The 240489-nt window shown below is 50.7% G+C and overlaps 6 protein-coding genes, 1 long non-coding RNA gene and 2 other non-coding genes across 18 annotated transcripts; 3 read left to right on the forward strand and 6 right to left on the reverse strand.

Annotated features, from left to right (window-relative positions):
* Positions 1-6493: 6493 nt before the first annotated feature.
* On the forward strand, positions 6494-22487 carry SERHL2 (serine hydrolase like 2). Of its 6 annotated transcripts, none has more exons than XM_089921405.1 (12): positions 6494-6596; positions 7419-7568; positions 7682-7795; positions 8174-8215; positions 8640-8659; positions 9103-9177; positions 10357-10466; positions 10832-10911; positions 16691-16761; positions 19149-19231; positions 21008-21104; positions 22032-22487. In XM_089921405.1, the coding sequence occupies exons 1-12, from the start codon at positions 6593-6595 to the stop codon at positions 22149-22151; spliced, it is 966 nt and encodes a 321-aa protein (XP_089777531.1). In that variant the 5' UTR covers positions 6494-6592; the 3' UTR covers positions 22152-22487. The 6 variants fall into 6 exon arrangements, 5 of the variants coding, with proteins under 5 accessions (XP_089777531.1, XP_089777530.1, XP_089777528.1 ...); XM_089921404.1 differs by having other exon boundaries at positions 6505-6602; XM_089921402.1 differs by lacking the exon at positions 6494-6596 and adding an exon at positions 6609-6772.
* On the reverse strand, positions 16806-30025 carry RRP7A (ribosomal RNA processing 7 homolog A). Its single transcript, XM_022596642.3, has 7 exons — positions 29916-30025; positions 28137-28279; positions 25873-25998; positions 25025-25142; positions 24615-24712; positions 24105-24303; positions 16806-22956 (listed from the first exon to the last, which is right to left on the reverse strand). Exons 1-7 carry the CDS (start codon positions 29986-29988, stop codon positions 22871-22873), a joined length of 843 nt encoding a protein of 280 aa, XP_022452350.1. The 5' UTR covers positions 29989-30025; the 3' UTR covers positions 16806-22870.
* Positions 30026-42965: 12940 nt separating this feature from the next.
* Positions 42966-65842, reverse strand: POLDIP3 (DNA polymerase delta interacting protein 3). 2 transcript variants are annotated; one of them, XM_022596715.2, is made up of 9 exons: positions 65712-65842; positions 55105-55495; positions 54258-54344; positions 52952-53047; positions 51015-51194; positions 50376-50453; positions 47434-47563; positions 46324-46390; positions 42966-45310 (listed from the first exon to the last, which is right to left on the reverse strand). In XM_022596715.2, exons 1-9 carry the CDS (start codon positions 65768-65770, stop codon positions 45133-45135), a joined length of 1266 nt encoding a protein of 421 aa, XP_022452423.1. In that variant the 5' UTR covers positions 65771-65842; the 3' UTR covers positions 42966-45132. The 2 variants fall into 2 exon arrangements, with proteins under 2 accessions (XP_022452423.1, XP_089777533.1); XM_089921407.1 differs by lacking the exon at positions 54258-54344.
* LOC111186279 (uncharacterized) lies at positions 64927-77144 on the forward strand. The gene is made up of 2 exons (XR_016395068.1): positions 64927-68740; positions 69947-77144. It is a non-coding gene; the product is annotated as an uncharacterized LOC111186279 (long non-coding RNA).
* On the forward strand, positions 66159-66308 carry LOC115802374 (U12 minor spliceosomal RNA). The gene has a single exon (XR_004022844.2). It is a non-coding gene; the product is annotated as a U12 minor spliceosomal RNA (small nuclear RNA).
* Positions 70823-96142, reverse strand: CYB5R3 (cytochrome b5 reductase 3). Its single transcript, XM_022596713.3, has 9 exons — positions 96034-96142; positions 86953-87084; positions 83508-83580; positions 83043-83149; positions 80687-80816; positions 80108-80191; positions 79803-79888; positions 75713-75812; positions 70823-71950 (listed from the first exon to the last, which is right to left on the reverse strand). The coding sequence occupies exons 1-9, from the start codon at positions 96052-96054 to the stop codon at positions 71778-71780; spliced, it is 906 nt and encodes a 301-aa protein (XP_022452421.1). The 5' UTR covers positions 96055-96142; the 3' UTR covers positions 70823-71777.
* A 38494-nt stretch (positions 96143-134636) lies between these two features.
* A4GALT (alpha 1,4-galactosyltransferase (P1PK blood group)) lies at positions 134637-135821 on the reverse strand. The gene has a single exon (XM_089921411.1). It carries the CDS (start codon positions 135803-135805, stop codon positions 134741-134743), a length of 1065 nt encoding a protein of 354 aa, XP_089777537.1. The 5' UTR covers positions 135806-135821; the 3' UTR covers positions 134637-134740.
* Positions 135822-146273: 10452 nt separating this feature from the next.
* LOC111186415 (alpha 1,4-galactosyltransferase (P1PK blood group)) lies at positions 146274-160788 on the reverse strand. Its single transcript, XR_016395069.1, has 7 exons — positions 158726-160788; positions 154678-157109; positions 153521-153778; positions 152673-152749; positions 151218-151307; positions 150888-150922; positions 146274-146662 (listed from the first exon to the last, which is right to left on the reverse strand). It is a non-coding gene; the product is annotated as an alpha 1,4-galactosyltransferase (P1PK blood group) (transcript).
* A 20930-nt stretch (positions 160789-181718) lies between these two features.
* On the reverse strand, positions 181719-237550 carry ARFGAP3 (ARF GTPase activating protein 3). 4 transcript variants are annotated; one of them, XM_022596602.3, is made up of 16 exons: positions 235136-236083; positions 228284-228402; positions 220668-220740; positions 218161-218292; positions 217143-217226; positions 214212-214299; positions 211149-211208; positions 209803-209849; positions 209078-209220; positions 203751-203879; positions 202728-202850; positions 197175-197306; positions 189230-189353; positions 187911-188001; positions 183056-183177; positions 181719-181853 (listed from the first exon to the last, which is right to left on the reverse strand). In XM_022596602.3, the coding sequence occupies exons 1-16, from the start codon at positions 235202-235204 to the stop codon at positions 181836-181838; spliced, it is 1554 nt and encodes a 517-aa protein (XP_022452310.2). In that variant the 5' UTR covers positions 235205-236083; the 3' UTR covers positions 181719-181835. The 4 variants fall into 4 exon arrangements, with proteins under 4 accessions (XP_022452310.2, XP_022452309.2, XP_089777535.1 ...); XM_022596601.3 differs by having other exon boundaries at positions 211146-211208; XM_089921409.1 differs by lacking the exon at positions 217143-217226 and having other exon boundaries at positions 211146-211208; positions 235136-236085.
* Positions 237551-240489: the final 2939 nt, after the last annotated feature.

Here is a 240489-nt window from a genome sequence, read left to right on the forward strand (position 1 = left end):
TGAATCAGTTATACATATACATATATCCCCATATCCCCTCCCTCGCACCCTCCCTATCCCACCCCTCTAGGTGGTCACAAAGCACCGAGCTGATCTCCCTGTGCTATGCAGCTGCTTCCCACTAGCTAGCTATTTTACATTTGGTAGTGGATATGTGTCATTTTGTGACTTTTAAAGTCTAAATGAAATGAGGTGAAAACCCAGACTCCCTGGGCAAAAGGGAAGCTGTGGGTATTCTCAGAAGGGGCTTGCTATTTAGCCCCTCAAAGAAGGGGCTTGGGCTTAGTTGCTCCGTGGCATGTGGGATCTTCCCGGACCAGGGCTTCCCTGGTGGCGCAGCGGTTGAGAGTCTGCCTGCCGATGCAGGAGACGCGGGTTCGTGCCCCGGTCTGGGAGGGTCCCGCATTCCGTGGAGCGGCTGGGCCCGTGAACCATGGCCGCTGAGCCTGCGCGTCCGGAGCCTCTGCTCCGCAACGGGAGAGGCCACAACAGTGAGAGGCCCGCCTACCGCAAAAAAAAAAAAAAAAAAAAAAAAAAATGTTTCCTTGCCTTGTTTGTGGCAAGGAAACAGAGAGCAGAGTCAATTCCCTCCATCTCATCAGTCACCTTGGGGCTTTAAGGAAACAGGTCAGGCCCTGCCTCAGGGCAGGAAGGGGAGGGGAGGAGGGAACAGCTGGCTTGGCAGAGGGTGCTTAGGCCTCTGTGCTTTAGGCCAGTAGGATAGGGCAGGCTGGCGGCCAACTCAGCCTAAGGACAGCAGGGCAGACGCAGCTCTTATGACTACACGTAGTGGAGTGACAGAGTGTATTACCAGCCCTGAGCTCAGGTTTCAGCAAAGGCTTTTAATAGCTCCAGAGGGTTTGCCAAGCTGCCCTGGACTATGTCACTTACTCTGAAGCTACTTGCCCAGGGCCAGGCACACCACAGGGACCCAGCATTTCTGTCCATCCCCACCTTCAGGCATTCAAGTACCCCTCGCCGAGACCCCGGGCACACCAGCCCCTCAGTCCGACCAGGCTGGGCCAACACCCGTCACTGTTTCAGTTGGCTCTGGCTATACCCTATGTCCCCTAAGTTACAACCAGCATCCCTGAATCTGTGCCCAAACCAAAGAGGATCTGCTGTCCTGAAGCCTCAGGAGTGTGCGGGCACTTCCTCCACGCAGAGCCCCATCTTCAGGGGGTGGAGGGGGGAACTGCCCTGAGCCCATGAGGGTCACCCTCTGTCAGGGCCCCCGTGACAGGGTGTGTATTTGTGTAGAGTAGGGAACTCCCTAACGGTTTTTTCTAACAGTGCGAAACTACCTGACCCACAGGGGACTGAAATTGAGATATGCACAACGTCCCGCACAGAGACTGACCCACAAAACTGGAGACCAGAGGCCCCTGAACATCCTAGAGCACTCTCTGGGCACTCTAAGGAACTAAAAAGAAAAATACAATTTTTGAGGTGCACTGGTTTTCCGAGGTTAGGTATCATTCCTTATTCTTTCATTTATTAATTCATTTAACAAACAAATTTCCAAGCTCCTTTCATGTGCCATAACTGTTCCAGTAACCTACTGCTGTGTAACCATCCACCCAAGACTTAATGACAAAGGCCTTTCTGCGGATGACTCAAATCTACAAGTGAAATAAGAAAAGATGGCTGATTTGACTACATAAAAATTTAAAAACTTCTGTGTGGCAATAGATTCAAAAGTCAAATGACAAGCATTTAGGAAAAAAATATGCAACTCATATCACAGAAAAAGAACTAATCTCTCAAATAAGTAAGAGTTCTAAGAAATGGGGGGGGGGTGGGAATAGCAAAAATAGAGACAGCACATTCTAAAAACACAAATGGCCCTTAAATTCATAAAGAGATCAAGCCCATTAATCCAAAAAGAGAACTTCTAATTTTAAGTACCCTGTGATACAATTTCTCGTCTATCAGACTGACATAAATTCAAAAGCTGGATACTGGCCCCCTCTGCCAAGGCCACAGGGGAGTAGGCAGGCTTGTCCAGCACAGGTAGAAGGCAGAATGAGACAGTCTGGCGATGTGGAAGCATCCAGCAACATCACGGTTGTGTTAGCCTTTGCTCTAGCTCTCCCTCCTCTGGGAGGTTAACTTTCAGTGATCCGTGACCGTGGTATATACTATGCAGCATTGCCGTGAAGCAAAAAAATGGGAAACATTTTTTTGAGAGTCAATTTTCTCTCCGTAAGGGACAGATACATAAAACTGTGGCTTATTCACACAGTTGAAGACTACCTAAGTATAAAAATAGCATGAGGAAACATGTTTTTTTTAATGAATGTGGACAAAGCTCAAGGATATACTGCTAAGGCACAGAAGAGTGAGTATTGCAGGCTATTCCTAGTGCCAGAAAAGTGCGAAGATTTGCCCACACGTACATTACAAACAAAAAACAAAAAAACCCACGGGGCTTCCCTGGTGGCGCAGTGGTTGGGAGTCCGCCTGCCGATGCAGGGGACACGGGTTCATGCCCCGGTTCGGGAAGATCCCACATGCCGCGGAGCGGCCGGGCCCGTGAGCCGTGGCCGCTGAGCCTGCGCGTCCGGAGCCTGTGCTCCGCAATGGGAGAGGCCACAACAGTGAGAGGCCCGCGTACCGCAAAAAAAAAAAAAAAAAACCCACGAAGAATACTAAGAAATTAATATAAGTTTCCTGAAGTGAGTGGTGGGAGTGGGTTGGCCAGGGATGGGGTGAAAACAAGATACCCCACTGCACACCTTCTTGTGTGTTTCTTCTTTGAACTACATGAGTGTGTTATCTCTTTAAAAAATTAAATATGCATAACTCAATGAGAAGGAAATATACCATGTCGAGTTATATGGGACACAGCTAAAATCGTCTTTAGAAGTTTAAAGCTTTAAATACATTGAATAGGATACAAGGGGGAAACCTTTTTTTTTAGTTAAAGAAAGTTGGAACAGAGCAAAGCAGGCTTGTTAATAATGGCTGTACATTTCACAGTGCAACACACAGGCTATATTATATTTAATCAAATTAAACTATAAGTCAAGTTTCTTGTCAGGGTTGTTTTTTTTTTAATGAAACTCTTAAGTTTTGGTATAATTTTAACTCACAGAAAAAGTTGCAGAGGTACTACAGAATTTCCTCTATGCCCTTCACCTAGTTTCCTGTGATGTTAATGCCTTGCATAACCATGATACAAAGCTAGAAATTAACATTGGTACATTACTGTGAACTAAACTCTAGATTTTAGATTTTTCCAAGAATGTCCCTTTCCTGTTCCAGGATCCAATCCAGGATACCACACTGCATTTAGTATCAAGGACTGCTTTTATTTCATAAACTTAGCCGAGGGACTTTCCTCTTGCTGATGAAGGAGGAACTCCTGGGCACATTTCTGGCTCTCACTTATTAATCCCTTCCCACCTCTCTGGATGTGGTCACTATTTTAACCTGAGGAACATAGCAAGGTAGTAAGGACGTAAGACCTTGAGACTTACTCCCTGACTTCCCACACTGTGTGCTGCTGCTTTGGTGAGCCCAGAGGGACAGGCTGGGAGGGAATGTTCTTTGTAATTCTCAGCCAATTCAATCGGCAGAAGTTGATTGAGCCTCAGCTGTGTGCAAGGTACTCTGGTAGATGCTAAGGGGGAAAACAGAGTTGAGTAAGACCTTTTCCTAATTTTAGGAGCTGACCCACCCAGGGAGTGGACCCAGTTGAATACAACACCAGACGGGGTGAGAGGCAGCATACCAGCAGCAAAAACAAGAGATGGGGAGATGCATCCCACCTGAGAGGACTGAAGAGGGCTTCCTGGAGCAGGTGACTTTCGAACCATGCCTTGAAAGAAGGGTAGGGTTTCAAGGGTTGGCAAAGGGGAACGGAATTCTGGACCGAAGAAATGGTGTAAGCAAAGGTGCGGCAGCGTGAAAATGTGGGCACATGCAGAGAACCGGTAGCCCGGGATTCCTGGTGCTGGATATGTGTGTTAAAAGGAGGGAGACTGACCTCAGGGAGGGCCTCCAGTGCTGGGCGGGAGATCCACCTCCCTCCAGAGGGTAGTGATGCCAAAGGTCAGAGCTGCAGCCATGCTGTAGGGTGAGCTGGTGGCAATGGGATACGTGGGGTGGAGCAGGGGGCCTGGGGGAAGGGATTTCTCTTGTCTTCCTGGGGTGATGGGCACCCAGCCCAGGGGGGTCACTGGAATGGAAGGGGGCAGAGGCTGGCAGGGAACGGCTGCGGTGGGATCACGGTCAGGATGTGAATGTGAGGATGAGGAAGGAGGCGGAGGTGGGTGACTGAGGCGAGCCTGAGGGACAGAGATGAGGCAGCGGATATGGTCTGTGCTGAAAGGGCCGGTTGGGCTGAGGGAATTTGAGGTCAAGTGTGCTAGAAGTCCCCACTCAGAGAGTCAGGCTGGAGCCTGGTGCCAGGTATAAATGTGGCATCATCCATGAAGAGGTGGCAGTGTGTCCCCAGGGCAGAGGAGGAAGGAGCCTCTTCACAGGGGCCATGTCCCCATTACTTCCGTCAGCTAAAAAAATATATTCACAACCTAAAAGTTGAGAGTTATGTTTTATTCGGTGGGAATTTTTTAGGACTTCAAGCCTGGGAGGCAGCATCTCAAGTAACCCTGAGAGAACTGCTCCGAGGAGGTGAGGGGTGGGGGGACCCAGGATAGATGGGAGTTTTGCAACAAAGGGCAGGTAGTCTGAACATCAAAAGATTATTGTTAATTAAAGAAAACCAGGAACTTCCCTGGTGTTCCAGTGGCTAGGGCTCCACGCTCCCAATGCAGGGGGCCCGGGTTTGATCCCAGGTCGGGGAACTAGATCCCGCATGCCACAAGGAAGATCGCACATGACGCAACTTGAAAAAAAAAAAAAAGATCCCGCATGCTGCAAGGAAGATCCCTCGTGCTGCAACTAAGACGCAGCGCAGCCAAATAAATACATAAATATTTAAAAAAAAATAAAATAAAAAATAAAACCAGATATCTCAAGTTAAGGAAATCAGTACTTTTCTGTGTATGGGAAGATGCAAGAGTCTGGGCTCACTGAAATTATTCCTTTGATACACAACCTCAGCTATCTGGGGCCAGTATCCTGTGTTTTCACATCCTGAGTTTCCTCAGGGCTCACCGTAGGGAGTGGCTGCAGTCTGATGGCTGCTAGATGGCAGGTATTCTTTCCTTCCTAAGTCCGCTTAGGACCCACCAGCTCACCACTGGCTGTGGCTGCAACTGCTGATGAACTGTGACATCCTTTGTTCACTGATGTGGCGGTCAATATTCCATTGATCACTTCTGTCACCTCAGGATCTGTGACCCCCCTGCATAACTTGTCAAGGAAGCCAAAGCATTTCTGGAACTCATGGACACCACTGTGCATGTAACCACCTAGAGATGGCCTCGTCAACCCCAGCTCCCAGCCTCCCCAGACCCCCACCAGTCAGTAAGGTGCAAACTCCTTAGCTCCACACTCAGACCCATCCTCACCCTTACCCACATTTTCCAGCCACCAACTTTCCCTGCATTGTGACCCGCCCCCCAGCATGTCCACCAGTCCTGTCTTCAGGACCAGGGTCTCTGATCACCTCCCCCCCCGCCCCCCCGGCACACACACACACCCCAGGGAGAATTTACTGTACAGCTCTCTCCAGCCCTCAGCTGGCTGGATTCTGGTTCCAGTTAGGAGCTCTGCTGGACTGTGACCCCTCAGGGACCACATGGATTCTCTCCTAGGCCTTCCAACTAGCAAATGGTGCTGAGTGAATAGGAAATATTTTCCCTTCCTTGTCCTAGACTAGCCACTTTCAGAGACTCAAAGGATGCGCACTACAGTGCCCTTATTATAGGATTTAGCGCCCCAAACATCCCCTTGGGGTACTTGATCCTCTCCAGGCTCAACGTCATCGTCTATAACCATTCCTCACCTGGGGGGTTCCTCACGTTCCCAATTTATACATTCATTCCTTCACCCATACAACAACTATTAAGGCTGGCTCATGCCAGGCAGGGTGAGGACCCCAGGACACAGTGAGAACACGGTGGACGCAGCCCCTCCTTCCAGGAGGACATTAAACCACTAAATAAAGAGTCACCCCACCTTTAGCCCTACGGTACTGGTCAGTGAGGACCCACGGGGTGCCCCGCTCGCTGGGGCAGCTCCTGGGCCTTCGCCAGCTCCTGGTCCCGCGCAGGGGCAGGGGTGGCCATGTGGACTGTCCAAGGGTCGCGGTTCCACCACCCACGTGTCAAGCAGGGCCGGCTCCGCTCCCTGCGTCGCGGCCCCGGGTGTAGCCCGAGATTTTGAAGGTCGTTTGGCCACAGCCCCCGGGTTCCCCAGCCGCTCGGCTCACAGCCTGCGCCGGGCGGGCGGGGACGGCTTTCCCCGTGCGGGCGGCGGCGGGAGCTGAAGGTCAGGTCCGACCACCTTCTGCATCCAGCCAGCCCGCCGGAAGTCCCGCGGGCGGGGCGGGGCGGGGCGGGCGGGGCGGGGCGGGGGTCTGGACGCTGAAGGGCGGAACCCGGAACTCTGGCGTCCCTAGGCTCCGGCGCGACTTAGCTGGATGGAGAGACGGCCGCCTTGAGACCGCGGGACGCGAGAGATGGGTGAAGGTCCCCAGTCCGGGGCCCCCGAGACCGGAGTGTGATGGGGGAGGCCACGTGGGCGCTTCCATCCGCCCACCCACTTACTTGGGACCGCGGCGTTGGGGGGGCTCGCCGCCCTCCTGGCGGTAGCAAGTCCTGCGTCCGCAGCCTCTGGAGCAGGCCAAGCCACACCGGCGGTGGGGGGCGCGGGGGGACGGGGGGGCGGGGACCTGGCCGCACTTGACCTCCCAGGGTTCCGGGAGCCCCAGGTCAGAGAGGCAAGTTCGCGGGCGTCTGCGGGTAGGCAGGTCTCAGGCCCGGCCGGGAGAGCCTGAAGGGTGAAAATGTTAGCCCTGGGCGACGGAGGAAGCAGCCCTGACTTGAGCAGGCCGGAGACAGTGTAGTGCCCGGTGGTCGGGACTGGGGCCTGGGGTCGTGCCGCCCGCGCTAAATCCTCGCTCCACCCCATTCTCTCTGTGTGACCTGGAGAATGGCCTGCACCTCCCTGTGCCTCAGTTTCTGGGTTTGCGAAGGGACAGAAAAGGAAACTGAGGGTTGAGAGGTTTTACTAACTTGCTCAAGGTCACACAGCCAGCAAGTGGTGGAGCCCAGGCCTAGCTAACCCCCCAACCTATTCTAGAAAGTTCTGCTGTGAAGCCCTCCCAAGATTTTCCTCACCCAGTGGACCCAGCTTAGCTTTCCTCATCTGGCTCTCTCCCCATAACCCCCGGGGGCAGCGCAGGCAGCTGAGCCCTCTGGGTAGTGCCAATGCTCTGGACACATTGGGTGTGGATGAGGGGCTCCGGAAGTGCAGGCTCCATGAATGGTCATTCTGTGTTTCAGGTCTAATCTCAGAGCTGAAGCTCGCTATGCCCTGGGGCCACATTGCTGCCAAAGCCTGGGGCTCCCATAAGAGCCCCCCAGTTCTCTGCCTTCACGGGTGGCTGGACAATGCCAACTCCTTTGACAGACTCATCCCTCTTCTCCCAAAAGGTGGGCGTGAGGCTGAATGGAAGCCAAGGGGTGAGGCAGTGGGACTGCAGGAGAATCAGGAAGGGGAGGTGGCTGACCTAGATGCCTTCCCCTACCCTTTCCCTCTGTCTCAGACTTTTATTACGTTGCCATGGATTTCGGGGGTCATGGGCTGTCATCCCATTATAGCCCAGGTTTCCCGTATGACCACCAAAACTTTGTGAGTGAGGTCCGAAGGGTCGCAGCAGGTGAGTAAGAGACAGAGCCTGTATGTTCATCTCTGTGTGTTGTGGGTGTGTGTTTGGGGGAGTGCTCTGGGACATGCCCTCATCCTTGGAGTTGGGTGTGGTGGCCAGGAAGCAATGCTGGCTTGGGCGTGACTTGGGGTCTGGCCCCAGTTCTGCCAGGAATTCATGGGTGACTTTGGGAAAGCTGGAGAGAGCTGGCAAGAAGAGCTCACTTCCCCCTGTGAGTTCCACCCCTGCTGTGGAACTGGGACTCCTTTAAGTGGGTTTCCTGAGTGGGGCATCCCAGATGCTGGGGAGGGATTTCCAGAGCACAGCGACTGCAGGACAGAGGGTGCGGGGAGGCTGGGCCCATCCAGACCTGGCTCCGTGTGTTTTCAGCCCTGAAATGGAACCGTTTTTCCCTCCTGGGCCACAGTTTTGGTGAGTACGCTTTGGCCAAGACCTGACTGGTCTTGGGCTGTGGGGCTGTGAGGAAGGGAGGGGAGTTGGTACACAGGTATCTTTCCCTTGCACTTCTGGAACCGCAAGGAGAGATGGAGGGGGTTCATCAGACATTGACCCTTGGGCACCATGCCCTCTGACCTCAGGTAGCTCCCCAAGGGACACGTGGCCCCGTAGATAGCAGTCTCCGGACCTGACGAGGGAAACAGGGTCATGTCTGATGCAGGGACCCCGTGGCCCCAGAGAGGGAGCCTCAAGTTTGATAGTGAATGCAGAGCCCGGCCTGCTGGTGGGGGACAGGAGCCTGGCCCCTGGCTCGGGGCTGGCTCGACCCCTGGGAAGGAGTTTTAGAAGGACTTTGAGAGCTGGGGAATATCAGCTAACTACTCTTTTGTCCCCCCAGGTGGCACTGTGGGTGGAATGGTGAGTAGATTACAGTGACCATCCCTGCTCGTGCTCCAGGTGGGGTGGGGAGAGCAGGACGACGAAGGGAACTTGCCTGGAAAGGGGAGTGCCCCCTCACATCGGGAGTTCCAGGCAGCGTTTTAGTGACTGTGCCAGCTTCCTTTGTAGTCCCGTGATAATCACTGTTGTGAGGGCATTCCTGATGGAGTTAAGTGTTCCAACAGTGCCCATCTCCTCCGTCACAGAGAACCCTGGAGTCCAGCCCCAGGGTCGGGATCTTGATGCTGGATGCAGACTGGGAGTAGGGGAGAGAAGGGTGCCCTGAAGGGATAGGAGATTCTTGCTGGCCTCTTGGGCAGCACCCTTTCCCCAGCCTAAAACACCGGTGTCCCCACAGGAAAGTGAGTCCCTTTCCCTGCCTACTCTCCCCTTCATCTTTACCCTTTTGTGTCACATTATAGTTTTCCTGTATCTTCCCTGAGATGGTGGATAAACTTGTCTTGCTGGAATCCTCGCCATTTATCCTGGAAACTAACGTAAGGACAGGGCTTTTCATGCATGCTGTCGCTGGGGTAGACCTGGGTCCGGTCCCAGGTAGTGCCCTCAGCCCTGCCTCCCTCAGTGGGGCGGGAGGAGGTGGCAGAGGGTAGACAAAGGGCCTCAGGGCCGCCTCCCCCCCCCCCCCCCGCCAGAGGACAGGGTTATGCTACTTACACCCTAGGAGTGGGCAAGGAACAGGGCGTGTGGGCCTGGGTCATCCTTGGGAACCCTGCGTGTGGCCTGGAGTCTGCAGGGTGCCAGGTGGGTCACGAGGCGGCAGGGGTGAGAGAGGGTAGAAGCAGTGGGTTGAGGAAGCTCTGGGGGCGCACAGTTGGGTGCGCCCACCTGCACTTGTGCTCAGTCAAGTACCTTTGAGCTGTGCACACACTGCACAACTGCACACAGTAGACCTGAGTGTGGACCCGTGGGAAAAGCGCTGACCCCTCTCGCCACCACCACCAATGACAACAACCAGTGCTATCTCTGCATCTGAGTGCTGGCTCTGCCGTTTCCCTGCTCTGTGACCCTAGGCAGGTCACTGCCTCTCTAGGCCTCAGTTTCCTCACCTGTAAAATGAGGAGGTTGGAATAGAGGACTGTGGAGGTGCCCTCCAGCTCTGACAGGTGGTCATTCTGTTCCCGAGGGCTCAGCCTCACACGGGTCCTTCATCAGTTTCAGCTTTCTTGTCCATAAAATGATCACAGATTCCATAAGGGCAAGAACCATAGCTGTCTCTTTACCACCACCTGCCGAGTCCCGGCACATAGTAAGTGCTCGATAAACGTGCGTTGCATGAGCAGAGAGCTCGTAGGTTACTGTGAGGATTCACCGAGACAGCGGTGGCTGCCACTCTTGCTTCTTTACCGGTTTCACCCACTGAGTTGACACACACAGTGCCCCCGGGGGCTTCCTCCATCTTCAACCTGATCCGTCCAGCTGTCCCGGGCCTCAGACAGGGCTGGGCTGGCTGTGACCGAGGCAGTCACAGGGCTAACTGGCAGGGACTGATCCCATGCTGCCGCCCGCTGGGTCAGAATGCATCTTGGGCCAGGCGGGTGTGCAGCTGAGGGGCTCTTGAGGGTGGAGGGTGGGGCTGGGCGAGGGAGCAGGCCCCTTTGCGTGCGTGCAGCTGGGAGCCCCGCCCTGCCCACCCAGCAGAACCCATGAATCCTTAGGAACTGGAGAACATGCTGACTTACAAGCGGAAAGCCATAGAGCACATGCTGCAGGTGGAGGCCTCCAAGAAGCCCTCGCAAGTGGTCAGCCCGGAGGAGATGCTGCAGGGGTGGGTGCCGGCGGGTGAGACCGGTAGCGTCAGAGGCCTGGGGGAGCTCTGGACCACGGAGGGAGGAGATCTCTGGGGCACGGAGGAAGCTTCCTTCTCCTACTCGCAAATCCACAGCAAGCCTGCTTCTCCCTGTGCTCACCTGGCACTCCTTAGCCGCCCCAGCTGGGGCTTGAGCTGCATTCTCCCCACCCCTCTGCATGCTCTCTGCCCCCCTCTCCACACACACACACCCCCACACCGATGCGAACATCCCCATCGGTACAGGCCTGTGTCCTAGTGGGGTAGCCTTTTCCCTGCCCTCCTCTCCTTTCATCTGGCCTCCCCTGCCCCAAGGCATCCAGTGTCCTCCTTGTCTCCCCCAGGTTCCTGAAGAACAACAGTCATGTGGGAGAAGAGTGTGGGAAACTCCTCCTGCAGAGAGGAACCACACAGGTGGCCACAGGTAAGGGACTCGCTGTCCAAGGCCGTTGCTTATTGGCACTGTGCTTACTGAGGAATGATGATGGCTAGGCTTTATGGCTGCTTGCTCTGGCCCAGGCATGATAACTTAGTGCTTTACAAAAAGTATCTCCTTTAGCGCTCCTACTGCCCTATTTTCATCCCGTTTAAAGCAGGGGAAACTGAGGCTCAGAAGGGCCAAGCGGCTTGTGCCAGGTCAGGCGGCTGCTGCCTATCCTGGAAAGCCACGTCCTGTGGGGAGCTTGGTCAGGGGTCTTGGGACTAAATGTTGGGGTACAGCACAGCCCTGCTCTGCTGATCCTGTGTGGTGGGTGCCTGGTGTCCGAGGCTAGGCTTTGAGGACTCCCATGGGGCAAGCGACTTTGAAGATGGTTTTCAGAATGGAGAAGTGGAGTTGGGGGCACCTTGGCTTCAGGGCAGCATCAGGCCTCTGTTTTCTACACTTTATTTCCCAACATATTCATTGAAGAAACCTTTTACTTGGAGTCCGCTCTGTGCCCAGCCCCTTGAGAGGCTGCAGGAGCATGGTGAACCAGAACAGACACCCGCCCTCTCCTGGTGGCCCAGTACCCGGCCAGCACAACTCCAGGGGGCGCCATCCACAAGCGCCCTTGCTGGCAGCGACTGCCCCAGGAACTCAGAGATTGTGGGCAAGCTCCTTCCCACAGTCAGACTCCCTGGTCTTCTTAGGTGACTTCAGTTTGTAAAGAACCAAACGAGGCAGGGGTCAAAACCCCAAATGCCTGTGGGAGCTGAACAAGTTGTGAAATTATGCCGGCTGCTGGGAGTGTGGCCGTGAGAAGTGGTGGGGATTGTGGCACTGAGACCCTGTGCCCTGCAGGAGGGCGGCTCCCAGGGCTTATCACATGGGAACTCGGGGCTCCTGTGGCCAGAATTTCTAGCTGCTCAAAAGGAGCCAGAGGTCTGCTGTGCTGTAATTTTTTTTTTGGCCGCACCACGTGCCACGCAGGATCTTAGTTCCCCAACCAGGGATCGAACTCGTGCCCCCTGCAGTGGCAGCTTGGAGTCTTAACCACTGGACCGCCAGGGAAGTCCCTGCTGTGTTGTAATGTTTCTCAGAAGTTGCCAACACACCATTAGGTCAAGTGGAATATACCTAAGGGGGTTGGAGACCCGTTCCTGTCTTGGTTACCGTCTCTGAGCGTTTGTCTGGTCCTCCCTGCAAATCCGTCATGGAGGAGGGAGATCGATGGCAGAGGGCGTGGGCCCCAGCTTCCCTGATGTGCTGGTACAGATGGCGGGCCAGAGGGGCCCCCGTGCGGAAGTGGGCTAATCCAGAATTAGACGTGCACCTGGCCTGGGAAGCCGATTTGGCCAGCCCAGGGTCACATGAAACAGTGAGCAGACGTCCACTGAGCCACTTGTCAAGGGGATGGGCAGAGGAGGTGGGAGGGGTGGGCAGTGGGCAGGCGGCTGGATCTTTGTGTCGGGCGCAGCCCCTCCGCAGCAGTGTGGCCCTTTGAGGCCCGGGGTTAACCTAAAAGAAGACCAAGCAGCCTCCCAGACCCAAGTGGGCGGGGTGACAGCGGGGGAGCCGGCATTCCAGGACCCTCCTGAGCCCGTTCCCTCAGGCCCCAGAGCCTCCGAGAGCCCCCATTCCGTTCTGGAGCCACACACACCTCCGTCATCCAACCCCATACCCCCCCAACTCTGAATTCCTTCCCTAGGGCTGCCGTTACAAAGTCCCACAGATGGGGCAGCTTCAACAGCAGACGTTTACGTTTACTGTCTCACTGTTTCAGAGGCCAGAAGCCAAGGCCAGAGCGTTGGCAGGGCTGTGACAGGCTGTCCGTGCCTCTCTCCTGGCTTCTGGTGGCCTCAGGTGTTCCTTGGCTCATGTGTGACCCTCTCCCCACGTCTTCACAGAGTGTGAGGTGAGAGCGCTTTGGAAAAAACAGCGGGTAAGGGGGTCAGGATGTTCAGTAGAAGGGCCTGGGTTGGCCTTGTGGAGAAGGTGACTCCTGAACCCCGTGATGCAGATGAGCTGCCGGGAAGGGCTTGGTGCACGAGCTCCATCAGGCTTGTGGGAGAAACGGAGGCGGTGAGCCAGGGTGAGGAGGGAGGCCAGCTCCTATCTTATCTACCTCTTATCTGCGTTCCCATCACAGCCCTGGCCCAGGCCTTCGAAATGAGGTCAACGTGTTAGCGTTAGCGTGAAGGGGGGAAGGTCCAGCTCCGGGTGGGGTTAATGACCAAGGACTCTCGTCAGCATCCACCACCTGCAGCCAGCCCCCTGGGGGTGCTCAGACCCTGTCGCAGGCTGGGCTGCCCTGCGGCTGCGGGCATGATTTCTTTTGACTTGCGCAGTTTAAACACAACAGTTTGGCACCAGGGGGATTTTGAATAGGTTGCTCATATTTAGAATAGAGAGAGTTTATGTGAAAATGGAGATTTCCGGTTTCTTTTGAAAATGGCAACACCTGGCAGTACGTTCTGCCTTCCGCATAGGCAAGAACAGCTGCGCGGAGACCCTGCTGTGTGCGAGCGGGCGCTGCACCCACTCTGCCCAGCCTCTGCGGTGAGTCCGTGACCTTGGCAGGTCCCAGCAGAGGAAGCGGGTGGTGCACCCACCATCCTGATACCTCCCGGTATCCACCAACACGGAGGCTCTCCAAACTCAGAGATTTTTATGGGGGCTTTATCACATAGGCGTGAATGATGGTTAACCCAGGCTCTAGCCGCTCTCCCTTCCCCGAAGGGCCGGGCTGGAAGTTCCACGTTCCTAATCATGGCTTGATCTTTCTGGTGACCAGCCCGATCCTGAAGCCATCAAGAACCCACCAAGGGTCACCTCATTAGAACAAAAGACACTCCTATCGCTCAGGAAATTCCAAGGGATTTAGGAGCTCTGTGTCAGAGATCAAATGTTCGGACCAAAGATGCTTCTTGCACTTTCACCACTTTAGGAAATAACAACAGTTTTTAGGAGCTCTGGCTAGGAGCCAAGGACCAGGACTAAAATATATGTTTTGTTATATCACAGTGTCACAGTCCCTAACTGTTGGCAGGGAAGTGGGGAGTCTATGGTCCTGATAATATCTCCTGCATTCAAGACCATTTCATTTTTTTAAATTATTTAATTATTTGTTTAATTATTTATTTATTAATTTTTGGCTGTGTTGGGTCTTCGTTGCTGCGCACCGGCTTTCTCTAGTTGCGGCCAGCAGGGGCTACTCTTCGTTGCGGTGTGCGGGCTTCTCATTGCGGTGGCTTCTCTTGTCGTGGAGCATGGGCTCTAGGCGCACAGGCTTCAGCAGTTGTGGCACAAGGGCTCAGTAGTTGTGGCTCGCAGGCTCTAGAGCGCAGGCTCAGTAGTTGTGGTGCACAGGCTTAGTTGTTCCACGGCATGTCGGATCTTCCTGGACCAGGGCTCAAACCCGTGTCCCCTGCATTGGCAGGCGGATTCTTAACCACTGCGCCACCAGGGAAGCCCCTGGACTCCTTATTTAAGTGACATCTGCTCTGGCCCACTGGTCTGAGAAACACCATTCCTGCCCTCACAAAGGTCATTGTCACAGGAGAGGCAGACAGAAAAGCAGCCGGCTGCGGGAGTGCCTGGGGCACGTCAGGATGTGTCAGGTGGAAGCAGGCTTGAAAAGAGCTGGAGGACTTGACCACAGGGAGGAGCAATTCTTAGGGCAGAGAAAACAGCACGATGGGGGTCCCCAATACCTGGGGGGTCACCCCACCCCCAAGAAAACCCCCTTTTTAAGTCTTTTCACATCCTCTCAGCACCTGAAACCCAGGCCTGGAGAAAAGAGGAGGGCAGTGAGCCTGGGGGCGGGGGCACCCAGGGGTCACCCCTGGTCCTGCACATGCAGCAGGGCCAGTCATCTGTGCAGGGAGGTCGTGGCCGGAGCTGAAGGCAGCCCAGAAGCCTCAGCCACGGTTTGATCAGGCTGAGATGCTCTAGTAGTGTGGAAACCAGAAAACCTTCCAACGACATGGTCCTTCTAAGTATTTTGAGTCACAGATGCCTAAGAACCTCTATCAACAATTAGCTGTGGGGCTTCCCTGGTAGCGCAGTGGTTAAGAATCCGCCTGCCAATGCAGGGGACACGGGTTCGAGCCCTGGTCCGGGAAGATCCCACATGCCGCGGAGCAACTAAGCCCATGAGCCACAACTACTGAGCCTGTGCTCTAGAGCCCACGAGCCATAACTACTAAGCCCGTACGCCACAACTACTGGATCCCACTTGCCTGGTGCCCGTGCTCCACAACAAGAGAAGCCACTGAAACAACGAAGAGTAGCCCCTGCTCGCCGCAACTAGAGAAAGCCCGCGCACAGCAGCAAAGACCCAACGCAGCCAAAAATAAATAAATTAAATAAATAAATTAAAAAAAAAAAACAGCTGTGAATTAAAAAGAGACCAAACCCCTTGTTGTCCTGGAAGATATGATCTAGCAGAGGGTAAATGATAGAGTGCATTAGAAAGTGCCGGGAGGGACTTCCCTGGTGGTCCAGTGGTTAAGAATCCACCTTCCAATGCAGGGGATGTGGGTTTGATCTCTCGTCGGGGAACTAATATCCTACATGCCACGGGGCAGCTAAGCCTGCGCCACAACTACTGAGCCAATATGCTCTGGAGCCCGTGAGTCACTAGAGAGAAGCCTGTGCACCACAATGAAGATCCCAGGTGCAGCAGCTGAGACCCGATGCAGCCAAATAATAAATACTAAAGAAAGAAAGAAAGTGCTGGGAGTTATGGAGAGAAATAAATCAGCGGGGGATGGAGGGGCTCTGGTCAGATGTTTGTGGGTGTAAAGGGGAGGTCCAGGAGGCCTGGCTGGCATGGTGGCATTTGAGCAAAGGTGTGTAGGGAGGAGGGAGCAGCCTTGCTTCTCCTGGCCGGCACGTTCTCCTGGGGTGACCCACGTCACCGTATCATCTCCCTTTCTCACTCCCTGCACTGCTCACATCAGGCAGCCTCCAGGGTCTGAGATTCTGTGACCTCCCTGAGACCCTGCAGCCCTTTTTTTTGTTTTTTTTAGTATTTGTGCATGCATGCCTGCTGCGCCAGGTCTTAGTTGCGGCACGTGGGAGTTTCGTTGTGGCACACGGGCTTCTTAGTTGCGGTATGTGGACTCTTAGTTGTGGTACGTGGACTCTTAGTTGCAGCACGCAGACTTTTAGTTGTGGCAGGCATGCGGGATCTAGTTCTCCGACCAGGGATCGAACCCGGGCCCCTTGCATTGGGAGCACGGAGTCTTATCCACTAAACCACCAGGGAACCTGGCAGTCCTTTCTTGAGGAGACATTGCCCAGGCGGGAACTGCTGGGTGTCCATCCTCATTAGGTGAGGCCAAGTTGCCCCCACTGGGACCGTGGCAGAGAACCCAGCTGGAGCTGGGACGACCCAGGCCTCTCAACCCCTCCAGCCTTTCTTTTTTGGCTCGATTTCTCTCCAACAAGTGAGGATGCGATCCTTAGCTCTTGGGCACTTCCTGGTGCTTAAAGACCCGAGTGAACATTTTAAGGTTCTCAGAGATGAGACTACGGTGCCGGGTGGGTGATTGTCCCGCCGCCGTCATTCTGTGCAGCCCTCGGGATGGCCGGGGAGGCACCTGCATGGGCGTTCCTGTCCGTGGCAGGGTAGCTGTGGGCAAGCTCTGCTCTGGCTGAACCCCAAGAGGATGTTGGGGGTGGTCCCTGCAGGTCCAGGCTGAAGAAATGAGCCCTGGCTGCACGGGCCCAGGGTCCCAGGGGAGCCGAGCTGAGTTCCCCCCCCGCACCCTGACAGGCGGCGCTGAGGCCATGTCTCCATGCTTCCTTCCAGGTCTGTTTCTGAACAGAGATCGGAGGATCACTAGGGTGAGTGCTACTGTCTTCCCACCCTTCACAGTGTGCCTGTCAGCTTCTTTCTTTTTCTTTTTTTATGGTAGTAAAATATACATAGTATGATATTTATGCTATATGTAAATTCTGTGCCCAGTAATCCCAATCCTAGATATGTACCCGGCAACAGTGTGTGCTGTGTGCTCCATAAGACATGTATGAGAACATTCCTGGCAGCTTTATTCATCATAGCCCCAAAGCAGAAATCACCCAAATGTCCATCAACAATAGAATGCATAAACTGTTATACATTCATACAATGGAACACCACACAGGAATGAAAAAAGCACATTTACAGAGCAAAAGAAGCCCAAACCAAAAAAGAACACAATGATTCTATGTATATGAAGTTCAGAAAGTGGCAAAATTGATCTAGGGGGGTGCCCTTGGAGAAAAACCCTGAAGGGAGCCTGCTGGGTGCTGAGGGGTTCCAGGCCTTCATCCGGGTCATGGCTGCACGGCCGCATCCGTATGTCAAAGGCCATAATGGGCTGACACCCAGGTCTGTGGACTTTGCTGTAAGTTATACTTGAATTACAAAAGAAAAATACAGATCTGAGGATGTAAGTGGACTAGGAAAAGGAGGTCAAAGGAGAGATGGAGAGGAAGAGAAAAAAGAAGCCAGAGGGACTTCCCTGGTGGTGCAGTGGTTAAGAATCCACCTGCCAATGCAGGGGACACGCGTTTGAGCCCTGGTCTGGGAAGATCCCACATGCCACGGAGCAACTAAGTCCGTGCACCACAACTACTGAGCCTGCCCTCTAGAGCCCGCGAGCCACAACTACTGAGCCCACGTGCCACAACAGCTGAAGCCTGTGCGCCTAGAGCCCGTGCTCTGCAGCAAGAGAAGCCACCGCAATGAGAAGCCCGCACACCTCAATGAAGAGTAGCCCCCGCTCGCCGCAACTAGAGAAAGCCCGCGCGCAGCAACAAAGACCCAATGCAGCCAAAACATAAATAAATTAATTAAAAAAAAAAAAAACGAGGCTGGGAAGCTGGGGTAGGAGGGGGTGAGGGGCAGTTCACGCCTGAGCTGAGTCCTGGCACCACCTCCTGTTAGCTGTTGACTGTGACATAGGGACTTAGCGTTTCTGATCCTTCGGGGAGGAGATAATGTGTGACGTGTCTGGGTCCTCAGTAAATGCTCATTCATTGGGCCTCGTGGTTGATAGGGGGGCCTCTGCTTCTGGAAAAGCCCCTGAGTTCACTGTGGCCCGAGGAGCAGGAGGTGGCTGGGAGGGGTTAGGGCAGAACGACGACAGTAAGTGGCTGGCCAGGCAGCCGCGTGCCTGTGTCTTCACAGGAGTCGTAGCTTCATCGTGATGCTGTAGCACAACGCGACAGTCCGTATGGGAGCTCTCTTGAATTAACCCACTCAGTACGCCCTCACTGAGCCCCGCCTCTGTCGCGCCGTGTGCCGAGAGCTGTGAACACAGAGAAAGTCCTGAGAGCTTCTGCCCTCAGAGGCTTCTTGGCGTAGAGCGGCACAGTCCAATAGAAGTATAATGGGAGCTCGTGTTAACGTCACGTCTTCTAGTGGCCGTATGAACGGTGAAAACAAACAGGTGAAATCAACTTTAATAATATTTTCTAACTCAGTGTATCCAAGGTGTTACCACTTCAGCATGTAATCAACATAAAAAATTATTGAGATATTTGACATTGTTTTCTTGTACTAAGTCTTCGAAATCCAGTGTGCAGTTTACACCTACAGTGTGTCTCAGGCTGGACTAGCCCCATTTCAAGCTCTCAGTAGCCACAGATGGCGGATGGTTACCGTGTGGACAGTATAGACCTAGACCTCTTAAATGGTCGTAAGACGGGGAGGTCAGGGCTGTGATGGAGGCCAGCAGTGGCTGCGGGGACACCAAGGTGCACTCTTTCTGCACTGTGGCTTAAGCAGGTTTCTTTCTCATGGAAACAGTCGGTGGAGGTAAGCGGGCTGTGCTTGCCGAGAGTCCAGAGCCCAGGCTGGCTGGGCAGCGTTACAAGGCAGCCCGTGGACCAGGAAAGGAGGTGTGGAGGGGCCACGCCTCAGTCCCAAACCTAAGCCCAGAAGTAGCCCAGGTCACTTGTCTGCATTTAGTTGCATGGCCACACCTGGCTGAGGGGAGTCTGGGACATGTCTAGCTGGGCAGCCATGAGCCCAGGAAGAGGGAGAACAGATTTGGAGGTGGAGGGGGGAAGTCTCTGGCCTGAGGGAGTTAAAGCCCTCTGTTGAGGCAGTGATACGGTTGGGCAGTGGGCTTGGTCCTGGTTAGGTGGCCGAAGGGGCCCCCACTGTTCCCAAGAGAGACCGGTTTCTGCCCCCCGGCAATGCCAGGGCCTTGTGGTGAGAATTCACTGGGGTTTTGTCTCTGCAGCCAGAGTATTACTTCAATTTCATCAGCAGGGAGCTGTTTGTGCATTCCATCAGGAAGCTGCAGGCCCGCGTCCTGTTCATCAAGTAAGTCTGAACCAAGCGCCCCAGACAGAGGTGAGTGCCAGGAATCTCCAGGTCTCCTAGTGTGAGACCTCTCCGCCATCTTTCTTGGGCAGCCCCCCGGCCGCTGGTGTGTGGAAGGCAGGCAAGGCAGTGGGAGGGCTTGGGCAGCTAGGGATGGGAAAGGACTGCATCGCACTTTTCAGCAGGTGTCTGTATCTGTGGGGGGCACGCCCAGGTAAGGCAGAGACTGGCAGACACTGGAGTCTGGCCCTTGCCCTCCCCAGTCCTCCAGCCACCCCACTCCTGACATCCCCAGGCCTACACTGCTCCTGTCTGCTGTCCTCCCTTCCCCCACCTGCTAGCCAGAAGCCATCCACTGCCTCTGGGTGCCACAGCACAGTGAACACCCTTTGGTGTGGCTTAGGTGCCACCACCCACTCCACTGCAGCCATCCTGGACTGGCAGGAACTGTGACTTCCAGGGACACATCTGCCGAGCACAGGGGTTTAGAAGGCATGGACTCGATAGGGGCAGATCCAGACCACAGTGAGATACACTGCACACCCCTAGGATGGCCAGACTCTAAAAGTGAGATAACAAGTGTTGGTGAGGATGCGGAGAAACTAGAACCCTTGCATGCTACTGTAGGATTGTAAACTTTTTTTTTAAATGGCTGCATTGGGTCTTCGTTGCTGCGCATGGGCTTCCTGTAGTTGCGGCGAGCGGGGGCTACTCTTCGTGGCTGTGCGCGGGCTTCTCATTGTGGTGGCTTCTCTTGTTGCAGAGCACGGGCTCTAGGCGCGCGGGCTTCAGTAGTTGTGGCGCATGGGCTTAGTTGCTCCACGGCATGTGGGATCTTCCCGGACCAGGGCTCGCACCCATATCCCCTGCATTGGCAGGCGGATTCTTAACCACTGTGCCACCAGGGAAGCCCCTGGTATTGTAAAATGGTGCAGCCGCTTTGGAAAAGTCTGGCAGTTTCTCAAGCCATTAAATTACCAAGACCCAGCAGTTCCACTCCTAGGTATGTTTCCAGCATCTGTGCACACAGCAGCATCTTTCATAATCGAATGAATAGTGTTGGAGGCGACCCACGTGTCCATCAATGGACAGATGATAAGCAAAATATGCTCCATCCATGCAACGGGCTATTCAGTGACAAACGGGATGAAGCACTGATACACACTGACATGGATGGACCTTGAAAACATGAGGCTAATTGAAAGAAGCCAGTCACAGAAGTCCAGGTAGCATATGATTCCATTCACATGCAAGTCCAAGTAGGGAAACATACAGAGACAAGGCTGATCAGTGGTTGTGTAGGACGGGGAGCTCTATGTGGAAACTGTAGGTACGGGATTTTTTGTTGTTGTTGAGGTGATTCATTATGTTCTAAAATTGACAGTGGTGATGCTTGCACAACTCTGAATATACCAAAATCCATGGAATTGTACACTTTAAATGGGTGAAATTATCTCCATAAAGCTGCTAAAAGAGAAAGAGAACGCAGACTCTGACCCCATTCAGATCCCAGCTCTGCCATTCAGTGGCTGTGACCATGGCCAGGTCCCCTGAGATAAACCTGAATTGCTTCACTTGAGCAGGCCTCAGTGAGCTGTGAGTGCCTGCGGGGACTGAATAACTCAATCCTGAATTAAACCTGGGCTCCAAGGGACCCAGCTGTGGGAAGCTTGGAGGGACGCCCAGGCCGGTCTCAGTCTCAGAGCCTGGAGCCCAGGGCTGGGGGAGAGCATGCAAGGAGGTGGTCCCAGATGAACCTTTCTTCTCGTTTCCCAGAGCAACCCAAGGGTTTTACGATCTGAGGAGAGAGAATGATGCCAACACGGAGCTCGTGCTATTCGTGACCAGCTCACTGAGATCCACCCTGAAAGAGGTGGGTACGTAGGGCTCAGGGCAGCTGGGCTTCAGGAGGGGCTGCCAGGCCGCCCCGGGCTCCAGCTCACCCATCTCTTTTCTTGCACTGGGACCTCTGGTCTGGCCCTAGGTCTATCAGGTGACCCCCAGGAGCTACCAGGCCTCACTCCCTGCTGCGGTCCCTGGAGACCTGCGGTCACATATAAATCAGCACAGAAAGCAGACTTCTCATTGGCAGAATCTCCTGGCTTTATTGTCCTCACATGTTCCCTGCACCACACCCAACTCAGCACTGCCATGATTTCCTAGGGTCCCACATGGGAGCAGATGACCAGGCTCATCAGTGGGTGCTGGCCTCCCAGTTGGAGGGCTGGGACATGTGCTGTGACTGTGCCCTTTGCCTGGGTTCCTGGGAGCACCTGGCATTTTATGACCATCATCCACCATAAACACCCGACCCTGGGGCCTGTGCAGACGACTGGGTGTCACTAGAGGGAAGCCCGTGTGGCTGGCTGGCCAACTGCAGTGCCTTCCTGCCTTGTCGGCCTTTCTCCCGAGCAAGGGCGAGTTTGAAAGGCTGATGGTCTATTCTTTTTGCAAGTGGACCTTATAAGATGCTCAGAACCAGCAGCAGCCCCGACTACCAGCCCCCTCCCCAGCCTAGCTCTACAACTTCAGCTCAGAATGGCCTAGAACCCCAGGGTCTGGGCTCTTCCCTCCCAGACAGGCCTTTCTCACTGGTTTTGAGCCAGGCCCTGACACCCCCCAGGGGGTGCTGTGACTGACTGGGGCCCGCGAGGCCACGGGTCAGGCACTGCCAAGGCTCCTGTGGTGGACACTTGGAACCACTGGGAGGCAGCAGGCCATGGGAAAGCCCCAGTGCGCCAGAGGGGCCCGCAGAGCCCTCCACTGGGTTACCTCACCACGTGTCCCCTCCCTTCCCCAGAGGTTCCAGTACGTGCAAGTCCCCGGCAACCACTACGTCCACATGAACCAACCCCAGCACATGGCTGGTATCATCAGCTCCTTTTTACAGAGCAAGGAGAGAATCCCAGCCCACCTGTAGCCCTGGGCCAGGGGCTACAGACGCCTGCTCAGCCCCAGACTCCCAGCCCCCAAGCCCAGGCCAGGCGTGGTGGGGACAGGGCCCCCTGGTCCTGAAGACCAGCATGGCCGGAAGAGAATCCTGTGGCAGAGCTGGGGGGGGGGGACGGGGGAAGGGATACAAGATTCTGACGCTAACATCTGTGACTTCAAGGGGGAGACGGTGTCTGGGTGTGGGAGTTACCTGTTTTGTGACTGAGTAGCAGGCAGAGGGAGGGGCTGGGATAGGCCCACCGGCCTTTTGTAGCCTTCTCTTGCCGCCCAGCTGGATGAAAAATAAAAACGTTCTTGTATTCTTTCTGCGTTTAAGGCTGTCTCACTGCCCATGGGGCTTCTCCGTTAGGAGGAAGGGGAGAACACAGCAGACACTTAGCCCTGAGAGGAGAGTCCAGAGACAGGCTGGGGACAGAGCCCATGATAGGGAAGGAGCCACTTCCTGGGCCAGTGGCTTCCGGAGTCCAGGTCCTTGCGCCGGGCCCCAGGACTGCCGAAGCACAGGAACCAAGGGGTGACACTGTCCTGTACCCCACATCACGTGCGCTCAGATCTCTGGGGCTGACGTGTGGTCCCTCAGCCTGGGCACGGCCACTGAGATGAGTGTTGCAGGCCCTGTGTCCTCGCTGGCCACGCACTGCCACCCAGTCACCACCCCTCTCCACGGGGCCCGCGGGTGGGTGAGGCTCAGTAGGGTCGGAACTTGCGCTGGGCCCGCATCAGCTCGATCCTCTGCTTGTCCTCCTGGAACTTCTTGCGCAGCTGCGCGAGATCTGGGGCGAGAGGGGGTAAGACGAGACAGGGCCGGGATCAGACAGGCCGGGCGGAAGCTGCCCCCGCTGCCCCCCACTCGTGAGGGCAGCAGCCCCTCCCTCAGTCCCCACTCCCCGCTGGGGGCGCTCCGCACGGCCACCCCCCTCCCCCGTCGCCTCTGCGGTGGGAACCGGAACCAGACTGCAGCCCAGTCGGAGGGCAGAGGCTGAAGTGGAGCAGAAGGGACACCCGAGGTTTCAGGTGGAAAATTCACCAGGTCGAAGAGAAAGCAGAGAAAGCCAAAAGGCACTTGCCCCCTTACCACCCCGCCTCCAACACGCCCCCCAAGGTGAAGGAAGAAGGTTCTGGGGCTGCTGGGAGACCCCCGGGACACCTCTCCCAGCCCCTCCTCACGGCAGCTATCAGGCCGGGGACGCACGTCAGGAATAAGTAAGGGGCCTCCACCCCGAGACAGCCACAGAATTCACGCAGCGACTCCGGTCACCAAGGGTGACCGGGTCGGGACGCCGGGTGTGGGGTCTTGAGCCCAAGGGAGGGGAGGCTGGTGGAGGCCCCTGTCAGGCGGGGCCAGAGGAACGCAGAGCGAAGGAGCGGTGGGCACGGTGTGGGCAGGAGCAGTGAGGCAGGTGAGGGCGCGGTGTGACTGGGCGGCGGGGTCAGGGCCTCCCCCGTGCAAGGCCAGGACCCTCTCCCAGGTCCACGGGGAAGCCGTCCTGCCAGCAGGAGACCAGGCGGCCCGGGCCGCGAGCTCGGCATCATAGCCCCCGAGAGCAGCCACAGGTGGTCAGGGGCTCCCTCTGCGTGTGGCCACCCTCTGCGTGTGGCTCCTTGCCGGAGGCTGACAAGGGCCTGGAGGTGGGGCCTACATCCCAGGTGCCTGTGCAGCCTCAATACCCAGAGGCACCCGCAGCTGCCTCGGGAGCAACAGGGAGCCCACGACACGGGGACGCTGCCAGGCTGGGACTGTAACCCCAGAGCCTGTTAGGAAGTCTGCGCCCAAGAACGCCCTACCCGCCTGCAGGCCTGGCGCCTGCCGTCAGGAGCTCCATGTCTCGCCAGGGCTGGCAGAGCGGCCACAAGACCGCGTCCACAGCCTGGGCGCCCAGGGCAGGGGGCCGAAGGACAGGGGCCTGGGGCGCGCCCTTACGCTCCATCTTGGTCTCGCGGTGCTGCCAGGCATAGAAGTTGAGCAGCTCCTTGCGTGCACGCTTCCGCTTCTCCCTCTCCAGCACCCGCAGGCTGGCCGCCTCCGTCCTCGGGAGCACCGGCCGCCGGCCGCGGCGGGTCACCTTCACCCAGCCCTCCTCGTCAGGGACCCCTTCCTCCTCCTTGGCCTTAGCCTCCTCCTGCAAAGAACGTGGCCCTGGGATGGGCAGGTGCCTGGGAGCCGCCCTGCAGCCCCAGGAGCACCTCACCTCCCCTTCTCCGCTCTCCCTCCCGTGCCCAGGACCGCCCTGGCGCTGCACCCAGCACCGTGTGAGCGGCTGAGTGTGGGGGAAGGGCGGGGGGCAGACGTGCCAACGCTGCCTCCTCCTCCACCCTCGACCGTCCTTTCCCTAGAGACCATTCCGAGACTAGATGTTACCCAGCCAGGAGGCCCAGGGCTCAGCAGAGAGAGGAGCCTGGACTCCACCAGCTGCCCATGCAGAAGCCCCACCTCAGCCATCTTCTCGTCGTACGTCTCCATGAACGTGTCCACCTCGACTCTCAGGGCCTCGGGGTCCAGCACCGAGTCTGCGTAGTCTCTGATCCACTCTGAGGGAGGAGGGAGCGAGAGAGACGGATTCCAGGCCCGCCCCTCGGGGCCCCACCCAGGACCTTGCAGGCCAGGTGGGATCTTCTTGCACAGGCCGCAGGGAGGGAGACTCGTGGGCCAGGGTTCGGGGCGTGAGGAAGAGCCTAGTGGTGGCAAGCTGGGCCCTCACCTATGCCCACCCCAAGTGCCAAGCTCAAGCCTCCCACATCTGCTCTGAGGGCGAGGAGACACGGCAGACGCCAGCCCACAAAGCTCCCCTCCCCGACCCAGGGCCCTGGAAGGAGGCGCCCGCTGGCACCCGAGGTACTGACTGTGAATGCCGCTCTTCACAGGGTGACTCTCTGTCGAGACCAGCAGAGGGCCCTTCAGGGCCAAGGCAGCTGACACCCCACGTGGCTTCTGGAACACCACGTAGGCCACCTGGAACCCCTGGGAGGAGGAGAGATGTCAGTGCCGGGAGCCTTCCCATCCTCCCAGCCATCCCAGGCCTGGCCCAAGGGCTCCCCCCTGCCCTCAGCCTGACTTGTCGCGGGGCCGGGGGAGATGTGCTGGGCTGTTCCTGAACGTGAAGGTAACCAGGAGGTTGTTCTAATCCAGGGGAGGGGCGGCCACACTCCTAGTTATGCAACTTCTGCTAAAAATGACCCGATCCCACCTCTTCACCAGGGAGAGGTGAGACACTCAGGACTTTTGTTCCAGGTGTGGGAGGGACTCAGGGAAGAGCGTGTCTCCCTGGGCCAGGAGTGGACAGACAGATGGGGCGCTCACTAGTTCAAACTCCACTAAACAGGAGGAGGTGTGGACTCAAGGCACACAGGGAAACGAGGCCCAGGCCACCAAGCCTAAGAAAGAATCGACCTCAATGTGGGACGCAGCGGGTGGCTCAGGGAGGTCCCTTGGGCAGTGAGCAGAGATGCCCCTGAGCTTTCACCCAGGACAATGGAAAGAGCCAGACAGGACACGGCAAATCTGGGAAAGGAGTGGAAGCTGTTTACCTGACAGCCCTCCTAGACCACACAGGCCAGGACTGGCCTGAGCACAGGGAACGCTTGCAAGTCCCACTGCCACCCCTGACACCACCTTCCCCTTACACACTGGGGACACTGCCCTAGCCCGACCCACACCATCATTCAAGCAGACCCCAGTAGTGGAGGCTTACAGGAACTGGCTTGGGGTGAAAGAACTTTGACTTTGGCTCCTTTGGGCTCTCAGCAAGATCCGGCTTCTCCTGTAACTCCACCGACTGGACAGGGCCGCAGGGGGACAGCAGGCGGGACAGGCACTCCTGCCGTGGCCGGAGAGAAGCACAGTATGAGCGGCTACAGGGCCTTTCTGGAGCCTCCCTCTGCCCTGGGCAGCACTGCCAGGGGACCGGGGCCCAGAAGGTCTCGGAGTCCAACCTGGGGGCGTGCACAGACGGCCTGGGCAAGCCACCACCTCCTCAACACAGAGGTCACAACCCCGGCCCCCCACGGCCCCAGACAGCAATCTTGTGAATTTTAATGTTCAAAGCTGTGGGTAAAAAGTCCACTGGCCGGGGACTCGGGAGGGAGGACACAGAGGTGAGACAAAATTCAGGTATAAGCTTTTTGGCTTTATGACAGGACCCTGCTAGAAGCACGTGCCCAGGATACGCTTGGTCTGTTCCTGAAAGGGATTTCTCCATTTGAAAGTGAATGATCCGGGACTTCCCTGGTGGCGCAGTGGTTAAGAATCCGCCTGCCAACGCAGGGGACACGGGTTTGAGCCCTGGTTTGGGAAGATCCCACATGCTGCGGAGCAACTAAGCCCATGCACCACAACTACTGAGCCTGCGCTCTAGAGCCTGCGAGCCACAACTACTAAAGCCCACGTGCCTAGAGCCCGTGCTCCGCAACAAGAGAAGCCACTGCAATGAGAAGCCCGCTCACCGCAACTAGAGAAAGCCTGCGCACAGCAACAAAGACCCAACGCAGCCAAAAATAAAAAAAAAAAATTAAAAAAAAAAAAAAGTGAATGATCCATAAAGTAGGAGTGGGTTCTCAACTTTTTAAAAAAATTATTACAAGAACAGGTGGGGACATTTTTACTTTTATTCTGAGTACTCTGATTTTATACGAAAACCAACTAAGTTTTACTACCTGAATCAGCCATTTAAAAAGAGTTAAATCTGGGAATTCCCTGGCTGTCTAGTGATTAGGGCTCCATGCTTCCACTGCAGGGGGCACGGGTTCAATCCCTGGTTGGGGAACTAAGATCCCACATGCCGCGAGGCACAGCCGGAAAAAAAAAAAAAAAAAGAGTTAAATCTACTCTGTTGGAATCAGGATGCTGGTTATCCTTGGTGGGGGGAGGGGCATGACGGGACTTCCGGGGGTGCGGGTGATGTTCTGTTTCTCCACCTGGGTACTGATGACACAGGTTTACTCAGTTTGTGAAATGCAGTGAGTGCTGCACTTGGGTCCAGGCCCTTCTCCACACATACACTAGTCTTCAGGAAAGGTTAAAAATGACACCCTCTCCTCTCACTGTTACTTTTTCTCTTTAACTGTAGAGGAATCTTTTAGAAATTAGTATTTCTTTTCTGTAAAAAAACATCGAAAATCCAGCAATTCCCTTAGTTTCTCTTCTGTAAAATAATGAAATACTAAATTTAACAGCTTTTGTGAAAAAAAATTAACAGACATGTCTGCATAGTAGACTCAGAGGTAATTTTATTTTCTTCTACTTTTCCTATTTTTTACTATGGACATGTATCAGATTTTTATTTTTTTTAACATTTATTTATCTATTTGGCTGTGCTGGGTCTTAGCTGCGGCACGAGGGATCTTCGTTGTGGCATGCAGACTCTTAGTTGCGGCATGCGGGATCTAGTTCCCCAACCAGAGATCGAACCTGGGCCCCCTGCACTGGGAGCACGGAGTCTTAACCACTGGACCACCAGGGAAGTCCTGACCCTCAATTTTTTTAAAAAAAGACAATGATTATGTTGTCAGATGTCACACAAGTAGTTGGCACAACTTTCACAATACTCAAGAAAAATGTTTGAGAACATGTGTCTCTGTCTTCGTATGGAATTATGGTAGACAGAGACAGTTATGCATCGATCGCTTTAAGCAACAGAACATTTCAGCTGTATTATTAACAGTACCTGCAATGGACATGTATCAATTTTATAATCGGGGAAAAAAAATACATAACTCAAACAATTCTGGGTAACATGCAAAAAGCTCTGGGTTCCCTAGAGAATTATATTTTTTACAACACACCTTTAAAAGGCCAATCTCCTGTCACAAGAGAGGCAGCCTTACAGATACCACCCCTCAGGGCTTCAGTTAGCTGTTTCCACTGCACCACTAAGGACTTGGTGGGGGGCCCGTAGGAGCCCAGTTCTGCCTGGAGCCCCCGCCCCAGGCTCAGGTTCCCTCCCAGACACCAGTTTACCTCTGTGCAGTATGGGGGCACATTGAGGACAAAAAGGGTCCGTTTCTGAGGCCAGGAAGACTTGGTGCCTTCTCGAACTTTGTGCTCTCTCACATAGAGGTAATGAGAAGACTGCTGCTTTTCAGAGAATTTGATGGGAATGGCTGGAAGGAAAATGGGGGCGGGGAGGGACAGCATGAAAGTCAGGTTCAGGCTGTCCGTTTCCAGTCCTGTGTGTCTGTCTGTCCATCCATCCTTCACTGAGCCCTTCCCTAGGCAAGGCCTGTGCAGGGTATTATGCAGGCTGGGAGGGTGAACAGATAATCTGCCCAGAAAGGGCTCCCAAGCTTGCGGGAGAGAGAATGTGAACAGGATGCGAAAGGAGAGAAGTTCCAACTCCGCTGCTCTTGGGGTAAACAGCCAAGTCCTTACCGTGGCCGCCTCTGCAGCCTCTTCTCACCCCACCCTCCCCCCTCCACACCACATGCTGGCCCCTCCGGCCTCCTCTCTGTTCCTCCAATAAGCCAGGGCCTCACACATGCTCTCCCCTTCCTGAAACATCAACCCTCGTCCTTCCACCCATCCTTCAGGTTTTCACTTCACTTCCTCAGGAGAGCCTTACACGCCAGGTTAGATCCACCTGCTCTGCGCCTTCTTACCTTCTCTCACGGTCTCTATGTCTCTATTTGTGTGATTTTTTTTTTTTTTTTTGGCCACACCATGGCATGCGGTATCTTAGTTCCGCGACCAGGGATCGAACCCGTGCCCCCTGCAGTGGAAGCACGGAGTCCTAACCACTGGACAGCCAGGGGAGTCCCTTGTGCGATGATCAGGATGATAGCTGGCATTCCCATAAACTTTAACCCTCATCAAGCTAAGGACTGTTCTGCTTTTCTCACCACCTTCTTCAGAGCACTGTGAGGATACAGTTGCAAACCCTGCGCTCAGGAAGCTCACATGGTGAAGGGAGAAAAGGACAACAAGTAAGCATGTAACAAGGTCGTATCAAATAGGAAGGAAACACACAGAGTGAAGTAGTGCAGGGTGATGGGTGGCAGAAGCCTGAGGACAGGCCATCGATCGGGACCAGCTCTTCGAGGAAGAAACATTAAAGCTTAGACCAGAATGACAGGAAGCCGTGTAACAGCGCAGAGCTGTCTGAGGAAGAAGACCCAGTAAGTTACAAAAACGCTGAGGGTGTAAAGAGCTTGTTGCCTCAGAGGAACAGAAAGACAGAGCTGTAGGTTAGCAGGAGCCAGGCTATGCGGGGCCACGCAGGTCAATGGTGGGAACTGTGGATTTTGTTTTAGGTGCTAACTTTAGCCTCTGGAGGGAGTTCAGTGGGTATGGGCGTGTGAGGCAAGCTCTGATTTAAATCTGACTTTAGAAAGAACATTCTGGCTCCTGGGTGGAAAACGGAAGGCAGGAGAACCAGTGCGGAGGGCACAGGCCAGGTGAGCGCTGAGGGGGCTGGACTAGGAACTGCAAAGGGGAGCTGGTAAGCGGACGGGCGCACCTCAGGGGGAGAGTGTAGACAGACGCGGGTTCGCCCTGGGAGAGTGTAGACAGAGGTGACTTCACTCAAGGGAAGCGTTAACCAAACTAGGCTCGTCCCGGGCGAGTGGAGCCAGATGGGAACAGGGCGCCGCGCGGGTCTTGGGGGGCCCCGGGCCTCACAACCTTCCGGGCCTCATGTCCAACTGTGTGGCTGCTCCTGGGGGCCCAGAGCCACTGCCGACCCCGAGCCTCCTCCCGACTAAGCCTGGCCGTCCCCCGGCCCCGCGTCCCGCAGCCCCTCACCTGAGTAGCCCGGCGGGCTCAGAATCCCCTTCTCAGACTCCCGCGCCGCACGCTTCCTCCTCCGCGCCACCATCTTGCCAACCGGAAGCCGCGGCGGCCGCTGGGAGTTGTAGTTCGGCTCAGGGAGCCGTTTCCGTGACGACGGCGCCGCCTGGGGGCCCCGCCCCTCGGTTCCAGGCCCGCCTATTCCGGCCCCTACTTCCCGACCCCCCCGCCCACTCCCTCCCGCCGTCCTCCCAGGGCGCCATCTTCATTTGCTCGGATTAAAGTCTGCGCGTGAATGTAGGGGTAAGTTCCGTAGAGCTGGGCCGCTCACGGGTGCGACCTCTACTTTCCGTTCATTCATTAATCCATTCCACAAATAGCAGTGAATACTCCTGGCACTGTCCTCAGCGCTAGAGATACAGGGGTGAAATAAAATAGAGCCTTCCCAGAGTTTATTTTCTAACGAGGGAAAGAAACTATGACGACAGGGACTTCTCTGGTGGTTCAGTGAGTAAAACTCTGCGCCCCCAATGCAGCAGGCCCAGGTTCAATCCCTGGTCGGGGAACTAGATCCCGCATGCATGTCACAACTAAAGATCCCGCGTGCCGTAATGAAGACCCGGCGCACCCAAAAATAAATATAATTTGAAAAATAATAATAATAAAGAAACCAGTAAACATCTAAGAAGCAACATATAAAGCACACGCATCAGTGCAAAGTGCAGGGAGTGTGGTGAGAGAAGGTGTTGTCATTTTAAATAAGACGAAGCCCTCATTGAAGTGACATTTGAACAAAATACTGAAGGAGGTGGGGGAGCAGGGCCTTCAGGTGAAGAGATTCTGGGCAGAGGGAACTGGCGAGGGGCCCTGGGGCTGGAGCCTACCTGGTGTAGTAGAGACATAGCGGAGAGCACAGTGAGCCAGAGGAAGAATCGGTCAGGGGGCAGGGGGCTTGGTGGGTCAGGTAGGATCAGGTAGGCCACTGGAAGCACTTTAACTGTTACTCTAAGTGTGATGGGGCCACTGTGGGATTTTGAGCAGAGAGGAGTCACTGTATTACAGTTAGACTGTGGGGGGCAAGGGCAGCAGCGGGGTTGTTTAGGACACCATCGCAATAATCTGGGGGAAAGATGATGGCTTGGTCACCAAGGAAGTAGTAGTGGAGGTGGTGAGAAGTAGTTGGATTCTGGGTATGTTCTGAATAATTCCAATGGGATTTGATGACCGATCGGGTATGCAGTGTGAGAAAAAAAGAGAGATCCAGGACTACTGCCAGGTTTCAGTGTCTGCGCAACTAGAAGAATGGTGTTGTCATTTACTGAGATGGGAAGACTGTAGGAGAGGTGGGCTTGGAGCAGGAAAGGGTAGGCAGATCTGGACTTTGCTGTGGACCACGTTGAGATGCCCATTAGACATCCCAGGGGAGAGGTCAGGTGGGCAGAGAGATATGAAACTGAAGATCACGGAAGAGGTCTGACTTGGGAAATACATGTGGGAGCTGGTGATGTACAGATGTTATTGAAAGCTATGAGAGAGGGTGCCATCACCCAGGAAGTGAATGTAGACAGAGGAGAGAAGTCCAAGGACTCTATTTATCTGATGACCAAAGGCCCACTCAGACCATGTACCCAACTCCCCTTGAAATTTCCAGTATTCCCCTTGTCCCAGTGTACGGTTACTTCTTGGAAGGGGCTGTGGGTCCCTTTGGGGAAGGCCTGGTGGAATTGCTACTACAAACGTTTGCTCTGGCATTATAGCATTCTTCTCAAGGGAACCCAGCCTCCCTTTCAATCAGTGATCTCTGGGTCTGAGGACTGACTTGGGCCTGGAAACTGGATGAGGGGTTGAGATTTTTCCATTAGCAGCTGGCGTTAGCCTACTGTTTACTTGTTTTCCATCTTTCTTTGATGATAAAAGTCAAGAAATATCATGGTTGCCATAGTCCCTGGGAATACCATGGTCTGCGAGCCATCAGCACAGAACCCTGCAGGCCCACGCTCCCTGGCCGCTGCTTGGCCTTGCTCCCGTTCTGGTAGTTACATCAACCCCAGCCTCTGCTCTCTGGAATCCTGTCATCCCCACTGACCTCTGGGAGCCCAGCTCCAAGGTACTGTCCACCTCTCTGGCCTCAGAGGCAGCCCCCCGAGCCCCCTGTGGCATCAGTGCTCCTCACTCGTGCATCCCTTGTGCTTGAGTGAAGGCAGCTCCTGTGGGCCCTCTGAGCATGCAGCCAGCTGGGTTCTCTGGTCTTACGTCCACCTCTGAGCCTTTTGGTCCCTTCTCAATACCCTGCCAAGATTGTCCTGTTACCTCCCTCTTATTTAGTGGGGCCACCATTTCTTCCACACTTCAAGGAGCCATCTCAGTGGCATATCAGGACTGGATCCAGGGGTCTTGCCAGATCACATCCTGAGCCTCAGGGGAGTGGCTCCATGTCTGTAAACTCTCCCTCACCCAACCTAATATTCTGCTCTCTTCCCACCGGAGCCCTGAAGACCCACCTTGGACATGGTCTTGTTCTGCTGGCACATCTCGGCCAGTTTCTGCAGCCAGTGTGGGGAATCATCTCAATTCTCTCATGGCAGGGGCAGGACTTCCCCAGTTGGGCTGGGGAGACTCGATCATAATTATTGGTCCAGAAGCAAAGAGGGAATTTAGGGGAGCAGATCTTGAGGGGGAAAAGCATTGCTTCAAGGCTTCTACCTTAGGGGGTGTATTAGTCAGGGCTCTCCAGAGAACCAGAACCAGTAGGATATAGAGATAGATAGATAGATAGATAGAAGAGATTTATTATAAAAATTGGCTCATGTGATTATGGAGGCCAAGAAGCTCCATGATCGGCTGTCTGCAAGCTGGTGGTTTGGTTAAGTCTGTGTGTGGAGGTCTGAGAGCCAGAAGCGCGTATGTCTGAGGGCAGAAGAAGATGGATGTCCCAGCTCAAGCAAAGGGAGCCAATTTACCCTTCCTTTGCCTTTTTGTTCTGTTTGGGCCCCCAGCAGACTAGGTGATGCCCACCCACACTGGTGAGGGCCATGTCTTATCCAGGCTACCAATTCAAATGCTGATCTATACTGGACACACCCTCACAGACACACCCAGAAAGAATTTGTTTACCAGTTATCTGGGCTCCCTTATCCCTGTCATGCTGACAGACAGAATTAACAATCACAGGGAGCTCCCTGCTGGCCTAGTGGTTGGGATTCTGGGCTTTCATTGCTGGGGTCCAGGTTTGGTCCCAGGTCAGGGAACTGAGGTCCCGCAAGCCTCATGGGAAAAAAAAAAAAAAGAATTAACCATCACAGGGGGTACTTTGCGTGGTCTCCAGGTAAGAGGCTGCTATTCTTAAGCAAGAGGGAATGGGCCACTTCTACTGGCTCAGGGGGTTAATGGGAATCTGGGGTTCAAGATCCTTAAGCCCATCTACCAGATGTCCCCCTGCTAGGTTTCAGTGTCCCACTCCTTCCCTTCTGTGACCACGACTGGAGCACAGGCTTTAGCAGAGTCATCTTTTTGGCCTGCTTCAGAACTCCACTCTTCTCAGGCAGGTTCTGGGCCTTCACCAGTACAGGCTGCAGTAGACAAGAGTCTTTAAACACTGATATTGAAACCTCCTGGCTTTCACACTGGGCCATGGATTGATAAATGTCTGTCCTGAGTCTGTTATTTTCTCCCTCAGCACATCATTGCCACTTAATAATAATCAAGTTCACTTTCCATATAAATTACCATTGCCCCATGTATCTCAAATGTTAGAGACATTGCCTAAGCCAGTGTACCCCTTCCCCAATGTGCCCCATCCCAGGGCAGAAGAGATGAGTCTTAGTAGTTATGAGATTCAGCATGCCAAGTGTTATCACAACAAGTTTCAGCTAGCTGTTGCTGCATAACAAATTTCCCCACAACTTAACTGCTCAAAACAATAGCTGTTTTATTACCTCTCATGATTTTGTGGGTTAGGAATTTGGGCCAGGTGACTCCTTTGCTCCATATGGCATTGACTGAGGTCATTCAGTTTGCATATGGTCTGGTCTGAAGGGGCCAAGTCAGGTTCACACAGATGTGGCATCTTAGCAGGGATGGCTGGAAGGCTGGGCTCACGTGGGACTGTCAGCTAGAGCACCTACCCATGGCTTTCCCAATATATGGTCTCAGTAGTGAGTCTTCATACGTGGTGGCTCAAGGCCGCCAGAGGGTGTTCCGGGGGTAGGAAGTGGGGAAGTGGCCAATGTTTCAAAGTCTGGGGCCAGAAGCTGGCTGAGTCATGTCTGGTCAAAACAGTTACAGAGGGAGACGCAAGAAGGAAGAGATATGGGAACATATGTATATGTATAACTGATTCACTTTGTTATAAAGCAGAAACTAACACACCACTGTAAAGCAATTATACCCCAATAAAGATGTTAAAAAAAAAAACAACAGTTACAGAGCCTACTCAGATTCAGGAGGGGCACAGACCCCACCTCTTGAAGGGAAGAGTGTCAAATAATTTGCAGCTATCTTTAATCCACCATAATACCTACTCCAGTTACTGTCACCAACTGGATCTTTGTTGCCATCTAGCTGTTGAGCCTTCCAATTCCAGAATCTAATTCTGAGTATCTATTTCTTAGACACCCTTCTGGTACCAATTGTTCTAGAGTGGGTTCTTCCAGAAGCAGACCTTGGGACAAGGATTCAGGCGCAAGTAGTTTATTTGGTAGGTGATCCCAGGAGACACCACTAGGGAATTTAGTGCATGGCTGTAAGTTCCAACACTCCATCTTGAGTAGACTGATAGCTTTGCCTCCTCTTCCCTCTTTAGCCTTTGAAATCCAGTATTTAAGTCCTTGTATCAACAAATACCTGTAGGGTAGCTATAGCTTCACTGCTAACTTAACATTCCAATATCTAGATTCTTCATTTTTGTGCCTGGAGATATTCCTTATTTTCACAGGTGTACAGCACTAAAAGGAAGGTTGTTATATGAAGAGTTTCTAGATGTTTTGTAAGGAGAGGGTTTTCCATATGACTTAGTTCTGCTTATTGCCGGAAGCAAAGGTCCTATTTTTTCAGCTTCATATGATCTCTGGGAGATTTTTTCTAAAGATGGCTGCCAACAATTCCTCCCATCCCTGTAAACACCTGCCACTCCTTTCATCAAGAGCTGGAGGCTATGTCCCCACTTGAATCTGGCCAGTCTTGTGACTTGCTTTGACCAACAGATTGTGACAGAAGTCATATACTGGGGTTTTCAAGCCCAGGATTTAAGCTTATAGCCTCCAACCTCCTGGGATCTAGCCATATAAAGAAACTTGACCTAGACTTCTGAGAGAGAGAGACCACATGGAGAGAGGGAGGCTGCCAGCTGAGTCGTGTGAATTAAGTTGTATCAGTTGTTCTAGCCCCAGCTGTACTGATGGAATGAAGCTGTAGAAGTGAACCCCACTAACACCATGTGGCGGAGAGACGAGTCATCCCTGCTAAGCCCTGCCCAAGTAGCAGAATACTGAGAACATAAATTATTCTTGCTGTTTTAAGTCACTACGTTTTTCATAACAGCTTTATTGAGATATAACTCACATACCATAAAACTCGCTGTTTCAAAGTATGTAATTCGGTGGGTTTTAGTATATTCACGAGGTTGTGCCACCATCACTGCTATCTAATTCTAGAACATTTTGAGAATCCTAAAAAGAAACCCCATATCCATTACCAGCCACCCAGTCTTCTCCTTCTGCCTTCAGCCCCTGGTAACCACTAGTCGCTGTGGACTTGTTTATTCTGGACATTTCATATATATGGAAACGTACAATATGTGGTCTTTTGTGACTGGCTTCCTTTGCTTAGCATAATTTTTTCAAGGTTCATCCATGTTGCAGCATGTATCAGTACTTCATTCCTTTATTTAAAATTGTGGTAAAATAAACATAAAACTTACCATTTTAATCACTTTTAAGTGTACAATGTAGTGGCATTTGGTACATTCACACTGTCGTGCAACTGTCCCCATTATCCACCTCCAGAACTTTCTCACTCTCCCAAATTTAACGTCTGTACCCGCTTTCCCCTTTTCCCAGCCCCTGTTAACCACTATTCTACTTTCTGTTTCTATGAATTTGACTACATTAGGTACTTCATATAAGGTCCTCTTGCATCTTATTTCACTTACCATGTTTTCAAGGTTAATTAATGTTGTAGCATGTATCAGAAGTTCCTGTCTTTTTAAGGCTGAATAATATTTCATTGTATGTATATACCACATTTTCTTTATCCATTCATCTGTCAATGGACATATGGGTGTTCCTACTTTTGGCTGTTATGAATAATGTTGATATGAATATTCATGTACAAGTTTTGTGCAGACATGTTTTAATTTCTGTTGGATATACATCTAGGAGTGGAATTTCTTGGTTATATGGTAACTCTATGTTTAACTTTTTGAGGAACAGCCAGACTGTTTTCCAAAGTGACTGTCCCATTTTAAAATCCCACCAGCAATGTATGAGGTTTCCAAGTTCTCCACATCCTTACCATGACTTGTTATTATCTATCTTTGATTAGAAGTATCTTACTGGAAGGTACTGTACTGAAGAGGTATCTTACTGGAGTTTGATTTAATTTCCCTAACGACTAATGAGGTTGAGCATCTTTTCATGTGCTTGTTGGCCATTTGTGTATCTTTTTTTTTTTTTCTTTTGAGAAATGTCTATTCAAATCCTTTGCTCATTTTGGGAGGTTATTTGTCCTTTTATTTTTATTTTTTTAAACTATATATTTATTTATTTGGCTGTGCTGGGTCTTGGCTGCAGCACGCGGGATATAGTTCCCTGACCAGGGATCAAACCTGGGCCCCCTGCATTGGGAGCACAGAGTCTTAACCACTGGACCACCAGGGAAATCCCAGTCCTTTTATTGCTGAGCTTCCGTTATTCATCTTTTCTGAATACAATTCCCTCATCAGATATATGATTTGCAAACATCTTCTCCTATCTCCTGTGAGTTGTCTTTTCACTTTGTCAAAGGTGTCCTTTAAAGCACAAATTTTTAAATTTTGATGAAATTTATTTTTTGTGGATATCCAGTTGTCTGCACCATTGTTGAAAAGACTATTCTTTTTCCTCACTGAATTGTCTTGGCACCCTTGTCAAAAATTGATTGACCAGGGGAATTCCCTGGTGGTGCAGTGGTTAGGACTCCACGCTTCCACTACATGGGGCACGGGTTCGACCCCTGGTCGGGGAACTAAAATCCTGCAAGCCACCGGACGCAGCCAAAAAAAAAGATTAATTTACCAGATATGTGAGGCTTACTTTTGGACTCTCCACTGCATTCCATTGATCTATATGTCTATTCTTATATTAGTACCATACATTTTTTTTTTTTTAATTTTCTCTTGGGCTTCCCTGGTGGCTCAGTGGTTAAGAATCCGCCTGCCAATGCAGGGGACACGGGTTCGAGCCCTGGTCCGGGAAGATCCCACATGCCACGGAGCAGCTAAGCCCGTGCGTCACAACTACTGAGCCTGCACTCTAGAGCCCGTGAGCCACAACTACTGAGCCCGCGTCCTAAAGCCTGTGCTCTGCAACAAGAGAAGCCACCTCAGTGAGTAGCCCATGCACCGCAACGAAGACCCAACACAGCCAAAAATAAATAAATAAATAAAATAAATTTTTTTAAAAAAAGAATTTTCTTCCGTTTTCAAGACTTTCTATACTTTAATAGTTGGGGTTTTTTTTTTTGGGCCACGCCACACGGCACGTGGGATCTTACTTCCCCGACTAGGGATCAAACCTACATCCCCTGCATTGGTAGTGTGGAGCCTTAACCACTGGACCACCAGGGAAGTCCCATTACCACACTGTCTTGATAGCTTTGTACTTAAATTTTGAAATCAGGAAGTGTGAGTCCTTCAATTCTTTTTCAAGACTGTTTTGGCTACTCAGGGTCCCTTTAAATTCTTTAAAAATATGTTTTATAGTTTTCAGACTATGCGTTTAACCCTTGTTATATTTATGTATAAGTATTCTAACACTTGTTACATTTATGTATAAGTAGTTTATTCTTTTTGATTCTATGCTAAGTGGAATTGTTTATTTTCTTGTGATTTTTAGATTTTTCATTGCAAGTATATCGATATCCTGCAACCTTGCTGTGTTTATTAGTTCTAGTTGCCTTTTAGTGGATTACTTAGCATTTTCTATATACAAGACAATGCCATCTACAAATAGAGATGAATTTACTTCTTTCTTTTCAATCCGATGTTTTCTCCCCCCCCACTGAACCCCGTGGCTAGAACCTCCAGTACAAAGTTAAATAGAAGTGGTGAAAGTGGACATCCTTGTCTTGCCTTTGATCTTAGAGGGAAAGCTTTCAATCTTTAACCCAGGGATTATTGATTCCACTGTGACCATTTGTATGGTCTCAATTCTTTCACATTTGTTGACTTTTGTTTTATGGACCAGGATATGGACTATCTTTGTATACATTCCATGGATATTTGAAAAGAATGTGTCTTCTTTTGTTGGGTGAGGTATTCTATATTAATTGGATCATGTTGGTTGATAGTGTTGTTAAGTTCTTCTACATCCTTACTGGTTTTCTGTCCAGTTGTTCTACCTATTGTTAAGAGAGAGGTGTTGAAGTCTCCAGTGGAAGTGTGGATTTGCTATTCTTCTTTCAATTCTATCAGTTTTTGTATCAGTTTTGCAGCTCTGTTGTTTCGTAAATACATATTTAGGATTGTACCTTCTTGGTGGGTTGACCCTTTTTTCATTATATAGTGTCCCTCCCTGTCCCTGGTAACTTTTCTTTGCTCTGAAGTCTAATATATCTGATATTAATATACCTACTTCTTTTTTGATTGTTTGCATGATGTATTTTTCTATCCTTTTACTTTCAACCTTATAGTTATACTTGAAGTGAGTTTCTTGTAGATAGCATGTAGTTAAGTCACACTTTTTCATCCACTTTGCCAATCTCTGTCTTTCAATAGATATATTTAGACCACTTGCACTTAATAGAATTAGTGATGTTAGGGCTTGAGTCTCCCATCTTTTTTGTTTTCTGTTCTTTTTTCTGCTTTCCTGTGGGTTACTTGAATTTTTTTTTTTGAATTCCATTTTGATTTATCTATAGTGTTTTTGGGTGTATTATCTTTTTTTAGAAGTTGTTCTAAGAATTACATCAAATACATGTAAGTTACCACAGTATACTGTTGACATTTTATCAATGTTGTTGACATTTCTAAGTGTAGAAACCCTCCTTCTCTTGATATCCCTTAGTACTTTCCCATTTATAAAGTAATTGTTTTAAATATTTCCTTTACATACATTGAGAACATCAATTTTATAATTTTTGCTTCAACCATCAACCATAATTTAGAAAACATAAAAGAAGGAAAATATTTACCCAAGTTTCACTATTTCTGCTGTTCCTTCTTCCTTCCTTTTTGATGCTCCAAGTTTTCTTCTTTTATTTTCTCCTTTATGTTCAGAGCTCTTCTTTAGCCATTCTTTTTTTTAAATAAATAAATAAATTTATTTATTTATTTTTGGCTGTGTTGGGTCTTCATTGCTGCGCACGAGCTTTCTCTAGTTGTCGCGAGTGGGGGCTACTCTTTGTTGCAGCGCGCGGGCTTCTCATTGTGGTGGCTTCTCCCGTTGCGGAGCATGGGCTCTAGGCATGCAGGCTTCAGCAGTTGTGGCTCGTGGGCTCAGTAGTTGTGGCTCATGGGCTTCAGTAGTTGAGGCGTGGGCTCTAGAGCACAGGCTCAGCAGTTGTGGCGCACGAGCTTAGCTGCTCCGCGGCATGTGGGATCTTCCCGGACCAGGGCTCGAACCCGTGTCCCCTGCATTGGCAGGCAGGTTCTCAACCACTACGCCACCAGGGAAGCCCTAGCCATTCTTTTAGGGTAGGACTGCTGGCAACAAATTCTCCTAGTTTTCCTACATCTAAGAATGTCTAAGTCCCCTCTACGTTCTGAAGGATATTTTTCACTTGATATAGAATTCTCAGTTGACGATAATTTTCTTTCACTACTTGAAGTGTGCCACTTCCTTCTGGCCTCATGGTTTCTGATGAGGAATCTCCTGTCCCTTTATAGGTAAGATATCATTTCTCTTTTGCTGCTTTTGAGATTCTCTTTTCTTTAGTTTTCAGTTTAGCTGTGATGTGTCTTGGTGTGCATTTCGTTAGGTTTACCTTGTTTAGGCTTCTCTGAATTTGCAGGGGTATTTTTTCTTTTTTTAATCTTTTGGCCATGCTGCGCGACATGTGGCATCTTATTCCCTGACCAGAGATTGAACCCACGCCCCCTGCCTTGGAAGCGTGGAGTCTTAACCACTGCCAGGGAAGTCCCATGCAGGTTTTCATCTTTTGCCATTTCTGGGAAGCTTACAGCCATTCTTTCTTTCTGTTTTTTTTTTTTTTTTTTTTGCCATGCCACATGGCTTGTGAGATCTTAGCTCCCCAACCAGGAATTGAACCCAGACCACAGCAGTGAAACCCCAGAATCCTAACCACTAGGCCACCAGGGAACTCCTGACAGCCATTACTTCTTCAACTGCTTTTCAGCCCCACCCTTACTTTTCTCCTTCTGGGACTCTGATGACACAGACTTTAGACTTTTTGTTTTAGTACCATAGGTCCCCATAGTCCTTCATTATTATTTTTTAAGTCTATTTTCTCTGCTGTTCAGGTTGGGTAGTTTCTATTGTTTTAACTTCAAGTTCACTGATTCTTCTCCATTTGCGGGGGGGGGGCGGTAATTGTATTTTTCAACTTTATTTGGCTGCACCGCACAGCTTGTGGGATCCTAGTTCCCTGACCAGTGATAAAACCCACAGCCCCAGCAGTGAGAGAGCTAAGTCCTAACCACTGGACCTCCAGGGCATTCCCTGTATTTTTTTTTTAAATACATTTTAAAAATTTATTTATTTTTGGCTGTGTTGGGTCTTTGTTGCTGCACACGGGCTTTCTCTAGTTGCCACGAGCAGGGACTACTCTTCGTTGCGGTGTGCAGGCTTCTCATTATGGTGGCGTCTCTTGTTGTGGAGCACAGACTCTAGGCGCGCAGGCTTCAGTAGTTGCGGCATGTGGGCTCAGTAGTTGTGGCACACAGGCTCTAGAGCGCAGGCTCAGTAGTTGTGGCACACTGGCTTAGTTGCTCTGCGGCATGTGGGATCTTCCCAGACCAGGGCTCGTATCCGTGTCCCCTGCATTGGCAGGCGGATTCTTAACCACTGCGCCACCAGGGAAGCCCTGTATTTTTCGACTTTAAATGGTTCTTTACATTTTCTATTTCCTTGCTGAGACTTATTGCAGTGTTAATTGCTCATCAACACATTTATGATGGCCACTTTTAAATCCCTGTCAATAATTCTAACATCTCTGTCATCGTGGTGTCGATGTCCATTGTCTTTTCTCCTTCAGGGTGTGATTTTCCTGATCTTTGGTATGAGTGACTTTTGACTGAAACATGGACATTTTGGGTATTATGTTAAGAAGACTCTGGATCTTATTTAAATCTTCCTACAGCACACCTCCTCTGACGGGCATGAAAAGGCACTGCTTCATTACTGCCAGGTGTGGGTGGCAGTGAGCTCCATCATCCCACCACACCTCTACTAAAACCCTGGTTGGGAGGGGCTGGGGTGCCCCATTTCTCCTCACGTGGCCTCCACGGACATCAACTTAAAGTCCCAGCTCCCTATCCGGCCTTCTCTTGACTCCACCCCTGCAGAGATTTGGGGGTGCCCCCAGTACAGCCTAGCAAGGATTGGAAGTCTAGGACCCAACTTGGCATTTACTGGTGAAGGTGGGGCTGCAGTTCTTCCCGTGGTGTTTCACTAGAGTTTTCTTTCCGTCTTGTTAAGCTAACCCCTTTCCGGTCCTCACTTGGGTTTTTTGGTTGTTGGTCTGCTTCTCCAGCACCCAGCTTGGCTTATATGAAGGAAAAAGAAAACCCAGGGAACTCAATGCCAGTCGTTCATTGGGTCCCAAGGTCCCCAGCCAGTCTTTCTTCTCTCCACCTTCCAGTCTTATGTTTGTTTTATATAAAATATCCAGGGTTTTATTTAGTGGAAAGGATAGGGATAAATACTTCCATCCCATCTTCCCATATAGGAATGTAAAATGGTGCAGCCACTGTGGAAATCAGAATGGCGATTCTTCAAAATATTAAAAATAGAACTGCCACATGATCCAGCAATTCCACTTCTGGGTATATATCCAAAGAATTGAAAGCAGGGTCTTGAAGGTTTTGAAGACATATTTGTACACCCATGTTCATAGTATTATTCACAACAGCTAAAACATGGAAGCAACCCAAGTGTCCAACAGATGAATGGATAAGCAAAATGTGGTATATACATACAGTGGAATATTACTCAACCTTAAAAAGGAAATTCTGACACATGCTACAACATGGATGAACCTTAAGGACATTATGCTAAGTGAAATTAGCCAGTCACAAGACGACAAATACTGTCTGACTCCACTTACATGAGTAGTCAAAATCATAAAGACAGAAAATAGTAGTTGCCAGGGGCAGGGGAGGATCTCAGGAGAGGAATGAGGAGCTGGTGTTTAAGCGAGAATTTCAGCTCCTACAAGATGAAAAAGCTCTGGAGGTGGATAGTGGTGATGGCTGTACAGCAATGTGAATGTATTTAATACCACTGAACTGTACACTTAAAAATAGTTAAGACGATAAATTTTGTGTGTATAATTTCTTTTTTTCTAATGCATAGTTGATTTAAGAAGTAAATTTCACCCGTAAGTGTAACTTCAAGGCAAAGGCTCCCCTGTTCCCTATGAACAGACCTAACTCTATGTTGGAGCTGACCATGCTTAATACACAGTGAGGCACTTTAGGCCCAGAAGGTACCGAGTTCCTCTGCCAGGTGCTTCCAATACACTGATGCTCACATTCTCTCAGCTGCAGAGACTGCAGTTCAGTGAGTCCTGGGAACAACTGTCCCAAGGTCATAGCTGGTGAGCCGTAAAGCAGAGGCAAATCCTCGTTTCCTTGTGCCAAATTCCATGAGGCCTCTTAGCATAATCTTTTAAGAAATGAGAGCTCAAAAGTAGGAATAACAAATGTTTATTCAGAAATGGGTAACACAGCCTCCTCCATCCCTTAATGCCTCTTCCTCTCCTTTTGAACAAAAGAGACACAGATGGGGAATGCAGGGGAGTGGGAGGTGAAGGACACAAGGATTGGCCTACCACCTTCTGTTTCCCACGATGCCATCCTGTAGAACAGGGGGGCAAACAGGCTCTGCCCTGCAATGTACCATATGGCCAGCCAGAGGACAGGGCCCAGATGGCCAGGCAGCTGCAGGTGGGCTCACTGAAACCCTGTGATAAGCAGAGCAGCCTGGCATGGTACTGGAGGGGAGACAGGAGGATAAAGCCATGCAGTCGGGATACGTACCGTCCCTCCCGAAAGCAGAGTCCACGCAGTGATCTGTCTCCAGTACCTGCGAAACCAGGTCCTAGTGTCTTATGGACATTCTCTGGGGCCAAGGAGGGGAAAGTGTAGGAGGCGTGTCTCCCAGCTGCTGAAGAGAACTAAGTTTGCACCCATTCAAAGGGGGGGGAGAAGAGAACGAAAGCAGCCTTCTTTAAAGTACTAGAAAGTGGAGCAGCAACAGGCAGATTCCTCGGGCTTCCCAAGCCTGGGCAACCTCAGACCTGGAGGACTGAGCTCGGTTCAAACCCTGGGTCCCCCCTGCTTGACAGATTTAACTCTGTGGAAACACGAGTTTCCAGGTTTTTCTTCACTGGACTGGCCCCAAGTAGGTCATGAGAGATTCTTAGCGTCTCAGGTCCCGTTTATACTTTCTAGGCTTGTGCCTTCCATACCACCTGCTACTGATCTGTAGCCCTCCCAGAATCCCGCTCCCCAAAACACGCCAGCTCTGCTAGGCTGGCTTCCCTTTACAGTCCCAACAAACCGGCAGGAGACTGAGAATGAATGTCACTGGAGCGATGCTGTGCTGGTATATTCTGGGGCTGCCCCAGGTTCTACAGTTTTGCCCCAAATGCCTGGAACCATACTGAGGGAACAACTCACCAGCTTGCCTGGAAAGGCTGCTTTGCTCTCTCACCTCCCTCCCCACCACCCATCGCTCCCCTACCCCGACTGCCAAGGCAGGAAAATACCCTCCCGTCAGGGTGGGTCCCTCACAACAGTGGAGCAGTGCCCCCTGGTGGCTGCTGGATATATGCCGCCTCTCAGCATCCCTAACTATTGTCCTGTTCCTGTACCTAAGGCCAGAAGAAAAAATCTAGCAGTTAAGTCAACAACTCCTATTCAAATAACCCCCCAGGCCCACAGAGTCACAGGACGGGAGGCAGGCCCTTTGAAACACCCAACGAGCAGAGAGCTGGCATGTGCACCAAAACCAGGGTGTGACAATGCTGTACTGCGTGAGAAATGGGAGGCTAATGATACAAGCCACTCCCAGCAGTGACGCCCAGAAGGCCAAGAGAGCTGGGGTGGGGCACTCGGCACAACTCAAGGGAAGAGGGGAGTGTGAACTCAAGGATTTACTCTAGGTTGACTGAGACACAGTACAGGTCCCCCAAACCAAGAGCCAGCGGTGCACTCTTCCTAGCGAAGCAAGTCTCACCCTGCCCTTGCCACAGGGTCCTCTCCAGACCACACTGGTCTGGAGCCAACTGTGGTGAGAGGACAAGGGGCCTGTGACCTGATCCCCACCTAGGCCACCTCCACTGACCAGGAGAGTGAGCGGCAGAGATCTTGAGCTGACCTGGTTCCTATTAGGATGGCAGGGGCTTCCATTCCCCACTTCGAAAAGTTTAAAAAAGAGAAAGGGGAGTCAAACCCTCACCCCTGAAGAAAGAGCAGTGTCCTTCAAACAGCCCCTGGCCTGCATTCCATTGGGCCTCAAGAAGGCCACCCAGAGAATTCAGGGAACCATTTCCAGACAGAAAAAAACAATTTAGGGCTGAGTTTAGGGGGAGACACTCTGAGCAACACAAGCTTACCTTGGTGATGAGGTGGAGAGAGAAGAGACATACTACAGGAAATGTTAACATACAGAAGAGCACAGGGTAGAACACAACACAGAAAGGCGGGTACCATCCAGTGAGGAAGCTCTCTACCCCCGGCGACCCTTCCCACGCTCAGGGGCCTCCAGTCCAATGGCCCATAGATCACAAGCTTTGTTTTGGGAAACAGAGCCACCCTCCTCTGCCCCCGCTTCTGGCTGTCTCGCTCCCCCGCTCAAAGTTTGATTTTGAATTCTGTGGGCTGTGTGGTCACAGAGGCCCCTGAGGACTTGAAAAGTGCCTTCAGGATGGTGTCAGGGTCCACTTCGGCAGGAGGGTTGGATGAGGTGGCAGAATTCACCCTGCGAGGCAGCTCACTCTCCTTTTTCACTGAGGGGCTGTCGCTCAGCCGTCTGTAGAGAGCAGAGAAAAGTCAAAGTCCTTGTGGGTTTCCCTTACGTAGAGAGCGGTCCCACTGTTAGCTGAGGATCTCTCAAAAGCTGAGCACCAAACATAATGCTTTCCGTACCCTTTTACTCCATTTCTTATAGCAAACCTATCATTTTTTAAATTTGCTGATGAGAAAATTGAGATGCAGTCTGCTATGATCTGGGTTTTAAGTTTAGGAAACACTGCATGTCCCTCAGGGATGGTCAAACACACATCGGCATATTACACATTCTGAGAAGTCTTATAGATTTAACTGGGTTTAGCCCAGTGGTTCCCAAACTCACTAGGTCATAAAACGCACATTTTTCAGAATACAACTTAATACTGGAACACGGTTTAAGAAACTTATGTAAGTCACACGACGCAATATCCAGGGTTCAAAGTGCCGTCTTTCGGTATTTCAAAGTCTATTTCAGGCCTGCCCCACACTACCCCTCCCACCTTGGCAAGGCTAACATTCTCCCTGGGTCTGTGTATCCTTGTCTACAAAAGGACTTCCTTCTGAATGTCAGTCTAGACATTTTCTGCATCTCAGGCTTCAAAAAGTCCTCAGTCCTGGACCAGGCAATGTATGCCTGGGTATGTAACAAAACAAGGGGTAGCACCCAGCACTGTCCCCCAGAGTCAATCATGAGGAGGTAGGGTTTTCCGCTCACCCGGACAACGCACACACAGTTGTGCAAAGAGGGACATAACTGGCCTGCTCGCCACTTTCTTCTCAGGTGTTTCTAAATTATAAGGCTGGGAACGAGGTCTTAATGTTAGCCCCTGTGGGGTCAATCCCCTGCAGAAATGATGTGACAAGCCACTTTGTACAAATTTAAGCTTCCTGATTGGCTGCCTGCTATCAGAGCAGAGGAAATGGAATGGAGCTGTGATACAGGCAGTTTACCCCTCAGAACAGAGAGATGATCATGCAGAGTAGGCAAGCAGAAAAGCTCCACTTGGTCCCCAGCACCCCACCTTTGGAACTTACAGCAGGATGGGCTGGTCTGAGGTGATAACATTCCCATTCATGTGGAGGTTGCATTTCATTGGTTGCCCTGAAAAACCAAAAGAGAAAAGGCTCTGCCGTGGGACTTCAGCTCCTCCCACAGAAGGACATGGACTGCTCAAAGCATACACCACTGGCAGCCCTGGCTGCACAGCTAGGGACGGGGCTGTCAGGCTTTGGCAAAGCCAGAGGCTAAGAAAACCCCAGGGTTATGAGGTCCATGAAACCTTGCCAATGATGGCACCAAGAAGCCAAGTGGCAACAGAGCTAGCTTCATGCAGGAGATCAGAGTCAAAGTAAGGGAAAGAGTGGACTCAGCATGAAGCAATCCAAACTTGCTTGTGAAACAAGTAGTAAGGGAAAATGCTTACGGTATAAAATTAAGTGAAAAAAAGATTCAAAGTCTATGTTCAGATGTCTACTTTGTCCATGAAGGATTAACCTTACAAGGACTGGATTCCCACTTTATATAGCATGTGATAAGTGTAACAGTAACAGCACAAAAAAAGGGGAAGAGGGAATAGAGCCCTATAGGAGTGATATTTCTAAATCTCACTGCAACTGCGTTAATACTAACCTGAAATAGATTCTGATAACCTACAATGTATACTGTAAACCCCTGAGCAACCATTAAGAAAGTGACTCAAAAAGTACAGTGGAAAAAAATCATTAAAAGAACTAAAATGCTGCACTAGATTTTCATATAATGCAAAAGAAAGCCACATAAAATGTGAACGGATTAAATAATCCAATAAAAAAGCAGAGGCTGAGATAACCAACAAGGATCTACTGTATAGCACTATACTCACTGTTTTGTAATGACCTATATGGGAAAAGAATCTGAAAAAGAATATGTGTGTGTGTGTGTGTGTGTGTGTATCTATCTCTGAATCACTGTGCTGTACATCTGAAACTAACACTGTAATTCAACTATACTTCAATTAAAAACATAACATCTCTGCTTGCTCTTAGTACACAGGTGGCCCCGGAGGGTTTAATGCACCAGGAGGTCCAACCACCCATCTCAGAGGAAGGCCTGCTGTGAGCAGTGAGGAGCAGCAAGGTGAGGTGGCTGCTTTCTCCCTGACTTACCATCCAGACACCGGTTGTTATACTTCTTATATGCAGTGATGGCATCGTCCTTCTTCACGAAGACCACCTCTGCTACCCCAGGATGGACCAGCCGAGCTCGCTTCAGGGCTCCACAAACACAAAAAAGCTCCTGTGAAGAACAAGAGGGGTTAGTTAGGGTTGGGGGAGAATTTTGGGCAGTCATCATCCTTCCAGCCTGCCATTCACACACTCCAGACAGGGCTCTGGGTTGACTGGTGGCCGCACTCTAACTGAACATGCCCAGCAGCCAAGATTTCAGGGAGGCTCCATTTTAGGTGGTCCTGGGACATCCACAGGCCTCAACCTGGGACCAGATGAGGGGAAGAGCTGTTCTGGCAGTGAGAACTGAGTCTGGGCTTACAAGCCTTGGAGTCCCTGTGACTCCAAGTCACCCCCAAAGTCCTCCTGCCTCAGTGCCCACTTCCTCAACAAGGGTAATAGTTATGGAATACGGAATTTCTGTCAAGAGTGTCTGTAATGAGAATGGACAGACATATAGGCTCATCAAAGACAGTGGCTAATATATCATCTGGGAATCAGTTGGAAACACAAATTCTGGAGTTCTATGCAGGGTGACCAATCATCCTAGTTTGGCTAGACTGAGGGGTTTCAACTGAAGTCGTTTTCAAGGCGGTGCTCTGTACACCTGTGTCATCATCATTTATTCCAACTCCACTCCCTCCTCATTGCGCAGACCGAGGCCAGAGAGGGAACCCAATATGGATACAGACTGCAAAGGCCAACTAGCACCCAAGCCATTTCTTCACCTGCAACTGCCTTCACAAGTTGGTTATGGGGACAACAAGAAGATTTACGAAAAGGTCGTTGAAATGGTTTTTTTCTAATGATAAAAGGGAAAATGCTACATATCAAAACCAAGATACGGAACTGAATACTAAGTGTGATTCTAACCCTATTAGTTTTTCTTTTAACATTACTTATTTGGGTAGAAAAGAGGTGAGGATGACTATTATTGGCAGTTCACTATGATTATTGGCAGTTTACTATGAGTAGTAATCATTACAGGTAATTCGTTTTTCATTCCTCTGTAATTTCAAAGATCCTGCATACAAAATGCCTGCCACACAGTAAGTATATAAATAATAATAGCTATAATGAACTCAATAAATAAAAGCTATTATTACTTTTATAATCAGGAAAAAATTGCTTTCTTTCTAATTTGTCAAGTCTTATACAAAGTAGGCAACAATTTCTATTCTCATGTGCACTGTTCACAAAGTGATCACCCAGCACTCACATTTCACAATTAAAACCATTAACAAACGTGGCAGCCATTATAAACATGGGCTGTTATAGAACCTGGGACTCAGCTGCAGGGAGAGGCTGGAGTCCAGCTGCATTCATTCTGTGATCTAACAGTTGAGTAAAAAGGGCACCTGGGTTCTTTAACAGTCTTATTGGTGCCTGAATGAAAATGAGGTTGAAAAGTCCTGGCTGAAAGACAAATACCGTATGCTAACACATATATATGGAATTTAAGAAAAAAAAAATGTCATGAAGAACCTAGGGCTAAGACAGGAATAAAGACACAGACCTACTAGAGAATGGACTTGAGGATATGGGGAGGGGGGAAGGGTAAGCTGTGACAAAGCGAGAGAGAGGCATGGACATATATACACTACCAAACGTAAAACAGATAGCTAGTGGGAAGCAGCCGCATAGCACAGGGAGATCAGCTTGGTGCTTTGTGACCGCCTGGAGGGGTAGGATAGGGAGGGTGCGAGAGAGGGAGACACAAGAGGGAAGAGATATGGGAACATATGTATATGTATAACTGATTCACTTTGTTATAAAGCAGAAACTAACACACCATCGTAAAGCAATTATACTCCAATATAGATGTAAAAAAAAAAAAAAGGAAAGAAAAGTCCTGGCTAAGTCTGGGCCACCCTTCACTAGGTACCTGAATTGGGTTTTGCCCATGACTGCCAAGGGTGGGACAGGATGGACCAGAAGCGCAATCCAGAGGGGCCAACCACTAGGTAACACCAGTCCATTTCATCCCTTTTACTTTGGAGCTATCATAAAAACCCCTAAAGGAGGAAGAAATTCCAAAGACTGAGGAAAATATGAACCACTGGATTTTGCACAGTGGGACTAAATGATCCCATTCTAGCACAATTCCATGGCCCTGAGATTTAGGTTGGGCACCTGGCTCTGTTTTTGTTGTTTTAGTTTTTTTTTTTTGGGGGGGGGGGCACACTGCATGGCTTACAGGATCTTAGCTCCCCGACCAGAGATTGAACCCAGGCCCCGGCAGTGAAAGTGCCGAGTCCTAACCACCAGACCGCCAGGGAATTCCCCTGGCTCTGGTTTAGAAGCTGTGAGGAAAAGGGTTCACATACCTGGCCTGACTGCTCTCCTTTGGAAGGTCTGCTTCCAAGGCTGGCCCTTGGCTGGCATCTGGGAACTTAGATTCTGGGAGGGCTCCCATAACCCTAACTGATAAGAGTGGCGCACTGAGCCTAAATTGTTTGTGCCGACAATGCAGTTTATGCTAAACACTTGCTTTCCTTCTGAGTCTGGAATTTTGGTGTTAGGCAGAGGGTGCCTACATGACTCGCCCCTGATAAAAACCCTGGGCACTGAGTCTCTAATGAGCTTCCCTGGTTTCACACATGTCATTACAACCAACTGCTGGGGGAATAAAGTGTATCCTGTGTGGCTCCAATGGGAGAGGACTCCAGAAGTTTGAGTGTGCTTTCCTCCAGCCTTTGCCCCACGAACATTTTCCCTCTGTTGATTTTGCTTTGTTCCTGTAATGAATCTTAGCCCTGATACAACTCTATGCTAAGTCCTGTGAGTCCTCTTAGAGAATCAGCTAACCGGGGGGTGCTCTTGGGGACCCTTGAAACAGAAGTGGCTTGAGATTTGAAATTCTGGCAGGCCACAGTACTCACAACAATGTCCTCCTCGGTGACTCGAGGGTGCAGATTATTCACGGTCATCTTGGTGCCTTCCAAAGGGCTGAGGACAGGCTGCCACAGACAAAAGAACGTTACCGGAAGTCAGTGAACAGCAGAGCTCACTTCAGGCAAACGACCAGGAGGGCCCAGAGGAAACCCCCATGGAGAGCCTGTCACAACTGGGCCCCTCTAATCATGCCCCCATCACCCTATGCTAGGGAATGGAACCTCTCATCATTTCCCAAATACGCCAGGCCCTTTCGGGCCCGAGCCTCTGCCTGGAATGCCATTCACGTTTCAAGACCCGCCCGGCTCAGATGGCACTTTCTCTTTAAAGCCTTCCCGTATCTGTTCAGTTGAATTAGATGCTCTTTCCTCAGTGCTCCTGGCAGCCCTCTGTTGTATCACCAGGCACAGTGCTCTGTCTGCAGCTCTGTTTTCCCTATTTGCCTGTGAGCTCTCTGAGGGCAGGGGCCACTGGATCTTGGTTTGCTCATTTGTAAAACGGGGGTGGCAACGCCCACCTCAAAGGCACTATGAGGACCCAACAGGATGCACACAGCACACTGCCCACCCAGCACAGGCTAACTCTCAACTAGTGTGGTCACTTCCTCTCCTTCACCTTCACCTCACCTCAGCAGGCGGCAGCTCTTTGGGGGGATCCTCCTTGTTCACTAACGTCCGGGACATGTTGGTCAAGGCTTTTGTTCGAACAGAGGAGGGGAGAGCAGGAGCTGTGTATGCATCATTCTGAACCACTTTGGTGAGAGGAAGGGCCTTGGACATGGAAAGCTTGGAACTGCTCACCCCAGCCTAAACAAAGAGGAAGAGAGGAATCTGAAAAGCTAGGGACCCAGACACCCCAGGGGGCTGACAACCCCCAGTATCTCAAGGCCTCCCACCTCCCAGTTCCATTATCGATCTAAAGCCAGAAAGGTGCCAGCTGCCAGGGAAGGGGCAGGAGGAGAGAAAAACGGCCTGCACGTGTGTTCACAGAAGCCACTTTCCAGTGTGGGAAGCCCTTTCCAAGAAGCTTCCACGCAGTCCTGAACAGGAGCCACAGGCTCACCCATACCGTTTAGACTTTATAAAAACCCTACAATTTGGAGTTAAGAGGCCAAAAGCTCGGGGTCAAGTTCACTCCTAGATACGCTTCTATCACGATGGGCTGGCTGGGAATAGGAACTCACTCTTAAGAAGGCCTGGACTCCCAGCTTTTTGGTCCCTGTTCTGCACAGAGGAATGATTTGTAGCCCTGCCTCCTCAGCTCCCAGACTGTCAGGGACATGCTGGCAGAGTCAGCATGTGCAAACCAGCAGAAACAGCTCCATCCCTCACTTACCTGTTACCCCTAAGTGCGGATGTGATCCCTTGGAAATATAAACCAGTGAACTCCCTGGTTTTAATGTGTCTGAGGAAAAAAAATGCATGAGGCAGAAGTGGCAGGTGGTCTTGTCGTAGGAGAAAGGAGGAATGCAGCAGCCAGACAGGGAGATGATGGGACAGGGTCAACTCACCAGCTTCTGCCAATCCAGGTGAACCTAGATTCATGCTGGACCCCACATTTCTCAAGCTGTTTTCTGAGTCTCGAGAGCCAGTGAGTGTAGTGGTTAAACACATAGCCTGGGAGCCAGACTGCTTAGGCTTAAATCCTTGATCCACTACTTACAAGCTGAGCAGATTTATTTCACCTCTCTGTGCCTAATTCCTCATCCGTAAAATAGGGGTAATAATACTACCCATCTCACAGGGTGGGAAGGAAAGGAAGTCTTAAATAAGTTAATATAAACACAGGGTTTTTTCCAATTAGGGTTAGCCACTAACTGAGTTAGGAAAGGCCCAGCCCCTTTGTAACAAACTGGCATCATTCAGCTTCACACATCACATTAAGAGCTTCAACGGTAACCAGGAAATTAGTCCACATGTTCAGTGCAGTGACCAAAACTGAGTCTTTGGGTCTCTGAAGACCAAACAAAGGCACTTAGCTTGGGCACCCACTTGCCTCCCTGTGTGTAATCTGGCCGCATGCACTGAGCTGAGCATGACGTTCAGAGGTCCCTGATATTCCGAGGAACTGCCTTCTTTCCTTCTCTGCATCAGCATCCTAGTCCATCGAGCTTTCCCTGCATGCAGGCTGCACCTGGTGGAGCCTTCAGGCAAGGCTCAGTTTATTCTTGCTAACACACTAACCAAGGGAATCCAGACTCAAGAATGGAGCCAGAGCTGCTGACCATGGAAGGAAGGGGACCAGGGAGAATGTCCTGCCACAAAGGAAATAAAATGTGATTCTGTCCTGTGGGATCACTCATATTTCCCCTGCAGTGACTCAGACACAGCAATTGGGAGCTGCAGCTCTGCACTTCACTATCTGTGGGATCTTGAACAAGTCAGTGGACGCGCTGCTGGTCTCAGCATTTATAAAAGCCAGGGGTTGGACTAGTTCCGGTTTTGATAATCTCATGACCCAAATGAAGAAATATTTCTGAATTGAAAGGCCCTACTCTCCACCACCTCTCCCATGAACCTGATCAGACACACCCAGAGTGTAGGAAGAAGGTAAGATGTCATACCACATGGTGGAGAAAGCTGCCTGAGGCTGCAAATTTCATCTGTTTACTAGGAATGGGAGCTATAACATCATCATCTTCATCCAGGTCATATAAATTCTGAAAATAAAGAAATATAAGCTAACGTGGTATGCAGGCTCTCAACAGACATTTGGAGTAAGGACAACAGGGAGATGAGGGCTGGAGTAAGTGAGGTGGGGGGAGAAGTGGGTGCAGGGGGAGTGCCTGGGGAAACTGGTCTGGGAGACTGGGGCTCAAGTCCTGGCAGGCTGCCTCCCTGCCCCCAAGGGCGCAATGAAAGTGCTGCAATTCCAGTTACATCAGAAGTACCTTTCTACAAGTGGGTACCTTGTAGTTACCTATCAAGGGCCCCTAAAATGTCTGTTTATATCCTTTGGCTTACAAAGTCTGTGCCAGGCAATCTGGCCTATAGAAATAAACCCAAACTCTAGAAAAAGCTTTTTTCCTCCAAGATGTTCATAGAAGGATTTCTAACAGTGGAAATTACAGGAAAATGGTTGAAATAAACTCGAATGTCAACTCAATGGATCAAGCAGTTATTAAAATGTTTACAGTAAATGTGAAACAGAAAAACGCTTGAGTTATAAAGTGAAAACAACCAACATGAAACTGGATAATAACATAATCACAACTACAACTATGCATTAAATAAATAATAATCACACACACACACACACACACACACACACACACAACACAGGAAGGAACCAGGGCAGAATTTCAACAGGGGCTGGCTGTAGAGAGCCAGAGCGTGAGGACTTTTTTATCCCCTTCCTTAACCTTTCTCTGTTTTGCAAAATTTCTGTATAAGCACATACTACTTTTATAAAAAAAATAAAAATAAAAAAAATTTCAATTTGCCTCTCTCTCCCTATGCATTTAAGAAATTTCTTTTTAAAACTCATACACTGCAAAAAGTGTCAAATGTAATTAATCCCTCCTCCAACTCTTCAAATTGGAACCTTGGGCCAGGCCTCAGTTAATCCACTTGGAAGGCCACATCAAAACACACAAGTGTGGGGGACTTCGCTGGTGGTCCAGTGGGTAAGACTCCGTACTCCCAATGCAGGGGGCCTGGGTTTGATCCCTGGTCGGAAAGCTAGATCCTGCATGCGTGCCGCAACTAAGAAGTCTGCGTGCCGCAACTAAGAGTCTGCACATCGCAACTAAGAAGTCCGCATGCTGCAACTAAGACCCAGCACAGGCTAAATAAATAAATAAATATTAAAAAATTTAAACAAACAAACAAAACCACACACGTGTGTATACACACACACACACAGTCCACCTGTTTGGCCTGGTGGTTATTGACGACGTTGATCTTCATTCCAGCAGGATGGGCATGAGTTGGTGCCATGGCCTTCTGCTGTGGAACCTAGAAATACCCAGTGGTCACAATTCATCCCACAGGGCCTGCATGTGTTCTCTATATGAGTAGAGGATCACTTAACTTAAAATATGGTGGGCACTCAGTTTTGGTCTGTGGTAAAAGGCCCTACAAGACCGCCTTATGCCCAAAGCAGGAAAGCGACAGGAAGACTCATCATCCCAGAGATCACGTGACGATGCATTTGCAGGGCTCGATGAACCTGGCTTAATAAATGTTCACTGCTGCTGCTGTTCCTTTTACCAAAGATGCTGAGAAGATTAAATGGTATTGTTTCCATTCCCTTTGGGGCAGCGGCTGTGCAGGTGGCCAAGACCCTGCACTAAGAGCCAGGTCTGATTGGGCTTCTATCCTGGTCCTCCCTCCCACTGACCGGTTGTGTAACTGTGCACAATTACTCACATCTCTGAGACTTAGATTCTTCTTTTATAAAACTGGGGTAATAATCCATGGTTGCAGTGAGGAATACACGTTAAGTACCTGCTACATAGCACGAGCTCAGTCAATGTTTTGTCCTTTCCTCTCACTTCCCTCTACTACTATTTCACTTAGAAAATCACTTAATTTCTCTGGACTACCCCCCACCCTTTTCTTTTACAGAAAAGTGAGATGATATCTTGCCTACCTCATATGGTTACTACACAAACAGCTGGGGGAACTGTCACTTTGCCTAAACACTCCTGGTCCTTGGCCTGAAACTACAGCTGTTACTGGTTTCCAGGAATCTGTGACAGGAGCCACAACCTACCTGGATGGTTTTAGTGAGCTTCAGAGCAGGGGTCACTGTCCCGATGGGTGGGCTCATGAAGGCAGCAGGGGAATTCCGCTTCAAGCTGATCTTCTCCCGGGCATCAGCCACTTGGTGGGGCTTCTGGGGCACCGTGCTCTGCTGCTTGCGGGAATTCAGCATCTCTCTGGCATCTTGCACTTTCCCTTTGATCCGGAACCTGGCATCTTTCTGCAAAAGCTTTTCCCGGGCATCCTTGACTCCCAGCTTGAGCCGGGCATCTGAGAGGCCAATCTTCTGCCGAGCATCAAACCTCTGCTGGAAGGTGGCTGTGCGTGCTGGCTGGCCGAGAAGGCTCTGTTGGATCCCAACACGAGATCGGACACCTCCAACTCCTGGTCTGGCATTGAGCCTGCAAATAAAAACTGCAACATTAAGAGGATCTGGATATCAACAGCAGGCTGTGGAAGTAGAGCCATGGTAATACAGGAAACAAAGAAAGTCCTGGAGAAACCAGAAAGCTGCTCCCTGTCAGAGGAAACAATTAATAGAGACTTATTTCGTAGTTTTATGACTTTTAACTCTGCACTGTAAACAAAGTTAGGAGGGAGGGCCTGCTGGTTTCTATCACTAGGTAAGACTGTTTTTGCTCCCAGACCAGGTGTTTTTAGACAGTATGATAGACACCTCCAAGCAATACCACAAAAAATAAGAATATTTCCCAGATATCAAAACCCCACACACCTGAAGAGCAACTTCAGTTTCCAAAGTGCTTCCACATCCATGCTCTCAGTCAGCACTCTCAACACCCTGTGGAGCAGGCATTATTATGCCATTTTACAGGAGAAGAAACAGGCTTAGAGAGCTTGAGTGATTAACGAAGGGTGCCCAGCTGGCCTCCGGCAGCCTCCTGCCTCCAGGGCAGGCAGATATCCCCACAGGGCTGGGACCAAGAAAGCCAACACATGGGTCTGGCTTGGAGCCAGAGGACTAACAGACTAAGATATAAAGGCTTGGTAGAAAGAAAAATAATCACTCTGAACTGTTTCTATTCACAATACTCTGACTCCAAATGTGTAGGCTTTTTCCTCACGCCAACTAATTCTCTAAGTCTCTAGACACAAACTGGGTGTCTGACAGCTCAATTCTGACACTAACTACCTAGAGTTGGCACAGACTCCACAGGTTAAAGGCTCAGTCCCACAAGACTGCCCTCAAGTCAGAGGTCAATTCCAAGTCCTGGGCTTCCTGTTCATCTGATCGACGGGCTATCAATGGAGGGTTCACACGACCCCCCCTCCTCAAGTTACATAATTTGCTAGAATACCTTATAGGACTGAGGAAAACAGTTTAGTTATTATTACCAGTTTATTACAAAGGATACAATTCAAGAACAGCCAAGGAGAAGATATGTGTAAGGCAAAGTACAGAGAAAGGGTATGGCAACACCACCCTCCTGGCACATGGATGTGTTCACCAACCCAAAGTTTCTCCAGACTCAATTGTATAGGGGTTTCTATGGAGGTTCCATTACCATAATTGATCAAATCACTGGTTACTGATGATAAGCTCAATCTCTAGCCCCTCTTTTCTCCCTGGAGGTCCAGGGTAGGGAGTGGGGTGGAGCTGCAAGTTCCAACAGGCTAATCATGCCTAGGTCTTTCTGGTGACCAGCCCCTGTCCTGAAGCTCCCTAGGGGCCTACCAACAGCTGCTTCATTAGAACAAAAGATGCTCCTATCACTCTTATCACTCAGGAAATTCCAAGGGTTTTAGAAACTGTGTGCCAGGACAAAGACCAAATATATACTTATCACAGTCTGCAACAACAAAAATGTCAATCCAGAAACTGTTAAAATTGGAAAGGAACCATAAAACAAGTCCCATTCTCTTCTGGGGCTCCTTCGTTGGCTCTTCTAATGGCTTGCGAGGAAACAGAAGATGCTTCTAGTCCAATCCTGGAAGTCCTCTCTGGGATCTGTGGGCTTCTGCCCACCCCACCATAAGGCTTCCAGCCACACAAACAGTCCTGTGGCAGGTGCCCTGCCTGGGGACACCAACTCCTACGCCTCCTCTTTGGGAAACCCTCTCTGATTCTTCCAGGACAGCCCTCCTTTGTGTCTATTATCCTTTGTGTTCTTCCCTTCTCTCCCTACCCCGGACTGGGAGGGAAATGGCGGATGGGGCTCATTCCTGATTCACTGCCCTGTGCTTTGTAAGTGTTGCTGAGCCCTGGCTCAGTATCAGAAACATCTAAGGAGCTTCTTAAAAATATAGATAGCTCTAAAAAAAGGAAAGAAAACAAACAAAAAAATACAGCTCTCTAAACCCCACCCCAGAGCTACTGAGTCCAAAATCTGGGTGAAGGCCTGGGCATATGCATTTTTCACTCGACAGGTGATCCTGGAGAACAGCAGTGTTGAAAATCTCTGACCTGGAGTTAGAAGGTAAAACTACTGAATAAACAAGTTCCTATACCATGTCCCACATCACTGTGCAGGCCTCCCAGGAGGCATCCTTCATAGTGGGCAAGCCACTGGGTTCTCCTACTGCCTCTTTCTTCCTCAGCCAGCTCGAGTGAGACTGTCCACCAGCTCCTCTGCTAACAGCAGGAGTGCAACCAAAGGTGAGTCTTCCTGGCACGAGTAAAAGAAAACCTGGACCGTCATCTTGTTATTCTAAGCATAGTGGAAAAACACCTGCTGCCACTACTATGCCAGAGCCAGACCTAAGGCAGTGATGCATAACGTCAGTTTTCTTTGAAAAATGGCAAATTAGGATTTAAGTACTTTCCGGTGGGTTTATACAAAAAACAGGTGGAAGGGACTTCCCTGGTGGTCCAGTGGTTAAGACTCCGCACTCCCAATGCAGGGGGTCTGGGTTCGATCCCTGGTCAGGGAACTAGATCTCACATGCCACAACTAAAAAAAAGATCCTGCAGGCCACAACTAAAGAAAGATCTCACACGCATCAACGAAGATCCCGCATACCACAACTAGGACCTGGAGCAACCAAACAAATAATTAAATAAATAAATATTTAAAAACAACAACAACAACAACAAAAAAACAGGTGGAAGAGAGAGTGGAAGGGGTCATTTACAGAATCAATCAGATTAGGTTTAAGGTGGGTAGGTGGGACTGCTTGTCCATGCCTGCTCTATTTTCTCATGTAGAGACTCTGGGAGACTGAGGGGACTTCCCTGGTGGCACAGCGGTTAAGAATCTGCCTGCCAATGCAAGGGACACTGATTCAATCCCTAGTCCGGGAAGATCCCACATGCCGTGGAGCAACTAAGCCCGTACGACACAACTACTGAGCCTGCGCTCTAGAGCCCACGAGCCACAACTACTGAAGCCCGCGTGCCACAACTACTGAAGCTGCAAGCCTAGAACCTGTGCTCCGCAACAAGAGAAGCAACCGCAAAGAGAAGCATGCACACTGCAACGAAGAGTACCCCTGCTCGCCACAAGTAGAGAAAGCCCACGTGCAGCAACGAAGACCCAATGCAGCCAAAAATAAATAAATAAATTTATATATGTTAAAAAAAACCCAAAAACTGAAATTGAGTTATTTGTAGTGAGGTGGATGGACCTAGAGTCTGTCATACAGAGTGAAGTAAACCAGAAAGAGAAAAACAAATACCGTATGCTAACACATATATATGGAATCCAAAAAAAAAATGGTTCTGAATAACCTAGAGGCAGGGCAGGAATAAAGATGCAGACATAGAGAATGGACTTGAGGACACGGGGAGGGGGAAGGGTAAGCTGGGACAAAGTGAGAGAGGGGCATGGACATATATACACTACCAAATGTAAAACAGATAGCTAGTGGGAGGCAGCCGCAAAGCACAGGGAGATCAGCTCGGTGATTTGTGACCCCCTACAGGGGTGGGATAGGGAGGGTGCAAGGGAGACACAAGAGAGAGGGGATATGGGGATATATGTATAGCTTTGTTGTACAGCAGAAACAGAACACTGTAAAGCAATAATACTCCAATAAAGATGTTAAAAACAAAACAAAGTCTGTGGGGCCATGGGAGGGCTTAGAGGTAGCCCAGGGTTCCTGGAAAGAGTAGTGTCAAAAGGCACCCTAGGCAGACCAAATGTGGAGAGCGCCCCCTACAGCCCACAGCTTGTAGCGTCTTTGCTCTCGCAGAGGGGGAGGGGGGAGCTGAGGAGGCGTTTAAGTTCTCCCCATTTCCCCACGCTCAAGAGCATTCCTTCACTTCTCCCATATAACTTCCACAGCTGAAGGCTCTCTCCTTGGAGCCCTCAAAGCACTAAATAAAGCTTCTATTAAAGCACTTACCACGCAGCATCACAATGATTTGTTTACAAGCCTGCATCATCCACAGGATTAAGAGCTTCCCAGGGGGTACATCCTACAGCTCCTCCCCTATGTCAACAGTGCCCCAGGGGAATGACAAAGGCTCAAAGAGCTATGTCAGGGATCCTACAGGGCTACTAACTTACATTCTCCTTTTAGGCTCACAATCTCTGAGATCACCTGCCATCACTTCCATTTTGCAGAGGAGAAACCAAATCAAAGAGCTAGTGGCATGGCTGGGACTGGACCCCAGACTCCAGACTCTTTCCATTATAACAGATTCCAAGCTTCTCTCTTTCCTACTCCAAGCCCCAGGGGAGGTAAGACGGGAGAAGGGGTGGCTGCCCTGGAAGGGCTTCTCCTAGAGAAGACTGCCCCTGCAAAGCCAGTCCTCCACCCAGCCCTCACCAACTGGTCCAGTGCCCTGCTAGGATCCTGGCCACCAATCGCTCTCCCAGCTGAGAGAGGGGCACCCACACAGCCATGGCACAGGGCCACTCTGGCCCTTACTCCAAAAGTGGGACCCACAAGGATCTTGCCGAGCTGCAGGAGCTTCAGGAAAGGTCTCCCGGAAGAGAAAGCAGCTGGTCTCTTTGTAATGATTGGACATTACAAAGGGAACCAGGCTGCATACACACTGACAGTGGAATACTTCATTGATGACCAGGTCCACCACACAGTGGAGGTCAGACACATCCTAACCCAAACTTGAGCCTGGCCTCCTGAATGAAGATTTCCTATCTTCATCTGTCTTCTCCAAATCCCACCTCCTCCCATCACCAGGGTACCCCTACCAAAGGTTCCTGATATTTATAACTACAGGAGGTGGGATGATCTTATCGTGTGATACACCATGATTTTACAATACCATAAAATTGGGCAAATCTAGACCCAATGGCATAATTATGCTTTCAAAAAGTCAAGTTACCCAATTTCACCAGTCATTCAAGCAATTAAACATTATTGCCAAGAAAAAAAAGAAAAAGCTACTGAAAGCAACTATTTTGAATAATTAAAGGAACAATGAGATTCTTTTTTAAATGGATGTAGGATTATCAGCTTATCTCTCTTTTTTTAAAAAACAATTATTTATTTGTTTTTGGCTACGTTGGGTCGTTGGGTCCTTGTTGCTGCACGGGCTTTCTCTAGTTGCAGGGCGTGGGCTTCAGTAGTTGTGGCACGTGGGCTCAGTCATTGTGTCTCACGGGCTCTAGAGCGCAGGCTCAGTAGTTGTGGTGCACGGGCTTAGTTGCTCCGCGGCATGTGGGATCTTCCCAGACCAGGGCTCGAACCCGTGTCCCCTGCATTGGCAGGTGGATTCTTAACCACTGCGCCACCAGGGAAGTCCCAACAATGAGATTCTTGAAAACAAAATTCATATCCTTGAACACAGAATGAAGAAAGGGGCAGATTCAAAAGTTTTCTGGTTCATTCCAATTGGGTCTGAACAGTAAACCTTTGCAGAAGGAAGGGCGGGGGAGATTAGGCTTCTGAAACCTTAATTTATTCATATTCCTCAACAATTTCCCTTCTCTGATAATTTGTAATGGCTGTTTGAAGTGTTGCATTGAGAATTCACAGAAGTCTATGGTTGATAAACAATGTCTGCCATGGCCACACAAGGGGCAACTGGCTACCACGGTTTATGAAAGATTTTACAAAGAAGGCACTCTCAACTAACAGTTTTGAGCACTTACTACAGATCCATAAACTTTGACCCACCTCCTTTAACCCTCACAACTCTGAGAATTAGGTTATTATCCACCTTTTATAGATGAGGAAACTGAGATTCAAGGAGAGTAACTATCCCAAATAGAGCTATAATGGTGAAAGGTGGATTTGAACTTCACTATACCTAGTTAAAACACCAATAAATCAAGCGTGGGTCAAAAATAAAGAACAGGACTCAAGGAGTTAAGGAAGGGTGAATACTGTCCCCAAGCTAAGGAAAAAATTAGGACTCCAGTCACATCCAGGGATATAGCGTACCCTCTAGTGACGAGAGGGTGAGCACACACACTGAGGCTGGCGGACAGGGTGCTCACCAGAGACCCACAAACCATACTGCTTGTCTAGCAAGGAAGACCACCAAGATGTCTCGTGCTGGTATTTTTATCTATTTGAACAGCACAAAAAGGTACATTTTGGGGAGGGAGGTGATACAGCTGTGGATGCAAGAGCACGAGTAAGCTACTTTCCCTCAATTCCATGTATTCAGTTCCCTGGTTACACCAGTTCTTTCAACTCCTTTCATAAGCAGCTTTAGGGGGTTTCAGTGTTCAGGCTTTTTATAATCATTGCTCCTCTCCCTGCATGAAAAGACAGCCATTCATCCCAGCAAGCAGCAGTACTGCTTATATGGCAGGCATTAGTCATCAGGAATTTTTCAAATAAACACTCCTGCTAGAAGCAGGTCTCTAAAACATAGAACCAGTTATGTTACCCTCCTGCTCCAAGAACTGCTAAGAGTTCTCTAACAAAGCCCAACCCCTCAGTGGAACCACTGGTCTGGCCCCCACTGCCTGCAGCCTCACCTCCCACGGCAGACTATCTGATGTTCCCGAAACACATTCTGCACTTCTGGCCTCAGTAAATGTTCAGGATGGGGAGAGAGGGAGGTTTTGAGCAAGTCTCTTAACTGCCTGGCCCCATCACACCTGAAACAGTGCAACTGTACACTGTTTCCAGATGCTCCCCAGGCACGCCACCAGGTCCTAGGAAGAGTGGTGTGGGCGAGAGGGCAAATGCCCTCTGGAGCCTGTGCCCCTCCCCCAGTCCCCTGCTGGAGCCTGGCATACACATGACCAGGGAGGGTCTGTCTGAGGCTAGGAATGCCTCACCCTCTTGGATCTACCTGTGGAGAGCAGAGTGGCAGCTGGCTCTGGACAGATGTCCAGTCCAAAGGATTCGGGCCCACAAGGGGGACCCTGGACTATTCTAAAGTGGATTTTAATCCATGGGGGTCTCTGGGTTAGAACGTGTGTGTTGAGGTCATCTTAGGGAGGAAACACAGTTTAGTTCTAACAATTACTGAGGGTCAATTCTGAACTATGTGCTTTAGAGACACAAGGAAAAACAAGACACGATCCCCTTACCCTCCAAGAGAGTCCTGTGCAGATGTTTCATTTTAAATTATAATTCTTCCCTTCTAAGCTAATGTAGCAACTCATTTACCTCCTCCTTGTTTTAGATCTAATTTCCTTTACCTTATTTCAATAAGGAAACCAGCAGTGAGTACCAGGACCAGAGCCCTGGCCTGAACTCAAAAGTTCCCTAACCTCCTCTCCCCATGGCTCCAAGGACTCCCACATATGCATCTGGCCCAGAGCTGCTCACCTCCAGCACACTCAAGGCCCAACTTCCCCACTAAGGCTGCCGTGTCACCTTCATCTAACGACATGGAGGGAGTGACAGATAGCTATCCTGTGAGGGGTGAACTGAGCAAACCAAAGACAGGGTGACTTGACTAACCAAATCAGTGATACTCTCACATCTAAAGGAAGAAATCGACAAGAGGGGCAGGCCCACACCACAGCTGGTGCCCAGTGCTGCCCTGGAAGGACTCATCTATGGGTCTTGAACAACTGGAGCCACTAGAGGTGTGCTGTGTGTGGGGAAGGAGAGCACCTCACCATGGCCTGGATAAAGTGCCATGAAATCATTCCCCCCTTTCTCTAACTTCACATTGATCAAGGAACCTGACGGTTAACTGGGGGCCAGGTAATAACGACGATGACACCTTTCTTGACTCACACAATCCGATGAACACAAAACAGAAGGGCTGCTCGGAAGAACAAGCAAATTCCATGACCTGAGAAAAGGGGTTATTCACACTTCCATGGGCTCAGTCCTTTGCTATTTCCACTAAGAAGAGGAAAGAAGTTTTCTGAGATGGTCATAGGTTCTTTCTTCCTAAATTATTAAGCACAAAGTTCTTCCTGGGACATCCATGCTACATTAAACCAAAGTTTCCAGTAAGGTGATTTCTTCTAGAAAGCATGTAAAATAGCCATTTGTTTACTGTAGGAACTGACGTTTGTTCACTGAAATTTGTTCAGACCTTTCTGTCCTTGCTGGGGACTCCCTCCCCACCCCATCTAGTTTTTCCCTTTGCTGGCTGTGCAAGCAAACTAAAAATGGAGTTTCCAGCAGGTTTAACCCAAACACAGCATGCAGTCCAGTTTCTTCTACACTGTCTCTTGGCCTGCACTTCCACCAATCCAATCTTCACATAAAAGCAAAGCAATATTCTCACACTGAAGACGGGATGTTACTTCTGTACTTAAAAGCCTTCCTTAACGATGATGATAACTAACATCTATTGGGCACTCAGTACCCATCAGATGCTTTCTGATGTACTTTAGATACATTGATTGACTAAGTCCTGACAACACCTAATGAAGTGAATATTACCCATATTTTATAGATAAGGGAAGAGAGGCATGAAGTGGTTAAGTAACTTTCATAAGATCATATGGAAAGTGGGAGAAGCAGGGATTGAAACTTGGCAGTCTGACTCTAGGACCCCAATGCTTAGCTATTATGTACCCTGGGGGAAGGGATTTGGGCTTCTACTCCTTTAAAGTCATTTGCTAAACCCTTACTATCTGGTACAAACTTTAAAATATACATTCTTACATTCTCATTTAATTCTCTCAACCACCTACCAGGAACCATTATTACAAATGAGGAAACTGCCCAGCTCAGAAGTCACCTGGCCAGGGAGGCACAGACCCAACAATGGGCCTTGCCAAGGGACCAGGTCTGCCTGGCTGCACAGTCTCTGCTCTTCCCAGGGGTCCACATATCCTCCCTTCCCTGCATGCCCACCCAATGCCCAACACAAGACTGCACACATCAACACCAAAAAAAGTACAGACCGCCTGCAGTCAGGAACTGAGGGAAGTGACCGCAGGAAGCGCAGGTCCTGGGAAGCTGGCTCATTCGGCAACTGTCGAGCAAACCTGTGAAACCTGGATGGGCTTAGAAGTGGCCCGAGGACCCAGCACCAATTCCACACCAGTTACTAGAAGGAAGACCTAGAAGAGAACTACTCACACGTAATGGTAGAGTAAATTAATGCTGGGTGCCTGTCATGAACCAGAAGCCAGGTGAAGTGCTGGCTGGTGAATTCCGTGGTGGCGGGCGCAGTGGCTATGTGTGCAGCGGTGAGGGTGGGGGGATACCTTTCAGAGAGTAAAAGAATCCATTTTCTAGCCACAGGCACGCAGGCAGTGTTAATAAATTCACGTCTGCTGGATGAATGACTATCTGAGAAAACTACATCTACCTTTACAGCCCGGCTGTTTACAGGACATGTGAACTAATTTAACGCGTGCTGGAAAACTACTGGCCGAAGTTCCCACTCTTTCATACAGGTGAACTGGAGCGCACAAAGGCTGGAAATGACTAACAACATTTGAAGGTCCAGAGGAAGTCCGGGGCACCTAACTGCGAACCATCCCCGCGACTCCTCACCCAGATACAGAACAGTCTCCTCTGCGAACCATCGAGAAACAGCCGGCCTCCAGCCCCGTCCCACCTGTTTCTCTGCCCAAGCCTGAGGCCAACTCAGCCAGCTCATAAAGTGCACTCGGCACCGATCTCAGCTCTCCGTGGCTTCGGGCAACTCACTCCGCCTCCAGCTCCTCATCTGGAAAATGGGGAAAACATTAAGAGCGGGCCAGCAGGGCTGCGAAAAGAGCAAAGACCGCCTGGGCAGCAAAGCGCTTAGAGAACCTGAAATGCCGCACAAAGGGAGTCGAGTGTTAGAGGAGAACCAGGCGCAAAATTTGGAAATTAAAGGTCTGGGTGTGGATCTCGGCTTCGGCACTAACAGACCGGCAGAGTCTGAGCAAATCACTTGCCCGCGCAACTCCAGTCGTCCTAACTCTGAGGCCGCGCTGAGACCGTGGGGCAGCGCCCGGCTCCTCAGACGAGGGGCTGCGCCGGAGAGACCCTCCGGGCCGCGGACAGCGCGTCCCCTCCACAACCGCAACTCCGCCCCCCGCGGGGCGCCCCTCGGGCCGCTCCCACAAGCCCCGCATTCCGGCCCCTCCGCCGTCAGCGGTCCCACCGGCCTCCCCCCGGCCCGCCGGAGCGACGGCGCCGGCAGCCAGTGGGCAGCCGGGCGGCCGGGCCCGCGGCGGCGACGGCGACCGGGCCAATGGGGAGCGCGGCTGTGGCAGGGGGCGGGAGCAGACGGCCCTCCGCGTCGCGCCCAGACCGTTCCCTCCTCCGCCCCGAGGCCCGCTAAGACTCGGGCCGTGAACCCCGAAAGGAGAAAAAGCCGCTCACCGCCCCTTCGCCGCAGCCCCTCGCTTCCGGATGAGCTCGTCCAGGGAGATGTCCGCCATCTTGCACCGCCGCGCGAGCCGCGAGCAGCTAATCGTCCCTCAGCCCTCGAGCCCGCCCCTTCGGCCGCTACGGAGCAACTAGCGGCTTCCGGCGTTCGGCTGACGAAATCTCGCGACAGATCAAACCGAGCAAGAACCGGAAGGGGCGGGGCTCTCCCCGTGAGCCTTTGCGACGTCCGCTGCTTATCTGCATACGGCGGGTCGTAGCCCTACCGTTCCCTCTTTCTCCAAACGAGCAAATAAAATGAAAAGCAACAGAAAAGACTTAAATGAGTAAGACAGTCTTCAAAGGAAAGAGGTTCTCGGTTCGACGGTCAACTTTGCCACTCACCGTAGGGCTAATGAGAATGGGATTCATTACCTAGGAAGTAAACGTTAGGAAGAGGTTATGCCTTAAACTTATGAGTAAGGAAAATAACGATTCGGGGTGACGCCCGAATCCTCACTGCTAATGTGAGACGAATTTTTGAGCGGGTAAAGGTTGCCCCTATGGTGACCCGCCTACTTTGCGGGATGCCTGGGAGTTGCGATCTGCCCGTACTCCTTGCATCTAAAAAATAGAATTTAATAATTAACCGAATTGAGTGAAAGTTGAAGACGAACTAAGGAATTATGTGTAGTCACCATTATTGATTAACAGTAGTGGTCAAACTTCGCGCCCCTACCCGGGGTTGTTAACCCGTAAAACGGTTAAGATTGGGTTTAGATAAGAGTCAGTTCTTTGCAGCTTACGAGGTACGTTGACTGGGAGTGCTACCAATTAATTGTTCGGGGGAGACAACGTGCAATACACAAGAGCCTCGTTGTGTGGGTTATAATGCAGTGCTTACGTAACACGGCTCACACTTCTGGGCAGTAGGACGTTTACAACCGAATGTTTTGGCCAGCCTGACCGTTGTCTTCCTAATCTGCACAATGGGGCACATGAACTACGTCGCTGCGAGGGCCAAATGAAGTGTTCCGAATCTGTATTTTTTTTTTTAATTGATGTAATCTCAGTCTCCAGCACTGATCCTGGTGGGAGGTTCAGTATGTCGAACCAGTGAATGAAAAATACAACAGCAGGAAACGGAATTCCTTGGCGATCCAGTGGTGAGGACTGCGCGGTTCTGCTGCAGCGGGCCCGGGGTTAGATCCCTGATCGCGGAAGTAAAACACCCGCATGCAGCGCGGTGTGGCCGAAACACCACCAACAGAAAAACAGAAACATAAAACAAAGACTAAACGTGCAACGCGTTTTAGGCCAGCGCCGAACAAAGATTAAGTGCCCTATGAATCACTGCTGTAAGTACAACGGGTGAGTGGAGTTATGTGTTCTCGACAGAACATCACACCGCAGATGAAAACCTGGCATCAGAAAGAAGGTCCGTGGAGAGACGAGCTGGTGAAGATTGGGCACCGGAGGAGGGAAATCCAGGTCCCCGCCTTCGCAGCCGTGATTGGCTGCTGGCTGGCCCTCCTTTTCTCAGCCGTGAAACAGAACCATTAACTGCTCCCTCCGCGAGGTGCCGGGAAGGAACGCGGAAACCAGGAACCAACCCTTGGCCGGCTGCACAGCGGAGGGCAGGCAGGTGCGCAGGAATAGGAAAGGGCCAGAGGAGCGCGGGAGTTAAGGCCCTTTCGCACCTCCACGCGAAGAAAGCGAAGTGTAAAAATAGCGCTTAAATAATTTCCTTAAACTACCCCAATAGTGGAGTCATGGATGTCATGTAATTCTGTGACTGCCGGATTGCCCTCCTCCAGAAGCGTTTCGGAACTTCGTGGGGTCTTATTTGGGTGTCGGAACGGCAGGGATCCGGTCACGTGGAGGCGGGGACGGGATGGGACGTCCCGCTGGATCTCCCAACGCTCGGGACATTCCCGGGGCGGAGGCGCCGGTTACGATTCTTTGATCCTGGGTTTCGCTCCATTTCTTGTATGAACACGCAGGACTTTTTTCCTGGTGTAAACAAATATGGGATTGCCAGCAACGCACCTGCGCTGTAGCCAAAGGAGCTGGGTCCTGCCTTACTTGGAGACTAACCAACAATTGTGACCCGCCTGGGAAAACCGCACCCCTGTCGGCAGAGCGGGGAAGGCGGGCGGCATTAGAGACTGCGCCAGTGCAGGGACCATGCGTCCATGCAGACTCCTGACGCTTCCGTCTACGGGCCTTGGGGCCACCAGCATTTACATGCTGAAATGTGCATCATTTTATGAAGTCCTTTCCGTTTTTGCTTTTATAATATGTTTGCATTTTTGTTTTTAATATTCATTTATTCGGCTGCGTTGGGTCTTAGTTGTGTTGTGTAGGCTCTTCGTTGTGGCGCTCAGGGCTTCCTCTCCAGTTGTGGAGCGCGGGCTCCAGAGAGCGTGGGGTCAGTAGTTGCACGCAGGCTCTAGAGTGCGTACGGTTAGTTACCCCGCGGCATGTGGGCTCTTAGTTCCCTGACCAGGGATCAAACCTGCGTCCCCTGCATTGGAAGGCAGATTCTTAACCGCTGGACCACCAGGGAAGTCCCCTTTGTGTTGATTTTTTTAAAAATTCTGTATAGGTAGGTGGTATCAGCGGTGACTTCAGGAGCGTAAAGCGGCTGTTATAAATGTTGTTTTTAAATGGTGTCACGTCTGAGAGGGTGGAGAATCACTGCCCTATTCACTCACCCATTTTACAGGTGGGGAGACAGACTTCTAAGAGGGTAGGGACCAGGTCCAATTTACGTCCTTCTTCCCAGCTTCAGCAGACAGCCTCTTGTGGGCTCAGGCAGTGTGCAGCAAGTCTCAACGCTCAGGCCCGTTTTCTTATCCTCCAGACGGGGACAGGCACCAGGAGACCTAATGTGTGTCAAGCGCTCAGCAGAGTCCTCAGCAGACGGTAGGTGTGGAGAAGAGCCATCAGGGCCTGAGAGGCCCAGGCTGAGTCCTTCCCCTGCCCACTGAGGAGTCCCAGCCCTGCTCCAGGATGTGTGAGGGCCAGAGACAGAATGGAAGGTGAGAGATGAAAGGGGAGAGTGGCTCCCTAGCCCCGAGGCCTCCTGTGAACTCCCCCGTCTTCTCCTCTTCCCCACTCCACTCCAGCCACACTGGCCCTCACTGTGTCCCAGGGCCTCCGCACTTGCTGGTCACTCCCGCTGGAGTACCCCTCTAGTCCTGCCTCCCTCTCCAGTCTCACCCTCACTGTCCCCTCAGCCACCTGCCTTCCTTGATCTGTTTCTGAAAGTTTCTTCCACAAGCTTGTTCTAGCCACAAGGCCTTCACACTTGCTGTTCCGCCTCGAACACCTACCCCAGCGGGGCCAGCTCCTTCCCTTCACATCGCAGCACAAAGGTCACCTCCTCAGAGGGAGTTCCTGCTGCCCAACTCTGAGAACAGCCCTCATTCCCACACTGTCCCGTCTTTTTTTGGTTTTTAATTTAATTTTTATTTTTGGTTGCGATGGGTCTTTGTTGCTGCACAGGGACTTTCTCTAGTAGCGGTGAGCGGGGGCTATTCTTCACTGCAGTGCGCAGGCTTCTCATTGTGGTGGCTTCTCTTGTGGAGCACGGGCTCTAGGCACGTGGGCTCAGCAGTTGTGGCTTGCAGACTCTAGAGCGCAGGCTCAGTAGTTGTGGCGCACAGGCTTAGTTGCTCCGAGGCATGTGGGATCTTCCCAGACCAGGCCTTGAACCCGTGTCCCCCGCATTGACAGGTGGATTCTTAATCAGTGTGCCACCAGAGAAGCCCCACACTGTCCCATCTTTAACTTCCATCTTGGCATTTCCCATCACCTGTTACTTGTCTAGTGTCTTTCTTGTGAACACCCCAGGAGCAGGGAAGGGTGTGTCTGGAGCAGCCTTGGCCCTGGCCCTGGCCCTGGAAGAGTGCCTGAATGAATGAAGGCACTCCCTTCCTCACCTGTAGCTTCCCCAGGACAGGGCGACACCTGCCTTGCCTCAGGCCCGACCTCCACCCTGAAAGCCATTCACTGCCCTGAGCCTCAGTCTCTCTGTTGGAAATAGGTGCTACTGACTTCTCTCTACTTCTCTCAGGGCTCCCCAGAGGACAGAGTAAAAAGGAAAACACTGGGGACACACGGGGTTGTCCAAAGTTGGGACTGGGGACACCTTTTAACACGGCTGAGATGATGTGAATAAGGCTGGGTGTAAGGGGAGGATTAAAAGTTGGACCCCCCACTGTCCACACTCCATCTATTCCCAGGAATCTACCCTGAAAGAAGTCATAAGAAAGGAGGGTGAAGGACTGCCCCTGCTGGCGCAATGCCTAAGAATCCGCCTGCCAGTGCAGGGGCCACGGGTTCGAGCCCTGGCCTGGGAGGAGCCCACATGCCGTGGAGCAACTAAGCCCGTGTGCCACGACTACTGAGCCTGCGCTCTGGAGCCCGCGAGCCACAACTACTGAGCCTGCGTGCCACAACTACTGAAGCCTGCGTGCCTAGAGCCTGCGCTCCACGACAAGAGAAGCCACCACAATGAGAAGCCCCCGCACCGCAACGAAGCGTAGCCCCCGCGAGCCACAACTAGAGAAAGCCCGCAAGCAGCAACGAGGACCCAACGCAGCCAAAAATAAAAATAAATTAAAAAAAAAAGGAGGGTGAACATGGCCACTGTTATTTACAAAATCTGCAAACTGGAAACAGCCTAACTGTCCAACAACAGGGATTTGCTACATAAGAAAATCATGATCCGTGTGGGCCTATGGCGAGTTTCTGACCACAGCGGGAAAGCAGAGGCCACACAGTGGATGACGTGGTGTCATCCAAGTTCTAAGTGCTGGCCTCTAGATTCCGGCATTTTTTCCCCTGTGTATACTCCTCTGAACTCTCCCAATTTTTTTTTTTTTTTGGCTGCACCACATTAGCTTGTGGGATCTTAGTTCCCCGACCAGGGCTCAAACCCAGGCCCCCTGCAGCGGAAGCACGGAGTCCTAACCACTAGACTGCCAGGGAAGTCCCCAAGTTTTCTACTATAAACACAAACGTCAGAAATAAATGCCAGGCCTTACACAGCCCCTTCCTCTCCCCCTCCCTCCCCCACAAGGACATAGGTCACAGAGCCTCCAAGAGCTGCAAAAGTGTTCAGATTAGCAAAGTTTTACTTCAACGTTATGTGTGCTCATAAATGACTCTGAAAAGCCGATATGCAAGAGGATGACACGCTGTGGTCTAAAGGCAACGTCGAGGCCACTGAGAATGTCCCTCAGACAAGAGGCTCTGCTCAAAATCTCCCCCACCTGGGGTGAGGGCAGCAGGAGGGGCGTCTGGGACAGAGGGATAAACACATCATCTCAGCTCTCCCATCAGGACTGGCGGCCCGGGACCCCAAGCTGGTCGATCAGAGGTCAACTGCTTGGAGCTCCCAAAGCTGCCCAAACGTTCTGGTGTTTCAGGGAAATGCGAAGGCTCCCGGAGGGCCCGTGTGCCAGATGGAAGGGCCCTTGGTCAGCCCCCTCCTAGTCCAGCCCCAGGGGGAGCCCAACTCCCTGCTGGCCGGGCCTGCTGTGCCCTGGGGTCGGGGCAGCCTCTCACCCCAGCAGCCCCGTCAAGAGGACGTGTTGGTGTTACCTATCACGTAGTGTCAGGTGCCGAGGCCTGGCTGTGGCCCTGAAGCAGGCGGTGGGTAGGGGCCTGGCACCTGCAGCTATGGGCTGCCCATATATTTATGTTTATTTCCAGAGTGTGGTATGCTCTGGGGAGGGTGGGCAGCATGGTGCTGGCAGCCTCGGCCCAGTAGTGTGTGTGTTTTGTGGGGGTGGGGGGGGAGGGGGACATCTCCAGTGAGGCCCAGACAGAAATCTGCCCTAAAGGTGGCCGACAGCGGCCACCTGTAACAGAGCCCTGCTCCCAAAGGGGCCCCTCGGGGGCCAGCCCAGCGGGGTGACCTCCCAGGCACGGGCAGGCCAGGCTGAACCCGGCTGCAGCAGGAGACGTGGGGGAGAGTGGTGTTAACAAACGACAGCAGGAGGGGTGGGTACGGACAGGGCGACAGGGCGCGGTGAGTGTGGGGCGGAGCCAGTGGCCAGGGCCCGCCCATCAGAAGGCGAAGCAGCGCTCCTTGGGGTGGCCCACGCGGTCCAGGTTGGGCAGGCAGGCGTACTGGATCATGGGCGGGGGTCCGCACATCAGCACCAGCGGCTCCTCCTCCGGGGGCGGAAGGTGGTCCCGGATCATCTCCTCGTTCACGAAGCCCTGGCTGTAGTCCCAGGCTGCGGGGTGGGAGACCAGGTGAGCCCGAGTACGGCCGTGTGACCAACTGCCAACTGCCCACCCGCCCAGCACCCTCTCCTCCGTGACGAAGTTCCTGTGCCATGAATTCCTCCCTTCTTTCCACAAACACTGAAGGATGAAGAGGCTGAGCCAAGTAAACCCTCAGCCCGATCCCCTGCCCCCAAGCCTGGCTCACCTGTGCCACAAAGGCAAGCCCATCAACTTTGCCCCACCACGCTTCACAGCGTGCAACGCGTTTCACTGCCGCTGGCCTCTCATGTGGCCCTCAGAACCGCCCTGTGGGCGGACAGGGCAGGGGGTTACTGATCCCGTTTTACAGATGTGGGAACTGAGGCCAAGAGGACCCAGAGTTGAGTTGTCCCAGGTCACACAAAAAGGCATGGACAGGGCTGGGACGTTAGCCCCAGGTCCCAGAGGTCCCCCAGCCAGTGCCAGGCTGGTCAGGGTGACATTTCCTACCCCACCACCCTCCATGCTACCTACTGGCCCTGTGCCCACTGTCTGACTCTTCCCTCTACTGCATGTCGGTCCATGAGGAGCTGTGTCTGGTCCACAGCTGTAGTCTCAGTGCCCAGACAGCCCCACACACAGTAGTTACGCAATAAACAATGAGTAAAGGAATGCGTCCCAAATAAGCAATCGGTGAGCCTGAAAACAGCAAGGCCAGGAGCCAGGCTGAAGCTCCAGATGCAGGACCCTCGTGGCAGCAACAGCTCCTCTAGGTCCTGCCGGCCTCCCTGTCTCGCACACGCACACGTACATGCGCAGTGTGTCTCCAGGTTTCACCTGAGATCCAGAGCCACCTTTTATTCCTACAAGTCACTGCTGGTGCCCGCGGCGAGAACCTGGTGCCCCGAGGCTGGCAGGGCTCTAGTCCCACCCGGGCCCTCAGGACTGACCTGCCAGTAGGGGCTGCTCAGGGAGGGGAACCAGCCAGTTCCAGAAGCACGGTGGGCCCACGGGGACGGCAGGCTGGCAGGGCTCTGCCAGGAGAATGGGGCTCTGACGACTGGGGCCCGAGGAGAGGGGGAGGAGGCGACACCCAGCCCGGCTCCATTCTGGCTCCGATCTACGCCTTGGCTTCCACATCTGCGCTCAGGGCCGTAACTCCCCCATCACGGCAGACAATGCTCTCTGCATCACATCATGTACACTCCATGGGGGGGGTCCCTTGCGAGGGGCCAAGCCAGTCCCAGCTGGTCTTGGGATGAGGAAGAGTCTGCTGTGCTGAGCAATGGGGTATTCTTTACCTCATGGACACTGAGCTGAGTAACTGACCCCATCTCCCTTTTCACTTTGGCTGCTGGGAAGCTCAGAGTGATATACATGGCCACCCACAGCAAGTGTGCATCACAGCCCATGCTTCTGTACAAACCTCATTCCCAATTCCATTCTATGGCCCTGCCCTTGTTTTTCTTTCACTCCCACTTTCCATTTATACCACTCCGACTCACTCTATGAGTCTTTGTAAGGTGCCTAAAATCCCTCTGGAACAAGGCGGGACATAGGTAGGTAGATAACATTTTATTAACAGATCTAAAATTACTTTGAAAAAACCTGCATGGGACTAAACCATATTTGCTAGTGTAATGAATGTACAGGTATGTAAGACACATCTCAATTTCACAAGGACGTTTTTAGATAGTGTATTTTTCTTTACTTGTATACTGAAGGTGACTTTGTAGGGGAAAAAGAGTCAGCTGGCCCCTCTCCCCTGTTCTTTTGCTTAGCTCCACAACTGCCTGCTGGCCTGGTACCATTTTCCTCCTCAGCGTCTACCCTTTTCAGCTTACACCTAATGTTACGGCAATACCCGAACTACTGTCGAACTGTGGTCAGGGTAATAATAAACGTAAGTGTAAAATACCGGGAGACTACCCAACTGTATTTCTCCTTGGTCAGTAACTGGTTACTCTTAAAACTGTCCCCAGGAGGCACTTCGGTATAGGCGTTGCCAGGCGTCACCACCAGAGGGCAGTGTCCACTCCTCCTGCGGCCAGGCCAAGTGCAGGCAACAGGGATAGAGACCCCTGCAAGGACACTCCCATCGTGGCCAATGAGCCTACCTGACCACACTCTAGAACCTGCAACCAGAAGGGAGCTAAACCAGCTTTCATTTCCCCCTTTTGAATGAGACGTGGGTACAAGATAAATATTCCTTTCTTGGGCTTCCCGGGTGATGCAGGGGACACGGGTTCGTGCCCCGGTCCGGGAGGATCCCACATGCCGCGGAGCAGCTGGGCCCGTGAGCCACGGCTGCTGAGCTGGATGGGAGAGGCCACAGCAGTGAGAGGCCCGCGTATCGCAAAAAAAAAAAAAAAAAAAAAAAATTCCTTTCTTTACTGGAAGCTCGGACTCCCAGAACCAGTGCCTCCTGTGCGACCTCCAGTCTCTATGACTCTACTTTGTCTTTTCTGGGTCTCACTTATCACCTGCTACTGTACTTTATAATTTACTAAAAAAACCTGTTTCCTGTTCATCCTCCCCAACTAGAACATCAGCTCGGGCCAGGCTGGTTTCGGGAACACACAGAGTGAGGGGTCTGACCAGGAGGAGACCCACTGAGACACGGGTGGGCCCAGGACGGGGCCCTGGAACAAGACTGTCAGGTCCATGGATCCACCAGGGGCCCAGGATCCGATTTGGTCAACCCAGGAGGGTGGCTCCTCTCTCAGGGATGGACCCTGTTGAGATGGGTACCCCCAGAGCCCGCCTGCTCATTTCTGGGGAAAGCAGAGGGTGGCCTGTTCCCCACACTGCCGTGGTTGGGTCCCAGGGGACCGGGTGGCTGTGTGAGGAGAAGGAGGCAAAGCAAGGGCAGTGTGGCAGCAAGCTGGTGCCCACGTGGGTGCTTTGAAAATGTCCAGTTTCTAATATTTAAAAATTTCCCATGAAAGTGCAGGCCCCCAGCTTCCCCTGAAACATGGGGAGGCTGGCCTCCAGGGCGGTACTCCTGCACAGCAGGGCTGCCCGCAGCTGGGAGGGGGCTGCCCCTCTGCACAGGCAGATGCTCTCCAATTCGTCACAGTCCCCACCACTCCCTATAGTCTCCTAACCCTGAAGCCAAACATCACTGGTGTTATCTACCAAGAAGCCTCAGCTGCTGCTTTTCTTACAACAGAGAAGTTGTTAAGATATTTTTTGTAACCACATCTACCGAAGGAGGAGAATGGAGTACAGTTTAGCTCCCAGAGGGCAACCTTGTTTCAGGTTTTAGGGGCAGCCCTCATTCACCTCCTCCTATGTGACCTTGGCAAACAGCTTAAACACCTGGATAAGTAGAACGAAGGTAACTGTACATCAGCCCAGCCCACACTCCAGGGCTGACGATGAGAGAGAAAATGGGTGTAAAGTGCCTTACAGGGTTTGCACTGCAACGTGTAAACACTCACCCTCACCCCAGCACTGGCCCTGGAGACCTGCCCCACAGTGAGCCCCGGCCCAAGGGGAGAACGCCGGCCTTGTTTGTCCAGCTGAGAGCAGGGCAGGCCGGGGAAGGTCTGGGGCTCTGGAGGAGGCGGGTGTGAATTCAAGCCCTAGCTCTGGGGTTTTCCCACTGTGTGCTGTGGGGCACTTGCGTTCCCTCTCTAATCCCTCTTTCCTCATCACCTTCCTCTCACAGGGCCACAGTGAGCACCAAAGGAGACCATGCAAGCAGAAGCCTCCACAACGGCAGAGGGCTCCGCCAGGTGAGCGTGGGCCGGCACCTCCACCCAGCCCACCCGCCTGGGCGCTCTCACCTTCAGGGGCTTTGTCCACTGTGTACCAGAGCTTGAAGCGCGCAGAATGTTCGTTCCTCAGTTCCTCCAGCTCGGGCCGCAGCAGGATGTCCTTCTCAGTCTGCAGGGGGACAGGACCCAGCGGTCAGGAGGGACAGCGACAGGGACTGCCTTTGGAGACCCTCGTCATCCCGCCCACCCATGGGCCGCACGCTTGGCAAAGCTTCCAAGGAAAGTCCAAGTCTTTCTATGTTCTGGCATCTCAGCTTGTACGTCCACAGTCTAGGAAATACAGATACTACTTCCCCAGATCACACCTGTCCCTCCGCAGCCTTGCCCACGCCAATCCCTCTGCTTGGCCTGCAGCTCCCCACTTTCCATCCCCACTGATTTCATTTAGCCAGCCCCACATGGCCCTGTAGAGTTCAGCTTGTCACCTCCTCCAGGAAGCCTTCTCAGACCCCCAGGGAGCATCAGCAATCTGCTCCTGAAACAGCCCCTCTTTCCATTCCTAACCACAGACTTTGCCCTGTATGTCTGCAGGTCACTCACAGACGGACAGGGCTCCTCAAGCCAGTGGCTGGCGAGACTGATCTCATAAGACTGTTGTGAAACTGGGGGCCAAAGAGCTCTGTCGATCAGAAAAGGTCACTGGCTCACAAACCTCTGCTGAGCCCCAGGCTGGGTGAGGGAGACTACGGGAGAGGCGTGGAGATTGTTCTGAGCAACCTCTTTTCCTCTTTTTTTTTTTTTTTAAACATCTTTATTGGAGTATTAATTGCTTTACAATGGTGTGTTAGTTTCTGCTTTATAACAAAGTGAATCAGTTATACATATACATATATCCCCATATCTCCTCCCTCTTGCGTCTCTGAGCATCCTCTCTATGAACAATGCCTCTCTGACCACCCTCACTGCCCTGTTCCTGAGGATAAACTCGAGGGAGTGGAGTTCAGTGTAGAAAATCCCACATGGTTAGGGCGTTCAACACAGTAGCTGCTTTACAGTCCCCAGGCAGGTTACACCAAGGCGCACCAGCAGCGTGCCCAGGAGCATCCATCTCCCTACACCTCTGCCAGCACTGGGTAATGATCCTTTAAGCTTTGGCAATCAGATTAATGGAAAGTAAAGCTCATGTTTTATTTTTTATTATTAATAAGTAAGTTTGTCACCGGTCTAGTAATATCTTATTAGTTTGTAAAAACTTTTTATATGAAGGATATTAATTTTCATTGGTGATGCATTATATGTCTCATCCCCAGTTACTTATCTTTCTACCTTATTTATAGTTTGTGTTTTTCCCCAGGGGAGCTTTTCATTTTTAAGCAGATGGTTCCAACAATCTTCTCTTTGACGGGCTCTCCCTGGTGTCTTGCTTAGACTGACCATCCTTGTTCACTCATTCATCAATACTTCCTGTAAAAATGCTCACCTTCTACTTTTTTTTTTTTTTTTAAGAAAAGGGCATATGTTGAACTCATACTTTATTTATTTTTTAATTAATTAATTTATTTATGGCTGTGTTGGGTCTTCGTTTCTGTGCGAGGGCTTTCTCCAGTTGTGGCAAGCGGGGGCCACTCTTCATCGCGGTGCGCGGGCCTCTCATTATCGCGGCCTGTCTTGTTGCGGAGCACAGGCTCCAGACGCGCAGGCTCAGTAGTTGTGGCTCATGGGCCTAGTTGCTCCGCGGCATGTGGGATCTTCCCAGACCAGGGCTCGAACCCGTCTCCCCTGCATTGGCAGGCAGATTCTCAACCACTGCGCCACCAGGGAAGCCCTCACCTTCTACTCTTAAAGCTTCAATTTTTTACATGTGTATCTTTAACCTAAACTTCATTTTTGTACAAGGTAAGGTAGGGATCTACATCGTTTTTTCCAAGTGCATAGCAACTAACTCAACACTCCTTTTCCTTTCTCTTTTTACGTTTGGTATGTCACCTGCATCAGATACAAAGTCTCTCCTACACTTGGGTCTGTTTCTAGGCCAGGGCTGTTCAACGCAGTTTTCTACAATGATGGGAACGTTCTACAATAGATCTGTGTTATCCAACAGGGTAACCACTGGCCACATGTGGCTATGAAACCGATGAAATGTGGCTAGTGAGACTGGGAAAGCGAGTTTTTAACTTCGTTCAATCTTAACTAATTTCAGTGTGACTAGCCACATGCTCCGGCATGTCCCAGCACAGTCTAGATTTCCTGTCGTGCTATCCAGAAGTGCAGTTAAGTCCAGTAAGCCCAGGTCTCACGTGTGGCTCCAGATGCATACGCGCAGGCCCAGTGCCAGGCAGATGCCCACGTGTGGCTCCAGATGCTATTTTTATCACTGACACTTTTCAGTATGTTTTAATATCCAGTGCGCTAAGTTCTTCCTTGTCACTCTTCTTTTTCAAAACTTTCTTGGCTGTGCATGTGTACTTTGTCTTCCAGGCCATACTGCATCATTTTGTCATGTTAAAGGGGAGAAAATATCCCCACTGGGACTTCGAGTATTACTTTATGAAGAACTGACACCTTCGGAATATCTGTCTCCCTGTCCAAGAAGCAGGGCACCCCGCTGTTTATTAACACTCCCTAATGCCCTTCTGAAAAGTCGTGCTTCCCTTAGGCTGGGGGCAGAGCCCCGGCCTCCCCTGGACTCAGGATGCCGTCCTCAACCTGCCTCCCCACCAGCCTCCACTCCCATCACTAGGTCACTCCAGGAAGAATGCACACGTCTGCAACGTTAAACGCTCCTATCCAAGGCCATCTCAACCCTCACAACCGTCCCAAGAGGTGGGTCCCCCGTTACCCTACATTACGGATGGGCAAATGGAGGGGCTGTGGCCCCCGTCCAAGCCAAGCACAGAGGTCACTGAGGACGGGGGAGGGAGGGGCAACGACTCAACTGGAGCAAAGCAGCAGTCCCCACAGTGTGGCCTGCAGACCCCTGGGGTCCCCGAGACCCTTCAGAGGGACCTTGAGGTCAGAACGATTTTCATATGATACTTAGTTGCATTCTTCACTCTCCTCCCTCACGGCTTCCAGAGGCTACAGGACTTGTGACACTGCACTGACTAAAGTGCAGAGAGAGATACAGAATCCACCGCCCCTGCTAACGGGCACAAAGATGCCCGTCCAGGCGACAGAGGGCTGACGGCCTCCACAGAGACTGCCCCAGCACTACCAAGCTGAACGCTGCCCACCCTCTCAACCCCACCAGCCAGCTTGGAATTTCTGGCTGCTTCCACCCACCCCTAGTCAAGGCCACCTCAGTTGGCCTCAGAGCAGTTTTCTGCAGCTGTGTGGGACCTCAGCCCGGGGACCTCAGCCCGGCCCCCCCGCCTCCAGGCTCGATGTCCTCACAGATGACACGGAGTGGAGCCTGGGCCAGATGGACCCAGGGGCAAACTGACCTGAACCACATCTGAGAGGCGCAGGGGGCCTGGGCACGGCCCCCACACAGGCAGGGGGTGCCCCGTCTTAGCTTCCCCCCAAAAGGGGCATCACTGTAAGATCCACGTATTCCGTCACGAAACACTGAACCTAGAAAGACCCTTGTGACGACCTTGCTTCATCATCTCATTCCACAGTGAGGGAGCAAAGCCCAGAAAGGGAGAGTGACTTGTCCAAGGCCACACAGCAGGCCGGGGCGGGCAGGCAGCGGGTGTGGGGAGGAGGACATGCATTCAGGAGCCGGGGAGCCCAGGTCCAAACCCTGTCCCAACTCCCCCAGCTCAGGGACCTCGCGCAGGTGGGACCTTGGCACGTCATCTGTGAAAACGGCCCTTCGGGCTCCTCCCACTTCACTGGTGGGTTCCAAACTCTGTGTGCGGTGAAGGGAACCCTGAGGTTCCAAGGAAGCAGCCAGAGGAGCTGTGGGTGCTCCAGGTGCCTCACCCCTCCACCAAAGCAGCCCCACTCGGGTGAGACGCTCTGAGCTCCGCACTGAAAAGCCTGACCCCACCAGCCCCTGTGAGGGCTGCTGTGCACAGAACGTTCAGAGCACCCCTCACATTTCAGCCTCCCTGAGCATCTCCGCAAAGCTGTGCAGACCCCTGAGCAGTGCCTGCTGGGCCTCGCCCCCTCTCAGCAGGAGTCGGGTTTGTAGACCTCAGGCCCACCCACTGACCTGGTTGGCAAAGAGCAGATGGCACACGGTCTGATCATCCGGGTCCTTCATGATGGCACGGATCACCTGCAGCATTGGGGTGATTCCTGCAACACAGCCACCCCCCACACACCGCGTGAGCGCCTGCTGCATACGCGCAGGCCCAGTGCCAGGCAGATGCCCAGAGCTGCCAGGACAACTGGGTCTGGGTCCCTGACCTTGGGAAGCTCCCAGTCACTTGTAATCTGTGCCACATCCCACACCCTGGCCCTGAACCACGACATCCGCCCGCTAGGGACTCAGTGAGGGGCTCCTGGTCCACATACCCGTTCCTCCTGCAATCATGCCCACAGACTTCACCGTTGTGATGACAGGGCTGGATTTCTTGTCCGGACGGATGGCAAACGTTCCTGGGGAGAGGAGAAGGGGTGAGGCCCAGCTCTCAGACATGCTGTGCCTCGGGGTCGGAAGGGCTGGAGAAGCTGCCCCCACCTCAGGGGTTCGGGCGCGGCGGTCACCACAGCCCCCAGACAGTCAGGGTGAGGGGGATGGGAAGGCGGCACCGGGACCAGCTCAAACGCAAAGAGGAGCTCGAGGACGAGTTCCTCACTGTGCATGGCTGGGGAGCAGGGAGGCTGGAGAATCAGGGGCGTCCCAGCTCAGCCCTACCCCTTGTTTGTTCTCAGCCAAGCAAAGCTGGTCTGTGGGCCGCATCTGGCCCCCAGAGGCAGCTGGTCTGCAACCCCTGTGCCGGCCACCTTGATTCCTAACAGCCAGGGAAACGGAGGCCCCAGAGAGGAGATGGCTTGTCCTGCGAGTCACCCATCCAGACAGCAGCAGAGTCGGGACCTGCACCCAGCATCCACCGCCCCCACTGGGTCCTCGGGGAGTCCAACCCGGATCACCTTTGCCCTGGTAGACCAGCAGCCCATTTGGGCCTCGGAACTCAATGGTGTCTCCAATCTTCATGCTTTCCAGGTACTGGGACATCTTCCCTCCAGCGGGAAACTTGGGGTGGGTGTCTTTGAAGTAAACCTGCAAGACACCCACAGTCCTCAGCTCCCCGTTCCCAGGGCTGCCGGGGTGAGCTCTGGGCCACAGTGGGAAGACGCTCTTCTGGGGTCTTCTGCGGCCGTGTGTGGCCTTCTCACACGATGCCCCTTCCACCCATCAAAACTTACCCGCCTGTGTCCCGTCCCCCGCAGTGGTCTGCCCTCCCCAAAACATCCCCTTGGAGGGCAAAGCATCAGCCTGGTGTCCAAGGCAGCGACCCGAGGGCCTGCTGCATGATGTTCTGCCAGGAAGCATCTGTGACCACCCCCGCCCCCTCCCCCGGCAGGAGATCCCCATGGCTGTCAGCTCAGCAAAGGCTCTGGGAAGCCGGCTCACCAGGCCCTCCTGGTGGATGTTCAATTCTTTCCACTTCGTGCTGCCATAAAAACATCACTCTTGGAACCATTTCCTTCCTTGTGCCTTTTGGGATTTCAGCTTTGGAAAAAGGGATGTGCTACAACGCTCGTACAGAGAGATGGGCAGACAGGGGAGGAGCTCCAGGGCTGGGATGGCTGCATCACGGGGCATTTCTGCTGGGCTTTGAAGGGCAAGCAGGAGTGATGAGCAGAGAAGGGGGAGAGGCAGTGGGGGAGGGACAGCGTGGGCAAAGGCCAGGATGTCTAATAGGGCTTGGGGCCTCGGGGGTGGGGTGGGGAGAAGAGCTTGCGGCTACAGCACAGGGGATGTGTCTGTGTGTCTGGGGTGCGGGGCAGGGAGAGTGGAGGGAGAGTGGGCAGAGCCCACTGTGTGCCAGGCTGGGGGCCTGACCTTTAGCCAGGGCCAAGGGGGCCAGTGAGGTCTCCAAGCCAGGAAGGGCCTGGTCCTGGTGAGTATTCCATCTCTACTTGAATCCCCCCAACACCTCCTCCACATCTGGCTCGAGAGACTTCAGCAAGAACAGATGCTTGAACTCTCACCACCTTCCATTTCGTTCCGGACAAAGCCCCAGACTACCAGGGCCTCCAAGGATCTGCCTGGCCCTGCTGACCTCTCCCTTTTCGGTCCCTCAAGTCCTCAAGCCTCCTCCTAACCTCAGGGTCTTTGAACCTGGAAGGTCCTTTTCCTCCGTCTCCACCTGGCTGCCGCCTCCTCAGCCGCCAGACCTTGCCTCACTGTTGCCTGCTCAGGGGGGCAGCTCTCATCACCCCACCCCCGCCCCAGCTCTGGTGCCCATTCTAGGTGCTCTTGTGCTTGTCCCCTGAACAAACACTGACCTCTGTGTGACCACCTGTTCAGTGTCCATTCTCCAGCCAAAGACAAGATACCGAGGCCAGTGGGCCTGGGCACCCAGCACAGGGTCTAAATGACACCAAGCGAAGAGGAGATCCAGGCCAGAGCCAGGACTGACAGGCCCAGCTCCCTTCCTGCCCTCACAGACACAGCGCCCAGCCCAGGACCCTGTAAGACCCAGGGCTGAAGCTGAGGCCCAGCGGGGGGTCTCTGCTCCTGTCCCCCCACCCAAGGGTCCAGTGAGGGGGCCCTGGGGCCTGCACAGTGGAGTTGAGAGAGCAAGCCTGATCCCCGGGGGTGCTGAGCCAGGGCGGCCATGGAGGTTTGGGCCTTGACTAGGGAGGGTCTCTAACATCCAGCCCACCGGTCTGGGCTGGTTCACACTTTTGGGTGGGTGTGTGATCAGAGAACATGGATCACTGCTGGAAAGTTTGTGTTTCTAATTTCCATAAAAATGTACCGGGCTCTAGTTGTCATTTCTCCTTCTGTTCAGCATCTTGTTTTTTAAGATCCTTGCTGGTTGTTCTACGTCTCTCTGGTCTTGTTGCTTCTAATGGCTACATCTTCCCACAGCGCACACCCAGCCCCCGACCGGCGATGGATCCCAGAAAGGCCCTCACCCCGGCTCCCGGACACGGTCCCATGAGCTCCTCATACTGCACCCCCAGCGGGCCCATGGGATGCTTCCCAGGGGAAGAGCAGGTGCCCAGCTCACTGGGCTTCGCCAGTCCGAGAGCAGGAAGGTGAGCCCTCCACGGGCTGGTGGGCCTGCCTGGTTCCTCTTCTGCAGGTGCTCAGCCTGAGCCCGGCCCCTGCCCTCTGCCGACACCCCAAAGCTTGGCTTGTGCTAAGAACTATGATCTGCTATTCACTGGGAAACCAGGCACAGCGAGCACAGGGCCTTCAGAGATCAGACTGTGGGCCTTGGCTGCGAGGTGGTCACGCCGGCGCCAAGCAGCTGTGGCCCCAAGACCTCACCTTGATGACCAGGTCCACAAAGCCCTTGTCGTCATCGCTGGAGACGGGCGTGTAGGGCCGAATGACTAGGTTCCCATCGATTCGAGCCGAGAGGTAGATGTGCTGGCCTGCAGGACAGCAGGGGTGAGTGTGGGCTGACTACCCCTGCAGGGCCCCCTGGGTCTTGTCAGCCCACTTCGCTGCACCCCGTCCAGCATTCAAAGCCTAGCCTGACCTCGGCTCCCACTGCTCCCTTTGCCACCCCCAGGGACTCCCATCATGTCCCATCTCTTTGCCTTTGCTCGTGCTCGTGCCACTGCCGGGGACACTGAAGCAACTGGCCTCTTATCCTGACACTCACCCCTGAAGGCCCAGGGTGGCTGTCACCTCCTCCCTGAAGCCTTCCCTGCACTAACTGAAATGCAAAGTCCCCACCTCTCTGTCCCAGCACCGGCTCCACGTGTGCTGGGTTGGGGCCGCACTCACCGACGGGGAGGCCCAGGATGTGCTGGGGTGACGGCAGAGCAAAGCGGAATCGGCGGGTATCATGGCTGATGACCTGCAACGAAGCGTGAGCTGCTGGATGGCACCCAGGGCAGAGCGGCCCCCAGACTCAGTGCCCACCCCTCCCCAGCACCGGAGTGTCATTGAGAGAAGTGACACTGACATATGGACATACAACCTGCACACGCGTGTGCAAGGGCACAGAGGTCAGGTACACACTGGGTGTGCCTCTGCTCTCACTGGCCCAGAGGAGGGCACTGACCCACCCAGGGCCACAGGGCAAGGTGGTCGGAGCAGGGAGTGAGCTCAAGATCCCAAAGGGAGGGACTTCCCTGGTGGCGCAGTGGTTAAGAATCCACCTGCCGATGCAGGGGACACAGGTTCGAGGCCTGGTCCGGGAAGATCCCACATGCCGTGGAGCAACTAAGCCTGTGCGCCTCAACTACTGAGCCTGCGCTCTAGAGCCCATGAGCCACAACTACTGAGCCCTCGTGCCACAACTACTGAAGCCTGCACGCCTAGAGCCTGTGCTTTAAAAAAAAAAAGATCCCAAAGGGAGGCTGCCAGACAGCCCAGAAAATTCCAGGGACAGGAGGAAAGGATCCACCTCCGCCACAGCTTGAGAAGTGTCCTGGGGTGGCAGAAACAGCTCAGGGACTGGGCCAGCAGTGGGGCAGAGCTGAGACAAGGCCCCATGTGCCCAGGCCTGGGACTCAAGAGAGGGGCTCTAGAAGCCACTACACTAAAAGCTGCCCCCCGCCCCGAGAAGCGGGACAGCATGACCGTGGCTGGGCTGCAGAGGGCAGGAGGCATGGCAGCCTTGCTGCCCAGGAGGTCACTGGGGCTGGCCATGGCCAAGACAGGGTGTGCACCCAGGGTGTGGTCAATGGGTGAAGGCCATTCCCCCTCCAGGGTGGGGCAGAGGCTGCTTAAGAGTGAGGCGGGGCTGAGGAAGGAGCCCAGTCTTGACTGGGGCCAGGGAGGCAAGCAGGTGTCAGCAGGTGTCAGAGCTGGGAACCGAACCCAGTGCCCGGACTCCGACCTGGGCTCCGGAAGGCCCCTGTGAGGTCTCCCCTGCACCAGGTGCAGCAGGATGGTGGGTGTCGAGGGGCCGTCCGGAAGGCAGGCAGCTAGCTGTCCAGCACATGTTCACGCCCACACGAGGCAAGGTCCAGTGATGGAGAGTGTTACCACCCGGAGGGGAGACGCCAGACCTCTCCCAAGGGACAGAGCGTCACTGTAAGCTCCACTGAAGCGTGTGAGCAGCAGGTGGCCTGGGTCTCAGGAGAGACGGCGCCCAGCCACCACTTAGGACGCAGTGCTTGTTGGCGGCCGGTGGGCCTCTCCGCCCCACAGTCCGGGCCTGAAGCTGCAAACGGAGCCCCAGGGCCTCCCGCAAGTGGATCCCAGGATTATCAACTGGTCCTGGTGCTCAAGGTCAGAAACCCACGTGCCAGATGTTTTTGGAGGAAGAACAGAAATGAGAGAAAGACACTGGTGATTGCTAGCCCAGCACAGCAAAAGTCATGAGGCTGACGTGTGTGAGGGCTCGGCACGGTGCTGGCCGTGATGACCCGAGCAGTAGACTCGCAGAGCTGTGGGCAACCTTGCTGATCACCTGGTCCAGTCCCGTTCAGAGAGGGGAAGGGCCGACAGCCGGGACCCCTCCCTGGACCAAGGCAAAAGTATCAAGAGCAGGCCCACCTGCTGGCCCACCACTAGGCTACAATGGGGGAGGGGAACTGCTAGCACGTGTGCCTCCTGATCAATCAAAGGGGCCTGGAGGGTCCACCGTGTGACATCCTGTGACAAAATACCAGACAGTCGTCAAAAATAATGAATCAGGGCTTCCCCGGTGGCGCAGTGGTTGAGAGTCCGCCTGCCGATGCAGGGGATGCGGGTTCGTGCCCGGTCCGGGAGGATCCCACATGCCGCGGAGCGGCTGGGCCCGTGAGCCATGGCCGCTGAGCCTGCGCGTCCGGAGCCTGTGCTCCACAACGGGAGAGGCCACAACAGTGAGAGGCCCGCGTACCGCAAAAAAAAAAAAAATTAAAAAATTAAAAAATTAAAAAATAATGAATCAGCTTTGGGTTAGACATGTAAAGGTGTCCATATTGTACAGCTGGGTAAAAACTCAGGTTATTAAAAAAGAGAAACTAAGTATACACACACCTGAACCTCCACACATCATGTACACAGGAATGTACTACCAGAAGGGCTCACGGTGACCCGTGAAGGGGACCCTCTGCAAAGGGGTTATGGGGGAGGGGAACGTTCACACCTCATGAACAGAGCACATATAAACATGTGCTTTTATTTTATAAAAGTAAAATTTTTATAGTGAGCACATATAAATCATACATTACTTTGGGAATTAAAAAACAACAACAAAGAAAAAGAACTTTATAAAAGGAAAAGCTTTTAAAACATTGTTATTTCATTTTAGTGAGAAAAAATTGTGTATAAGATATATTGAGAGGATAAGTGTGGTCTCATCTGGGAAGCAGTAATTTTTTTTCTTTTTCTTTTCTTTTTGCCTCTCTCTGGTTTTCAACTTCTATGAAATCCTGGTACAAGTACAGTCACAGGAGCCCCAGCTCTCATGGGGAGCCCGGGTGCAGACTAGAGCCCAGGACTCAGGCTTCCGGCAAGTGACTGACTTTCTCTGCCCCATGACTCAGTTTTCCCTGTCACACCCCTCCTGAGGCAGCTGTGGTGGCCAGAAATAGCACATGGGAGGGGCTCTGATGAGAGAGAGTAAGGAGGGAAACAGCCTTACAGGGTGGGCAGCTGGGCAAAGGAGGGAGAGGATGGTTTTAAATCAGGATCAGAGGTCTGAAAAGGAAAAGCATCAAGTGGGGAGGGCAGGAGCAAGCCTGTGGGAGGAGCAGATGGAGCCGCCCCCGCCTGCCCGCAGGGAATCTGACAGATGCAAAAGACTCTAGGGGCCCTGAGTGGGTGACCCTGCGGGCGGGGAAGGAGGAGGGGAGGAGACCTTATCTTTAAGGCAGGGGCACTGGGATGGGAGCTGCGAGGCCTAGGCCTAAGTCCTGGTCCTGCCCCTAACTCACAGTGTGACCTGAGTTTCTCCTCTCTTGTCCTCTGTTTTCACAGCCATTAAATGGTTACTTGGACCCAAGAGTCCTTACAGGGTCCCTCCCACTCTGACCTTCTGGGGAATAGTGAGTGTGGTTCAAAGAACCAGCTCTGTGGGCCAAGACCTGAGTTCAAAGCCCTCTGCCGCTTACTGGTAGCCTTAGAAAGGGACCACCTTGCTTTCCCCATCTGTAAAATGGGCACAGATAATGGGACCTGCTTCACAAGGGGCCATGCCCTGAGCACACAGTAGGTGCCTGTGAAATGCTGTGAGGCTGACAAGGACAGAGAGGTGCCCGTGACCCACGACCCCCTCAGGCCCCACACTGACCTCCCTGTCAATCAGCCGCAGTGGGTACTTGATGTCCGGGTTCTCGAGGGTGATGGCTGGGGTGCAGCGCTGGAACAGCTTCATGAACAGGCTATACAGGAACCAGACTGGCGAGAGGACCACGTGGCCCAACTGAAACGACAGGACAGACCCACGAGGTCAGCCTGCCCCCTGCCCTTCCTCCAAACACACCTCCGGGCCTCTCCCCTACCAGGAACGCCCTCTCCCCATCATGTTCATTCAGGGAACCCCAGCTCCATTTTGGTGCCAGCTGGGAGAAGTTACAAAAATCAGAGAAACCGATCACTGTGTTACTGAGTCATTGGAAAAGCTCCATTTTCCCTGAGGAATGGGGACAAAGAAAGCTACATAACTGAGCATGTAGCCCTTTTCACTTTGGCTGCCAGGAAGCTCAGCATAAAGTTCCCAAGTACCTGTGCTTAATCTTGAGCACTGTGTATCTGTGCTCGCTCCCTCCCTCCCTCCCTTTAGTCAATTCCCCTGGCCCTATTAAGTGATGTCAAGTGCTAGCTCTATTTAGACAAACAGACAGGCCCCTGAGCCCTGGGGTTCTGCCTTCAGATGCGGGGGCAGCCGAGGCACTGAGCTAGACACTAGGAAGCTCTGCTCCTTGCTGGCTGTGTGACTCTGCACAGGTCCCTTCCCCTCTCTGAACTGAACTGGACCAGGTGATCTGCAAGGTCCCCTGAAGCTCTGAGAGTCCACTCCTAGCATCATGCAGAGCCCTGCACAGGGGTTAACCTCATGACAACCCTATGGGGTAGGCACTGTCATCACCACCACTTTACAGATGAGGAAACAGCTCAGAGAGGTGAAGCAACTCACCCACAGTCACACAGCAGGCAGGTGGGGAGCTGCAACTCAAACCTGAGTCCACCTGCCTCCCCAATCACACTCTTAAACATCAGGCCTCACCCTCATCGTCACTCACCCGCTTGCGTGGCTCTGAGAACCTCTTCCTTGCCAGCCCCCTGCCCCCCATATCGCAGCCTCACAAAGACCCTAGAGGCAGTTTGGACTTTTTAAAAACGGAGAAAACCCACATCCCATGGCCAAATAAAACTGCTTAGGTTTACGTGGAGAGGACACCCTTGCAAAGAAAGACAACCAGCCTGCTGCTCTTTCTAGCTGTTTTTGTCCCTGGGAAAAGCACTTAGCCTCTCTGCCCTGTTTCTCCGTCTGTGAAATGGGAGTCATAAGCTACACTCTCTGGCTGTGAAGATGGAGATCGGCTAACCCAGGCCGTCCCCCAGCAGGCACTTGACCTCACTGGGTATCTGTGTGCAGCAGCTACCCTTGGCCATCCGGAAGTCGAGTCCTGGGCAGCCTCCACTATCTGGACCACAAGTGAGACTCAGGAAGAGAGCAGCAACAGCCTCAAGACCGCTCAGACCAACCCTACAGTGGAGAACCTGGCAGATCCCACCCTAACCAGGGAGCAGCACAGGAAAGGGGCCAGCTGACACCGTGCACCTCCTGACACGAAGCAAGAAGGGCCCAGCACCGCTCTGTGCCTTCCTTCAGGAGCACACAGCCTGCCTCTGACACAAGGAAACACCGAGGGCCTTTCGCCGCGAGAACTGGCACCATTCTTCAAAAATGTCAAAGCCAGGGCTTCCTTGGTGGCACAGTGGTTGAGAGTCCGCCTGCCGATGCAGGGGACGCGGGTTCGTGCCCCGGTCCGGGAAGATCCCACATGCCGCGGAGCAACTAAGCCCGTGCGCCATGGCAGCTGAGCCTGCGTGTCCGGAGCCTGTGCTCCGCAACGGGAGAGGCCACAACAGTGAGAGGCCCGCGTACCGCAAAAAAAAAAAGAGAAACGAAGGCCGAGGAATGGGTCCAGATTAAAGGAGGCTCTGGTGGGTCGGAGGGTGCTCCCCTAAAACTCATGTCCACCCAGATCCTGGGGATGGAAAAGAGTTTTTGCACGTGTAATTAAACTAAGGATCTTGAGATGAGATCCTCTTGGATCCCCCCGGTGGGCCCCAGATCCCACGACAAGTGTCCTTCTAAGACAGAGAAGAAGACTCAGAGTAGAAGGTTGTGTGAAGACAGAGACTGGAGTAATGTGGTGACACGCCAAGGAGGCCAAGGACTGCTGGAAGCCACCAGAAGCAGGATGAGGAGGAAGGCCCCTCCCCTAGGCCTCCAGAGAGCACGCCCTGCCAAAACCTTGATTTCACACTTCTGGCCTCCAGACTATGCAAGAATGAACTTCCACTGTTTTATGCTACCTAGTTTGTGGTAATTTACATGCAGCCGTAGGAGGCGAATACAGCAAGTCCCCTACATGTGAACGAGTTCTGATCTGAGAGCACGTTCGTAAGTCCAATTTGTTCATGAGTCCAACAAAGTTGGACCCAACTAACACAATCAGCTATACAGTACTGTACTGTAATAGGTTTATAATACTTCTCACACAAATAATACACAAAAAAACAAACAAAAATTAAAGAAAACGGTTTAAATCTTGCAGTCCAGTACCTTGAAAAGTTCAGTGGTACCAGTACAACAGCTGGCACACAGGGGCTGGCATCGAGTGAACAGGCAAGAAGGGTTACTGACTGGAGGAGGGAGAGGAGGTGGGAGACGGTAGAGCTGAAGGATCGTCAGCCATAGGAGACGGAGGGCAAGCTGCCATTTCACTCACGCCTGACGTTGGTGTCTTTCACTCACACACGTTCGCACCTTTGAAAGTTTGCAACTTGTAGGGGACTTACTATAGAGGCCAAAGAGACAGAACAACTGAATACAATGTGTGGTTCTGAATTTGATTCTGGGCCAGGGGGAAAAAAAACAGTTGTAAAAGACAATCCTGAGACAACAGGTGGCATATGCATGAAGGCCCATAGATTAGACAACAGCACGGTATCAGTGTTACATTCCTGATTTGATCAACGTCCTGTGATTATGCAAAAGAATGTCCTTGTTCTTAGGAGATAGATGCTGAAGTGTTTAGGGGCAGAGAACCATCATATCTGTCGTTTACTCTCAAATAGTTTAAAATACACACACAATAAAGTAAATATAGCAAATGTTAATATCCGGTATATCTTGATGAAGAGTATATAAGGGCTCTTTATACATCCTTTCAACCTTACTGTAAGTCTGAAATTATTTCAAAATAAAAAGTGAAGAAGGGAGTCCACACTAGTGGTTCATATAGGGGGGTCAACAACCAAAAGTTCTCCCAAAATACTGGTTCTCAAGAAAATTGTTTCACAGCTTGTTCACTCACCCTCCCTAGTGTACCTCCCTGACTTTAGTTCTCACAGCAGATGACCGTGTGTATTCTTCTTATCATAACACTACAAATTCCCCTTTTTGCCTTGGCTGCCAGGAAGCTCAGAGTCAAGTTCCTTGCTTGCATGGAGGCCTCTTTGCTTCCTTTGCAGGCCTCTTGAGGTAGCATGTTCTGCAGAGAACAGACCTGGAATGGGCCCCTGCCCTACTGAGGGTCAGGTGAGAAGATTCTCACCTCTCAAGGCCCAGCCTCACTGCTCCCTCCCTTCCCAGAAGCCCTGCCAGGACCCCCCACTCTATCAACTGGGGAGGACACTCTGGCTGAGTACCTGAGGCCTCTCTGAGCCTCAGTATTCTTGGCTATAGAAGGAAGGTGAGGGCCACTGCCTGGCCAACAGCCCAGGGGAGCTGGGATATAAGATGAGATGGGGGGCTGAGGTCACCGAAGGGTCTATAACCTGTGGAATGTGGGCATGCACACAGGTTTTCCTACCACCCTCATGGGGCCACCATCACCCAGGAGACGGAATACCCAAATGAAGGAAGGGCAGAGGCACCAAGATCCCACACCGGGCCTGGCCCTGCCCCCAAACCGGCCCAGCTGCTTCAAGTTGCCCAGCCGAAGCTTTGGTTACAGGCCTTTTGTTGGGCTCAAAACACCATGCCTCTCCCGCAGACAGAGCCTCCAGGCTGGCTGCAGCCACGGCCTCGCCCCACGGGGCCCCTCGTCTGTTAACCAATGGGTCTAAACAGAAGGCCTGAGGGAGCTGGCCCCAGCGCACCCCTCCGGCCCACACAGGGCCACACAAAGGGTCTCTGGCCACCTGCCCACTTAACCAGCACCTACCATGTCCTGGCTACCAAGTGGTATTTTACCCACCCTGGGTCGCATTTAAGGCCCGTTGGCAGCCCTGGACTCTGGGGTCAGGAGACTTGGGTTTGAGACCCAGCTCAGGACTTCAGGAGGGAATCTTCACCTCTCCATGCTCCATCTTCCTCAAGTTCATGAGGACAGTCCCACCTAGGGCTGGGGAGGAATCGAGGCTGCAAAAGGCCATGTTAGAGCAAACTGGCCAATGTCCCTGAGCTGGCACTGCTCCAAGAGTGGGACGTGAATTCTCTGGCATAATCCTTACTTCAATCCTACGCTATAGGTACTGTGATTATCATCAAGTTACAGATAAGGAAAGCCAGTCCTCAGAGGACTCACACCCATTTCTCAGAGAGATTAAGTGACTCACCCATGGCCACGCAACCCAGGCCTGTCTAGCCCAAAGTGTGGTTCTTCCCAAGCCACCTCCCAGGACAGATGCCCTGGAGCCCACAGCCCAAATCCCCTTGCTCCAGCACAGTCCAATCTCCCGGCTCTTGCAGTGAAGCCCCAGCTGCCCAGACTAACAGGCTGCTCCGCCACCCCCAAACACCCACCACGGCTCCCCACTGCCAACACTCAAGGTCCCCACTATCCAGTCACAAGCCTTTCTTGCCTTAGGCCTTTGCACACTCTCCCTTCTGCCCTGAATGCCTTTTCTCTTCCCTCATCCAACAACTCCTATTCCACTTCCAGAGCCCAGCTCAAACTTCAACTCTTACCCTCTAGCTAAGCAAGCCCTCAGCAGACATCCGGAGCCCGCCCCCGCCCAACCTCTGCAAACTCCACGGGGATGAGGGCGACTCTGATGATTCCTCTGCTCCAGGCCTCTCCCACATCAATCAGGGAAGCCATATCCATGGAGAACATTGTTTAGGGAAAAAGTTGAGTGAAGCGACATTTGCAGGAAATCACCATTGTTGGGAGCCCTGGAAATAAACTTAAACGACATTAAGAGCCCAAGTGGAGTTATGTTTGGTGCTCTCTGGAGTTTTATTTCCCCCCAGCACAGCCGTTTAAGGGGTCAGCCAAGTTTAATAACTAAGACCCCCTGGCCTGCAGCTCGTCTCAGTCTGCAAAGCACCTTCCCTTCCATTTCCTCACTGACCCTCAGCACTGGGAGACAGGCCAACTGCATTCTTCATTTGACAAACGAGGAAACTGTGGCTCAGGGAGGCCCAGGGTGGAGTCTGGGTTTCGGTTCCCAATTTTCTGTCGTTCACCCCAAATCTCTCACCTGCCCCAAATGCCAGCCAGCCCATGGTTACGTGCTGAGCCGTGAAAATGACTCATTTGTCAACAGTTCTGAAGACGAGTCCTCAACACTGGCCTTGGCCCTTACACCGAACTTGCGGATCCCAGGCGCCAGCTTCGTGTGCCCTGGCTGCCAGCCCTGGGCTCACACGGCTGGGCCAGGTTCCCATGTGAGGTCACAGACAATGTGCGACAGCAGACCCAGCAAGGCGGGGGACCTGGTGTCTCATCTCTAGCACTCAGAGTAGAGACACTCAGTAAATATTCGTGGATAAATTCACGAAGGGACAAGAACAAGCCCCTGCACTGCAGTCTCTCTCTGAATTTTCTTACTTTGTCTGAAAGTTTCCGCAACCAGGACAAGGAACCAGATGCCTCCAGGGGGAGGGTGGGGCTCGGCCCTCCACGGAGCACAGGGCTGAGGGGTTGGATCCTGAACTCCTGGCTGTTTCCACACCTGCCTCTCAGAGGTGTGGTGGGACTGCAGCCGCTGCTGGAAGGAGCTGTGCCAGTGAGCGGTGGATAATGTGAGCGGCCTTCCTTCCAGTCCCCGTGCCCAGACGCGACACTCTCGTATCTCGCACAGTCCTTGAGCCCGGGACGCGGGCGCTATGGCCACTCCACTTCAGTGAGGACACTGAGACAGGGTGAGAACTGGCACCCAGCTTGGTCCGAGCACTGAGCCCCAGCCCTGCACAGTCCCTCTGCATCTGCGGACAGTCGGGCCACCGAGAGAGCAAGGGTGAACTTTGTACAAATTCCTCTCTGGAGGCAGCTGTGAGCCGACCCTCACTGTCAGTCAGTCCTTCAGGTCACAAACCCCAGTGGGCACAGCTGCCAGGGCCCGTGTGGGATGCGGCGGACAGGTCAGGGGACCGCGTCCCTGGGGAGCTCAAGCCAGTGTGGGAGATGGACACGGGCAGAGAAAAGGGTGCAGTGGAAAGGCGAAGCTTCGTCTCTGGAAAATTGGAGGCTTTACCAGACTCACAAGGGGTTGGGATGCCCTGTTCCCCGTCCAAGGCACCACTCCCACTCCTGCAAGCAGTGGGCAGAGTAAACAGGAGGCAGGCGGCCAAAGCCAAGGTCCCACCCCAGCTCCTCCTCAGCTGTGCTTCACACACACACACACACACACACACACCCCACGTCACCCCAGCTCCCCAGGGGAGCTAGGAGACAGCTGCTTCGCCAGGCCTTGACCTGGTGCCCCATAGGCCACACAGTGCCCACCAGGGAACCCACCACCTGCCTTTCCCCACCTCTGATAACACAGGAAGGGGAGAGGGAAACGGGGTGCCAGAGTCCCACGATGCCTCCAGGGAGCCCCCAGCTCACCCACCACAGCCGAGGGGCTGGGTAGCCCTACTACCCCCGTGTGGCACCCAGCCAGCTGCTCACCCCCTGGAACTCCCCACCGGGACCCTGCCATCCACTCTACCCAGGTCAGGTCTGGGTGGGCAAAGGGACCTGCCAGGACCCCCCAGGTGCCAGCCCCCTGCGCTGAGGCTTCCCTGCCCGCTGCCCGCCAGCTGTCCAGCTGGGATCTGCGTGTCCACCTCCCTCATAGCCCCCTTCTCGGGAAGCAGGAGCAAGTGGGAGGGAGTGGAGGAAGCTCTGCAGAGAGGGGCTCCTGGCTCTGCGCTTCTGGGAAAGGGAACCCAGGAGGAGGGGCAGGTGGACAGTGGAGCTGCCCTCCACAGGGGGGACCCAACCCTGCTTCCCAGGGGCTGGGTGTCTGGACCACGGACTAGGCACAGAGCTGCCAGGGGCAGGGGAAAAGCCTTGGACTCTACCTGTGGTGGCGGCCTGTCAGGGTCCACTGAGCACTCACAACTGTGCTGGGGGAAGGGGAGCCAGAGTCGGGGACGGCAGGCTAAGCCCCCAACATACCCCCAGGTGGCAGGTTCAAGTGCCAACCCCTCGGCGTCCCCACTTCTGGTGTGTGGGAGGAGGCCTCTCTCAGGGCCTGCACGTCTCAGATAAGACGCCTGGTGCCCAGAGCCCGTGCTGGCCTCCCGCAGACGGCGTGGAGCCGCTGTGCCAGGAGGCCTGCCTGGGGTCTGCTCCAGGTATTTGGGCTCAAGTGGGGACCCCAGCAGGGCCCACGAGGAAAGGGCAACCCTGCCACCCTTTGGATAGAGGAGGCTTGGGAGTTGGTGAAGGTCTCCTGACGCTCAGACGGGGCTCTGCCCCTCATAGAGGGGCTACAAGGGGTCCTTGGCTACTCGGCAAAAACACTGAGCAGCCAGATCTTGGGGACACAGAGACAAACCCAACCAACACGGCTAGAAGGTGAGAAGCACTGCGGGAAAACAGCAGGGGCGGGGGTCTGGGTTCCAGTCCGGAGGCTGAGCAATGAGGGAGGAAGGGGATTGCTGGGAACACGGTCAGGACGTTACGCTGAGCTGGGGTGATGCCCCCAGGCTAGCCCTGGGCAAAGCTGCCCCCTGGGCTGAACGCCACCCAGAGTCCTGGGCTGGGCCACACATTCACAAGCCAACACCCAGGCCAAGAGGCCTTCTGCCGAGTCCCCAAGGGGGAGCCCCACAGAGCCAGAGGGAGGAGGTGGAGGAGGACGCCAGGCAAGAGGCTCTGGGCCTAATCCTCCCAGTGGCAGCCCTGCCCAAGTGCCCCCAGCCAGCGCCCAGGCACCCGCCTGTGTGGGTGGGGACTGCCCTCTGGCCACAGCCTCAACGTGGAGCGCAAGCCACGCACCACCACTGTGGCTTCTGAGAAATTCAAAAGGCCCGAGGGCGAGGGAGGGTGGCCCTGGGCCGAACCAAAGTGACAGCATGACGATGGACTTTGCAGCTCCACAAGTTCAGACTCCGCCAGCCCGGCCCGTGGCCAAGTCTTGAGTGGCATTTCTTCATCTGTAAAATGGGGCCACCGGCTGGGGCCTCTCAAGTTTGCTGGGTTAAGAGAGACCAGAGCCTAGCTTGCAGCCCACGGAGAGGGTTCAGGGGCTGTCGTCGGTTAAAACTGCGATCCAGCAACACCGCACGTGCGCGCGCACACACACTCATTCCACACGCACACACTCACTCCACGTGCACACACCCACTCCACACACACACACCTCACACCCACTCCACACGCACACACTCGCAGGTACTCACGGTCACACTCCCGCACACCTGCGTCACTCACCCCCATACACACTCCTGCACACGCACACGTCACACCCACACACCCGGTCACACACACGCCCTCACAAACTCACACTCACACATACGCGCTCCCTCCTTCACACTTCACACGTGTTCAGTCGCACTCATACTAACACGCGGGGGCACCGGCCACGTTCACCCCCGCACTCGCTCAGCATTAGCGCACACATCCGCACTCCTCGGCCGGCCGGGCTGAGGGGCGCAGCGGCGGCGGCGGCGGCGGCGGCGGCGGGCGGGGCGCCCCGAACGCGTGGCCGCCCGCCTCCGGGTGACGCCCCTTGACCGGGAGTGCTGGGCCTGGGTGCAGCGGCCCGGGCGTGAATCACGGACGCACGGGGACGACCGGGGCGCGGCGGGCGGGGTGGGGCGGGGCCGGGTGGGGTCCTGCGCCCCGCGTCCGAGCCCGGTCCCCCCGCCCCTAGCTGCCGGGCGCAGTCGGCGCTGCCCGAGACGGGGGTCCGGCGCCCGCCGGTCCGCAGCGACGCCCCAGGCCCGCGGCAGCCGGCGTCCCTCCCCGCCTACCGTGCTCAGCTGGGCCCCCATGGTGGCGCCGCTCTGCACTCGCTCTGCCGCCGCCGCCGAGACCGCCGCGCCCCGAGCCAGCCCCCTCGGCCGCGTCACCGAGGAGGAGGGGCGGGCCCGAGCGCGGCCCAGTCGGGGCGCGGGGGCGGGAGGCCGAGCTAGAGGCCCGGCTCCGCCCCGCCCCGTCCGCTTCCGTCCGCGGGAAGAGGGTTGAAGGGAGAGGATCCGTTAGAACGCGAGGCCGGCCGCCGGCGCAGTCGCCCCGGTAGCCTGCGGCGGGGCTCTGACCCGCTGAGTGGTCTCGGGTGGGACGCTGGCAGTCTCTGGGCCTCGTTTGCCATCCTAAAGGGGAGAAGATGGCGCCCCCTATTGATGGGATCTAAAATAAAATCCGGAAACTCCACCGCGGCCTCCAAGGCCTGCAGGAGGAAGCCCCGCTTGGCCTGACCTCAGCCTGCGCCCCTGAGCACGTTGCTGGGCCTCACAGGCCTTCTTGTTCCTCAAACTGCTCGGCTTGGTCCCTCCTCCAGGCCTTTCCCTCTCTGGAACACCATCCCTAACTGCCTCAGGGTCAGCCCTGGCTTCTTGCTTGGGCATCAGGTGAGATGTTCCGTCCTCAGCAAGGCCTGCCCTGACTCCCTCTCCAGGCAACCTCTTGTGGTCTTCCTGGCACTTAGCATTGAGCTAAAGTCACCCTTTGTGTTTCTTCAGGGATGGTCTGCCCCCAGCCCCACCCCATCACAGTGGACTGTGGGCTTCCTGAGAGCAGGACTCTGCTTTGAAGTCCCCTGCCTGCCTAGAACCCAGCACAGAACATAGAGTAGCATATAGTAGGTGCTCAATAAATACTTGTTGAATGAGTGAATTCAACAGACAGTGGGCAGGTGCCTGCTCTGTGTAGGCCCATGCTGGCCTGCCGGGGCTCTCTGGCCTTGATTGCAAAGGAAGTAATCAAATAGGAAAGCTTTACTTGAGCATGTGCAGCCAGTAAGTTCTCATTACTAGGTGCTTCCTAGGCCACCCACGGCACAGGTGCCCTCTCCAGAGACACCTTCCACAGAGGCCAGGGGAGCCACAGGCCACCCCGAACCTTAGCATTTCCCCCAGTCACTTCTCGTTTTCTCCGTGTTCTTTGTTACACCTGGACTGGTGATGGTTATCACGAATGTGGATGTCTGATGTTGGATTTTCTTCTCGTGAAATTTGGAGGTGACGAAGTTGCCTCTCTCCTTTATTTTATTTTATTTTTTGTAGTACGCGGGCCCCTCACCGCCGCAGCCTCTCCCGTTGTGGAGCACAGGCTCCGGACGCGCAGGCCCAGCGGCCATGGCCCACGGGCCCAGCCGCTCCGCGGCACGCGGGATCCTCCCGGACCGGGGCACGAACCCGTGTCCCCTGCATCGGCAGGCGGACTCTCAACCGCTGCGCCACCAGGGAAGCCCACCTTTCTCCTTTTAATCATCACCTAAATGGCCTTAAATAAACAAAACTTAAATACTATTTAGACTAAGGCTATAAATGCTAGTCCAACAAACAGTCCTAAAAAATCACAATTAGGATGGAATCTATTTTTTCGTCTTGTCATTTAAATTATTACATGCACTTGTAAACTCAAAAAGGAAATAGCTTTCCTCCTAAAGTTATCACTGCTGTTGTTGCCTCTCTTAAGATCATATTAACTGTCCATTTCTTATTTATCTGTCTGAACCTTTTCATAATTGTTGCAGTATATAAGATTAACATTATAACAATATAAATTATTGAAGCATTTTGCTCTCACTACAGTAAAAGCTGTTGTGTTTACACCTTACCCCACTGAAACACTCCAGTGTGTAAAGCACAAAAGGAGATTTCACTCCTGGTTACATCTGGAAGCTTCCCTAGAAAGTATCCCGCCTGTCAGGCTTGGCCTCGCATGAAGCAGTTGTGGTCCAATTTCTTTGGGAGGGGCAGGGTGGAGTTCTCCCCAGACTCCGGGAGCTGCTCACCTCCCGTATGACTGTAGGGTGGCCCCAGGGGCAGAGTGTTGGCGGGTGAGGGAGAGCGGGGAGAAGAACCAGAGGTGACATTGGTTAGGTGGCCCATTCCTGCTCTTGGAACTCAGACCAAGTGGGGAGGGTTCAGCTGCCACTCACTGTGTGAGCACAGGCCAAGGCCTTCCCCTCTCTGGGAAAGGGTCAGGGAACAAGGTCTTTAAGACCCCTTCTACTTCTGATATTTTATTCTGGGTGGGTGTTCCTTCAGACTTTTTTTTTTTTTTTTTTGCGGTGCGCAGGCCTCTCACTGTTGTGGCCTCTCCCGTTGCGGAGCACAGGCTCCGGACGCGCAGGCTCAGCGGCCATGGTTCACGGGCCCAGCCGCTCCGCGGCATGTGGGATCTTCCCGGACCGGGGCACGAACCCGTGCCCCCTGCTTTGGCAGGCGGACTCTCAACCACTGCGCCACCAGGGAAGCCCCCTTCAGACTTTTTATGTGGAAAAATGTCCAATGTACAGAGAAGTTGCAAGAATAGTACAATGAACCACCGGATTCACCAGCTGTTATCCTTTGACCCCTTTCCCCCTTCCTCCCCACCTACCTGTTTACTTTGGCTGCACCATGGAGAGTTAGTTGCAAATATGTAGCCCTTCACCTCTACACACTTCACCACACATCTCCCAAGAACAAGGCCATTCTCCTGCATACCACTGTGCAAGTATCAAATTCAGGGAATTTAACATTGAAACAACACAGTTATCTAATCCCCAGTCCACATTCCACTTGTCCCAGTTGTCCCATAATGTCCTTTCTAGCCATTAATTTTTGCGGTCCAGGCTCTAATCCCAGGTCAGGCATGGCCTTTACTTGGCCAGGTGTCTTTAGTCTCCTTTAGCCTGGAGACAGATTGGATCAAAGGGCAGGTGAAGGGTCACCTGCCTGTTGGCGCCTGCCTGGTCTCCCTATTGTAAAGGTAACTTTTACTTTGATACCCTGTGAATGTCCTAATTCCCAACAAACTTTCATGCAATGCTTTTAGTTGATGATCATGTCTGAATCAATTATCATTGAGGTAGTTTAACTAACTGGTTTACGAGGTACTTTGGGGAAAAACAAGCCAAAAAGGACCTTTGTCTTAATTATTCCTCAAGGCCCTTTGGTGAGCCAGAGAACAGAAACTCTCACAAGCCTGTTTGCCTTCTGCAAAGGCAAACATCCGGTCAGCTGAGAATCCCCTACTCTACTGAGGTGTTTGATCCTTGGGAGAGGTTGGGAAACAGGACAGAGAAACCATGAGTTTCATTTTATAGAGAAGGAAACTAGGCCCAGAGAGAGGAGAGAAGTGGGCAGCAGTGGAATAATTCCTCCCAAGGAGTCTCTGGGCTCCCGCCCCTTCCAGGTACCAGGGCAGAGGTTCGGAAAGGAGGCTTTCAGGCTGACTGCGGGGCAGAGTTTTCAGGGTCCAGGTTGGGGCTGTCCGACCCTTGCCAGTCCCCCTGGTCCCTATTACCTATGTAGGACCTAGGTTGCCAGATTTAGCAAATAAAAATTCAGGATGCCCAATTAGATTTGAATTTCAGATAAACAATGAATCAGTTTTTTGGTACAAGTATGTCCAAGATATTGCACTTAAATGTAGCTATACTAAAAAATTAAAAGGGGACTTCCCTGGAGGTCCAGTGGTTAAGACTCTGTGCTTCCAACGCGGGGGCGCAGGTTCGATCCCTGGTGCGGGAGCTAAGATCCCACATGCCTCATGGCGCAGCTGAAAAAAAAAAAAAAATTAAGCTAAAAAAACCCTCATGATGTTGTCCAGGGTGTTTGGACTGACATTAGGGTTGCCAGGTAAAATATAGAACACCCAGTTCAATTTTAATTTCAGGGAAACAATGAATAATTTTTTCTCCCTGCTGTGGGGAATTAAAAAATGCATGGCACGTGTTATCAGATATAGGAAATAAGGCAGGTAAAGTCAGTGGGGCCTTGAATGCTGGGATGAGCTGTCCTTCTGAGAGTAGCTGACAGCCTTGAAAGAAGGGACTTAAGTTTGGAGGCCCTTTGCCAGACAGTTCTAGAAAGGGACCAGTCGGGGGAGACTGCAGTGGCTGGTGACATGCCATGAGGCTCAGGCCAGGGGTCAGGGGATGAAAAGAGCATTCAGGAGGCAGGACTGATGGGGCCTGAGGCCCACCAGCTGGTGTGAGCGGGCGGGAGGCTTCTGGCCTGGCGTGGGAGGGGGCAGGGAAAGCCTGAGGAGCAATGGAGTCCAGTGTCTAGAGTTCAGCAGGGGCTGGGGCCGAGGAGGAGAGAGTGGCCCTGAGTCAGGGAAGGAGGGACTCAGAGGTAGGGCAGTGTGATGGGCGGTGGAGTAACCTCCTAGGAGGCATTTCTGCCATAGGAGGAGCTGGCTGGACCTCTGGGCCCTGGGAGGGGCGGGCTGGGTCTCCCCACTCCTGGAGGTGGACGGAGGTGAGAGGCCCAACCAGCCAGGCCACCTGCCCACCCCCTCTCATAGCTGAGTGTCAGGAGAGGCCAGTGAAATAATTTATTGCAAGCTAAGGTATTAACCCCCTCGGGCATTTACAATTTGAAGAGAGCGCTTGTTTAAAAAAAAAAAAAGCAGCAGCAGCAGCAGGCACTGGAATAGCTTTTTAGCCGGTGACTGAGGCATTACTGGTAGAATCAGGCACCTGCTCAGGCTGTGAATGGGCTTCAGCAGGGAGGGGGTGCTGGGACCGGAGGTCGGCTCCACTGTCACCAAGCCTGTCCTGCAGAGGCCTTTCTGGAAGCCACAGTCTGCTCTGGTGCAATCTCTGTGCCAGCAGAGCTGGGAGGTTGATGAAACAGGAATGGGTGCCGCGCGTGCGCTGTGGCAACCACATCAGAGTTCTCCAGAAGTATTCACAGCACAGTCCCAGCCTTCAGGATCCAAAACCCATGGAGCCAGTGGAGTCTGGCCTGCACCCCTGGACCAGCCGAGCCTGAGAGTGAGTCATCGCTTACCCAGGGCATCCTGTCTCCATCTCATAGTGGAGAGGCCGTGGCTCAGAAAGGGAAGGGCCTGGCCCAAGGTCACACAGCTGGTGAGGGTTGCGGCTGGAGTTTGAACCCAGTTCTCCTTGCTTCTGAAACTCAGCTCTCCCCACGGCCACTTGCCCCCAGAATTAGGCATCTGTTTTCCTTTTCCTTGTTGGCTTGAGCCACCTTACAGAGAATGTCAGGGACTGACTCGGGGGTGAGGGTTCTGTGTTACTGCCCCCATATCTTGCCTTCTCCAGACCAGAGATTTTCAAATCTTGGCTCTTGCTGTGTGACCTTGGGCAAATTACTCCCCTTTCTGGGTCTCAGTTTTCTTGGCTGTAAAATGGAGGATCATCTAGAACCTAGTAGAATCCAATAGAGCAAAGGTTGCAAACTGTTGGCCAAAGGTCAGCATCCAGCCCTCGGAAGAGTCTGTTCTGGGTTTTGGCTTCATTTGAATCAGTTGCCAAGTGAGTATTTCTGGCTTCTTGTGACAAATCTGAGACTCTTGCTGTACCAGCTCCCAAAGGCAGGCCCTGCAGGTGCTGGGTTTGCAGCCTCTGGTGGAGCTGATTCTACGACCTTCCCAAGGTGCCCCCATAGAGTGTAATTTTCACATTCTTTGCTCCCTGGGAAGCAGGAGATGGGTTCTAGGTGTGGCTCTGCCCCCAACCAGCTGTCTGACCTTGGGCCAGCCATCATTCCTCTCCAGGTCACATCTATCTCAGAAGATGTGACACACCCATCTCAGAAGGCTGTGGTGAGGATGAATCGAGATGCCAGGTGTAAAACTGCTTTACAAAGCTGGATGTGTGGAGAGGTGGATATTAGACCTAGCAGCACCATTACCTGAGTGTCTGTGGTATGCTGAGGGCTAGGCCGGGGAATCACAAATGAATGCGGCTCAGTCCCCAGAGACACGCAGAAGCACCAAGCTGAAAACAGTGGGTCCAGGCCATTCACTTGTGAGTGAAGTCAACGGAGACCTCATCAAGGTGACATTTGAGTTGCTACCACCCGATTCATTCATTCATTCCTCATATCTTTACTGAGCCCCTACTTTGTTCCAGGCACTATTCGAGATGCTGGGGGTATAGCAGTGAGAAAGACAGACAAAAATGCCTCTGAGGGCTCCCCTGGTGGCGCAGTGGTTGAGAGTCCACCTGCCGATGCAGGGGACACGGGTTCGTGTCCCGGTCCGGGAAGATCCCACATGCCGCGGAGCGGCTGGGCCCGTGAGCCATGATCGCTGAGCCTGCGCTCCGCAACAGGAGAGGCCACAGCAGTGAGAGGCCCGCGTATAGCAAAAAAAAAAAAAAAAAAAGCCTTTGAAAAGCTGACATTCTAGTGGGGATGGGGTGTGGAGAATAAACAAGAAACGATTTTTTAAAAAGACATGTAACTTCACTGAGAAAAGGAAAGACAGAGCAGGGTCAGAGGGTACTGGTAGTAGTGGGAGTTGCTGTTTTATGTAAGGGCCAGGGAGGCTTTCCTGAGGTGATGCTAGCAGAGACCTGAAGAAAGTCAGTGAGCAAGCCCTGTGGATAACTGGGGAAAGAGGGTTCCAGGAAGTAAGAGCAGCAAGTGCAAAGACTCTGAAGCAGGAGTATGCTTGGCTTCTTTTTTTTTTTTTAATTAATTAATTATTATTTTTTTGGCTGCATTGAGTCTTCGCTGCTGCGCATGGGCTTTCTCTAGTTGCGGCGAGCATGGGCTACTCTTCGTCGCGGTGCGTGGGCTTCTCACTGCAGTGGCTTCTCTTGTTGCGGAGCACAGGCTCTAGGCACGTGGGCTTCAGTAGTTGTGGCTCGCGGGCTCTAGAGCGCGGGCTCAGTAGTTGTGGTGCTCGGGCTTAGTTGCTCCGTGGCATGTGGGATCATCCCGGACCAGGGCTCGAACCCGTGTCCCCCGCACTGGCAGGCGGATTCTTAACCACTGCACCACCAGGGAAGCCCACTTGGCTTCTTTAAGAAGCAGCAATGATGTCAGTGTGTTCCATTACCATGAGGCTAGCTTTGACCACTTGGCCAAGCCATGTCTGCCAGGCTTCTCCCTGTAAAGGTCTCTATTTAATAAGTCATCCATGGGATGGTCCTTTGAGACTGTGATTATATGATTTGACTTAATCCTCACAGCAACCCTAAAGCAGTTTTAAAACATATCTGTAAATTCTTTGATATCCCATCCATTGGGAGATGGGGGTCTGTGTCCCCTCCCCTTGAATCTGGGTTCTGTAACTTCTTGACCAATAGAAGCTCTGTGACACTGCCATTTTGGTGGGAGCCAGACCGTAAGAAATGGGTGGCTTCCACTTCCTGTCTTTTGGGATGCTGGCTCTTGAAACCCAGCCACCATGCTATGAGGAAGCCCAAGCAGCCCATAGAGAGGCCCACGTGCAGAGGAGCCGAGGTCTCTGACCCTCAGCTTGGCTGAGCTCCCCAGCCAACAGCCGACACCAATTTGCTGGTCATGTGAGTACACCCTCTTGGAAGTAGGTCCTCCAGCCCCCAGTTAAGCACCCCAGCTGACACCCTGTGGAGAGATGACCCACCCCCCACAAGCCCTGCTCAAATTTCACATCCGTAGGCAAATTTAAAGACTATTGTTTTGTTTTACACCACTAAGTTTTGGAGCGGTTGGTTACATGATAATAGTTGACTGGAGCAAACCTTATGAAGAAAGCCTCCCCATTTTACAGACGAGAAACTGAGGCAGAGAGGGTTGAAACGTTTACCCAAGTTCTCACAGCCAGTTAGTGGGACCAGCATTTGAAATCACCTTCCTCATGTTATATTTTGGTGAACAGAGGTTTTTTTAATCTTAACAAAGTCCACTTTACCCATATTTTCTTTATGATTAATATGTCTTGTGCAGATATACTATTTTGAAACTTCTTTTTTTCACATATGACTACGTAACGTCTTTTGATGTTTAAACACATAATGGTGTTTGACAGTTGCCCGATGTTCTGTTACATGGGATGCTATCATTTATTTGACCAAGCTCCATTGATAGGTATTTAGTTCTTTCCTAACTTTTCACTGCATTGAACAACACTGTGGGGAACACCTTGCACATATATCCCTGCATTGTTCCAATTATTTCATAAAAATAAGTGCTCGACATGGAATTGCTTGGGCAAAGAGTGAGCAAAGTTTTAAAGCTTCCTAGTAATACAGCCACACTGCCAGTGGGTACATTATGTAAGTGGGTATGGGTTTTCTGAGGCTGTCATAACAGATTACAACAAACTTACTGGCTTCAATAAACAGAAATTTATTCTCTCACAGTTCAGGAGCTCAGAAGTCTGAAATCAAGGTTGGTTCTCTCTGGAGGCCCTGAGGGAGAAACCTTTCTGTGCCTCTCTCCTAGCTTCTGGTGGTTGCCAGCAATCTTGGTGCTCCTTGGCTTGTGGCAGCATAACTCCAATCTCTGCCTCTGTTTTTTTTTTTGCAGTACGCAGGCCTCTCACTGCTGTGGCCTCTCCCGTTGCGGAGCACAGGCTCCGGACGCGCAGGCTCAGCGGCCGTGGCTCACGGGCCCAGCCGCTCCACGGCATGTGGGATCTTCCCGGACCGGGGCACGAACCCGTGTCCCCTGCATCGGCAGGCGGACTCTCAACCACTGCACCACCAGGGAAGCCCTCTGCCTCTGTTTTCATGTGGCCTTCTTCTCTCTGTGTCTGTGTCCTCTCCTCTTCTTCTTTTTATTTATTTATTTATTTAGCTGTGTCGGGTCTTAGTTGTGGCACTTGGGATCTTCGTTGGGGTGTATGGGCTTCTCTAGTTGCAGCGTGTGGGCTTCTCTCTCTAGCTGTGGCGCACAGGCTCTCTAGTTGTGGCACGTGGGCTCCAGAGTGTGTGGGCTCAGTAGTTGCGGGGTGCGTGCTTAGCTGCCCCATGGCATGTGGGATCTTAGTTCCCTGATCAGGGATGGAGCCCATATCCCCTGCATTGGAAGGTGGATTCTTAACCACTGGACCACAAGGGAAGTCCCTCTCCTCTTCTTTTAAGGACACCAGTCACTGGATTTAGGGCCCCCTAAATCCAGGATGATTTATTCTTGAAATCTTTATATAATTGCATCTGTGAAGACCTTTTTCCCAATAAGGTCACAGTCTGAGGTTCCATGTGGAACCCACTACAACCCACTACAAACCTGGTCTTTCTTTGTTCCTTGGTTAGAAAGGTTGTTGGGGGTAGAAAGGATATCCCCAGGGCTTCCCTGGTGGCACAGTGGTTAAGAATCCGCCTGCCAATGCAGGGGACACAGGTTCGAGCCCTGGTCCAGGAAGATCCCACATGTCGCGGAGCAACTAATGCCGTGCGCCACAAATACTGAGCCTGCACTCTAGAGCCCATGAGTCACAACTACTGAGCCCGCACCACTAGAGCCCATGCTCGACAACAAGAGAAGCCACGGCAACAAGAAGCCCGCGCACCACAACGAAGAGTAGCCCCTGCTCGCTGCAACTAGAGAAAGTCTGCGCAGCAATGAAGACCCAATGTAGCCAAAAATATAAATAAATAAATAAATTTAAAAAAAGAAAGAAGAAAAGGAAAGGATATCCCCAACTTGAGCTCAAGCTAGGGCTCAGACAGATCTGTGCAGATCTGGGCAGGTCTGGATGGAAGTTCCTGATGGTGATGGGGCAAGCCTGGCTGATAGCTGTTTGTGTGAGGGGCTGAGCAGCCCCCTGGGAGGGCAGCTATCCTTGGGAGCAGGGAGCTGGGCACCTCGTATGACAGTACCTGCACTTCCTGAGCACCTCCCAGCACTGTCCAGGCACTTCCTCGGGTGCCATGTGAGGTAAGCTGGACCCCAAAACAAAGTTAACCACCAAGGGAAGGGGCAATTCTGAGTCTCTCTCATGGTGTCCATCACTGGCATTGGTCTCTAAGCCATCCCTAGGACTGGGCTGCCTGCCATCTTGCCACTACCCATGTGAAAACAAGAGCCCGAGCAGGCCAGTGAAAGAAGGGCTGCCCACTGCAGCCTGATCATTAAGGAGAGTCAGTGTGCAGGCTTCAGCAAGAAGGAAGCAAACCATACCCAGGTATTCTGATGGACAGACGGAACGACTATGGGTACCACATGGGAGGGGTCAAGGGCCCGAGAAGGCGTAGGACCCAGAGCGCTCCTGGTTGAAGAGCTGGTGTTATTGAGGGCTTCCTGTAGTAACTCATTCAATCCCCCAATATACTGAGGAAACTGAAGCACCGAGCTATTCAGTAACATGCCAAAGGCGACACACTAGTGAGTGCTGGAATGGACTCAAAGCCAAGGCTGGCTTGCTCCAGGGTCCATGTTCTTAACGTGATCGCAACTGCCTGGGACGGAAACCCGATTCAAACCACCTGCGCAGGAAGGAGTTTACTGAAGGCCCCAGCCAGGTCTACCTGCCCCACTTCTTTGCCTCTTTTTGCCAACAGTAGGTGTCTTCCCAGGGGGTGGACCTCCTGCCCCACAGCTGGGTCTGAGTAGAGAAATCCTAGAGGAGGATCTTGATTGGTCTGTTTTGCCACGTGCCCATCTTTGGACCAATGAGTGATGCCAAAGGGCTGGCACTCTCCAATTGGCCCAGTTTGGGTCAGGTGCCTACCCCTTAGCCAATCACTCTGGTGAGGGAGGTGGAGTCAAGTGGGGAGTTGGTAACTCCCCTTGGGATGGAAGGGGTGGTGCAAGGTGGGTGCAGGGAGGGTTCCCAGGATAAAGGGCAAGCAGGCCTGTGACCACGGTGGGGTGGTGCTGGTGGTTAAAGTGAGCTGTGAGCTGGGTGGCACCCAATGGGAGTCACCACTGGATCCTAGAGCTAGAAAAGGCTCCATCCCTGACTTGACTTGGGCAAGGGGAGGATTGGAAGGTGCTCTGAGAACCTCAAAACACTGTGTGATTTTGTCCAAGGAGGAAGGGAGCCAGCCCCACACGAACTGCCCTGTGTGTGTGGCAGCGGCCAGGGGCTTTTCCTGTGTGGAGAGATCGGATCAGAGGTGTTGATCTGGGCTCTGCTTTCTCTTGTTTTCCCCTGTATTTTCCTCCTTCCCTTTCCCTGTGCTCACTGCCCCAGGGGAAGGGTGAGGCAGAGCAGAAAGCCAGCAGCCTGCCTGGGGCAGGGGGAGGACTCCCAGCATGGACAGAGCTCCTTGAGGACACACGGAGGAGGAAAGTCTCCCAGCCCTGACTGGAGGGGTGGACCCAGGGCTGGAGCAAGTGGGGAGCAGCTAAGGGAGAGTGTAGATCCTGGAGCCAAGGCATCTGCCCCCAGCGCTACTGCTGGCTAATAGGATGGCTTGTGTGAGTTAGAGGAAGATGCCCCCACCTCTGCCCCATGCTGGGATCCAGGGCTTGGTTAGTGACCACACTGTGTGTCAAGCTGGGTTTCCACTCCCACCTCTGCTGGGTTCTTCCACAACAGGACAAGATGGTTCTAACTGCACCTGCTTCCTGGGTGGGCTACACTGCCAGAGAGCAGGGGCCTTCCTGGTGTATCTGGGCCACTGGGACCCAGGCAGTCTCCCCAGAGAAGCCTCTTGAACCCCACAGGGATGAAGAGGAAGCAGGGAGCTGCTCAGTTTCAGCCATCCTATGCTGATTTGTGAAGATGGGTGACCAGCAGAAACCTGTGAGGACCGGTGACCAAGGACCAGCCCCACCCAGTCCCTCCTCTGAAACTCCTGCTCTGAAACTCCCCTCCCTCCTCCTCTGAAACTCCCCTCCCTCCCTCCCTCCCTTCTTTCCTTCCTTCCTTCCTTCCTTCCTCTCTTCTTTCAGATTGTTCAACCTTTGCCTATTGGGAGCTCTTTCAGTTGGCCTGTGTCCCCTTAAGGTAGTGTATGTGTGTATGTGTGTGTGTTTGAGCCCTTCCTTAGTTTCTGGCACTGCAAGGTGCTCCAGGCTCATTTTGTATAATCCCTGCCCTAGTTCTAGAACCAGGCATTTCTCCAAGGAGACTGGGTTCCTTTTACTGGAGAACAGCATTGGAAACCAAGGTCAGGCTGCATAATGATCCAGTGTGTGGATCTATACTTATCCATTCATGTAGTTATGGATGTTTAGGCTCTTTCCACTTTTTGGCTATTATGAATAATGCTGCTATGAACAGCACTTGTGTACAAATTTTTGTGTGGGCATATGTCTTCATTTCTCCTGGTGATAGACCTAGAAGTGGAGGTCATGCTACTCTATGTTTACCTGGCTGAGGAACCACCAGTTTTCCAAAGTGGCTGCATTATTTTACAGAACCACCAGCAGTGCATGAGCTTTCAGCTTCTCCACGTTCAAACCAGTGCTTGTCATTGTCTGTCTTTTTGCTTATAGCCATGCTAGTGGGTGAGAAATGGTATTGACTTGTATTTCCCTAATAGCTAATGGTGTCAAGAGCATCTTTTCGCTTGTTTGGGCATTTGTGTATCTTCTTCAGAGAAATGTCCATTCAGACCCTATACCCACTGTTAATTGGGTTGTCTTGATTACTGCTTTTTGGTGCCCCTTCCATTTGGGCCTGAGGAGATAGCCTCTCTGGCTTCTTCCAGTCCCGACCTTGATTTTAAAGAAATGAATGGGGCACAGTGGGCCTTGGTAGGGGGCCACCTCATCAATTCCCAGAGGTTTTGGCGACCAGGTGTGTGATGAGAATGTGGCAGCCACGAGGATGAGGGGCCCTAACTCCGTGAAGCAGGGAGCGGGCTGGAGGGCATGCTTTGTCCCTATAGAACTGTAGGAGTTGGGGACCACTGGGGCATCTGTTCTTGAACAGCTGACACAAAACAGAGGCAGAACTTGCTCCCTTCTCTGGCACCCCATCCCTCCATGCCCATAGGAGCCCTACTGGGCTCCTCCCCAGGCCACCCGCACCTGAATGAGATCCAGGACATTTGTCCCCAAACTGGTTTGTGCCTGTTGAGTCTTTGCTATTGTAACCCCTGAAGTAATTCAATGTTATGTAAGCTGCTGAAACTTGAGGGCAAACAGAAAAATTGTGGAGGTTTCTGTGAAAATAAACTTGAATCCCACGGAAAAGTTTGATATAGGTAAGTCGCTTAACAGTATTCTGCGGAACGGGGAACTTCCCCGGCGGTCCAGTGGTTAGGGCTCTGCACTGCCACTGCAGGGTGCACAGGCTCCATCCCTGGCCGGGGAACTAAAATCCCATGTGCTGCGCAGCGCAGCCAGAAAAACAACAAAAAAAGAAATCTGCAAATTAGGTGAGTGAAATGACTGTTTAACATTGAGAAGAAATCATCAAAATCTAGACAGGTTCTGTACTTGGATGGCTTCTCAAGCCTCTGAAGGTTTGACCTCTACCTGGGAGCCAAGCCTAGAAGTCCCAGATGCTGCCTGATGGGGGTGGGTTAGGCCAAAAGCATGATCCTGTCTCCAGGCAGCAGCCCCAGCCTCTAGAAAGGTCTGGGGTCCTCATCGACAGATTCCAAGGGGATGTCCACTTAACACCAGTTAAAGCAAACTGTTTAAGGCACATGTCTGCCGGGACTTCCCTGGTGATCCAGTGGGTAGGACTCTGCGTTCCCAATGCAGGGGGCCTGGGTTCGATCCCTGGTCGGGGAACTAGATCCCACATGTGTGCTGCACTAAGAGTCTGCATGCCGCAACTAAGAAGTCCGCGTGCCACAACTCAGTCCACATGCTTCAACAAAGAAGTCCACATGCCTACAACTAAAAGATCCTGCATGCCACAACTAAAGATCCTGCGTGCTGCAACTGAGACCCGGCGCGGCCAAAATAAATAGATAGATAGATAAATAAATAAACATTAAGGCACAAGTGTGCCTCTAAGTCCATGGGCTTCTTCACTAACTGACCATCCATGTCCCAGCTGGGGAGGACGAGACAGCTTGACTATATGACAGTACCCTGTGTGGGGAGATGGATGAGAGAGACCCAGTGTCAGGGAGAGGAGGGAAGCACAGTGAGGGCCGGGTTTCAGTTTCAGCTTGCCTGCCACCTCCCTGGTCCCGCACTGCAGCCCTGTGTGGGATACGGGCAGAGATTTCCCAGAGGCCGTGACTGGGGCCCACAGCAGCGCGGGAGCCGCCCATGGCTGATTGGTGGACTGGCGGTGCAGGGCTCTTTCATGATTCTGGCTCTGGCCCCAATAAAGAGCATCATGGGAACAAGCAGGCAAAAAGAGCTGAGTCCAGAGAGAGCCCCGGGGTGGGTCCTGAGGAGTCGGCCTCCAGGATTCAGTCTCAGTGCAGCTGGTTGGGCACAGGAAAGAACACAGGTCTGGTGTCCAACAGACCCGGGTTCGAGGCCCAGCCCCTCCATCCACTGGCTGCGTGACTTGTGCACGTGGCTAGGCTGGAGTCTGTTTCCCCATCTGCAGCGTGGAGATGACACACACATCCTCTGTGTGACATACACCCCTTCTGTGGGTCTGTGCTCTCTCCTCCACAAGGGGGCGCTTCACAGGAACACGAGGGCCAGTGGCGAGTGCTTTGGAGACAGAACTGCTGCTCAGGCCCCTGACACTCCAGGGCTTTGCCATCCCAGCCCCTGAACCCAGCTGCCAGCCAAGGTGTGGGCTCCCGGCCCTGTGAGAAGGGGTCCAGGCTCTGAGACACCAGGCGTGGGTATGGGAGTGGGGGGAGGCAGATTCCCACTCAGTCAAGAGGCTTTCACTGCCATGGTCACTTCCCTGCTTGGGGCCTCAGTTCCCTCATCTGCACGAAGGGATGACACCACCTGCCAGGTGCCTGGGACGCTCAGAAGAGCACACGCTCTGTTTCCCAAACTCCAGCCATTCCAGGGCCTGCGAGAGGTTTGTTCCACTGAGCCCCACCTCTTTTGTTAAGTCTTTAAATGGATTCACTTTTTTCCTTAAAAAAGAAACTATGTCAGGGACTTCCCTGGTGGCGCAATGGTTAAGAATCCACCTGCCAATGCAGTGGACACAGGTTCGAGCCCTGGTCTGGGAGGATCCCACATGCCCTGGAGCAACTAAGCCCCTGCACCACAACTACTGAACCTGTGCTCTAGAGTCCACGAGCCACAACTTCTGAGCCCGCACACCTAGAGCCCATGCTCTGCAACAAGAGAAGCCACCGCAATGGGAAAGAAGCCCGCGCACTGCAACGAAGAGTAGCCCCCGCTCGCCACAACTAGAGAAAGCCAGTGTGCAGCAATGAAGACCCAACATAGCCAAAAAAAAAAAAAAAAAGAAAGAAACTATGTCATCACAAGCAGAGAACAAGTATCACTTGCCAGAAATAGAAAGTAACCATAAAGATAAGCCCAGTGGAAATACTGTGACTACATTTTAACTGCCTGCTGTGGTTGGCCAGAGGCCTGAGCAGGGCCTGCTCTCCTCTGGATATAAAGTGTGCTCAGCCCGAGTCACAGAGGTGGGCAGGTGTCCTCACACTGAACCAAGCTTTCTCTTCTACCCAGACAGAAGGCTGGAAAGAGACTTGGAAAGGTAGGAGGTTTCTCTCCATGGAAGTCCACGTTAGTTAATGCCACATCCATGTAGCACTAAATGACCTAAGGACCCCCTGGCTCCAGCGGGACGTGCCCACACTCAGGGGAGTTGGGCAGGTCACCCCACAGGTGTGCCCTTCTGTGTAAACTAGGACCTGGCCGCTCTGGGTTCTTGGTCAGTTTCTTAGGGTCCGGTTAACAGAAAGTCAAGTCCCACAGTCCATTCCTGCTGGGAAGGCCAGGGGCAGAGGACCCCATGGCAGCGCCCCTGAGGTCCTGTCCCGCAGAGCCTCTGTCCTGCCTGGACACACCTCTCTACCCACAAGGGGATCCTGTGCTCTTGGTGCACTCAGCACATTGCATGGAGGCCCCTGTGGGCCCGCCTTCAGGAGCTGCAGGCATATGGGCTCAGGCCCGGAAACAGGTGGTGACGGAGAGGTAGATGGGGGTGGGTATCAAGGGAGGGAAGGCCAGGCTTCTCCCGTGAGCCTGTGAGCAGCCCCGTGAGGTCACAGCCACCTGTCTGGGCCCTCGGCTTTAGGGCGAAGATGGAGAAGGAAAAGGAGGAGTTCTGGTGATGGAAGAGGTGAGGGGGCAGGGCCCAGGGCCTGGCTGGCCAGCTGAGAGGCCAGAGGTGTAGGGCCAGACCGCCCTTGTCCTGATCTAGGCCGGCTGTGTGATCTTGGTCAGCACAGGCCCGGCCTCTCACACTCAGGGCTCTGGAGGGTGAGCAAAAGATGCCACCTGGTGGTCTGCCCGGGCCCCTGGGCAGGTGCTGGGGAGGAGCAGGTGAGCGGCTGCAGGAGGGAACAGTGCGGCGCTGAGGGGAGGCGTCCTAGGCCAGTCGGCGCGCAGATCTCTCCGCAGAGCTCCCGCCGCAGCCTTGTTATCCAGCGCCCCGAGGTGGACAATATGAGAATGACTGAAAACCCTGAAGAGACAGGAAACTTCCCACGCAGAGCAGCACCAGGCAACCCCATATGAATCTGGCCTCCACCTCTTACCTGCTCTGGGGCCTCAGGTAGGCCACTGGAATTCTCAGTTTTGTCATTTGTAAAGAGGGGTTCAATCCCAGGAGGCCCTCAGCTAATTGGCAGTCCCTTCCTGCCCCTCACACCGTTTGTTTTCACTGGTGTGGCCAAGTGGTGACAGGATGACGGAGCCCCGCGGTGACCTTGCAGGTCTCAGAAAGTCTACAGAAGGCTGGAACACTAACATCCCTGCCACCTCCCCCCCCCCGAACAACCCTGGGTAAGTTGCTTTCCCTCCCTGCGCCTCAATCTCCTCCTCTGTAAAATGGGGTAAATGACATGGTATGTAAAACACTCAACACTGAGAAGACCTCGTCATCTTCCAGGTGGGACTATTCTGAGGATTTAATTGCAATAAGTTAATTTAAATCAAATGCGACAATGCATGCAAAATATATATATTTTAAAAATATATATATTCCTAGGGCAGAGTCACCATAATAAATGCTCATCCTGCTGGGGCTCTGAGACACCTCCAGGCTCAGCTGTTCCAGGTGGAGGTGGGCAGGCAGCGCCTGGCGGTGGCACCCAGAGCAGAAAGCAAAGTGGGCCAGCTCCTCCCATGCCGCCTACCTCACGTCCCAGCCCAGACCCCCAAGGGGCCTCCTCATGGGTCTCTGTGCCTCAGTTAGCACACAGAGGCTGGGGCCCTGTCCAGATCACACAGCAAAGCCGGGGCAGAGAACTGGGATGACCAGGGTAGACTTGATATAAAGCCTGAGGTTCTTTGTCTGAGCCCACATGCCCACCGGAACCTGCTCTCTCTGCCCCCTTTAGATCCTGCCTCTGCCTGGAGGGCAGCGGCCTTCTCCTCCCTCTTTATCAAACCCGGTGGAAAGGAGGGAAACGTCTTTTTCTCTTACCCTCCTACTTGTGACCCGGGGCCTGCTCGATACCTCTCCACTCACCAAGGCTAGTCTCCTGTGTTAAGCTGTGTTCACAGGTGACACACGGGTGGCTGCTGAGCTGGGCCAGCTTCTCCTGCAGGAGAGCAGGGCCGTGGGCGCCGTGGAAGCTGTGGACTGTGCCAGCAAGGGGTGGGTAGGGCCTGGCAGGGGACCGGGGTACGGGTGTCCCAGGAGCTGCAAGGTCACAGGCATTCAGAGCAGGCAGCATTGGGCTCAAAGAAAGAGACCCTAGCTCTGCCACCTGCCCCTTGTGTGACCCTGGGCAGGTGACCTGATCTCTGTGAGCCTCGTTTGCTGAATTGTAGAGAATCCTATCTTTCACCAAATATATTAATTATGGGAGAAACACCAAATAAGCATCTCAGTAGATGCTAAGGTGGTATTTGATAAAGTCCAACATCCATTCTTAATTTTAGAAAATGACTTTATTGATATAGGAACAGATTTTGTGCCTTAACATGATAAAAATATGTAAATATATGACACTAAAAACCAGTATTATATTCACTGGTGAAGCAGTAGATGCATTTCCATTAACTTCTGGAATAAGGCAAGGACTTCCTGTCACCACTACCATTTAATGCTGTTCTGGGGGAGCTAACCCAGGCAATTAGGACACACAAATAAAACAGATTAAGTGTTGGAAATGCAGATGCAAAATTTCACTGTGTTTAGATTATTACCTGGAAAAGCTAAGAGAATCAATTAGAAAAACTATTAGAAACTTTAAGGAGATTAGAAAAAATTAATACTTAAAAATCAAGCGAAACTACTCTGTATGAGATCACAACGGTGGACGCACGTCATTACACATCTGTCCAAACGCATGCGATGCACACCTAGGATGAACCCTAATGGGCTTCGGGTGACAATGCTGCGTCAGTGTACTTCATCGATTGTAATAAACGCACCACTCTGGCGGGGAACACTGATATGGGAGAGGCTGTGCACGCGTGGCACAGGGGGTATATGGGAAATCTCTGTACCTTTCCACTCAGTTTTGCTGTGAACCTAAAACTGCTCCCAAAAAATAGTCTATTAAAAAAATCAGTTGTCAAAAAGAACTTTAAAAAATGGAAAAAAAATCAACTGTCTACTTATAAATATATAGTAATTGATTAGAATGTCTCTGAAGAAAAGACCTCATTCATCATGGCGTTTAAGAAAAAATCCTTTAGCAAGGATCGTGTAAGTTCTATGTGAAGAAAGGGGTATAAAGACTTAAATTAAAAGACAGGCTTTAGGGACTTCCCTGGTGGCGCAGTGGTTAAGAATTCGCCTGCCAGTGAAGGGGACATGGGTTTCGAGCCCTGGTCTGGCAAAACCCCACATGCTGCAGAGCAACTAAGCCCATGTGCCACAACTACTGAGCCCATGTGCCTAGAGCCCGTGAGCCACAACTACTGAAGCCCGCACGCCTAGAGCCTGTGCTCTGCAACAAGAGAAGCCACTGCAATGAGAAGCCCACGCACCACAATGAAAAGTAGCCCTCGCTCGCCGCAACTAGAGAAAGCCCGCGTGCAGCAATGAAGACCCACCGCAGCCTAAATAAATAAATTTATTTAAAAAAAAAAAGACAGGCTTTATTCTTGTATGAGAAACCCAACATCATTAAAATGTCTATTTTTTCTAAATTACTTATTCATTTAATAAAATTCAAACAGGATATTTAAAAATTAATCAAATGATTCATCTAGAAGAGTAAATGTGTGAGAATAGCTGTAGGAAAATTCTGAAAAGGAAGAGTAATGACGAAGGACTGACTCCATTAGCTATTAAAAGAGATAATGCTTGTTATTATAATTATCTAAGGTAATTGAACATATATTATATTCCAGGCCCTGTTCCAAGGGCTTTATAAAGACCACACCATTTGATCTTCATTACAACACTTGCAGGAGTGGGGATTAGGGTTTTAGGGCCATGGCTCACGGGCCCAGCCGCTCCGCGGCATGTGGGATCTTCCCGACCAGGGCACGAACCCGAGTCCCCTGCATCGGCAGGCGGACTCTCAGCCACTGCGCCACCAAGGAAGCCCAACAATGGGCTTTTTAAAGTAGAACTCAAGAGAATGAAAAGACAAGTCACAGACTGTGAGAAAATACTTGAAAAACACATGTCTGATAAAGAACTTGTATCCAAAACACACAAAGAACTCTTCTAACTCAGCAATAAGAAAACCCAGTTTAAAACAGGCAAAAGATGCAAACAGACACCTCACCAAAGAAGGTACACAGATGGCTCATAAGCACAGGAAAAGATGGCCAATATCATATATATTAAGCAATTGTAAATTAAAACAACAGTGAGATACCACTACAGACCTGCTAAAATCCAAACGGCTAAAACCCAAAACACTGAAAAACAAACAAACAAAACGCCACGTACCGACGTGGAGGTGGAACATTTGCTGCTGGGGGAAATGCAAAACAGCCACTTTGGAAGACAGTTTGATGGTTTCTCACAAAGCTAAACACGGCCTTACCATATGATCCAGCAATCACACTCCTAGGTATTTACCCAACTGACTTGAAAACTTACGTCCACACAAAAACCTGCACGGGGGTGTTTATAGCAGTTTTATTCATAATTGCTCAAACCTGAAAGTGACGGTGATGTCCTTTCCCAGGTGAATGGATAGTGGAGTATACACCCATACAACGGAATATTATTCAGTGCTAAAAAGAAATGAGCTATCAAGCCATAAAAAGACACGGAGTAGCTTTAAATGCTATTGATTAGTTAAAGAGGCCAGTCTGGAAAGGCTATATACTATATGATTCCAACTATATGACATTCTGGAAAAGGTAAAACTATAGAGACAGTAAAGAGATCAACACCTGGGGTTCTGGGGGAGTGGGGAGAAGGATGGATAGGTGGAGCACAGTGGCTTTTCAGAGCAGTGAAATTATTCTGTGTGATACTGTAATGGTGGATCTGTGACATTATACATTTGTCAAAGCTCATAGCACTGCGCAACACCAAGCATGGACTCTAATGTAAATGGTGGACTTTTGTAAATAATAGTGTATCAACATTAGGTCATCAATTTTAACAAATCTAATGCTCTGATGGTGACATAACCATCAGAGATCTAAGTGTTGGGAAAAAATCCCTTCCAGGTAAAAGGGTTCAGAACATCCCACCTCAGAATATGCTGCTTTGGAATACTGATTACTTTGAGCTGAAGGTACTTGAGAAACAGAAGATGCAGGAGGGACTCTCTGCCCTCCCCTTTCTACCCAAAAGCAGGTCATACATTTCCCAAGAGAAAGGTGCCCTCCCTGCACCAGGAAGAGAACATTCTTATCACCAGAGACTGGGGGGTGATGCTGAAGGGGATCTGTACAAACTGCTAAAATTACCCCAATTGGGACTCCCCTGGTGGTCCAGCGGTTAAGACTCCTCGCTCCCAATGCAGGGGGCCCGGGGTTCAATCCCTGGTCAGGGAACTAGATCCCACAGGTGGTAACAAAGACCTGGTGCAGCTAAATAGATAATAAATTAATTAAATACCCCTGATTTTCTATTAGTTTTCCCCACGTATTTCCTTGTAACAGTCCTACAGCTTACTGCCCGGGCCCCAGCCCCTTCATCCTGTCACATCCCCACAAAGTGTCTTCTTTATGTAAAAAGGTATATAAGCTTTGGGGCCCAATGGCTTCTTTGGGTCTTCATTTTTCTTCTGGAGACTCCCATGTTGTACACCTGAAGATACTAAATAACTTTATGTGCTTTTCTCCTGGTAATCTGTCTTATGTCAGTTAATTCTCAGCCACAGAACCTAAGAGGGTAGCAGGAAGTTTTCCTGCCCTACACAGGGAAACAGAAGCGGAAGCAGGCGGTGAGAGGAGGCCCCCACTCCACGGAAAGTCCTATTGCTATCCTTATACGAGAATAATTGGTTCTGTGCAATGGGTAGACATCAATGGAACCCTTTGGAGTCCAGAAACAGACCTAAGTATAAAGGTGGCACTTCAGATTGAGGAGGGGGAATGATGAATAGTCAATAAGGAGGCTGGGGAGGCTGCTGAGAGCCCTCCGCCCGCCTGTCCCATGACCTAAGATTCCACCATCACAGCCCCTCACTCTGGGTTAAGGTGCAGTCACGCGAGTCATTGTCAACACCACTCTCACAAGAGGCCTAGCTTATCCCGTACTCTGTTCCGGGGTGGGGTGGGGGGGTCCGGCACATGAGTGGGTCATGAGTGAGTGGGGAGTTGAAGGGCCTGGTCTGGAAGGTGGGCACCACCCGGGGATTCTGGGAAGCTGGGGGATACCGCCCCAGCCCTGCAACTAACCTGAGCAGCAAGAGGGATGGGGGGGGGGCGGCAAGGCCTGGGGAGCACCACCTGGTGATGACACCCGCGAGGTGAGGTGAGCAGAAGGGTGGACCACACTTACAGAAAGGGCGGTGTGTCTACGTGTGTGCGCGCGAGTGTTGTGTGTGTCAGTGTGTGCACAAGTGAGCGGATGTGTGGGGTAGGCCGTGCGTCAAATGTGTGCACCCGGCGCGTGCGTGTGTGCGCAGTGTGAGCGTGTCACCCAGAGGAGGGGGAGTCCGGGGCGAAAGGCCGGGTCGGTGCTGATTCGGATCTGCCCTCCCGCCCGCTCCTTCTCGTCGCGCGGGTATTCATCGAGGAGGCGCACCCTCTGACCCACAGACCTATCGATACAGTCGGTCCTCCCAGACCACGAGGACCCTGGGGAGAGGTGGGGGGAGGCTCTCAGAGGCGCCGGGGGTCGAGGATCAGACGCGGGGGCGCGCCGAGCCAGGGAACGTACCTGCTGGGAGGCTCCGGCCCCCAGGGGGCGCCCTCGGGCCAGGAAAAGGCTCCCTGCGCCCGCGCCAGGTTCTGCTGTCCCTTCAGCCACGTAGCCGGCCCTGGGAGGCGGGTGTCCGAGTCCGCGGGCGCTTATCCACCACGCCCCGCGTCTCCGCTGCTCCAGATATTCCAGTTCATTCGGCGTCTGTCCATCGGAGCCCTGCGGACCCCTCGGTGGGGAGGAGAGGACGCTGTACCCGAGGGCTGTGGGGCTCCGGGGAAACTGGAGGCAGGAGCAGAAATTCTGGCCAGGGGCGGGGTTCACGGCCAGGGAGGCTGCCTGGGGAGGCCTGGGAGGACGAGGAGCTTAATGCTTGGAGGAAGTGTTTCAGGCAGAGGGCACAGCTGGAACAAGCGCCCGGAGGTGGGAGAGCTGGGGATGCTGGGAGCGCCGAAAACCCAGGGTGGGAGAGGCCGGCCGGGGCTCTGGTGAGGGGTCGGGGGTCCGCCTGCCGAGGCCTGCGTCCCCACCCCCGTGGCTGTGGTCGAGGGCGCCCGCAGACTCCCCGGGGGGCGGCGGGTGTCCCCTGGAGCCTCCGGGCCCTCCGTCTGGGTCCCCCGCGCAGCCTCAAGGCGGCAGCACCGAGCCTCCAGCGCTCACGATAATCCTCTGTGTCTCCAGCTCCTTCCCTCGCCTTCGTTTCTCCGGTTTATTCCCCCGCTGCACTAGCATTTCTAGCCCTGTCCCTCCAGTTCTCCTGCGCCCCAGGGGCTCCAGAGGTTGTTGGATGAAGCGCTTGAATGGAGGCCGAGTTGGCGTCCGCGGGGCGGGCCGTGTGGAGGGCTCAACGCTAGGCGTCCCCACCTGGCGGGTTCAATGAGGTCGCGCAGGTCTGGGCTGAGGACAGAGCCTAGCAAAAGAACATGCTTAATCCACGTGAGCGCTTCGTAACAGCAGTCTCCCCCAAACCTCTCATAAGTGCCAGTCAACGCCCCCTCCAACTTCCACACTCTGGAACTTTCTTCCATCCCTTTCCACTACCATCCCTTCAAAACAAATTACTTCCTTTCACTAAAAATGGAGAAACACACCCAGCCCCTCCCTTTCTTTCTTCAACCCATTAAGAACTCTTAATTGTCTCCCCTCAGGGTAATTTCTGCTTCGTGAGGAAGTTCCGGCTACATACCACCTTAAACCCAAAGGAAGCAATGATGGTGCAATTGAGGCAGAGCGCCAGGGCCCTCTGATCCAGCCAGCTGAGGGTGAGGTCCTGCGGGTCTCCAAGTCCAGCCCGCCTGTCTCCATCCACCTGGGCAGGCACAGGTGCTGAGCCCAGTGGGAGAGGGGGAGGGGCGTTCCTGAGCCAACATTTTCCAGGGGACTTCCTGCAGCACCTGAGCAGGTGAGACCTGAACGGGTGAGGCCACGGGCAGATTTGGCTGGAAGGTACAAGCTACTGCAGGACCTACACCATCTCAGGCCACCTGTCCTCTTGGCCATCGATGATGAGGGCTACCTGTGCCCTCTGTGAAATCCTGCTGTGTTAGTGCAGAATTCCAAAGAGGGATACTACTGAGGGCAGAGGGGGAGAGCCTGGGCCAGAGCATTTAGGCCTGCCTTTGACACTGACTTTGACCTTGAACTTGTTACTTATCTCCCTGAGCCTCAGTTTCCTCATCTGTACAATAAGAATAATTGTACCCATTCTGTCTCTGCAACCTTTTTAATGCCTCTGAGCTTCAATTTTCTCACCTATAAAACGGGGTTAATTACAGCCTTTCCTGTCTATCTTACAGTTTTACCATGAATCCCATTCATCTGTTCATCAGATTATGCTGCTAACGAAAGGAGAGTGCTTGCTATATGCCTGACACCGTGCAATACACCTTAAATCATCCATTCCTTCCGACCACTCCGGGAGGTAGGTGTCTGTATTACCGCCACTCCACAGATGAGGAAACTGAGGCCACCTACTCAGCATCACACAGCTGCATGTGATTCAGGCCCAGGCAGTCTGGCCCTAGGCAGGGACCGGTGCATGGTGGTCCACGATATAGTTGAATGAGTGACACTGCAAAAGTGCCCTGTGAAGAGAGGGTCTGGCCTAAGTCCGAGTCTGGCCCAAGTCTGCTCATTGACACAGATGAGCTTTGCAGGTTTGTGCACTATTACATGCAAAGGATGGGACCTGCCACGTAGTCTGTTTTCATTCCTATCTGAGATCGGGGACTCTGGTGGGTCCCCTGGGTAGTCACAGGGCAGGGTCTTTGGGAGACAGCTTGGGACTCCCTGGTGTCGTTGAAAGAGCATGAGTTTTATTCCCAGAGAGACAGGAGTTCAAATCTTGATGACCTCTCTGAGCCTCAATAACCTCATCTCTAAAATGGGAATGTTTATGACAACTTAGTAAGGTGGGTGTGTGACTTAAACAAGAAAACGTGGGTGAGAAAACCTGCATAGTGAACTGGACCTGTGGCAGCCTCACCTGCCCACTTCCTGCATGCCCACTGGCTCCCTGGAGGAACCTCAGAGCGACCAGCCCCTGAGCCCTCTGCGTCCCCTATTTGACATCACTGACCGTTTCCTCTGGGAAACAATATTATGGCAGTTGAAGCAGAAAAAATTAACTTTGCCTGGGAAAAACTACCTTCTGGTACCTTTTGGTCATCTCGGCTCCCCAGGTGCCCTGCTTATTGCTCCGGTCACTTGCTCTGCTTAAATAAACTGTTCACAGAAGCAGACTATTTGCAGGCGAAGAACTTGCTGAAACTGACACAGGACCTGTGGCAGGACAGAGGCATCAGAATGCATTCGTTCAAATAATAATGCAGATAAGCAGCATGCCAGGCTCTGTCCTCGGCTCAAAGACAGCCAAGATTTTTTTGAAAATGTTCATCCTGACAACCTCATTCCTAAAGAAATGAAATACATAATAGTTTGAAGAGGATACTGGGCATTTTCAACATTCTGCCTGGTAGTCACTTTAACCAGACCTACATGGTCACTGGACACTTTTTCTATCTTTCACATCACCACAGCCACCGGTTTTGCTAAGCATTGTGGTATAAAGACTAAAATTTAGGCCCAGTATTATGTACAGCCTTGACTTCTGGTGAAATTGGGAGAACCTCAAATGGCCTGACAGCAAGTCCCCTGCACAGGAACTCTGCTCCTGTGGATAAGGTCCCCTAGCTAAACAACCCACCTTGTCCCATGGACCTGGTACAATTCCTGCTTATCCCTGTGAAGCGGGTTTCAGCTCCCTGGCAGCCCGAGGAATTATACAAACAAACCCCATCACATCCGCCCATGGGAACCAGAGGCACCTCACCCTCTTGATACTACAGAGCCTGGCTTCCCCGCCCCTGGTTGTTCACACTGTTCCTGAAGGCAAGTTAGGTGTGGGTCTGCATGGTGTGCGGTGTCCTCTTTCCCTGGGCTGTGAGTATGTATGATGCATAAACAGATTGCTGTCTCATCTGTCCAGTGTTGGGTGTTGTGTTTTCAGCCATTCCCACCACCTTCAGGTGGGGGATCCCTCTCTCACCAAAGAGGTGAATAGGAGGGGATTAAAACAAGCGTCTGCTTTTATCCAACTTCAGCTACATAACTGGGGTCCTGTTTTCTTCAGCATCCAATAGCACTCTCCTCACTGTTCTTTAAGCTTTCACAGTTTCCTCTAGGCCCTTCCTGCCATCTGGTTCCCAAACTAATGCCACACGTTTCAAGTTTTAATTTAATTTAATTAATTAATTAATTAATTATTTTTGCATTGGGTCTTCATTGCTGCACACGGGCTTTCTCTAGTTGTGGCGAGCAGGGGCTACTCTTCATTGAGGTGCGCGGGCTTCTCATTGCAGTGGCTTCTCTTGTTGTGGAGCATGGGCTCTAGGTGCACAGGCTTCAGTAGTTGTGGCACTCAGGCTCAGTAGTTGTGGCTCTCGGGCTCTAGAGCGCAGGCTCAGTAGTTGTGGCGCATGGGCTTAGTTGCTCCAGGGCATGTGGGATCTTCCTGGACCAGGGATCGAACCTATGTCCCCTGTGTTGGCAGGCGGATTCTTAACTACTACGCCACCAGGGAAGTCCCTAAAGTTTTTATTTCAATAGCATCCTACTTGTACATATCACATTGCCTTCTGGTCACCTATCGCTGCGTAAACCGCCCCCCCCAAATTTAGTAGCTTAAAACAACGGTCATTTCTTCGCTCACAGTTTGCGATTTCATAGGCTCGGCAGGATCATCTCTCAGCTCCACATGGCATCAGCTGGGATAGCTGACTACCTGGAAGATCCACTTCCCAGATGGCTCACTCACAAGGCTGGGATCTCAGTGGAGACTGTGGGTGAGCTGGGAGCCTAGTTGCCTTCCATGTGGGCCTATCCATGCAGCTGCTTGGGCTTCCTCACAGCATGGCATTTGGGTTCCAAGAGGGAGGAAGTGAAAGCTGCCTGTTTCCTTAAAGGTCAGGCCCAGAGTGGCCATCACTTCCACTGGGTCCTAGTCCCAACCCAGACTCAAGGGGTTACATGTAAGCTCCACATCTTGATGGAGGAGGGGCATATGTGTACAGAGAGGGTAGGGATTGTTTGGAGTCATCTTTGGAGACTAGCTACCACAACTAGCATTTATCAAGCTTTTCCTATGTGCCCATTATGGTGCTGGGTACTCCCACATGCAATCTCACAACAGTCAAGTAAGGCAGGAACAATGATTATCCCCATTTTACAGATTTGGAAACTGAGTCACAAACAGGTAGGTAATTTGCCCAAAGCCATTTGGCTTGTAGGAAGAGGGCCCAGAATCAAACCTGAGCAGTCTGCCTCCAGAGCCCACCCTCTGAACTGGCAGCAAAGCCCACTAGTCGTTACAGTTTTTCTTGAGATGCAATTTTGACATTAACAACAAAGTGGAACTGTGCCCAAGATGCTAGCGAGTTCCAAATAAAACAAAATGTGACATTCATTATGTTTCAGCACAACTCATTCTGGAAATTTGTGCCATAGAATGACTTGCATTTTCCCCTAGGAGCCCTCTGCGGCAGACATGGCCAGTTCCTCCCCAATACCCATTTCTCTATCTTATGTAGCAGTAGACATTTTAGCTGGGCACCTGGCTTCCCAAATAACAACTGCTTTTTTTTTTTTTCCCCAGCTCCCCTTCAGAACAGAAGTGATGGGAGTGATCTCTAGGTCAGGTCTGCTGGCTGACTATGGGTGCAATGGCCGGAGCTGGAGCAACTGCTTTGGACCATGAGATGAAAGCTGAGTGTGGAGGGACAGACAGGGCAGCAGAAGCCTGAGGTGTTTGAATGACTTTGGGGAGCAGCTAAATCCTTGAGCCCTGACCGCCCCCCCCTCCTCTGGCCTCTTACCTAAGAGAGAACTAAAATTCTACCTTCTTTAAGTCATTGTTAATTTCAGTGTTTGTTTCCGCATCTCAGATTGTACAGTAATTTATAGACAATCCAAATGGAAGGGAAAGTGCTTATCCAGGGATGTAACAGCTGGGCCAGTAGGTCTACAGTTCCTCCCAGTCCTGAAATTCTGTGGCTTTGTGATGGGAAAGGGTTGGGCTGGGCTGAGGGCTTCCAGCAGTTTCTTGGCTCTGCATTGGACGCTGATCTCTTTTTCTTCTTCGTGTGAATATTCTCCCTCAATCTCACTTCTGTAATGGAACTGGGGGTGGGACTGCATTTAAAACCCAAATGGAAAGTAAGAAGCTGATTGCAGATGAATTTTCCTTTCAGTCTCTCTGGGAAGTTGGGACAGTTTATGATCATTTTGCAATGGCCAGAAATCCATTTTGTGAAATGCTGCTTTTTGTTTGTTTTCTTCTCTACCAAAACATCGCAGAGTCATCGGGGCTTTTGTGAACTCTGATTTAAAAAAAAAAAAAAAAGCTTTTTTATCCAGCGTGGTTAGGATGTGGAGTTTCCTGGTGAAGAAATATTCAGGTTTATTTGGCTTGTCTGAGGTTTTGGGGCATGTAGAGAATTTCCTGGGACAGAGAACAGAATGGGGAGGCTCAGGGCTTACGGGAGATGACATCAGAAGTGAGAGGGGAGGTGGGGTTACCAGGGGATGGAGCCTGGAGCCCTAGCCATGGCGAGGCTCAGGCAGTGGCAGAAATGGAGGAGAGGGTGACAGGGCAGCATCGGCTGAGGACAGAGGTCTGAGGGCGGGAAGCCAGGTAGCTGTTTCCAGGGGCACAGTCCCCATGCTGGCCTCTTTCTGATGGGGTGCTCCTATCCAGGTGGGCTCACCTGGCATGGCTTGTCAGGAGTCAGACTGGCCAAACATGGAGGAAGTGGAAATTGGTTAAAGACCAATGTAAAAATGGCATTGACTACAAATGAATTATCCTAACTTAGAAGGTGCTTCCAGATCTTGCAAAGTGGGGTCAATATACACCCTTCCTCGAAGGGTGAGTGTGAGGATTAAGTGAGTTAACCTGTATAAAGTGCTCGTGAGGGTGCTTGGCTGAGAATAGGGGCTGGAAAATGAATCATCACCATCATCATCGTCATCGTCATCACCCCTCCTCCATTTAAACAGAAAATTATTCACTGGAGTCAGCGGTGTTCTGTCAAACCAAGAAAGGTTTTGTTATAAGAGAGTTCCATGCTGCTATTAAAACGGTGGATTGCTAAAGGCAAATAAGGAGGTGCTTCGATTTCCCCGAAATTTGAGGAAATTTAGGTTCAGGACTTCTATCTTTTTTTTTTTTTTTTTTGCGCTACGCGGGCCTCTCACTGCTGTGGCCTCTCCCGTTGCGGAGCACAGGCTCCGGACGCGCAGGCTCAGCGGCCATGGCTCACGGGCCCAGCCGCTCTGCGGCATGTGAGATCTTCCCGGACCGGGGCACGAACCCGTGTCCCCTGCTTCGGCAGGCAGACTCTCAACCGCTGCACCACCAGGGAAGCCCGGGATTTCTATCTTTTAAGCACAAACTTGACACACGTCTTTTGCATGGCTTTCAAGTTCAGCCCCTGACTTCGCCATAGTGCTTCCTGACCTTGCCTCACATTTCCCATCTCCTTTTTATTATGATTTACAAAAATTAATTGTGGGGACTACCCTGGCTGTCCAGTGGTTAAGAATCTATGCTTCCATTGCAGGGGGCGCGGGTTCCATCCCTGGTCGGGGAACTAAGATCTTGCATGCCATGTGGCGTGGCCCAAAAAAAAGACAAAGCAAAAACAAAAAATTGGTTGTGGTAAAATATACATAACATAAAATGTATCCTTTCAACCATTTTTTAAAAAAATTATTTATTTATTTATTTTTGGCTGCATTGGGCCTTTGTTGCTGCACGCGGGCTTTCTCTAGTTGCAGTGAGCGGGGGCTACTCTTCTTGCAGTGCGCGGGCTTCTCATTGCGGTGGCTTCTCTTGTTGCGGAGCATGGGCTCTAGGTGCGCAGGCTTCAGTAGTTGCGGCGCATGGGCTCAGTAGTTGTGGCTCGCGGGCTCTAGAGCGCAGGCTCAGTAGTTGTGGCGCACTGGCTTAGTTGCTCCGCGGCATGTGGGATCTTCCCGGACCCGAGCTTGAACCCGTGTCCCCTGCATTGGCAGGCAGATTCTCAACCGCTGCGCCACCAGGGAAGCCCTCTTTTTTCTTTTTAATTAATTTATTTCGTTTTTTATAGAACTTTTAGTTGCGGCATGCGGGTTGTTTAGTTGCAGCATGTGGGATGTTTAGTTGCAGCATGTGGGATCTAGTTCCCTGACCAGGGATCGAAGCCGGGCCCCCTGCATTGGGAGCGCGGAGCCTTAGCCACTGGACCACCAGGGAAGTCCTCATTATTTTCACTTTGAATATTATCTTGCAGGATCTTGGTGGTAAAATGATCTCTCTCTCAGCCTTCACTATTCAATCCTTGTCGTTTCCTCCCAGACTCCAGTAAAATGAACTCTTCCTGAAAATTTCAGCTGGGAGTGGGGTGGGGGTCACATCTCGTGACTTTAGACCAAGCTGGGGTCAAAGCTGCTGCTCCCCCTGCCCTTCCTCTGCCACGGGCCCTTCTCAGCAGCATTGGAGAGCACAGCTGGGCACACTTCAGCCACAACCCAACAAGGGATCCTCCAGGGCAGAGTGAGCCTTTATTAAGATATTGTCTCTAAGGTACTTCACCACCCAGAAACAGCTGGTCCAAGAATATGGGGCGTGACCTACTGAAGACTCAAGGTATGTCCCTAGTTGGGAGGCAACACCTGAAAAATGGGGTCCTCACTTAGAGGATAAAGCGTATGTGCTGAATCAGAGGCCAGCATATCCCGCAACAGAACACACAGTGAGGAATCATGACTACATCCCAGTAATCACTCATGGAATTTTTGTTTCCTGTTCCTGAAACTTGCAAGGGGAAATGCTTCCAACAGTGGACAGAACAATGGTTCCACTGAATTGGAAGCTGGGACTGCCAGGGGACCATGTTAGGCCCCTTATCCATGGGACCAAAATAAATAACTAAAGTAAATATATATATAATATATAAAATCTAAATTATATATTTAAAATAATGTTATTATTATCACCATAACATTTGCCCAGTGATTTTTTTTTTAGTATATCCACAGAATTAGGCAACCTTCATCACTAATTTTAGAACATTTTCATCATTCCAAAAAGAACTGCCATTCCTATTAGCAGTCACTCCCATTCCCTCCTCCCTCAGCCCCTGGCAGCCACTCATCTATTTTCTGTCTCTATGGATTTGCCTGTTCCGGACACTCCATATAAATGGAATCATACGATATGTGGCTTTTTCTGTCTGGCTTTTTTCACTCAGCATGTTTTCAAGGTTCATCCATGTTGTAGCACGCGTCAGTACCCCATTCCCTTTTATTGCCGAGTAATATTCCATTGTGTGGACATATCCATTCACCAGCTGATGGATATGTGGGTTGTTAATGCCTTTGGCTATAATGATAGCACTGCTATGAACATTCACGTACATATTTTTACGTGGATATGTGTTTTCAGTTCTCTTGGGGGTATAACTGGGAAGGGAATTTCTGGGTCATGCGGTAACTCTATGCTTAGCTGTTTGAGGAATTGACAGACTGTTTTCCAAAGCCGCTGCACCGTTTCTACGTTCCCCCAGCAATGTATGACATCTCTCTGACACTTGTCATTGTCTGTCTTTCTGATTATAGCCATCTTAGTGGGTGTGAAGTGGTATCTCACTGTGGCTTTGGTTCCATTACCCTAGTGATTAATGATGTTAAACATCTTTTTTTTTTTTTGGCGGTACGCGGACCTCTCACTGTTGGGGTCTCTCCCGCTGTGGAGCACAGGCTCTGGACGCGCAGGCTCAGCGGCCATGGCTCATGGGCCCAGCCGCTCCGCGGCATGTGGGATCTTCCCGGACCGGGGCACGAACCTGTGTCCCCTGCATTGGCAGGCGAACTCTCAACCACTGCGCCACCAGGAAAGCCCTGTTGAACATCTTTTAATGTGCTTTTTGGTCATTGTATATCTCTCCTGGAGAAATGCCTTTCAAATCCACTGTCCATTTTTAAATTTTTTTGTTGTAAGAATTCTTTATATATTCCAGGTATAAGTCCCTTATCAGATATATGGTTGATAAATAATTGATTCCATTCTGTGGGTTCTCTTTTCACTTTCTTGATGGTGTCCTTTGAAACATTAAAAAAAACACTTAAGTTTTTTGTTTGTTTATTTTTTTTTGGCTGCGCTGTGCGGCTTGCGGGATTTTAGTTCCCCGACCAGAGGTTGAACCCTGGCCCTTGGCAGTGAAAGTGCAGAGCCCGAACCACTGGACTGCCAGGGAATTCCCCCCAAATTTTAATTTTAATGAAGTCCAATTTAACTATTTTTTTCTTTAGTTATTTGTGCTTTTGGTGTCATGTTTAAGAAACCATTGCCTAATCCAAAATTGTAACGAATAAATCCTATGTTTTCTTCTAAGAGTTTTACGGTTTTAGCTCTTACATTGAGATCTTTGATACATTTTGAATTGGTTTTCATATATGGTGTGAGAAGGGGGGTCCAACTTCATTCTTTTGCATGTAGATATCCAGTTTTCTAGCACCATATGTTGAAAAAACTATTTTTTCCCCATTGAATTGTCTTAGAAAAAAATCAATTGACCATAAGTGTAAGGGTTTGTTTCTGGGCTCTTCAGGCAGCATTGGCACTTGGTCCCAGTTTTAGATTCTTTTCCACACTCTGCATCCCACCCTCTCAGAGACTCTGGCACCAGCTGACTGTCACCCCGTCCTCAGAGGCCTGGGGATCCTTTCCCCAGGGGGATCCCCAGTGGGATCCTTTCTCCAAGCTCCTGAGGCAGCAACACCAGGGGAGCAGCATTTGCCTGGGCTGAAGAAACTGGCTCATCCAAGGTCATTTCTTCTTCCAGAGACAGCCTGTATCCAGAGACTGATCAATGTGACCTGTGAGGATCCAGCTCCTTGCCCCAGCTCAGGACAGCTCTGCAAGGCCATCTCAGCTGCAGACCTACCTCTAAGTTCTTATAAATGAAATGACATAGAACTATCACATGCCCTGGGGGGTTATTCTCAATCGACCTGAGCCAATCCTGGTCATTCCACTGCCTTTGCTAGTAATTGGAGCAGGAATGGACACATGATGCTATTCTGGCCAAGGAGAGTTAGGGGAAGTCAGTTGGAGAAGGGGGCTTCTGAGAAAGTTTTCATAGACACAAGGGAGGAACATTCTCTTTTCTGCCTTTTTGTATTAGTGCCTAAGGGTGTGATGCTGTAGTACTGGCAGCCATCTTGAGCCACGAGGGGACCAGCCTGAGACTAAAAGTCAATACACTGCATCCCTGAAGACATGAATATATTGGTGAGCTACTGAATTAATCAACCCTAGAGGTACCCTATCACCAGACTCCTTGTTGCTTGTGGCAGGCACTGTTAACGGTCCTCTAGTGTCCATTCTTCCTGCCATCCTTTTAGTAATAGAACCTACTGAGTTTTAGCTGGACATTTGCTGCCCCCCCACCCCCGCAGTTGCAGACTACACTTCCAAGCGTCCTTGGCAGCTGAGTGTGGCCATGTGACTAAGTCTGGGCCGATGGGATGTGAGCAGAACATCCCATTGCAAATTCTGGATCATCTTCTTACAGATGTTTGCCTTGAGCACTCTCTTCCCCTCTTCTCACTCGCTGAAAAACAGCAGTAGCTGGAGCCCTCTGGAAGCCCCATCCTGGAGATGACAGTGGTCCCATTGGAGCGCTCACCTTGGGGCACTCACCTTGGGGCTGTGATGTGAGAGGGAAACAGTCTTCTACCTTATTTAAGTGACTTGACTTTGGGGTCGTTTTGTTACCAGCAGCTTCCCAAGTACCTTAGCCAATATATCATGTGGGATAATAAAGGCCTTCCTGATTTCAGCCACCTGAGTTGTTTCTAGCAGTCAGGACCTCCTCTCTGCTCTTTCTCTCCTTGGAAGTTGATGGGGGCTGGGGCTGTGTTCTGATTTTCACTGACGGTGGACTATGTGGCTACAAGGAACGTCTTCCTGTTTGGGGGTGTCTCCTCCCCCCGCCCCACTGAGTTCAGTCTCACCCACCACCTTGGTTCCCTCCCGCTGCTGCTTCCGGCCCAGGGAGGTGGATGCCCTCCCCACACCCCACCGCAGAGCCTACATCACACTTGAGTCCACAATCAGTTGTCAGGCCCCGAAGCCGTGTCCAGTCCTGACCCCTCCACCTCACAGCGAACTTCCCAGCATGCCTTGCACTGGCTGGTCCACTTTAGGACAAACAGAGATTTAGGAACAAGTAAACCATGAAACCAGACTTCCAGGAATATGGTCCTAAGTTACGCCTCATCCTCGTTCTCAGATAGAGGACATTCCAATTGAACATGTAAACAAGAAGTTGAATACTGATACAGCAGCAAGGGGGAATCATTCCCCTACCCCAGAGCTGCTGGAAAAGCTACTGCCTTGCTCGCCTGTGCCTGGCCAGCCGGGAAGGTTCATTAAATAACTGATAGCAAACCTGCCTTGGGCTCCTGCTGCGCCACTTGCTGCCCCCAAATAAAGGAATGGGTCCTCATCTTCTTCCCCAGCCTCCGGACAAAAACATCTGTAAACACATCTGCCAGAAACAAATCACATGGTTCCCAGGATCTGATTACCGTCCCCAGGGCAGCCTTCCCCCCCCCCCACAGCCCGCCCCTCCCTTCCTTCTCCTTTCCGAGAACTTGAGAACAAATGCCCAACAAATGTTCCGGTCCTACTCCAAAGGTGGGGGTGGGGCGTGGGGTGGGCAGCCTGGGGCTGCCAGGCATCAGGCCGACTGTGAACTTGGGATGGGGCAGAAGGAAGCACAGGGTGTCTGGTCCAGGCAGAGGGGCCCAGGGAGGGCTCTGGGCTCCGGTCCGTGGGCGTTGCACAAAGGAGGTGGTGAGGATTCCAAGCTCCCGCCCCAGGCTGGCACTAGAGCCCTCTCTAGCCCCCCAGCCAGCCTCCTTCCTGCCCTGAGCTCTTTCCTTAGGACAGCCAAGGCCTGGGTTCAAATCACAGCACTGGCTGAGCCTGTTTCCCCACATAGAAACGGAGGTGTGTTGTATATAACGTGGTCCATGCCAAGGCGCTGTGCTGGCTCATGTGATCGTCACAAGCAGGCTAGGAGTGGGTACCGTCTGTCTCCTCTTTGCAAAAGAGGCCACAGGTACAGCTCTGGCCAGGGCCAGGAAGCAGGGAAGGGTGACCTTTGGGCCCCCCTGCCCTGCCCTGGGCATTAGGACGGTTCCTCCCAGCCCAGAGGAGGTACCAGAACACAGCACTAGGACAGGCGAGGCTGGGGGCCTCCAGGCTAGGGGGTGAGGGCAGTAAGGGGCACCGTCTGGCCTCACAGCCTGGAGATGAATCGGCCTTTCTCCTGTTACCTCGGCTCCGCCTGTACCCACCCTCGAGGATGCTCCTGTTATTTCTGGCTGGTGGATCCTGCCTGGTGTAGAGCTTGCTGCATTAAGAGGCTGGGTGTGGGGCAGCCTTAGTGAGGGGAGGGCTCAGCGAGGTACAGCCCACAACCATCCTGGCCAATGCATGGAGGGTCCTTACTAGAATGTGAAAGAGAAAAAAGTCAACCCCAAACCTCTGTGTCCCCTCTCTGTCCCTCCCTGCCCACCTTCTCGGAGACAAGGATGCCAGGAACATCTGAGAGTTCTCCCATCCTTGGAGGGCCCTGACCACCATGCCAGGATGGGGTCCTCTGAGAAGGCCTGTAAACCTGCACTCCTGCAGAGCTGGCTGAAGCTGCTCTGGCCCGGTCTGATTCTTTGGGTTAGAAGGTGTCCAGGGTGGCCGAGGGTCCAGGGATCCCTAACTGATGCTCCCAGAGAGAGGGGTACAGAGCTGGTCCCTCTGGGCCCTCAGCTCTGCATGGACTGATGGGAACTTCTTGAGGCCTCTGCAAAGCCACATGGATGTCCCCCTGCCGTGAGCCTGAGCCCAACCTCAGGAAAGACCCTGAGAGAGGCTTGACATGGCTCTGCCCTTCAAATCTTTGGAGGGATGAGCCAAGACTCCAATGGTCATGGAGGATGCCTGAAAGCTGTGGGGCTGGAGGAGGGGGCAGTCAGGGAAGGCTTCCTAGAGGGGACATCAGCCTTACGGGAGGTGCTTGGAAGGCACTGCAGGCAAGCAGCATAGAGAACACCAACACATGGCCATTAGGGTGGGGACGGGAGTCAAGAATGTGGTTTAATGCCAATGGAAGGCAATGCTCAAGGCTGGAGAGGGAGGCTGGGCCAGATTATGGAGGGCCTTGAATGCTGGGCCCAGGAGTTTGGCTTTGTTCCCTAGGCAACAGGGAGCCATGGAAGAGTTTAGGGTGAGGGAGTGACATGTCTGTTTCATCTCTGTACGTGACCACTTAGTAGGCACTCATGATATGATGGCCAAGTGACTAAACAATGCTTCGGGACGTCCCTGGTGGCACAGTGGTTAAGAATCCGCCTGCCAATGCAGGGGACGTGGGTTTGAGCCCTGGTCCAGGAAGATCTGACATGCCATGGAGCAACTAAGCCCGTGAGCCACAACTACTGAGCCTGTGCTCTAGAGCCCTCGAGCCACAACTACTGTGCCCGCATGCTGCAACTACTGAAGCCCGCGCACCTAGAGCCCGTGCTCCGCAACAAGAGAAGCTACTGCAATGAGAAGCCTGTGCACCGCAAAGAAGAGTAGCCCCCGCTCGCCGCAATTAGAGAAAGCCCGAGCGCAGCAACGAAGACCCAATGCAGCCAAAAATAAATACATTTATAAAAAAAAAACAAACAAAAACAATGTTTCACACTAAGAGGTCATCCCACTTGCTCGAGTATATATATATATATATATATATATATATAGAGAGAGAGAGAGAGAGAGAGAGAGAGAGAGAGCGAGAGAGAGCGAGAGAGAGAGATTGTATTGTTAAAGTAAAATCTACTCATTCTAAAAAAATTTTAAAAGATAGGTGAGAGGTGATGTTGCGGTTGGAGAAATAACTGACACAGTATTCATGGTTTTCATCAAAAACATTACCTGCTCTTGAATACCCCTAAAGCCATGGATCTCACCTCCCTACCAGGCTGCCCAAGACATTTTTAAAATAATTAATTAATTAATTTTATTATTTTTTTGGCTGTGCTGGGTCTTTGTTGTGGTGTGCGGGCTTCTCATTGTCGTGGCTTCTCTTGTTGCGGAGCATAGGCTCTAGGCGCGCAAGCTTCAGTAGTTGTGTCTCGCGGTCTCTAGAGCGCAGGGCTCAGTAGTTGTGGCGCATGGGCTTAGTTGCTCTGTGGCATGTGTGATCTTCCCAAGCCAGGACTCAAACCCGTGTCCCCTGGGTTGGCAAGTGGGTTCTTTTTTTTTTTTTTTTTTTTTTTGCGGTACGCGGGCCTCTCACTGTTGTGGCCTCTCCCGTTGCGGAGCACAGGCTCCGGATGCGCAGGCTCAGCGGCCATGGCTCACGGACCCAGCCACTCCGTGGTATGTGGGATCCTCCCGGACCGGGGCACGAACCCGTGTCCCCTGCATCGGCAGGCGGACTCTCAACCACCGCGCCACCAGGGAAGCCCGGCAAGCAGATTCTTAACCACTGCACCACCAGGGCAGTCCTGCCCGAGATCTTCTGCTGGCAGAATCCAGAGGCCTCTAAACACCTCCCGCTCGGCTACCAAAGAGCAGCCCGCTGAGCCCCAGAGTTCCTGACAGCATCCGCCATCCAAGCTTCCTACAGGGAGGGTTTCTCCAGCCCGGCGGAACGTCCAGCTCTCACAGGCAGCTTCCGTCCTCAACACAAACCAGCTGGGGCCTCAACCTGCAAGGAGCAGATTTTCCTCTGCCCATCCCTGGGGCTGCCAGCGTGGTACTTCTGTCTCTCCTAGGTTCTCAGCCAGACAGCCAGGGTGAGGCAGAAGAGATCCCAGAGGCCTCACACCCCCGCCCCCCCACCCCCGGGGAGGTGTTTAGAGGCCTCTGGATTCCGCCAGCAGCAGCTCCCGGCAAAGCTTCAGGGCCTTGTGCGTCGTGGGGCCCTGCCTGGGCCTCCTCTAAGCTTGGAGGTACGTGCCCCCCAGTCTGGTGGTGGGCTCCTTATTTGGCTCCGTTTAGAACAGATTCAGGCTCATTATGGGGTGGGGGTGGGCATGGGGCCTGACTGAGGCTGTCTGTGAGCCCTGAAAAGTGAGGCGGGAAGCAGGCTTCTCCCATTCCCTACCGCAGTCGCTCTCCCGCACCGCGGCTGTGAGCCTGCCCAGTGGCCAGGTCCCCGGGCCCCCCGACCTAGGCAGGCTGCGTGACCTCAGGCATGTCCCCCCCCCACCGCCGCCAGCCCCAGCTGCCTCCTCAGCTGCAGGGTGGGGCTCACAGTGCGAATGAATGTGCATCATCGAGCAAAAAGCACTAGATGTTGGTGAGCCACCTTTACTGTATTTATTATTCTCACTTTTATTGTGTTTATTGCGGGCCGGGTAGGGGTTGTTTCCTTTAAAATGCTTTTCCTGAGCCACAAGAACTCCAGGGCCCCTGCCTGTGAGTGGGCAGCTGGCACATGTCACTCCTGCAACATTTCTGGAAAGAAGGATGAGGTGGGCAGGCAGGCCCTCCCCCAAAGAGCTCCCCAGGCCGGCTCTGCCGGCCTCAGCCCCCCTGGAAAAGAAACCCAAACCCCAGAAGCAGCCCCGACTTGGGTTCACGAAGCTGGGTGTGCATCCCGGCTACCCCACAAGCGGCCTCCTCTCCGTTCTTCCCAGCCCCTTTCCTTGGGCTTCTCTGTGCTCCCCTCGTGGGCACTTCAGCCCCAGCCTGCCTGCTTCCCGCGTTGCCCTGGAAGATGCTTTCATACATGCCAGGCTTGCCTGCTGTCTGCAAGACCCCACCAGCCTCCCGCTAGCTTGAAGGGAGCAGGTCCCGGGGTCCGCAGCACGCCTTCCAGTAACAGCTCTTGGGCCGACAGTTCCCCGCCCTCCCTGCTGCCTGCCCGAGATCCGGCGCTGCAGCAGCTCCGGTCTCCCCAGGAAGGGTGGCCGAGCCCTTTCCTTCAGAACGCCGGGCGCAGGGAGGGAGCGAGGCAGGCAGGCCCCTCACAAGTAAAGCTTCATGACCTTGTGTGTCGTGGGGCAGTAGCGGGCGTGGAGCTGGGCCAGCAGTGCCCTGGACGTGGCCTTGAAGCGCGTGCCCTGGCTCTTCTTGTTCCACACGTGGACAGCGTAGGTGGCATTGAGCAGCCGGGACAGCTCCTCGGGGCTGACGTCTTCGAAGTACTTCTTCCAGTTCTGCCAGGGGATGGGGTAGAACGCCTCGTAGGGCAGGGTGGTGACGCCACGGCAGGTGTGGCTCTCGCCCAGGCTGCGGATGGAGCACCACTTCTTGAAGACCCGCGTGAGCAGCTGCGGGCCCTGGTGGCCCCAGATCCAGCCGTTGTAGTGGGCCACGAAGTCACGCATGCACAGTGCCATGAACTCGTGGTGGCGCTCGAAGGCCAGGAAGGCGCCGTTGAGGACATAGCGGGACTGGGTGCCCAGCGCGTTGGTCAGGTTCCCCAGGTTCTTGAGGACGATGAAGTCCGTGTCCAGGTAGATGCCTCCAAACTTCCACATGAGCGCAATCCTGGAGGCATCGGAGAGCACAGGCAGCACGTAGGGCTCCCACCGCCGCTGCAGGGCCGTGTACCAGGCTGCCAGGGGCGTGTCCCGAAACAGCTCCTCCAGGTCCAGCGGGAGCATCTGGACGTTGGGGAAGCAGCCCAGAAGCGAGAGGCCCAGGTGCCGGGGCAGGGAGGCGTTCCCGCCGGGCAGCCCCTTCATCAGGACCGCCACCCGGGACTCAGGCTGGGCCCTGGCTGCTGACTCCACGGAGCACATGAACAGGAAGTTGGGGTCCGTCCGGTCAGAAGTCTCCAGGAAGAAGATGTTGCCGGGAGGTGGGGTGCTGGAGGGCGGTGTGTGCGGGACCAAGCGCGGGCAGGGTATGTCAGCAGGCAGGTTAGAGAACTGTCCTTGGCCCCCGGGCTCTCCCACGATGTGCCAGTAGACCATGACGGAGACCAAAAACATGAGCTTGAAGCCGATGACGAACAGGGTGCAGACCCGCTGCCTCTGGGCACCCCGGAGCAGCCGCAGCAGGCAGTCGGGGGGCCTGGACGTCATCTCCCCAGATGATACCAGGAGCCTCCAGCAGGAACTGGCTGGTCTGTAAGAGACGAGGACCGCATTCGGGCAGGCCACTGGCATCCCTGACCCAAGAAAGACACTTCCTACAAACACCAGCCACAGCCGACGCCGGCTTCCAGAGCCCACGGGCCTGCCAGGTGGTCAGAGCCCCATCTCCGTCCTCATCTGTAAAATCGGGGCAGCGGGCCATGGACTGAGGTCTGAGCAGGGTCCCTTTCACTCTGTGACATACCTGTGAGCTCCCCAAGGGCTGGGCCAGCACCACCTACGACGTGCGGCCAACGTGGGCCCAGGGCAGGGTCTGGCCTCTCGGCCTGGCAAGGCCTGTCCCCTTTGAACTACCAGGCTGGTAGCCTATGATCTGAGGCCCAGTGCATGCACCTCTCGGTCCCATTCAGTTCCACCAGCCGGGCCTGGAGCTGGTCCAAGAGGAAGAAATGCCAGCAGCCACAGGGGCTTTGAGCAGGAGGCCTGGGGCTCTGGGGGGCCTGGGTGCTGGCAGCCAAGCTCGCTCAGGCGCAGGTCGGGTGGACCCTAGGCACGTGGGCATGCTGGCCGGGTCCCGAAGCCCTTGGGCAAGACATGACAGGGTGTCCTGGGCCCCTGGCTTCCCCAGCCCCTGACTAGAGGGAAAGGGACAGGGAGGTTGTGCTCTATATAGTCTGTGAGTTGACTAGTGCCGCTGCCCTTGGACTCTCATTCTCTCGTGATGCCCAGGCTGCTGCTGGCCAGGAGCAGGAACATTCTTGGGTGCCTTGCAAGAGGCTGGGAGGAACAAGAGAGGCTTGCGGTGGGACTGTGTGAATGCCTGGGACATGAGGGGCCCCAGGTCTGCCTGAACCAGCAGCAAGACGGTAATACTGGAACGAGGGTTATATTCATTCATTCAGTGAATACTGACTATCCACCATGCACGTGTCAGGCAACCTTCTCAGCATTTCACACATATTAACCCATTAGACACTCGCAGCCACCCTGTGGTGAGGAAACTGAGGCACGGAAGTCTGGTAACTCATGCAGACTCCTCTGGCCAGCAAGTGGCAGGGCAGGGTTTGAACCCAGGCCGCCTGGCTCCAAAGTCTGTGTTCTCTCCACTGCGTCATCCTGCCCGGCAGACAGAGCTTGCCACCGTGTGAATGCTCCTGGCACTTGGGGACTCGGTACACACTGACCTGGACAGTGCTTGCTATTAAGAGTCCTGGCCGCCATTTACTGTAACCCCAGGGGACAGCTGCACAGTTTCCCCTTCAGAGGCCAGAAAGCTTGGGTGCAAAGTGGTGGGGGACTGGGTGCAGCCTGGGGGCCAAGGGGGGCCGGAGTCAACCCCTCCCAGGACAGAGGCGTCTTGCGGCCCGAGGGTGGTGCCGGGAGCCCGCGACTTGCTCCCCAAGGCTGCGGCAGGGAACCGTGACCACGTCATGGGCTGGAAACTGACCAGCCTGGCCGGCCCATGGTGGCGAGGTGGGGATCCAGGCAGCCTGGAAGGCCTCCTGGAGACACGCCCTGGCTCAGCAGCCAACCTCCTCTGCCAACAAGAACTCGGTCCTTCCACACGCTCTCCATGCCCGCAAATCCATCTGCAAAAGATGGCGAGAGACAGAGTGAGGCCGGGCAGGCTGGGCCTGCAGCTCCGCTGTTCATTGATTCCTCCACTCTCTGGGCCCCTCGGCCCCTTAGGGAACATGCTTGTGAGAAGAGAAGAGTTAGGTGCAGCCCTGCCCTGGAGGAGCGCTCAGCCTAAGGGGAGACCATTTGGAGAGAGACAAGGACAATAAACTAGATGATGGCTGAATGGAGCAAAGGGACCAGCAGAGCGGGAGAAGGTGGCTTGACGAGAAGGGAATCAGCCAGATGGGCCTCCATGAGCACCGTGGGGGCCTGCGCACCTCTCTCCCCGGGACCCGGCTCAGTGCCTGGGACACAGCAGCCACACAGGAAACGGACTCGCTGTCTGATTCACTCACTCAGCAGCCAGAGGGCCGCTTTAAAAACACGAGTCCGGGGCTTCCCTGGTGGCGCAGTGGTTGAGAGTCCGCCTGCCAGCGCAGGGGACACAGGTTCATGCCCCGGTCCGGGAAGATACCACATGCCGCGGAGCGGCTGGGTCCGTGAGCCATGGCCGCTGAGCCTGCGCGTCCGGAGCCTGTGCTCCGCAACGGGAGAGGCCACAGCAGCGAGAGGCCCGCATACCACAAAAAGAAAACAAAAAACAAAAAAAAAATTTAAAAAACCCACAAGTCCGGCCAGGTAGCTCCTCTGCTCAGATCCTGAGTGACGTGGGAGGCCCAGTCCACGAGGTGCTGCGTGTCCCCATACCCTGACCTCACACCCACTTCTCTCCCCATCACCGCCTGGCCTCCTTGCTCTTTCAAACCCATCCCCCCACGCTGCTGTCCCAGGGCCTCCGCACCTGCCGTTCCCTCTGCTTGGAACGCTCTTCCTGCAGGTGTTCACATGCCTCATTCCTTCACCTCCCTTTGGTCTTCACTCAAGAATCATCTTCCCACGGGCCCTCCCCAGCCTCTCCAAGACTCCAGCTCCCCCACCACTTCATAGCCTCCCCCTTTAGTTTATTCTCCCTAGTACTTATGCTAACATACTGTACGTTTTTGTACTTGTTTGTTTGGGTTATTTATTTGGAACATAACCTTATGAGGACAGGTAGTTTTTTGTGTTTGGTGTGTTTTGTTTAGCCTCCAGAATAGTGCCTGGGTCTTGGTATGTAGTAAATAAATACCGAGTGAGTGAATGTCTCAGCGTGTGGACCAAGTGAGTGAATGAAGGAGTGAGCAGATCTATGAGTGATCAGAGAATTAATGAATGAAAAAATGAATGAGTTAGCGAATCAGTGAGTCATGAAATGAGCCAGTGAGCATGTGAGTGAGGAAACTGCGGGTCACAGGGAGGGTGAGCTGCCTGGGATCCCGCAGCCAGGGTCGTGAGTGGCAGAGCTATGATGTAAACCAAGAACCTTGTGTTCCCCTGGCCCTGGTTTTCCTCTGCAGGGAGAGAGGCTATTTCGGTCCTGAGTATTTTTAATCCACTATGAACCACACCGATGAGCGCACAGCGCAGGAGTGACCTGGCTCTGCCACGGTGTGTGGGCAGTAGCAGGCTGTCAGGGAGGCGGGAGCCCTGGCCGACCGTGGTTGAGGGGCACAGACGCCAGCAGCACCGTATTTGGTGCTGGAGCCCAAGACCCGGGAATAGAAACTGTGTATGGGGCTAAGTTGGCCGCAGCCCAATACCCGTGTGACCTCAGGCCCAAAGCATTCTCCTGGTCCCCTAAATGGGCCTCCCAGCTGCAGCCCAAGTCCTGGCCTTTGTCAGTTGAGCCTGGCATGTTCCTGCCACGTCCTGTCTCCCTGCCTACCACTTCTAGCCCTGCACTGGGGAGGCATTCCCAGTTAGCACAGAACTGTGGTCACATCTCTGCTCTAACTCCTTCTGTGACTCCCTGTCATCGAGATCCCCTGTGACCCATCTCAGGTTGGAAGTAAGGGCATGGCTGGTGGAGACAGAGGGCTAAAGGTCTGGCCAGAGCCCTGTTGACCTGGCCCTCGGCACCAGCTCTGTGGACCCCACTTTGAGAGCACAGGGGCCAGGCTCAGGCGCCTAGAAAAGGCTCCCGTACTGGGCGCTCATCACCCCTTCATGGCCTGCACCCACCTCTGCCCCACAGCAGAGGCGCTCCACCCCTGACCCTAGGTGGGCTCCTGTGTCCCACCCAGGGCAGGAGAAAAGGGTTGTAAGTCAAGTGTAACTGGGGTTCCCAGGGGAGATGGGGAGGATGTCTGCTGGTTTTGCTTGCCCACCATCCAGTCCCACTTCTTTTTTTTTTTTTAAGTTTTTCTTTTTCTTTTTTTTGATGTGGACCATTTTTAAAGTCTTTACTGAATTTGTTACAATATTGCTTCTGTTTTATGTTTCGGTTTTTTGGCCGGGGGGCATGTGGGATCTTAGCTCCCCGACCAGGGATCGAACCCGCACCCCCTGCCTTGGAAGGCAAAGTCTTAACCACTGGACCGCCAGGGAAGTCCTCATTCCCACTTCTGATAACAGCACCCCAATTTCCTTTGGGGAACCACCCCTGCCCCACAGAGTCCACTTCCAACTCTGGGGTGGCCCCGTGATTCAGGTCTGGCTACTGCCTGTGTCGTGTTCCCCCAGCCACAGTGACTGGCCCCACCCTCTACCTTTGGAGATTAGAAGGTGCCATGGATGCTGGTGACCTGCTCACCGGGAGAGGACATGCACAGGACCGAGTGAACACAAGACAGAAGCCCTCTGGCAGTAACTGGTTTTAGGAGCCACGAGCTATCCCAAACTAGAGACAACCTGCCCAACCTCTCATGCTAGAGGGGGTGAAATTGAGGCTCAGATATGCTCAAACCCACACAGAATCACAGCCGAGGCGGGACTAGAACTCAGCTCTCACACCAGCACACGTGCGACTGGATATCGGGGTTGTGAATTCTCCAGTGTTTCCCTCCCACGGGCCCTGGAGGCTGGGAACCAGCTCTGGATGTGGCCTCAGGGGATGCAGGCAACTGCCTGTCCTCTACTTCTGGGACAGGTCACGTAATGCCAGGGGCCTCAGTTTCCTCACCGGTGGAAGGGGAGCACAGTGTCTGCCCTAGGTACTGCGTGCACTTCTACCTGCACTTGGACCTTGCTGGTTCTGCTGTGGGTTGGGGGGCGGTTTGGAAACCAAAGCCTGTGGGCAGATACACATAGGAAGGGCAGAAGAGGCACTGCCAGAGGGTCCTTCTCTTCCTGGAGGCCCACAGGGCTGAGGAGATAGCAGCTAATGGGACCCTGTCCTCTGAAATGGAGGGCGGACCCCGACCTGAGAGGGAAGGAGAGCCTCAGAGCAAATGAGCACACCTCCTGAAGACTTCTCCAGTCAGCCAGCAATCCATCAGTGCCCTAACCCCACCCCGCCTCGACCTCTCTTCCTGCTTTCTGTCCCTGGTCTCTCTCTTGGTCCCTCCCACCTCTTCCTCTCCCTGCTGCCCCTCCAGGTCTGTCTGTCTGTCTCTCCCTCCATCTCTCTCCCTCTCAGCCAACCCTGGGATGCCTTTGTTTGGTCCCTGATCCCACGACACCACATCGGGGGCAGAGTTGCAATGGAAAGACACAGAGAGAGACAGGGGCCAGAGACCAGGTTGACAGGACGGAAAGGACCTGGAGGGGCAGCTGCCTCTCCCCTCGCCCCAAATAAGCTGCTCCCCGAGCGAGGGACACGAAGGCCCCAGCTGGCACCTGTGCCCCATGCCAAGCAGAAGAAACCAGGATTAATTATGTACTGGGAGGTTTGGGGCTGGGGACCCAGGGGGGATGCAGTGGGTGACAGAGGAGACAGGGAGCCTGCTGCATCCTTCTGCTCGATAAGGAAGCATCTCATGGGGTCAGGAGGCCCTGGCCCGGCTTTAGCTGGGGTCAGTGTGTTTCTCAGTTCAACCTGACCACCAGTGAGGGGTGCAGCTACTATTCCAGCTAATCGCAGCCCCCGCTCCCTGTTTAACTTTCAGAAAATTTAGGTGACTTGTCCAAGGGACCATAGCTAGTGGCACTGGGGCTGGAGTCTGCTTCCAGGTCTACCCAACCCTGCTGAATTTGCTGTGTGACCTTAGGCAAATCACTTTCCCTTTCCCTTTCCCTCAGATTCCTTCTGCACAATGAGGAGGGGAGAACAAAGCTAACCAAACGTTCTAATGGTGGGGACACAGGGCATGTGCTGATCAACTTCCTTGATAAGTTAACGTTTTGATAAGATACCCGAGGCTATACATTGAGGTATCCAGGGGAAGGTCACCGGCCCACGAAATGGAGCATAGAATTCAAACCCAGTTCCCTCCTGACAGCTTCTGTTCTGCCACTAATTGGCTATGTGACCTTGGGCCTGTGCCTGCCCCATATCCTTTTCATCCACAAAGCTGAGGGGGGTGGGCTCTTTGGTCTTAGAACTCAGACCCTCCTGGGTGTGAAAAATCAATACTTAGAGCTTCCAAACCCTACTTGAAGGGTCTGCTGTCCTGTCTACCCCCACTCTTTCAGGGCATAAATAAATGATTTCTGCTCAAGAATTGAGTGACAGTTACTAGACGTCAGTGATCCTTGTAAAAGTGGCTGTTTTGGGGCTTCCCTGGTGGCGCAGTGGTTGGGAATCCACCTGCCAATGCAGGGGACATGGGTTCGAGCCCTGGTCCGGGAAGATCCCACATGCCGCAGAGCAGCTAAGCCCGTGTGCCACAACTACTGAGCCTGTGCTCTAGAGCCTGTGAGCCACAACTACTGAGCCTGCGTGCCGCAACTACTGAAGCCTGTACACCTAGAGCCTGTGCTCCGCAACGAGAGAAGCCACTGCAATGGGAAGCCCATGCACCGCAGCGAAGAGTAGGCCCCGCTCGTGGCAGCTAGAGAGGGCCCGTGTGCAGCAACGAGGACCCAACGCAGCCAAAAATAAAAATAAAATAAAATAAATAAACTTATTTAAAAAAAAATAAAGTGGCTGTTTTCAGAGCAGAGGTTATAAAATGTTCCCCCTCCAAAGTCAGAAATCAATCAGACAATGGCTTGCTCTTTGGGGGATATACAAACAGAAAAATTAGAGAGGTGGAGACCTCTTTTTCCAATAGGAATAAGGCAGATTCTTAGTTCTGAATCTTCCCTCTTCTACTGATGTCAGACAGAGCGACAGGGCAAAGAAAAAATAAAACACAAGCTACAGCATTAGGGAAATCAGGAGCAGGAAAAACCCCTAAACTCCAAGTTACATGTAAGTGTGGCACAAAGCACGTGAGGCCAGCAGATACAGCAGTGAGCGGGGGGGAAAGAATGGGGTGCAGGGGGCACCCAGTAGCGCAAGATTGCAGAAATAAAGGAAGAGGGAGACTTCCCTGGTGGTCCAGTGGCTAAGAATCCGAGCTCCCAATGCAGGGGGCCCGGGTTCGATCCCTGGTCAGGGAACTAGATCCCACATGCTGTAGCTATGGATCCCGTGTGCTGCAACTAAGACCCGGCTCAGCCAAAAAAGTAGATAAATAAACAAAAGGAAGATGAATAAGACAGGAGCTGGGGGCTTAATGAACCAGGGGGGTTCAAGGTTGGAGGCAGCGGCCTCTTTTCTTTAAATAATGGCAGTTTTATTTTATTTTTTTGTTTTATTATTTTTTTTGGCCATGCCATGCTGCATGTGGCATCTTAGTTCCCAGACCAGGGATCGAACCCATGCCCCCTGCAGTGTAAGTACAGAGTCTTAACCACTGGACCTCCAGGGAAGTCCCCGGCAGTAGCCTCTTGAATTGGGTTGGGTTCTGAGAGGCAACAGAAGAGTGGATGCAGACAAAGGCCATATTTTAAAGGAACAATCCATTCATGTAAAAACAGAGGAGGGAGTCTTTCAGCAGAGAAATCTAGAGAACAATCCTGGCCTCTCTCCCAATTTCCACCAAAACCTCCTGTTAGTTGCTAGTCCAGGAAAATTCAACTCATTCAAATAGGGAAAAAAAAATTGTTAAAGGCATAAACACAACATCCATACAAATAAGCTACGTGAGTGAAGAGGGAAAGGAACACTGATGTTCCCTCGTGTATAAAGAAGATTCACTATACAAATATTGCCACAAAACAAATAAAAATTCTAATTCAAAATTGCAGCAGGATTTAAAACAGTCAAAATAAAAACCTTGAGAAAGAGTAATTCTGGCTTGAAGAAAGACCAGAAAGCAGAAATACAAGAACTGGAGAAGAAATGGACAGAAAGAGAGATGGCAAGATATGAGGATGGGGACTTCCCTGGTGGCGCAGTGGTTGAGAATCCGCCTGCCAATGCAGGGGACACGGGTTCAAGCCCTGGTCCTGGAAGATCCCACATGCCACGGAGCAACTAAGCCCATGCGCCACAATTACTGAGTCCTCGTGCCCCAACTACTGAAGCCCAAGCACCTAGAGCCCGCGCTCCACAACGAGAAGCCTCCACAACGAGAAGCCACCACAACGAGAAGCCCACGCACCGCAACGAAGAGTAGCCCCCGCTTGCCACAGCTAGAGAAAGCCTGTGCACAGCAACGAAGACCCAACACAGCCGAAAAAAAATAAATAAGCAAATAAAAATTTAAGAAAGAGATATGAGGATGATAGGTGAGAACTGATAGACATGCTACATAAATAGTTGCACGTGTGCAGCAAATTCAAGTTTTGCTTTTTGGAATGTCCTAGAATTTCTTTTCCTTTTAATATTTTCTACCCACAGTTGGTTGAATCTGTGAATGTGGAACCCACAGATATGGAGGGCTGAGGGTACAGCCAAGCTGTTCTTTAATACAAAGGTTAGAGGGACTTCCCTGGTGGCGCAGTGGTTAAGACTCCACGCTCCCAATGCAGGGGGTCCGGGTTCCATCCCTGGTCAGGGAACTAGATCCCACATGCATGCCTCAACTAAGAGTTCACATGCCACAACTAAGGAGCCAGCGAGCTGCAACTAAGGAACCCACCTGCTGCAACTAAGACCTGGCGCAACCAACAGCCACTATGGAGAACAGTATGGACGTTCCTTAAAAAACTAAAAATAGAACTACCATATGACCCAGTAATCCCACTACTGGGCATACACCCTGAGAAAACCTTAATTCAAAAAGAGACATGTACCACAATGTTCACTGCAGCACTATTTACAATAGCCAGGACATGGAAGCAACCTAAGCGTCCATCGACAGATGAGTGGATAAAGAAGATGTGGCACGTATATACAATGGAATATTACTCAGCCATAAAAAGAAACGAAATTGAGTTATTTGTAGTGAGGTGGATGGACCTAGAGTCTGTCATACAGAGTGAAGTCAGTCAGAAAGAGAAAAACAAATACCGTATGCTAACACATATATATATGTGGAATCTAAAAAAAAAAAAATGGTACTGATGAACCTAGGGGCAGGACAGGAATAAAGACGCAGACATAGAGAATGGACTTGAGGACACGGGGAGGGGGAAGGGTAAGCTGGGACAAAGTGAGAGAGTGGCATGGACACATATACACTACCAAATGTAAAATAGCTAGCTAGTGGGAAGCAGCCGCATAGCACAGGGAGATCAGCTCGGTGCTTTGTGACCACCTAGAGGGGTGGGATAAAAAGGGCGGAAGGGAGACGCAAGAGGGAGGGAATATGGGGATATATGTGTACGTATAGCTGATTCACTTTGTTATACAGCAGAAACTAACAGAACATTGTAAAGCAATTATACTCCAATAAAGATGTTAAACAAATAGTAAAATAAAATAAAGGTTACACACCAATAGTTTCAAAATATAAGGACTTAGGCAATAATGTATTATGAGGAAAACTGAGGAATAAGCACAGCCAACCAAATGGTGATTGGAATAACTTTAGTAACCCCTCCAAAAAAGAGATGGTAGGAATAAGGATGACATAATGGAATGACAATGTTATCTAGTCAGGCAATGTAAAAATGATACAACTAAAAAAGTTGGTAGGGCAGGCAGAAAGAAGGTAGAAAGAAGAACAATCTCAGGGGTTGCCTTAATCTTTAACTGCCAGGTGTAAAAGCTAAACTAGTAAAAGTTTAAGCATATTTAAAATACAAAGGTGATAGTAAGAAGGTAACACTACCCAATTTTATTGCATCGAATAAGATACATCATTATGTCATATAACACTAAGAAATTAAAATGCTGCCAATTAAGCAATGTTACTTTGCTTTCTTATTATGTAGAATTTTTCTTTTGCAAGAATGTTTTAGTCAGATTTTTTAGCGTTTATTTTTTTCATTTTTGGCTGCACCGCACAGCATGTGGGATCCTAGTTCCCCGGCCAGGGATCAGACCCTCACTCCCTGCATCCTTGCATTGGAAGGGCAGAGTCTTAACCACTGGACCACCAGGGAAGTCCCTTAGTCATATTTTTAAATCACCTATCACACCTGTGCACACATAAGAAGGAAAATAAGTGAAATAAATTTAGTAGGGTGTTCCTGAAACTTCACCACACGTAAGACCTGAATCTTCTGAATGACTTCAACTCGGTGTCACTGATGTCTGTGTTTTCCCACATGGTACCATCAAGTCCAGTCTACACAATGGACTTGAGCATCTGAGGATTTTGGTAGCTGTGAGGGTCCTAGAACCAATTCCCTGCGTGGATACCAGGGGACAACCATATATTAATCTTTGGCCACACTTACCATCAAGTGTGGGTGATACAGCACCTCTTAAAAGAGTGCTTCACTCTTGTCTCCAGAATTTTCTTCTGAGCTGTGGACACCTCTTCAGGTTGTCATGTCACTGCATGTGCAGGAAGTGGTAACTGTCATGAACACCACCTGACTGAGAGCTTCCAGGGGCACTGGGATGGAAACAATATATGCCTCACTCACTCAATACAGTATCAGCTGAAACGCGGTAGTGACAAGAGAAAGGAGAGGATGAAGAAACAAGTTAAATTTAATGTTGTTCATAGAAGACAAATAATAGATACTATCTAAAGAAAGAAGGAACTAAGAGTTTTTTTTGTTTTGTTTTTTTTTAATCTTTTGGCTGCATCGGGTCTTAGTTGTGGCACGTGGGATCTTTTGTTCCGGCAGGCAGGCTCTTTGCAACGCGCAGTCTTCTCTCTAGCTGTGGCACACGGGCTCCAGAGCATATGAGCTCCGTAGTTGCGGCACGTGGGCTCTCTAGTTGTGGTGTGCAGTCTCCGTAGTTGCGATGCATGGGCTTAGTTGCCCGGCGGCATGTGGGATCCCTGACCATGGATTGAACCCACGTCCCCTGCATTGGAAGGCGGATTCTCAACCACTGGACCACCAGGGAAGTCCCTAAGAGTATTATATAAAGGATAAATATAAATGCAGCCACTAGAACAAAAATACAAGCTTTCCTAAATATCAGACTATTTATTTTTAAATCAAAGAAAACAGACCACACAGTCAAAGGATAAAGAATATAGCCCTCCCACATGCACAAAGACACATACACACATACTGCTCACAGCACGGGAAAAAGATAACAGACATCAGTCATATCAATAAATATAAATAGATTTAACTCACTTATCTTTACACAGAAAAAGATTTTTAGTTTAGATCTCAAGCAAAACCAAACTCTATCCTGTACTTGAGAGACAAACATCAAAAAAACGTGATTTAGAAGGTTACAAGTAAATGAATGAGCAAAGGTTTAAAGACACATAGAAACAAAAACAAAGCTGGGGCCATAATCTTAGTATCTGACAATGGGAGCTAAAGCCATACATCACTGAATGAGACAAAGAAGGGCCATTTATAATGCTAAGTGGTATAATTCACAACGCACCAAAAACACTGCAGCAATTTTCAGGAAGAAGAAACTACAGGGATATCAGAATAATTAGATTGAAACACACTAATAACAGACTTTAATTCACCTCTCTCAGCCCAAGAAACACAAATAAGAATTCAGAAGTCCTACAAAATAATCAGAAGGTACTACTCTGTATCAAACTCTCAATTCACTTTCTTTTCAAGAGCTGATGGAATATTTATGAAAATTGAAAACCTTAGCAACACCCATAAACATAAAAAATGCAGACATTTTATAATAACAAGGCAGAATGACTAGAAATTAATTTAAAAGTCAGGAAATTAAAAAAAAAACCTCTCTTGGACAATTCTGCAGTCAAAAGGGAAAATACAAACTGAATTTATAGGATTTCTAGAAAACAACCATAATCAAAATATCATGAATCTGAATCTATACGATACAGCTCCAGAAATACTCAAAAGAATATTTACAGCCTCCAATACATGTGACAAGTAAAACAGGACAGTTTAAAAGAAAGAAAGAAAGCACCAGGCTAAAAATGTTAGAAAAAGAACCACAAAATAAACAGAAAGAATAAGGAAAGAAAGATTACAGTAGAAAAAGTTAGGAAGCAGATAAGCAGTAGAACTAAGAAATAGGGCCAAAAACTGGCTCTTTGGAAAAAATTCAATAAAATATATAAATCACCATTAACCGAATTAAGGAAAACAGAAAGTGAAAGGGATGAGAGAGCACCCAATGCAAACTGAGACATGCCAAATGGGAGAGTAACCAAAGAAGCAGAGGAAAACTTTTTTTTAAATCATAAGATAGTACTTTGCAAATAAAATTTAAAACCGCAAAAAAATAATTTCTAGACAAATGTAATAAATCAAGCCTGTTCCTGGAACAGATAGTCTAGACAGGCCAACTTTCACATAAGAAATAGAATTATACAAGATCATTAAGAAACAAAAGCAACTGGGCAGGACATTTTTAGAGAGGAATTTTACAAACTTAACAGAAAATTCCAATGCTTTTAAAAGTGCTAAATAGCAAAATATATGAAGGAACACTTAAAAAAAAATTTGAAGTATAACATAGACACCAAAACCTCACAAAGATTGCACAAGATACCCTACTGACGGATATTGCTTATGAGTATTATTGTAAAAATCCTAAGACAAGCAAATAGAATTCAGCAGCACATCAAAAGAATAAAACATCAAAACCAAGTGCAGGGTCTTCCCTGGTGGTGCAGTGGTTAAGAATCTGCCTGCCAGTGCAGGGCACATGGGTTCGAGCCCTGGTCTGGGAAGATCCCACATTCCGTGGAGCTACTAAGCCCGTGCGCCACAATTACCGAGTCTGCGCTCTAGAGCCCGCGAGCCACTGCTACTGAGCCCGCGTGCTGCAACTACCAAAGCCCATGTGCCTAGAGCCCGTGCTCTGAAACAAGAGAAGCCACCGCAATGAGAAGCCCACACACCACAACGAAGAGTAGCCCTCGCTCGCCGCAACTAGAGAAAGCCAGCGCACAGCAACAAAGACCCAACACAGCCAAAAATAAATACAATAAATAAATTTATAAAAACAAAACAAAACCAAGTGGGGTTTATTCTTGGAATGCAAGGGTGGTTCCATATTAGGATATATCATTTATATAATTCATCCTATTCCATAGATCTAAGGAGAAAAATCATACTGTCATCCCCAGAAATGCTAAAAAAATTTGATAAAATTTCCAACACTCTTTCTGGATAAATTAGGAATCAATGGATACTTCCTTAACAAAATTATATATATCACCATCAAAGCCAAGAGCCAGCTTCATAGGGGGGTATGAGTACCCAGCTTCACACATGAGGGAACTCCTGTTGAAGACAGGAGAAAAACAAAGGTGCCCAGCACCATCACGGGCACTGGAGGTTTTCATCAAAGCAATTTGACAAGAGAAAGAAATTGGAGCTATAAAAACTGAATAGGAAAAAAAACAAAAAGCAAACCTGAAAAGAAAAAGTTGAAACAATTATTATTTTCATATGATACTGCTGTATACCTGGAAAAGTCAAGAGAAACTATTGAAAAACTACTACTAACAAAAGAATACTGTAAGGTGGTAGGAGACACACACACACACACACACACACACACAAGCAGACAGAAGCAGAAGATATAATGAAAGAAAAGACTCCCACCTACAGCCACCACAATACTCAGGGTTAAACTTAACAAAAGATGTTCAGAATTTACGTGAGCAAAATTTTAAAGCTGCTGACAACGCAAAATAAAGTTGAACAAGTGGAAAGTTGCACTATGTTTTTGGATAGAAGATTCAGCTTCATAAAAATGTCGATTTTCTCTAAGCCAATTTATAAATTGCACACGATTCTGGAATTCAACAAGTTGACTCTAAAATTCATCTAGAAAAATAAACAAGCAAGAACCTACAGGAAAACTCTGAGGAGGGACACATGAGGAAGGACTGGCCTTTTATGAGAGATATTAAAACACAAAGTACCAATAATTAAAACAACCTAGTCTCAGCATATGAACAGACAGGGCAAATGAAACAAAAGAAATCACAGAAATACTGGATTGGCCAAAAAGTTCGTTCAGGTTTTCCATAAGATGTTACAGAAAACCCCGAATGAAATTTTGGCCATCCCAATAATATGGTACTTGCATATCCAGTAAAGGCAGTGTTTCCAATCAGTAAAGCAAAAATGGATCTTTTAATACAGGTGTTGGGCAAGCAGAGAAGCCACTAGGGAAAAAGAACCAGATGAATTCATACCTCAGAATGTGCCCTAGGATAAACCCCAAATATAAAATAATAAATGTTTCGAACAAAACATGGGTGAATTCCTTTATAACCTTAGAGTTGGAAAGGTTTTCTTAATTATGTGTGAAATCCAAAAGCCATTAAAAAAAAAAAAGGATAAACTTGACTCCTTGAAAAAAAAAAAAAAACTTCCCAAAACCTTTCGCCAAATACCAAGAAAGTCAAAAATACAAGTGACAACTTGGGAATGACTTTTGTGTCCCTCAGATCCCAGAAGTCTAATTTTTCTGTTATAAAGAGATCCCACAAATCAAGGAGAAAAAACCCCAACAATTCAAAAGAAAATGGGCCAAGGACAGTTCTCACACACACACACACACACACACACACAATGATGCTTAAACAGGTAAGCAAGACAGGGGAGCTTTTTGTAAGTAAGAGAAATGCAAGTCAGAACACTCAGCAAATAAGATGTGCATGAATCCAAACCTTTGACAACACATTTTTCTGGCAAGGCTGTGAGGAAACAGGCCGCCCCCCATCCCCTGCACAGTGCTGGCAGGCAAGCCAAATGGTCCCGTTTCAGGGGCGGAGGACAAGTGAACAACATCTATCAAAATTACACATACATGTGGCACTTCCCTGGTGGCGCAGTGGTTAAGAATCCGCCTGCCAATGCAAGGGACACAGGCTCAATCCCTGGTCCGGGAAGATCCCACATGCCGCGGAGCAACTAAGCCCATGCGCCACAACTACTGAGCCTGCGCTCTAGAGCCCACATGCTGCAACTACTGAAGCCCACGCGCCTAGAGCCCGTGCTCCACGACAAGAGAAGCCACCGCAACGAGAAGCCCGCGCACCGCAACGAAGAGTAGCCCCCACTCGCCGTAACTAGAGAAAGCCCGCGTGTAGCAACGAAGACCCAACACATAGAAAAATAAATAAAATTTAAAAAACAAAGTTAAACATACACGTACCCTTTCGCCACGCCATCCCAGTCTGTGAATTTATCCTACGGATAAGTGATATTTGTGTTGGTCACAGGTTTGTTTGCAACTGCAAACGCTTAGAAACAACCCAAGGTCTTTCTTGAAGGGACTGATTAAATACTCAGTGACACCGATACCATGAAAAACAATGTCTGCTCCCAGCGGGCAGGGACCAAGGCCACTTCTACTCATTAGTCTGGTCCCACATGGCCAGCACAGACCCTAGCACATAATAGGTGCTTAATACATATTTTTTGAAAGAATGAGTAAATGATCCCTAAACTGCTCAGAAAGCCAGGATCAAATGAGGTAACCAACCTAGGGGAGTGGCATCTGCAAACTGTAAACCATGAGCGGGTGCAGATTACAACTGTTGGAAAGTGTAATTGGTACGTTCTGCCTCTCCATCTGAGGGTACAAAATAAGGTCAGAGGCTGTGTCCCTTAATATTGAAGTACCTGAGTACTCAACTGTCCCAGGAGAGAAAAGGTGACCTTCCCAGCTCAGCATGGCTAGTAAACGGGGGAGTGGGAGTAGGGTTTGCCTCAGGTATGCCTGTCTCCAAGTCTCGGACCTCCTCTCTTCCCCGAGGCCATCCCTCCCTCCCGGAGTCACTGCCGCTCTGCAGTGAAGCCTGGGCTGAAGGTCAGGCTGCCTGCGGCCAGCTTCTCACGAGCAGGATGGAGTCACTTTCTGCTCAGTTCAGGGAGGTATAAGACACCACGAATCTGGACACCCACACATTTGCTCTCAGGGAAACTGGACTGGGAAGACTGGGGGCTGGGGTGCCACTTTATGCAGAATGGTTAGGGATGACCCCTCTGAAAAGCTGACATTTGTGCAGAGACCAGAGGAGGCGAGGCACACGCTGTATGGATATCTGGGGAAAGCATGTCCAGGGAGGAAAATCAGTGAGTGCAAAGGCCCCGAGGCATGTGCGCCTGAGGTGCTGCCAGAGTACCAAGGTGGGAAGATGAGGGCACCAGGAGAGGAGGCCAGAAGGATAAGGGGACACTGGGCCGGTGGGGGGGGGTGGGCTTGAGGGAGGACTCGACAGCTGATTGGGAGGGGCTGCCATTGGGAGATTTTGAGGAGGAAAGGGTTATAGTGTGACTCATGGTTGTTTTTTTTTTTGCGGCACCCTGCGGCTTGTGGGATCCTAGTTCCCTGACCAGGGATTGAACCCAGGCCCTCGGCAGTGAGAGCGCGGAGTCCTAACCACTGGACCACCAGGGAATTCCCTAGTGTGACTTATGTATTAAAGAAATCTTTAAGATCTGGGTGCTTTTTAAGACTAAACCCCAGGGGACGTGTGGCAACAAGAAAGCAGTTATGGGACTATTGTGATAATCCAGGGGAGAGGGAGTGTAGACAGGAAAGGAGGGGGAGAGCTTCTCTGAACAGATTCCCCCAGGCCTCTCCCTGCCCCGTCAGTGCCGTGACCACAGCCCAGCTCAGCTCTCCCCGTCATCTCTCTGTCTCTGTCGGGGGACCCACTACCCCAGCCTCCTCCCTGGCTTCCTGCCTCAGCCCCAAGAAGGTCTACAGACCCCACAATGCTGAGACCTTGCGGGCACTTCCCCTCAGCGCTGCGCCTCTCCAGGCCCACGACCTCCAGACCATCCAAGCTGGCATCTGCCATTTTGCTCAAACCATCAGGCTCTGGGAATTCCAGGTTTCTGCAACATGCTCTTCCCTCTTCCCAAAATGTCCCTCCCCACTCCCCTGCCCAGGAACTTCCGGAGCAGAAGAGGTAGGAAGTTTGCCACTTGCCAAGAACACGCCGCTTGTCAGGCACCCTACCAAGCACCGCTCGTCCTGTGTCTTCATGTCCACCACGGTGGCCCCTTCTACAAACGACAAAACTAAGGTACAGAGGAAAGGGGCTACCCGGCTAGTAAAGGTGGGAGGCAGGATTTGCACCCACCCAGGAGTGTCTGCTCCCCAGTCTCAGGCCTTCCTTCCTCAGTCTCTCCTGACCTAGGTTGAGTAGAGCCACCACCTCCAGGAAGCTACCTGGATTTTGGCACAGCTCTCACTGTGGCCCAGGGGCTGGGTCCCCAGTGCTGCACACACCAGCACACAGTAGGAGCTCGTGGCTACCTTCCAAAGGAGCATGTGTGTAAGCAGCCCTCACTCCAAACCCTGTGCTTCGCCCACAGCCTAGACCACCGGCAGACCTTCAGAGCCCACGGGTGGGTAAGTCCTCTGGGGAGGGGCCAGGGTGAATTTGGCCTTGGAGTGAACTGGGATCAGAGGAAAGTGGGCAATGAGCCAGATGTGGCTCACCCTGCCGGAGAATGTAAATGACATTAAGTTAGGGAGGGCCTGGCACATAGCAGATGCACCATAAATGCGCGATGACTGGTTGAGTGGTGAGGGATACAGGAGAGCCATCTGATACCCTTAATGCCTTTGAAAACGATGGTAAAACCTTGAAAGGAAAACCAACTCCTCTCTATTGCTCAAACTGGGAATTCCAAGTTTCTGAAACATGCTCCTCCCTCTTCCCAAAATGTCCCTCCACCTTCCCCTACCCGGCAACCTCCTAACCATCATAGGTAAGATGAGAGCCATTTGCCAAGAATCCGCCACAATTGCTGTCCCGGTTCTCTTCATACCTTTGGGTACTGCCTCTGTATTTCCACAGCACGCATGCACAGACACTTCGCCAACGGTGGGATCACAGGGGGTGGGGCTTCCAGTCTTTCTAGAGTGTGTGTGTGTGTGTGTGTGTGTGTGTGTGTGCGCGCGCGACACCACCTGCTTCGCTCTTTATCTTGAAGACTTGAGGGCACATGACATGTCAGCATTCTGGTAATACCCTTTCTAGTCCTTTTCTGACGCCTCTACTCACATGGAGCAGTGTTTACACAGAGCTGTGGACAGGAGACGCACAAAAAGTGATCCTATTACACCCACTGTTTTACACCTGGTTTTATTTTTCACTTAAAAATATGCGGGGCCCCTGTCTTCTAAAACTAGGTGGTGGTGGTAGTTACATAACCAGACCCACTTCTTTTTTTTTTTTTTTTTTTTTTTTTTTTGCGGTACGCAGGCCTCTCACCGCTGCGGCCTCTCCCGCCGCGAAGTTCAGGCTCTGGACGCGCAGGCCCAGCGGCCATGGCTCCCAGGCCCAGCTGCCCCGCGGCACGCGGGACCCTCCCGGACCGGGGCACGAACCCGCGCCCCCCGCATTGGCAGGCAGACTCCCAACCACTGCGTCACCTGGGAAGCCCAGACCCACTTCTTAAAACTCATCGAACTGTACGCATGCAATGGTGTGTAAATTCTACCTGAGTAAAACTGTTTGGAAATATATGCTATGCCTTCCCATTATGTCAGTAAACACAGCTCCATGGCCTAACTTTCCAGGGCTCCATTGTATCGCATCATCTGTATCCCATCTTGACTACTTTGACTACTGGAAACGTGGCTTCTTTCTTTTTGCTTTTATAGACAACTCTGTGGTGAGTTTCTTAGCACTTACATATTTGAACACATCCTTAATTACCTCTATAGGACTGGCTCCTAGAAATGAGCTGCTTGGGTCAAAGGAAATGTAATTTAATGTTTTAGATACAGATCATTCACTTGTCTCCGGAAGGGTTTTAAAAAGTCCAAGTTCTCTCCGGTGTCAGGGCGTGCCCACCCTTCCTATCCTCTCACTGCAGGAAGGGATGGGCGTGGCTGAGTTAACATTTTTTAAAAGCTCCCGGTCAGGCATGGAGCTATGTGGTTTAATAATAACAAGAGTGTATATTTCCTGAGGGCTTACCTTGCACAGCCAAAGGTCAAAGCGGTTTTCCTTCAGTAACTCGTTTAATCCTCCCGATAGCTGCCAGGCAGGTCCTCTTATAATCAATTACAGCTTGAGTTGGAAATGAAGCACAGCTGGGATTCAAACACCCTCGGCCAGGTGAAAGGAGCCAAGTTCACCTGGGACTGCACCACGGCCAGGGGCTCAGATCTCACTGTGGTAAAGAAGAGGCGCTTGAGTCTGAGTCTCAGTTCCCTCATCTGTAAAATGGGGCTGACAGCACAGGATGGCTGAGAGGGTTTAAAAAAGACCAGGTAACAAAGCGTCTGGCACCTAGAGGGGGCTCAGTTCATGGAAGCCTGCCCTCAACTCAGGAGATTGCCTTGGAGGCCTGTGGGAAAAAGCAGTTGAAGACTTCAGACAACTGGGAGGGGAGGGGTGCCTCTCTGGGCTCCGTATCTGTATCTGGGACAATGGCTTCTGTGCTTTCAAATCGAGCCTGCTCACAGAACGTAAAGATCTCTTTTCCCATTTTCTCACGTTCACCCAGCAACTCAGACTTTGCACAGGTGTGACATCCAGAAGGCTGTGCGCTCCTGCTGGGTGAGAGCGTGGGCGCAGGGGTGACTGTGCAGGCACCCACAAGGAAGGGAAGGGGAAGGGGCCCTCCTAGCCCCGTGGCCAGCCCTGTGGAGCTGGAAGCTCCTGGACTCACTGGGGTCTTTCCAGAGAGAAGACAAACAGAGGTAGACAAGGGAGGAAGGGACGCTCACTCACCAAGCACCAGACAGAGTAAGATGGGTACCGCTTCCCGATATCTACTAGAGATGGAGGCTCGGAGAGGAAAGCAATTCTCAAGGGCATGTGGTTAGTGCAGGGAGAGCCTTCTTTGAATCCAGCCCTGCCATTCGTCAGCTGACTGACCCTAAGCAAGGCACTTCCCCTCCCTCTGGAGTTTGTCAGTGGGGGTGATAACACCTGCTACCTCCCAGGGAAGCAGGGAGGACTCAAGGGAATGGGGGGGGGCAAACAGCAACAGGGAGCTGGGGACCTCGGGTGCAGAACCCTCTCTCCACTGATGCTTTTTCTACCTCCTTCTCTAGGAAGATCAGAGCCGATTCATAAGATGTCCTCCCAGCCCCCTCCCTCCCACCTCCTGTCCACATCAGCTCCCTCTGGACCAGTTCCAGACCCCTCCCACCTCCTGCATCCTCTGGGACCTCATTCTACCGACCTGCCCCTCCTTCTCCAGGGGCTGCAGCCACTCCCTCTTCTGGCTCTTTCCCATCAGCTTATAAGTGCAGTCAAGTCTACCTTACTGAAAAGCACACACACAGATAAAGTAAAATAAAAAGTAAAAACGTGCTGCTCAAATACACACACCATCAGCAGCAAAAGCAGAAGCCGAGTGACAACCTGGGAGAAGATCTTTGCCGCAAAGAGACCGGACAAGGGGCAAACATCTCATTGATGAACTCAAACAAATGATTACGAAACACACAAAGATCCTAGATGTTCATACTCTTTCACCCAGTAATTTCATTTCCAGGAAATAACAAGAAATGCACACTCATAGCCTAAGGAAGTGGGCAATGGTACAGTCCCTTTGGAGAGCCTGCTGGTTCTAGGTATAACCATCCTAGAGGTTCATATCCAGTGACTACCAAGTAATTCCCTTTCCAGAAAAAAATCTGGCAATGTATAAATTTATGTATGAATTCAATGTAACATCTAAAAGAGCCAAATATTTTTAAAAAACCAACAAAACCTAAATGTCAAATGAGGTCCATTAACTAAATAAGATGTAGCAATAAGCACTGAAAAATATAAAAAAATAATTTGAGAAAGGTGAGGAATTTGAGATGTTTGTATAAACAAGACACTCAAATATGTACCAATGTGTTTTTTAAGAAGTCTGGCAAAAAGGGCAACTTTTAACAATAGTTATATCCAAGTGATGTGAATGCGGAATTTTTTCCCTACTTCTTTCAGTTAATTCATTCCAGCAAAATGTAGTGAATGCCTATGTGTCAGGCCGGGCACCGGGCTTCAGGCAAGCTTCCTCCCTCCAGGAGCTTCCAATCTGGAGAGAAGGGGTAAGGCTCAACGGGAGGTGAGGGCACACCTAAGAGGCGCCTGGCTGGAAGGAAGTGAATTCCAGAGAGCACTGCCTGAGCACAGCTTGGGTAGCCAGGTCAAAGGTGGAGCCATCCCCTCTACCCACCTGGAGGTGCAGCAGCTGCGGGGTGGGGGAGCTGTGGCGGGGAAGAGCCGTTTTCACACGTCAAGCTTCCCTTTTCTCATCCACCCCTTCTTCTGGTCTTGTTAAAAATGTCCCTGGCAGCCACCTTGTCTCGCTCTGCCCGAGGGGACCTGCATCCCCTGCTGACCCGGGTCCTTGAAGATCTGGACCGCCATGGCCGCGTGGGTGTGGGAGCTGCTGGCTGGGGCTGATTAGGTAATGTGGTGAGTCACAACTTTCTGATGTTCCAAGTAAGTCACCTTGAAAGATTTTGCCAACCCTGCACACACTGAGGACCTGGGACCCTTGCACACAGCAGGAGCAAGTCTACTAGCCTAGGCAGCTATAGGGCTTCGATGGATACAGGGAAGCAAAACACATTTTACAGAATTTCCACTTCGGTGTCTGTCCTCTGATATCTATCGTGTGACCCTAGCAGACAAGGAGGGACAGGCACCAGAGGCACTAGAAACATGTTTGGGAGGAAAATGAACAACTGAGAGGGTTCCATCTCAACCCTCCTTTTCTTTCTTTCCTGTTTTTATTTGGGCCTGATCTGGGGACTCCCCTAGGGGATCTGGCTGTGGGCACTGAGGGGGTAGTCCCCGCTAGCCTGGGCCCTGCTTTGTCACCCTGAGCAGGACGACTCCTCCTTCATTGGGAGGAGGTAACAAAGGGGAAGTCCTTGGACAGCTGGAGTGGAGGCAGGGGCGGGGGGCGGGAAGCGCCAGAGCCGGAGCATACCAGGTGTTCCCGGGTGTTTGTTGAAGGAGGGCACAGATAGATTTCAGAGACCCCAAGGGGCCTCCACAGAGCGGTCAATCACTCAGCATTTGGGGGAGACCAAAAGGGTGTCCTTCTGAGAGAAGGGTGGCTTTTAACCCTCTCAGAGCTAGAGGCTTAGCTGAGTCTGACGAGGAGGTGGGAACTTCTACCCGCAGGTGTCAGATGCGGAAACTGAGGCCAGGGGACTCCCCTAGCACGAAGGGGAGTGGACTCTGCGACTGGACCTCCGAGCCAGAGCCTCTCCCAAGCACACCACTGCTCCCACTGGGACTCAATGTTTCCCATCTGGAGGAGAGGGAGGGAGAGAAGCACGCCCGAAAGAGGGAGTGGTCTGAGGTTCCGGATCCCTGAGAGCGAGCGCTTAGGCCCGACTTTCCCCGCTTCCCGGATCCTACCCAGGCCGTCCCTCTATCTGGAGAGCCCTTCCCCCTTGTCGGCGGTCCAAAGCCTCAACATCCCTAAAGGCCCGGGGGGACGCCTCGCATCCCCCGCAGTCTCCCTTCAGACGGCCGCTCCCCACCCCTCTCCCCAGCGGCGCCCCCTCCCGGGCCAGGGGCGAGTGCAGCGGGCGGTGAGGTCTCCCGGGGCGATTCCGTGCCCCCAGACAGAGCGGCGTGACTCGACCAAGGATGCAGCGCGGGCCGGCGGAGCCCGCACTCGGACCCGGGCTTCTCGCCCTCGCCGGCCCTCTCTCCCGCCGAGGGACCCCGGGCCGGGCGGCGCTGCCCGGAGGGCTCCCGGGCGGGGTGCGCCCTCCCTCCGCGGGCCGGGCTCCTGGCCCAGCCGCCGCGCTCAACTTGGGGCGCAGCTGGGATGGAGGCGGCGGCCGGGGGACCAGGGCGCCCAGTCGGTGCGCACACAAGGGTCCCTCCGGGACAGGTGGCCCGGGCGGGCGGCGGCCGAGCCCTCCCCACCCCTCCGCAGCCCCTGTCCCTTCCCCTTCCTTCTCGGAGCGCTCCTCCCCACCTGTGCCCGGGGAGCCCCCAGGTCAGTGTCCCGGAGCCCGCCCAGCTGCACCCTCCGCAGAGCCCCTCATACCTCAGGCTCCCGTGGCTCCGGGAGGCGGCCAACTGGGCCCAGCGGGCCGTCGGCGAGGCGGTGGGAGGGAAGTGCCCCGAGCCCGGCAGGCGGGAGCACCGCCCCTCAGGCCCGGGGCGTGGTCAGCCCCGCCCAGCCCCGCCCCTGAGGGGTCCCTTGCATCTTCACCGCTCCCGGCGCCCGGGTCTGGACCATCACCAAGCCGCGCGCCAGCAGGTATGGTGCGCTCGCCGTGCCTCCCTGCTGCCTGTTCTATGGGTTTATAATCCCATTTCCCCTATTTAACAGGTGAGAAAAACGAGGCTCAGAGTGGTTAAGTAACTCAACTTCAAACAGCTGAGAAGGGGCAGTATCGGTATTTGAACTCGGGCCTGCCTGACGCTACTGTACCTCCTCACAGCGTGACCCGTGCTAAACGTTTTGCCTGCATCCCCCAGTGTTTTACCTTCGCCGCTCTGTCCTTTCCCCCCTCACTCTCCTCCTTGTCCACTGCACACTTGCTGTGTTGTCTTCACTTCCTCCTCGCCCGTCCTCTCACTCAGCTGATGACCAGTGCCCAGGCCACTGAGAAAATGCAAACACTCCATCCCAGCCCCGGGAACAGTCTGCCTCAGTATGTGCCGTTGAATGAACGACTCAGAAGAAAATTCCCACCAGCTTCCACCACCCATCCGTCCACCTCCTGAGATGGTGCCCAACCTCCCCTTCCCTCTGGGGACCAGGCTGAACTGGCCCAGCTGGCCCGGAAGCCCCCTCCACTTGTCCACAAGATCCCACCCTTCAAGCCAACACTGATCCAGTGATTCTGTCCTCTCTCCCCTCTCCTCAATCATTCCTGTCAATTCACACGCTGTTACTTCTCCTATCCTAAAACTAAAACCAGAGAGGAAAAACAACAAGAACAAAACACTCTTACGAAACCCCTGTGCCCCCTCCAGCTACGGCTGCCTCATTTTCCCCTTCCCTTTACAGCAAAAGTCCTCCAAGGGTTGTTTCTCCAGACTGTCTGCAGTCCCTCTCCCCCATTCTCCTTTAAAACCCATGTAATCAGGCTCTTGCCCCTCTCTCCACTAATCCCCAGATCTGTCATTTGGGGGCCCCAGTGATGTTCATGTTGCTGGGTGCAGTGCTGAGTCTCTGTCCTTGTCTTACTGGTCCCTCCAGCAGTATTTCTCACCGCTGCCCACTTCCTCCCCTCTGATGCACCTTCCTCTCTTGGCTTCCCAGACACCACATTGCCTGGTTTTCCTCTTCCTTCTTGGTGACCCCCCATTCTCTTTTGTAGCAGCCCCCCAACTTCTAAATGTCACCCCAACCTGTGGCTTTGGAGGCTTCTGGCTGCGGATGACACCAAATGTGGCCTGCAGCCTGGACCTCTGCCTAAACTCACGCATCTAACTGTGCGCTGGAGACCTCCCTTATCTCACGCCGTCCAACGTCCTGATCTCCCCCAAAGCTGTCCTCCTGCATCTACCCCACCTCAGTTAACGAAAACTCCACGTTCTAGGTACTCAGGCCCTAAACCTGGATTCCTCTCTCTGCCCACAATCTGCATACCCCACATCCACTCCAAGAGCAAATCCCATCTGCTCCACCTTGAAAATATACCCAGAATCTGACATGTCTCACCCCACCCTCTTGTCCAAGCCAGCAGCCCCTCCACAGGCTGAGTGCGGAGGCCTCTTCTCACTCTATTCCTGCCTCCCCCAAACCCCTGTCCAAACGGCAGCCAGAGAGATGACGGTAGAACTAGGTCCAGATCACATCCCTCCTCCGCCCCACCCCCTCCAGTGGCTCCTCATTGAACTCAGAAGCCCCACCTCTGCCCTCTGACCACATCCCCTTCTTCTCCATCAGCCAGACCCTGCCCAGCCACACTGGCCTCCCTGCTGGCTCTCACCCACTCCAGGGCCTTTGTTCTTGCCACTCCTCTGCCTGGAACAGCCTTGACTACATACCTGCTTAGCCACATCTGTCACCTCCTTCAGGTTCAAGCTTCAATGTCAGCTTCTCTGTGAGGCTTCCCTGACCTCCATTCACACCCCGATGCCTTCCCTCCTCGATTTCCCCCCGCCCCCCGCCCCCGTACACCTATCAGCATCACCATGTGACCTGCTTCGCATTTCTCTTAGGCATTTATTTTATTGCCAATCCCCTGCCCTAGAATGTGAGCTCCACAGGGCAGGGGGTTCCTGCTGACCTGTTCACTGCTGTGACTCCCTCCTGGAACGGTGTCTGGAACAGTAACTGGGCACCCAACCAACATGTGTGGAATGGATAAACCTGTACCCTTTCAACGCTGGTAATATTCACAATACTTTTTCTGTATATTGGCTTTTTCATTCCAATAAATATATTTTAAAAGGAAACTTTATATTACTGCCCTGGAGGGGGCACCTCTACCACTAGCCTAGAATAGAAGGAAACAGTAAAAATGAGAATAAAGCAAATGCTCTAAGGCTCTGGGGACCCCATGGCCTATCTAAGGGCTGAACCCGCTCCTGCTTTCTCCCTGTGAGGAAGTGAGATTCACAAGATATACAGAGGCAGTAAAGACAGGCCAGCACCTGCCCCTGGACCTGAGCAGAGAACTTAAAGAAATAAAAAACAAATCCAGAATTGAAAAGGCAATGGCTTTCTTCTGGGAGCCATCTCTTGGGCTGTGCTCAGATATCCCCGGGGAATCTGCCTCCTTGCAGCTTAATTAATCTCACAACAATCTTGAGATCATGCTGTCATCAGCCTCATTTACAGGTGAGGAGTCTGACGCTGAGATGGGAACTGGCCCGAACTCACAGAGCCAATATGTTAGACGGGCAGAGACTAGAACTGGAGCGCTTGTCAGACTCTGGGGCCAAAGCCCTTCTAGGCTGACCTGGCCTGGCTGTCGGGGCAGTTTCGGGGGAGGCGATAACAGGGATGGAAGCACCCAGGTGCCAGCCCTGCTCTGGGAAGCACAGCCTGGCCACCAGGGACTTTTGTTGAACTCTGGGAGGGAAGGGTATCCTCTTTCTTCTGTGTGGGCACTGGGTGTACTCTCTTTGTTCTGGACGAGGAGTGGGGAGTGTGTAGACCAGAGCTTTACGGTGCCTCGCCACCACCAGATGAAGGGACGACCCATCTCAGAACAGAGCCCATCCCCCAGGGAGGCCAAGACACATGCAGCGGAATTTGACATCACTGGAGCCTCTGTGTCCCTCTGGGCTTGATCTGACTGGCCCTCGGCTTCCCCATTATAAAGTTTGGTTTAACCAGATGAGCTGGATTCTTTTTCCCTGTGCAAAGAAGAATCCTAATTTATACAATTTTCACTATAGCACTTTCTGCTCCACCTATAAGCAAGATGGAACCTCTCCCATTTTCATGAAAAAGATAAGAAAACAGTAAAGCAAAGTCCCCGCTTTCACCCCATCACCTCCAGTTCTCTCCTGCCTTCAACCAGGTTTCTCCAAAGAGTCACCGCCACGTGTCGCTTCTGATCCTTCCCTTCCTAGGTCCCCTTGCCTGTTGTCATCTGCTTCCTGTCCCCTACTGGGAATGGAGGCTTTTGCCAGTGTCATAGCGACCTGACTGTGGCCAAATCCCATCAATATAGGATAAACAACAGTATTGTTAACCTTTGTTAACAAAACAACGGACTGAAAGAATTGACTGTAAACTTAAAACCTTAAAAATATCAGTACTTCCAGCTTTGTTTCTCCAAGAGAGGCCCAAAAGCCACAGCAACCTTTGGTCTGCCACCCCCAAGTCTCAGGGACACCCCAGTGCCCAGACTTTGGTTTCTAAGACCTTCTTCACCAAAGGAAAACAGGGTTCCTCGGAACATTAAAAAAAAAAAAATTTGCAGTGGGGGGACAGTCCAGAATGTCCTGTTGCGGCCAGGAAGTAAGGCCACCCTCAGAAATACCAGGAAAGCAGGGGAAAGATGATGGAGCCATCAAAAGTCTCCCCCAGTGCTGGCCAACCCACAACAATACAGGCATCAAAAGTTGTTAATGGAAATATAGTTCATTTGAATAAATTCACTCTGTGAAAGGTCATGGCTATGATGATACTCAAAAGTGAAACGTTACCATAATGCCTTCAGAGAGGGTTGTAGTATAAGAAAGACTGCCATGTGACTTGTTTGAATTTTTATGGAACTTATTAAGTTGGGATGTGTTAGTCTGTGTATCTATCTTGTCTCTTTTATTGGTGTTAACTAATTAGAGAGACATGTTTGCTTTAGCTGTGTAATCAGAAAAGCGTAAACTCAGAGCCCTGGGCTGGAGGCTGGGGGCAGGCAGAAACTGCGCCATGAAAGGAAAGGCTGACTTGTGGTGGTCTCACAGGACCACCGGGTTGATGAGGCTCCTTCAGGTACGCAGTGTGGGGTCACCCTCGGCTGTCCAGGAGAAGGAGCGTTCACAGAAAATGTCCACAATGATTAACTAGCCAAGAGTCACCCCAGGAGAGACAGTAAAGCCCTGTCTCCTAGCCAAGGACCAAGGTCAAACATCCTGATGCAGTGACCTCAGCTTATCTTGGGAGATTATCACAAACATGAGAGGGGATCCAAATTCCATCAACAAAGCCCCGGGGAGAAACCACAACAAATACAGCAAAATCCCTAAGAAGAAATAAAAGCCAAGTTGGAAGTGATGCTCACTGTCTTGACGTTTTACAAGAGTTTTAAGTATAAATGTTATGACAGTGTTGTCCTCAGGTGCAGCCATAAGAAATCTGTAATTGCAGTTTAAATCGACAGGGATTTACTTATTCAAGTTTGTAATCAAGGTTGGAATACTCAAGAAAAACTGGATTTTTAAGTTTTATTTATGAGGTAGAAGAGCTTTAGGGTCCACATAGTTCTAGGGACTGAGATGTCTTGATAGCAACAGCTCTGTCAGCAAATGCAGCAGGCGGCTGCCTCTCTGATTCTCCTGGTGGCATCTGACAGTTGACCATGAACTCTCTGTGCCCTTGGCCTCCTGACCCTCTGACTGGTCATCCTCTAGTGGACTCTTCCTTCTCAACCTACCCGTGCCGCACACAGGAGTCCTCAGGCCCTTTGCCGGCCCCCTCTCTCCTTGCTGTGCGCATTCCCCACGTGTCTCCTGTACCTGTGGCCTGGCCTCCGTTCCACCCTGGCCTCCTTCCAAAGCCGAAACCTTGTCCAGCCCGCAGAGGGGTTGCAGGTGTCCAGAGCTACCTCCTGAAATGGCAGCATCAACGCTCCTGGGCCCTCATCTCTCCCACTCCCTTACCCAATCAACCACCAAGTCCTGCCAATTTCACCTTCTCACTCTCTCAAACACGCCTTCTCCTTTCTGTCTCCTTACAGCAGCCCTCAGCTAGCCATCAATCCATCACTCGGTACTTTCTGAGAACTCACAATGTTAAGGTCCTAGAAATACAAGGCGGACCAGGCCCTGCCATTCGGAGCCTAAGCCAGCACTTCTCAAGCTTTACTGTGCACACCAGTCTCGGGGGACTGGTTAAAATGCAGATTTTGATGCTACAGGTCTGAGCTGGGGCCTGTGACTCTTGCATTTCTAAGAGGCTCCCAGGTGCTGCTGCTGCTGCTGGTGGTGGTCCCAGGCCCACTCTTTGAGTACCAAGGTCCTAGATTACACAAGGGTTTTGAGTCTTGCCAAACAGAATGGGCAGAGGGCCATGGAGGAGCCAGGAAGGAGGGGTCTTTTGACCCAAATGACGTTAAGTCCTTCTCCAGAGTCAATGCAATAGATGCTGGTTTCTTTCATCAAATCATTTTCCCTAGGACAGGGCTCTTCTGCTATTCTTGGCTGGATCAGGGAATTTCCCATGATGCTTAGTGAGCCTCTTGCCTCCTGAGCTTGGTAATTAAGATGCCCAAGGCTTTCACCCTGTCTCTGGAGAAAAAAACAAACGACACTGCCTTCGACCCCTTCCTTGCTCACTGCATCCACCCCCGCCTCTGAAAAGGCTTTTGCCTGGCCAGCCCTGTGCTCCTGCACCGGCAGCTCCTGAATGGTCCCCTGCTTCTAAGATACCTCGTCTAATTTTTCTTTCGGAACTTCCCGAAGCTGCCAGGGCTAAGGATGAGGTCCAGCTCTTTTACATTGCCCTCCAAAGGCCACCTTCCTGGACTTCTCCACTGCCTTCCGGCCTAGGATTCACAGGTTTGCTCCAACCAAGAAGAAACATCCTTTCCCTGTTGCTTCTCTGGTCTCCCCAGCCTAAGAATGTCCTTCCCAACTCCTTGACTGACCCTGTAACTTCTTAACAGGATTTTAAAGTGTTTGCTTTCATTTAATTTCTGTGCAAGCTTAGGAGGGACATACTATTTTGACCATTTTGTAGATGACAAATCTGAGGCTCAGAGAGGCTTGGTCACTTACTTCAGGTCACACAACCAGGAAGGCACTGGGTGGAGACTAGAGCTAAGCCTTTCACTCTATCCTTCTGTTGGGTCACCAGAGTTTTGCTCGTTCTTAGCATTTCCTTGTGAGCCATACTTCGATGGAGGGATATCCATGGTGTGATGTGAGCCCAGAGGAGGCTCAACCACCTGTTATGTGCTTGAGCTGACTCATGTCAGCTGGAGAGAGCCGATGGTGGCCATCTCTTCCCAACTCATGTTCAGTGACATCACATTGGTAGCATGAAATTGGCTGCGCTGGGAGTATTTACGCCACGGAAGTTGGCAAATGCTACAAATCAGGGCTTCCTTCCTGCAAAGCAAGTGGTTAAACATTAGCCAGCACACCATTGCAACTCACCCAATTCTGGGACGCAGAGACAGCCTCCTGGAGAAGATGACTTCTGAGCTGAGCCTGGCAGGATGGGTCGGGGGTGGGCGGGTGGACAAGTGTTGCCTTCACCTAGAACATTCTACCTGTCTGCTTAAGTCTTACAAAAAGTGAGCAAGTGGTCTATCCTAGAAAGGAAGCAAATGGTTTAGAAGAGAAGAATGCTAGGAGTGCAGAAGGGATTCTAGTTGGAGGACAGAGCAGGTACAAGGGTCACCTGACCTTGTGTTGTCACCTGGGAGAAACAGAGTTTACCCTGCATATGCTTGGAGGCCAGTGGTGGTTTGCGTGCAGGAGAGGGACACAAGTGAACGTTTGGGGGCAAGATCTCCCTGCTGGCAGTGGGAAGGAGTAGAGGATGGCTGAGAGGGCCTGACGAGGAGGCCACTGAGACAACCCACGGAAGAGATGCTGAGGGCTCTAAGACAGCTGTCGAGGGCTGGCTGTGGGTGAACCAGCCCCCTGCAAACTCCATGAAACCCTGGCTGACGGGTACTGTGGGGTGGGGAGAGAGGCAAGCATCTAGAAGGAAGCTTGGGCTCCTGGATGCCAGTCACTTGAGACAGGACACCTGGGCGGTGGGTTAATTTTGGGGGAAAAGATGGTGAATTCAAGTTACGTGTGTGTGATATGCATTTGAGGCACCTGGGCCAGCCAGGTGGGCGGTCAAAGGCAGGCGGGCATTGGAGCTGGATCTCCAAACACAGATCTGAGCTGGAGATACACAGTTGGAGGTCATTGGCTCAGAGTGATGGACACCTGGACAGAGCTCTGAGGGGCACCAGTGTTCAAAAACCCATCAGGAGAGTCGCCAGATGTCCACTATCAGGGTGGGGTTTTTTTTTCTCTTAAAAATAATGAGATCTTCCAGTTTCCGGTCCAGCATGTAAAGAACTTGAAAGTCATCACTCCCATTCTCCCAAAAAGAAAAAAATCTGAACAAACTGAAAATCAATAACTCTTCTCAGATCCCTCAGAGAACTGAGGTCACAGGGCAAATCAGTGGCCTGAAAACTGGAGTGAGAGGTGGAGGCAGAGCAGAAGCCCACAGCTAGAGCCAGCGCTGGCAGGACACTCATACGGCGGGTGACAATTGCCGGGGACTCCAGCGTAGATTAGCCTGAGAGTTAAAAACGTAAGGGGACCCCAAACTTTCACGCTTTGGGCAGGGAGAGGGGAAACCAATTATTTGGAAATACGTCATGAGCCTTCTGTTCTCTGTAATGTAAGGGCAATAAAAATTGTTCTCTACCCTCTTAGGGTTTCTAGCTGGGACTGACATAAAAGAGATTAACAGCAGAAAAGCATACGGGCTTTATTTACGTATAAGTGGGAGCCCTCACAACAAAAACAAATACCCAGAGAAGTGACTGAGACCCAAGTGAATTAACAGTTAGGGTTAGCTGGGACTTCCCTGGTGGTGCAGTGGTTAAGAATCCGCCTGCCAATGCAGCGGACACAGGTTCGATCCCTGGTCCGGGAAGATCCCACATGCCGCGGAGCAACTAAACCCGTGTGCCACAACTACTGAGTTTGTGCTCTAGAGCCTGCGGGCCACAACTACTGAGCCCGTGTGCCACAACTACTGAAGCCCGCACGCCTAGAGCCTGTGCTCTGCAACTAGAGAAAGCCCCGCGCGCAGCAACGCAGCCAAAACCATAAATAAATAAATTAATTAAAAAAAAACAATTGGGGTTAGCAATTGTGGACAAGTAACTAAATTACATGGGAGGTCTATAGGGAGATAGGAGTTATTGAAACAAAGCCTCTTTGTATGGATATCTCTTGGCCTTACCTCCCTCCCTCTGGTGATTAGAATGTTATTTCCTCCTAGTACAGAGAGGGCACCTTTCATGTGGAAATTTTATCTCCTGCTTTCAGAAAGAAAAGGAAAGTCAGAGTGTGCCCTTCATCCCTATGCTGTTTCTCAAGTGCTTTGAAGTAAAAATAACTGAACCCCTTCGGTAACAAGGCCAGCCCTTAAGGGAAAGGACCTTCCTAGCGCCTTATCCCACCTGGGAAAGGGAAATTAGTCAATTCCATCCACTCTGGCTTTCTGATCCTACATAGGGAAGAAAAAAAGGGCTAATAAGCTCCTCTGAAATTCACAGCCCGGGGACTCTGGCCCACTGAAAAAAATGACAGCAGACTTCCCTGGTGGCGCAGTGGTTAAGAATCCACCTGCCATGCAGGGGACACGGGTTCGTGCCCTGGTCTGGGAAGATCCCACATGCCGCGGAGCAACTAAGCCCATGTGCCACAACTACTGAAGCCCATGCTCCACAACAAGAGAAGCCACTGCAATGAGAAGCCTGCGTACTGCAAACGAAGAGTAGCCCCCTCTCGCTGCAACTAGAGAAAGCCCGCGTGCAGCCCAACACAGCCATAAATAAATAAATAAATTTATTGAAAAAGAAGAAAACAATGACAGCAGCCATGAAGATTTAATTATAAGATTATAGAATGTTTCTCCTTCATAACCTTCCAAAACAGAAAGCACCAGGCCCAGATCGTTTCGCTGGTGGATTCTACCAAACATTTGAAGAAGAAATGACACAGAAGCAAAGGAGACACTTTCCTAACATTCTATGAGGCCAGCATTACCCTAATACCAAAACCAGATGAAGACATTATAAGAAAGGGCAACTATACAGTTCATACAGCTCAATATCAAAAAAACAAACAACCCAATCAAAACAATCGGCAGAAGACCTAACTAGACATTTCTCCAAAGAAGACATACAAATGGCCAACAGGCACATGAAAAGATCCTCAACATTACTAATTATTAGAGAAATGCAAATCAAAACTACAGTGAGGTACCACCTCACACTGGTCAGGATGGCCATCATTTAAAAGGCTACAAATAGGGCTTCCCTGGCGGCGCAGTGGTTCAGAGTCCGCTTGCCGATGCAGTTCGTGTCCCAGTCTGGGAAGATCCCACGTGCCGCGGAGCGGCTGGGCCCGTGAGCCATGGCCGCTGAGCCTCCGTGTCCGGAGCCTGTGCTCTGCAACGGGAGAGGCCACAACAGTGAGAGGCCCGCATACCGCAAAAAAAAAAAAAGGAAAGAAAAAGAAATGGGGGACAAAAAAGGCCTCTGTTCCCGGGAGCCCCACAGGGTCCCATTCGATGTCATTTTCACGAAACTGCAAAGTTCAGACACCTCCTCTGAGCTCCCGTGGCCCCTGCACACACCGTGCTGCTGCCTCAGTCAAAGTCAGCTCCCCTGGCTTCACAGCTGGGCAGGATGCGGGCTCAGAGACTTTCAGGGACTCGCCACTCTGCTGCTCCCCCAGCCCCTTCTCTCCTGAGAGCTGCTCCCCCACCCTCCCCAGCCTCGTGGGCCCGGTGGCTGGCCCTCACCACCCCCCGAGCCAGGTTGGGGTGCCCCTGCATCACTGCCTGGTCGCCAGGCCTGGCTGGGCCCGTTCCTGCAGGCTCTCTGTCCTTAGCCTCAGGAGGCCTGGGTCAGCCACTGAGCCTGTGTGGTCCTGGCTGAGCCCCTGGCCTTCTCCGGGCTTCAGCTTTCTCCTCTTGCAGATGGAAGGAGGATGCCCGCCCCCAGCAGCAGGAAAAGCCATGGCCGTGCAGGGTGCAGCTCACCCTGGAGCGAGTTTGGATTCTTCCGCGGGTGAGGGTCCTGAGCCCTCCTGTGGGGCTTAAAACATCTCCCTTCCTACCCTGTGCTCTCCTGAGTTCTCGTAGGCTGGGGCTTGGCTGTGGGAAGAATGTCTGGCCTGCGTTTCCTTCCGGTGTCCACCAGGCCCCACCGTCCCCGTGGGACCTCGGGTGAAACACGTCATCTCTCCGAGGCAGAAATAAGCATAATTACTCTGCACAGCACACTCTCAGGGTGGACGGGAACACCTGCTCACAGCAGGAACTCAGCACACGTAGAGCTTGTACTGCTTCTTTGCTTCCTTAGAGTATGTACCTCGTAGTAATTGCTCTTAACAAGATGGGATCATCTTGTAAAGCTCAGATGCTGCCTGATTGCACCTGAGGGCTGCCCAAGTGTCCCTGCAACTGTTATTTCCAGGTCCCCTGTGTGTGTGGAGGTGGCATCGGGACCAAGCATGATGGTGAGCATCCTGGGCGCCGAAGGTCCTGCCCGCCCCCCCCCCACACATACTTTTTGGGATGACGGATGTGTCCCCAGCATGCCCCATCTTGCTGGGTGGTTTCTCCAGGTGCCCAACTGCCCCTGTCAAAGGCTAGGCATAGATCCAGCCAGGCCTCTCGTCACCCTGAGTGTAGGTCCACGGTTGGCCGATGACCAATGGCCTCAGCCTGGGCCCAGGTCCTTCCTCACTACTGTTGATGAAAAGTTAAGCAATAGTCGATCTAAGACAGAAATGGAAAATTTTATTCGAGCCAACCTGAGGACTGTAACCCAGGAGACAGTCCTTCAGAAAGCTCTGAGGACTGCTCTGCCCGTGAGAGGTCAAGGAGCAGTGACATAAATATTTGAGACAAAGGGTTATACGTCAAATGACATGTTACTGACAGTTTACACACTCCAGAACTACGTGTGGAAGGCAAGTCATAGGTCGTCGTGGCCTCTTACAAGCTTAAGGAAGGTTGTCTCCTAAGGGGTTTTGACCTTTGGTGAGATTAAGAAGGAATGTTTTCTCCTAAGAAGGTCTGATTAAGGCAGACACACAATATACAGGAAAGGGGAGGGCGGAGGCCCAAACGGACAAAGAAAAGGTTTATATTTAAATTTTTCTCATCTTGCTGTGTTACTGGAACTTCATTTCATCGTTATAAACTACAGCCCCGTGGGTTCTGCTTTCCCATCAGCCAGAGCTCTGGCTGCCCGTCCTCTGAGCACCCACCGCGGGGCTGGCTCGGCTCCAGGGCCTTCTGGGCCTCTGTTCCCCAAACAAAAGGCAAAATCAGGAACACACACGGGGAGGGAGCATGACGACCAGGTCGCTTCGCCCTCCCCGAGCCTTGCGAGGTGGGACCGGAGGAAGAGAAGGGGGGACCACAGCCAGCAAGGGGCCAGCAGCCAGGGCTGAGTTGGGCTTTTGAGCTGGGCCCCAGGACCCCAGGGCTCTGAGAAAGCCAAGAGCCAGGCTTTCTACTTAACCTTCCTCCGTAGGCGCTGGGCCCAGACACAGCAGGGCCAAGGCAAGGTCCCCCACGGCCAACATTTCACTAGAAAAACTGCTCCCGTGGAGGTGAGGCCTCCCAAAGGGCGAGGCCGGGGTGAGTGGAGAGCGAGGGCCATGCCAGCTGTGCACACCCGCTGGTCCCCGTCCTGCCGCCTGAGCTCAGAGCCCGGTTAGTCTTTGTGGGGGGCCTGAGGCTGGGCCCGCAGCTCCACGGGGCTCTGGCTGTCTCACAGGTCAGCAGGATGAGGCTGCGCCTGGGTGGGATCTAACTTTCTCTCTCTGACTACCCCACTTTAAGCTGCTTAGGCCTGTCATCTGTAGTAAAGCCAAACAGGATATAAAAATAGTCCCCTAAGGAGTGATCTAGTGGTTAGGATTCCGGGCTTTCACTGCCGTGACCCGTGTTCAATCCCTGGGGGAACTGGGATCCCGCAGGCCACGAGGCATGGCCAAAAAAAAAGGAAAGAAAAAGTCCCCTAATCGACTTAAAAATGGTTCCCCAGAAAAGCAGGACAGTTGCTGCCCAGAATGTGCCAACCATTTAGGAACCAAGAGAGGACTTTAAATTGTCCTTCGTATCACAGACACATGTGGGAGGGGGTGACAGGCGTTCCTGGTACTCAGGCGGCATTGAGAGGCATTGTCCCTGGGTCCCCCTGCGGGGCAAGGGGAGAGAGGAGGGGCAGAAACGCCAGAGCCCCCCAGTCCCTCTAGGCCAGAGGAGGAAGGGGCCGGAGGCCACACCGGACTCCCCACCACACACCCCATGGTCCACCTGCCTTGGGCTTCCTTGGGTGTCACCCAGCTGTTCATCCTCCAGGAGACTGTGGGCCATTCAGAGCGCCAGTTTCCTCAACCTCAAAGTAGAAATAATATCCATCCTTCCCTCCCCGGTTCAGAGTGAAGTGCCGGCTACCTGGGGGCCTGGGCAGGGAGGGCACCATGGAGGTGGACAGGGTAACCCTCTCGCCATGAGGGCTTGTGCTTCTGTGGTCCGTGGCCTCACTCCCTCGTCCTCCCAGGACACTTGTCAGGCTGTCTGTCCACACAGCTTTGGCCCTAACCATATTATCTGGGCATCTGGCTCCAGTTCTGGCAGATTCCCTTGCTGTTCCACTCTCCAAATGGATAAGACAAGCAGATTAAATACCAATTATGTCTCCAGGATCCGTGGCTGGGTTTTCCTGGCCTGATGTGGTATTTTTCTGAGTAAGAGGAAGAAATCATCGAGGCAGACTCCTGCCATTTCCGAAGCGCCTTCGGTCTTCTGGGTGAGTTCCAGGAAGACTCTCTTACCACCACTACCCCTACCCTCCAAACCCTGTCTGCATCTCCTCCAGGAAGCCCCAGGAACGTCTCAGCTACAGCCACCCTGAAATATGTCCCCTCCTCAGGTGGGTTTGCCTTTCTCTTTGGGCTCCGAGGCCCTGTCCTCCAGCCGGAGCCAGCCAGGAGCAATGGACCAGAGTCACAGCCCCTCTCCGGTTGCAGGACGCTCTGAGAACTGTAAAGTCACCTCAAATGCTCGTCGTTGTCATCACCATTCTCCTTCAAAACAGCCATGGAGCTGGATGTGCCTGGATTCAAATTCCAGCTCTACCGTGTGAGCACGACCTGTGTGCTGTGGGTAAGTCCCCTGGCTCCCGGGCCTCAGTCTCCTCCCCAGCACAATGGGGACGATAGTGAATCATAGGCAAGGCCCGGGTAGGGCCAGCCACACCACAGGGCTCAGCAAATGGGGCCGATTTCAGGGTAGCATCTGCCTGGCCCCTGCTTGTCCTTCCAGCACAGGTGTGGTCCTTCAGTTTTAAGGAAAATTTTAAGAAGATTCACAATTGTGTGTGTGTTTTTTAAATAAATTTATTTATTTAGTTGTTTACGTTTGGCTGCACCTGGTCTCCGTTGCTGCACGCAGGCTTTCTCTAGTTGTGGAGAGTGGGGGCTACTCTTCGTTGCGGCACGTGGGCTTCTCATTGCTGTGTCTTCTCTTGTTGTGGAGCACGGGCTCTAGGTGTGTGGGCTTTAGTAGTTGCGGCACGCAGGCTCAGTAGTTGTGGCTCATGGGCTTAGTTGCTCCACGGCATGTGGCATCTTCCCGGACCAGGGCTTGAACCCGTGTCCCCTGCATTGGCAGGAGGATTCTTAACCACTGTGCCACCAGGGAAGCCCTCACAATTGTTGAAATAAGAGAAATAACATGTAAGAGTTAAAAAACTAACAATAGTAACAATAACATACAGCTTTAATAAATGGTGTTGAGTCAATGGGATATCCATATGGATATAAGTGAGTTTCAACACCATTCCCCATATAAGGGAGCAGGACCCTATGGGGCCTTCCTAGGACAGAACCACCCCTGCCAAGTCCCCTGCCTGCCTCTTGTCTGTAGAAAAACTTTAGTCAAACAATACATTTAATCAGAAAAATGAAAAAACACAGACGCAAAGGAAAATAGTCAAACAAGACAAAATAATAATAGTTTAGTCATTAAACAAAGTCAAGGACCTTTATTTCCTCCTCAAGGGCTTTAGATAATATTCTGAGCCGCGTCCTTTGTGCTCTTTTATAGGCACTGAAGCCCCCACCAGGTGGAAGGAGTTAACTACATGATGACCAGGCTGTAGCCATGACATAAGCTGCTCCATCTTACACAATTCAGGGAACTGGCCTCAAGGAAATGAGAACAAACCGACCTTGGAACTGAAAATTAACTGTATTTAAAATAGTCAAGATGACCCTGATCAGACCACCAGTGACCAATTTTAAGATGATTTTCAGAGCTAACTGTGTTGTTCTGCATGTAGCCTCCTTACACCCCTGCCTACGCACCCCAGAGATTCCCCTTTAAAAACTCTGGCCCCTCGGGGCTTCCCTGGTGGCACAGTGGTTAAGGCTCCGCACTCCCAATGCAGGGGGCCCAGGTTGGATCCCTGGTCAGGGAACTAGATCCCACATGAATGCCGCAACTAAGAGTTTGCATGCCACAACTAAGAAGCCCGCCTGCCGCAACTAAGACCCAGCACAACCAAATAAATAAAAATATTTAAAAAGCAAAACAAAACAAAAAAACTCTTGCCCCTTGATCAACAAAGGGGAGTTGGTTCTTTGGGACATGACTTCACCTTCTCCCCAGGGTTCCAAGTTTCCTCAATAAAGCTATATTTCCTTTTACGCAACACTTGTCTCTAAGTATTGGATTCTTTCTTTCTTCTTTTTTTTTTGGGGGGGGGGCTGTGCCCATGTGGCATGTGGGATCTTAGTTCCCCGACCAGGGATCAAACACATGCCCCCTGCGCTGGAAGCTCAGATTCTTAACCACTGGACCACCAGGGAAGTCCCATCAGTATTGGATTCTTGAGCAACGAGCAGCCAAACCTGAATTTGGTAACACCCATACCATACATACATATCAACTCCCAGTGTATTGAGAATCAAGCAATGAGAAAAGCGAACAAAGCTTCTAGAAGAAAACAAGGGAATATCTTTATTGGGTTATGCAAAGCCTTCTTAAAGAGGACACAAAAAGCGCTAACCATAAATGAAATGATTGATAAATTAGGCTACACTAAAATTAAGAATTTCTGTTCATTAAGAGAGAGAAAAAGGTAACAGACAGAGTGGGAAAAGATATTTGCAACAAAGAACTTCCCTGGTGGCACAGTGGTTAAGAATCCGCCTGCCAGTGCAGGGGACACAGGTTCGATCCCTGGTCCGGGAAGATCCCACATGCTGCAGAGCAACTAAGCCTGTGCGCCACAACTATTGAGCCTGCGTGCTACAGCCTGTGAGCCATAGCTACTGAGCCCGTGTGCCAAACTACTGAAGCTCACGCAACTAAAGCCAGTTCTCCGCAACAAGAGAAGCCACTGCAATGAGAAGCCCGCGCACCGCAACAAAGAGTAGCGCTACCCTGCTCGCTGCAACTAGAGAAAGCCCACATGCAGCAACAAAGACCCAGCACAGCCAAAAATAAATAAATAAATTAAGAAAAAAGATATTTGCAATATAAATTTATGACAAAGGTCTGTATCTAGAATATATAGGAAACTCCTACAAATCAATATGATAAAGAAGATCAAAACAGGAGCGAATGACTTCACAGAAGAGGATCTGGAAAAGGATATAGGAAACTCCTACAAATCAATATGATAAAGAAGATCAAAACAGGAGCGAATGACTTCACAGAAGAGGATCTGGAAAAGGTCAGTAATAAAAGCGTGGACGTGCAGATGTGTTAGTCATCAAGGAATGAGGTTAAAGGTGTGTTGTGATATCATAGCACTGTTCACCTACCAGCAGGTTTCGAGTGAAAAGACAGACGCCACTCACTGCCGGCGAGACTGTGGAGGGGGAGGAACTGGGGCACCCACGCTGCTGGTGAGGGTGCCCATGGTTACAGCCTCTTTGGAAGACATTTTGGCAATATCTTCCGAAGACACACACCCTATGACCTGGCAGCTCCACCCCAGGTACATACGACAGAAAGTGCACAGATGTTCCCCCCAAATCTCATACCTGAACGTTCACAGCAGCTTCATTCATAATAACCCCAAACCAGAAACAACCCAGAAGTCTCAACAAGAGAACGGATACACACCCGTGGTGTATTCACAAAATGGAAAAGTAGCGCTGAAAATGAGCAAATCACAACAACCGCGTGGACAAAGCCACCAATACAATATTGAGTGAGAAAATGTAGACCCGCAAAAAGGAACAAAGCAAGCAGTGCTGACTGCGGTTTGAGAAGACCTCACGATGGGAGACAGTGACTGGGAAGGGGCCCAAGGAGACTTTCTGGTGCTGGTTTTATGGGGGCATCACTTGTGAAAATCCAGTCTGCTGTGTGTATATTTGTAGTCATGGAATACTTAATTCGAGAACTTACTTTAAAAAAGAAACCGTAATAATTTTAAAAACCAACTCCAAATCCTGTCCCCAGGAGGAAGCTGACAGGTTGACAGTTTTTCCTAAATGCATTTTTCCCCAGATTTACAATGCATATCAAGCCTTAGATCATGTTGATTCCCGATTCTTCATTTCTACTAAACTGGAAAATTCGATAGGCCATCGGGGTTGACTGGAACCTGCAATGGTCAGTTTTATGTCAATGTGGCTGGGCTATAGTGCGCAGCTATTCGATCAAACACTGATCCAGGACTTCCCTGGTGGCGCAGTGGTTAAGAATCTGCCTGCCAATGCAGGGGACACGGGTTCGAGCCCTGGTCCGGGAAGATCCCACATGCCGCGAAGCAACTAAGCCCTCGCGCCACAACTACTGAAGCCCGCACGCCTAGAGCCCGTGCTCTGCAACAAGAGAAGCCACCGCAATGAGAAGCCTCCACAGCTCAACGAAGAGTAGCCTCCGCTCGCCACAACCAGAGGAAGCCTGCGCGCAACAACCAAGACCCAATGCAGCCAAAAATAAATAAATAAAATAAATTTATTAAAAAAGAAAAAAAGGATGCTGTAGAAACCTTGGTCCTAACCACGGGTGCTCCCGTGTGTATGTGCGATACACGTGTTAACACACCTGTGTTTGCTTTTCTCTTGTTAATCTGCCTTTAGTCAGTCTAATTCTACAGGGCCCCAGCCAGAGAACCTAGGAGGGTAGAAGGAAAAAGAATTTTTCCGCCCCTATACTTACTACACTGAAGCCAGGTTGGGCCTCTCTCAGCCTCTCCTCCAAAGCCTGAGGAACTCGGGGAGGGGGCAGGACAGAGGCCTGAACAGGGACAGAAGGGGCACAGGGAGCCTGCTGGGTGCTGGATGATGGTCACTCGGGTGTGTGCTGAGAGCACACGGCGGGTGCTTCAGTGAAGGGAGGAATGAGACCACTTCCGTGAGGCCGCCCTGCAGAGGGGGACCCCAGGCTGGCACCCCCCCATACCCGCATTTACCCATGTGACCTGAGCACATCCTGGGCACACTCCGTGCCTCTGTGCTTTCTCCGTGAAGAAAGGCAGGGATGCCTTACCTACCTTCGGGGGCCTCACCCAAGGGCCCAAGCCACGGGCCTACTGTGTGCAGGGGGGCCCCACTAGGCACCTCATGCACTTCCTGTGGTTCCTCCCATCGTTCCTCCCACCGCGAGGCGGTGGGCCCTGCTCTCCTCCCCGTTTGGACGATGAAGCGGTGAAACTGCCATCGCCCCTCGTAGCCTGTTAACCTCCTGAACAAGCTCGTAACCACCGCCCGTGAGGGTTATTCCCAGCAGAGGCCGCCGCTGGGGAAAGGCCCGGAGGAGAGACAGAGCCTGGCTGCCCCTGGGCCCGCGGGGGGCCGACAGGGGGGCGGCCCGAGGGGTCCGTGGACCACTCTGAGGGAGCTGGCGGAGGGCGCGAGCTGGGGGGACAGCAGGGCCTCTGTGTGTAAGCGAGCAGCTGGAGGAGGGCCCCGGGGCTGCAGAGTCCCCCGGCCGGGGCCAGCTGGGGCCAGCTCGTGTGGAGGCCGTGGGGTTGGGCACACGTGGGGAGGAGGCGCTGCACTAGCTCTCCGCACGCGGAAGGAGCGGCGGGAGCGGCGGCGGGAGCGGCGGCGGGAGCGGCGGCGGGAGCGGCGGCGGGAGCGGCGGCGGGAGCGGCGGCGGGAGCGGCGGCGCAGGGGCCGCTCTCACCAAGGCCCCGGTGGTCCTCGGAGGACCCGGTGCGGGTGCGTTGGGGAGGCGAGGGGCCGCAGGAGCCGGTGCGAGGGAGGAGGGTTGACTCAAATGCCCGGCAGGGTCCACCTAAACTCAGGCGGAGCCCTGGGTGCCTGAGCCCCACGTGCAGCCCGGGGCCGTCTGCGCCGCTGAAAGGGAGGCCAAGGCCCACACCTGTGGCGTGCGGTGCAGACGAGGGCGCAGTGACCCAGCCGACAGGACGGTCAGAGAGTGCAAGAGAGGAACTGGGCGCTCAGAAGACTGAGCTCATGTCTGGTGCAGGGCAGCAGGGTGGGGACGGGGGCAGGAAAAGGGTGACCCAGGCGTGGGGAGTCAGCACCAAATCCTCAGGGCAAAGCTGGGACACACAGCGGGCAGGGGGCCCCCATGACCCGGCGCCTCGGGCCCCGGAGAGGGACCAGCCCAGAGGGTGGCGGCCAGGGGAGGAGCCTGTGTGGTCAGAGATACCCCCGGTGTCTCCGTCCGTCTGTCTATCCATCTGTCCAGGCCGGGCCCACGGCTGGCGCTCCTGCCACTGCACTGCTGTTTTCAGCGAGACAAATGACCTGGGTGGGCAGAATGATAAGAACTACAAATAGAGGAAAATGGACCCGGAATGGAAGGGACGGGAGAAAGCACAGGTGCCTTTGTAAATGGATCACATGACTCAGCGCAAACAAGGGTGTCTGAGCCACGTAACCACAGAGAGCACAGCAGTTTTCGGGTCTGGGAGGAAGGTCAGTGACACCACATCCTGAGCGCAGGAGCACCGCTGGGGGAGGGCTGGGGCCTCAGGGTCTGACCCTGGGAGGTCACGGTCACCCCGAGTCCCAGTGGCAGACCCAGACCCTGACGCCGGGCTTCCCGAATCCTCTTACGCCACTGCCGCCGCCCGCCGCGTGTCCTGGGCGGTTGCCACCCGTCTGCCCACCTTAGCGACCTGCTTTTTATGGCAGTGGGCCTGCCGGGCTCTTGGGAGTGTGGGCAGGGAAAGCGTTATGAACAAACCAAAACGAGTGGTGGTGAAAGAGATGGCTGGAAAGTGTGCCTAAAACAGGGATTGCGGCACAGGTTTAGTGGTGCCGGGTTAAGTCTGTCCAGGGTTCGAGCCCCAGAGTCCTGCCTGAGGCCCGGCCCAGCTCCTGCTGCAGCATCTCCTGTCACGCTAGCACATCACCCTCTGCGGGGCAGGGCTGGGAAGACGGAATCCCTTCCCTCAAAATGTGTTCCAGCCACGGGTCTAGGCACTGGCAGAACCCGTGAACCAGATGGACCAACAACCCTGTCCTCAGGGCGCTTGTGTTCTACCGGTGCTGGGAAGACACAAGCAATAAACAGGACGAGGGAGGGAACTGCGGGAAAAGGCGAAAGGAGAGCAGGACTTGGGGCATCAGAAGTGTCTGGGGGAGGGCTGCAATTTCTAGAAGGGAGATCGGGGTCACTGAGAAGGAAGAAGACCTGAGGGTGGGGCCTTAGGTGGGAGGAGGGGCACGCTGGCCAGCACCCAGGAGGCCGGCCCAGGTCCGAGAGGGGCCCGGCACAGTGGAGGTCTGGGGGAGGCGCAGACAGCTGGAAGGGGCCAGCGAGGAGACCCCGGGTTCCCGAGGTGGCGTGGCACTATTTGGGGGAGAGTCACGTTGGAGCCAGGTGCTCAGGCTGAGCGTCCAGAGGCGAGAAGGACACAGGTGTCCTGAAGCCTCAAACTGCCTGTGAGCAAGTGGGAGGGGGGAGTCTGGCCGGAGTCCTGGCGTCCGTCTGAGGCCTTCGGGTAGGCTCTGCTCGGGCCCCCAGCACCACCCAGGCCCCGCAGGCTCCCGACCCCCTTGGGAGCCCCATGGTCTCACTGTTGTGCTCAAGCTCACTGGGAAAGCCCCCTCCAGGCAGCACCTACATCTCCATTCACATCCATTTACCTACATTCCCAACAGCTCTTTAAGGTGATCAGAAAATGCTGCATTTTCACAGAGAGCTTGTTCTGGTAAAACGTCTCCTTCCCCTTCCCCTTTCTCTCCCTTTGCTTTTCCCAATTTCACAGAAATTCCTGGCCCTCACTGGCTTTGCTCTCAAGAACAAAAGCATAATAAATAGCTTTTTCGAAGCGCCACTGCTTAACCCTACAGCCCAGTCTCGGCCAGTTTCCTTCAGGTCCTTGGACTGTCATATCACCATTTACTTTTTAAAAAAATTAATTAATTAATTTATTTTTGGCTGCTTTGGGTCTTCGTTGCTGCGCGCGGGCTTTCTCTAGTTGTGGCGAGCGGGGGCTACTCTTCGTTGCGGTGCGCGGGCTTCTCATTGCGGTGGCCTCTCTTGTTGTGGAGCATGGGCTCCAGGCAGCCGGGCTTCAGTAGTTGTGGCACGCAGGCTCAGTAGTTGTGGCTCGCGGGCTCCAGAGTGCAGGCTCAGTCGTTGTGGTGCACAGTCTTAGTTGCTCCGCGGCACGTGGGATCTTCCCGGACCAGGGCTCGAACCCGTGTCCCCTGGATTGGCAGGCGGATTCTTAACCGCTGCGCCACCAGGGAAGCCCACCATTTTCTTTTTTAGTCAATAGATCCCAAATGTGATTTGTTAGAACAATTATTAACTAACATCTTTAGTATTTGAAGCACTCATGCAAATTGATTACGAAACAAAACACCATGGGGCGGGTAGTGCTGTGAGGTGGGGTGAGCCCACCCAGATGGGGCTCCTGCCAGCCCCGGCCCTGCGGTCCAGAGGCCCTTCGCGTGAAGAAGTTCAATGATGGAGAAAAGCAAGGCCACATTCAGAGTCGGGGGGAGGACCTTTCACTGAGTCTCACTCGCTCCCTCCGTAAAATGGGAACATAACCTGCTCGGAGGTTTTCCTGCAGGTGGACTGAGCCCAGGCCCCAGCCTGGAGCAGGGCTAACTCAGTGTGGGAGCGTCTCATGGACGCTGTTATGGACGGAATTGTGTCCCCCTAAAGTTCAACATGACTGCATTTGGAGATGGGGCCTTTAAGGAGATAATTAAGGTTAAAGGGGCCCAGATCCCACAGGACTGTGCCCTTATAGTAAGGGGAAGAGACAACAGAGGGACCTCTGGCTCTCTCCGAGGAAAGGCTGGATGAGACACAGAAGAGAAGGCAGCTGTCTGCAAGCCCGGGAAAGAGTCCCTTCCAAAGCCACCCTGAGCCTGCCCTTCTCGCCTCCAGGACTTTGAGAAAGTACATTCCACCGTTTAGGCTGCCTGGGCTGTGGCACCTTGTTAGAGCAGCGTTTTGGGCTTGAAAGATGCCACTCTGCGAGGGAGTGGCGAGGGAGCTGTGCCCCAGAGGTCAGCGGAGGTGACCTCACTTCCAACAAGGGCTCCCGCCCTGCTCCGGCGCTACGGACAACATCTCAGTTCAGGACAGCTGCACCTCAGGCCTCACACACACACTAAAAACAGATCCATCTGGAATTATGTGCTAATCAAGTGCGCACCAATGTTACACCATGAGCCCTGATTTATGATTCATCAGGAAAGCTTTCGTTAAAAAAAAAAAAGTAGGCAACACGATCTGCCACAACTGTTTATTATATTTAGAAGCCTACAAATTTGAGCTTTTAAGAAAAATTCACAAAATATCCCGTTGAAACCACATTTCTGGTTCATCAAATTTCAAATATATTTTAATGTGCTGGACAATATATTCTAATGCTGTCTAAAACACAGCCAAATTATTTTTCTTTTATTCATTTGTACACATTCTGTAATTTTTTGAAAACCAAGATTAAGATAAAAAATGTTAAGAAAACTACCCCATTACAATGACTATTTTCCCATGTACTGGAATATTTTCTGTGGGTGTGTCTTCTTACCTTATTCATTTTTACTTCTGTACACTATATCTATTTATAAATGCACTTAGGGAGCTCTCATCTTACATTTCTCATAAATTCAAACAGCAACGCCTTGTCAAAAGATTAATTTGCTTGGCAGTGCAGAAGCTTAGGCTGTTAAAAGCTCTCACTGAAAACTATTTTTAAATTTGTCGATCATCCAAAATAAACAATTTCAAAGGGACAGACGTCTTTAAACATGAAATCACCTTAATATGTGGAAATATAAACGAAGCAATCTCAAATTAGACACCAGCCATTTTTGGTCTTTTGTTTTTATTCTTTGCTCCCTTTTTAATGAAATGTATGTCGTGAATTTTGTTTCTCCAGGCCCTCCTCGTATCAGCTAATGCTGGTAACCCTTAGCCCATGAGCCTCACAGCACTGAGACCGCCCCCCCCCGCCCCCAAGGAGAGGTGGAGGAGCCCTTGTTTCCAGACCCCCAGCTGTTGGAACCAAAGAGTCCAAGGAAATTAAGCAGGGGTGTGCACGGATATGCCAGAAGGAAGGTGTGTGCAGGAAGTCACGCAAAACAGAAATCGCAGGGAAGCTTCTACTACATCAAAAATAACAATTTCTCAAAAGAAATATTAAAAATCAGTAATGTATGTATACCCTGTGAAAAAGTAGCAAAACAATCCACAAAACTGGCTGGTCTTCACTGCCGTCTGTGACGTGGTCACTGGTTCATTTAAAGAGGAATTTCTCCAGGAAATACATATCGCAACGTCAGTATTAAGAACCATAGCGATCCTACAGAAAGAACCAACACGAAAGTTTACGACTATCAGCGTCACCAAAACGGGCGCCGCAGCGACGGGAACCCGCACCCGAGGAAGTGGGAACCGGGAGCTCCTGGCGCCTGCGCTGCGGCCCCTGGGCTGTGGGAAGGATGGTGAGGGGTGCAGGGCCCCATGGTGAGCCCTCCAGGGGGCAGGTGTGATGGGGGGACAGAGGAACCCTGAAATTCTGGTTCAGCGGAGGGATCTTGCAGGAGCACCTTAACCTCTCTGTGCCTGTTTTTCAATCCATAAACTGGGGATGATCACCTATAAAAAATAGGGATGTCACCTCCGCGGAAGGTCTGGTGTGGGCTCGGCTGACCTAAGGGACGTGAAAGAGCTCTGCGAATTCTAACCAAAGGTTGTGTCACCCACAGCTGGAGCCCCAGGGCCGAGGAGCTCTCCACAGTGGGGGCGCCTCCCCGACCCGGGAGCCCCCTTTAGAGGCAGCAGAGTCCACGTCGATTAGGTCCTACTCCCTACAGCCATGTTTCACGTAATCAATAGCGTCCTAAAATAACGTGAGGTAAGCAAGAAGGTTCACAAAGTCGCCTTCGTATAACCCGAGCCGGCCTTAAAGCATTACACATGAGCACGTTCCCCTCCTGCCTCATTTAAAAGACTGAAATACAATCTAAATACCCAACTCGGGGAATATTTAAATAAATTACATCTATTTTCACTCAACAGAATGTGGTTTCTGAAGACTTTTTAACTACACGGAAGTGCTCATAACAAAACATCATGAAGGAAAAAGAGGGTGTAAAACCACAGACACGATATAATCCTTTACAAATTTTAAACAGGTATATGCACAGAAGCCTAGAATCAACACAGAATAAACCAAATATTAACGGAAGTCTGCCCTGGGAGGTGGGGTTCTGGGTAATTTTTTATTTTCTTCTTAATATTTCTGTTTCAATAGAGGAAAAAAGTAGGTCATGATCATGACAATTCCTGTAACAATTCCTCTAGAGTCATAACTTAGAAAATTTAAACAAATATGAAATTATAATTTCTGGTTTTCATGATGTCCTGGGTTACACTGTAGCAAAAATATAAATCAATAATATAAAATCTGATTTTCCAGCAATTGAAGAGTGGTCCGAATCTCATTTTCAAAACTATGAACCCACCATCAAACTCAGTTAACGTCATCCCCGTTTCACTAACCTGAATCGAAGTCATGACTCCGTTAGCAAAGACGGAGAGCTTTCCAGCAACGGATCTCACTCCCTGCTTAAACTGGGCCATGTCGGGGGCCGTGGGCAGCATGCTCGTGAGGTTGTAGTTTCCTGCACACAGAGCAGACAGACACTGGCTCGTCACTACCGCAGGGATGGCACAGCCAGTGCCCAGGGACCCGATGGCTTTGGAGAACTCGGCTCCCCTCCCCTCCAGCTGCCCATAAGCAGCAGCTGTGGTTAAGGGAAAAGGAGCCTGCGGTGGGTTTCAGCGCCAGCCCTACCATGAAGCAGCTGCAAGACCCCACGGTGAGAGAAGATGCAGCACTAGGTCTTAGGACCACCACGGGTTCAAATACTGGCACTGCCACTTCCAAGCTGTGTGCCTTTGGAGAGGTTCCTTACCCTCTCTGGGCCCGTTTCATCCAGGCACTTAACACAAGACCTGACAGAGAAGTACTCAGTAAATGGCAGATGGGCGGACATCTGTGGGTTTTTCGGACTCAGCATCTCTTCCCCCTTTTGCTAAAAGCCCTCCTCCCTTCCTCTGCAGGAGGTCTCTCCCCCAGCCCCCTAAACCATGCATGGGCACGTGACCCAGACCTAGCCAATCAGAGCCTTCCTGGATTCCCGCATTCTCAAGGGAGGGGAGCCGTTTGCTTGCTCTGGGGTTACTGGTGGGGGCGAGGCGACGCTGTAGCTGTCTGTGACTAGGGCTGTCCCCCTCCCACTCCCTCCTCAAGGAGGGAAGGAGGAAGCCTCTGGCAGTGCGGGAGGAGGCTCACCCCAGGAGGACAGGCAGAGGGGTGGGTGGGGCTGTCTGCCGACTCAGCAGGGCCAAGCGCAGTGCCAGCGCTCCCAGGTAGGGGCCGACCCCTCCCCCTCACCGAGGCCGCTGTCGGCTGCGTTTCTGCTGCTTTAGTTTTGGTTGTCCCAACACAGACAGCAGCATATTGCACACAGGTGAAGCGCATCAGAGTTGTCACACATAAAGGGGTCCCTAGAGCTGACAGATGGGCTTCTGTGGCGCACTTTTGTCACACAGCTGTGAAAAGGTGCCGGAGGGGCTCAGAGACTTTGTGAGAGAACGCCAACCCTGCAGAGCCTCCAGGGAGCCAGCCCAGCTGCCCCTCGGCTCTGCAGGTCACCCTACACCCGCCTGCCCCTTAAGCAGCAGCAGAAGCCAGGTCCCTTTCCAAGAACCAAATAGGAGGCACGCATTTATCCTCCAGCACGGACGCCACCCCGGAGAGACAGTGTGTCTTCCCACAGCGCCATCCCGTGCCCAGCACTCGGGGAGGGGCCACAGGTGTGGCTGCTTCTCCTCTCTGCCCCTGGGTGACATTTTAGAGTCTTGTAGCCCTTTGCCAATGACAGAGCGACAGCCTAGCCCAGCCCAGTGACAGGACTGGGGTTCAAAGCCCAGCACGGTGGTGCTACCAGCCGGTAAGATGCATCTGAGAGGAAATGAAGAGCTAGTGTGACATCCTGGGCGCAAAGGGCCAGTCACAGCTGCTCCATGGCGTGGCGAGGTCCGGAGTGGCGAGGGGGCTGTGCCCCAGAGGTCAGCGGACGTGACCTCAGCAGAAACGCCTCCACTTACAAGCTTCCAACTCGAGAAACGTTGAGAAAGGAGAGAGCACAGCTGAGGCAGGAGGTTTAACGTGGAAGCAAAGCGCTGTGGTGGCTGCTCCACTCGGGCGCACAGACACCCCTTCTTTTTGCTCAGGTTGACAAGACTCCGGTTTGTGTAACTGAACCTGGTTGGCGACAGCACCGCACAGCTGTGACGTATGACAAATATGTTCAGCAAATCACCAAACAAAACCGCCCGACGGCCGACTGAAGTCAGTGCTTTGAAGGCCGACAGGCCCAAAGAGGCCAGGCTCCTGGACCCCGGGCCAGAGCCAGGAGGAAGGGAGAGAGTGGCCGAGGTGCCTCCAGGGAGCCTCGAGACCCAGGAACAACAGCAAACGCGCCAGGAGCCCCTACGACCCTGGGCAGTGCGCACCGAGCCCGGACAGAGGTGTCCGTCCGCAGCGCCCTGGGCTTCCCGGGTGGCCCCGTTCAGACTCAAATGATCAGAACCAGGTTTTGGAAAGAAATACACCAGAGGGGCAAGCTGGGTTTCCAGCTTCTTCTGTTCCGACACTGCTCTCAACAAAGAACAAAGCCACCTCTGCTCTGTCATCTGGTTCCCTCTGAGCCTGAGTGGCTCCCTCTGAGGCAGTGCCCAGCGATGGCCATCCCCCGTCCCCCAACTGACCCTGCTCTGGAGTGACGGCAGGGACGGGCACTGTGCCAGCTGTGGATGCTTACATGTGCTCCTCATCTACTCCCTCCCAGACCGTGGAAGGGAGCGGCCTTGGAGCAAAGCCAGGGTTAAAGCACGCCCCCAGGAAGTACCAGGAGGCATTTCTAATTTGGAGAAATCTTCCCCTTAACCCTGAAGAAATTATAAAGGTGATCTACCCAGTGGCACTGATATTTCACGGATGGGGAAACATTTAAGATAAGGAACACAGGATACTCTCTTAAAACCAGCTTTTGCTCTTTGCTGAAATGCACTCTAAATAAAAAGTAAATATTTAGTGATCGGCGTTCAGTGCGCTTGCATTTAGAGCATTTATCAAAGGCATCTGACGAGATGCAGAATGAGGGTAATCGTGGTCTGAACCATCTGGGTTTGGGATGGAGGAGGGAGGGGGAGGGAGGGCAGGTGCTGCCAGCAGGACCACTGCCCGCTGGGGAGGGGCTGAGGGTCCCTGGGCAGCCTCGCACCCCAGGATGGTCCTATCAGGGCTGCGAGTCCCCAGGACAGGAGCTTGTCTGGGACCCACAGAGGGCCAAAAAAAAATCAATGGACCTTTGTTCTCTGAAAGGGGACAGGAAGGTAAACGTCATCGCTGGCTGCAGCCTTCCTTCAACAATTGGAAATGCTGCTCATTTGATCTCTGAAAGGTTGTTTTTTTTTCTGTTTTTTTTGTTTTTTTTGCGGTACGCGGGCCTCTCACTGCTGTGGCCTCTCCCGTTGCTCCAGACGCACAGGCTCAGCGGCCATGGCTCACGGGCCCAGCCGCTCCGCGGCATGTGGGATCTTCCTGGACCAGGGCGCGAACCCGTGTCCCCTGCATCAGCAGGCGGACTCTCAACCACTGCGCCACCAGGGAAGCCCTGAAAGGTTTTTTTAAACAAACAATAATGTTTCAGAGTGAAACTTCCAGTAACTTGAATTACAAAAACAAAAACGGCCAGGGGTGAGTTTCAACCTGTTAGGTTCTCTGGACTGCCCTGCCCCTGTGCCAGGGCGCCCATGAGGTAGCCCAGCACTGACTCACAGGGGGCAGAGGCGGGACCCTGGGAGGCCTCCACAGGAGCCGAGCACCCCTCTGCCAGGGGCGGCCGCACAAGGAAGTGCCCTGACAAGAGGTCAGAACACCGAAAGTTCGCATGTGAGAACACAAGTCCGTGAGCCACACCTGCCCCAACCCAGGCCCAGTGCAGGAAACGGCCAGTCAGAAAGCAGCTCCTCCTGCTGGAGGCCAGAGGGCGGCCTAGGACGCTCCCTGCCCAGGGGCCGCGTACCGGGCCTGTGTCCCGCAGGTCTCTGGTCCACCCACCTGGCTAGAACCCTCCCTTCTCACTGCAGCACAGCAGCCTGGCAGCGCCTGCTTCACCCCGGGGGCCACGGTGGCTCTTGAAACGCCCCCAAACCCCAACGGAAGGCCCCAGGCATTCGGGTCTCCCCCATGACCTTCTCTGTTGGGGCTGTTTCTCTCTGGACTCAGAAAACAGTTGTTCTCTGTGGCTGCAGGGCCCAGCGGCCGCCCGCGTGGGGTCCCTCCGTGCCCACGCCCAGCTCCTCCAGGACTGGAGACGAGGGGTACAGGTGGTCCCGGGCCTTGAAGGCCTTGGAGATCCCCCCCCCCACCGCCTGGGTGCTCCTGCTGACGAGTGGGCTCCTGAAATGACCTCAGAGGACCCTGCTCCTTGAATGTCGGCCATGACATAAGGGGGACACGTGGCCCTCCCCTTACCCCCGAGGCCTGACTTGGGGCTGACTGGGACTGGAACACGGCTTTCCTACGGCTCAGGGTCAGAGGGACAAGCAGAGAGGCGCTTGGTTCTGGACGCCCATGACGGGCCTGTGTGCTGAGGCTTACTCCCTGGGGGGGCCCAGACATCTCCTCATCGGGCTCTGGACCCTCCTCTCTACCTGCCTGGCTCCAAAGCCCCATTCTGTCTCCCCTGGGAGGCGGAGGCTGGTGGACTCACCTGTTCTATCTGCTCTGACTACCCCTGGGGTCCGGGAGGGGCCTGGGAGGGCCTGCCATGTGCCAGACCCCGAGGTGACACTTTACATAAAGGACCTCATTTCAGCCTCAGTACAAACTGGTGAGGTAGGTATGGATATTACCCACCCATTTTACAGAGGAGGAGACCGAGGCTAAAGGTGACCTGAAATCCCCCAAGTCTCACAGTTAGGGAGTGGGTCCCGTCACACGGGAGCCCAGGGCTGTCCCCTCCAAGGCTGTGACACCACACGAGCCAGACACCAGGTTCACGCCATGCTAGGCACCCCACCGCCCGTGACGATGGTTCAGGGAGACGACATGCCGGGTAACTTTGGGGACGTCGCTTAAATTCCATGACTTGGTCTCTTCACATGCAAAGCCTGGAATAAGAACTTCTGCTCTGCCTGACTTACAGAGGCCACAGGAGCATCAAATAATGGCCGCTAACAATCCTGGTAAAGTAAAAAGTCCTATCCAGAGAAAACGTATTCATGCCGCAGACACGGTGGAGACCAGCCTCATTACCCGCCTGCCCCTTCCCCACATTACCTGCCGTCTGCTTCCTCTGCTCATCAAACAGGTCAGCAGAACTGATGGAGGAACTTGCCGAAAGCCTCTCCAGCCGAGCCCTGGTTTCATACTAGACAAGACCAGGAGAAAAGAAACATTAGGCTCCAAAAACCATGAGCAATTTTGCAGAAAGAATCATCGAGGAGCTATCACGGCTGGGCTGGGGGCCGGCATGATGCTCACGTCCTGCGGGTCACAAGCAGACAGATGAACGCACAACGCCACGGCCAACAACAGTCAGTGGAGGGGAACCCAGAGGGACAGTGACAGTGACAGCTCTGTCATGTGCTGCTCTCACCCAGGTGCCAGGAAAGGCCGCTCCAAGAAGCTCTCTCCCAATAGCCTTATGTGATTTCCTAACTGAACTTGAATGTTGTCAACTTTAAAACAAGGCAGATTTTAGTGGGTGGAGAATAGCCAAGTGGCAACTCTAAATACACTCAAAATGCTAGTGGAGGGTGGCGCAGTGGTTGGGAGTCCGCCTGCCGATGCAGGGGACACAGGTTCGTGTCCCGGTCCGGGAGGATCCCACGTGCCGCGGAGTGGCTGGGCCCATGAGCCATGGCCGCTGGGCCTGCGCTTCCGGAGCCTGTGCTCCGCAGCGGGAGAGGCCACAACAGTGAGAAGCCCGCGTACCGCAAAAAAAAAAAAAAAAAAAAAAAAAGCTAGTGGAATTTCTACTGCTACAAAATAAAATCGGTACTTTAGGAAATAATTATTCTCTGTATCGTGCAGGAAGCCTTAGTAATAACACATATCTCTAAGAGTTTGCGTAAGCACATTAGTGCTTCACAATTAAAAGGAAACCTTTAAGCTCCCCATTTCCATTTGAGTCTTACTGCTTAGCCAGACTCCACTACGATAAGCTCATTAACATTTCTGAGAAAAGAGGCAATAATCTCTTTTCTGAAAATAAATATACCTACCCTCGAGAATCTATCTGTATACTTCATTTAACTATGGTTAAAAAATTGCTAAGTAAATTACAGGTGTATCAAAAATCTCCTGAAATTTACTCAAAAGGTATCGAATGGATGGCTGTTCAAAACTCTGAGAAAGGAATGAGAGAAAGATGAGACACTGTCCCTGCCTTCCAATCACTCCTCTAGCTGGAGCGGCAAAGTGGGGCGATTAGTCAGAAAGACCTGGGTTCGAGTCCTGCTCCAGCACTCTGGGGACAGGGGTCCCTTGCAGCCTGACTCCATCTCACTCAGCATCCAGCACCTCCTCCCACACCTCCCGTGGCCCTGCTGGCTCCTGCTCTGTGGGGACCACACAGAAACTCCCTGGGCACTTACATCAGCTTTGGCTTGTCTTCCAAAGTACATATCTGAGGAAATGGCTTTGACGTTGCCAAACTTCTTCTGGGCCTCATCTGTATTTTCAACTGGCTCATAGTCTGGCTTGCGGCGAGCAGTAGGTCTACAGTCAGCAACAGCCAAAACAGGAATGACGTCAGTAAGATGATGGAATAGGAGTTTTCTCCCATTACCCCTTAGAGAACACTGGTTTTGACAATCACCCACAGATGAGAGTGCCTTTGTGGGAGTCCAGGAGTCCAGCAGAGAGGGTCCAGCACACTGCTGGAGCAAAAAATCCAAGACTGGATGCATTGAAGAGGGTAAGAAGAATAGCCTCACTGCGCCCATGTCACCCCTCCTCCAAGGCGGCACAGCTCAGTGCCAAGAGAGATCCACGGGGCCTGCAATTCCTCCCACGGGGGAAGGCGAGAGGGTGGTGAGCGGGTGCCTGGTCTCCCCAGCTGTGTGGGACATTGCCAAGGGTGCCTCTTTCTTTCTCATCCCACCCAGGATACTGAGGTGACCGACACAGCTTAGGGGCTGGGGGAGGCTGGAAGCAGAGCAGCCAGGGCTCAGAACTCATCAAAGCTGTGTGGATTCCACTAACCACTTCCCGAACTCCATGAGGAGGCCTGCTCACAAACCACTGGATACACTTTGCCTGGGGAGCCCCTAACTGGCCCTCCAACACTCTGCATGCCTCACCCATGCACCTTTGGCCCCACAGCTGGCTCCCTGCACACGCCCCTGCGGATGGTGAGGGCAAGCCTTTGCAGACAGAAAGTGAGCATGTGCAAAAGTCAGCCCAACTCTGGGATTCGCAGAGGGCACAGCAACCTGAGCATTTCAGGGCAGCGCCCTGGGGAGAGCAAGCAGAAGGCTCTCAGCACCTGGCCCTGCTCTGTGGGACTGAGAAAAGACATACCATCCTGAGATGTCACCCCGCCAAGAGGAATAAGAAGTGTGGAGTGAGTGCATCCATAGAAAAGGTCTGAGTAAGGCTCCGCATCTCTAGCAGGGCTGACTACTGAAGGCATTTCTCACCCAAAGCCAGGCACTAAAGACTGGAGGAGGTGATTGCTCCTTGAAGTGCAAAGACAGCAACACAAGACTCCAAGGAACAGGAAAAACCAAGGAAACGTGATACCACAAAGGGAAACAATAATTTTCCAGTAACTGATCCCAAAGAATTGCCTGACAAAGAATTCAGAATAATTGTTTTAAGGAAGCTCATCAACCTACAAGAACACAGACAACTCAATAAAATCAGGGAAATAATACACAGATAAAATGAGAAGTTCAACATAGAGACAGAAATCATAACCGCTTCCCATCGCTCGCATTACCGTCTGAGCTCCGCCTCCTGTCAGATCAGCGGCGGCATTAGATTCTCATAGGAGCATGAACCCAGTAGGTTCGAACCAGAACTGCACGTGGGAGGGATCTAGGTTGTGCGTTCCTTATGAGAATCTAATTCCTGATGATCTGAGGTAGAGCTGAGGCGGTGATGCTAGCGCTGGGGAGCGGCTGCAAATACACATTATCATTAGCAGGGAGGTCTGACTGCACAGAAACCATAATAAGTCAATTGCTTGCAGACTCATATCAAAACCCTGTCAGTGGGGACTTCCCTGGTGGCAACAGTGGTTGAGGGTCTGCCTGCCAGTGCAGGGGACACTGGTTTGAGCCCTGGTCTGGGAGGATCCCGTGTGCCGTGGAGCATCTGGGCCCGTGCGCCACAACTGCTGAGCCTGCACTCTGGAGCCCATGGGTCACAGCTACTGAGGCCCACGTACCTGGAGCCCATACTCTGCAACAAGAGAGGCCGCTGTGCTGAGAGGCCCGTGCACTGCAGTGAAGAGTGGCCCTGCTCGCCACAATTGGAAGAGGGCTGGCGCGTGGCAGTGAAGACCAAACGCAGCCAAAAATAAAAAATAAATAAGTAAATAGGTAAAATAAATAAATCTGAAAAACAAAACAAAACCTATCAGTGAGTGGCAAGTGGAAACAAGCTCAGGGCTCCCATTGATTCTGCATTATGGTGAGTTGTATAATTATTTCATTATATATTATAATGTAATAATAATAGGAATAAAGTACACAATAAATGTAATGCGCTTGAATCATCCTGAAACCACCCCCCACCCCGAATCCCGGGCCGTGGAAAAATTGTCTTCCACGAAACTGGTCCCTGGAGCCAAAAAGGTTGCAGACCACTGAAGCAGAAGAAAGAATCTGTGAACTCGAAGACAACTCAGTTGAAATTATCCAGTCAGAAGAGAACAAAGAAAAAAAGAAAAAGAGCAAAGAAGCCTATGTGAATTATGGGACACCATCAAGAACACAATTCATGCATTGTGGGAGTCCCAGGAGGAGAAGAGAGGAAGAAAGGGGCAGAAAGCTTATTTAAAGAAATAATCTCTAAAAACTTCCCAAATCCGGAGAGAGATGCGGACATCCAGATACATGGAGCTCATAGGTCCCCAAACAGATTCAACCCAAAGAAATCTTCACCAAGAAATATATAATAAAACTGTCAAAAATCAAAGACAAAGAGAGAATTTTGATAGCAGCAAGAGAAAGAAACTCATTCTATAAAATGGAAGCCCTGCAAGGCTATAAGCAGATTTCTCTGCAGAAATCCTGAAGGCCAGAATATAGTGGGATGATATATTCAAAGAGCTGGAAAGACAAACACAAACACAACTGCCAGCCACCAGACTTGTCCTACAAGAAATGCTAGAAGGAGCTCTTCAAGCTAAAATGAAAGGATGCTAATCAGTAACATGAAAACATAGGAAAGTATAAAACTCACTGGTGAAGGTAAGCATACAGCCAAATGCAGAACACTCTAATACCGTAACAGTGGTGTATAAATCCCTTAACTCTAGTATAAAGGTTAAAAGACGAAAGTGGTCAAAATAACGACAGCTACAGTAATTTATTAGTGGACACACAATATAAAAAGAGGTAAATTATGACATGAGAAACATAAAATGTAGGGAAGGAGAGTAAAAGAGTAGAGATTTTGTATGCAATCTAAGTTAAATTGTTATTAGCTTAAAAGAGACTGCTATAACTGTAAGATGTTTTATGTAAGCCTCATGGTAATCACAAAGCAAAAACCTATAGTAGAAACACAAAAGAAAAAGAGAAAGGAATCAAAACATACCACTATGGAAAATCATCAAATCACAAAGGAAGACAGCAAGAGAGGAAGCAACAAATAGAAGGGCTACAAAAACAGCCAAGAAACAGTTAATGAGATATGGCAATAGTACATCCTTAACTATCAACAATTTTTTTTTTTTTTTTTTGTGGTACGCGGGCCTCTCACTGTTGTGGCCTCTCCCGTTGTGGAGCACAGGCTCCGGATGCGCAGGCTCAGTGGCCATGGCTCACGGGCCCAGCCGCTCCGCGGCATGTGGGATCTTCCCGGACCAGGGCACAAACCTGTGTCCCCTGCATCGGCAGGCGGACTCTCAACCACTGCGCCACCAGGGAAGCCCTCAACAATTATTTTAAATGCAAACAAATTAAATTCTCCAATCAAAAGACACAGAGTGTCTGAATGGATTAAAAAAAAACAAAAACAAAAACAAGATACAACTATATACTGCCTGTAGGAGACTCACTTCAGCTTTAGGGACACACATCTCTGAAAGTAAAGAGATGGAAAAAGCTATTCCACGTAAATGGAAACCAAAGGAGAGCAGGGAGAGCCATACTCATATCAGACAAAACCGACTAAGTCACAAACTGTAACGAGAGACAAAGGTCTTTATAGAATGATTAAAGGGTCAATTCATCAAGAGGATATAACAACTGCAAATATTTATGCACCCAACACAGGAACACCTAAATATAATAAGCAAATATTAACAGATCTGAAGGGAGAAATAGACAGTACTGCAATAATAAGAGAGGACTTTAATATCCCACTTTCAACGATGGACAGATCATCTAGACAGAAAATCAATAAGGAAAACTGGACTTGAACCAAATGGAACAAAAGACGTATTCAGGACATTCCATCCTATAGCAGCAGGACACACATTCTCAAGCACACACAGAACACTCTCCAGGATGAATCACAGGCTAAGTCACGAACAAATCTGAATGATATTTAGGTCTTAACAAATTTAAGAAGGTTGAAATCACATTAAGTGTCTTTTCCAACCACACGAGTATGAAAGTAGAAATCAATAACGGGAGGAAAAGTGAAAACTCCACAAATAGGTGGAAATTAAACAGCACACTCCTGAGCAACCAACGGGTCCAAGAAGAAACCAAAAGGGGGATTAAAGGACACCTTAGAACACAGTCTTCAACAAAGGAGCCAAGAACATACCAGGGAGAAAAGACAGTCTCTTCAGCAAGTGGTGCTGGGAAAGCTGGATGCTGTAAATCAATGGAGTAGAACATTCCCTCACACCACACACAAAAATAAACTCAAAATGGCTTAAAGATTTCAATATAAGACATGACACCGAAAAACTTTTAGAAGAGAACATAGGCAAAACATTCTCTGACATAAATTGTACCAATGTTTTCTTAGGTCAGTCTCCCAAGGCAAAAGAAATAAAAGCGAAAGTAAACAAATGGGACCTAATCAAACTTATAAGCTTTTGCACAGTAAAGGAAACTATAAACAAAATGAAAAGACAACCTACAGAATGGGAGAAAATATTTACAAGTGATGCGACCAACAAAATATACAAAACAGCTCCTACAGCTCGATATCAAAAAACCCCACAAACAACCCAATCAAAAAATGAGCAGAAATAGACATTTTTCCAAAGAAGACATACAGATGGCCAACAGGCACATCAACAGATGCTCAACATCACTAATTACTAGAGAAATGCAAATCAAAACTATAATGAGGTATCACCTCACACTGGTCAGAATGGCCATCACCAAAAAGTCTACAAATAATAACTGCTGGAGCGGGTGTGGAGAAAAAGGAACCCTTCTTCACTGTTGATGGGAATGTAAGTTGGTACAGCCACTATGGAGAACAGTATGGAGGTTCCTTAAAAAACTACAAATAGAGCTACCACATGATCCAGCAATCCCACTCCTGGGCATATATACAGAAAAGGCAAAAACTCTAATTCTAAAAGGTACACGCACCCCAGTGCTCATAGCAGCACTATTTACAATAGCCAAGACGTGGAAGCAACCTAAATGCCCATTGACAGATGAATGGATAAAGAAGATGTGGTTTATGTGTATGCAATGGAATACTACTCAGCCATAAAAAAGGATGAAATAATGCCATCTGCAGCAACATGGATGGACCTGGAGATTATCATACTAAGTGAAGAAAGTCAGACAGAGAAAGCCAAATTTCATATGATATCACTTACACGTGGAATCTAAAAAAGATGATACAAATGAACTTATTTACAAAACAAACAGACTCACAAACAAAGAAAACAAATTTAAGGTTACCAAAGGGGAAAGCCGGGGGAAGGGATAAATTAGGAGTTTGGGATTAACAGATACCACTACTACATATCAATGTAAAATAGAGGGCTTCCCTGGTGGCACAGTGGTTAAGAATCCGCCTGCCAATGCAGGGGATACGGGTTTGAGCCCTGGTCCAGGAAGATCCCACATGCCGGGAAGCAACTAAGCCCATGCGTCACAACTACTGAGCCTGCACTCTAGAGCCCATGAGCCACAACTACTGAGCCCACATGCCACAACTACTGAAGCCCGCGCACCTAGAGCCCGTGCTCTGCAACAAGAGAAGCCACCGCAGTGAGAAGCCCACACACCGCAACGAAGAATAGCCCCTGCTCACCGCAACTAGAGAAAGCCCACACACAGCAATGAAGACCCAATGCAGCCAAAAATAAATAAATAAAATAAATTAAAAAAAAAAATCCCACCAATTTTCTAAAAAATAAAATAAAATAGATAAACAACATGCTCCTACTATATAGCGCAGCGAACTACACTCAATACCTTATAATAACTTATAATGGAAAAGGATATGAAAAAGAATATATATATATATATATTCTTACATATTCAGTTGCATCTATCTATCTATCTATCTGAATCACTTTGCTGTACACCAGAAACGAACACAATATTGTAAATCAACTTTACTTCAATTTAAAAAAAAAAAAGAAAAAAAGGATATCTTAAAACAAATAAAAATGGAAAAGCAGTACTAAGAGGGAAGTTTAAGGCCAACAGGTATATGAAAAGGTGTTCAACATCAGTGATCATCAGGGAAATGGAAATCAAAACCACAGTGAGATATACCCCCTTACACCTGTTAGGATGGCTATTGTCAAGAAGACATGAGATAAGCGTTGGTGAGGACTGGAGAAGAGGGAACCTTTGTATACCACTGGTGGGAATGGAAATTAGTATAGTCACATGGAAAGCAGTGTGGGAGTTCATAAAAAAATTAAAAATAGAACTACCATATGATCCCACTTCTGGGTATATATGTCTGAAGGAAACAAAGTCAGTATCATGAAGAGATCTCTGCAGCCCCGTGTGCATGGCCGCATTATTCACAATAGGTAAGATATGGAAGCAGCCTAAGTATCCGTCAATGGGTGAACGGATAAAGAAAATGTAGTATATAATATACAATGGGATAATATTCTGCTATAAAAAAGAAAGAAGGAAATCCTGCCATTTGTGACAACATGGATGAACCTGGAGGAAGCCAGAGAAAGACAAATACTGTATGTCCTCACTTGGATGCAGAATCTAAAAAACAAGAAGTTGAACTCAAAGAAACAGAGAGCAGAATAGTGGTTCCCAGGGAGATGGGGGCAGATGTTGGTCAAAGGGTACAAACTTTCATTTATAAGATGAATAGGTTCTGGGGATCTGACGTACAGCATGGTGATTATAGTTAATAATCCTGTGGTGTTACTTGAACTGTGGGAAGAGAGTAGAGCTTCAATGTTCTCAGCACAAAGAACAAAAACAGGTTAAACTGATTTGAGGTAAGGCAAACGCACGTCTCATTTATAATGTATGCACACGCCATTTTGCTTTTGAGAAAGCCAACAGCAGTAATTTTGTAAAAGGATTTTAGGCCACTTTGAAAAGCCTGGATATTCTAATTAGAAAAATGAATAAATATCCAAACCACACAACATTTGAATGAATTTTGCTATTTAAAATAGGCCTGTTGGGCTTCCTTGGTGGCGCAGTGGTTGAGAGTCCGCCTGCCGATGCAGGGGATGCGGGTTCGTGCCCCGGTCCGGGAAGATCCCACATGCCGCGGAGCAGCTGCGCCCGTGAGCCATGGCCGCTGAGCCTGTGCGTCTGGAGCCTGTGCTCCGCAACGGGAGAGGCCACGGCAGTGAGAGGCCCGTGTACCGAAAAAAAAAAAAAAAAAAAAGGCCTGTTATTTCACTCTTCAGTTCCACGGATCAATTAGTAAATACTGAATACATTGCCATGCACGTAAGACACTGCTCCACATTATGCAGGATACAAAATGAGTAGGATGACGGTACATCCCAGTCACCGAGGACAATCCCAGGTCACACCTGTTGTCCCAACATACTAGCATCGTCCCCCTGCACTCTATAAAGAGTTCCCTGGTTTGGACGATACATTATACAGCCCTTCATTCATAATCACCAAAAACTGGAGACAGTTCTTTGACAGGTAAATGGATAAACAGACTCAAAAATAAAGAGGGAGGAACACAGCAACATGAATGAATCTCAAGTGCACTACGAAAAGCCAAAGAAGCCTGTCTAACAGGGCTGGTTACTGCATGACTCCAATTATATGACATTCTGGGAAAGGAAAAACTGTGAGGTCAGAATACAGACCAGGATACAAAGAATATTCTTGAAATAGTACAACAAAATCATTTACTAGTGTTAGAGAATTTCCCTAGAGATGCATAGAGTCACTATTTACAATCCCACTGCTCTGGTATTCATACCTGTCTGTGTGGCCTGTGGTTTTTAGAATGATGTCAGTGTCTTTGACGGTCTCTTTTTTCCAATAGGAATCCGAACTGTCATCCCAGCTAGAAAAAGAACTGCTCCTTAACTCCACTGGCTCGTCAAAGTACCTGTATGAGAGAGAGCAGAACAGTGACTTTGGAGGACCTGACCGATGTCCACTCACATCCGGTGCATGGGGACCGCCCTTCCCGGCCTCTTCGGAGTTGGGGGCAGCCATGTGATCTGGCCAGTGCAACAGAAGCAGACATAAGGCGAGTCATTTCCAAGGCCTTTCAGGTGCCCAGTCTTCTCTTCCCTCACCGCATGGAAGAGGTCGGGTTTTCCAGGTGCTTCAGCCTCGGGCAGGTGAAACCACCATCCACCTGGACAATCAAGATTCCACCAGAAGGACAGGTAAGCTGGACAATCACCTGTACCCTCAGCTGACTTTAGCGAATGAGAGACAAACCATCATTGTGTTAAGCCCTAAAGATCGGGGCGGGGGGATGGGGGGGAGTATTTCTCACTGCAGTGTAACCTAGCTTATCCCAACAGCGCATGACGTCTTTGAGTGCTACCCCACTATAGGTTAGTCACAAATAATGCTTCGAGCCCATCCGAGGAGCTCTTTGTTGGCAATCCTGCCATGTCAGCCACTGTATAAGGCACCATCCCTAACAGCAAGCAGCCCTTAGTGTAAGTGACGCTGGCAAGCCTCCTCCTGGAATCGCTGATCACGGGACCACTGCCCCGAGATGCTCTTCAGTCTGGAGCTTGACGTGAGCTTTGCCTGTAAGCTTCTCAGGGGAGCTGCTGGCGTTCTGGGTGGGTTTACACTTTCATTAGCTGAGCGTCACTGAGCAGGGCATCGCTGAGAGAGCAAGGCTCAGGGACAGCTTTTGGTCCTGAGTGGTGGGAGAAAAACCTTTGACCAAGAGCAGCAGGGTTTGCCTGGAACAGGACAGAGATGGACAGGTGAGGCGGATGTGCCAGAGCCACAGTGGAAAGTGACCATGTGCCACCTCAGAGTTCAGGACCGCTTAGGGCGGAAAACAACCCAGCCAGGCATGCACTCCTTATAAAGGTGGTTCCCGAAGTTCAGGAGAGAGACGCGGATCCCAACGCTTGGGCCTGAGGAAAGGAAGGATGATGGAAGAGGACACAGAGGCTTCAAAAATGTCACCAAGGTTTCTGCAGAGTAAGAGCGGAAGCACACAGGAAACAAGGTGAGGGCCAAGCCCCGAGGGCATAAGGAGTTCATGAGCTAAGATGGGGGGCGGGGGAAAAGACTCAGTATACTCTTTTATTCTCGCAGGAAAAAAACCAGAAAGAGGAGGGGGCATAAACCTGCCGTTTGAAGCAGATGGTATGACTTCATATGAATAATAGAAAAAAGGCAGAATTTCCAAATGTGGTTTCTGCATTCTCTGGCAAGGAGGTCATTAAGAACAAAGCTTGTTACACTAGCCTTCTCTCCCCAGGAAGAAAAACATGCAGTGTTCAAAGCGTATCTGGATTTAGCTAGAAACTGACCAGGCTCTCCCTGCGGCTGATCAGCGGATGAGCCCTGAGCCACTGGGCTCTGCTCAGAGGAACAGAGACAACCAATCCCTGTTCAGAGAAGAGACCAGAACAACGAAGAGGCTCGAAGTCACGTCTGAGAAAGAAGGTTTGAAAGATGTGACCCACATGTTGGCCTGGAAAGTTACCTTCAAATATTTGAGGGACATATTTCTAAGGGACCAAGTGAAAGAATTAGGACCGATTCAATAAGGAATTTTAAAACTACTTAATAAACACCTATGAGGGGCCAGGCACTTGCTGGGTGAGGATACTGGGCAAGGAGACATAGTCAGACCCTGCCCTTATGAGGTTGACTGATCTGAGCTCAGAAACCCAGGGAGATATGTAAGCATAGGGCAGTGTTTCTCATGCAGCTGCTGTCGGACTGAAAGGCTGCCTGGAGGAGGAGGAGGGGGAGGAGGGGGAGGAGGGAGGGGAGGGGAGGAGGGGGAGGAGGGGGGAGGTGGAGGAGGGGGAGGAGGAGGGAGGTGGAGGAGGGGGAGGAGGAGGGAGGTGGAGGAGGGGGAGGAGGAGGGAGGTGGAGGAGGGGGAGGAGGAGGGAGGTGGAGGAGGGGGAGGAGGAGGGAGGTGGAGGAGGGGGAGGAGGGGGAGGAGGGGGAGGAGGGAGGGGAGGGGAGGAGGGGGAGGAGGAGGGAGGTGGAGGAGGGGGAGGAGGGGGAGGAGGGAGGGGAGGGGAGGAGGGGGAGGAGGAGGGAGGTGGAGGAGGGGGAGGAGGAGGGAGGTGGAGGAGGAGGAGAAGGGGGAGGGGAGGAGGGGGATGGGGAGGAGGGGATGGGGAGGAGGGGGAGGGAGGAGAAGGAGGGAGGGAAGGGGAGGGGGAGGGGGAGGAGGGAGGGGGAGGAGGGGGAGGAGGGAGGGGAGGAGGGAGGGAAGGGGGAGAAGGGAGGGGAGGGGGAGGAGTGCTGAGGGGCTGCGGCATCCCTTGGAGGGCTCTGGGGTGGGGTGGGGGTGAGCACTGGATGGAGGTGGGTGGAACTTCCAGGCCCTTCACAACTCTGAGGCACTGGTACTCAGGACTTTTTGAATTTAGTATCACTCTAAGGGAATATTCTTCATTCTGATAAGCCAAAGTGCTTATCCTGGAATGTAGGGCCATCGGATTTTTTTTTTTTTTTTTAATGACTGGACAATTCAAAAATCAGAAGGAGAGAGAAAGCCATTCTGCTAGGGTCCTACTGATTAGCAGGAGCCCGTTACGTCATATTCTCTGCACTGCGGTGGGGAGGGTGCCCTTCCCACCATTCACCAGCGAGGCTCCCCGTGCTCCTACACGGTGTACACAGTGCGGGAGGGCCTCCCGATGCACCAGGGAGGATGCGGTGGAGGATGGGCATCCACCAATGGCTGTGGGGCACCTGTCTTTCCTCGGAAGCACAACAGCTGCCCTGGATCTCCAAATCTTTATTGACTTTCTAATGTTTTGATTTCTAGATCCTTGTTCTTAATACATTTCATTTTTATTTTCACCCTCCCAGTCTGTCTTCACCCAACCTGAAAACATTCCTTACAATCCCTTGATAAGAGCACCCTAATAGCACATATCTGATTTACAGCTATAGACAACTGTCTATTCCACTGAAGGCCACACTGGCTTTATAAGGCTGAACAAGTTGTTCTAGTTTCATTATTTGGTGCTCAATATATAATTACATTGTTTATATCCTGGAAACAATGGAACTCAAAAAAACAAACAAACAAAAAAACAAACCCCCAAGATATGGTTGGTCTTATTTTTAATAGAAAACAGTACTCTTTCATAATTCATAATATTCAAGCTCTAATGGGCTAATGAATTATTTGGAAGCAATGAGAGCTCTTCATGGAATACGCCTGCTTTCTGAGAGTCCGTGTTTATTTGACTTCATTTGCCAAAGTAAGTATTGTTCTACCAATAGTGGCTACCATAAGGAGGACCAGCAGAGGCGTTTACGTTCCCATTAGACAACCTGCAGGTGATGATAAACAACACACCAAGGTCTCTGGCAGGAATCCAGTAAGTGCGGTCAACATAAAAACGCCATCTGCTCCCCGGTTTCAAACCGTAAATAATTGTTCCATAGAAACGAAGGCCTTTAGGGCTAAGTCTTTTGACTAAGCTTTTGGAGAGGGAGGCCAACAGGATTCCTAAAGCTCCCAATGGGCAGAGGAAGCCCCACAGGAGCAAGGCTCCCCAGTTGCCCCCCAGGGCCCGTCCTCACCCACAGCCACCTCTCCTTCCAACCCTGTGACCAAGCGGCACCACTCATGGAGCTGGAAGCCTACCTCCTTTACTTGCCTATGCTCTCCTCTGCACAGGAGTTGTAATGAGCAGTGAAATAATCAAAAAGGCTTTGTGGAGAAGCCAAGCAGGCGAGTGTAGACCCTGCACCACTGGGAGCTTTCTTGACCCGGACACATCCTCCTCTCATCTAGTGTGCACATCTGACACACATGCAGCCTTCAAATCAAGTTAGACATTTAATTTTAGCCTGTAGAAAATGTATTTAAATACTTTAAAAGGCATGATTTGGAAGTTACCTCTAAGTAACCTGAAACCCAGTATGTTATACAGGTTACTCACAAGCAGCAAACATCAAACCACCCCTGTCTCTGAAAGCACTGACAGGGAACATCTCTAAACTACTAACTTTTTTTTGGGTAAAATATCTGGACTTGAAGTAATTTGAAGCTATGCTAGCAGAATGATTTAAAGATAGTTCTCTGTATTACAGTTCCTTACCTATGAACTTTGGTAGGAGAATACAGAATTTCAGGATTAGATTCTAATTAGTTAACATATATTTATATCTGTTGTGTACATGAAAACGCTTCAAGCCTGTATAGCTGCCAGACAACAGTGATGCCCTTTGAGATGTGAGTGAGTGATGGCGTCTCCTTGTAAGGACCGCCCATTACTGACGGGCACACATTCAATTTCCCTGAACTCCAAACTTGAAGGTGGCCCTCAATGAGGTTAATTTAAGTATCTAACAATAGTAATTAAACGTTTAGACTGAGTCACACGTCTCCTGAACTGAGTTTCTATATAATAATAGCAGCTAAACATGACAGCACTATTCCCAGTGCTCTGTATTAACTCATTTAACCCTTGCACACCCTGAAAGGTTGGTACTGCTGGTGTCCTTAAGTTACAGATGAAGAAGCTGAAGCACAGAGAGGTTACACAGCTCAGCCCAGATCACACAGTCAGTAAGTGGCAGGGCCAGGGTTCAAGTCCAGGTCGCCCAGCTTCCCAGCTGGTGCCCACCTCCTGATATCCCAAGTTTACTTGGTGCCTGTGAAGCAGGCCTCCCTGTGCTGATCAGGTTCTGGGAGGAAGCACACAGAGTGAGTCAATTCAAGTTAAACTTGTTTTCGGCCTCTGCAGGCGGCTTGAACCTGAACCACGGCCTCTCCATGGTCAGCTTCACGCTGGAGTTAGGCAACTTGTCCCCGCCGGATGGGGAGCGCTGAAGGACGGGTCCTCGGCTTTATCCCGGGACACCCCTCTGAAAGCAGCAGTGTTTTACATTCATAAAAATGCACACACAAAGAGCATTTATTTAATAGTCTATCCTGCCAACTGGAGACTCCAGAAGCTGGTATCCTGAAAACAAAAGAAGCTGCTGAAGGCGCAGCTGTGAAATATTCCAACTGTTGGAATAAGACTGAACAGCTTAACATAGACCTTTGGGATTCTGCAGATTTCTCCAATTTCACATTTTAGATAAATACAACTTTCCCACCTCTAATTTTAACTCCGGGGTGCAGATTTTATTATCAAACATTTCAGTATTAGCAAACATCATCCACTAAAGAGGGTTACCCTGATTTTTTTCCAAAGGACGTCCTTGACTCCAGCCAAAGCTTTTAAAAACAATGAAGTATACTGATTTGTGTTTGTTCCTAATGCAAATAAACTTGTGAGTCCATAGTGATCACTGCTTTTCACAAAGACACTTTAAAGGTGATTTCTACCAGGTTACCTTGAGCTGGAAGTAAAATGCAAGTCATCACTGTCGTCGCTATACTTTTTTCTCGGTTTCGCTGGGATTGGCGTTTCCTGTTCAATGGTCTGCAAATCTGAGGTCACTGAATGTGAAATACCACTTGAGAAAATAGAGAATAAAATGGAAAAGAATAATATTAGTTCACGAGGACACTTGTGTGTTCACCAGAGAACGAATCTTTTTTTTTTGGCCTCACCGCGCAGCTTGCGGGATCTTAGTTCCCTGACCGGGGATCGAACCGCGGGCCCCCAGCAGCGGAAGTGTGGAGTCTTAACCTCTGGACCGCCAGGGAATTCCCACGAATGTTTTAATTTACACTCTCAATAAAAATATACTTATTAGTGGGGTTAAAAACATGAGCAATAGAAAAATATTGTTTTGGTGTAAGCATTGAAAAATACTGGACTTTAGTGAGGCCTGTAACTAATTATACAAAATACAGTCACATATATCAGTTATGTTTATGGCATCCACTTAATGACAAGTCAGACCTATTTCCTTTTACCTAAGAATCAAATTTGGAATTTTTCATGCTATAGTGAACACCGCTGTCCCCCGGCTTCTGAGGGGGATTGCTTCCAGGACCCCAGCAGATAAAAAAAATCCACAGTATTCCTTTGTACTTTAAATCATCTCTAGATTACTAATAACACCTAAGACAATGTAAATGCTACGTAAATAATTGCAAATACAATGTAAATACTATGTAAATAGTTGCCCTTAAGAGTGGTATATGCAGCAAATTCAAGTTTTGCTTTTTAGAACTTTCTGGAATCCCCCCCCCCCGAAACATTTTCAATCCCCAGTTGGTTGAATCTGCAAATGCAGAACCTGTGGGTACAGAGGGCTGCGGGCGGACTGTATTAGAGAAAAGCAAAACAACTGAAGAAAGTGAGTAATGAGAAAACATTTCTGAAGTTGAAATTAACAAGGAAAATCCATTCATGATTAGCAAACTAGTTTAAATTCTGAAATCCAAGAAAGCAGAGTCTTACATACCTTCTGCAATTTCCAAATCCCATGCCAAGTCTCTCTGATTCCACCTTCTTTTTGCCACTCGTGTTCATCTTTTCGTCTTTCTTCATTTGAATATTAAGATCCTTATAGGCTAATCGTAATGATGACACACTGCCAGAAAAACCAAATGCTCCTTAATTTAGCTTTAATTCTTGTTCTTGAGTTAAAATACGAAGAACATTAAACATATCACTCTACTTTTAGCTTCGTGCTGCTTTCCATAAATGAACGATTATGAAGGCAAGTTGGCCTTTTTTGGGGGTAAAGGTCTTTTTTGAGTAGATGCTCAAGAAACTCTGAATGAGTTTACAGATACTTTTTGGTTGCTGCTTGACTTACATTACTGTTCTAGTTTATATCACTTATTATCATGTCATAACATGATGTATACTGAAATTATTTCTCTGAAGGATAATAAAAAGCAGAATTTCTTACTTGGACCAATATTTTACTATACTTCAACATTACATATCAAAAGTACGAGGTTAGTCTCGTTGGTCTGCTCTGGTTTAAGATAAAAAATATATACAAATTTGACTTAACAAATAAATAAATTAAGAAGGGATTACTTCACTGCAAAAGGGTTCTTCAGTTTACAACAAAATTTCCTCTAAGATCTCTTTATGTAATCAGGCTCTGAGAGCATTTAAAATGGAGTTATCTCCAGTAATACCACTTCTGGGCATATATTTGGAGAAAACCATAATTTGAAAAGATACATGCACCCCAACGTTCATTGCAGCACTATTTACAATAGCCAGGACATGGAAGCAACCTAAATGTCCATCAACAGAGGAAAAGATAGAGAAGATGTATATATATATACAATGGAATATTATTCAGCCATGAAAAAGAACAAAATAATGCCATTTGCAGCAACATGGATGGACCTAGAGATTGTCATACTGAGTGAAGTAAGTCAGACAGAGAAAGACAAATATATGATATAGCTTATACGTGGAATCTAAAAAAAGGGTACAAATGAACTTATCTACAAAACAGAAATAGAGTAACAAATGTAGAAAACAAACTTACGGTTACCAGGGGGTAAGGAGCAGGGAGGGATAAATTGGGAGACTGGGACTGACGTATACACACTACTATATATAAAATAGATAACGAATAAGGACCTACTGTGTAGCACAGGGAACTCTACTCAATTCTCTGTAATGGCCTATATGGGAAAAGAATCTAAAGAAGAGTGGATAGATGTATATGTATAACTGATTCACTTTGCTGTACACCTGAAACTAACACAACATTGTAAACCAACTATACTCCGATAAAAACTAAAAAAAAAAAAGAAAAAAAAATTGGAGTTGTCATTCCTCAGCCAATAGTTTCCTCTGCACCACCAGTCAGATACTCATCACCTATCTCTCAAATATTTGTGACAAATAATGCACCCAGGTGAGAAATGACGAATAAAACACTGTCCCTTACTCTCAGATTTCCAAAAATGCTATAAATACTTAATTTTTCATAAAGAAAACCAGGCCTATATTAACAATTACAAGAGTAAATTATCATATTAGTAAAATAGCAACAAAATTTCAGGGCCTTGAAAAATGATATACCTACCTTATCAGGATTTCTAAGCTATCATCCATTTTATAAAATTGTGTAAAACGTCACGAATTCCTCATAAGAAAGGCACTGTATAAATTCCATAATAATATGAATACATTTCTCTGTAGTAAAAGGGAATGACGGCAGAATTTCTTACTAGGAAAAAATCATCTTGCTTTTGCTGTGAGTCAAGCAGGATTTCTGTTTTGTTTTCATCTGGCAGTTGGTTTTCTTTACTATTATTCCTACAGATCAGGTAATGGTAACATACCCACTTTATTACTTGGAAAATATAATATACTCTTTCAAGTATAAATTTTGGAGGAAAACAATAGATCTGTTTAAAATCAGTAGAACTGTGGTAACAGAGTCTTCTGGAGATGAATGGATAGGGATGGTATGAGATGGGGAAGTTTTCCTTCTTGGGGTACTTGACGTACGATTGGGTCTATCCTCCATTAAAAGTGTGCACTTTTAACAGCCGGGCCCTGGAAGCACTAATGGAATAAGGAAGCCAGGACTCCAAGCTTCTCAGACCCGCAGAAGCCCTTCCGGTACCAGCTCGGCTCAGGGGAGGGCTGGCCAGACACTCAGGTCAGCAAGAGAGCAGCTCCAGCGGCACCACTGTATCTTCTTACTCTTTCTACCAACTGTGCACACAGACGCCTCCGAGGATGGGCCCAGAGACTGCCAGGCGAGGCTCAGGCTACTGCCTGGATAGTTTAGTTTCGCAGTCCGACAACACAAGAAACGATACCGCTCCTGAGAGCCGATTGAACTGAAATAACTTTATTTACAGCCGTTAAAAAAATGAACTTGCAGGGCTTCCCTGGTGGCGCAGTGGTTGAGAGTCCGCCTGCCGATGCAGGGGACACGGGTTTGTGCCCAGGTCCGGGAAGATCCCACATGCTGCAGAGCGGCTACGCCCGTGAGCCATGGCCGCTGAGCCTGCGTGTCCGGAGCCTGTGCTCCGCAGCGGGAGAGGCCACAGCAGTGAGAGGCCCGCGTACCGCAAAAAAAAAAAAAAAAAAGAACTTGCAGAAGACTAACATAAAGCTTGGGCACTTCCTCATAGCTGGCACAGCGCTAGTTTGGTGAAACTGAGCTGTGATGTGTCTGAGCGGCAGGATGGTGATTAGGGCATGGTGGTGCAGCTGTTCTGAACAAGGCCATGAAAGGGGTCAAACTAGGTTCCCAAGTCCAGTTCATAAATACCCCATGATCTGCATCTTTGCTTTTATGCTGTACTGAATGGTCCTAATGAAAGAGACACGTTAAGGCTGGTGTTGTTTCTAGTAGTAACACGCTAGTTGCCGTCCACCTGACCTACAGGAAGGGAGCTGCTGCTTCCTGTATTCCATGTCTCCTGTTCTGATCAGGCGGGGATTTCACACGTTCTCTGGGAAGACCTCACGCACAAGCAATCTGGACAGAGCCTGCTTCCAAACATACCCATATTTTTTTAAAACTATTTTCTTTAATTAATTAATTTATTTTTGGCTGCGTTGGGTCTTCGTTGCTGTGCGTGGGCTTTCTCTAGTTGTGGTGAGCGGGGGCGACTCCTCGTTGCGGTGTGCGGGCTTCTTATTGCGGTGGCTTCTCTTGTTGCAGAGCACGGGCTCTAGGCGCATGGGCTTCAGTAGTTGTGTCTCGCGGGCTCTAGAGCGCAGGCCCAGTAGTTGTGGCGCAGGGGCTTAGTTGCTCCGCGGCATGTGGGATCTTCCCAGACCAGGGCTCGAACCCATGTCCACTGCACTGGCAGGTGGACTCCTAACCACTTCGCCACCAGGGAAGTCCCAAACATACTCAGATTTAACCTTCCCCGTTGCCCAGTGTCAAAAAGCCTAGCTAAGTCAGAGATATCAAAGTGAAGTCTGTGACAACTCAGAGTAAACCTCACAAAGAGCATTTCAAGTCACATTTTACCCAAATACAGTTTAGTGCTGCCCCCTAGGTTCTGTGAGTTAAAGGACAGTGAGGAATAACTAGCAATTTCAAATTATCTGGCTTATGGTATGAAGGTCCTCTTAGTGCACTGTGGGCATCAATAGCAAGAAATGACACTGGTTGAGCACTTACTACGCGCCAGGCACTGCCTGATGCACTTTAATGAGAATTAACTAAAGGAATCCGCAAAACAACCTCATAAAGTATTTTCTTCATTAGGCAGCCCGTAGTAATTAACTCAAGCTAAAACAGATGCACGTGAAAATAAGAGAAAACACCATATAAATAAAATAAACACGCATACAAAACAGGAGTCCAAGTCGCCTTTCCTCTCTTCTCTCCTTACCATCCTCTATGCCCAGTCACGGGCACTTTCCAGATGGTCACGTGTCCCTTCGGTTCTCAACACAAATGAAAACCTCTCAGGAACCTTAAGTATCTACCTAAAACAAGTCTCCAGTCTGGCCTCCTGGCCTCCAGTTTTTTCCCGTTCCTTCTGTCCTGGATAACGCCACCAAACCCACTTTCCAAAACACACCCCTTCTTCACAGCACTCCCCTCAGATGTGGTGTAAAACTGCCCGCCTGACTTCAGGGCGATCCCCAGCCATCATTCCAATGTCCCCAATCCAGGAAGGGCCCCAGTGCCACCGTCTGGATTCCCTCTTCTTCATTCTCTTAGGTTCTTCCTTCTCCCCCGGCCCCGTGCCAAGTCTGACTCTGAGACTCCTTCAAGATCCAGCCTCAAAAGCTCTGCAGATGCCACCATACCCACAACCTTCCATCATACAATTAGAACTTAGTCACCAAGTTTAACGGGGCTTCACCTTATAAACACTTTTTTTCATTACTGAGATATAATTCACATACCATAAAATCCACCTTTCTAAAGAACACAATTCATATTGTTGAGCATATTCACAAGGCTGCCACCGTCAGCACTATCTAATTCCAGAACATTTTCATCACCCCCAAAAGAAACCCCCGCCCATTAGCGGTCACACCTGCCCCCAGCCCCTGGCAACCACTAGTCTGCCTTCTGTCTCTGGATTTGCCTAATTTGGACATTCCATTTCTAAGGGATCATACAATATGCGGTCTTCTGTGGCCAGTTTCTTTGTTAGCATAAAATTTTTAAGATTTATCCATGCTGCAGCACGTGTCAGTACTTTATTCCTTTTTATGGCCGAATATTTTATTGTACGGACATACACATTTTGTTTATCCATTCACTACTTGATGGACATTTGGGTTATTTCTACTTTTTGGCTATAGGGATTAATGCTGCTATGAACACATGTACAAGTTCTGGTGTGGCTACACGGGCATATTTTAATTTCTCTGAGAATATACTGAGGAGTGGAATTGCTGGGTCATGTGGTAACTGCCACCAGCAAAGCACGAGGGCTCCAGTTTCTCTGCATTCTTGCCGACACTTGCTGTCTGTCTTCTTGATTACAGCTACCTTGAGTGAAGTGGCATCTCCCTGTGGCTCTGACTTGCATTTCCCTGATGACGGACGATGCTGAGCGTCCTTCCTGCGTAAGTACCTCCTGAGCGCTTCTGTCTCTCCCTTCCCGCGACCCCATCCCAATCCTGTCTGCACAGCTTCAACCGGAAATGGCGACTGCCTCCTTCTCCCCTGGTTTCTCCCCTTCTAATCTACACGTCCATGCAGTTTTCGTTATCATAAAACTGAATTTTGCATTATCCTCCTCACACACATATGTAAGAATAAATGGCATTTGGAAAGCATATCTCAGAAACATATTACTATGACCCAATCAAACTTACATCGATTCTTCCTTAGGTGCCGCCCTGGCCAGAAGGTCTTCCTGTTCCTTCATTTTATCTACGGCTTGGGCTTGTTTTTCAATTTCATTAAAGCACGTATTCGTCAGTTTCTGGGCTCCCAAACTCCCTTTTTTGGCCCCAAGCTAGAAGATACAGTATAAGATTACATTCTACCCAAACTGTTTGAAAACGTTTGCAACAAAAGCTAACATTTATCGAGGGTTATTACTTGGTCCTCACGACTCTATGAGGCCGGCACTGTCTCCATCCCCGGGTGGTGGATGAGGACCTGAAGCTCCTGCCAGTTAAGTGACTCAACCAAGATCCCACAGCCGGCAAGTGATGAGGTCGGGACTCAAAGCCCGCACCTGCCTCCAGAGCAGGGGCTCTGAAAGGAATCACGGCATCGCAACATTCAACCAATGACAACCCGCCCAGCCTCACCAGAGAGCACTGCTTTTAGAACCGTAACCATGACAGAAACTCCCAGGGAGCCTCTGTTGATTTTTTTCAGAATTTTGTCATTGACAGAGAAATGTTAAACACTCATTCTAGAAATTCTTCACTAAGTATAACATCCCCTCATTGAACAAAATAAGCTTTTTATCAAAGCCACATTCATTATGATATGGCTCAAAATAAAAGGAAAATGACAAAGGTGGCTTTTCTGAGTGCATGAGCCATTTTAGAGCTGAACTACCAGATATTTTATACATAATACTCACTCCTCTTTTAGCGTGATTTGGTTTCTTTTTTATGATAGAGGAAACCTCTGTCAAAAAATAAAAAGTAGAAAGTCAGACCAATGGAAATATATAATTTCAGTGTATATTTTCAGTGTATTTTTTAAAATTCTAAGATACTGTATTTTATTATTTAAGAGACTATAACATTTTCCACATTAGTTTGTCATCCAGAAGTATACAAGTGTGCTTTACATGAACAGAGCTTTATCAAAACAGAGTCCTCAGTATTTCCACGTAGTATCCAAACTCAGAGATTACATATGTTTTTGGGACACCACACTGAAGAGAAATAAAGAGACTGAGTTTGCCCCATTCACTTTTTTCTTCAGGAGCATTTCATATTACGTTAGAACAAACCCTCCTATTAATCTCTACTCTTCAAAAAATTTCAAAATTGTTTTAAAGCAGAAAGTTAGCCAGGCATTATGTATACAACTAAAGCAGTGAAGCACTTTCCACTCTGATTTATGTTATCATATTAACCAATAAGAAATATAAAACACTCTATTATTTTGGTAGCATTACATTCTAAATTGCACAAAAATATATGATGCTTTTAGATAAAGTTTCTTAAAAATTGTTTTCTGGGTAAATTTTAATCATAGATTACATATTCTGTGTTTAGAATTATGTAAAAGAGACCCAGTAAGAATAAAAATTATTTTCTTACAAAGTGAGAATGTGCTTTAACAGGAAAAAGATAGCATAAAACCACAAACAACAAAGATTAAAACTTTTAGTCCTAATGAGGGAATAAACTCACTACATTTCAAGTATAAAAAAGCCATCCATGGAAATTCTCCTTTTCATCACTTTCTTTTAGATTTGTACTGCGGTAGTCACATAATCTGCTCCCAATCTCCTACAAGTCTATTATAAATACATGACGAAAATATCTGGAACATTTCTAATAGTTTAGTTATTTTTCACCAAAGCAGTTGCTTTCCAATTAATACAGTGTAATATGCACTAATTTCAGATTGTATTTCCCCGATAATGAAAAATTAGAAATTAGGTTCACCTACAATAAAATCAGAAAGACAAGAAAATGCTAAGAGTTCTTGAGTAGCTAGGAGTGACTTGGCTGCTCTGATCTCTGCTTATGCTGGGACATAAACCAGCAAATCAAAAGCGTCAAGAGCAACCTTCGCCGGGTACAGAGGCTGCTGCATTTCACAGTCATCAAGCCGGCCGAAACAGAACGGCATTTTTGCTTAGATAAATCTCATTACATTTGAAGTTCTAGGCAGAATGTAAAGACAGGATTCATTATTTTCTTAGTCAATCTCACTCTCTAAATCCCAATATAGGGTAACACATACCACCTAGAGCAGCCTTTGTTGGTGCATTAAGACCTTCCACACTTGGTCCTTGTTCTGGTCCACCTAAAAGTTGAAAATATTGATATTAATGCAGAATATAGACTCATCAAATGTGCTTTTGAATATATAATACACTCAACTTGCTCAGTACTACGAATCTTATCCAATTCTGTCAATGACTGTCTTTTCTTTTTAGCTCCATATTCAATTTTATCATTTTAAGAATTTTAATTTAAAAGTCCATTAAAACAGAAGTATATTTTGTATCCAGTTGCTTTGTAGAATAAAAATGTTATTGGTCTCCCTAATTAATATCATTTGGAATTCTACCTTATGGTCCAGTGTTTTATTTTACTTTATTTATTTATTTGGTTGCGATGGGTCTTACTTGCAGCACGTGGGCTCCTTAGGTGTGGCATGAGAACTCTTAGTTGAGGCATGCATGTGGGATCTACTTCCCTGACCAGGGATGGAACCCGGGCCCTCTGCATTGGGAGCACGGAGTCTTAGCCACTGTGTCACCAGGGAAGTCCCGTGGACTGGTGTTTTAAAGTAAACTCTTCTGAGGGACTTCCTTGGTGGTCCAGTAGTTAAGAATCCACCTCCGGTTTGCAGGGCAGAAATAGAGACACAGATGTAGAGAACAAACGTATGGACACCAAGGGGGGAAAGTGGGGGGCCAGGGGGTGGTGGTGGTGGTGGGATGAACTGGGAGGTTGGGATTGACACGTATACACTAATATGTATAAAATGGATGACTAACAAGAACCTGCTGTATAAAAAAATAAATAAAATTCAAAAATTCAAAAACAAAAAAAAAGAAAAAGAATCCGCCTGCCAATGCAGGGGACACGGGTTCGAGCCTGGTCTGGGAAGATCCCACATGCCACGGAGCAACTAAGCCCATGTACCTGCGCTCTAGAGCCCGCGAGCCACAACTACTGAGCCCAGGCTCCGCAACAAGAGAAGCCACCGCAATGAGAAGCCCACGCACCGCAACGAAGAGTAGCCCCCGCTCGCTACAACTAGAGAAAGCCCGCGCGCAGCAACAAAGACTCAATGCAGCCAAAAAGAAATAAATAAATTAATTAATTTAAAAAAATGCTTTATGAAGTAAACTGTTCTGAGATACCAAGTACATATGTGGACCATACACCCAATATATGTTAACATTTGGAAATTCTAATACCAATTATATCAGTGATAGAAACCTAAATTTTCAGTTGCCAAGAAATCTGCTCTGTTTGCTAGTTGATCTAAAAAAAAAATGATTCTGGTTAGGAACTCTGTTAAAATTTTTATTTTAAAAATGTTATTTTAATTTAATTTATTACGTTAAAAATGGATAAACAACATGTAATATATCCATGCAGTGGACTATTATTTGGCCATAAAAAGAAATGAAATACTGATACATGCTACAACACGGAGGAACCTTGAAAACGTTATGCTAAGCACAAGAAGCCAGTCACAACAGACCACGCAGAGTATGATTCCATCCGTATGAAACGTCCAGACTAGGCGGAGCCGTAGAGACAGAAAGCAGGCTAGTGGCTGCCAGGGGCTGGGACAAGGAGAGAATGGAGAGTGACTATTAATGGGTAGGGGTTTCTCTCTGGGCTGCTGAAAATGTTCTGAAATTAGATAGTACTGATGGTAGCACAACCTTGTGAATATACTAGAAACCACTGAATTGCATACTTTCAAGGGTGAATCTTATGGCGTGCAAATTATATCTCAATAAAGCTATTCTAAAAAAGATAGCAGGCCCAACAGTGGTTTAGAGTAAACTCAAGTGTTTTATTTTTACACATTTTTTAAAAGGTAAACTCTAGTTAAGGCATTTAAATAGGCAATAGCAGAATGAGTGAGAATAATGCCAATTTGTAGAAAGAGAACTGATTCTACATTTATTGATTACTTATTCTGGGCCAGGAACTGCTCCGGGCACTGTAGGAACAGCAGTGAATAACAACACAGAAGCAGAGCATTGCAGGCCCCATATTCTATTTGTTAAAATTCTTTTGTTCTCTCATTTTCACTGCGTGACCCTTACATTTAGTTGAGACTGTACCTTGCACCCGATGCTAACACATGAAATTCTGGGTTAAGTCTTGAGACGACAAGTCTCCCTAACTAACCACAGCTTAAGAAAAGTTCTAGATGGAGAAGAGAGAGGAAAGTGTTGTTGCAGGTGCAGAAGGAGGCAGGATTCCAAACAGTAAAACCTTTTAGGGGAAATTCGTCAGCTAGGGACACAGCTTCTGAGAGATTTCCAAGAAAACATCTTGGTCTGCATTCAGTTCCCTTAGCTTTCTGTTAGTAAACAAACGGAGACATCTGAACTTCAGAGGTTACTAAACCTCCCGTGGCAGGTAACCTTCAATCTCAGAAGGTGTTTTATGCTAATAAATTGTAAGAGTTAGAATATTCACATTAGGAGGCTTCCCTGATGGTGCAGTGGTTAGGAATCCGTCTGCCAATGCAGGGGACACAGGTTCGATCCCTGGTCCGGGAAGATCCCACGTGCCGTGGAGCAACTAAGCCCGTGCGCCACAACTAGTGAGCCTGCAAGCCACAACTACTGAAGCCCGGGAGCCACAACTACTGAGCCTGCATGACACAACTACTGAAGCCCGCGTGCCTAGAGCCAGTGCTCCACAACAAGAGAAGCCACCGCAATGAGAAGCCCACGCACCGCAACGAAGAGCAGCCCCCACTCGCTGCAACTAGAGAGAGCCCGCGCGCAGCAACGAAGACCCAATGCAGCCAAAAATAAATAAAATAAAATAAAATTTAAAAAACCCCAAAACTGTAGCAAGTTGAAAGTAAAAATCCTCAGTAATTTTATTCTCCAGTGAACAATTCGGTGTTAACTGTGTGTGTGATTTGGGTTCTCTTTTTTATAAAAATGAGATAATATTCTGTGTTCAGTAATCTTTTCTCCCCACTTTATAACTGACCATGGGCATCTTTCCCTAGCAAATGCAAGATTCTTATGTTCTAGTAGTTCCACAGATGCCAGTGAAGCACAGGACAGCACTACAGGGAGGGTCTCAGCACTACCTTCATTGTTTGCTGGAGGAGCGTCCACGTTCCCTGGTGTTAAAGAAGATGGTTCTGGTTGTCCTGAAGTCCACCCTGTGCCGCTCACCTGAAGCAAGTGGAGAAAAGTCGTTACCAGCTAAGCAAGAAAAGTCATAAAAAACAAATGACAGGGGAAAAACCTAGTAATTTAAACAGTCACCTTCCTACCTGGATTAGTGGGAAGGAAGGATAAGATATTAAAATATACCTGTTCTTAAGTCTCTGTTTCCATGCTCAAATTCCTTATTTCTCTTCCTTTTCTTTAAATAAAAATTTTATTACGCAATAATTTCAGACTTACACAAAAGTTGCAAAGATAAAAGCTTCTATAGACTCTTCACCCAGCTTCCTCTGATGTTAAAATACCCAGGGTACATTTGTCAAAGCGAAGAGTCATCACTGGTACAGTATTCGCTAAACTCCAGACTTTACTTGGGTTTCACCAATTTTCCCACCAGTGTCTCTTTTCTGTTCCAGAACCCAGCCAGGACCCCACGCTGCATTCGTCACGTCTCCTCAGTCTGCTCTGCTTTGTGACAGTTTCTCAGTCTCTCCTTGTTTTTCAGGACCTTGAAACTTTTGAAGGGTACTGATAGGTATTTTGTAGAATGCCCCTCACTTTGAGTTTGTCTGATGTTTTCTTGTGATTAGACTAGGTCTGGGGGAAGAACAGCAGAGAGGACGTGCCCCCTCAGTGCCTCATGTCAACACGACTGTGCACTAGTGATGCCAATCTTTTTCACTTGGTTAGGTTGGCGCCTGGCAGTCTTTTCCCTGTAAAGTTACCGGTTCCCCCTTTCCATCCTCTAGTCCTGGGAAGCGTCACTAAGTCCAGTCCACATGCAAGGGGAGGGGGGTTAAGCCCCACCTCCAGAAGGGTGGAGAGGTATATGCATGATTTGGAATCTTCTGTAAGGAAGACTGTCCTTTCCCTCCATTTCTTTATGCAATCATCCATTTATATTAGTATGGATATTTATTTATTCTTTGGATTATAGTCCAATACTATCATTATTTTGTTGTTCAAATCGTTCCAGCTCTGACCACTGGCACCTCTTCCAGGTTGGTTCCTGAGTCCTTCAGACATGTCCTCGTCCACTCCCCCTGCCCGGCCTCCTAGCACTTCCTTTCTTCTAGCACCATAGGGCGCTCCAGGCCTATCTGCCGCAGCAGGCCCAGTCCTAGAATCGGCCATCTCTCCAAAGGCAGCCCTGGGTCCTTCCATTGGAAAACAGCCTTTAGAAACCAAGGTGTGGGTGCTGGGTGTGCCTGTTGTCCTGGGGTGTCACTGTCTCTAGGCCTCTCAGTGGACAGAGCTAGGTCATATATCCGTGTGTACTAACCCGTGTGTACACACGTATCTGCAATTAGTTCTCCATCGTGTGTGTGTGTGTGTGCATATATATAAAGACAGAGAGACACTAAAATAAACATGAATTCATACTAATATCTCCAACTCTAATCCACACCAAACTGTTCATCTCTCTCCTCTTTTTAGCCCATCATTTCTATTGCTAACATTTCTCAGCTACTGATCATGGATATTCTGTATCTAGTTCTATATTAAACAGTAGCAGCAGATCATGACAGCACACGCTTCTCTTTTGTTTTCTGTTCCCATCTTTTTTGATAACTATTTCTGGTAACTACTGATTCTGTCAAAGATAACATGTACATAATGTGCAAATTATAATAGCAAAAAAACCCCCAAGGTTTAGCAATGTATACAACTTTACATAATTTTTTCTTGAAAATCAGTTAAAGGACTGAGTAGCAGTTAAGCAAACGGTGGCCCCTCCCCATCGGGACTGGAAGATGCAAGGCAGCTAACAGAACATCTGGGGCTATAAGCCAGGGATCGCGTACATTTCCTTAAAGGACCAGTTAGTAAATACTTTAGGCTTTGCAGGCCTCATGTTCCCTGATCTAAGCGATTTGGGGAAAATGCACAGAGGGACCATGGATTGTTGTTACTACTCCTATCAGAATACGAAGATGAGGTTAATGAAACGGCACTTGTTGAAGGCTTCCTCTGCACTGGGTACCAGCTACTTTTATCTGTGTTAACTCATTTCATTCTCACAATAGCCTTGAGATATGTTCTACGTACACAGCTAAATAGGGACAATGAGATTCAAACCGCTCTTAAAATCTGGGTTAAAAAAACAACAACAACGGGCTTCCCTGGTGGCACAGTGGTTGAGAGTCCGCCTGCCGATGCAGGGGACACGGGTTCGTGCCCCGGTCCGGGAAGATCCCACATGCCGCGGAGCGGCTGGGCCCGTGAGCCATGGCCGCTAAGCCTGCGCGTCCGGAGCCTATGCTCCGCAATGGGAGAGGCCACAACAGTGAGAGGCCTGTGTACTGCAAAAAAAACAAAAAAAACCCAAAAAACCCCCAAAAAACTGTCTTCATTCTTTGTCAGTTCCAAAGCTCTGAACTGCACTGGGGAGACCCCTAGTAAGACGTCCTCAAGCCTCCCTCGAAGCTGGGTATAGGGCATGGGACTGAATTCTAGCCAGCAGGCTATGAGCAGAAGTGACGTGTGCTACCTCTAGATTGTAAAAGGATGGGGCACTTGCTTTCCCGAATGTCCGTCCTCCTCCCGCTGGCTGGGAAAGGTCATGAACTGGAGCAGCCACTCTGCACGCTGAGGTAGGAGCCACACAATGAGAAGAGCAAAATCCATACCCTGGTCAGCCCTGGACGGCCCACCTCTGCGCTGCTGGTGGGAAATTAACTCCTACCTTATTCCAGGCCTGACTGTATTTCAGGGCTGTTTGCTACAGCAGCTTAGCCTATATCCTAACTGAAACATTTTAAATATATGCCCTTTATAACTTTACTGTTGATAACTTTAGTTATGCCTTAGAAGCACACATGAAAATTATGTGAAGTGTTAACACATACCTCAGGAGAAGCATGAGAGGCAAAAAAATCTTCCTCCTTTGGTGGAGGGGACAAAGGTGGAACCACACAGCTATCAAGCCACAGCTGGAACAAAAACACATGCAGCGCTCAGCATTTCACTTGCTTCAAAGTGTTTATTTAATGCTCTTCACTCCCTTTCTGGAGGCCTGTCTGCTAAAGATTTGTACTTTCCATTATTATAAAGTCAGGGCCCCTGAGCACATTTTAGTAACACATCAATCCAGTAACTTCTGCCACCAGACCCTGTGGAAGACAGTCGCCAGCTCCCCAAGCCATTTCCGGAAAGGAAAGAGCCAGGGCTTCACGTCTAAGGGAAGGTTCCAAAGTACAGTCAACCCCCATCATTTGTGGATTCCACGTCTGCGAATCTGTCTACATGCTACAGTTGACCTGTGACCCCAAATCTGCCGTCCTGCACGGACACACGCAGAGCAGCAGAGAGTCTGTCACCCCAGGTGCACGTTCCCAGCTGAGGTGGAACAAGGCGACGCTCTGCTTCCTTGTTTCGGCTCCTGCTGTAAACACGGGTCCCTTTTACGGGCTGTTTACTGACACGCTTTCCACATTTTTGTGCTTTTTGTTGGTGGACCCATTGTTTACAATGGTCCCGAGCACGGTGCTGAAGTGCCACCTCGCGTTCCTAAGCACAGGGATGCAGTTAGCTGAGTGTCATTCAGCTCGAGCCACGATGCCCTTGGCCGCCAGCTCAGTGTCAGTGAGTCAACAATATACACTAAAGAAGGTGTCTTTAAACAGAAACACAGGTAAAATAAGGTTAGTGTTGATCAGCTGACAAAGGTGATGCTGCAGGACTCTCGTGCAGTGTTCAAAGCAAACTTATCAAGCAGGACCGTGAATAGTAAGAATCCACTACACGCTGTTTCCTTGTAAGAGAAGCCGGCTAGCGAGTTTTACTGTTTGGGGTAAAAACTACTTTTTCTACTGAAACAAATGTTCCTCTGAAGGAGACCCCCCCCGCACAACCCGCTGTGCTTACGTCAGTGCCATGCTTCCGGGTTGCCTGGGAGGCCAGCACCTTGATTCTCTCCCTATAAAGCTGGGCAGCGCGACTGTTGTACTTGGCATTGGTGTCGTTGGTGTCACACCCGTGTTGATGGAAAAAGGAAGACTGCAAAGGAAAGTACGCGGGTTAACAACATCGCTGCATTAAATCTAACATGGTGATCAAAAACGTTACTGCATGCTATGAAGGATTTTTTTGAAAATACTAGTGAAAACCAAAATAATTTAAACCATGAAAAATTTTTATAAAATTTTTCCTTGTAAAAGGGGTAATACCTTCCACAGATGTAACATTAACATTCTGGTAAAAGTGTTCATGAGATGTGCCTCACAAGACAAAATAACTGGCCCTTCCTTGCTCCACTAAGCCACCTCCTGCTCCACTAAGCCACCTCCATCATCCAGAGTGCTATTTGGGGGGACGCTTTCCACTCGGGACTACTTTTAATTTGAGGAACCCACTTTAGTGTAGATTCCACTAAACTGGAATTTTCTTTCTTTTTTTCTTTGTATCTATATGAGATTTTTTTTTTTTTTTTTGGCTCTGCTGTGCAGCGTGTGGGATCTCAGTTCCCCGATCAGGGACTGAACCCGGGTCACAGCAGTGAAAGCCCGGGATCCTAACCACTAGGCCACCAGGGGGCTCCCTACATTGGAATTTTTGACAAGTCAGGAGCCATGCTAACCTTCTCCTTGTCCAACACTATTTCTTCATCAGCGGAGACCACAGCATAGGCAAGGTGATGAAACAGGTGTTTAGACAATTAGAGGACACTGCTTTCAACCACCTCTGATCTATGTACAGACAATGAATTACAGTATTCATATCTTAATTGAAGCAGGTGTTCTAAAAGCCTGCATGAGGGATCCTCTTATTAACTCAATGGGATGTGTAACGGTACGGAGCACCCACATGTACTACGTCTTGTCTGGTCCTTTGTGGGCACCATCCCGTCAAATCCTCGTGGCCAGACTCTCAGGGAAACTGAAGCAGAGAGTTTCAACAACTTGCTCAACGTCACACAGACAAGCGAGGGGCAGAGCTGGCACTCAAACCCAAGCAGGATGGTTCCAATGCCACTGCTTGAGCTGAAGGACCACTGACTGACCTGCCTCACCCCATCCGCCCCATCTCCACTGGCTGAGGCGAGGAAGCTGCTCTCTGGAGTTGGTGGGGGACTCTGCAGCCTAGGAAGGTTTAGTAACAAGGACAGATACTATCAAACCCACAGTATTAAGTTGAGGAACAAGTTTGTGGACATAATGAAAATGGGTATGGGTTTCTAATAACATGCTTGAAATACTTAAGGCACGCATTCTCAACAGGGGCAAAAATGGTTTCCTGGAAAGTGGAAAAAAAAAATCTTAGTTATTACAATGGTTTGTAGCCTTCCAAAGATCACCCTTACCTGACAAAATCATATTCCTTAGTATTTAATTTCTCTCACTAGGGAAAACTAAATCCAACTTAGATTTAAAATAAGTTCATCTATTAATTCAATTTTCCTGCTTAAGGAACAATAATGAAAAAACGCTGAGATACGCTGGTCCAGGGGAGTCTGGGTATTCTGAAGACTACTATTTTAGATTTACTGTTTTAATTTTAAATATTTAATTGATGCTAGACATAATTTTTATTTGAAACGTAGACAAATTTGATTTCCAATACTTTGAATGTTTAATGGTATGTCTAAGGGAATTCTATTTACTCAACCTATATCATTTTGGCATACCATTATAAAAACACGATGGTATTTTATATAAAGGATGATTTTGCTGGCTAGATTTATAAGGCTGGCAGTTTAGCGTTTTAGAAATCAGATATACTGAATTTGTAAATGAAGTTTAAAATGTGTGAGGATCCTTAACTAGGTTTGTAAATGGGGTTAAGGAAATTTGCTCTTTTAAAATTATAAATTAATTGAACACTTAAAAAGTTATTTTTTAACACAGAAATTACTAAGTTTATAAATTGATACATGATATTTATAAACTGTAATTGAAGATTTGGAAAACAGGTTCTTTAATCTGTAGATTTAATAAATTAAATTCAGGTAAAAGAAGCTAGAAGCATTCCATCTGAGTACAAAAGTCACCCTCAGATACTAAAGAACTGTATTATCACAAAGAAGTCTCCCAATTCCTCTGTGCCATCACTTCCTGGTTTAATTTTCTTCAAATCACTTATCACCACCTTTTTACTTTGTTTATTTACTGCTTTACTTGCTCTCTGTCTCTGCCTGTAAGGGCGGGGTCTCATCTGTCTTGTTCATCACTGTATCCTAGCCCAGAGCTTCGTGTTTATTAGGTTTTGAATAGATTTCTGGATAAACAAGCGAGCTGCGTCATCCAGCTCCTAAGCCCGTGTCTTCGCGAGGTCCGACCGGGCCTCCCAAACTCTTACATGGAAACGTTAAACTTCTTCACTAGTGCAACACATATTTATACAAGAAGAAAACGACAAGTCTGAAATGAACTTACTGCATTAGCATTTCCTCCAACTTGCATGCATCGCAATTGAAACCAAGACCAGTTAGAATCCAATTCTGTAGATCTAAATGGAAAAAATATTCTTAAATGTTAATACTGTTCTTCCCCATGATCAAAGCGACTAAACTTTTGAGGATAAGCTTTCCTTGATCTTCCGGATCCTGAAGAATTCTAAGTTTGTGTTAACAGTGACACATGCTTCCAGGGTGCTAGGACTCCAGGGTGCACACTCGTTGGTACAAGCCACTCCTGGCCCCTCTCACCCTTCCTAGAAGCCAAGCCTCCAAAAAATAGATGTACTGTTTGGATTTTTTTCAGGTTGGCTATCGATTTGTCCAGTGTGGCCCCTAACAGGAGCCTGGAGGGTGCTCACAGTCTTACCATCAAGTAGAAGGGAGTCTCAACATCACTCAACATCACCACCACCAGGGAGCGGAGAAAACTCAGGTTTTAATGCTGCTTAAGTGAAAACTGCAAGTGCCTCCTATCCCCCACCGACGCCTTATGCCCTACTTATCTATAATCTAAGATCAAATCAGAGCAAGAAAAAGGCAACAATTGTAGTCCCTAACAAAAATAATTCACCAAGTGATCACCGTAAAGCAAGACATGACTGCGCGACAATATTAGAAATCTTTCTATTGAATCCACAGACATGAGCAAAAGGCAAGGCTAACCCATATTCAACACTAGCTTGTCCCACACTAACTGGAAAGGAATGTGGACATTTTAAAATGGGTATAGGTTGGGCTTCCCTGGTGGCGCAGTGGTTGAGAGTCCGCCTGCTAATGCAGGGGACACGGGTTCGTGCCCCGGTCCGGGAAGATCCCACGTGCTGCGGAGCGGCTGGGCCCGTGAGCCATGGCCGCTGAGCCCGCGCGTCCGGAGCCTGTGCTCCGCAACGGGAGAGGCCACAACAGTGAGTGGCCCGCGTATCTCAAAATAAAATAAAATAAAATAAAATGGGTATAGGTTGAACACCCTTTACAAAATGGGCAAGGTAGAAAGGAAAGAAGCTTTAGATTCACCAAAAAATGTCTTTTATGCTGCCGTTCCTATTTCTCTTATTTCTCTGCCTATTGGTATCATTTAACTTTCGTAAATACTAGGATGTTATTTTGAAGCCAATAGCTACCATAAGATTAATAATAATACTAATACATATTATTATTACATATACATAGGACAAATCGCCTTCATGGTAATATATAAAAAGTAAAAATTAAACCATACTTTATAAGAAACAGATTTCTTATAAAGACAAAAAAATCTCTTTTTAGGGCTTCCCTGGTGGCGCAGTGGTTGAGAGTCCGCCTGCCGATGCAGGGGACACGGGTTCGTGCCCCGGTCCGGGAAGATCCCACATGCCGCAGAGCAGCTGGGCCTGTGGGCCATGGCCGCTGAGCCTGCGCGTCTGGAGCCTGTGCTCCGCAACAGGAGAGGCCACAGCAGCAAGAGGCCCGCGTACCGCAAAAAAAAAAAAAAAAAAAAAAAAAAAATCTCTTTTTAGAATTTGATTACCAAGCAAGGTGACTAAGTTATATATCTTGCTATGAAATCCTTTCCCTGAAAGATCTTGCTTAGTCACCACATTTTCAAGTTCAGTTAGGTGCCATCCCCACCCCCCTTGGTCACAGGGTGGCAGCTCACAGCACAGTCTCTGGAGGCAGCCTGAAAGTGCAAATCTCAACTCTGCCATTACGAGTTGTACGGCCTTGGAGAAATTACTTAGCCTCTCTGCACCTTACTTTCCTCATCTGTAAAGTAGGGATAATTACAGGATTATCCATTTTGCTTTCATAGAAATTAAATAAGCTAATATCTGAAAGGTGCCTGGCTCATGGTAAACACCACATGGCTAAAATTCTCATCAACACCATCATTATCATCATCGTGGTGACGCTGTCACACTGTTATAAGCGGCAAGCTCCAGAGGACAGGAGTGTCCCACATTTTTCTCTCAACTCCTAGCACAGGAACATAATAGGTACCTGAATGTGGGCTGACTTTAAACATTTTTTTTTTTTTTTTTGCGGTACGCAGGCCTCTCACCGTTGTGGCCTCTCCCGTTGCGGAGCACAGGCTTCGGACGCGCAGGCTCAGCGGCCATGGCTCACGGGCCTAGCCGCTCCGCGGCATGTGGGATCCTCCCGGACCAGGGAACGAACCCACATCCCCAGCATCGGCAGGCGGACTCTCAACCACTGCGCTACCAGGGAAGCCCTACCACCAGGGAAGCCCCTACCACCAGGGAAGCCCCAACATTTTTAAAAGTCCTAAAATTGAGGATATACATACTCAAATTTGCTAATCTGCCTTACAACATTTTTAAAATTAATTTTTACTGGAATATAGTTTCTTTACAATGCTGTGTTAGTTCCTACTGTACAGTAAAGTGAATCAGCTATTCGTATACATATATCCCCGTTTTAAAAAATTTTATTTTATTTATTTATTTATTTTTGACTGCGTTGGGTCTTCGTTGCTGCATGGGGGCTTTCTCTAGTCGTGGTGAGCAGGGCTACTCTTTGCTGCAGTGCGCGGGCTTCTCATTGCCATGGCTTCTCTTGTTGCGGAGCACGGGCTCTAGGCGCGCAGGCTTCAGTAGTTGTGGTACGTGGGCTCAGTAGTTGTGGCACACGGGCTTACTTGCTCCGTGTAATGTGGGATCTTCCCGGACCAGAGATCGAACCCGTGTCCCCTGCATTGGCAGGCAGGTTCTAAACCACTGAGCCACCCGGGAAGTCCCTCCCCTCTTTTTTTGGATTTCCTTTCCATTTAGGTCACCAGAGAGCATTGAGTAGAGTTCCCTGAGTTACACAGTAGGTTCTCATTAGTTATCTATTTTATACATATTATCAATAGTTTATATATGTCAATCCCAATCTCCCAATTCATCCCACCACCCCCTTTCCCCCCTTGGTGTCCATACGTTTGTTCTCTATGTCTGTATCTCTATTTCTGCTTTGCAAAAAAGATCATCTATACCATTTTTCTAGATTCCACATATATGTGCTAATATACGATATTTGTTTTTCTCTTTCTGACTTATTTCACTCTGTATGAGTCTCTAGGTCCATTTATGTCTCTACAAATGACGCAATTTCGTTCCTTTTTATGGCTGAGTAATATTCCATTGTATATATGTACCACAGCTTCTTTATCCATTCCTCTGTTGATGGACATTTAGGTTGCTTCCATGTCCTGGCTATTGTAAATAGTGTGGCAATGAACATTAGGGTGCATGTGCCTTTTTTTATTTTGGCTGTGTTGGGTCTTTGTTGCTGTGCTCGGGCTTTCTTTAGTTGCAGCGAGCAGGGGCTACCCTTTGTTGTGGTGCGTGGGCTTCTCATTGCAGTGGCTTCTCTTGTTGCGGAGCACAGGCTCTAGGCACACGGGCTTCAGTAGTTGTGGCACACGGGCTCAGTAGCTGTGGCTCACAGGCTCAGTAGTTGTGGTGCACGGGCTCAGTTGCTCTGAAGCATGTGGGATCTTCCTGGACCAAGGCTCGAACCTGTGTCCCCTGCATTGGCAGGCGGATTCTTAACCACTGTGCCACCAGGGAAGTCCCCATGTGTCTTTCTGAATTATGGTTTTCTCTGGGTATATGCTCAGCAGTGGGATTGTTGGGTCATATGTTAATTCTATTTTTAGTTTTTTTTTTGGTGGTACGCAGGCCTCTCACTGTTGCTAGGGAGCATTGGTGCATTGGTATTTATTTAAAATAAATAAATAAATTTATTAAAAAAATACAAAACGAAAATAACAAGCTGGGGTCTGGCCACATGCCAGGATTCATGTGAGTTCATTTGCTCACTCCTCCCAAAGCCCTAAGATGAGTATAAGCCTTCTCATCTCTACTTTTAAGGGAAGGAAACTGAGACACAGAGAGGTAAGGAACATGCTCACCTTACCAACAGCTAGGGATGGCAACGGGATTCAGACCCCCAGCAGCCAAGCTGCAGCATCCTCACACCTATCACCCACCTAGCACTGCCTTGTGAATCTCTGGGGTGCCTACTGCACCCAGGCTCACATCAGCCTTCCCTTCCCACGTGTACCCCGCAAGGGCCTCAGGAGTATAAAGTTTAAGCTCCCAGACTGGCCCTCCCAAGGTCACATAGATCTTCCCCTTTGAATCTTATTTCTCCTCATTTTCCTATGCATATAAAAACTAGCTACTAAACAGTTCACTTTTTCCCACCTCTATATCTTCTCGTAAAGTCTGAGTGCGGCCCTCCTTTTTCCCTACCTTGTCTCCTTTATCAGATCTCACCAGACCTTTGAAGTTCACTGCAAATGTGACCTCCTCCTTTACACTTTGCCTAATTTTCCAACCAGAAGTAGACACCATGCTCTGTTTCTATCAATGTTCTTTATAGTTTATCTTCTTATTTATGTTGTATTTGTACCCCCAGCCCACCAACAGTGACGCAAGGGTGAGACCCCCTGCACTTGTCACAGCTCATGACATACTTAATGGTGAACTTGAGAATAAACAGAGCCAGGGAGAGGAGCACTGGGACACTCAGTGTCACAGGCACTGGGCGAAGAGCTCCGAGGCCTGTGGGGTGGGAAGAGGCCAGACAATCAGGTCTACTCTGCAGTCAGCTCCCAGTGCAGCTTGCCATTTCCGCAGATGCCTAACCTACCTTTTCCTTTTTGCTTGGCAAAAGGTCTAAAAATTTTTTTCTAAAAATTTTTTTCCCTTTGCAAACTCGTTGACTTGAAATTCTACTTAAAAACAAAACAAAACAAAACAAAACAAAACCTCCGGAGTTCCCTGGTGGAGCAGTGGTTGAGAGTCCGCCTGCCAATGCAGGGGACACAGGTTCGAGCCCTGGTCCGGGAAGATCCCACATGCCGCGGAGCAACTAAGCCCCTGTGCCACAACTACTGAGCCCGTGTGCCACAACTACTGAAGCCCACGCGCCTAGAGCCCATGTTCTGCAACAAGAGAAGCCACCGCAATGAGAAGCCCGCGCACCGCAATGAAGAGCGGCCCCCGTTCACCGCAACTAGAGAAAGACCACGTGCAGCAACGAAGACCCAACGCAGCCAAAAATAAATAAATTAATTTAAAAAACCCCAAAAAACTAAAAAAACACAAAACCTCCTTTTAAATAAACATTCCACCCATGCCAAACTGTTAATATGTTCATGCCTGGGAAATGGGACTCTGTGTGTGTGCGCACGTGTGTGTACAGCCAGCTAGCACGGGGAGAGGAAGGAGAGGGAAGGGGGTTCTAGAGCAGGGACTTTCACTTCCTACTTTATATACTCTGGGACTGTTTGGATTTTTTTTCCCAGTGAACTAATGTTTGTAAATTTTTTTTTTTTTTTGCGGTACACGGGCCTCTCACTGTTGTGGCCTCTCCCGTTGCGGAGCACAGGCTCCGGACGCGCAGGCTCAGCGGCCATGGTTCACGGGCCCAGCCGCTCCGCGGCATGTGGGATCCTCCTGGACCGGGGCACGAACCCGTGTCCCCTGCATCGGCAGGCGGACTCTCAACCACTGCGCCACCAGGGAAGCCCTGTAAATTTTTTAGTCAATAAAAAATGTTTAAAGAGCAGCCCTCCGCCTCATGAAAAGAAAATCCTTAGTACCCTCATCATCCTTGACTTTCTCTTGCCCAAATCCTACACTGTTGCCCTTGGGTTATATGTACAGTGCTTTTTTTTTTAAAACAGTTGTTCTTGAATCATTTATAAGCATCATGATTCATACAGTTATATTTATCTAACTTTTAAAAGGGTAGTGATTAAACCTGCAACATCCCAAACAGGCCCTGCTGTCCAGCCTCATCAGGCTCTCAGGCAGCCCTTCCCTCAGCTGGGGAACACGTCAGAAAACCACCTGATTTCCTGGAATGGTTTAAGCTGGTGTTGTGCTGCAGCGGTGAGGAAAAGGGAGGGCCAGGTTCCGATGGGCGGGACCTCGCAGAGAGGAAGAGGGAAAGAGCGCAGCGAGAGAGAAAGGAAGGCAACACACTACCACTGCGTCACCTCAGTCTCGGCATCGCGCCCTCTGGACAGGGTGGGTCACCACGTACTAACTGGGGACAACTGACCTGGGGGAAGAAGTACATGAAGAATAAACCCGCCCTGGCAACCAAATCCCTCCACACTTCAAAAAGAGACAAGGTCGGGAGAGTGTATTAAAAGTATCCTGGGTCCAGCATCTAAGAAAAAGGAAAAGAAGACAGGAAACTGATAGATATTCTGGAAGTAGTAAGAACCCCCAGGAGAATTCCCTTTTCTAAATCATGGCCTATGGAGTTCTATGGCTATAACATTTAGCCCATTTTGCTCTGATAAATTGATTTCTGAAAAAAAGAACTCAGGAAAGTACATAAAGTTTTTTTCAGTTAATCCATTAAAAAGAAAGTTATGGGGACTTCCCTGGTGGCACAGTGGTTAAGAATCTGTCTCCCAATGCAGGGGACATGGGTCCGAGCCCCGGTCCGGGAAGATCCCACATGCCGCGGAGCAACTAAGCCCGTGCGCCAAAACTACTGAGCCTGCGCTCTAGAGCCCGCGAGTCACAACTACTGAGCCTGCGCACCTAGAGCCCATGCTCCGCAACAATACAAGCCACTGCAACGAGAAGCCCGCGCACCGCAACGAAGACCCAACGCAGCCAAAAATAAATAAATAAATATGTTTAAAAAAAAAGAAAGAAAGTTATGTTGTTATTATTACTGTATAGTTTTTGCGCCAGGATACAAAATATCTCGTTACAAATTATCATAGATTTTATCCTACAGGAACAAATGCTCTTTATGGTAATCACACTGTAGTATCAGTACTCCTTAAGTCATAATATAAAATAAAACTGCTTGCCATGATTTCAAACAGCCTGCCTGCCTAGCTGGCTCCTTCCCTGGAAAAAGAACTGGCAGGGAAACAGGTGAGCTGACCTGGGGAGGCCAGCCGTACAGAGATCTGAGCCACGACTGCTCAGGGGTGCCCCTGCACTTCCAGCCTCCTACTGGACTGTGGGACTGTGTCCAGAGGGGGCATCTTTCTCTGATGGCCACAAAGGCCCCAGAGAGGCTACTACCAAGAGTCAGAGCAGAGACAGGGACTAGCCAGAGGGGCCCAGGCAGCCCACGTCTTTCACATTGCAAACATTTGAAACTGCCACTAAAATTCATGCAAAAATCATTCCCTCGGGCTCTGCTGTAAGTGTCGTTGGAAGCTGAGCTGCCGCAGCCCTGATCTGACGAGGGTCTCCCGCCACCTGCAGTGACTCTCCACCTGGAGGAGCGACAGAGACCCCTTCCCCCAGGAGGCGTCAGAGCAAGACTCCTGCGTGCTGCTAATTATCAGAGACAAGAAAGGAAAAGGAGATGCTGCCTCAAGCCTTCTGTTCTGACTGTGGCTTCAACACTGCTTCCTCTCACACCAAGCTCTACAGCACAGCGACCAAGTAGGAAATAATTCATTTTCCGAGTTTACTCAATTACACAAGATTTAAATCTCCATGACTCATAACCAACCTCTCATTTTACTTGACGTCAAAGCAAACATAAAGGAGAAGGGGAGAGAGACCCACGTAACGAGGTAATCACTCCCACCCGCAGTGAGGAAAGTTCCCCTTTTACCGAATAAAACTCAGATGAACACCGAGCGACCGGTGTGACCCCGAGCAGTCGATGCACAGGAACACCCCGTAAGTGATGCTGGCCCAGCTGGGATTCTTGGCACCGCAGTCAAAACACACCTGAAAGAAAATTTCAAAATTCAGTTATTCATCGATTCTTATTAGCCAAATGAGCCATCCTATAGGACAATACAGGATTTGGCTTCAAAGCTGCTTAATCTTTACAATTTAAACTGATTATCAGAGGGAATTCCCTGGCAGTCCAGCGGTTAGGACTCAGCATTTTCAATGCCAGAGCCCAGGTCCCTGGTGGGGGAACCAAGATCCCACAAGCTGCACAGTACGGAAAAAAAAAAAAAAAAAAAAAAGAATAATAGATAAACAAACTGGTTATTAGAAAAATATCTCACCTAGATTTTTTTTAAAAACCTCAAATTTCTATTTCTTTTATTATTATAATAATGTTACTGTATTATATAATTATATATCAATAGACTGTTAATATAATGCATTAATTATATGTTATATATTTTTGCATATCTATTATAATAGTACGTAGTGAAGAGAACTTAGATGTGTTTATTGTCTCAAATATGACTCATGACTCATGCATGAAGCATCAACAGGGTTCCTACCACTCACATGAATGAACACTAGACAGGGATGTCCCCTGCTGGAAATGCCCAGGGCCTTACTGTCCCCTGGGCAGTGGCTCTCTACCAAATGTCAGGCGTCTGTGCATATTTCTTCTCTCCCCAACCAGAGGAAGAGAGCCCCCTGGATGCTCCCCTGGATCCTGCCCTCCGGGTACTCACCCCCCCATGTAATCCCCACCCTCGATTTGCCCAGGAGGCCCGTGTGACCAATGATATGGCAGAAGTGCTGCTGCGTCCCTTCCGGGGTGAGGTCATAAAAGACCCTGGGGCTTCCTTTCTCTCTCTCGCTCTCCCCCCAGATCACTGGCTCTGGGGGACGCCAGGTGCCATGTCTTGAGGACACTGGGTCGCCCAGTGGGGAGAGCCACATGGAGAGGAACTGAGGCCTTTAGTCCAACAGCCAGTGAGGAGCAGAGGCCGGCTGACCACCACGTGAGTGAGCTTGGAGTGGAGGCCCCAGCCTCCCGAGAAGCCCTGAGCCTTCCTTCCTCAGCACTGACTAAAGTCAACATTCTTCACCTGATAACAGGTGCACAAACGTACTTTAGAATACACAGTGCTTGTTGTGGAAATGAATACTTATGAGTAATTAGAGGCAGGACAACAGGACAGTTAAAAATTCCACAAATAATAGACTTGTTTTGAATTGTTTTCCAGAAAAAATAAAACTATATTTTAGCTAACTGAGCCACCCCCAGATTCCTGGCCCTCCGAACCTGTGTGAGACAACTTGTGTTTGTTGTTTTAAGATGCTGAGCTCCGCAACAGATGCTAATAGAGAGAGCTGTTCCTGCGTGAAATGCCGTGTCCTTCATGACCTCTGCCCCCTCCACTCTGTCCAGGTCACTGTTATAACTCAGACACACAGCTCACGTCCAAGGAGTGGGCCCCCTCCTGCACAGCTCGGAGCTCCTGCAGCGTCGGGGGCCTTTCCCTCACCTTGCCTTCCGCCCGCATCTGCACAGAGCTCGGACGTGGCTAACACTCAATAAATGTTTTCTGTGTGTTTTTTCATCTCCCACAGAGCCTGAAAAATAGTGATCTACCCATACAAAGCATTCAGGAAATATATGTTAATCAAATGAACAACTTATAAAACTTATTACCAGCTCAAAAATTAGCACCAGCCCCCTCAACACTGAAGTCAAACATTCTTCATCTGATAACAGGACACAAAAGTACTTTAAAATACACAGTGCTTGTCATGGAATTAATATTTGTAATTAATTAACATCAGCACAACAGAGTGGTAAAAATTCCACGAATATGCTTCCCTGGTGGCGCAGTGGTTGAGAGTCCACCTGCCAATGCAGGGGATGCGGGTTCGTGCCCCGGTCCGGGAGGATCCCACATGCCGCGGAGCGGCTGGGCCCGTGAGCCATGGCCGCTGAGCCTGCGCGTCTGGAGCCTGTGCTCCGCAGTGGGAGAGGCCACAACAGTGAGAGGCCCGCGTATTGCAAAAAAAAAATTCCACAAATAGGAGGTTTTTTAAAAGCCCCCATCTTTTAGGTATGCTTTATAGGCAGAGCCACCTATGTGAAGGTTGTCTCAACTAAAACCATCAAGAAAGATCTGGGGACTTCCCTGGCAGTCCAGTGGTTAAGACACCACGCTTCCAATGCAGCGGGGAGCGGTTCAAACCCTGGTCAGGGAACTAAGATCCCACATACCATGCAGTGTGGCCAAAAAAAAAAGGAAAGCAAGCTCTGGATTCTGGCCTTTTGAGGGCAATACAAGCGTGAAAACACGCGTGGATTTTCCAAAGCCCCTCATGGTGACAGGTTCACAATAAGCAGGCAGGAGTAGAGGGCTGACAGCTGACACGAGAGGCACCAGGCATTCACTCCAGTGTTTACTGACTGCCTGCTACGTGCCAGGCACTGTGGCAGAGGCTGAGGTATTAAGAAGTGGATGGCGGCACTGACTCCACAAATGCTTGCTGAGTCTCCCCATCTCCCCCTACCCCCGCCCCGGACAGGCCACTGAAGTGGGAGTAAAGGACACGGAAATGAAGATGCCCTGTGGTAACAGCCATAAGAGTAAGGAATGCCCACCCCTGGGATGCCAAACAGTGGGCCCGACTCTGCCAAAGGTGCCGCCCCTCTGCAAGAGGCCACTGTGGTCCCTCACTCACTTAGCTAACAGCTGTCACCATCAGTACGCCCCCGGCACACACAGAGCGCACGCACAAAAGCGGCCTGGGAAGAGTCAGCCCGCGTGGAGCCCACAGTCTAGCAGTCCCCGCGGGCAAGACAACTAGTTATAATGTTGAACCTTAGTAAGCAAGGACAGGATGCAAAAAGTTTTCTAGACAGGGCCCAAGTGGCATGGGGGATGTCAAGAATAGAGTCTAAAAGGGCAGAAGGGGCAAAAGCCTGTGCAGAAAATGGCCCTGTGCAGGGACACGACCCAGAGGTTGGGCGCACACAGCCCGGAGCAGGCAAGTCTGAGAATCACTCCCAAGGTGGTCGCAAGGCTGGTTACGAAAAGACAGCAGCGGGGCTTCTAACAAGTGGCCTCAGAATCCTCCTGACCCACCAACTAAGATGAGGAATTGCAGGCCTCTCGCCTTCCGAGATGGCCCGCACTCTTGTCTGGAGTGTGTTTCTCCCAAGGCCGTTCTCGCCTTTTGAGACAGACCACGTTCGGTCTACAGAATACGTATCTCTCTAAATAAATCCACTTCTGGACTCCCCTGGTAGTGCAGTGGTTAAGAATCCATTCCACAATGCAGGAGACACGGGTTCGAGCCCTGGTCCGGGAAGATCCCACATTGCCGCGGAGCAACTAAGCCCGTGTGCCACAGCTACTGAGCCTGTGTGCTAGAGCCTGCGAGCCGCAACTACTGAGCCCACGTGCCACAACTACTGAAGCCCACGTGCCTAGAGCCCGTGCTCCGCAACAGGAGAAGCCACCGCAATGGGAAGCCCATGCACCGCTCGCCACAACTAGAGAAAACCTGCACGCAGCAAAGGAAGACCCAAGGCAGCCAAAAATAAATAAATAAATAATCCTTCTTTCTCCTGAAAAAAAAAAACAGATGAGGATTGCAGAATGCAGCTCTGTGAGGGCTGGGGCCTTGTTCACCTGAGCTGAGCGCTGAGCACTGAGCCTGGCACAAAGCAGGCACCAAATGCAAATACAGGTGGTGGAAGAGCTCACGAGCCGAGACTGGGCCCTGTGGGATCTGAGGTCAGAGGGCAGTTCGAAATCCAAGTCTGGCTCTCTGTTGGAGCAGGGACTCCATTTTGTTTTGATGGGCAATCCTAAACCAAAGTGGAGATATGGTCTTCTAAGCAGAGTATCAGTTCTTATGGTGATGAAAAGTAGTTTTGGACGAACAATTTGTTTTGCTACATGGTCAGAATAATTACTATAGAAATCACAGCTAATATTGAGTGTTTGCTCCATGTCAGGCACTGCTGTTGGCCAACAGAATCTTGATAACAACCCTATAAGAAGGTACTGTCCTTATGCCCATCTGGGCCAGCTTCCGGGCCTGTGTGTGATTGATGCAGTCACAAAGGACACTGCACACAGAAGTGCCCATGGGTGGTTAATGCTCTGCTGTCTCATCTTGAAATTCTTAGTACTTTTGAAACAAGGGCCCTGCATGTTCACTTTGCACATTTCAAGTTCCCTGCAGAGTATATAGCGCCAGTTTTCATCCCCGTGTTAGAGAAAACTAAGGAAACATGAAGTTAAGTGCCATAGCTAAGACGTGGTATCACAGAGACTGGATCCCGGGCAGTCTGCCCCGGAGCGCACTCGTCACCACTTCACTACACTGCCTCTTACCCCGCCAGGCAGCCCTTTATCTGTCCTCCAGGCACTAGATAGACCATCTGCTTCCCGAAGGCAGGAGCAGTACATCCTCAGTGCTCTGCTGTGCCCGGCACGCCGCAGGTGCTTGACTGGTATTTGCTGAATGAATACTTGCTGAACAACTCAAACAATCAATATAACGCTAAGGGAAGAGCAGAGACAAGGGAGGATTTCACAAACTAGAAGACTGACCCTCTGAGTTAAAACCTTTGATCCAGAGTAGAGATCCATCATACATGAGAGGGAGAATTGGACACCACATTCTAAAAGCGAACTGAGGTGTTTTTCTTTAAGTACTTTCCTGTCTTGTGTGTCTTAGAGCTCTTTTTAGCCATCTCATTTTAAAAATGCTTATTAACTCTTCCACATCATTAAAACTAGTTTTCATCTTTGCTTAGGTAATGGTTTCTTATTAACAATCAAATAAAAAGTCTTAATCAAGAAATGTAACACAGGGCTTCCCTGGTGGCGCAGTGGTTGAGAGTCCGCCTGCTGGTGCAGGAGACACGGGTTTGTGCCCCGGTCCGGGAAGATCCCACATGCCGCAGAGCGGCTGGGCCCGTGAGCCATGGCCACTGAGCCTGCGCGTCCGGAGCCTGTGCTCCGCAACGGGAGAGGCCACAACAGTGAGAGGCCCGCGTACCGCAAAAAAAGAAAGAAAAAAAAAAGAAATGTAGAACAAGACTGTGGAACACTACCAGAAAATATTTTTGCTCGATGCTTTTATGAATCCTACTACAGAATATAAAATTTTCTACAAGTGTGTTGTTCATAATTAAAATAATAATAACAACAACAAATTGCTGACATGTATTGAGGGCCAGTATATACAGGAACTGCTCTAAGTGCTTTTCTTGGATTTCCTCATTTAATCCTCACAATAACTCTCTGAATTAGATCTAGTTCATGCCTCATTTTCAGATGAGGAAAATAAGGTACAAAGTAGTCAAGTAACCTGCCCAAGGTGACAGAAGTCCCAGGGTCTGGATAACAATTTACAAGCAAGCCCACACATGTCCCTCAAAAGTGTTCTTGGTATAAAGACACTGACTTCTTATTTAAAAGGGACATCTTTTGATGAATTCAGTCAAAGAGAATATATGTTGGGTTTCTGAGATAAAGCAGACCAAAAAATGTATAGTTTCTACACTGCTAACTGCAGATCCTAATCTGGTCTAGTTTACATCAACCCCTCTTTATAAACAGATTAACCTAAATTTGAAAATCAAGAAAATACCAAAGAAATCGGCACTGGAGAATTCCTGGAAACTCTTTCCCCTCCTGACTTTCCTACGTTCATCAGATATCACCTCCTATAAACTGTTTCCTTGCTCACTTCTCTTAGGCTGTAAAAACATGGGCTCCCCTCCACCTAGACCTAAAACAAAGACATCTAAGTTTTGTAAAACTCTGGGACTTTCTTTCTATGCCATCATGTCATGGCACACAGAGTCCATGCTGACACGACAGCCCTTTGCACTGTCCAGGTTCCACTCTGACCTGTGATCCTCAGCTGAGGGTCACTTTAGCCCGATGTGTCACCACATTTCCAGCCAGTAGCGAAAAGTTGTAAGAGTCATGGGTGGGGGGAAGGGACAGTCTCTGGAGATGAATAAAAAAAAGGAAAATCCCCATCTCCAAAGAGAGAGACAAAAGGGAAGGAAGGGAAAGGGGTCTGTGGTGGGCTTTCTTAGCAAGAGATAAGAGCGCGAAGCCACTTAGCAGTGATCACTTAGCAGCTTTATCAGACAGGGAAACTGAGGCTGCCACCAGAGGACACAGCTTCCCTGAGGAGCTTCAGAGGTGAGCTCGGAGGCAGGGAGGGGGCGAGCCGAGCTTCCCCAAGCGCCCAGCGATACCAGCTGGAGTTTCTGGCCCGGCGCATGCTTCCCGGCTGGGTCATAGGTGGCCTGTGGTCTCCGCCCCCAGTCGCAGGAGCCGCGGGTACGCCCCCTAGCCCTCCCTCGGGCCCCCGAGCTCGCCCCCCGCTCTCTCAGGAACTCGTGTCCACTCCGCCCCCACCAAAAGCCGCCTCCGACCCCCGTAAGTCCCCCGGCCCGGTGTTAGGAGCCCACAAGTGTCCGCCCCCGGGACCCCCAGATGCTCTCGCCTCCCGCCCCCAGGACTCCCAGGTGCCCGCCCTGCCTCGGACCCTGGGGTGCGCCCCCTACCCCGCCCCTCCCTTGCTGAAGCTGCGGGGCGGCGCACAGTCCGGACCCAGGCGAGGCCCAGCCGCTGCGGCCGCACAGTGCGACGTGTCACAGGCCGGGCCGGCTCCTCCTCCCGCGGCCGCGGCCACTGGCGCCGCAGGGGCCTCCCGCAGGGTCCGGCAGGGATGCCAAGCAAGCCTGAACACGCCCGGCGGCCGTTACCTTGTTGGTGGGCACCGACCGGAGGCGCCTGAAGATGGTCAGGATGTCCTGCTTGCTGGGGTCCCCCATGGTCACCAAAGAAACGAGGCACAGCTGGCCCCGCCAACCGGGAAGGGCAGAGCAGAAGCGGTTGCCGCCTCCGGGAGGTAGACGATGGCCGAAGGGCGGGGCTGCCCGTGATGATCAGACCGGGCCTCTCGATGTGCCCGCCCACTGCCGGAGCGCACGCGCCACTCTCCCCCGTGGCCCTGGCTTAACAGTGCCACTGGCTCCGCCCACTCAGGCCCCGCCCCGGTTCCTACGCAGGAGGCTCGCGCGCTTCCTCCAGGTCTCCGCCGGGCCTCCACTCCCGGCAGCGCGTGGCGAAGCTCGGTCCGGGTCGGGTTTGTACCTGCGCGCACGGCTGGTCGAGCCACCGCCGCTTCGGCTGACGGAGTGCTTCCTCGGCCAAGGTCCTCTCACCTCCTCCCCGTGAGAGCGGCAGAACCTGTCACTCCAAGTGGCAAAGGAGGAAACTTGCGGGGCAAGGGCCTCCCCGCCGGCTCCCCACACCCGAGGACTCAGTCCAGGCGCCGGATTTTCGCTAGTCGCCTGAGCCCTGGTGGGAGGCGTCCTATGGCGAAAAGGATCAGTTTGGGTTATGTCAGTGAGAGAGTCAGCAGTTCTCCTGAGGCAAAAGGCGTTCAGTCAAATCTGATGAATATAGACAAGAAAAGAAGCTGGCCCTTTCCTACCCTTCGGCTGACATTACTAGCTGGAGGGTTTAAACGCTTGGAGAAAGGTGCCTGTTTTGCGTTAGTGGGTGTGGAGCCACTAGGTGTCACCTGAGGTTCCGCGGGTCAGGAGAAGGATAACAGGTTTTGGAGTCAAATGCAACACGTTGGCTCCAAGCTCACTCCAGCCAGCTCCTTCCCAGCTCTGTGACCTTGGTCAGATCACGTCTCTAAAGCCGGGTTTGCTCCTCTGTGCAGTGGGGTGAGAGATGGGGAATCGGTGCTGAGCGGTACAGGAGAGCAGCTTCCCAGTGAAGCCCTGGGAAAGGCTTTGGCAGTGGTCTTTCAACCGGTCTGGTTAGATGCCCTCAGGGAAGTTGGAAGCTTGCAGGGTTGGAACTATTCCAAGGAAGGGAAATGTATTACCTTCCAGAACAGTAAGTTACTTTTACAGTAAGTTTCAGCTGTGACTGAAAGTTCTGCCTTGTACTGAGTCAAAGTATATACATACCGGGCTTCCCTGGTGGTGCAGTGGTTGAGAGTCCACCTGCCGATGCAGGGGACACGGGTTCATGCCCCGGTCCGGGGAGATCCCACATGCCGCGGAGCGGCTGGGCCCGTGAGCCATGGCCGCTGAGCCTGCGCGTTTGGAGCCTGTGCTCCGCAACGGGAGAGGCCACAGCAGTGAGAGGCCTGCATACTGCAAAAATAAATAAATAAATTATATATATATATATATATATATATATATATACCCCTGTACTTTGTGTCCCTAGGTACGGGTTTGACCCTACACAGAATACCTGGCATGTTTATGAGTCCTGTGCTTTCTGATGGGAATGGGAATGATGGTCCCATTTACTATTTGGAGTTGAACTCTTCTTACCAAGTTATATATCAGATTCAGGATATTGTCTACTCCAGTCTCCAGTATAGAGATCCCTGAGAAGAAGAATAAAAGTGCAGTGAAGTGTAGACAGTATCTACACTAGATGGGGCATAAGGGGACACCCCCCCCAAAAAATGCCATTTGTACACCCATCTTTCTCTTTCCTATCATCTGTTTAAGCGTCCTTCATAGAACTTATTATCCCCTAATGCCGCAGTGTGCAATGCTCCCCTCAGCTGAACATAAATTCTTTGAGATCAGATGTATTCCATCTACCTCTCTATCCCCAGCACCTAGAACAAAGCCTGGCACATAGTATGCATTCAGTAAGGATGCGTGGAATGGGCTTAGAATGTAGAAAGCTGCAAAGAACGTCGCTCCTAACATAATAATGAGAAAAGGCTGGATAACCTTTAAAATCATAACTTCTCTTGAGCCCATCAGAGAGCTGAGAGCAAAGCAACCAAGTAAACTGAATTCCAAAGAGAGCCTAGCCTCTCCAAACACACTTGGAACAAAGAGCTCTTTCACCTTTGGCAAAGCACAGGGGAAAGAGGTGGCTGCCATACAAGTGGGCAAGAGGAAATCAGTTAAAATTTTAATGAATTCTTAGAGGCCAAGCATGGGCTAGCATGTCAATTTGGAATAGCTAGAAGCCTCAGAAACAAGAAGAGTTTACATTCATTCACAAGCTCTTTTCCGTAAACCTCCATCAGAAATCTTTCTTCATGAGAAAGATGGAGACAGAGATCTCTGACATCAGAGAGAAACCCCTTGGTAGGGCAGGCACCCAACTTTTGGGGGATGGGCACAAAACCCCACCCGCTTCCCTTCTCTCTTAGAAAGCAAAAGCAGCAAATTCACTCTCCCTCAGGCTACAAGCAAAGATCCATTGCTGCCAGGAGTAGAAGCAAAATCTAGTAATACCAAATCCTGAAGAGGATAGGAAATCCTCTTGCTCTCAAAGGAGGGTAGGCAGAAATCCATTGCTTCAGATCTGAGTATAATAGAACACAGAAGAGCTTCGAAAGAAGGGCCCAGCCAACAGGCAGGCCCACGTTGCCCTCTGGGTACTGTCCTTGCCATCTGTGTCTTATGGGGATATCCTGGTGTGGCTCTGGCCAAGTGAGACAACATTTAGTTTATTTAGTCCATCCAGTCGGACAGGAGCTTGCTGAAAGCCAAGTGCCACTCTAGGAAAAACCAGACATGCTTACATAGTCATATGGTGAATCACAAAGTCAGAATAAGCACAGATCTCATCCTTGCCCTGGTGGACTTTAGTTAGTGCTGAAAAGAAAACAAATTGCTGACTTAAAACAACAACAACACACACACACAATGTAAGAGCTGTGAGTTGAATTTATTCAGTGTCTTCCTGAGGACTCTAACCCAGGAGACAGCCTTTCAGATAGGCTTGATGTACTGTTCCAAAGAGGTGAGGGAGGAGCCAGGATATATATGAATTGGGAGGGGGGGGGCTGGAAAAAAACATGTAGTTGAACGTCAAAAGATTACTGGGAATCACAAAAACAGACATCTCAAGTTAATGATTTTAGTGCTTTTCTCTGTATGGGAAGATACAAGAATCTGGGGTTACTGAAATTTTTCCTTAGTTGTGTATCTTAACTATCTCAGGGCCAGTATCCAAAGGACAGAATGATTCCTGTTTTTCACCATCCTGAATTCCCCTCAGCTACACTGTCAGTGGGTGACTGCAGTGGCTCTTGGCTTAATCCTTGTAGAACTGGGATGGCAGGCAACTTACGAAGTGAACACTATCTCAGACATGCCATTTCTGTACAGGTCAGGTACTTTTGAAAATGAGCTCACGGAATCATGAGCAACCTTATCTGCTTTCTTTAAAAAATTAATTAATTTATTTTGGCTGTGCCGGGTCTTAGTTGCAGCACGTGGGATCTTTAGTTGCGGCCTGCAGGATCTTTTAGTTGCAGCATGCGGGCTTCTTAGTTGTGGCATACGTGCGGGATCTAGTTCCCCGACCAGGGATCTGCATTGGGAGCGCAGAGTCTTACCCACTGGGCCACCACGGAATTCCCAGTCTTATCTGATTTCCACCAATCCGTATATGCTCAGGCAGTGCACTTGTTACCAAACTGAACTTGGGTCTGCTTGCCCACTGCACAACAAAGCCAGTTTACTGACACTGGGTTGTGGTGAAGGAAAGCACAGTGTTTATTGCAGGCACCAAGCAAGGAGAATGGGCAGCTCATGCTCCAAGACCCAAACTCCTCGATGGTTTTCGGGGAATGGGTTTTAAAGGCAACATTGGGGTGAGGGTTTCAGCTCGTGGGCTTTCTTCTGATTGGTTGGTGGTGAGTTAACAGGGTGATATTTCAGGAACCTTCTGGTTCCAACCAGTCTGGGGTCAATGTGCTTGGGGTCAGCATGTAGTCAACAACCTCCACCTGCGTGGGGTCTTAGTTTCTGCAGAACAACTCAAAGATGCATCAGATTGTTCTGACAGTTGTTATGAGGATGAACCAGGACTCTGCTCTATCGATGAACTAGTTTCTTGACTGCTTTTCCTTTGTTTCTACATTTCCTCACTTCCTTGATTAGTAGCTGCTTGAGTCTGGTGTTTGGAACTCAGGGAAGTTCTGGGAGACTAAGGCCGTTTTTCACAAACAAGAGACAGGTGACACAGAGGGGCTTTTGTACCCAGGAGGGCCCTGCGGAGTCCTGCTTGGTTTCACACTTCTGGAAATTCACAAATGCCCTCTCCGCCCCCGTTTTTTTGGCTGCGCTGTGTGGCTTGCGGGATCTTAGTTCCCTGACCAGGGATCGAACCCGTGCCCCCTGTGTGGAAGCGCAGAGTCCTAGCTCCTGGACTGCCAGGGAATTCACCTTGATTGATTTTTTTTAAATCAATTTATTTATTTTATTTATTTATTTTTGGCTGAGTTGGGTCTTCATTGCTGCACGCAGGCTTTCTCTAGTTGCGGCAAGTGGGGGCTACTCTTCATTGTGGTGCGCAGGCTTCTCATTGCGGTGGCTTCTCTTGCTGCAGAGCACGGACTTTAGGTGCGTGGGCTTCAGTAGTTGTGGCACGTGGGCTCATAGTTGTGGCTCATAGGCTCTAGAGCGTAGGCTCAGTAGTTGTGGCGCATGGGCTTAGTTGTTCCGCGGCACGTGGGATCTTCCCGGACCAGGGCTCGAACCCGTGTCCCCTGCATTGGCAGGCAGATTCTTAACCACTGCGCCACCAGGGAAGCCCCTTGATTGATCTTTTAAAAGTAGAAATTTAGGACTTCCCTGGTGGCGCAGTGGTTAAGAATCCGCCTGCCAATGCAGGGGACATGAATTTGAGCCCTGGTTCGGGAAGATCCCATGTGCCGCAGAGCAACTAAGCCCGTGTGCCACAACTATTGAGCCTGTGCTCTAGAGCCCATGAGCCACAACTACTGAAGCCCGCAGGCCTAGAACCTGTGCTCCACAACAAGAGAAGCCATTGTGACAAGAAGCCCGTGTACTGCAATGAAGAGTAGCCCCCACTCGCCACAACTAGAGAAAGCCCGCGCACAGCAATGAAGACCCAACTCAGCCAAAAATAAAATAAATAAATTTATTTAAAAAAATAAAGAAATTTAAGCTGATGCCATTACCGCCTTTAATGGGATAAAAGATTTAGAATCCTCATTACTGCGACATTTGCAACATTACAATATTATAAAAAATAATTGGATAGTGAAATGAAAAATTATGTTTACACAAAACCTGTACTTGTATGT

The sequence above is a fragment of the Delphinapterus leucas genome, chromosome 11 (genome assembly GCF_059928025.1).
Source record: "Delphinapterus leucas isolate spDelLeu-1000000601 "Yukka" chromosome 11, BTC_Dleu_Yukka2, whole genome shotgun sequence".
Classification (NCBI taxonomy): Eukaryota; Metazoa; Chordata; class Mammalia; order Artiodactyla; family Monodontidae; genus Delphinapterus; species Delphinapterus leucas.

Bases quoted from the DNA above. Each gene is read 5' to 3' on its own strand.
- SERHL2 (XM_089921402.1), top strand. From the start codon at position 6,637: ATGGGGGAGGCCACGTGGGCGCTTCCATCCGCCCACCCACTTACTTGG. The intron at 6,773-7,418 runs GTGGGGGGCGCG...TCTGTGTTTCAG, and splicing joins CAGGCCAAGCCACACCGGCG to GTCTAATCTCAGAGCTGAAG. The intron at 10,912-16,690 runs GTAAGGGACTCG...GCACCCTGACAG, and splicing joins AACCACACAGGTGGCCACAG to GCGGCGCTGAGGCCATGTCT.
- RRP7A (XM_022596642.3), bottom strand. From the start codon at position 29,988: ATGGTGGCGCGGAGGAGGAAGCGTGCGGCGCGGGAGTCTGAGAAGGGG. The intron at 25,999-28,136 runs GTAAACTGGTGT...CGGCCACGGCAG, and splicing joins TGCCCCCATACTGCACAGAG to GAGTGCCTGTCCCGCCTGCT. The intron at 24,713-25,024 runs GTCAGTACCTCG...CTCCTCCCTCAG, and splicing joins TGTGAAGAGCGGCATTCACA to AGTGGATCAGAGACTACGCA.
- POLDIP3 (XM_022596715.2), bottom strand. From the start codon at position 65,770: ATGGCGGACATCTCCCTGGACGAGCTCATCCGGAAGCGAGGGGCTGCG. The intron at 55,496-65,711 runs GTGAGCGGCTTT...TTTTATTTGCAG, and splicing joins GGGGCTGCGGCGAAGGGGCG to GCTCAATGCCAGACCAGGAG. The intron at 51,195-52,951 runs GTATGACATCTT...CTCTTTGTTTAG, and splicing joins GCAGCTTTCTCCACCATGTG to GCTGGGGTGAGCAGTTCCAA.
- CYB5R3 (XM_022596713.3), bottom strand. From the start codon at position 96,054: ATGGGGGCCCAGCTGAGCACG. The intron at 80,817-83,042 runs GTGAGGTCTTGG...GGTGTCTTGCAG, and splicing joins TTGTGGACCTGGTCATCAAG to GTTTACTTCAAAGACACCCA. The intron at 75,813-79,802 runs GTCAGTGGGTGG...GTCCCCCTGCAG, and splicing joins ATCTGCTCTTTGCCAACCAG to ACTGAGAAGGACATCCTGCT.
- A4GALT (XM_089921411.1), bottom strand. From the start codon at position 135,805: ATGACGTCCAGGCCCCCCGACTGCCTGCTGCGGCTGCTCCGGGGTGCC.
- ARFGAP3 (XM_022596601.3), bottom strand. From the start codon at position 235,204: ATGGGGGACCCCAGCAAGCAGGACATCCTGACCATCTTCAGGCGCCTC. The intron at 220,741-228,283 runs GTAAAAGGGGAA...TTTTCCATTTAG, and splicing joins GTTCATCTGAGTTTTATTCG to ATCTACAGAATTGGATTCTA. The intron at 211,209-214,211 runs GTAGTGCTGAGA...TTCAACTTTTAG, and splicing joins TCCTCCAGCAAACAATGAAG to GTGGACCAGAACAAGGACCA.